Here is a 268,787-nt window from a genome sequence, read left to right on the forward strand (position 1 = left end):
AAAGGAAAGAAATGCAAGAGAAGAAAACACAAAAGAAAAAGAATAAAAGTTATGAGATAATCACAGCTTTCTCTCTCTTTAAGAGAGATAAACCACCTATCTCACAACCACCATTCATTTCCTGATGCCAAACTTTAAAGGTTGGATACCACGTGGAGCCTCTCCAGCCAAACAAGCGGAGTCTGAAAAAACAAAATAAAACCCAAGACCCTCCCACAAAGCAACCTAAACTTTTAGGCCAAAGCCTTTGGCAGGCCTGGAAGTTCCAGACTGGAGAAGAAGCAGCTGTTACTATTGTCCTTGACTATACAACTTACTCTTCCTTTGCTTAATCCTTGTTTTGACCCAAATGATCCTACTTTTCTATTGTTTGGCACAGGGGACAGCCAGTTTTGCAGGAAAGACAAGGTGAGCAAAATTAATGGAGCATTTATCAATATTGCAATAATGACTATTGTGGTTTTGTTGTTTTGTGCCCTGCTCTTTAAAATCCCCGGCCTAGAAAGGCCCAAAGTTTCTACTGAAATTTGAAATGGAAGAACAAGCAAAAGAGTGTATGATTAAATGTGCTAAGATCTTTGGTTATGATATAGAGGATGAATGGAAAAATATTTTATTTATCCGTATCCCGCCTTTATTATTTTTGCAAATTACTCATGGCAATGAACAATATCCAAGACACCTTCTTCCTCCTATTTTGCCCCCACCCACAAACAATACCCTTGAGAGGTAGTTTGGCCTGGGACAGAGACTGGATTGGGGTGAAGTTGTCTTTCCTGGCTAAGCAGGATTTGACTAACAGCCTCCCACTTTCACCGTTAGACCAATACGTGGCCAAAGGTCTGAAATTCACATTTAATTTAAAATAGAACTGACAAAATGGGGGACTGTTAGGATATGAAAACAGAAAAAGAAACTTTCTAGAATGTACTTCAAAATTTAAGTTGGAAATGTTTAAATGTGAAAGGGTCATTTTATCATGCTGAGTGGACTTGTGAGGGAAATTTGGGTTTCAAACCCAGACAGTGAAACAAATTTTTTTTAAAGATTAATATTCAACTGAAACCAAATTTTAGAATTTTAGTTTTAGTTTTTAGTTTACTTTATTGTCACTGCACGTTGTATAGTGAAATCAAACACCATCTTCAGTGCACATCATGACCATGACCATGAAAATAAACATAAACACACATCCTTCACCCTCCACACATTGAAACAAAAAACCCCAACACTGCACTATACAGCAGAATTCAAAAAAGCTACCCCCCTGGGATAGAAGCTGATATTTTTCTTGCTGGCACAGTTGGACAGACAACCAGAAAAGATGTACGAGTGATTAATTTTGTGCATGGCTACTGCAGTGAGATATTTATTTATTTCTAAAATTTATAAGCCGAGCTTACAATATCATATTATTGTACTTGTAATGTAAGTTTATTGGATGAATTAAAAACAGGAAGGCTCTGAAACAACCACAAGGAAGGAATGATTGTTGAAGATGACCAAATGTGTAGAGAGGGCAAAAATTGACTTGTTTGATTAAGGAAAAGACAGAAACTAATACATATTTATTAGTGAGTAGAAACCATTTATGGACTTTTTGCTGAAAACTAGAGGAAAAAATGAACTTGTTCAGTTGGGGGAAAGATGACACAAGACCAGATAATCTTTAGTTACTTTTAATTTTCTCTCTGGAACTGAACAGCAATGAAGCCGCGGCAGCCTCTTTTATAGCGGCTGTTCGCGGCTCTCGGCCAATGACGGCTATTCAAGTTTCCCGCCGTCCGGCCGACCAATCAGAATGGAACATTCAAACATTCAAATATATAACACCCCTCCCTATTTGGTCCAGTCCCACCAATCAGGCCATCCCTATTCAAGTTTGGTCCGGCCGACCAATCAGAACGGCAGATAGGGTGATCCTACATCTGAAGGGGCCAGATCGAAACTATATGCTAGAATCATGAAATAGATTAATTAAGGGGCTGGATCGAAACTATTCGCTAGAATCAGGAAATCAATTAATTAACATAGTTCTAGTTGATGGACAAAGGAAAGAAAGAAAGAAACAATGAACAGAGTCACAATTCACATAATTTTTTTGTGGGTTCACCTATTCATCCATGAGATTTACAGCTCACCTGGCTGCATTTTGGTGCTTGCGGCCACCACAGTCATATGATAGAAATTTACTCCATTTATTCCAGAAACTAGTGTTTATTTCTTATTTCCAACAAAAACAAAAACAACCCCATAGTGAATAATGGATTTGCTTAATGGCTACTATCTTTGCTTTACAATACTGCATTTGCTTAAGGACTTCCTTAAGCAAAAAAAAAAAATTGTGAAATTGGGCATGAATGGTCATGTGATTTCCCGCTTTACAACTTTCATGACTTAAGGCATAAAATTGCAGGCTTAATTACGGTTGTAAGTCGAGGATTACCTCTATAAAAAAATGTCTTCTACAGCTCTTTTTCTGAACTTTTTTCAAACTGGACTTGCTTTTGATTCTTTCTGCTGCTTAATTTTATTTGACATTAGACTGGAGGTTTGGTTATCGTTGTGGGTCCAGTGTTGGTTAAATTGCAAAGAAGAATGAATGAAACATAACAGAGGTAGTATTCAGCAGATTCTGACCCTTTCTGGAGAACCGGTAGAGGAAATTTTGAGTAGTTTGGAGAACTGGCAAATACCACCTATGACTGCCCGCCCCAATCTATTCTCTTCCTCCCAAGTCCCAGCTGATTGGCTGGGTCTTCTTTTGTTGCCCTGCACAGGAGAATGGAGCTGGAAAGCAGGTTAGTGTGGTGGGGGAGGGAATGGGGATTTTACAGTATCCTTCCCATGCCACCCCCACCAAGCCACCCCCACCAAGCCACATCCACAGAACCGGTAGTACAATTTTTTGAATCCCGCTACTGAAACATGACCATTGATAATGCCTGTCTTGTGATTTTTTTCCCCCAAAGAAACTTAGGAGTTTTTGCTCTGAGATGGACATCTTTAAATCAGATTATGCAGGTGGTCCTTGACTTACGACCCCAATCGAGTCCAAAACTTCCATTGTTAAGCGAGACAGTTGTTACATGACTTTTGGCCCTGTTTTAGGACCTTTTTTTGCCACAGTTGTTACGGAAATCACCACAGTTGTTAAGTTAGTAACACTCAGCGAATCTGGCTTCCCTGCTGACTTTGTCAGAAGGTCGCAAAAGACAATCACATGACCCTGGGACACTGCAACCATAAATAACGTGGGTTGCCAAGCATCTGAATTTTAATCACGTGACCATGGGAATACCACAAGGGTTATCAGTGTGATAAATGGTCATAAGTCACTTTTTTTTCCTGGGCCATTGTAACTTTGAACAGTCACTAAATGAACGGTTGTAAGTCAAGAACTACTTGTCCTACCTTGAGTCTGCCTTCCACTGAAGACCCGTATACTGCACGAGTCAAAAAGAGTGCTGTGAAAATATTTACAGACCCCTCACATCCCGGACATAAACTATTTCATTTCCTTCCCTCAAAACGACGCTATAGAGCACTGCACACCAGAACAGCTAGACACAAGGACAGTTTTTCCCCAAATGCCATCACTCTGCTAAAAAACTAATTCCCTCAACACTGTCCAACTATTTACCAAGACTGTTTTACTATTCTTCTTCTCACCCTTCCTATTACCTATCTCCTCCTACTTAGGACTATAACCTTGTTGCTTGTATCTTTATGATTTATATTGCTTTATTTAGTTTCCTAGTATGATTTGATTGTATATTTAATATCCTATGACTATCACTAAGTGTAGTATCTTATGATTCTTGATGTACACTGAGAGCTTATGCACCGAAGCCAAATTCCTTGTGTGTCCAATCACGCTTGGCCAATATTCTAGTCTAGTCTAGGCCAGGCCAATTCAGTCCAGTCCAGTCCAGTCCAGACCAGGCTGCATTCCACATTGCTCACATTGCAGCACTGGTCAAAAGGGCCCAGCAGAGATTATGCTACCTGAGACTTCTCAGAAAACAACTGAATGAAAAACTGCTGGTGACCTTCTACTACTGCACCATAGAGAGTATTTTAACTTACTGCACCTCTGTATGGTTTGCCAATTGCACAGGGGCAGATAGAAAAGCACTCTAGAAGGTTACCGTCATTGCCCAGAAGATCATGGGTTGCTCTCTCCCCTCTTTGGAAGAGCTTTTGAGATCCCTCTGCCTTAGGAAAGTTCAAAACATTCTCAAAGATCCATCTCATCCTGGGAACCCTTTTTTTGAACTATTACCATCTGGCAGACGGTACAGGATAATAAAAACAAGCACAAATAGGCTGAAAAACAGCTTCTATCCCAGGGCAGTAGCTCTTTTGAATTCTGCTGTATAGTGCAGTGTTGGTGTGGTGTCGGGGGTTTTCGGTTCAATGTGTGGAGGGTAAAGGATTGTGTTTATTTTCATGGTCATGATGTGCACTGAAGATGGTGTTTGATTTCGTTGTAGGAGGTGCAATGATAAACTAAACTAAACTGAACTGAACTGAACTGAACTAAACTAAACATTTTCTATTCTATTTGATTCTGCTCTACTCTCTCTTATTCTATTCTATTCTATTCTATTCTATTCTATTCGAGAAGATACTCTCAAACAATCCTTATTTTTGATTAATTCAAGTTTTCTGTACAATTTTGTGTCTCCAAAGAGCCTAATTTTCTGAGAGTGACTGCATTAGAAGAGTGAAAATTCCTTCAGTCATGTTCACCAACATATGTCTGAGAAAGAAGAAATTAGCAGTGGTTGTTTTCTTATTCATCGGCGGCATCATTCTGTTATGGGAGAAATTCAATCAGTGAGTACTGTTTATGACTCTGTATTTCTTTGAGCAAACTGGGTAGGAAGCCACTTTTTTTTTTAATTAGACATTTTCAGTGTAAGTACTACAGATAGTCCTTGATTTACAACAGTTCCTTTAGGGACCGTTCGAAGTTACAATGGGGCTGAAAAAAGTAACAAGACTGTTTTTCACCTTTCGACCACTGCAGGAGCCCCCTGTGGTCACGTGACCAAAATTCCGACACTTGACAACTGATTCATATTTATGACTGTTGCAGTGTCCCAGGGTCATGTGATCCCCTATTGTGACCTTCTGACAAGCAAAGTCCATGGGGAAGCCTGATTCACTTAACGGTGTTACCAACTTAACAGTTGCAGGGATTCACTGAATAACCATGACAAGATAGATTGTGAAATGCAGCCAAATTCACGTAACCAATGTCCCACTTACCAACAGAAATCTTGGGCTCAATTGTGGACATACATTAAGGTCGCGTGACCCCCCCACTTTTGTGACCTTCCAACAAGCAACGTCAATGGGGAAGCCAGATCCACTTAACAACCATGTTACTAAGTTAACGGCTGCCAGCTTCACTTAACAGCTATGGCAAGGAAGATCATAAAACAGGACAAAGCTCACTTAGCAAATGTTTCGTTTAGCGGTGGAAATTTGGGGCTCAGTTGTGGTCGTAAGTCCAAGGACTAGCTGTATTAATATGAGTCAAGGTTGTGTTTTTTGAGGTGTGGCCAGTGGTGGGATTTCGAATTGCCTGCTATCGCCCTCGATGAGGCGATCTTTTTTTTTTTTTTTAGCTCAGCTGAGGCATGGCAATCTGCTCTGCCACCCGAATCAGCTGAGCTAAAAATCAAAGGAATAAAGAAGGGGAAAGAGCAGGGGCAGGTGGGTGGGGCCAGCCAGAGATGGTATTTGCTGGTTCTTGGAACTAAATCAAAATTTCCACTCACCGGTACACCAAAACTAGTCCAAACCAGCTGAATAACACCTCTGGGTGTGACATATAACAGATTCCTCATTCGAGCATAGTTTGAAGGGTTTGTTTGATCTCTAGGACAAATTCTTCCCCATCTGCGGAACTGTCCTTGGTTAAATCCAAAAGGCATTTACTTTCAGAGGCCTCCTTATTTAGCTATTACATCCATTCTTAAAACTTCCGTTGCTATTTAAATGACAAGGGCAAGAGGTGACGGATGGATTCTTCAGTTCAGGGGTGGGATTCAAATTTTTTAACAACCGTTTCTGTGGGCATGGCTAGGTGGGTGTGGCTAGATGGGCGTGGCCATGTGACTGAGTGGGTGTGGCTTTTTCGCAGCATTCCCCCCCCCCCTAAATTGTTTTTGCCTCCTGGGCCTCAGGAAAGCCTCCTTGGGGGAGTGTTTTTGCTCCCAGAAGGCTTCTCTGGGGTCCAGGGAAGCAAAAAATAGAGTGCAGAGGGGGTGCACAGCACACACTCGTTTCCCCCACCGCGCCCCTTTTTGCCTTCTGGGCCTCAGGGAAGCCACCTGGGTGAAGCAGTAAGACAGCAAGGGGGATCCCGGCATAGCTGATTATCGGAACAGCTGATCATCAGGAGGGGAAAAAACAAGAAATACCGTAAAGAGTGACTGGGCAGGGGAGAACACAGACAGTGATGTTGGGGTATGCACATGTTATTGGGCATGTGCGATAAGTACTGACTGGGCAGGGAGGAGAGGGGCAGGCAGAGAGGGGAGGGGCCAGCCAGGGGCACTATTTGCTGGTTCTCTGAACTGGGCAGAATCATAACAACCAGTTCAATAGAACCAATCTGAATCAGTAGAATCCCACCTACTACTTCAGTTCAATTCAGTTCAGTTAACCTCCCTTTCCTCTATCCTTTCAAGAAGAGAGTTCCAGTTAAACAAAAAAATTACAGGAGAGAAAGTGAATCAGGTTTTAACAACAATGGCTTCCTTAGAAAGGTGAGTTTGGTGGTTGAGAGTTTTCCAGCCCTGTTGAGCAAATTCCCTAAAATTATTTGTTTATTTGCTTTAACATTTACTTATTTATTGGACAGATATAGCCACCAATCTGAAATCTTGCTGGGGAATTCTGGGAGTTGAAGTCCAACACTGGATCTGAACCAACACTGTTTTAAGAGCCTTAATTAGGTTGGAATAGTCCCCATTCAAATTAAGTTTCATACATAGAAATTATTTAAATTATTTCAAAATTATTTATTGGAGAATAGTTGGTGATATGTGGAAACGTTTAACTCATTTGCAAGAGTTCTCGATGATGTTATATATTAGTTTGACTCTTAACTGAATAAATATATAAATAGATTTAGTTGCTTTAGCTCACTGGTCGCCAACCAGTGGGCTGTGGGCTGTGGACTGTGGGCTGTGTGAAAATTCTGGTGGTCCTCAGAGAAATGTCACCCCCAAGTCACCCCCCAAAGCAATTGATCCAGGCTGCACAGGAATACAAGGCTGCACAGCCCACATGGCCTGTGGGAACACAAGGCTTGTGTCGCTTGCATTGCGAAAAACATGAGGTAGTGAGGGGAGGGGGAAAAGGGCAGTGTGGGAGGACTTGCCCCATGCATCCCAAGCATCTCACCTGGCCACCAGACTGCTTCTTTTTGCTTCTTTCTTCTACTGGCTGCATGCAAGAAAAGCAGCAAAAGTCTTTCTTTCTCTCCCCCAAACACCGCCAGAAATTAGTCTTTGGGATCCTGCAAGGCAACCTGCTCCAAGAGGTTGCGCCGGTGCCACAAATCTCACAAAGACTAATTTCTGGCGAAGTTTGGGGGAGAGAAAGAAGAACTTCTGCTGCTTCTGCTGCTTTCCTTGCATGAAGCCAAAAGTCTGTCCCTCCCACCCACCCCGAGAATGGAACTGGAGATAGTATCCTGCGATCCCAAATAAAGAATGATTGATTGGTAGGAAAACAGGGTGGGGAATTTTCCTGCAGACTTTTTGGGAGATTTTCCCAGGGTCTCTGGTCTGCAGTATTTAAAATTATGAGTTTGGTGGTCCCTGAGGTTCAAAGGATTTGCAATCCCTGCTTTAGCTGATTCTGGCCCAGTTACAGATAAATGCCATCATATTTTTTCAAGATAGTATTAAGTGCAATATTACCTTTTTGTTATTAAACAGATACAACATTAGTTTCTTTTCATTTTTCTACATATTCGATAAAATCCATGAGCAGTGGTCATTTAGGATGCTTTAAAATCATGGCTATATTACCACTTATTCTTCATGGAAAATATTTAAAAATAAAATAAGTAATATTTTTGGGAAAAGTTAAGGAATTGGTATGGGTTTGGGTGTACACACACATATGCAAACAGAGAAACACACAGCTACACAGTAGATAGGTAGGTGAATAGGTAGGTAGATAGAGATGAATCAGATTGAATTGAATTAGACTAGACATAGCAATAGACTTATATACCACTTTACTTAACAGCCCTCTCTAAGTGGTTTACAGAGTCAGAATCAATGGTGGGATTCAATTTTTTTTACTACCAGTTCTGTGGGCGTGGCTTGGTGGGCATGGCAGGGGAACAATACTGTAAAATCTCCAGTCAAAGGTGGTATTTGCCAGGTCTCCGAACTACTCAAAATTTCCACTACCGGTTTCCCAGAACTGGTCAGAACCCTGCTGAATACCACCTCTGGTGAGAATATTGCCTGCAACAATTTGGGTCCTCATTTTACCCAGCTCGGAAGGATGGAAGGCTGAGTCAGCCTTGAGCCTGGTGAGATTTGAACTGCCAAGTTGCAGGCAGCCGGCAGTCAGCAGAAGTTGCCTGCAGTACTGCACTCTAAGCACTGCACCACAGTGACTCTTAAGATGAACAGCGTAGAATAAATTGTATGCTCTAAGAAGGTGGAAAACTGAGTCTATCTTGAGCCGGTCAGGATCAAACTCCTGGCAGTGGGCAGAGTTAACCTGCAATACTGCATTTTAACCACTGCATCACCACTTAGGCTCTTAAGACAAACAGTGTAGAATAAATTGTATGTTCTACACCAAATCTTGATAAGCTGAGATCAAATGTGTAGAAGGCCTGCAACAATTGGGGGAAAAAGAGGAACAAGATAGTTGGGAAATAGATCAGAAATTAAAGAAGCAGGGAAAGGGAAAAATAAAAGTGAGATGCAAAAAAATAAAGATAATAGAGAGAAAGAACTGATAACTTGGAATCAATTAGATAATATTTTAAAAGCTTATAACAATAGAGAGAGAAAAAAAGGAAAATCTCTTCAAAAAAGGAAAAGTTCAGAGAGAAAAAACACAAAAATCTCTTCAAAAAAAGAGAATAATTTATGGTGTTTAAAAGATGCAGCAAAAAGAGATAAAGGGCAAGTCGAAAGGAGTATTTAGCGGGCATAAAACATTATTAAAAACTATAAGTTTCCAAGAGAGAGAAAGAAAAAGGTGGTTGAAAAGTTAATAGATGATAGATGATGGATAGCGATAAAATAAACTAGCAAAATGGAAAAGTAGAAAATATAAATAGAGAAAACAGTAGCATATATACAAATTGAAAAATAGAATTTAGTTTATTTAAAAATAAGTTAAGGATAGAAGGTGGAAGTTTAGGATTAGAGAATTTAATTGTTTTATTAATATTTATAGTGTGTTAAAATGTATTATGAATTTCAAAGTTCTTAAGGATTAGAAATTATGAGGAATTGGAGATGTATTCCCAGGATCGATTGAATACTGCTAATATTTAGATTGATTAGTAGTGTTGAATATTTGGGATATTGAAAGCATGGTGAAAAAAGGAGTAATTTTTAAAACGTCAAATTTAAGATAAGGGATAATAAATAATGGAGAAAAGAAATGTGGATTACAGGAAACTAGCTACGATAATGTCTGAGAGGCTAAAAAGGATATTAAGTAGAATCATCCATCTTGACCAGAATGGGTTTCTTCTGTATAGGCTGATGAAGATCAATACAAGGATAATTTTGAACATTTTAGAATTCTATGAATGCACCCAAATAGAACAATGGCACTGATGTATCAGTGCCAGAAGGCCTTTGATAATTTGAATTGATATTTCTTATTAATCAACTGATCGGTATGAAATTTGGTGAAAACTTTCTGGGATTTATCAAAACAATCTAAAAAACACAAACAGCAAAATAATAATGGAGAAACTACGGATAGCATAAAGATAAGTAAGGAGGTGAGGCAAGGATGTCCCCTTGTTGCAGGAAATTATGAGACTCAGACCTTGGAATCCAAAAATAAGTTGTTTTTATTTGCGCAAACAGGTTCAGAGTATTTTTAGTGAGAGTCACTTCTGAACAAATTTCTTATAGAACAGCACATGCCTATATACTTCTTCAGAAGGGGCAAAACACAGAAATATAACTTGTCAGTCATTCATTGGTTACTTGAAACACAGCTTTCCCCCTCCCCTGTTGCTAGGCTAGGATGGCTGGATGTCACAAATCCATCTTGCTAAACTCCCTGGCTTGTGGTTTTGTTACAAGCGAGACTAGGTTTCTTGCAAATGTGACCGATAGATGATCCTTGTGGTTTGGCTTTTTACACTTCCTTGTTCTTTCTCTTGCTAATACCACATATTTCACAATCTATAAAACTTGTATCATTATTTCTCTAAAATTAATATATTTTATGTCCTGCCTTATTCTCCCCTTTGAGACTTTATTTAACAATTAAATTTCACTTTTATGATGTCTTAGATTAGCCCTTGCACATATGTTAGGCATGACGTATGACAAGATTAATGCCTTTGCAAAAGTAGGCAATTACAAATCCTTCTCAGATGAGTCAAAGTTGGAAAAACGAAGAACTTTCTTTAAACAATACAATTTATAGTTTGTTTCCCTTTTGAAGCATATTTGTGGTTCAGGTGTTCTATCGAGACAGGGAAGTTTGACTTCACTGAACAGGAAACTCTTAGCTAGGCAACTGAGCAAGAAACATGTTGCGGTTTCTTCAACTCAGATAAGCACTTTAAACATATAAGCTTTTAAAATTTGGGACACCTCTAGGTCATCTAGTCCAACCCCCTTTTTGATACATAAAAATCCTTTAAAAGAATTCAAAAAAATATATCTTTTCACCACACACTCTATCATTAACACATTAACATTTGTTTTACTTGTTCTTATTTTCAGCCGTACGTAGAGGGTCAGCTTCTGGAGTAATACCAGTAAGGCCTCTTCTGCCCCGTATGTTGCCTGCCCATTACCGGTAGGGCAGTTATAGGGGGCGCTTCTTCAAGTGTACCACTCATTAGATTCACCCATGAATCCCCTAATTGACTTAAATCCCCTATATTATTTCTCAAACTAGTACTTATGACAGGGGGTCTTTCAAACATCATTTCAAAAGGAGATAACCTAATTCCTTTTATTACTTTTGATCCTTTTAAACTTTGATAGTACCATATCTCTTACAAAGGGAATCAAACAGGAGAGAAACATTAGAGCCCAGAATCCTAATACAGCAGACTTTGTTGAACCCTTCACCATCCCAATTTGCTACGCTCCAAAAATTTTCTTATTAGGGCTAGCTGGTTTTGCACAATGTTATTTTCCACACTTTCCTTTGGCTAAGGTTCCCAAGACTGCAGTCACCTCTTTTAAGGGGGTTTCTACCACAGTTTGTAGTCAAATTTAATTGTATGTCCATTAGCTCCCAGAGTGCCATCCTCCACCTACGTGTAGGCCCTTTTAGAGTTTCAAGCATCCGGGACATCACTGGTATCTATGGATTCAAGGGCTCTTTGCTTTCCAAGCCTGAATTCACTCCTTCGATAGGGATTCCCCTATGTTGCTTTATGAATCTCATTACACAGGGTCCAAACCACCCAGTGGGGAGGCTGCTATAGGTATATTTTTCACATTCCCTATACATAACTTCTGGGGTAGTCCAGTTGCTATTATTTGCTTCATGATTCTTACAATAACACACTTCACTACTAGTCACATTTTTTATTAGAACTTCGCTCAGTCCAGTCCCATTGGGCAAAACACAATAGCCACCCACAATCCAAATTTGTTGGATTCCATTAATCTCCCATATTTGATTCCACACACATACACAAGAGCACACAAAGGTCTTGTTGAAGCTATTTTAGACAATTTCTTCCTCCCTTCTTCCTGTTGCACGGTGTTAAGGTTCTTTCGACACCTAGCTGACTTGCAGTAAGTTATACTTATATATCTGCAAAAAATGCTTTTTCCTGTAATAAGTTGCATAGAGAGCTTATATTTCTACTAGTTATATTTTAAGCTCAGCATTTTTCCTAAATTCTTATCTTTTGCTTTACAAATTAATATTCATCTCCCAACTCTGGCTATTGGTGCTGGAGTTAGCTTTTCCCATTAGGGGCTAGTTGCAATCACACTTTTGGTTTTGGTGGTGGTCGTGTTGCTTTTTCAAGGTTCCTAAATTGTTCACGTGTTCTTAGGCCACTTTGGTCCCATTAAAGTTTGATACAAAGTTCCTCACTCAATACAATTTCCCAACTCCCACCATCCAAACATTCAGTATTTACACCAGTCTCAAGACAATTATAAGATCAGCACATCAGGTAAATTTAACAGTGGGATTTGTTCTGTGGTTGTTATTTTATGTTGGGGAAATAACATCGGCAACCACTCAGTCCTAAATAAAAAGGAATGTACAGATTCTTCCTTCCAGGATTTTATCAAAACCCACTGTCCTGCCTTAAATTTATGTACAACAAAGTCCAAGGTGGTGTTTGTGCAAGGACCCCTTTCTGTCTTAAAAGAGAGACTGGGACAATTCAAGAATATATTTTCTCACAATTTTGTCTGTTAACTCAGTTCTAGGCAAACCCTCCTTCCCACAGTATGGGATCCCCAACAACATCTCATCTCTCCTTCCACTACTTTGGCACTTCCATCTATAAAGTAGTGCTACACAATCATGTTGGCCTCCTTCGCTTATTCCCTCTCTCATCAAGAATTGATCAAGGTTCACATGCTTGCTTATGGAGAGTACTAAATTAAGGTGTTCTATGAGGATTCCCTCATACTTTAGGATACGAGATGTTCTATATTAGCATACTCCAAAATCCTGAATCCTGATTGGTCCACACGGACCGCAACCTGATTGGCCAACTAAACAGCTGTGATTGGCGTGCTAAGAATCAACCGCGATTGGCCGAGCTGATTGCGGGAGATTCAAAGCCCTGTCATTGGCCGCCAAGCCACGAGCAATTCCTATATGAAGGGTTGCCGTGGCTCCGAGGTCCTGTACTGGTCTATATACCAAATAAAGAGCTGAATGAACACTTTTGGTCTCGCATCTCAATGGGAACCGATCTACCCGATCTAACACTGGCGACGACGGTGGGATCATGAGACAAGAGACCAACCAAGCATGTGGCGAAGAGGCACGAAATGACTGACAAGATGGCCAGCAGCACCTCGCCACCCACACCCTTCAACCAGGCTGCCGAGGATTGGGAATCCTACATTGACTGATTCCTAATGTTCCTGGAAAGCAGCAACCTAAAAGATGCCAACGGACAGAAAAAAAGGGCCGTGTTCCTGACACACTGAGGGCCCGCAGTGTTCAAGATGGCCACAGCCCTAGCCAAACCTGATGACGTGAAGGCGATGGACTGGGCCAACCTCGAACCATTGCTGCGGAACCACTATGCCCCCGCCGTGCTCACCCTTATCAGAAGGCACGAGTTTTACCGGTGGGACCAGAAAGAGGGTGAGAGCATCAGCGACTTCGTGGCTGAGCTGAGGGACCTTGGAGGCATGTGCGGGTTCACCGACATGGACGAGGCCCTGCGAGACCACATCGTCCTCGGGCTCAGGGACCCCATTCTGCAGAGTTGGCTAATGGCAAGGGCAGACATCTCCCTCACCGAAGCCATCACCGGGGCAACTGCAGCCGAAGCAACCAAGAAATCGGCGGCTCGCATGTGGCAGGTTAACGCAGCGGACTGGCCAGCAGCCATTGAGACGCCCCCGGCACCAGAGAAGCACACGGAGACCAGCCACCGGGCAACCACCACCACCCACCATGGCGACATCGACTCTCTCTCCACCACCGAATACGAGGAGGAGGAAATCCACCAACTCCAGGCGGAACGTGACTGGCGGGAGTGGAGAGGACATAAGTCAGGGTTCCAGTGTGCTGGTTGTGGAGGTGATCACCCCTGCTCAGAATGCTGTTTCCTCAATGCTATCTGTCGGCATTGTGACAAGCGGGGGCACATCACCAAGATATGCCGGAATAAGCAGAACTACAGCCCCCGGCGATGAGATGGCACCCCCCCAGGACCTGAGACCGCCACACCGAGAGCCGATGGAGCCGAGACGGCTGGAACAAGCAGCTCAGTGAGGCCCGGTGGAGAGAGGAGACCCATCAGACGGTCGTCATTGGCCACTCCTCAACCATCGATGCCCAGAAGGTGCACGTGGAGGTAGGCATCGAGGACCAACCATGTGAGATGGAGGTGGATTCTGGATCCTCCCCTTCCATGGTCTCCTGGAACACAATCAAATGCCTGGTGCCTACCATCCGCCGCCGCAAGCTGGAGAATCAAAATCTGACCCTAAAAGACTATCAGGGAAACTGTATCCCTGTAGTCGGAATTGGACACTTCAAAATAACCTTTAAAGGGTGTACCAAAGTGCTGCCGCTCACCATCCTGGACAGAGACTGCCCAAGCCTGCTGGGACTACAGTGGTTCACATCGCTGGGAATCGAGGTGACGGGCATCCATCACGTTGACGAGGTGGACTGGGAAGCAACACTTGTGAGGGACTTCCAAGAGGTCTTCGATGACACCCTAGGCAAGTACAAGGGGTCCCCAATCTCTTTCAGTCTAGACCCAAAGGTTGCCCCAATCCGCCTTAAGCCGTGGCGAGTGCCATTCGCGCTCAAGCCCAAGATCGATGAGCAGTTAGACAAGCTCATCGCACAAAGGGTTTTAGAGCCGATTGACCATGCCCGATGGGAGACCCCCATAGTCACCCCCATCAAGCCAGATGGGTCCGTAAGGATTTGCAGTGACTACAAGGCCACCCTCAACCATGCACTGCAGCAGAGTGCCTACCCCGTTCCAGTGGTACAGCACCTCCTGAACTCACTGGGGGGAGGCCGGGTCTTCGCAAAGCTCGACCTGGCACAAGCCTACCAGCAACTGCCGGTCGATGCTACAACTGCAGAGGCGCAGACCATCGTGACCCACCGAAGGGCATTCCGATGTAACAGACTCCAATTCGGAGTCAGCGTGGCACCAGGGGTCTTCCAGAGCCTAATGGAAAGACTGCTCCAAGGGATCAAAGGGGTGGTGCCCTACTTTGATGACGTGCTGGTGGCAGCTACCAATAAAATGCAATTGGAAAACTGCCTAAGGGAGGTACTACAAAAATTCAAAGACTCTGGGCTTAAAGTTAAAAAAGAAAAATGTCAGCTGTGCACCAAGAGGGTCGAATTCCTGGGGTACCTCCTAGACAAGCAGGGAATCCACCCCACCGAGAAAAAGCTCAGAGCCATCAAAGAAGCCCCTAGACCAAGGAATAAGACGGAACTGCAGGCTTTTCTTGGACTCATTAACTTTTACAATGTTTTCCTACCCCAAAAGATGACCGTGGCGGAACCCTTGCATAGGCTATTGGACAAAACAGCCATCTGGACCTGGGGGAAGCGGGAGGAAAATGCTTTCAAACAAACCAAAGACCTACTAACATCAGACGCAGTCCTTATCCAATACAGCGAAACCCTGCCGCTGACTGTGACATGCGATGCGTCACCCTTTGGCGTCGGGGCCATCCTCAGCCACACGCTACCAGACGGAAAAGAAGCACCCATCGCCTTCTTTTCGAGAACCCTATCCAAACCGGAAAGGAACTACAGCCAGCTGGACAAGGAGGTCCTAGCAGTCATCTCTGGCGTGAAAAGGTTCCATGAATATCTCTACGGTAGGACCTTTTCAATTATTACCAACCACAAGCCACTACTGGGGATCCTGGCAGGGAACAAGGCCACCCCGAACATCCTGTCACCTAGAATGACAAGGTGGTCCGAGTTCCTTGCCGCCTACAGCTACCAGCTGACACACCGGCCCAGCAAGAACATCTCTCATGCAGACTTCCGGTGGCAAGGCAAGGACGGTCAGAGGGGCAGAAATCCGCTCGTGATTCTAGCCTCCCTTTTCTTGAGTTTGGTGCGATCTTTCAGGGTGCTCGAGTCTTGGAGAGACCCGTGCCGGTGTGGGGGAACCTCGGGCTGCAGTGTGGGGAAAGCAACCCCCCTGTAACGAAGAGGAAGCCCTCCAGAGCCCAACGATCAAGAACAGCCTCCTAACAATGGAGGCTCCGAAGTCCGGACTGCCACCGATGGGAAGAAAAAGTGAGTGAAAGTTTGCAAGCTCGGGGAAAGAGAGTCGTGGCAGAGAAGATATTTGACTGACAATAGACTGATTTCAGGCTGTTAAATACTGTGTGAATGCCAGCTGTGAGCTCCAAGACGGCGGCTACAAAAGAATTGGTTTAGTGAATGTGAAAGAGCTTGGCAGGTAGAAGAGAGTCGGAAATAAAAAAGAAGTAAAGAGAATTTTGGAAGTCTGAAGACTCTATTATCACTAACATTTGGATTGAAGCTATTAAATTGGATCCAGAAGCAGAACGAAGCCGATCGGGGGAAAGACAGAGCAACGCCATAGGCAGTATCCAGAACGCTGAAACGAGTGGGAATATTGCTTACTGGCAGCTGTTACTCAGCAAATCTTCATTTGCCATTTCCGGTGTGCTAGAAGTGGAAGCTTCCAAAGTGAAAAGCGGAAACAAAAACTCTTGTCTTTGGAATTTTCTTTTCTCTTTTCCTCAACCCTTTTCTGTGTGTACATACTTACTAAAATAGCCTCTCTTCTTTCTTACTTGTTGATGGTGTGCTATGTTGAAATATGCTTGCTTTTTTTTTTTTTCCCCTCTGATTTCCTCTTGATAAATATGTACATTTAGTAATGAAATATTAGAGTGTTAAAATATTGGATTAATTTAGTTAAGTTATTATTAATAGAGATTGTTATAATTTGAATGGGAATATGGGGAGACAGTAAGAATATTAAGCATTAGTTACTTAATAAGCTTAGAGCTCTCTAGACCAATATTATATTTCTTTGTGTGGGTTTATCTGTGAATGTAATATATTTTATAGTTAAGGTTACTTTATATTGAAGTTAAACTAGAGAAAATATATACACTTTACTAATTAGTCAAGAATATAGCTACTTAATAGGTTGATAGATCTTGGTCAATTTTAGTTACAGAACTAAGAATACTGAATGCCAATTTGGAATAATATATTCAATATTGTACAACAACAAAAACAAATTTTAAAGGAAATGACTACTACAACTACCACTGCTTTGAAATCTGGTAGGAAGGTTAATCCCACAATAATGACTACTTTGACAACAACTTCACCCATGGCACAAAAAACAATAGAGGAAACACTACCAACAGAGAAGTCAACTAGCATCTCGAATGCGGATATCCAAGCAATATTCCTAACTTTACAGGACTCATTGACAAGATTGCAAGAAACAATGATTAAAAACCACAGTGAAACAAGGGCAGATATCAATGAATTGAAGGAAGAAATGGGGAAACTAAAGACAGAAATGAAAGCGGACATTTCCAAAGTAGAGGATAAAGTGGGGGTGTTGCAGCAGGCCTTGGAGAAAAACGAAGTTATAATAAAAGAAGTAGAGAAAAGAACCGAACGAACAGAAAGGGAATTAGAAAGGGTGGATGAAGATCTCAAAAGCATGAGCAAAGAAATGGAGGACTCCCTTGTCCTCCTAGAAATGGACAAGGCAGCAACTTACCTAAGATTCCAAAATGTGACAGAATCAAAAGAAGAAGACCTGGAATACTTGATGGCAGAAATACTGGCCGGTTTATTGAAGATGGATAAAGATGAAATTCAAAAAGAGTTTGATGAAGTCTACCAGGTCAATACAAATTATGCAAGACGCCACAATTGTTCTAGGGAAGTACATATACGATTCACTAGAAGATGTGTTCGAGACATGATATATAGAACCTCAAGAGATAAAATTATAACCTACAAAGAGAAAGAAATTGTGATTCTTAAACAGATACCGAGGAGAATAAGGGAACAAAGGCGTGACTATAAATTTCTGGCAGCATATTTAAATAAAAAAAGAATCACATTTAAATGGCTTATTCCAGAAGGAATGTTAGTGTCGTGGAAAGAGAGGAAAATCAAAATAGATACTATGGAAAAAGCCCAGGATTTTTACGAACGGATGGTGGGCCCACAGGAGCAAAGTAGTAGGGAGAAATTGGACACAAAGTTTCAAGAAGAATACAGTGGACATAAAAATAGAACTGGAACGGTAGGAAACCAAGAAAATACCTATCCACAACAAAAGACAGAAGGAACTACATCAATACAAGCGCAAGAAGAGAGAGGAATTGTTACACGACAAAGAGCAAAACAAAACTAAATAGATGGGAGAAGAAAAAAATTACTATCAATAAACATAAATGGTTTAAATTCAACAATTAAGAGAAAAAGGATATTATCTAAATTAATTAAACATAATGCAGATATAACGTGCCTGCAAGAAACCCATATAAAGAAGAAGGATGAAAAATATTTAGAATGCCCTAAATTAGGAAAATTATTTACCACACCAGCAGATGAGGAGAAAAAGAAGGGAATCGCAGTATATGTGAAAGAGGATTTGAAATCTGAGCTAATATGGTCGGACTTAGAAGGAAGGACTCTGGGTTTGCAGATCTGGATTAATGATATTCCAATTCTTTTAGTAGTAATATATGCCCCAAATGGAGACCAAAAAGAGTTTTTAAACACCTATATGGAAAATTGGTTGAATTGCAAAAAGAAATATTTGTATGGTAGGGGACTTCAACTCCATTGCTGATTTCCAAAAGGATCACAGTAATGCCGGAAGAATAAAAAGGGGAAGAGAGAGCTCCCCAAGATTTGTAGGGAAATGATGAAAGAGCTAAATCTGACAGATATATGGAGAAGATTACATCCTGAAAAAGACAATTTACATTTTATTCAAATCCCCACCAAACATGGACACGGATTGATATGGCATGGATGAGTGGAGAGATAGCAAATGAGACAAAAGAAGTGGAAATTTTGCCTAATGAATGGGCAGACCATAATCCAATACAGGTAATATGGAAGGGCAGGGCAAAACCAAAGAAAAGATGGACCTTAAACACAATTAATAAGAGAGAAAGAATATATTAATAAATTAAAGGAGGAATTGATTTTTTTTATTAAAGAAAATGATAACGGAGAAACCACGAAACAAAATGTCTGGGATACGATGAAGGCGGTTATAAGAGGCACAACAATCTCTTATAATGCTAAGAGAAACAAGGAAAAATATTCCCAACAAAACAAATTACAACAGAGAATTAAGGAGCTAGAAACCCTTCTACAAAATAACCCAAAAGAATCCAAACTGCAAAATCAGATAAGTATAGTCAAACACAAACTGAATTTAATTGATCAAGAGAAAATGACTATGAATTTGAACTTAACTAGACAAATCTATTTTGAACATGCCAACAAGCCAGGAAGATGGCTATCTTATAAATTGAAAAAAAGAAAGAGAAGAGACTGATATACCAGTTAATAGATAGCAAAGGAGATACATACCAGGAAATAGAACAGAAAAAGAAATCATTCATAAATACTTTGAAGATTTATACAAAAGAGAGGATGTCAGTGAAGATAGAATAAGGAATTATCTAGATGAAGTAAAGGATAAGGCAATTGGGGAAGAAATGGCTGAACTATTAAATAAAGACATTACTGAATCGGAATTGAAATCAGCAATAGAGAGCCAGAAAAATAATAAAACCCCGGGCCCAGACGGGATCCCAGGGGAGCTGTACAAGGCAATAGCAGATCAAATCGGACCACTTATGGTGGAAGTTTTTAATGACGTTTTACTAGCAGCTAGGATGCCGGACTCATGGAGGGGGCACTGATCTCGCTGATCCCGAAGAAGGATACAGATCCCAGATATATAAACAATTACAGGCCGATTTCACTCTTAAATACTGATTATAAAATATTCACTTCTATTATAGCAAACAGATTAAAAAGATTGTTAAACTTGTATATACATGAAGATCAAAATGGATTCCTTCCAACTAGGCAAATAAAGAATAATCTAAGAATAGTATTAGACGTACTAGAATTTTATGAAGCCCACCCAGAGAGACAAGTAGCACTCATGTTTCTAGATGCAGAAAAAGCTTTCGATAATTTGAATTGGCAATTTTTAATTCAAAAAATTTATAATTTGAATCTGGGTACCAAATTTGAAAATATAACAACTATATATGACACACAACAAGCTAATATAATAGTGAATGGGGAATGCACCCGCCCAATAAAGATAGAAAAAGGAGTGAGACAGGGTTGCCCACTCTCTCCCCTGCTCTTCATATTAGCATTAGAGACATTATTAACATGAATTAGGCGGAATTCAGATATAAAGGGATTAACAGTTAAGAAAGAGGAATATAAATTGCAAGCGCTTATGGATTTACATGATTTTCTTCCTTGAAGAACCAAAAGACAGGGGACCAAAATTGATGAGTGAATTAGAGAAATTTGGAGCAGTAGCGGGACTTAAAATAAACAAAAAAAAACCAAATTAATGACCAAAAACCTAACAGAAAAACAGAAAATAGAACTAGAAGAAATAATGCAGATACAAGTGACAAAGAAAGTGAAATACTTAGGAATTTGGCTAACCCCACACTGTAAGACACTTAAAGAAAACAATTATGATAAACTGATACATCAGGTAAAGAAAGATTTAGAATCGTGGGGGAAACTTCAAGTTTCACTACTAGGCCGAATTGCTACTATTAAAATGAACATTCTCCTAAATTTTTGTATTTATTCCAAACGATCCCAATTAAATTACATAAAAAGTTTTTGAAGAACTCAATAGAACAACCCTGAAATTTATTTGGCAAGGGAAAAACCCAGAATAAATGTAAAAGCAATGCAGGATATGAAGAGCAGGGGAGGGTTAGCATTTCCAAACTGGGAGTTATACCATATGGCCACCTCATTAGTTTGGTTGAAGGATTGGGTGAATTTAACCAATAAAAGAATACTATTTCTAGAAGGCCATGATTTACAAAGGGGTGGCACGCCTTTCTATGGGACGTAGGGAAAACCAGTCAAAAATATTTCCATAGACATTTAATTAGAGACGCACTATTAACAGTTTGGAGGAAAATAAGGAAAAAACATTATACAAAAGTACCAGTATGGATTTCAACAATGGAGGCAATGATTCACCCAAACAATTTGGAGCTTACCAAAATGATTAAATACAAAGACTTATTAGACCCACAAGGAAATTTGAAACCGAGGCTGGATCTTCAAGAGCAAGGACATAAAATTGATCAATGGGTTTATCTTCAGATTCAAAGCAGATATAAACAAGACAAAAAGAATTGGAATTAATAACAAACTGCAACAGTTAGATAAAATTTTATTAGGATCAAATAAAAAAACATAACAAAATTTTATAACTACTTATTAGAAACAGAACTAGAAGAAGAAATCGTAAAAGGAAATATGATTGCTTGGAGTAAGAACGTAGGGCGCAGCATCACATTAGCGGAATGGGAGAAAGTTTGGGGCAGAAACAATAAGATTACCAAATCGGCAGCATGCAAGGAAAATCTTTATAAAATGTTTTATAGATGGCATCTCCCCCTTCGAGGTTAGCGAAGATGCACCCCAACATGAGTCCGCATTGCTGGAAGTGTAGGAAAAAGAAGGAACCTTTTTCCATATGTGGTGGTCCTGTGCAGAAACCCAAAAGTATTGGAAGAAAATCAAAACTTGGTTGGAAGAAATCACCAAAGAGCAGATCGAATACAAACCAGAGTCCTTCCTACTAGGGATTTTTGATAAGCAAATTTCCAAAAAACCAAATACATAACAATACACATTTTAACAGCGGCCAGATTAGCCTTCGCTCAACATTGGAAACAACACCAAATTCCATCAGAAGAAATGATTATTGAAAAAATCTCAAAATGCGCAGAAATGGATAAATTGACTTTGGCACTAAAAACAAAGACACTTCACTATACTATGACAGCTGGAATTGTTGGTATAATTGGATTGACCAAAGATAAATAATATATTATAAGGCATAAAAGAAAAGTATCAATACATAATAACGAGGTAGCGATATAAGTTAAAAACAGGTGTGGTTATATGACACAAGTTAAGGTGATGAAAACAAAAGAAGATCTTGCAAACTGTTAAAATAAGAATACTTTTAATCCTGTAACCTCTTTCTTTCTTTCTTTTCTTAAAATTCTTTCCCTCTCTTCCTCTTCTCTTTTCTTTCTTTTCTTTCTTTCTTTCTTTTGCTTATTTGTGTATGTATTGTGACTGGTTTTAATTGTAAAAATTAATAAACTATATTTAAAAAAAAAAGAACATATCTCATGCAGACGCGTTGAGCCGCTCCCCCCTGCCAGACCTGGAAGATGACCCGGCACCCACAACAACAACCCTGCACATAGAAACATTACCCAACCCACCCCTGACCTCGTCAGACATTGCCAGAGAGACTAATAAAGACAAACAGCTGGCGCGAGTCTTGAGCTGGGTGGAAAAAGGGTGGCCGGAAAGTGACGGCAATGAACAATTCAAAACTTTCAGGAACCAGCAAACTGAACTCTTTACGCAGAAGGGTTGCATACTTTGGGGGGACAGGGTTGTGATTCCAGAGACTTTGCAAAAAAGGGTATTGTCTATGTTGCATGAAGGGCACCCGGGCATTGGCAAAATGAAAGCCCTGGCCAGGAGTTACGCCTGGTGGGCAGGGATGGACAAACAAATCAAGACTTGGGTAGCCGCATGCAAAAGGTGCCAGGAAACCAGACCAAGCCCCACCACCACCCCGATCCTTGAATGGGAAACCCCCAGGGGGCCCTGGTCTAGAATCCACATAGATTTCACCGGGCCTACCAAGGGACACACGTTCCTGATCACCGTCGATGCTTACTCCAACTGGCTGGAGGTAAGCACCATGAAAACCACAGCCACAGAGGCAGTCATCAAAAAACTAAACAAACTTTTCACCACGCATGGGCTGCCAGATGTGCTAGTGTCGGACAACGGCCCACAATTTACCACACTAGCCTTTGAAAAATTCCTGGCAGAACGTGGCATACGGCATGCGTTAACAGTGCCCGCTCATCCGGCGGTGAACGGGAGGGCGGAACGCATGGTCAATTACACAAAAAACACCATACAAAAAATCGAAACTGGCGACATACAAGAGAAAATAAATAAAATGCTTTTAATACAACACATTACACCCAACACAACCACAAACAAAAGCCCAGCAGAATTATTCATGGGCAGAAAACTAAGATCCCCATTAGACAGACTACACCCCACATACAACCCCGAGAAATCCCCAGACTCATCAAGCAAACACCGAACATTCAACATAGGAGATACCATCTACGCCAAGAACTTTACAGGGGATCCACTCTGGGTACCGGCAAAAATAACCCAGATAACGGGCCCCCGGTCTTACCGGCTACAGACCAGCGATGGATGAAGCTGGAAGCGGCATATCGACTAGCTAAGGTCAAGAATAGCCACTGACAGCACACAAACACCGCAAACAACAACTAACAAAGAAACCAGAGGGGGAGTGGAAACCTCAACCCATAAACAAAGAGAAGAAGAAAATCCTAAAGCGCAAACAAAACACCCCCCAACCAGAATAAACCAGCCCCAAACCATAATAAACCAGCCTTACTCATCAGTAAAAGACGAACCTGTAGCAGACGAACAACTGGGAGCTTCACCTGGAAGGAGCAGCCAAGCCAGTTCAACCAACCCGGAAAGACCAGGCGGGAACAGCGTAATCGGCAGCTCGACCAACCCGGGTAGACCAGGAGGTAGCTACCATAGTAGGCCCGGCTCACCTTTCCAGGCAGTTCCATCTAGGAGAATAGGAGCAACGAAGAGTTCGTCTGAACCGGTCAAGGACCAAACAGCAACTGAACCGCGCAGGTCAACTAGGCAGGTACGAAGTCCCGCCTACCTGCGCGACTACATAACCACGCTCCGTCGGCGAAACCAAGAGGGGAGGGGTGTTCTATATTAGCATACTCCAAAATCCTGAATCCTGATTGGTCCACACAGACCGCAACCTGATTGGCCAACTAAACGGCCGTGATTGGCGTGCTAAGAATCAACCGCGATTGGCCGAGCCGATCGCTGGAGATTCAAAGCCCTGTCATTGGCCACCGAGCCGTGAGCAATTCCTATATGAAGGGTTGCCGCGGCTCGGAGGTCCTGTACTGGTCTATATACTAAATAAAGAGCTGAACGAACACTTTTGGTCTCGCGTCTCAATGGGAACCGATCTACCCGATCTAACACGAGAATTGGTTAACCATTTCTGAGCTCGTTGAGGCAGGATGTTCCTGATCTGATGTTGGGTCGTAACCACCAAAGCCCCCTCCCTAAATGTGAGGTTTCTTTTTTCCTGGTACTAAGAGAGCTGTGGCGGCAATAGCTTGAATACATATTGGCCACCCCAGTATTACAGGGTCCATTAATTTGGATAGGAAGGCTACTGGTTTTAAGAGACTTCCCCATATTTTTTTGAGCTAAGAACCCTTTTTGTTACTTCATCACAGACTATTACAAATAAGTGAAAGTCCCCCCCAAATCAGGTAGTGAGAGAACTGGAGCTGTTTTAAGTGCTGTTTTCAATTTTTCAACGATTGCCTTACAGTCCCTAAAACTTTCTCAAGTCTCTCTTAATTCCTCAATTCTAGCAGGAGTTATTTTTCTACTCCCTTCACTAATTAAGTGTCCAAGATATTTGATCTCTCTCTCTACATACTATAATTTTAAATTTGATGTGGCATGGGTTGATTTTTATTTCTTGATTTTGAAATTCAAATTCTGGCTAATGTGACATCCCAGAGGGATTATGCTTCAAGATGTCCAGGATGCCCCAGTATCCACTAAAAATTCAATTTCTCAATTTCTTGGTCCCACTTGCAATTTTATCCATGGTGGAACCTCAGATGCAATGACTCCTGACATATTTTATTTTTCTATCATCAAATTTTCTTTGTTTCTCCCTCTCTCTCTAACTTTAGTAAATCATACACATTTCTCCATGAGAGCTTTCTCATTTCCTCATACATGCAATTTTTTTATATGAAATACTTTCCTTTTAATCTGGGATGGGGGTCAACACACAGACACTTATGCCATTTTTTTTCTTCATCATGAACATACTCACAGATTGTAATCAGACTGTTTGCATAACCAATTTCTCACACAAAAATTTCATTTCATTCTTTCTTTCTCCAAGCAAATCAATCATTACTTACAATTCTTTTCTGAGAGCTTTTTCTCACAAGCCAATGAGCTCCATTTTTTTTTTACTGTTATTAAAGGGCCTCATCCTCCAGGTTTGGAAATGATTACATACAGACATATTCACACACAACATTTCCAGACCTGGGGAGGTTTTGTCCCTTTAAATCTCCGCTTTTTCTTTCTTTAGCAATGGGTTGTTGCCATTTCCCTTTTTCTTGAGTCAGGACTCGAAGAGCCATATTTTTCTTTGAGTCCACATACAAATGGAAAGATTTCTCAAGATTGGGAAGTCCCATAACAGGAGCTTGAGATGCTATTTTTTTAAAAAAATCTCAAAAACCTGTTTTTGTTCACAAGTCCAAACAAAGGGTTCCTTTTCTCCCCGCTTTGTGGACTCATAGAGTGATTTGGCTAGCAGGGCAAAATTTGTACAATAGCCTGCTGCTTAAAAATCTTCTGTCAGTTGGTTCAGCAATTTGGCATACAGCTTCCTTTTTCTCATGTGCTATAGCTCTGTGGCCTTGACTTATAGCATAACCTAAGTATTTAACTTGGGGTTTCACTAATTGGGCTTTCTTTCTTCTTTCTTTAGAGAACTTCTCACTTTTACTTGAAGTTACAGTCATCGTTAAGCACTAGATTTTTACTACCTGTCTCTGCCCTGGGTGTTCTGTCCCTTATCTTTCTAGTTTGGATCTCCCAGACAACGCTGGCTTATTTTTAAAGATCAAGATCTATAGAGACCTTTCACACCTCATTTGCACCTGGCCAGGGCTCTCATGAGCAAGTTTGAACTCCACTTTTCTTTTTAAAGACAACTTTTATTGTTTAACGTGTCCCCACGGGCTCCATGGAGAACACGGCCCTAATCTTACCAGTTCCAGATAGACACTCCTATGCCTGTTTCCAAAAATAACACCAACCTTACCTATTTCTCAGTCCTTAAGGAGTTTCACATTTCTTCTTCTTTAGCCAAAAGCATTTTACTATCTGCTGGGGGCTCAGGTATTTCCCAATTTATAAAATACCAGGGTTTAAGATACAGTATTTCAATTTTTTAAAGGTAGGTCTCTTGATTAAGTATTGTTCTAATTTACCCAATCAACATTTGCTTGTTTCCCCCAGATGATTCCACCTGTATTGTGGTCCCTCAATTATGTATTTTGCCACTTTTGAATGCACAAATTTATCATTCTGTTCTTACTTAAACTTTTAGTCCAGGGGAGTAGATTTTCCTCACTCCATTGGCTGAATAACTGCTCTAAAGGGTATTTTCATGCTCTTACGTGTTTAGACTCACCCCTAAGGGTTCGCTCTACCTCTTGCAGCAAGAAAGTTAGCTGCAACAATTACAAGAATTCCCCATTCTTGTCGAGATTCCCTAACCTGTGTAACTGCCCTTCCTCTTTGTCTTGAATTGCTTGTGCAATGGGGAGAGGGTAACTTCTCTGGCGGAGATGAACAGGTACTGCCAGAGGCTTCACTTGAATGACTAGTGGTATATGGTGCACTGCATATCCTGGCAGATTACCTTTTGCCCATAATTGGTGCACATCAAACTCCTGCCAAGTATCGAGGACTCAAACCTCTTGGGCCACCATTACTTGCCACATCTCATTTGGAGAATGCCTCGTGACTAGTGCCATTTTATCTTCCTCAAATGACAAAGTTGCCCCCATTTTACATAACATGTCCTGGCCCAATAAGGGAATGGGACACTCGGGCATGTATCAGAATTGATGTTCAATGTCCCTTCTATTCAGGGAACATCTCAGGGGCTTTAGAAAAGGGTGGCAATTTACAGAGTCATCAACCCCTTGTATATTTATAACATCAGCAGAAAAGGGGAGTCAACAACTTAATAACTACAAATCTAGATGCCCCTATCTTCATTCAGACCAAGGGTTCAGGGGGGCTGAAGAGGTTCCTTAGGCCTAACCCCTTGATCTGTTTTTGGCATTTCCTTTTGTATTCCCTGTGCTCCTGCCCTGGGAACTTGATTATTGCCATCATCAACATTGGCAGGGGGATGGGGGTGGGGGAGATTATCTTCTTCATAGAGTTCAGTTTTCAAGACAGGTTTGATTTCAATCTGACTCGCCTTGATCTGAGATCTGGGAATTTTATTCATTTGGGCCACGCAGACCCTCATGAGTTCGACTCAGCATTTGCGAATCCATTCAGGATTCTGTTTTACTTCTACTTGCCACTGGTCAATATACTGATATTGATCTGGGTGACCATCATCTGGGTCAGTAACAATCTGGTGGACTTTTGAAATGATGTTTAGATTAAAACTGCCTTTGGGCTTCCTTTCTAAAAATTCCTCAGCATACACTGAAGAGGTGTCCAGGGGACACTTCCTCCACCACCCGTTTCTAGACACTGCCACTGACCTGTAATGCTGGACGTTCCAGTGGTCACCAACAGGAACTCCAGTCCTCTAATCATCCTGGTTGCTCTTCTCTGTACTTTTTCTAGAGTGTCAACATCTTTTTAATAATGTGGTGAACAAAACTGGATGCAGTACTCTAAGTGTGGTCTTACTAAAGCTTTATAGAATGGTATTAGTACTTCCCTTGATCTTAATTGTATCCCTCTGTTAATACAATTTAGGATTGCATTAGCTTTTATGGCTGCTGCTGCACATTGCTGGCTCATATTTAGCTGGTTATCCACTAAGACTCCAAGATCCCTCTCACAGTTACTGCTATTGAGCCTGATTTCTTCCAGTCTATATGTATACTTTTGTTATTTTTTGCCTAAGTGTAGGACTTTACTTTTCTCTATATTGAATTTCATTTTGTTAGATATGGCCCAGTGTTCTAGTCTGTCAAGATCCATCTGGATCTTGAGCCTATCTTCTTGGGTGTTAGCTATCCCTGCCAGCTTAGTATCATCTGCAAATACGGTAAGTTCCCCTTCTATTCCCTCATCTAAGTTGTTAATGAAGATATTGAAGAGTACTGGGCCTAGGACGGAACCTTGTGGCACCCCACTCCATGTAGACTTAGACCCATTAAGGACTACGCATTGAGTACAGTTTGCCAGCCAGTTGCAAGTCCATCTAGTAATGGTGCTTGTTAGATCGGGTACAAAGGAGACGTGAGACCAGTGCACTTCAAGCTCTTTATTTTATGTTAAGTTCTGTACAAGGTCTTGGAGCCGCGGCAGCCCTTCATATAGGGATTGCTCGAGGCTCGTTGGCCAATGACAGTACCTTGAATCTCCCATGATCGGCTCGGCCAATCGCAGTTGGTTCTAAGTAAGCCAATCACAGTTGTTGAGTCGGCCAATCAGAATGCAGTTCGTGCGGACCAATCAGAATTTACCTTTTGGAGTATGTTAATACAGAACAGTGCTATCTATTCCATTTTTTTCTAGCTTACTAAGAAGTAGGTTGTGGTCTACTTTGTCAAATGCCTTGCTGAAATCTAAATATATTATGTCCACAGTATTTTGCTGGTCTACTAATTTAGTCACTGTGTTGAAGAATGAAAATCTGTTTTTAACAAACCCGTGCTGACTGCTAGTTATTACTTGTTTCTAGATGTTGGAAGATCTGTTTTTTTATTATCTTTTCCAGTATCTTCCCAGGTATTAATGTTGGGCTGATTGGTCTAGAGTTTCCTGGGTCTGTTTTTTTTTTCCCTTTTTTGAAGATGCAAACCACATCAGCTCTTTTCCAGTCCTCTGGTAATTCCCTGGTGCTCCAGGATATCTTTTTTTAAATTTTATTGATTTTTAAACACAAACATAAACAAACAAAACATAAAACATAAAAACATAAAACATCTTTTTTGAAAGCAGTATAATCCCGGGTTACATCTCTTCGTACAGACTCAAATTCAAGTTCATGCTCATTTTTATATTCCATTCCAAATCTTATTACTATTTTGCATTTTCTATATAGCTTCTCCTCTCTTTTAACTTTCTTAATTTTATTTTATTTATTTCAACTCAATTCAAATCATTGTACTTATATTCTTTGTCTGTCCTGTTTCAACTATCTACTATCTTTTCTCATTGAACAAAATTTCTCCTGTAATCACTGATTGGAGTATGACGCCTTTATATCTTTCCCCTAAAATTATAACACTTAATATAATACATAACTTCCATTCGGATTCTGCTTGGTACATTCTAAAACTACACACTGTATTCTGAAAAAAGAAAAAATTATAAATGGATAATATAATTAAAACAACAATCCATATCAATTCAATTCTATCGTTAATATTAACATTCATTTAAATCTTAACATATTACACATTACTTTTCAGATAAGTATCATACTTCTATGGGAACACTTATAAACTTTCCATAGTTAATTCCCTCCCACTTCACTTATATTTTATAAAACACTGAGTAATTAAAATGTTCCCGTTCCTTCCTAATTCAATTCTCTCATTTATTTTATTTCATTTATTTTGTTCACAAAAGTTTCACTAAATTACACTGACTATTTTATCCCACTTTTTAATTATACGTTGTTTCCAATTTTCTAACATTATTTCTATTACAAATATAACAATACAATCTTATGTACCTTCACAGAATCCCTTTTTCAGTTAAATTTTCACCCATTATCTCTGAATAAGTCCTGTTTCTTTACATCTTGCTCCAAACCTTTGTAACTTCTCTTCCTTTCCTTCTTCCCTTTTTCTTCTCTCTCCCCTTTTTACCCGCCTGTCTCTCTACCTCCATTTCCCTCTTCTGTATTCCCCTCTTCTGTTGCTTTCCAACTTTATATCCACTTTTCAAATTATTTTCCCTTTTTTGGCTGTTTTTTAAGTCTTAAATTCTCCATTCTCTTTCCCCCCTTTCCCCTTTCTTCCCCAAATAGAGTTACTTGTTCATTAAAGATGGCTTCTTCTTTGTCCCAATCTTCTAGTTGTGCGGTCTTTTCTTGTTGTTTCTGGTAGGTGCAGATCGCCATTTCTAAGAATTGAAAAACGAAGCCAAAGAAGCCCTTCCCTTCTTGTGTCTCTTCTTTATATGATGCCATTGTAGAATTTTTTTAAACAGCCACCCAATTGTTTTTAGTCATTCAAATATAATATCCAAAAATCCCAAATTCACCAAGCAATCCAAATACACACAAGCTGTTTCTTTTTACATTTTCTTCTTTCTTCACTTTCTCTTCCTGGGTTACTATTTAGTTACAAAGTTCCAGTTAAAATTTATCTTTTAGAAGTCTTATTGAGATTTTACTTTAGATTCTTTTGAAGTCCAGGGAGTCTCCTCCTTCCAAATCCTGCCCTTATTCTTTTCCTCTCCCTTCCTCCTTAAAGAAAAAAAGGATTTTTTTAGTGTCCAGAAATCTTTATTGACCCTTTGGCATTTAATTATATTTTCAGCTTAATTACGTATTGGTGCCAAAGCGGATTTTTCCAATTTCTTATTCAGCTCTCTTCGTTTTCAATGTGAGGAAGGAGAGTGGGAAAAAAAACTTTCCCTTTTCACTTTCTTTCGCTGCTTCCAACTCTTCTTTGGGAGCGAGGTTATCTTTTATAAAATTTAAATTCCAGGGTACCTTAGTTGTTGCTTTTTATCCCAGTCAGCCAAAACTTTCACTTCTTACTTTTCACTCCTGCACTTTCTTTTCCGGTTGAGGTGGCCATTTCTGACCACCACTCCTACCGCCTTCGGGAAAGGGAGTTTGACCAGCTGAGGTGGAGAGATGCGGCTCTCCTCGACCCTGCTGGCGATCTCCCCCCTCTTCACCACCTCTATGGGGTGGCTTAGCCCCGAAGCCAGCTGGCTCGGGGCGCTCCAGCGGCGAGCCCAGGCAGAAATTGCGCACGATCACAGATTCCTGCCTGCCGCCGAAGCCCTGCAAACTGGAAGTCCCCAGGATTTTTGAAAGATATGGTGCAGTGGTTCTGAGATGACCTCCCTGCAGGTGTCATCTTCCCAGCTGGTGTTATTTTGTGACTTATTTTTGATTCCATTTAGGTTCTTGGATCGGTTGGTTGTCCACCAGATACCCCTACGGTGCTGTCTGCCCCTTCTGGATAAATCATCCGTGCTGGCTGAAGAGTCAGCGAGGCGTGCCTGGCTGGGCCCCGGTCGGTCTGTGCCGTCCTCAGTGAAATATCGCTCTGAGTCCTGGCAGAGTCGCCATAAATGTTGCAGGAAATTATGAGACTCAGACCTTGGAATCCAAAAATAAGTTGTTTTTATTTGCACAAACAGGTTCAGAGTATTTTAGTGAGAGTCACTTCTGAACAAATTTCTTATAGAACAGCACATGCCTATATACTTCTTCAGAAGGGGAAAAACACAGAAATATAACTTGTCAGTCATTCATTGGTTACTTGAAATACATCTTTCCCCCTCGTTGCTAGGCTAGGATGGCTGGATGTCACAAACCCATCTTGGTAAACTCCCTAGCTTGTGGTTCTGTTACAAGTGAGACTAGGTTTCTTGGCAAATGTGACCGATAGATGATCCTTGTAGTTTGGCTTTTCACATTTCCTTGTTCTTTCTCTTGCTAATACCACATATTTCACTATCTATAAAACTTGTATCATTATTTCTCTAAAATTAATATATTTTTATGTCCTGCCTTACCCTGGCCCCATTGTTGTATATATCAGCAGAAGAGGTATTATTAACACAGATGTGACCGAACCTAGATATCAAAGGACTAAATATTAAAAAGAAGAGTATAACCTCCAAGCCTTCGTCAATGATATGGCATTCATAATGGAAGACCCAAAAGAAACAAGCATCATACTAATGAATGAAACAGAAGAATTTGGAAAGGTGGCTGGGCTGATAATTAATAGAGAAAAAACCAAATTAATAACGAAAAACTGCACAAAAAAACAAAAGGAAGAATTAGCAAACAAATTAGGTATGCAAGTAGTAAATAATGTAAGGTATCTTGGGATCTGGTTGACAGCTAAGTATTCATCAATCAAAAAGGATAACTATGTGTTGTAATGATGAAGCAGTCGAGGTGTTTGATCATGATCAACTGAATCATGATGACTTTATTGGAGTCTAGCCTTGTATTTATACACATTTTTAGTAATCCTCTAACATTGGTTAACTTTGGTTGTTGCTCAACCTTTGTTACTGTCTAGCATAGTAATTAACACAATTATCTCTAGTTAAAGTCTAACACATGTTTACTTCCTCTCTCTAATCCTTCTTTGCATTAGTGATTTTGTTTGTCTGAGCTGTATTTGTTTTTGTCCTTATCTGAGGTTTGCCATCAAGATAATGACTTTCCTGCAATTTACAACTCTACAACTATGATAAATTGATAACTCAAATATCAAAAGATCTAGACAACTGGGCCAGGATACAACTGTCCTTGTTAGGACAGATTGCAATAATAAAGATGAATGTCTTACCAAAGTTGCTATTCCTGTTCCAGACAGTGCCAGTCAAGTTGGGGAAAATTTTTTTCAAAGGTTTAAAGAAACAAATTTCAAAATGTATATGGCAGAAGAAAAAAGCCAGGATAAAATACAAATTACTACAAGATGCTAGCAAGAAAGGAGGCTTTGGTCTCCCAGCATTTGAATTATATCATCAGGCGGCAATAGCCCCATGGCTTAAAGATTGGATCAATTTGACAAATAGGATACTAATGTTAGAGGGTTTTGGCCTACAATTTGGCTGGCATGTGTTTATCTGGGACATGAAGAGTAAATACCACTCTTACTTTCAAAGACATTGGGTGAGAGATGGCTTGTTAAATACATGGGAAAAAATAAAAAGGAATCATTATGTAAAGTTGCCATTATGGTTATCAACAATAGAAGCAGTAATACATCCCAATGTTCAGATTGTACCAAAATGATAAATTATAGAGATTTGCTAAGCGAAAAATGGAGAATTAAAAACTAGGAACCAACTACAATTTCAGGGAATTGAGATAGGATGTTGGCCCTACTTGCAAGTGTAAGCACATTACTATAAGGATAAAGAACAATTTGGCTTTTACACAACACAGCAAGAGTCTAGACAAGATATGGCAAGGGGAAGAAAAAAAATGATCAGTAAAATTTACAAGTATTTATTAGACTATAAAATGGGGGAGGAAACTGTTATAGAATGCATGATAAGTTGGTCTAAAAATGTGGGCCATAATATTAACTTAGACTAGTAGGAACATCTTTGGCAGATAAACTATAGACTAACAATGTCAGTCTCCTACAAAAAGGACTTATATAAAATTTTCATTGCTGGCACTTACCGCCAGCGAGGTTAGCCAAAATGTTCCCTAACATGACACCCAACTGTTGGAAATGTAATTATAATCAGGGAACATATTTCCACATGTGGTGGATATGCCCTCATGCACGAAAATACTGGCAAAAAATTAGAATATGGATAGAGGAAATAACAAAACAGAAAGTAAAATTCAAACCAGAAATTTTTTATCAGGCATGTTAGAACCAAATACGAATAGGAAGCACCAATACTTGACTCTGCATATCATAATGGCAGCTAGAGTAAGTTTTGCTCAAAATTGGAAATTGTCTACGACCCCTTCAGAAAATATGATAATCAATAAGATAAGAATGTGCCGAGATGGATAGACTAACCAAACTGTTAAAAGATAACCAAAACAGTGAATATTAGAAAACATGGGATATCTGGTATGACTGGTTAAAGAAAAGATGATATCTGATGACCTGGTAACATTTTGGAAAATAAGGGTGATGTATAAATAAATGTAAATATATATGTATGCATATATAGAATTTAAAACGATGAAGGAGTTATTATGACAATGTATATGCTATCGAAGAAAAGTACAAGTGTATTGATTGCTCAAACAACACTGCAAAATGTATATATATGTTTTTAATTTAATAAATGTTGAATAAATATATATTAAAAAATATGTACACTTAAATGAACCAATGGGAAAAATAAGAAAGAATAGAAATTGAAATAAGAAGGAACAACAATATACATATTTTAATATAACAAGATCTGTGTAATAAAAAAGGGAGGTCTAGAAATTGAATGGCGATAGCATTATTTATGTTTAAATAACATGAAACAAAATAAAATGCTATGGGTTACAACAGTTGGCAACTTAAGATTTGTGGACTTCAATTCCCAGAATTCTCCAGCTGGCTATCAGAGAGCAGTTCCTTCCCTTGATGTACAGGTAGTCCTTGACTTACAACAGCCTCATTTAATGACCATCTGAACTAGTTACAATGGCACTGAAAAAGTGACTCACAACACATTTTTCACACATGACCATTACGTCATGTGACCATCTTTTTAAACCTTCTGATCGGGTTTTCCCTTCCCAAGAGAAAATCAAAGATCCATTCCCTGCCCCCACCAATCCGTCACATGGCCCAAACAAAATGTCCATCCCAACTGGAGACATTCCTCCAGACACTCCTCTCCAGGTGCAGGGTCACATGTCCTTGACTTTCCAAGAAAGAATGTTGTTGGGTTTAAACTTCCACCTCACTGTGAAATGCCCCCTCCCTAATTCCCAGGCACCAAATGTGGCAGCCGTGAAGCTTCCAAGTAAAATATGGCTTCCAAGACTGACAAATAAATTCTGGGCTCATAAGTCAAGGAGTACCTGTATTTTAATACCCGCTGACATTTCCCTTCCCTGCATTTCGTACAAGATTAAGGAACTTGATGTAGATAGCTAGATTGAGATTTGAAGGTTGCATTTGGGGATGCTGAATTCCCAAATGCATTACCATTCTGGCTGGTCTGGGAAAGGATGTTCCAATTGAAAGTTCCTGGGAAAAATGTTTTCTTCTCTCTGTTTTGATGATAGTGCTGAAGATCAGAAACCATTATTTAAGATTGGAAAATACCCCACGGATGAGGTGCTAAAGTGGCAGCTAATGCTTATTCAACAGTGTCCTTGGAAACGCAATGCTACAGCGGTTATGCAATATAGGTAATAATGCTAATTGTTCATATCACCAGTTCAAAAAGGTATCGGATTGCCTGACTATCAGACCTGTCACAAACTTAAACTTCTAAATTGAAAACGATGCTTGGCTCCATTTCCTGAAAAAGGTATATTTTTTTAACAGAGATCAAGTGTATTGCAGTAATGCATAGCCAGAACTGAGATTCACGCACCAAAATTCCTGTGTTATTCCCTTCCTCTCCCCTCTTTAACTGTCTTTCATTTCTCAAGATAACCAATTAAAATATTGCAAGCTATTCTCCTAATGGTCAGTTCAAAAGTGTTCTGCTATGCTGTTCCTTCCTTCTTCAACCTGGGCAACCTTGAAGCAGCTTCTCAAGAAGGCACAGCACCTACTATCAGTTTCCTGAGCATTTTCCTTTCGTCCCGCTTCTCTATAGTTCATGGGAGACTGTCACTGCATATCAACAAAGCACAAGCAAGCTTGAGGAGGCACCGCCCTTCGAATGCTTTAACCATAGGATAGGTTTATTAGATGTAGTCCAGTGATGGCTAACATTTTTAGCACTGAGCGCCCAAAGTGCCCACGCATTGCCAAAATGCGATGCACGCACATCCAACCTGCATGTGAGCATGTCCCCCATGCTTACATGCACATCCCCCACACATGCACGCATTGTCCCCACACATGCACCCCTGCATATGCGCCTCCATGCATATGTGAGTATTCCCCATGCATGCGCCCCATCTCATGCATGCATGCTTGTCCCCTGTACATGTGCCCACAGCATGAGCCCCGCCCCAGCACATACGCGGCAGAGACCCAAAGACCAGCTGGTTGGCGGAAGGTGTGCGTGTATGTGCGGAAGACCTGAGCTGGGGCGACAACCCACATGCCCAGAGAGACGGCTCTGTACGCCACCTCTGGCAAGAATGCCATAGGTTTGCCATCATTGTCCTAGACTTATAACCATTTGCTTAACAACTGTTTGAAGTTACAATAGCACTCAAAAAATGACTTATGACTGGTCTTTTTATCTACCACCATGACAGTGTTCCCATGACCATGTGATCAAAAATTGGTGGGGCTTCCAGTTTGAAAGGCTTCGGCGGCGGCAGGAATCCGCGACCATGCTTGGTTCCTGCTGCGCTCGCTGCTGGCGTGCCCCCGATCCAGCTGGATTTTGGGGTTAATAGTCACCCCGTAGAGGAGACTGAAGATAGAGGAGGCCCAGCAGGGGTCCAAGGGGATCGCAACCCCCCTCCTCAGCTGGCTTAACTCCTTTCTCCAAAAGTGGTGGAGCGGCAGTCAGCAATGGCCGCCACAAAGAAACTTTCATCCGGATAAAGACTGTGCAGGAAGAAGCTGAGAAAGTGAAAGTTTTGGGCTGAACCGGGATAACAAGTAACATCTAAATACCCTGGAAATTCAACTTTTTAAAAAAGATACATTGTTCCCTAAGAAGATCGTAAAAAAGCGGCGGAAGAAAGTTTAAAAGGGAAAGGTTTTTTTTTTCTCACTCTCCTTCCCTACGGAAATAGCAGAAGGAAATCAGAAAAACCTGTCTTGGCAACAGAAGGTAATTAAATTTGAAAAATAAAACCAAGGGGGTATTAAAGATTTCTGAACACTGGAATCAAAATTTAAAAATGATTTTTTTTGCTATAAGTGGGAAGGGAGAGATAAAGAATTTATATTAAGACTTTGCTGGAGGAGATTGCTTGGAGCTTATAAGACCAGAGACAAACTGCAATAAGACTTCAAAAAATACATTTTGGAACTTTGCAATTAATTCTACCCCAAGAAGAGAAAGTATAAAAAGGAGAAAGTGCTAAATGAAACAGTTTGTGTTGATTAGGGTTGCTTGGTGACTTTGGGACTTTTGGAAACTATTTTTTGAAAGACTAATAACTTTTGGGTTGTTTAAAAAATTTCACAATGGCATTATCTGTTGAAGAATTGAAAATGGAATTTCAAAAGTTAAGAGAGGAGGAACAAGAAGGGAAGGGCTCTTCTGGATCTGTTTTTCACTTTCTGGAAATGGTTATTTCTACCTACCAGGAATTACAACAACAAGAAAGTTGGGATGAAGAAGAAGAAGCCATCTTTGATGAACAAGTGACTTTGGTTAAGGAAGAAAGGGGAAAGAGGGGAAAAGAATGGAGAATTCAAGACTTAAAAAACAACCAAAAAAAGGGAAAATAAGGTGAAAAATTGATACAATGTCAGAAAGCAACAGAAAAGAGGAATACAACAGAGGGGAGATTAAGAGGGTGGAGACTAAGAGATGGGGGGGTAAAAAGGCTAGATTGGACAAGAAAAGAAGGGAAAAGGGGAAGAGAAGTCACAAAGGCTTGAAGCAAGATGTAAAAAAACAGATCTTTTTCAGAGACAAAGGGTAAAATACAATTAAAAAGAGATTCTGCAAAAGCACACAAGATTATATTGTAGTATTGTTGAAACAGAGTTAGAAAATTGGAATATTATATGATTTAATAAAATATTAAAGGGAATATGTAAAATGTTTAAGATTTAATGATAGAGTTTAATTTGCTTTAGATTATTGTTTCAACCATATTATAAACGTATTATTATTATTATTATTTTTTATCTGAAACAATGTTGGAAAATTGGATCTTTATAGGATTTAGCAAAATACCAAAATGCATAAATGATAAAGTTTAATATACTATGGATTATTGTTTCAATTATATTATAAATTTATTATTTTTCTATCTTAAAACGTAATAGGTAGTTTTAGAATATGCTAAGCAGAATCAGAATGAGGATTATATATTATTTTAAGTGTTAAATTTAGGGGAAAGATATAAAGGCGTCATACTTCAATTAGTGATTACAGGAGAAATATTGTGTTAATAAGAAAAGAAAAATGGATGATTACAGAACGGACAAAAGATATCAGTATAATGATCTAAATTGAGATGAAATAAATAAAATAGAATTAAGAGAGTGAAAAGAGGGGAGAAGCCATATAGAAAATATAAAATGGTAAATAAGATATGAAATGGTATATAAAGTGAGCATGAACTTGATTTATGTCTGTACCAAAAGATGTAACTCGGGACTAGGCCGCTTTCCAAAAAGAAGTTTTATGTTTTTATGTTTTGTGTTTTGTTTGTGTATGTTTGTTTATTGAAAATTAATAAAATTCATTAAAAAAAAATTGGCAACTAGCATTTATGATGGTTGCAGTGTTTGGGGATTACATGATCTCGTTTGTGACCTTCCCAGATAGCTTCTGATAAGCGAAGTCAATGGGGAAACCTCGTTTGGCTTAACAATCTCACAGTTCATTTAGCTGCAGGGATTCACTTAGTGACTTGACAAAAAAGATCATAAAATTAGACATGGCTCACTTAATCAACTGCCTTGCTTAGCAGTGGAAATTCTGGTCCCCAGTGAAAAGCTGAGGAGTACATGTATAAAAAGAGCAATGATAGTAATAGCACTTAGACTTATATGCTGCTTCACAGTGCTTTACAGCCATCTCTAAGCGGTTTACAGAGTCAGCCTATTGCTCCCAACAGTCTCGGTCCCCATTTTACCCATCTTGGGAGGAAGGCTGAGTCAGCCTTGAACCTGGTGATATTCGAAGTGCCGAATTGCTTGGCAGCCCTCAGTCAGCAGAAATAGCCTGCAATACTGCGTCACCACAGCTCATAAAAAATTATGTTTCTTATGAAGATCCCCACCCCCAAAAAATCTTTATAAAATGTTCTTTGCCATAGTTCACCAATTTCATAGCATGGTGATCAAAACTGGATGCAGTATTCTAGGCCTGGCCTCACTAAAACTGTATAGAGTGAGACTAGTACCTCATATGAACTTAATTCAATAACAACAACAACAACAACAACCTGGTTATGGCTGACCAACGGAACATTGAAGAAAGAAACAGAAGGCCTGATTCTTGCAGCCCAAATACAAGCCATCAGAACGAATGCAATAAAAGCCAGAATAGAAAAATCTGCTGATGACCCCAAATGCAGACCCTGCAAAGAAGCGGATGAAATCATTGATCACATACTGAGCTGTTGCAAGACAATAGCTCAGACTGACTACAAACAACGTCACAACAAAGTCGCTCAGATGGTCCACTGGAACTTGTGTCACAACTACCATCTGCCTGTAGCAAAGAACTGGTGGGATCATAAGCCTGAAAAAGTGGTCGAAAATAAGCATGCAAAACTACTGTGGGACTTCCAAATACAGACTGACAAAGTTTTGGAACACAATACCATGGATATCATGATTGTGGAAAAGAAAAAAGTGTGGATCGTTGACATTGCCGTACCTGGTGACAGCAGAATCAACGAGAAACAACTTGAAAAAGTCACCAGAGATCAGGACTTGAGGATTGAACTGCAGAGACTCTGGCATAAACCAGTGCAGGTGGTTCCAGTGGTACTCGGCACACTGCGTGCTGTGCCTAAAGACCTAGGCAAGCACTTGAAAACAGTTGCGCTGACAAGATCATCATTGGTCAGCTGCAGAAGGCCACTGGGATCTGCTCGCATAATCTGCCGATACATCACGCAGTCCTAAACACTTGGGAAGTGTTCGACTAATGATTTGTGATACAAAACCGAGCATGGTTATCTCTTTTGCTTTGTATATTGTCATTTTTGTGTATAATAATAATGATAATAATAATTATTGTAGATATATACATAATTTTGTATTTATTTTGTCATGTTTATGTAGTGTATAGTGGAGGTAGTAACTCTTTGAGCTGTATGTAACAAAAATTCATTTTAATGTATGCTATTGTCACATTCAAAGTGACAATAAAATTATTCTGTTTTGTTCTATGCTATGCTACTCTATGCTACTCCTACTTGACTCTACTCTACCCTCTTCCTCTGATAATGCAATTTAGGATTGCTCTGGCTTTTTTCAGGGGTGTCAAACTCAATTTCACTGAGGGGCGCATCAGGGTTGTGTTTGACCTTGGGGGGCCAGGGGGGGCGTGGCCAGCTCGACATTGCTTTTGTCAGGGGTGCCTGTGGTGGCATGAGTGCTCTGCCAGTGAAAACGGGCTCCCGAGCTCCATTTCATTTGTGAAGGCCTCCTGCCACCCTCTGCCAGTGAAAACAGCAGGGGCACTTCAGGCCGGTCCTTTGCTGTTTCCAGGGCAGCCCTCCGGCCAGATCTAAGCACCCTGCAGGCCAGATCCGCTTCTCGGGCTTTGAGTTTGACACCCCTGCTCTAGATAGATAGATTGAGTTGGAAGGGACATTGTAGGTCATCCAGTCCAATTCCCGCGCCCAAGCAGAAGGCCCTGCACCATATCTGACAGATGTGTCAGAGCGTTTGCAGTGTGACTGCTATTATGAGACATCTCAGGAACAAAACACAGCACACAGAGACTTAAATATTTAACAGTGGTTAAATGTAACTTGTTACATTTACAGCTATTATATACAGACATATACGTGGTAGGCAAATACCTTCTTAACTCCACATGGCGAAACTGCTCTGGATACAGGGCACAAGGAGAGAGAACATGACCTCTAATGGCTGTCTTTATATAAATGCCTCTTAAAGGGATAGAACCCATCCCCAGTTTTAAAGGGAAATACCCATGCTATGCTGATTTAATTCTTATTGCACAATCTATATTGTATCAGCTTCACTGCTGGTTGGCTCTTAAATCCCAAGACCTTAACAAGATGGCAGTTCAGTCTCTTCTTGAAAGTCTCCAGTGATGAAGCTCCCACACAATGATCCCTTTTCAAGTTAACTGTTGCTAATGCCTTTTTTCAGGAAAGAGCTAGGTCAGTGTTGCAACGCTTCTCATCTGCTGGTGTTAACCAAGAAAAATGCACCACTGGGCTCCATCATCAGGTTCGATGGTGACAGCTATAAAAACATAACCGTAGATGCCAGGCTGAGAGATATTCTATTGAAGGTAGGAAAAAATGCATCCTTTGGGTTTCGGTGGAAGGGAAACCAATAGGGGCAGGACGTGTTAACAGAATACAGGTAGTCCTCGACTTATAACAGTTCATTTAGTGACCGTTACAACAAAGTGATGACAGCATTGGAAAGAAAAGAGACTTAGGGCGGTTTATCTCACGTATGACCATTGCGACATGGTCACGTGATCAAAATTCAGGCACATGGCCTCTTATATTAATGACAGTGGCAGCATCCAGGGGGGTCATGGAATCCCCTTTTGCAACCTTCTGACCAGCAAAAGTCCATGGGGAAACCTGATTCACTTAACAACAGCGTTACTATCAGTACAATGGTGGCGGTTGACTTTAACAACTATGGCAAGGAGTGCAACATTCACAATAGCGGTCTCCCTTAGCCACAAAAAAGTCTGGTTTCCATTCGGGTCGTAAGTTGAGGACTACCTGTAATAGAGTTGGAAGGGACCTTGGAGGTCTTCTAGACCACCCCCCTGCTCAAGCAGGAGATCCTATACTGGAGGCGTCAAACTTAATTTCATTGAGGGCTGCAGCAGGGTTGTGTTAGACCTCAGGGGACTGGGGGTGGGTGTAGCCAGGGTGGGCATGGCCAGCTCGACATGTGTTTTTGGCTGCGATGGCATCCTACAGCCCTCTGCCAGTAAAAATGGAGGGGGCCACACGCAGCCCTTCCAAACTCCATTTTTGCTGACAAAGGCACCATGGGATGGTGCTTTGCTATTTCCTGGGTGGCCCTATAAGCCACCCTACCGATCGATCATTCTTTAGTTGGGATCACAGGATACCGTCTCCAGCTCTGTTCTCGGGGGATGTGGGGGAGAGAGAAAGAAACTTGGCTTCATGCAAGGAAAGCAGCAGAAGCAGCAGAAGTCTTTCTCTCTCCCCCCTAAACTTCACCTAAAATGAGTCTTTGTGAGACTTGTCACGCCGGTGCAGCCTCTTGGAGCAGGATGCCTTGCAAGGTCCCAAAGACTCATTTCTGGCAGAGTTTGGGGGAGAGAAAGAAACTTTTGCTGCTTTCCTTGCATGCAGCCAAAAGCAGAAGAAGAAAGAAGCAGCCCAGTGGCCAGGCAAGATGCATGGGGCACATGGGGCAAGTTCCCTCCCTCCACCCTTCCCCACTCCCCTCACTACCTTGTGTTGTTCACAATGCAAGTGACGCAAGCCTTGTGTTCCCGCAGGCCATGTGGGTGACGCAGCCTTGTGTTCCCGCGCAGCCTGGATTAATTGCTTTGGGGGGGACATTTCTCTGAGGACCACCAAAAAATTTTCATGGACCACCAGTGGTCCCCAGCCAACCAGTTGGCAACCACTGCTATACAGGTAGTCCCTGACTTACAACCATTCATTTCATGACCATTTGAAATTACAACAACAGTGAAAAAAGTGATTTATGATCATTTTTTTCACACTTAAAAACCATTGCGGAATCCCCAGGATCATGTGATCAAAATTCAGATGCTTGGCAGCTGGTTCCTATTTACAACAGTTGCAGTGTCCTCGTGTTTATATGGTCCACTTTTGCAACCTGTTTTGGACGGTTTTGCAGTGTCCCTGGGGTCATACGATCCCTTTGTGCAACATTGACAAACCAAGTCTATGGAGAAGCCCTGATTCATTTAGCTACCAGGTTACTAACTTAACAGCAGTGACTCACTTAACGGCCATGGCATGAAAGGTCATAAAGTGGAACAAAACTCAACAACTTTCTGTTAGCCATGGAAATTTTGGGCTCCATTGTGGTTGTGCATCAAGGACTACCTATATATCAAATGCAATATTTTGTTATTTGCATCGAGCGGGTCATATTCCAAGTTTGTTCTGACCTGGCTTGAAACATGACAAACCCTCTGTAGTTAAATAAATGTTCCCTTTATTAGCAGCGCCAGCAGCCCTGGCAAAAAGCCTCTCTCTCACAGCAGGGTAACCAGTCTGTCTAGCAGGGAGATGAATAGTTGTCTGCCACACCTATTCATCTCCGTCCCCTGTCTTTTATCCCCAGAGCTAGGATAGGGCTTTGCATGCAGCAATGGTCCAAGGATCAGCCCATAGATTTCCATTGCTCTCCTCTCCTTTGCCTTCGCATCTGCGTGTCAGTTACTGGACCCAGCTGTTCCTCCTCTTCCTCATCAGCCACCTGCAGGCCTGGGGGCTGTTGACTCTCCATCTAAGGGCTGATGGATGGCCCAGGCTCCGCTTCTGTCTCGCTCGCTGACAGCTCCATTCCCTCTTCCCCCTCAGAGCTCTCAGGTTGCCTTGATGCTGGCCCAGACTCCCATACCTCCTCCTCCTCCTCTGATTCGGCTGCTGGAGGGGCCGTGCAGCCAACAGGCCACAACAAAGTCACTTCCCTTTGGATAATTGTAATCCTTGCTAAAGGCGCCTAAATTGCTGTTGAGCCTATTTGAAGGATGAATTAAAGTCCAATTCATGAAAACGTTTTACATCCAGTGTTTGTATGTATTTTTAATCTCTCTCTTTTTTCTTCCTTCCTTATGTGGCCCCTCTAGAGATTTCCATTGGCAGGTACCCGGTATAGCAAATGTGCTGTCATTGGCAACGGTGGTATCCTACAAGGTAGCAGGTGTGGACAAAAAATTGACCAGGCTGATTTTGTTATCAGGTATCTGTTTTTTTTATTTTGGGGGGGAGCTCAGGTTAAAGGATGGGATCATAAGGAACACTTTCCATCCTTGGATTATTGAAGTAACAATTTTCTCATTTCCCCACCTTTCTTCTCCTTTGTCTTCCTTTCCTCCTGCTTCCCCTTCTCTTTATCTCTTCTCTCTTCCATTTCCTTCTTTTTCTTCTTTTCTTCTTTCATTTTCTTTTACTTTCCCCCCATCTCTGTTTCCTACCCCCTCTCCCTCCTTCTTTTCCTTCCCCTTTCTCCTTCTCCTCCTTTTCTTCCTTCCCCTATACTTTTCTTCTTTCATTTTCTTTTTCTTCCCCATCCCCTTTTACTTCCCCACCCCTTTTCCTTCTCCTTTCTCCCTTTTTCCTCTTTACCTTTCCTTTCACCTTCTCTTCCTTCTCCATCTTCCCTCCCTTCCTCTTCTTCCTTCCTTTCCCTTTCTTCTTCTATTTGTCTTCCCCTCCCTCTTCCTCTCCTCCCTTTTCCCCTCCCCTTCCCTTCCTCCTTCTCTTTTCCCTTCCCCTTCTTCCTATTTCTCTTCTCCCTGTTCCTCCACTCCCACCTCTACTTTTCCCTTCCCCTTCTCCTTTTCCCCTCCCTATCCCCTCCCCTTCCCTTCCTCCTCTTCCTCCTCCTCCCCTTTTCCCTTCCCCTTCTTTTCCCTTCCCTCTTTCTCCCCTCCCTCCCTCTCCCTCCCCCTCCCTTTCCCTGTTGGACCCAGGAGCTTTAATTTCTAGTATTTTTGCAATTAAAACCATTGCTTATTTGGGAATCCTATGGACATAAAACTCCCCCTCAGTATGATAAAAAGTGGGAGATACATCAGAAGAAAACAGCAAGGAAGAAGCCATTTCTTCGAGATGACAAGTGAAGTCTCCCACCACCTGGTTCTAGACCGAACATGTATGAAACAATATCAAGAATTAGTGCAAATAATTTTGGGCGTTGAGATTCTGGCAACAACATTCCCCATTTGAAGTTCTTACAAAAATACACCACCACCACCATCCTGCATTAAGAACCGAACCTACCCATTTCCCTTCTTTTGCAGTTTTAAATAACAGTACAGGTAGTCCTCAACTTATAACAGTTCATTTAGTGACCGAAGTTACAACAGCAGTGAAATAAGTTACTTATGACCATTTTTCACACGACCATTGCAGCATCCCGGTGGTCACATGATTTACACTCGGATTCTTGACCACTGACTCCCATTTTTAACAGTCACAGTGTTCTGGGAGTCATATGATCCTCGTTTTGTGACCTTCTGACAAGCAAAGTCTATGGGGAAGCATAGTGATTGCATAGTGAAACACCTGCAGTGATTGGCTTGAAAAAATGTGGTAAGAAAAGTCATGAAATGGGGCAAAACTCACTTAACAAATGGCTCCCTCTTTAGCAACCGAAATTCTGGGCTCAATTGTGGTGGTAAGTCAAGGACTACCTGTAATGCATTTGTTTCAGTTTAATCTCTGTGTCTGTTTTCCGTTTGCTCCCCCACCCAGGTTTAATCTGCCTCCCTTAAATACAACTGAAGATGTGGGAACCAAGACACACTTAGTGACTATCAACCCCAGTATTTTTCATATTAGGTAAGGAAGATTATGTAAATACAAATATTAATCAACTACAGTCTGTGAACGAAGAAGGCGGCCATTCTAAACTTCTAAGAAACATGCAGACTATAGTTTTTTTTAAAAAAATAAATACACGTTGATCTCTTTTGAAAGATGGCATTTTGCAAAAAAATCAAAATGGGCACCTAACAAAGGTTTCGTTCACATACTGTGGCTTGTCAAGTGTTGGAAGAAATATCCATTTGGTTCAGTTCCAAGCTGGGATGAAGCAGAACCACCAAGCACATGTTTCTCTGGAGCAGCTGACCACATGGAGTTGAGAGTGAGGGGTTTTTATACCTTCTCTCAGGCTTTGCACTTGAGCTTCCTGTTCCTGTGCAAGAACATGTATTCTGTTGGCTGTTGTCAGACTCCCATGGGGCTATGTAGGGGTCATAGCTGGCTCTGTAGCAGGGGTGGGCTACTATGGGTTCGCCCGGGTTCGAATATGGCTGGTTCAGAAAACCACCAAATTCCACTCCTGGCTAGCCCTGCCCACTCCAGCCCATCCCTTTCACCCCACCCCTCCCAGGAGTCTCCATGTGGCCCATTTTGGAATGCAAGGTAAGTGCAAGTCGCTCATGGAGGGTCAGGAGGGGAAAAAACAGGCCTCCCGGAGATTCCAGAAGTCTGGAAACTGGCCTCTTTCCAGTCTCCGGAGCCCAGAGGAGGCAGTTTTTGCCCTCCTAGAGGCTCGAGGAAAGCCTATGGAGCCTGGGGAAGGCGAAAACACCCCACCCCCTTGTGGTGCAGGAGGCTGACTAGGCCATTCCCATCATGGCCATGCCCACCCAGCAAACTGGGCAGAGAACTCATTGCTGTAACTTTTGAAGCCCACCCGTGCTCTGTAGGCTGTCTGAGAAGTTTGGTTGAAGTTTCTGAGGGTGATACAATGTCCTTAGGAGAGGACACAAGAGATTGTGCAATGTAGTGAGCTCTGTGTCTTAATGGGTTAATTCTATTATGTCCTTAGGGGGCATATCTTTAATCCCTTCACCCTGGAACTGACAGTCTTTTATAGATAGGCTGGCCCAATATTTCTCGAGGGAGCTGGGGCTCGTGAGTTTCTGTCTCCCTTAGGTTTTTTATTTCTCTTTTAGGGGAAATATTACATTCTGCCTTTTAAAAATATTCCTCAAAACATTTAATTCTTGTAGGAGGTGGGGGACTGGGTATAACTCTGTACATGAGGGTGTGGTTTTCTTTTGGGATTTTCTCCTCTCCTTTTTTTTTTTTTGAAGATTCGAAGACCTGAGGGATCCTCCAACGGCTTTTATAGAGGTTCTTCAGGCCTACCAAAATGCCCTTTTCCTCATTCCTGCATTATCCTTCAATTATCACCTTACAATTGCCTACCGTGCTGTAAACATCATGAAGGGTCGTGGCCTGGCCCATAGAGCATTCTTCCTCCACCCATGCTACCTGGCTGCCCTCAATAAGTATTGGAAACTGAAAGGTATGAAAGAAACACGCCTGACCACTGGCTTTATGTTCACCAGTTTGGCTCTGGAGTTCTGTGACAACATCTCTCTCTACGGCTTCTGGCCCTTTCCATATGACCTGACTGGAAAACCACTCAATCATCACTACTATGACAATGTGTTGCCACATCCTTCCATTCATAACATGTCCGAGGAGTTCTCCCATTATCTCAATATGTATGCCCAGGGTGTCTTGCGCATACAGCTTGGCAAATGCCAGTGAGTTTTGGGTAGGGAAGACAGTCCCTACCGAGGAATAAATCGGCCAGAGGAAAAACAGTTGATTTGCGGTTCCCACTAAAGCATGAATGTGGCAACGTGGAATTTGTACCATTGAGGAAAACAAGCTTCCACCAGGATCCTTCCAAAAACAGGACATCCCACACATTCTCTTGTAGCGTAACATAACTCATTTGTATTCTTACTCATCTAATGGGCAGAAACAGCAGCCTTTCACACAACCTGGGTCGAAATAAGGGAACATGCAATTGTTATGTTTGTAAAAAATAAAAAAAGAAGCTGTTTCACACTAAGTAACTGGCCAAAGCGGAGTCTTTTTCAAAAGTTTTTAGTTGGGAAACCAAGAAGGTTTATGGAGGAAATGTCAGTTATGGAAATGTGGGTGGTTGATTTGTCACAAGTTGATAATTTGTTGGAATATCCTTGAGTCCTCAACATGGCTGCCCTTGAAGAGTATCCGGAAGCGCCAACTGGTCCAAAAGGCAGCAGCCTATGCAGTTCTGTGAATGATTTGCAGATGAGATGAGATGAGATGAGATAGGAAGGGAAGGGGAGAGGAGAGGAGTTAAAGAAAAGAGAAGGGAAAGGAAGTGTTCTGATCCAAACCCTTTTCCAATAAAACAAACACAAACCAAAGGGAACAGAAACCTTTAATGATTCTTATGAATCCCCAGTTAAAAGGCTACTGCAAACTAATTAAGTTTGATAAGCATGAGCCTCGCCAAAACTATGAGGCTACCAAGAATAACAGATAAGGTTACCTAGAAATATTTTACAACACAAGAGTCTTCAAATACCAACTAAGATACTGCAATGTCCACGAGGCTCAAGTTTCAAAATGTCTTTGCTTCCTGCAAAGAATGTCGGATTCACAGCTGGCTTTTATCTTCTTGAAAGAAGGGCCATTGTAGCCTTACTCCCCAGTCTCCTATGCTGCTGCAGCTGCTCTTTCCTGCAAGCAGCCCTGAGCACATGCGCACTTTGGCACAGGCTCCTTGGGAACCTCATCACTGCTGCTGTTGCAGCAACTTCTGCTAATTATAAAAATACTTTTCTGGAAATTTCCCATCCTGCTTCATTGCCAGCCCCCACAATCTCTGAAAGCAGCAGTCCACTGGTCCTGGTCCCTCATCTGAGTCCTCGCTCTCCTCAGCTGTCTGTACCTGCTGCTGGCTAACCACAACAGGAAGGGAAGGAAGAAGAGAACTTTTGTTGCTTTTTTCTGTTTTCTGTGAAAATAGTGGCACACATTAAAAAAATGAAATTTTGATGCCTGTTGTCAAAAGAAGCTCCACCCATCCATCTAATTAAAGCTATATATGAATATATATATACATACATACACACACAGGTAGTTCTTGACTTACAACAGAAATGTGACATGACTGCTTATCACAGTTATGACCTTTTCACAGTGACAACCCCATGATCAAGTGATCAAAATTCAGGTGCTTGGCAACTGACTCATATTTATGACCATTGCTGTGTCCCAGGGTCATGGGATCGCCTTTTGCGACCTGACAATCAAAGTCAATGGGGAAGCCAGATTCACTTAAATAACCAACTTACTAACTGATCTATTGCAATGGTTCACTTAATGGTTGTGGTTAGGAAGGTCATAAAATGGAGGAAATATTCACTTAACAAATAACAACAGAAATTTTGGGCACAATTGTCATAAGTTGAGGACTACACACACATACACATACTCAGAGGCCCCTCTCTCCTGCTCGCATCACCCTTTTTCCCATTACTACTCACCCTGCAAGAGCAGAAGGCAGGGTATGTGATGTGTCTCTTCTACCAAGGAAGTACACTTGATGGGACTTTAGAAGAAGGCCCTTTTCGGTAGTGGCTCCTTCCCTTTGGAATATCATCCACAGTTTGGTCTCCTTCCTATTACTTTTCTGGAAGGTTCTGAAAACATGGTTTCATCAGCAGGCCTAGGAGCCCCAGTTTGATTTGGAGCTGATCAAATGGCTTGTATCAGGGATCTCCAAAATTGGCAACTTTAAGACTTGCGGACTTTAACTCCCAGAATTCCTCAGCCAGGCTGGGAAATTCTGGGAGTTGAAGTCCACAAGTCTCAAATTTGCCAAGTTTGGAAACCTCTGGCTTGTATGATTGTGCTTGTGGCCGCCATGGAAGAGTAGGGGGGTTCTGGGATTTTTATATTGTTGATTTTTAATGCTGTCTGCCACTTGGAGATACCATGGGTGAGTAGGGCGATCATGTAAATCTATTTAATAAATAATAAATAAATATTGGGCCCGTACTTTCCTTGATGCCTTTTGGTATAGTCTACCTAATGATTTAACTACCAAACTGGCTATATCACCAAGGCAATTTTTTTCAAATAGGGGAACAGATCCTTGGTGCAACTGGAATATCTACAACATGCTCTCAAAATCCCTACAGAATCCAGTGGCTGATCAAGTGATCCCTACTTTATTGAATCTAGGCTGTACATCTGGGTGGGATGTTATCAATCCATGTTCTCCCGAAAAAGCTCCTGGACTTGGCAGAAAGGTATTAGATTACCCATGATGTTTACATGGTGTTCCATATTAGCATTCTTGGAATACCCTCACCTGATTGGTTTAAACGGACTACTCTGTGATTGGTGGAAAGAACAACAGTGATTGGCCCGTAAGGAATCAACCGCGATTGGCCGTGCCGATTGCTGGAGATTCAAAGAGCTGTCATTGGTTGCGAGCCGCCGGCAATCCCTATATGAAGGGCTGCTGCGGCTTGCAGGTCCAGCACAGACCTATATACCAAATAAAGAGCTGAACAGTCACCCTGGTCTCGCGTCTCTCTTTCCCGCAATCGAACACATGGGAACTAAGAAAGCTAAATCATGGCCGAAAAAAGGATTGATTCAACATCAAGTGCAAAAGCTCTGGCCCATACATGAAGGTTCATTTAAGGTGGTTTATTGGTAAAAACTTGTGCACAAGAATCTTCTTAACTAATGTTCAGCACCTGGTTAGAGTTAAATTAGGATCAACGGCACTTAAAAGGGTTGGACTTAGTTCACTTGGGTGCGGGAAGGGAGGTTCAGCCAATCTCATTGTACACATGTACTCTGACAATAAAGGTAATAATAATAATATTTGTGGCTAAGTAAGGATTATAGGCTGATCTCCATTTTCACTCCACTCCCAGGTTCTGCTACTCCTACACTCAGCTGGCCTTCACAAAGTTCTTTCCATCCATCAATCCATTTATCATCATCCATCCATCCATCTACCTCTTCACCCACCCACCCACCCATCTAACCATCCTTTGTGGGGTTTCTAATAGATTAAGCAGTTTTCACAGTAATAACAAAACACTTTGCAAGTTATAAAAATCAGTGCCATAAATAATTAAACTATCGATCAGCTGTCCATTCACAAAACAACAGTCAACAATGCCTTAAGCACCCGAAGGATCTGTAGAGAATAAGGAAGATGACCTTGACAGGCCAAATCTGACACCCCCACAGCTTATATCTGAAACAAGAAAGTATGTGTAAGACACTTTCCTAATTTGCATAGATATAAGAAGGGGAAGGCACAATGAAACTTGCAAGATTCTGCTATACATGTCTCTTGGGATATATCAAATTAGGTTAGAAGGTTAAAACTTTACTCTGGCAAGATCCTGTCCATTAAGTGTAAGCAAATAAAGAATTGGACTCAGTTGGAACTCACTGTGTGGCCTCTGGTCTCAAACCTGACAACAACCTTCATGTAAAACATTCACCCTTTGTAGCAAATATTGTACTATATTGATTTTATACCAATGCCCTATTGCTATAGGAACTCAGCATGGAAAATTTAAGATGTCATCCTTCCTTTGAGATTACAATGCTGTTTATTACTTACTGGTATCATATTTCATATTTGTCTTTGGTGCTTGGTGTAGACTAGTGTTTCCCAACTTTCAAATATTGGGAACTTCAACTCCCAGAATTCTCAGCAATGGTCTTTTTGGCTGGGGAATTCTGGGTACCGAAAGCCACAAATCAGGCAATTGGGAAAACTGACCTGGAACCAAAATGGGTTGTGTTGTTTACATGATTATGGGCAGAAGAATGAGCATTTGACTTTTAAGCACAGCAATCATATTTTGTGTTCTCAAATGTTACCAGATAGAAACTACATGTATACAGGTAGATCTTGACTTATGATCATCATTGAGTCCCAAATTTCTGTTGTTAAGTGAGACAGTTAAGCCAGCTTTGCCCCATTTTGCAATTTTTCTTGCCACATTTGCTAAGCGAATCTGCTTGCAAGAAAGTCATAAAAGGGGATTCCATGACCCTGGCAGACTGCAACGGTCATAAATAAGAGCCAGTTGCCAAGCCTCCAAATTTTGTTCACTTGATCATGGGGATGCTGCAACGGTCGTAAGTGAGGAAAATGGTCAGAAGTCACTTTGTGCAGCTTAAAATGGTCACTACAAATGGTGTATGTGGAGGGCTAGCTGTATTCTGTTCAAAACAGAGAAAATGCTCTTAAACCAGTTCACAGATGGAAAGTATATTTAGACCAATGGACAAATCTCAAAATTTTGAAGATGTGCCTAAACCACACCTAGAATAATACTGCATCCAGTTTTGGTCACCACACTATAAAAAAGATGTTGAGACTCTGGAAAGAGTGCAGAGAAGAGCAACCAGGATGATTAGGGGACTGGAGACTAAAACTTATGAAAAATGGTTGCAGGAACTGGGCATGGCTAGTCCAGTGAAGAGAAGGACCAGGGGAGACACAATAGCAGTGTTTCAGTATTTGAGGGGTGCCACAGAGAGGAAGGGGTCAAGCTATTCTCCAAGGCACTCGAAGGCCAGACAAGGAACAATGGATGGAAACTGACCAAGGAGAGATTCAACCTGGAAATAAGGATAAATTTTCTGACAGTGACAGCAATTAACCAATGGAACTGCTTGCCTTCAGAGGTTGTGGGAGCTTCATCATTGGAAGCTTTCAAGAAGAGACTGGATTGCCGTCTGTCAGAAACTTTGTAGGGTTTCCTGCTTGGACTATATGACCCACAAGATCCCTTCCAACTCTGTTAATCTAACAAGGTCTTTCCCAATATGGCCGCCTTGATAGATGTTAACCTTCACAAAAATCTTCTGATCAGAAAACAATTTTTCTTAAATTCTTCTCTGCTGTGCCTTCTACAATGGGCTCTTCACCATCCCATTTTTTTTCCTGAGTAGATCAGTACTTCCAAGCAAAGTTGAGACTATCCACTATTATTTACTTTTCGAAAAAGTTTCTTTGATCTCTATGGGCAAAAGACAACCCTGGGAAATTAAGATGATGCTAAATTGCACCTTTCTTTTGCAACGAACTAATTTCACCTTCACCAGCTTCCCCTGAGATCCTGGTGTCTAATTGGTATTATCAAGCCAATTATGGAACTCACACTCAAATTTGGGGGCCTGGATGGAGCCTAGAAGTTAAATCTCAAGTCGGCAAAGTTACTTTGGAGTTACAACAACACCCCAGTGTATTCACTTTGTTGGCTCCTTGATCTCTGTTCAGTTAATAATATGCTTCTGTAAAGAAACAGAGTCTAGTAAACTCTCTAGGGCTTCAAGATCTCTAAAGTTTATCCAACTTCAAGCAAAAGAAAGTAAAGTGTTTTTCCACTTACTTTTACACAGAGGCAGGCCACACTTGCCATTTGTATAGACCTTTCTAACTGGTGATATCCAAAGTTTGGTCCCATTCTTCTTTCCCCATTGAAAAGAAGGAAAAAAATAGCTCTGGTATTTTTATATCCTAATTGGGCCTTTGCAAACAGATAGCAGCTTGCTCTATTAATTTATTTTTTAAAGACAAAATAATAAGCAAACAAACCCAGAACCACATTGTGGGAAACAAATCCATTCAGGGTTAATTCTATTAAGCCATCCGGATTCTACTTGAAGCAAGATGGGTGGAAAGCAAATTTAATAATAAATAAATAAAATTATGGGGGTAGTTTGAGGGCAAAATTACTCTTTGCCAACTTGGGTTTATTTTATTTTTTTAAAGCTACTACAGCAAACAATTACTTCTTTCCAGAATTTTTTTTATTCAGGAATGAAGATTTTAGAAAAATAATTGTTTGGCAATTGTGGAAAAGTACTAGAAGCACCTTTTCTCCTTGCCTCCCATTTGTCCTTCTCCACAGGAAGATATTGTTCAGGCCAAACCATGTTAGTACCTCCTTCAAATCTATGATTGTTATATTTACCTATCTTGGCTCACTGCAATCACCAAGGCAAAGAACTAGAATTAAACAGTGATGGGTTTGTTTGTTTTTGGAAATTTACATTTTCTAATGGCATTTAAATTTTTAGAGTTACTTTCTTGATAATAGCAATGGCAATGGTACAGAGTTATATACCACTTCATCGTGCTTTACAGCCCTCTCTAAGCAGTTTATACAGTTAACATATTGCCCCCAACAAACTGGATCATCATTTTACTGACCTCAGAAAGATGGAAGGCTGGGTCAACCTTGAACCAGTCAGAATCAAACTCCTGGCTGAGGGCAGAGTTAGCCTGCAAAACAACATTATAACCACTGTGCCACATGCCTCTGATCATTTGTACTGAACTATAAAGTGAAGTTTATCAAACTTGGCAACTTTTAAGTTGTGCAGGCTTCAACTCCCAGCATGCTGGCTGGGAAATTCTGAGAGTTCAAGTCCATACATCTTATAGTTATGAAGGTTGAGAAATACTGCTGTATGGTCTCAGTGGGAAATCAAGAACAATTCCAAATCATTGCTTAAAGAAACCAGAAAGCTAAAATACTGGACCATCTGGTCACTTTTTTCTATATTGTTCTCCTACCTGTTCCCCCCCTCCACATGTGTGAATTTAAATGCTCAGTTACCTTTAAGTCCACATGTCTTAAAGATGTCAAGGTTGAGAAACTCTAGAAGCATTTGGGCTGTAGTTAGTTTTAAGTATTCACAGAGGCAACTTTGGGCAGGTGTCATTTGTGATGTGTGAGCTTATTTTGTTTTGTTGAGAGCTGACTTAGAAGGCGGAGAGTAGATGGGGGGCAGGCCAGTCAAAGGTGGTATTTGCTGCTTCTCCAAACTACTCAAAATTTCTGCTACCGGTTCTTCAGAACTGGTCAGAACCTGCTGAATACCACCTCTGCTTCCCAGCCAACTTTATACAAATAAAGGCAATGATTCACTTAACAACTGCAATGATCCACTTAACAATTGTTGCAAGATGGGACATAAAATGGAGTGAAACCCACTTAACAACTATCTTGCTTACCATTGGACAATTGCGGTTGTAAGTCGAGGACAACCTGTATAGGAACTGACTGGAACGGCATTTTTGCAAATTAGACTGAAAATGATCTCACAAGCAGAATTAAGTGAAGACATTTCCCTGAATTTTGTCTATCTCCTTACCTCTTTTTAAGATTGGCTGGAGTGACAGTTGCTAGATTATTACACTGCTAAGTGTAATCCAAATTAAAATATATCTGAAAGGTGGCGGTCTACCCAATTTCTGTTGGACCCCAAAGAATGAAGTGTAAATTACATTTTTTAAAATTTTTTTAATTTGATTTGTCAATTGCTTACAAGATAATAGGTATAAGAATAAACATTGTTATGAATATATGAAATGGATACATATAAGAAAAATAAAAGAAACAAGAGGACAGGGGCGGTAAGCACGTTGGTGCGCTTATGCACGCCCCCTACAGACCTCTTAGGAAAGGGGTGAGGTCAATAGTAGACAGTCTACGGTTAAAGTTTTTGGGCTTTGGGGAAGAAACCACAGAGTCAGGTAGATTATTCCAAACATTGACCACTCTGTTGCTGTAGTCGTATTTCCTGCAATCAAGTTTGGTGCGATTCACCTTGAGTTTGTATCTATTGTTTGCTCTTGTATTGTTATGGTTGAAGCTGAAGTATTCATTGACAGGTAGGACATTGCAATGTATGATTTTATATACTATACTTAATCGGACTGAAGACACCGTAGTTCTAGGTTTTCTAGGTGTAGAATTTCAAATCTGATGGCATAATTTCTGCAACGAGTAGAGGAGTGTAGAACGCTTCTTGTAAAATATTTCTGGACTTTCTCACCTGTGTTAATATCAGATACGTAATGTGGGTTCTAGACTGATGAGGTGTATTCAAGTATTATTCCCTGGATAATTGTTTATAATTGGTTCCACCACCAAATTTCTTATTGTTAGGACATTTTTCATGATGTTCATCCAGAATGCTTCCCGAAATTTAAGATGATGCTTCTGTTGTCAGCAGAAAGCAAATTTAATCTTTATGATATCTTCTCAGATAACTCTAAAAAATACAGCCATCTCTATCCTTCTCAGTCATCCTTTTTCGATCTAATTATTTTCCTGATGTTTTTCCTCATTCTTTTTGGCTTTCTCTGAAATTGTTCCAGTTAGTTTTTTTTTTTTTTTAGAGAAGGTGTCAAGAAAACACTACTCCAAAAGGAAAGGAGTCAGACCAAGGTAAAAATGTAGCAGAATTATTTTTTCCTGAGGTTTGGAAACCAAATTACAAATTTTTAGAAGCCAAGGCTTATGGTTGACTTATATTCAACTTGTGATCTATAACAAAACCAAAATCCCTTCAGCTTGGAATTTAACCAGATGGATATTCTTCCAACACCAAGTTCACAGATTGAACTATTGTTTTGTTTCACTGTGATTTATTGACTAAATAACAATTGGCTATATTTGCATGCCATATTAAGTCACAAATTACACTAAGTCATAAACTTTGCGAGTATATAGGGTGAGAACTCTACAGGACAACACTAGTATTGTTTGTAGTCCTAATGTCACAAAATAACGATGAAGTTGGGGTGTTTTTCAGAATCAAGGCCCAAACTAGAGAAAAAAGAATAATAGGGACCTGTAACTAGGGTACTTATGCTCATTTGAAGGAATTCAGATGCTCACTATATGGCAACAATTAGTTTATTGTTGTTCTTTGATGACATCTATTCTAGAGATCATTTCATGGACCAAATATGGTTGCCCTAGCTAAAGCTAAATTAAGTTTTTTTTTTTTTTTGTCTTTAGCTTCTTAGCCAGTTTTTTTTTATTCACATCTCAAATGCTGTCCTAGAAAGGAAGCAAAGCTGGAAAGAATCCAGAAGACAAGCTAACTTCATTGTTCACAGACTATTTTTTAACTCAGTTTGTAGAGTTTTATGGGATTTCTGCCCTTCCGTTCAGCTGCAGACAGGACAGAAAAAAGCGAGTGCTATCCTTAGTATGCAAACAAGGCAAACTTCTCTGGGTGAATAGTCACTTTTTAATTTTTATAGGTAGTCCTCAACTTAAGACCACAATTGAGCCCAGAATTTCTGTTGCTAAGTGAAACATTTGTTAAGTGAGTTTCTCCCCTTTTTATGACCTTTCTTGCCACAGTTGTTAAGCAAACAACTGCAGTTGTTAAGTTAGGAACAAAGTTGTTCAGTGAAAGTGAACTGACATTTGCTGTCAGAAAGTTGCAAAAAGTGATCACATGACCCGAGAATGCTGCAATCATCATAAATGAGTCAGTTGCCAAGCATCTGAATTTTGATCATGTGACCATGCTGTAAGAAAAATGGTCAGAAATCACTTTTTTCAGTGCCGTTGTAACTTTGCACAGTCACTAAATGAACTGTTGTAAGTCAAGGACTACCTGTATTCTCTATTGCCGCATGCTATTAGACTAGACCGAGGATCATTTCTTCACTCCACAAATAATCACCCTGTTAGAGTGGGGTCAGTGTTTCTCAACCTCAGCATCTTTTAAGAGATGATGGACTTTTAACTCCCAGAATTCCATAGCCGGCATCCTTTGTAAACCATGGTTTATGCCTTAGTCAAACTTGGCCGCTTGACCTCAACTTCACAGCTGACTGGGGAATTCTGGGAGTTGAAATCCACCCCTCTTCAGGTGGCCAAGATTGAGAACCTTTAGTTTTTTTAGCACATTACACAATCTCAACCTATGATGGTTTATTTTATTTATTTATTTTATTTATTTGTCAATTGTTTACGAGATAATAAGTAAAAGTGTATACATAATTATGGATACATGAAATGAGTACATATAAGAAAAATGAAAGAAAAATAAAAGAAACAATAGGACAGGGACGGTAGGCACGTTGGTGCGCTTATGCACGCCCATTCCCTAATTTGTGGATTAAATTTTTTGAAAAATCTAGTCTCTACCCGTCCCATTCCGTCCCATAACATGTCATTTCATCTAGCCAGGCTGCCCTGTGCCGCTTTTTGGCCTACTCCCTAAACAGCGAGACTGGACCACTTTATTTCATGAAGTATACAATAGAAGCTATCTAAGCCGCAGAGGCTGATGGGAATTGAAGTCCTAGCGTAGGCTACCTGATTATTAGCGGTTCGCTCTTGGAGTTGTCATAGCAGCAGAAAGCCCTCTCTCGACCGACTTCCGGCTTTTTCCACCGGAAGACGCCGTATTGACTTAGCTGAAAAACCCTGGAGGCTTGAATAGGTGGTGAGAAAGACTTACCATAGAGATGAGGGTAGGAGAGATTCTAGGTCTAAAAGGCAAGGTAGGAGTTCCGCTTCCGTCTCGCGGCCGCTTCCGTGTTTGGGCGTGATGGAGTCGGTCCTGAGCGAAGTAGTGGCGTTGGAGGATCTAAAAGTGAGTGACACTTGCCTGGTCCTGAACCAGCGTGGCCGAGGGAGGTCTCCGAGTCCAGGATCAGTCTACCTTTGGTGGCTAAGATGGAAAACGAGGGGGTGGAAGGTTGGGTGTCCCCTTCCAGCCACTCCCTTCCTGGGAAAATTCTTTGGGTCCAGCAGGGCTGTTTATGTAACATATCATACACGGGCTAGCATTATATTATTAACATTTCTTCTAGATTAGTAATAAAACACAATAAAATATAAATGTTAAAAAGTTGTATTTTCAAAAGTCCCAGCAGGGCTATCCTTGCTCGTTTGGTCATTGGGCTCAAGTAGATGTCCTCATGGGCCTCTTAAATTAAGTATGTTTCTGCTTAACCATTTTATAAGGTTTCAAATGTGCTTAGTCCTTTATTTCTTTCCATGGAACTCTTTTTTCCCCGCTTCTTCTCTGGGGGCTTCTTTTTATTGTCCTTCCCTTTTGATTTACAGGTAGCCCTCGGCTTACAACAGTTCACTTACTGACCATTCAAAGTTACGCCAGCATGGCAAAAAGTGACCTGGCCATTTTTCATACTTAACAACCATTGCGGTGTCCCTGTGGTCAGGTGATCAAAATTCAGATTTTTGGCAGCTGGCTCAAACTTATTATAGTTGTGGTGTCCTGAGGCCATGTGGCCACGTTTCATGACCTTCTGGCAAGCAAAGTGAATGGAAAAGCTAGGTTCACTTAACAACTGTGTTAGTAATTTAATAGTGATTTACTTAACAACCATTTTAGGAAAGATCATAAAATTAAAAATTAAAAAATGCAAAATTATAAAATGCAAAATTCACTAAACTGTCTCACTGAGCAACAGAAATGGGATTAATTGTGGTCGTAAGTTGAGGACTACCTATATTTTCCCCTGTGTACCATTTCTGTTTTGTTGTGCAAGAAAGCGTGGGATATATTCTAAGTTGCTGCATGGGTGCCATAAGTGAGAAGAAATCCAATGTGAATTGAGAGGCTGGTCCTAAATCATTTACAACTTGTAGGATGGACAGAATAGACATACAGAGCTTTCCTAATCTTAAGAAATTTGTTTATTTTACTTATTTATTGGATTTTTAATCCCATCTTTATTTCTTTATAAGCAACTCAAGGCAGCAAACATACAAAATAAAGGTAGTCCTCAACTTACAGCAGTTCATTTAGTGACCATTCAAAGTTACAACGGCACTGAAAAAAGTGACTTATGGCTGTTTTTCACACTTACGGCCATTTTTCACAGTTACAACTTTTCCAGCATCCCAAGGGTCATGTGATCAAAATTCAGACACTTGGCAACTGGTTCATATTTATGATGGTTGCAGGGTCCTGGGGGGTCATGTGATCCACTTTTGTGACCTGAGAAGCAAAGTCAAAGGGGAAACCAGATTCCCTTAACAACTGTGTTACTAGCCTACCAAATTTAATGATTCACTTGACAACAGTGGCAAGAAAAGTTGTAAAATGGGGCAAAACTCACTTAGCAAGTGTTTCACTTAGCCACATAAATTTTGGGCTCAATTGTGATTGTAACTCAAGGACTACCTGTACTAGCAACCTCTTCAGCAAAAGTCAGTGCCTAGCATTTCCCTGATCAAACCTGCTTTTCCCCCTATATCCTGGAACTAGAAAAAGAAAAATGCATATTAAATGTGAGTGGAGATGGACAAGGGATTCTTTTATTGCTTGGTTCCAAATTCATATGCTGAGACTGAATTAGATCAGTGTCAGTAGCTGATCAATTTTCTGACAACTGATATGCTCACATTGTTAAAACTAAACACATCGCTCTGATGGTTGAGATTACACCACAGTGTATACAAACTAAGTGTGCATTAAGTATGGTGCAAAAATGATGTGCAAATTCTCCTGGCATTTGTATTTCAGTATGGTGCAATTGAAAAGAGATAACATGTTGCAGCACGAAGTGCCAAATATACATCAGAGCCATGCATGTTCGATTCCTTCAACCATCTCTGCTAGAAATTTATAAGCATATTTTCTTTTTATAGTTGCTTTTTTCTCAAGAAATTACCAACTGCTTAATTATACTAGGGAAACTTCTGCATGACTACCATGTTGTTTCTATCTGTTGCAAAGGATTTAGGGCCAAGCTGTCAATTTATGTCGATTTTTCCTCATTGACAGCACTGGTGCAACAAGTTAGAATATGTGCCTTATTGCAATGGTCCCCAATATTGCAACTTAGTGGCTTGGCTGGGGGAGGTGGGGGGTAGAAGGGAATCAGGTTGCACGAGTAGCGGGCCAGCCTGCACTCGTACGTAGCTCAACTTGCATAAGTTGAGCTGTGTGCACATGTGCACAAATGTCGGCCTACCGCTTATGTAAGTCAGGCTTGTACCAGGGTTACCATCTGGCTGTTTTTCCAGCCAATTTGAGAAATCTGGCCGTATAGAAATCTGTTTGGCCGTGAAAAAAATCATGTCTCCGGCCAAATATATTTGGGCGGAAATTTGGCTGTATGAAAGTTGCTTGGCCGTGAAATAGAAATTTTGGCCGAATACCGGTTTTCAATACAATATATTTGCATGAAAATGACTGTCAGATCGTCCTTGCCACACCCCCGGAGGAAAAAGTTTATAAACAAGGGCCTCTGCTAGGCGTTGGGCACGTGACTTGGAAAGAAGGGGCAGGCAAGAGCGGAGGGAGCGAGAAGAGGCTGTGACAGCGCCGGCCCCTGGACTCTGCCCCCCTTGGCTCAAAAGTGGACCAATCAGCGCTGCGAGGCTCCTCCGCCTGCGGCACATGACGTCCCCTCAATGGTCCTCCTCCTCCCCCTCCGGGGGAGCGCGCACAAGCTTGGTGCGCTTGCTTGCTTGCAGAGCGGGGTTTTTTTCTCACCCCGCCCACTCCTTGAACACTGAATGCGGAAGTGTTCTGGTTTGCTGCGGTGGGAGCCTGACAGCTGCTTTGCAGCAATGGAGCAATGGCGGGGGGGGCTGCTCCTCTCTTTTTTTCCCCTCTGGGGTGCTTCTTCCCCCCTCAAGCCTTATTTCTAAATCTGTAACAACAGTTAGAAAACAGTAAAAACAGTTAAAAAAACAAAACACAATATATCCTCATGTTATATTGCATAAAAAAATTTGGCTGGAAAATTTGGCCATGAGAGAAAATAATTTGGCTGAATTTGGCCGTATTTTGACTTGAGTTTGGCCGCAGAGCCAAGCTGCGATCTGGCAACCCTGATGTGTACACCAGCCCGCCAGTTGCGTGGCCCAGTTCCAAATATCCATGGCCTGATAGTGGGCTATGGTCCAGGCATTGGGGATCCCAGCCTCAGTGCATTGTGCATTGCTAGCACAAATTATATCATGCATCTCTTATTACTATTTCCCCCAAAATACGACCTACTCTCAAAGTAAGACCTAGTTTGATTTTTACACGTGAGCCCAATATAAGCCCTACCCCCCAAATAATCCCTAATTATTGTAAGATTTTTTAATTTAAAATATTTAAGCAGAACAGAGAAACACTGAGGCGCAGAAAAAACAACCCTGAATGCTAAATGTTAAAAACCTGAATGTTTAAACTTGTTAAAAAAAAAGTAGGAAGTGAGACAGTTCCACTAGAGGGCAGCCAATTATTTCGATGAAGTCTACTTTAGAAGTCTTCTTTTTACTATTTATAGTATGTGCATAACTATAGCTCAGTATATACAGTAGACAGAAATGTTTAGCTTTAGGTTATTTTTCAGATGAGTTTCTGCAGTTTCATTATTTCACTACAGTCTCAGAAATGTGACAGATGTTTGCAATCATTGTATCTGTGAACTCGGTAGTATGCTTCTTGGTGCCTTCCAAATGTTCTATATTTCATTTGCTCATAAGATTTATATCCCAGCTTTCCTCCATGGACTCAAGATGATTTACATATTTTTTGTTCCTCTAAATTTTCCCAACAACAACTCTGTGATATAGGTTGAGTGGGAGAAAGTAACAGTCACCCAATAAGTTCTCATGACAGAGTTTTCCTGAATTTGAACCTAAGTTGCCAGTGCCAGTCCAAAATCTTAACTACTGGCTCTTCAGTTGAGGCTATTTGGCTCTTCAGCTCCAGCTGTTTGGCAGATTGAGTCAGTTTTATCTAGTGATTAAAGATACCAGGCTAGAAACCAGGAGACTGTGAGTTTTAGTCCCACGTTAGGCATGAAAGCTGGCTGGGTGATTTTGGACCACCTTAGACATAACTTTGCACCAATCACCAGGATAATTATTTGTTTGTTTGTATGTATGTATGTATGTATGTTTGTTTATTTGTTTATTTATTTAATTTATATTGTCACCTATTTGCCCATGGCAACTCAAGGCGGCTTACAAAATATAAAACTACATTGAAAACAATAAACTAATAACAAGAATCAAATAAATTAATATAATAAAATCACCCATCCACCCCCCAAAGTGAGTTCTATTCCCACCTTGGCATGAAAGCTGCCTGGGTGGTTTTGGGCCAATCACCAAGAGAATGTCCCACCTTTGGCATGAACCTGGTTGGGTGACTTTGGGCTAATCACCAGGCGAATGTGAGTTCTAGTCCTGTTTTAGGCATGAAATCCAGCGGGGTGACTTTGGGCCAATCACACACACTCAGCCCAACACACCTCACAGCATAGTTGTGAGGAAAACAGAAGGAAGAAATATTATCTATGTTTTCCACCTTGAGTTAAAGTAATAAAGGCAGGATTTAAAAAAAAATCCTAATACATTATTGTGGCAACTGTCCAGAACACCTGCAGGTTATTAATTGCTTGCTCCTGAATTTGGTTTCGGCTCTGGGATTACATTTATATCACATATTTATGGTGAATTTGCTCAGCATAACTATATTAACTGATTTGTAGGCTGCTTAGATTGCTGTGCAAGATTCAACTTGGTGTTCAGGTACGTCTGGACTGGGAAGTTGAAAAACAACCTAAGAAGAAGCCATGGAAAATCAAGAAAACCACAAGGATGTGTACATAAAGTTCATGCATGAAGAGCTGAACTCAATTTAAAAGAGAATCTCCTTTTTATGAGAAGGTCTAGGTTTACCGTTGTTGCTTTTGGACTACAACTACAACATTGTGTAGTCCCAGAGGTATCTGACTGCCAATTTTTTGATACAAAGTCCTAGGGGCTTCATTCTGTCCAAGAGGCATTGTCCTGTTTTAAGGTTTATTTTGGCTTCCTTTAGCGTTTCCAGACCTTGAAGTGACGGTGTTGCAATGAAAATATATTTAAACAGGTTCCCATTTCCATTAATAAAAAAAAAACATGAATGAAATGGATGCTTTAGGGTAAAGGAGATTTTGAGTAGGTATTTTTAGCCAATTTCAAGCAGGCCGGGGAGACGTCACACCATCCCAGTAATCTCTCCATGAAAGATCACTATGTTCTCCTCAACCCAGTCAGAGCTGTGCCTGAGGGCTTTTAAAACTCACTTCCGAGGCCTTCCTTGAAAGGAATGTAGCTGACTATTTCTTCCCACAGTTGAGGTCAAAAGGACCTTTGTGCATGAAGACTAGGGTTAAAAAAAATTCCCCTGGATTCTTCTTTATGGCGGCAGCTATCATTTGCTTGAATGTGCAGTTGTGGGCCTGACCTCCTCAGACAGACAAACAACCCCCCCTCCCCCACTGTTTTATGAATGGCAGCAAAGACACACACAAACACACACACACACACTCTGTGGTGCCTGGGTGTGCATGTCTTTGTCTCTACAGTTCTCTCAGGGTGGATTTGATTTAAGTCATGATTTAAATCACAATTTAAATAGCTAGTAAAAAGGCTTGATTTAAATCAACTCAATTTAAATCCTAATTTTTAAAGAGCAACTGTCATCTCTGACCTGTGGTTGACTCACTGACAATCCCAGTATTGCAGAATATACAGCCTGGTGCTACATAACTAAGCTCTATTTCATGCTGAATGAACTAAATTATTAATGTATCTTAAATAGAAACTATCTTTAGATGGATTTTTATTCCAAAAGCATTTTATTAAAATAAATGGGAGAAAAATAAAAAAAATCTGAGAAATTTTTTAAAAAATCAATTTTTTTTGGATTGTTTTTAAAATCAATTTTTATCTACCCTGAGTTCTCCCATAATCCTTCATAAGAGATCCAATTGGATCATTTCCCTCCACTCCGACAGTCTGTTGGGTCTTTGGCTAGCCACTGAGTGCAGTGAAACAGCCTTGGGAATCATTGTGTTACCTGATTTTCAAACATGAACATGTGCTGTTTAATTGAAAATATTTGCAGCCCAGCCTTCATTTTAGAAAGATAATTAAGTCCCAGCTCTCCTTTACCACAAGGAATGGTTTCCTTCACCTACAGATGGTCCTTGGCTTACAACCATTCGTTTAGTGACAGTTTGAAGGTGCAACAATGCTGGAAAAAAATCAACTTACGACCATTTTTCACAGTTACGACCATTGCAGCATCCCCATGGTCATGTGATCAAAATTCAGATGCTTGGCAACTGGTTCATATTTATGACGGTTCCAGTGTCTTGTGATCCCCTTTTGTGACCTTCTGACAAGCAAAGTCAATGGGGGAAGCCAGGTGCATTTAACTGCCACGTTACTAACTTAACAATGGCAGTGGTTCACTTAACGGTTGCAAGAAAGGTCATAAAACCGTAACAAAGGTTGCAAGAAAGTTCATAGAAATGCGGGGGGACAACTCGCTTTACAGCGGTCTTGCTTAGAAACAGCAATTTTGGGCTCAGTTGTGTTCGTAAGTCGAGGACCACCTGTGCTTAAGATGGAGCGGAGGAGGAATGTAGGTTTGCAAAACATGGACTTCTCCCCCTCAATTAGAGAAGGTGGACCAAGTTGTTTGGGAGAATGGTGCCCACACAATGCTTGTTACATTTAGCCTTTGCAGATAGTCTTCGACTTACAATAGTTCACTTAGTGACCATTCCAAGTTACAACGCCACTGAAAAAAGTGACTTATAATCGTTTTTCACACTTACGATCGTTGCCATATCCACATAGTCATGTGATTGAAAATCGGATGCTAAGCAGCAGACTCACATTTACGACAGGGTCATGTGTTCACTTTTTTGTGACCTGGCAAGCAAAGTCAAGGGGAAAGCCGGATTCACTTAACAACCATGTGACTAACTTGACAATTGCAGTGATTTAGGGCACAGAAAGGTTGTAAAATGGAGGGAAAATTCACTTAACAAGTGTTTCACTGAGCAACAAAAATTTTCGGCTCCATGGTGGTCGTAAGTTAAGGACTACCTGATGTGATTTCTCTTTCTTTCCCCCTCATTTTATTTGCATGAAGGCCCCATTTGGTACCTTATGTGAGCCAAAAAATGAATCTAAAGATGCTATCAGCTTTTTTCTATTGGTAGGTTGTTCGTTTAGTGACTTTCCAAAGCTACAACGGCACTGAAAAAAAGGGACTTAAGTCTGTTTTCCTCATAACCCTTGCCCCATCCCCATGGTCACATGACCAACATTGAACTGCTTGGCATTTATGACGGTTGCAGTGTCTTTGGGGGGGGGGAACCTGATTCATATAACAATCCTGTTGCTAACTGCAATGATTCACTTAGCAACTAGGGCAAGAAAGTTGGGGCAAAATTCACTTAACCACCATCCCACTTTGCAACGGGAATTTTTGGGCTCCGTTGTAGTCGTAAGTCGAAGACTACCTGCCTTATCTTGGGGTTCCTGGGCTCTGAACCACCAGTGAGAATGACACAGCAGGCTAAATTGCACAGCAGTGAGAATGGCATAGCATGCTAAAACAGGGAGGTGAGAAATTGTAATTAATTGAAAGACTCTCCAAAGCTATTTGCTGGCTTGAAGAATTGGCCTCTCTTACAGAGAGAAGGACCACTTATATATCTTTTTTTTCTGTTCATTTTGATTATCTCATTTATGGTTTGGGGAAGGCAAAATAATGATCACAAAATAAAGAAAATTGCAGCTTTTTTCTTCCCCAGTAGAGGGCACAAAGACTTTCCTGTATAGGCTCCATATATAGATAAAAAACAAGGCAAACTTCAAGAGGTGAATGGGCCATTTTTAAATTTTTTTACAGGTAGTTCTTTTTTTTTTAAACAAGTTTTATTGATTTTACAAACAAACAAACAAGACAAAACATCATTAAACATTAAAACATAAAACCTCTTTCCATTGTAGATCCTTACAAGGCAGGTAACATATTGCTTTATATCACATACTTATAATTTATCCCATTTCCATATAAACATGTAAATTCCCTTTACCAAATTCCACATTGTTTCTCTTTAATCATTATGCAATCATATTTCCTTTCTGATTTATCTGCTATCCAGTCATCAACTTTATATTTCCCTCTGGCTTGTTTATAATTATTCTCATCTAGTCTTCTTCCGAGATTTTATTATTTAACTTTTAATTAAACACACACACATAAAACACAGACATAAAAACATAAAACTTTCTTCTAGAAAGTAACTTGGCCCCAGATTACCTCTTTTTGTATGGACTCAGTTGTATTCACGCTTTTCTTATATACCATTACCCATCTTATTTACCATTCTATATCTATTATATAACTCCTCTCCACTTTTGCCTCATCTTAATTCTGTTTTATATATTTAATCTTGCTTTTTTTTAAAAAAAAATATTTTTATATCTTTTGTCCATTTCTCCATTTACATCTGTCTCATTTCCAGTTTAAAAAGAATAGTTTCCCCTGGAATCACTAATCGGAGTATGATGCCTTTCTATCATTCCCCTAAGTTAAAATTTAAAATAACACCTAAATCCCAATCAGATTCTGCTTAGTACATTCTACTATTTCAAAAACCAATACTACAATAATAAATCCATAACAATCAACACATCAATCCATTAAACTCTATATTCAAACTAATATTTTAAACATTCCCTTTAGTATTTTATTAAAACTTATTATCATTCATTATTAAACCTTTTAAAGTTATACCTTGATATTTTAGCCTTTTATTAGATCTTAAAAGTTCTGGTTATCTACTTATAATACAAATACCACTATTACAATACTCATGTGTACTTTGCAGAATCCCCCCTTTTTAAAAAAAAAAACCCATATATTACCCATTATCCCTGAAAAAAATTCTTTATCTCCATCTTGTCTTATATCTTTGAAACTTTTTCCCCCTTTTCCCTTTCCTTCTTAGCCCGCCTAAACTTTTACCCCCCTCCTCTCAAAACCTCTGTCTTCTTAATTTCCCCTTTCTGCATTCCTCTTTCCTTTTGCTTTCTAGCATTCTGTTGTTTTTGCATCTTCTTTTTCTCTTTCATAAATATTTTTATTTCTTAAGTCCTTCCTTTTCGCTCCTCTCTTTCTCCTTTCTTTCTTAGTCACGCCGTTTAGTTCATTAAAAATGGCTTCTTCTTCCTCAATTTCTTCAAGCTGTTGTTTAATTTGCTGACACATAGCAAGCGCCATATCTAGGAAACAAAGGGCTTCTCCCATAACATCTTTGCCTTCTTTCTTTGTTTTTAGATATTGTTTTTAGTTCATCAAGAGATAGAGCCATTTTAAAGTTTCTTCTTCTCTTTCTGTATCCTCTTCTTAAACCAATCAGTTATTTCAAGGCTTAAAACAGTTCCCAAACGTCCCAAAGTCCCACAGTCATCAGACAGTCCAGGCAGAGTAAAAGCTTCTTCTTTTTACAGTTTCTCTTCTAGGGTGAAGTCAAATTAGGGAAAGAAAGTTCTCTTTATCTTCAAGGCATCTCCTCCAGCAAAGTCTTAGAGTAAAAATTGATTTTCTCAAGCCTCTCCTTTCCCACGTATAACAAAGGAGTTTAGGTTTTACCTTCTACCAAAAGGCTGGTTTCCCTTTTCCATTTGTTAATTCCATAAGGAGGAGAGTAACTTCCCCTGTTCGTCACTTTTCTTCGCAGCTAAAAACATCAATCGGGAACAATAGCTTCCAAGTCATTACTTTCCCAGGTGATAAATATATCCTTAAGGTCCCAGTTCGACCAAGAAAAAACTTTCTTTAAAAAAAAAAAGAAAACTCCTTCTCCCTCCTGCGCATTCTTTATTATCCAATTGCCGGCTTCTTTATGGTGGCCATAAAAGACCACCGCTGGAACCGTCTTGAGAAAAGGGGGTTATTGCCGGCTGGGGGGGGTGTTGCGATGCTCCTCACCCCCGTCCGGATCCCCCCTCTCTTCAGCTGCCCCAAAGGGCAGCCTTAGCCTCCAAATCCATCAGGATCGGAGGCACCAAGGCGGCTAGCACAGCAGGAATCGCAGAGAAGGCGAATCCCTGCTGTTAGCAAAGCCGACAACCGGAAGTCTCAATTTTTTTACAGGTAGTTCTTGACCACAGTTGAGCCCAAAATTGGAATCTCTATGTGAAACATTTGTTAAGTAAGTTTTGCCTCATTTTATGAACTTTCTTGCCACAGTTGTTAAGTGAATCACTGCCGTTAAGTTAATCATATGGTCGTTAAGTGAATCTGGCTTCCCCGTTGACTTTGCTTATCAGGAGACCTCAAAAGATGACCATGTGATGCTCCCAACCGTAATAAATATGAATCACTTGGCAAGCATCTGAATTTTGATCACATGACCTTGGGGATGCTGCCACAGTTATAAGTGGAAAAACAGTCCTACGTCACTTTTTTCAGTGCTGTCATAACTTTGAATGATCACTAAACAAATGGTTATAAGTTGAGGACTGCCTGTATACAATATATAAAATAATTTTTCCAATGGGTTTATTTTTCCTGTAGGTTTGTTACCCTTCATTTTGGTAAATGACTTAATTCTCATCCAGCTGGAAAACACAAATCGAACAGAAAATTAGTTCTATATGGCTGTTCAGCACTTTAAATGGTCACTAAATACATTGTTGTAGTCTACTTCGCAAGGTTCTAGTAGCGCAGATTTTCCCAGGATGGTTTTTCCAGAAGTTTCTTCTAGCCTGGCCAGCACTGAATTTGATGGGTTTACTTAGAAATCACAGAGTGGTGCGGTGGCCTAGAGCGGAGCTCTCACCTCATAATCAGGAAGCTGTGAGTTTGATCCTAGCTGGGGGCAGTTATTTCTCTCTTTGGGTACAATGAGAATGTATCTGCTGAACAAAACTCCGCATTAGTGACAGGAAGAGCATCTGGCCACTAAACACTCAGCTCCATTCAATTACCTAGAAAGAAGATAATGACTTACAGATCACAGCTAGAAGGGATTGTGTTGCAGAAGGCTCTCGTATAAAGCAAGGAGAGAGACCTGCTGTGATAAGGACAGTGGACAAATTATTATGTAAGCAATGTAAGGAAACTTCCTATGCCTGTGTAGAATAGATGGTTTGGGGGGCAATGATGGCTACCGGCAATTGTAGTTTGCGGGTGGACTTCCTTACCATCCATTAAGCCTTTCTCTTTTCTGTTCTCTCCAGAGATTCGAGAAGAAGTTCAATTCTGAGCAAAGCTCAGGCAATGTCTCCAAAGGAACACAGTTTGAGTATGCTTGGTGCCTGATCCGCAGCAAATACAATGAGGACATCAAAAAGGGCATTGTCCTTTTGGAAGGTGAGCTTTAGACCAGCTGCAAAGTGGCTCCCCTGATCTGCCTTACAAAACTCTTTCTTAAGAATAAATCACCGTATATTCTTTCATAATCTGAATAATGTTTTTCACCTGTTAGGCCTTATGGATACAGCAAAAGATTGAAAGGCAGTTATGGGGGGGAAAATGATCTATTCTCCAGTATAGACATTCTCACTAATCTTTCACATATGACACACTCCATTGCAGTGGTAGGGAGCTTAAAAGCTTTTGCCACTCTAACTGAAGCGACCATGTTAATTTTGGAACTACATACAGGTGAGTTCAATCCTAGGTAGAGACAGATATTTCTCTCTCTCGGCACAATGAGAATATATCTGTTTGAAACAAACCTCCGAATTGATGACAGGAAGGGCATCCGGCCAGTAAACACTCAGCTCTATCCAGTTGCCCAGACTCCACCCTGCAAGGAGTTATGGGGTCATTAAAAGAAGATGATATAGGTGGTCCTCAATTACGACAGTTTGTTTAGTGACCGTCCAAAGTTAGAACATCACTGAAAAAAGTGGCTTATGGCCATTTTTCACACATACGACCATTGCAGTATCCCCATGGCCAGGTGATTTACATTTGGATGCTTGACAGCTGACTTACATTTATGACAGTTGCCATGTATCATGTGACTCCCCTTTTGTGACCTTCTGGCAAGCAAACTTGACAGGAAAACCAGATTCACTCAACAACCGTGTCACTGATTTAAGAACCGCACTCATTCACTTAACAAATGGGGCGACAAAGGTTGTAAAAGGGGGCAAGATGCACTGAACAAATTTCTCACTTAACAATGTAAATTTTCACCCTCCCAGAGGCCTGAGAGAAGCCTCCGAACTCTGGGGAAGGTAAAAAATGCGGAAGATCTGGAAATCTGGAAACAGGCCTGTTTCTGGCTTCCGGAAGGCCCCTGGAACCCAGGAAGGCTGTTTTCGCCCTGCCAGAGGCCCAAGGGAAGCCCCCGGACTCTGGGGAAGGTGAAAAATGGCCCTCCCGGAAGTTCTGATGGCCACGCCCACCCTCACCACATCCACCCAAACCAGGCAGAGAACTTGTTGGGACTTTTGAATCCCACCCCTGTCAACGTTCCCTAAACTTTGCTGAAGATATTACTTGTACTGGTAATAAAATGTTAAGAAACCAATCCACAAGCTTGGGGAATGAACCTTCACCCTCAAAATTGAGACTCTTAAGGTCAATCACTTCTTCTAAAGTCCACACTATTCAAACAGTAAATATGGTGAGGCTCATAAAGTTAAAAGCCAAATGTCGGTCATCCTCAACACAATAGAAACTAATCCATAAGCTTGGAGAACAAACCTTCACCCGAGATGCAGATAGTCACCACTATTGCAAAGTCTCAATTTTGATATCTAGGAAACAGAAATTTAAGGTTCGCAGAGTCAGCTGTTAAGCCAGCCTTTTTTTTTTTTTTTGGCTAGTTCTTTCACAACTTTTGGGAAAGCATTTTAAATACTGAGTTGTGCTTCTTAATTCATTCTTCCATGTTTGGAAGGAAAACACACCTTTTCATTTATTTATATATCTTGCCAAAGTATTGTCCTAACAGCAGTAGCTGGATTCAGGTGGATGAGAGTTCCCCAACCTTTTCGGCTTTGCAGACTGGGGGAGGAGGAGAGTGGATGGGTCTGCACAAACAGCAAGCATGTGCGCCCATCCCTTGCACAAATGGAGCATCAGGTGCGTAGAGTTGGGGACCCCTGAACGAAAGGCACTTATAATTTAGCAGCCAACCAAGGTAATGCAGTAGAACCCTTTCAGTGTTCCTTCCCCCAGCAGAACAATGGTCTTGAACCAGGAGACTCAATTTAAGTTATGCCTGTGTGCATCTTATATTCCTCAAGGATTCAGCTTTGCTGTTGGAAAAAACAGGGAAGGCAAAGATTCCTCTTTCTTCATATTATGTTTCATTTCATCATATACAGCAGGTGTGTCAAACTCTATTTCATTGAGGCTGCATCAGGGTTGTGTTTGACTTGGTGAGGGGGGCGAGATGGGCGTGGTCAGGGCAGGCATGGCCAGCTTGACATCACTTATGTCGGGGGTGTCTGTGGTGGCCCAAGTACTCTACCAGTGAAACGGGCTCCCATTTTTGGCTGCCATGGCCTCCTGCAACCTTCTGCCAGCAAAATCTCCATTTTCAATGGGGACCGTGGTAGCAGAAAACTGAGATCGGGAACCAGTTTTTGCTGGCAGAAGCACTGCCGGATGGTCCTTCACTGTTTCCGGGGTGGCCCCGTGGGCCACATCTAAGTACCCCATGGGCCGAACCTGGCCCCCCAGGTCTTTAGTTTGACACCCCTGATATACAGGTAGGTAGTTTTTGACTTACAACAGTTCATTTAGGGGCCGTTCAAAGTCACAATGGCACTGAAAAAAGTGACTTATAACCCTTTTGAAAAACACTTTTAACAACTCTTGCAGCATCTAGTTGGTAACGTGATCAAAATTTGGATCCTTTGGCAACTGGTTCATATTTATGATGGTTGCAGCTGGTCCCGCTGCCAAGGTCATAAGTGTGAAAAATGGTCATAAGTCACTTTTTTTCAGTGCCATTGTAACTTTGAACGGTCAACAAACGAACTGCTGTAAGTCAAGAACCGCCTGTATTAGAAACTCATCTGCAGCCATTTTTCTTCCCTTTGCCTTTGATTGATTGATTTGTTTTCTTAGAACTGTTGCCCAAAGGGAACAAAGAAGACCAGAGAGATTACGTGTTTTACCTCGCGGTAGCCAATTACCGCCTGAAGGTGAGCTTGTGGATAGTTCCTTCTTTGTTTCCCTTGCTTGCCTCTATTTCTGGATTTGCTGGTGTTTTGTTTCTGGGTCTGGCTGTGCCTGAACTTCAGTCGGCTGACATTGGACTGAAATCAAGGCAATTTAGGACTCTCAAGCCAAAAGAAATCACATTCCCTTAAAAGAGGAATTCCCGATTTTGAGCACTTCGAGGGACACAAGAAAGATGCCTGGCTGACGAAGAAGCTTCTCGAAACATTTTTAAAGTTAAAAAAAAACCCACAAGGAAGTCTAGTTGCCTTTTTGGGGGTGGGGGGTGGGGGAGCAGATTTTGGAAGAGCAGTGGCCATAGCATTTAGTTTTATAAACCGCTTCCCAGTAGTTTACAGTTCTCTCTAAGCCAAGGATGTCAAACTCAATTTCATTGAGGCCGCATCAGGGCTGTGATTGATCTTGAGTGGGGTGGATGGGTGTGGCCAACTGGGTGGGCATGGCCTGCTTGACGCCACTCCCCAAACTGCTGGCATGTTTCCTCTTCCCATTGGGTAGACCGGGCTGAAGCTATGCTGGCCTGATCTTTCCTCTTCCCATTGGGTAGACCGGGCTGAAGCCATGCTGGCCTGATCTTTCCTCTTCCCATTGGGTAGACCGGGCTGAAGCCATGCTGGCCTGATTTTTCCTCTTCGCATTGGGTATCCAGCCTACAGGCCTTGAGTTTGACACCCCTGCTCTAAGCGGTTTACAGAGTCAACATATTGCCCCCAGCAATCTGGGTCATCATCGGAAGGATGCAAAACTGAGACAAACTTGAGCCGGTCAGGATCGATCTCTTGGCAGTGGGCACAGTTAACCTGCAATATTGCATTTCTAATCATTTGGCCACTTCAACTTCAATGATGCTTGGCTGACCACATCCTTACTTCTCTTTTCAAATCCTCTCTATGATTTGGTCTCCCTCAAACTCTCTATGTTGACCGAGGGGTGGGTGGGTTATTAGATTGGGATTAGCTGGCATATAGTTTGTTCTTCTTCACTTCCCATCTTTTTTATCCCGGTTAGATAAGGTAAAAGGTAATCCAAGTCCGGAAACAGATTCTGTTAAGTTTATTGGAACCCCCCCTTTTTTAATTGATACAAGCTAATTGTCTCAGACAACCCTAGTTCCCTTGATCAAGAAACAGATGGGCACCGTGCCTTAAAGTCAGACAAGACAGGGAAATCTTTTCCTTTTTAAAATAACAGGTAGTCCTTCACTTACAACATTTAGTGACCATTCTAAGTTACAATGGCACCAGGAAAAAAAGCGAGTTACAACTTTTTCACAGTTACAACCTTTGTAATGTTCCCATGATCATATGATCAAAATTCAGATGCTTGGCCAACTGGTTCATGCTTATGACCGTTGATGTGTCCCAAGGACCTTTTGACAAGCAAAGTCAATGAGTAAAACAAGATTCACTTAACAACCACATAAATCACTTAGCAAGTGCAGTGATTCACTTAGCAACAGTGGCAAGAAAGGTCATAAAATGGAACAGAACTCACTTAGCAATTGCCACACTTAGCAACAGAAACGTTGGGGTTCACTGGCAGTGGTAAGTCGCGGACCATCTGTAACAGGATCTCGAAAGCCGGATGGCACTGCCACTCCCTCTTTCTTATGCCAACGAGAGTTAAAATGGGGGCAGTTTAAGCGTCTTTGTGATATTCTCTTCCTGTCCTGGGATTACATTCTGTTTTGGGAACTGCCGCCAGGTGCTTTTTCCAAGAGTCATTTTTGTCATTTTAAACAACCCCAAATGGACTGGTTGATCCAGGCTACGATTGATTTGTCTTTTACCTTTAGCCAAATGCCTTGAGGGAAAAGCCAATATAGATTCTGAATTGAGTGACTGACCTGGGAACTGTTTGCATTTGGAAAGGTTCTGGTGAGGTAGAAAAAGAAAAGTTCCACTAATCTTTCCTCAGTGCACTTGAGTTTTTTTTTTAACCTTAACATCGAAACAGACCTCTAATTAGGCATGTTTAAAACTATTCTCTTACCTTCAACACTTTTCTTTCTTCTGGAATTTTGAAAATAGGTTTTCACCATTTCCTGGTCTTGTGGAGCACCTATTGTTTTGTCTGGTCTTCTGGAATGTGGAAGGTGCTGGGATTGTGAAAGAGGAACTCGAGAGATGTAACTCCCCCCCAACCTTTGCTGTGTTTGGGGTTGACTCGTTAACTTGGCCTTGCTTTATCTCTTGACAAGTAATCTTGGGCTTCATAAACTTCATGGAAAGCAGGGTGTTGGCCATCCTTATCTGTCTTGGTTGATCCTCTTATCTGGGCTTTTTATGGACTGCCACAGTGCTGTGATCATAACTCTTCGATCCTTGGGTGTGTTGTCAAGGCAGCAGGGCAGATAAGAAGCATGTCTGGGTCGGAGGGAGGGAGGGAATTTGTGCAAAGCACAGCTGGGTGACCAGTGCATTCCTTAATCATGTTTTGCTCAAGAGGAAATCCCACTTGAGCCAGGTGTAGGATACGCGATGCAGCCTTAAGAGCAGGAATGGAAGGAGACGGTTGATGGAAGGAAATCCAGGCTTGTTTTGATGCTTCTGTGCGGTGCAAGAGATAAGCTGTCAAGATTGCAGGGTGAGGTGAATTGAATTGAACCCTCTCCAGCTCAAAAACATTATGGGATGGTCTGGAAGTTGTTGTCTCTCTGTTGAACCTCCCTCCAGTGAGCAAGTGATGGCCCTCTCTAAAACATGGATGCCAGACTTCAACATGTTCTTTGTCTGAAGCAGAAAGGAAGCCTGGAAAAACATGGTCTCTCCCTCATATATTGGGGTTATTCAACGTTCCCCAGCTATTAACATTTGGAGAACCTCACGTTGAGGAGTGTTTTTTTCTGGTGGAACTGGCTTATCAGGGAAACCTGGTCTACCCAATTATGGGCCGGAGCATACTGCTTCTGTTTTTGCCTTTCAGCCCCAATCCAGGAGCCTTTGTAAGCAGTCGCTTTTGCCACGAACTATTTTTGTGTTGAATCTACGTTTACTGTCAAAAGAAATAAAGGGAGACTAAAAGGTAAAGCTTCCCCTCGCACACATACGTGCTAGTCATTTCCAGCTCCAGGGGATGGTGCTCATCTCTGTTACAAGGCCGAAGAGCTAGCGCTGTCCGAAGATGGCTCCGTGGTCATGTGGCTGGCATGACTAAACGCCAAAGGCACATGGAATACTGTTACCTTCCCACCAAAGTGGTCCCTATTTTTCTACTTGCATTTTTACGTGCTTTCAAACTGCTGACAAGTAATGGGAACTCACTACATTATGCGGCACTAGGGATTCGAGCCGCCAAACTGTCGACCTTTCTGCTCGACAAGCTCAACATCTTAGCCACTGAGCCACTGTATTCCTCTAAAGGGAGACTAGTATAGATCTATTTCAAACTACTTAGATTTCATCAGCTAGCCATTCCCTTCTGGGATTTGGACCCAGGCTACCTGCATATATTAGATAGATGCATTATTCTCTAAGCCACAGGCTCTCCTCGCTTGGTCGGCTATACCAGAGAGAGAGATTAAGTGTTACAAAGCTCATGTTGAGAAGAGTGTCTGCTAAGGTATCCCATGCCTTCCTTGAAGTCTTCCTAGGCCCAATTCTGGGTAGTTCAGGATTTTGTTCCAGCAGTGGCACATTGGACCAATGTCATCTTATTTGTTCCCACAACAACAATGGTTGTAAGACCTTGCACAACCATTCGTTATGAGAAATTTCCTGACAGAACAAGAATCAGAGGAACGACTTGCATCCAGAAGTTCTGGATGCTCCAACACTGGAAGATTTTAAGAAGATATTTGGGCAGCCACTTGTCTGAAATGGTATTGGACCATGATGGCGAACCTATGGCACTTGTGTCAGAGGTAGCATGCAGAGCTATTTGTGTCAGCAAGCGAGCCGCAGGCAAACTTACCACACTGCACATGTGTGCACCCCCCCAGCTGAGGCCCTTTTTGGCCTCCCAGAGGCTTGAAGAAAGCCTCTGCAGGCTTTGCAGGACAAATAATAGGTTTTGTTACTTCCTGTATTTCCAGAAATACCAGAAGTGATGAAATGGGCCTATTTTTGGCCTGCAAAGTCTGCAGAGGCTTTCCTCAAGCCTCTGGGAGGCTGAAAAAGGCCTCAAACCAGCCGAGAAACGCAGTACAGATAAGGTGGGGAGCGTGCATTGCCTTCTGGGTTCTGGCATGCGACTGCGCACACGCAGGCGCATGCACAATTTTTGGCACAAGAGCCCAAAAAGGTTAGTCACCGCTCGTATAGGGTTTCCTGCCTGAGCAGGGGATTGGACTAGAAGACCTCTAAGGTCCCTTCCAATTCTGTTAATTCTGTTTTGCTACCATTTAAATGGCACTGGAAAAAGTGCTTACAATTTTTTTTCACATGTCCCATAGTCCCATGACCAAAATTTGGATGCTTGGCAACTGGCATATAATTTTGATGGTTGCAGTGTTCCAAGGTCACCTGATCCCCTTTTGCGACCTTCTGACAAGCAAAATCAATGGAGAAGTCACTGAACAATCCTGTTAGTAACTTAAGAACTGCAGTGATTCACTTAACAACTGTGGCAAGAAAGCTCGTAAAATGGGGCAAAACTGACCTGACAACTATCTTGCTTAGAGATGGAAATTTTGGGCTCAGTCATAAGCTGAGAACTACCTGTATTTGATTCTTAGGTATCCGGCCCCCGAACATGGAGAATTACGTTGTGTTTAATAATCAGCTATGGGTTCTTTCTGTAGCACTGGAGAACTCCCTTGGAATGTTTCCATAGCCATTACATAGGTGAAGTTGATTTTTGTCCTTTTCATCCTCATACCTGTCTACTTACGGGGACCACCACTGCCCTATTGTTTCTACCTGTAAAAGTAGGTGAGAATGGCCTTGAGTGATGGGGCAAAGAAATGCTGCCTAGGAAACAGTCAGGTAAGAGAGGGCAGAGCTCACAGGCGTATAATGGATGGAGAAAGACTAAGAAGAAATCCACCCTCATTTCATGGGCTGTTAAGGAGAGGGCAGACAAAATGGACTTTTAGACTTTCTATTGATGTAAACAAGGTAGTCCTCAACTTACGATCACAATTTTTCTGTTGCTAAATGAGACATTTATTAAGTGTGTTTTGCCCCATTTTACAAAGGCATGTGACTCTGGGATGAAGCAATCATTGTAAATACATGCCAGTTGCCAAGCTCCCGAATTTTGATCGTGTGTCCAGGTGGATATTGTGATAGTGCTGCAAAATGTGCATATATAAGTTGCTTTTTTTTTTCCAGCACCTTCGTAACTTTGAACTGTTAACAAATGGCTGTGCAGTAGAATCTCTGGTCACGACCATAATTCATTCCGTAATTTTGGTCGCAAGTCGATTTGGTCATGACCTGAACCTAATTTGGAAATTTGGCACTTACAAAAAAAATGGCGCAGAAGGGAAAATTGGCCGAGGGGAAAAAAAGATTTGGGGTGAATTTTTTGGTCGGAACCTAATTTGGTTGTATATATATAAATTTTTTATTTTTATTTTTATATTTATTTTTTTATATATATATAAAGTATATATGTTTTCTTAAGTTTTCGGGTACTTACATGTATGGCATTCAGCTTTGTTCAGGTATTTTCCCGTCATTGTAGTTGTGCTTTTAAAGTTGTATAGCGTTTCGGCAGAATCTCATCTGCCATCATCAGGCTTCTGTATTGTGTTCATAATATATACAGAAGCCTGATGATGGCAGATGAGCTTCTGCCAAACGATGCTACAACTTTAAAAGCACAACTACAATGACGTGAAAGTACCAACAAAGCTGAATGCCATACAAAGTATATATATATATATTTCCTGAAGTATTTTCCTTTCCTGACCATAACTAAGAATTCACAAGCTTCCAGTCCCAAAGCTTTTTATAGATGGTCCTCCACTACCACAGTTCATTTAGTGACCGTCTGAAGTTACAACGGGACTGAAAAAAGTGACAGGACCAGTTTTCATTCTTAAGACCTTTGGGGCATGCACATGATCAAAGTTTAGATGCTTTGCAACTGACTCGTATTTATGACGGTTGCCATGTTCTGGGGGTCACGTGATCGGCTTTTGTAACCTTCCGACAAGCGAAGTCAGTGGGGAAGCTTGCTTCACTTAACAGCCGTGTTATTAACTTAACAACTGTGGTGATTCACTTAATAACTGTGGCAAGAAAGGTCATAAAAATGGGGCAAAACTTGCAAATGTCTCACTTAGCAACCGAGATGTTTGGGCTCAATTGCGGTCGTAAATCGAGGACTACCTCTGCCCACCTCCTATTGTTGTGAGAAGTTGAGAAGATCCATCAGTTTTTGCCTTTCTTTCCTACGGTGCTGCTCTTTCTTTCTCCACGACAGGAATATGAAAAGGCTCTGAAATGCATCCGAGGCCTATTGAAGACTGAGCCAAACAACACGCAAGCCTTGGAGATGGAAAAACTGATCAAGAAAGCCATGCAGAAAGGTTAGCGGGGCAGAGGTGGGGTAGAGAAGGCTGGCCCTTTTTAGCTCAGATCGACTGTACTGGATCCCAAAGTCCAAAGAACGGCAGCTAATATGATCTTTCCCAGTCTGGGGTTATCCTTTTCAACCTCTGGGTTATCCTGGTTTGTAAAGAATTGAGTTATAAACACCACTTCACAGTTGCAAGACCAAAACGTGAACTAACCTAACCCTAGCTATGAAGTAAAAGTGCCCAGACACATAAAACCTTGGCTTTTAATAAGCGTGACAAACCTGGATTACTAAAAAGTGTTATTTCTATCATGACTCATTGGAGAAGAGCCTAATGCTGGCGACGATTGAGGGCAAAAGAAGAAAGGGACAGCAGAGAATGAGGTGGCTGGATGGAGTCACTGAAGCAGTCGGCGTGAGATTAAATGGACTCCGGAGGATGGTAGAGGACAGGAAGGTCTGGAGGAACGTTGTTCAGGGGATAGTGATGGGTTGGATATGACTTTGCAACTAACAACAACAACATTTCTATCCAGAGAACAATGAAAGTGGGAGGTGGTACTCTCTCAGCAAATTGGTTTTATACAGACACACATACGTACCTATGTATGTGAAATCATGTCCGACCCATCACGACCCCATGGACAACATTCCTCCAGGCCTTCCTGTCCTCTACCATCCCCTGTAGATCACAGATGCATACATACATACACTCAGCCTTCTGCTCCATTGCTGCTGTGAGCAAGCAGAAGAAGTAGGTCGGTGGCCATATGGACTCCTGCTTCATGTGGCTGGTAGTGCTGTGCCGCAAGGCAGGTGTCAAAGCATGGATGGTCTGGATTATGGGGGCCCTGAGATAAACCAGTGTGGGACAGGTGGGACAGCTCCATCCCCACCTCACCTTGCGACCACAGCGCCACAAACACAAGATGGAAATGGCAACAAACTAGCTGTGCAGGCTCTTAGCTAGGGCTTATTTTGGGAGTAGGTGGGCTTATATTAGGGGCACATGTAAAAGCCATGCTAGGGTTTATTTTCAGGATCGGTCTTATTTTTAGGGAAACAGGTTACATACATACACATATGATCGTTCAAAATTACAGCAGCATTGAAAAAAAGAGACCTGTGACTGTTTTTCACACTTAACAACGCAACAGTTATGACATGATCAAAATTCAGATGCTTAGCAACCTGCATGTATTTACAATGCTCCTGAGTCATGCAATCAGCTTTCGCAAGCTCCTGACAAGCAAAGTGAGTGGGAAAGCTGGATTAACAACCATGTTAATAAGTGAATGGCTGCAGTGATTTGCTTAACAACTGTGGCAAGAAAGATTGTAAAATAGAGAGAAGCGATCTAGAAAAAAGGAGAAATTTCCTGACAGTTAAAACAATTGGAATAAGTTGGAATAAGTTAAAACAGTGGAATAAGTTGCCTCTAGAAGTTGTGGGTGCTGGACGTTTTGAAGAAAAGATTGGACAGCCATTTTGTCTGAAATGCTATAGAGTCTCCTGCTTGAGCTGGTGGGGTTGTACTAGAAGACCTCCAAGGTCCCTTCCAACACTTATTCTGTAAAATGGGGCAAAACTCAATTGTTTCAGTTAGCAACAGAAATTTTGGCTTAACTGCAGTCATAAGTCAAGGACTTCCTGCAGATGCATGCATACATACATACACATTCCACAGCAGTTAATGTTTGAAGATTGCTCAGCAATTGTGGTGACCCTGGCTAGGGTTGATTACGACTGTGGCTATTACTCCTTCGGGTGGGAGAGGAGTGGGTTGCCATGGCAATGGGTTGGTCCAGCCCCCTCTCCCGATGCAGCAGTCCAAAGTCCCTTTAGCGTCTTTAACTGACCCTCGAGGATGACTGCCCCCCCTCCTTTGTTCTCTCCACAGATGGCTTGGTTGGCATGGCGATCGTTGGCGGCATGGCATTGGGAGCGGCCAGTCTGGCGGGCCTGATCGGCTTGGCCATTGCCAAATCCAAATCCTAAGGCCGATAGGGTAGGCCTCCCTTCTCTTCCTCTGGCGGAGCAAGCCGGCCTGGGCATCTGGAAGACCTAACCCTCCAGAGAAGCGAGCAGAGGGATGATTCAAAACCCTTTTGTTTTCTTCAAATGTCACTAACCTGACTGTAATTCCTGGATTTCGGTCCTCATTTCTCCCCCACCTCCCCCACTGATCAGCTGCTATGTTCATGAGGGCAAAGAGCGATAATAATGCAGAAATTGCCCAGAGAATGAGGGTGTCCTGGGACTATAATCCCAATTTTCCTCTTGCGTTAATCCAAGCTGAGGTTCTTCTGATATCTCTCCTTCCACTGGTACAAGACGTACTAAGTCCTTCTCTCTCTCTGCCTTTCGATTCTCCCAAAAATTTGGGAAGAATCGTCTGGTGAAGTACGGGAGCCAAACGCTAACTCACTTTGGTGTCCCTTCTGGAGATAACCAGGATGTCTTTCTGCCTTTCAGATGAAGCTTTGGCCAAGTGCTGGGGATAAGGTGGCGTTGATGGGGATATTTATTTCCTTCACTCAGGCAGAATATTTCCTTCACTCACAAACTGATTTTCCCCTCTGCTTCTGAACTTACTCTTTAACCATATCAGTGTGTGTAGTCAGGATGAATCCATTGTCAACACTAGATTTTTTTTTAAATTTCTTTGTTTAACTTAGCTGGGTAGGCTCCTGAGTTCTTTCAATTTCTTTTAAAAAAAGTCATTTTTGTGAAGGTGAAGAGGTTGGGTAGCCTCAGCAAGAGGCCTACCTGTGTTGGCCTCTGATAATGGACCTCGAAACGTGTAGATTTGGTGGTGTATGAGCAGTCCACTTCAAGCCACACCATCTCTTGTTGAACTACAATACCCAAAACTCCTCACTCTTGACCATGTTACCTAGACCTGCTTAGATCTGGAAGTCACAAGTTAGCTAGTTTGAGTAAGACATCGGTCTACATTTGTGGTAGAAAACCATGGTCCCTTCATAACTTGTGGACTTCAACTCCCAGAATTCCTGAGCCAGAATGGCTAGCTTAGGAATTCCAGAAGTTGAAGTCCACAAGTCCTAAAAAGGCTGTATATTGTATATACAGGCACAGATATGAGGCCATAGGTATTGATATGCTATCATGAGTGTTGGATGCTTCACACCATTGGAAAATATTGTCCTGTTCCTGTTCCCCCCCAAATTTGGTATTTGTATTGTTTTCTAGCATCCGGGTGGCATGAAGGACGAATAAAATTCATTGAGAGAATGATGTCCTTGGTTTCATCAACTCTTGATTTCTGCCTTTCAGGAAGGATGAAGGAAGGGCAAGCCAGAAATCACGTCACACACTGCAAAAACTTTGCGTACTGTGCTTGCCTCGGAGATCAGGATGCAAATGCGTAGCTGTGTTTGCACAGCAGCTTCATTCCTGAGCCCATTATCGTATTGGCATCCTTTTGGCAAGCCACCGATGGACCGTGATCCCTTGCCAAACTAAAATTAACCTGGTTTTCTTTCTTTCTTTCTTTCTTTCTTTCTTTCTTTCTTTCTTTCTTTCTTTCTTTCTTTCTTTCTTTCTTTCTTTCTTTCTTTCTTTCTTTCTTTCTTTCTTTCTTTCTGTTACATGTCTTGGGTTCTCCCTCTGAAGCTCTCAGATAATATTTCTGTAACCCTGGGCATTTGCCAAGGTCTGCCAGGATAATAACCACCTTTTGGCTCACCTTGTACTCTGATGCATTGGCAGTGGAAAATGGCTTAATTGCTTTGAAGGAACCCATGCCAAGTGTAACAACATAACCTAAAGCTGATCTTCGAAAAGGTGCAGATGGCCTGTTTCGCAAGCCTTTAGGCTTGGGGGGTGGGTGGGGGGGTCAGTTCATGCCTGTAAACAGACCTCCTAGAACATTCCAGAAATTTTCAAGGTAGCTTTTGGACTAAGCATGTTCCTTGCCCGGTTTATAGAATGACTCAAGCAAATAAAGTGATTCTGTTCCTTTCTGTTAGTTTGTTCTATCTGGCATTTATTTTTTTCCCCCTAGATTTTAAACATAGAGCGCAATAGTTTTGCTCTCTGGTGGCTAGCAGCAAAGGTGAAGAACTTTCTTCCTAAATCAAAAGGTGTGAAATACTTGTAGTTCACATTAAATTCAAGATTCTCCCTTTGAAACTACTACTTCCATATGGGATTCGGCCTGGTACAATGGCTAGTGCCTCACTGAGAGGTGGAAAGGAGTAAGCTTGAATTTATAGAAAGCTTACCTTTGTTTTTTTTTTCAAAAGGTGTCTTTTGTGGCACCACTTTTATGGTTTCTTCAGAAGACTTGGCAAAGATTGGCTCTTCCTCCAGGCACTGGGGCCAGGATGTTAATGTCACGCTACCATGGGTGGGTGGGACCAAGATTTTTATCGGGGCCTCAAATTTTCTTTGAAATGATTTCATTTTTGGCCACTACCCACTTTCCATTGGGTCAGATTCTGTAAGTGGTCATAGGGAAAGAAAGAAAGAAGGAAAATAGAACAGAAAGGAAGGAAGGAAGAAAAAGAAAAGGAAGAAAGGAAGGAAAGAAAGAAAAAGATAAAAGGAAAAAAAGGAAAAAGGAAGGAAAAAAGAAAAAGGTGATACAAGTGAAGGAAAAAGAAAGGAAGGAAAGAAAGAAAAAAAAAGAAAGGAAAAAAAGGGAGGAGCATGCTTTGGGAAAATAACTTAATGCTATATGGCAAAACATGCATTGTGTCTTAACTTAGCATGCAAAATTGTACTGTTTGTAGAGGACTTATAATCCTACATATTTATTTACCCTGGACAGTTTACCTAAAAAGAGCTTTCTAATCTAGATGTCTACTTAGAAATAAGCCCTATTGTTTAAAGCCAGCTTTTGTTGAGCCCAAATGGGTTAGTTTGCTTTTGGCCTTAATGCCCCGTGTGCCAATCCAACTGTGACAGTTTAGAAACATTCATTCTTGCTGTGAAAGATGCTTTTGTTGACTTACTCAACAAACCACCACTGAGCACAAGCACTGGAATCTAGTCCATGGCTATGCCCAGGCCAAACAAACAAAAAACAGGGTTTGAGATGTTACATAGTTGCTAAGTTGTAGTTGTAGTTTTAAGATGTTTTTGACGACTCGGCCTATCGCAGCGCATATAGCTTGATAAGTGAACCTAGGCATGATCTTAAGTGAGCTAGGGCAAGTATATATAAAAGTGTGGCACTTAATTTTGTACATATAAAAAAGGATGCTGGAACTGGGGAAAATTACTTTTTAGTGCCCTCTGGAATCTGGGTAGCTATTCACCACTGTTATGTTTCTGTTTCATGAAATTTTAACCTTTTTTCACTTGCTGTAGAGTCCTGCACCTTTGTATAAAGGTTATTATTTTTCTTGATGCCTTGTCTACCTTCTCTTGTTCTTTTTGCTTTTCCCACCCACCTTTTTTTATATAGTTTTCCTGGAAACGTAGGGGGAGGGGGGGAGAAATTTCTCAGTTCACCCAGGTTGACTTTTGGTGTTGCCTGATCTGTGTGTTACGCATCCAGATGTGAGTCACCTCCCTTCAACTTCCCCAATGAGTTCTTGTTTCATTCAGTGATAAGTTTTGGCCAATTCTGTGTTTTGTTTTATTTTTATTTATTTTCCTGGGACAAAGCACTGCTTACTTTCAAAAGGAAACAGCAGTTGAATTGGTAAAAGCATTCTGTGACATCTTTATGAAAACAATAATTTCTAGGAAGTAAAAAAATAAAAATAATTAGGGTTTATTTACCCCCACCCCTAGTTTATGGTTTCTCAGTTTTGCAAGATACAGAATTTTGATCTTTCGTGTTCAGCTGTGAGTCTGAGACAAGACTTGGCTAGGCCCCAGTGAAATTCATGGGAATTAAATTGCTCATGTTTGTGATGTGCACATTCTCCAGGATGTGTCTTTAATAGCAATATTTCAGAAGAGTAGGTAGCAGGTATGTGGATATAATGCTCAAGTTATTCACGGTATTTCATCCTTCCTCAAACTAGACACTCCAAAGAGGCTGTGTGTTAACATTAAAAAAAATATATTTTCTCTGACTACTTTTTATATCCTCCAATTTGAGAAGAATGGTAATTGCTAGAAATACTGTGTTTCCACGAAAATACAACCTACCCCAAAAGTAAGTCCTAGCTTGATTTTCACATGTGCGCCCAATATAAGCCCTACCCCCCCAAAAAATAAGCCCTAATTATCCATGCACCACTCCAGAGTGCATGAGTAAAAATTAAACTAGGGTGGGGATAGCGGGGTGGAACCTACTACTTACCTTCGGACAGGTACAGCCATGTCTCGCACCTCCTGACACCTGCCTTGCTGGCCCATTTCTTCTGGAGCTGGCAAGGCTTTTCTGAAGGCCTCTGTAACCAATAAACAACTCCAGATTGATCTGGAGCTCTGTTATCAGCTGCAGAGTCCTTCAGGAAAGCCTTGCTGGCTGCAGAAGAAGTTCCTGAAGGCCTCTGAAAGCGAAATGGAGGCTGGGGACGAGGCGTGCAAGTGAGATGAGTCAGTGGATGACATCCTCCCCCACCCCCCAAAAATAAGGCCTGTACCTTTTTGTGGCAAAAAAAATATATAAGATGGGGTCTCATTTTCAGGGAAACATGGGTGGTTGTATCTTGTTTGAAACATTACACGCTCACCTAGCTTAAGTCCTTTAAATGATGCTCCACATTTTCTAAAAAATTTTCTTTCTGCATCTGGAATTGTGACTTCTGATCTTCGCTTGCTCCTTCCAGCTAGTTACCCTGGTTGACACTAAACAGATATTTTCTCTTCACTTAGTTTATTTTTATATCCAGACAGACTTGGAGATATTGGAATAAAAGAACGTTTTGTTCATCTAATGGCAAATCTAATTAACATGTAAAGTCTTGTCTTGTCTTTTCATAAATCTGTCTTTCTTTTCTGGGTCAGAAATCAGCAATTTGTTGGATTCTCCATTGTTCAAAAAAAATGCTACAAAAAGAAAAAAAAGCAGGACTGGTAGGAATTCTAAGTAGAAAAGTAGGAAACAAAGTTGAAATAGGAAATATCTGAACCTGCTCTCTAGTCTTCTAGACATTTTCAAGTTCAAAGAAAACAATTTTATTTAAGTTTATTAAGAGGTCTTCCTTCGGAAGCTCAGAGAACCAGGAATAGCTATCAAGAATTATAATCATTTAACACCATCCTCACGTTAAAATACATAGACTCAATTTTACATGCTAGGTTGTAATTTTAACCATAGTTTGTTCAACCATGGTTGGCATAAACAATGTTTCAGTTATAATGCCTGGGATCAGTTCTAAACTGAGATGGATGAATCCACCTGTTTATAAACCCAATTTATAAACTATTTATGGCTTAGTGAATCCAGCTACCAAATCTTATCTTACAAACGGGCTGAGGATGGTGTTAATTTAATAATAAGAATGTTTTCACTTTGTATGTTAGGATTGATATATATTTTCTTAAAGTTCATTTGGGACATGATCAACCCCCCCCCCCCCAATCCAGTATCTTTTCCTTTCTGAAACAGCTATATAAAACTTCCTTTTTTTTTCTTTAAACCAGATGCTCGGATTTCTCTCTGGTCTTATAGGAGCATTTTCTATTCTCTCATTCTTAAAATTCTAGATACTGGTAGTCTTTGACTTATGACAGTTCATTTAGTGTCCGTTCAAAGATACAAGGTCCCTGAAAAAGTGACTTGTTACTGTTTTTCACACTTACATCCATTGCAGCAACCCCAGAGTGATGCTTGGAAATCGGTTCGTACTTATGACGGTTGCAGTGCCCCGAAGTCATATGATCCCAGTTTGCGATCTTCCGATAAGCAAAGTCAATGGGGAAGCCAGGTTCACTTGGCAACCATGTCACAACAAGTGTAGCGATTTAACAACTGTGACAAATGTAAAATGGTCGTAATTTACACAACAACTGTCTTGCTTAGCAACAGAAATTTTGGGCTCAATTGTAATTAAAGGACTGACTGCAGTCACCCAAAGTTCAGCATTAAGTATGATGGTGCAGTGGTTAGAATGCAGAACTGCAGGCTACTTCTGTTGACCGCCGGTTGCCAGAGTTTTGGCAGTTTGAGTCTCACTGGCATCTTCCATTCTTCTGTGAAGTGGTATATAAGTACTATTGCTTAGTGCTATTGCTATTGCTGCCCAGTCTTTTTATGGCTGTAAGCACTAGGCTGGGGAACTCTAACAAAACTGACATCAAGTGGAAGACCTAAAGGGGAACTACAGGTAGTCTTTGATTTACAACCACAACTGAGCCCAAAATGTCTGAAGTTAAACTGGGACATTTGTTAAGTGAGTTTTGCCCCATTTTATGACCTGTTAAGCGAAACACTGCAGTTTATAAATTAGTAACCTGTTTGTTAAATGGCTTTTCCATTGATTTTGCTTGTCAGAAAGTCACAAAAGGGCATCACATGAGTTTGGGACTTAGCAATGGTCATAAGAATGAAGCAGTGGCCCAAGCATCTGAATTTTGATCACATGATCACAGGGGATGCCGGGAGGTTGTGGTGGCCTAGAGGAGAAGCTCTCGCCTCACAATCAGGAGGCTGTAATTTTGATTGGAGATAGAGGCAGATATTTCTCTCTGGACACACTGAGAATATATCTGCTATACAAAACTCTGCGTTGGCGATAGGAAGAGCATCCGCCATTAAAACACTCTGCTAGCTCCATTTCAATCTCATTCAAGTTCAATTTCATTGTACACATGCTGTGTATTGACAATAAAAGATTGATAGATTCAGTTGCCCAGACTCCACCCCACAGGGGATTATGGGATCATTAAATGACGATAAAGATCACGGGGATGCCGCAACAGTCGTAACCCTGACAAATCAGGGTTTTTCAGTGCTGTTATAGCTTTGAATGGTCAGTAAACAAACTCGAAGACTTCCTGTAATCCATAATGAGCAATCTCTCTAGATGAAGCATCTCTCAGCAAAGAATGGGAACAGATATAATTCCTTCTGGGACTTGCACAGAGGAGATAATCCAATTATTTTAGAGGAGAAAAGGAGTGGGTAGTGGATTAAAACAATGTTTGTCAATCCTGGCAACTTTCTGTTGTGGGATTCCCAGAATTGCTGGCTTGAGGAATTCTGGGGGTTGAACTCCACTCATCTTAAGATTGCTAGCATTCTTAACATTTGATTAAATCACCAAGTTTGTCTTGTCTTTTTTTCAAATAAGATGCCATCAAAGTCAACCTTTAGTAGCTAATTTTAGACTTAACACTACTCAAGTGTTGTACAGATAGTCGTTGACTTACAAACTCAATTGAGCCCAAAACGTCTGTTGCTAAGCGAGCCAGTTTAAATGAGTTTACGGCCATTTTACGGCCTTTTCTTGCCACATTTGCTAAATGAACCACTGCAGTGGTTAAATTAGTAACATGGTTGTTAAGTGGATCTGTCTTCCCCCATTGAGTTTGCTTGTCGAAAGGTCGCAAAAGTTGATCACATGACCCTGGGACATTGCAAAGGTCATAAATATGAATCAGTGGCCAAGCATCCAAATTTTTTTAAAATATACTTATTTTGTTTTATTATAAAAGGTAAAATACCAAACAGAAAAACAAAACAAAACAAAATAAAAACACATGTCCAGCAGTAACAACTACAAAAAAGAAAAAAATATGGAGTCCAAAAAAAGAAAAGTGATCCAATTTAATTTAATTTAACATTTAACATAGAATCCACCCTGGCTGGATATTGGGGGAAAAAAAAAAGAAATACCCGAATTGTGATCACATGCTGTACCAGTCGTAAGAGTGAAAAACGGATGTAAGTCACTTCTTCAGTGCCATTGTAACTTTGAATGGTCACCAAATGGTTGTAAGTTGAGGATGAGCCATGGTGGCACAGTGGTTAGAGTGCAGTACTTCTGCTGCCTGCTACTTCTGCTGCCTGCTGGCTGCCTGCAATTTGGCAGTTTGAATCTCAAAGTGGACTCAGCCTTTTGTCCTTCCCAGGTGGGTAAAATGAGGACCTAGACTGTTGTGGGTTAATAGGCTGACTCTGTAAACCACTTAAAGAGGGCTGTGAAGCGGTATATAAGTCTAAATGTTATCACTTTTGCTATTACTTGGAGAAAGGAACTTGTTTAGAGGATTGTCTCCCTTTCAGGTCAGGCGACTTATCAAAACCTTATCTAAAGTTCTCTGCATTCATCCCCAATAAAAACCAAGGAGGCCGGGACAGATTGTTCCTGTTTCTCATAGTCTCTTTTAATAATGTCCTATTTTACTTTGAGGTTCAAGCTGAACCTTCTCTCAGGTGATTCTTGTCCTGAGTTTTCTGCTTTGAATCTCACCACCTTTTGTTCCTTCTGCTCATGACTGGAGACCTTTAGAGAGAATCAGTTGACTGCAAGTTCCTTGGGACCAAGTCACCTATTGTGTTTTCCCAAAAATGTCTTATATTTTTTGCCACCAAAAAAGGCACCAGGTCTTATTTTCAGGGGATGTCATCCACTGACTAACCTCACTTGCACGTGTCGCCCCTGGCCTCCTTTTCACTATCAGAGGCCTTCAGAAACTCCTGCTGCTGCTGGCAAGGCTTTTCTGAAGGTCTCTGCAGCTAATAACAGAGCTCCAGATCGATCTGGAGCTTTGTTATCAGCTATAGCGGCCTTCAGGAAAGCCTTCCCAGACTTCTCAGCTTCAGAAGAAATGGCAGATGTAGGGCTGTGAGAGGCCTGGCTACACTGTCCAAAGGTAGGTAGTAGAGCAGCTCCACCCCACCCTACCCCACCCTCACTTATTTTTTACCTGTCCACTCTGGAGTGGGCAGGATCTTAATTAGGGCTTATTTGGGGGGGGGGGAATAGGGATTGTGTTGGGTGCATGTGTAAAAATCAAGCTAGGACTTACTTTCAGGATAGGTTGTATGTTTTGGGAAACGGTATTCTCTTCACTGGGTTTATTATTTTTCTACTCTGATCACAAGATTTCAGCAGGGGGGTTCTAACCAAGTGAAAAAGAAGGACTAGGAGACACAGGATAGCGGCGTTCCGATATTTGACGGGCTGCCACAAAGATGAGGTCAGCTGATTTTCCAAAGCTCCAGAAGGTAAGACAAAAAACCCATGGATGGAAACCATTCCAGGAGAGAAGCAATCTAGAACTAAGGAGAAATTTCCCAACAGTGAGAACAATTAACCGCTGGGCTGAGTTGCCTTCAGCAGGTGTGGGTGCCCCATCACTGAAGGTTTTTAAACAGACTGAATAGCCACTTGTGGTATAGGGTCTCCTGCTTAAGCAGGGGTTGGACTAGAAGGCCTCCAAGGTCCCTTCCAGCTCTTATTCTACGTTCTTCAGTATCCCATCCTATATAGTATCCTAAAATAACCCCTGCTATCTCCACCATTTGTAAATCTATTAAAGAAGGAAATGCTTAGGCCCCATTCGGCTTCGTAAGATGGTTTCAGGAGCCTGGTGAAACGCTGTCATGTGACCCATTGAGGTTTTTGCTCACCCAACTGGCCAACCCAGTTATAATGATTTACGACCTAGTCTGATGTGCCAGTACAGCTCCTGGGAAACGTGTATAGTCCAATGATCATTTTGCTTCTCTGGATCAACATAAACCACACAGTGATTTCCTTCTCGGTGGGTTAGCGTGTCAACAATCGTCTCCCCATTGCGGCTTGTAATCCCTGGGTTATAATTTAGCCTTCATATGGGAAACCAACCAATTTTTCTCCTCCCCCCTCCCCCCGCCACAACTAACGCTGACTCCTACCTGCCATGTTACACAATCTTTGACTTTTGTCCTCCCCGTAATGGGTTCATGGTGTTCTTTGCCTGAGTTGCCATATGCCTCCTGTGGCTTTGCTATCAAATAAAAGCAGAGTTATTTAAAATTGTGTTTTGCTTTTAAAGAGGCAAACCAGTGTTTCTGGGCCTCAGCAGCTTTAAGATGTGTGGACTTCAAGTCCCAGAATGCTCCACTTGCTGGCTGGGGAATACTGGGTGTTGAAGTCCACACATCTGAAAGTTTCTAGGGTTGAGAAACATTGGCCTAATGTATTTGTTTAAAAAAAACAAGAGGATCCTAAACCCTCACCACACAGAACAATGTTCCAAGTTTAATTCAGAATAACAAAATTGGAAGAGATCTTGGATATCTATGGAGATTTTCAGTCATCCAGGTCATGGTTGGCCCAAAGGTGTTTTTCTGTTCAGAGCTACAGAAGAGAATTGAAACATCTTCAAAGAAAAAACAGAAAGTCCAGTTGCCTCTTGAAAAAACACCCTCAGGACCAGAGACCTTGGAGGTCTTCTAGTCCAACCCCCTGCTCAGGCAGGAAACCCTATACCATTTCAGACAAATGGTTGTCCAATCTCTTCTTAAAAACCTTCCAGTGTTGGAGCAGCCCCAACTTCTGGAGGCAAGTTGTTCCACTAGTTAATTGTTCTCATGGTCAGGAAATTTCTCCTTAGTTTTAAGGTTGCTTCTCTCCTTGTTTAGCTTCCATCTACTGCTTCTTGTCCTGCTTTCTGGTGCTTTAGACAATAGGTTAACTCCTCTTCTTTGTAGGAGATAACTGCAATACTGTTATCATATCGCCCTGAGTCTTTTAAACTAGCCCTACCCAAATCGAACAACAGTTCTTTATATGTTGAGCTTCCAATCCCCTAATCAAAATTTGAATTGGGGGACTGGAGGCTAAAACATAAGAACGATTGCTGGAATTCAGGCATAGAGACCATTTGGTTGATAATTACAGTGGTTGGTGAAAGTTAAGATAGATAACATCTCACACACACACACTTATATCTGTGCCCGTATGTATGTATAAAGGTAAAGGTTCCCCTCTCACATACACATTGTTTCTGGCTCTAGGGGGTGGTGCATATCTCTGTTACAAAGCTGAAGAGCCATTGCTGTCCGAAGACGTCTCCGTAGTCATGTGGCCAGCATGACTAAATGCTGCAGGCACATGGAATGCTGTTACCTTCCCGCCAAAGTGGTCCCTATTTTTCTACTTGCATTTTTACGTGCTTTCAAACTGCTAGGTTGGCAGAAGCTGGGACAAGTAACAGGAGGTCACTCCGTTGTGCAGGGCTAGGGGTTTGAACTGCCAAACTGCTGACCTTTCTGATTGACAAGCTTAGCCACTGAGCCACACCCCTGTACATGCGTGTGTGTGTGTGTGTGTGTGTGTGTATCTGTCTGTACACATACGCATACATGTAGCCCTTGATTTACAACCATTTGTTTATCGATGGTTACGACACTTGAGTTACAACCGGTCCTCATACAACTGTAGCGGCATCCCCATCGCCACATGATCAAAATTCAGACACCTGGCAAACTGACATGTATTTATGACAAAGGCAGACTTCCAGGGTCATGCAATCACCCTTTGCGACCTTCCCAGCTGGCTTTTGGCAAGCAAATGGGGGAAGCTGGATTCACTTAACAGCCGCATGATTCACTTACCAACGGTGGCATAGAATATTTTAAAAGAGGATGCAATTCAAACAGCTTTACGTATTATCAACGGAAATTCAGGTCTCAGTGGTGGAAATGAATTGAGAACTACAGGGGGTCCTCGCCTTATGACCACAATTGAGCCCAACATTTCTGTTGCTAAGTGAACCATTTGTTATGGGAACTTTGCTCCATTTTATGACCTTTCTTGCCACTGTCATTAAGTAAATGTATCTTTTCTTTTATGATACTGAAAGCATTTGCACCAAGACAAATTCCTGGTGTGTCCAATCACACTTGGCCGATAATGAATTCTATTCTATTCTACTTTAGGGGAAATATTCTGCTTTTTTAGTATATCCTAAAGTATTTCATTTTCCCAGGAGAGGGGTGGGTTTTAACTTCCAGCTGTGTCAACAACGGTCGTAAGTCACTTTTTCCAGTGCCGTTGTAACTTTCCCTAGATGAACTGAATGTTCTCTAGATGAGTTGTTGTAAGTTGAGGACTCCTTCAACTTACATGTGTAAACACACACACAGAGACACACAAACATACCCCTATAATAGGGATCTTTAAGACATCAGTGGAAACGCAAGAGTGAAGTGTTCCTTGGTCAAGTTTGCTTGGGTGCTTATCTTATCCAAAGAAGTATATGAGTACTACTGGAAAAAAAAATCAGGAGGAGCTGTCCTCACTTTCTTTGGAAATATGGCAAGGGAAGAGATAGGGAGTAGAAAAATATGCTGTTTTGCTCTTCAGCAGATCCTGTTTACTGGGAATTGGGCCTCAGCCCCACCCCCTGATCAGCTGAGGATCTGTATCAGATACTGACTGCTTTCTCGGAATTTCCAAGTTCTGTGTTATCTCTAAACTTTTTTTTATTCTTATTAAGAAATTGCCAAGGATTGTTTCTTTTTTGTTAAGCCTGCACATTCCTCTGAGGCTTTCTGGCTATTCCTCCCCCTTCTTCTTTTGATTTATACATTATTTAGGCTGCTGTACATCTTTATTTAATAAATTCCAATATCTCAGAGGCTGCCACAAATAAGAGGGAGCCAAGCTATTCTCCGAAGCACCTAAAGGCAGAATAAGAAGCAATGGATGGAAACTAATCAAGGAGAGAAGCAACTGAGAACTAAGGAGGAATTTCCTGACAGTTAGAACAATAATCAGTGGAACAACTTGCTTCCAGAAGTTGTAAGTGCTCCCATACTGGAAGTTTTTAAGAAGAGATTGGGCAACCATTTTCTGAAATGGTATAGGGTTTCCTGCCTAAGCAGAGGTTGGACTAGAAGACCTCCAAGGTCCCTTCCAATTATTCTGTTCTGTTCTATCCTGTCCTGTCCTGTCCTATCCTATCCTATCCTATCCTATCCTATCCTATCCTATCCTATCCTATCCTATCCTATCCGAATTGTTCCCTACATTGTGGTGTGGTGGCTCCTTTAGAAGAGACAACATATTATTGGTAATCTTTGACTTATAACCATTAGTTTAGTGACCACTCGAATTTACAGAGGCATTGAAAAAAGTGAATTTCAGGGATCCAAGTAACATGCCCACAGCAAACAAAACTGAGGCAGGCCATCTCAAAGAATGGCTTCAGTCAGGCGAGCTTCAGGGTTGGCAGTGACTTATGACCGTGTTTCACATTTATGACCGTTGGAGCATCCCTGTTGTCACAGGATTAAAATTAAGATGTTTGCAACTGGCTGAAATGTGATGTGATCAGCTTTTCTGACCTTTTGACAAGCAAAATCAACGGGGAAGCCAGATTTCCCTAACAACTGTGTCGCTAACAACTGCAGTGATTCACTTAACAACGGTGTCAAGAAAGGAAGTAAAATGGGGCAAAGCTCACTTAACAACATTCTTGCTTAACAACCAAACTGTTAGCTCAATTGTGGTCATAAACTGAGGATTACCTGGAACACTAATTTATATTCACCCATAAATTGAAGAGTATTATCTGGGATTTGGAGTAAAGGGACAGCTAGAATGATTAGACTTTGGGTAAATTAATAAAATTCAGATGTAAACTATCTAGTCACCTTAATCTGGTCCTTTAGGATTTGACTGGAGTTGACTTATTCTAAGTGATTACTGCTTAACCATGATTGGTTCTCAGCACAGCACAGCAAGCCAAAATAAACCATAATGGGGTATTGGAAGAACTAAAGCTTGGTTTAAAAGAGGATAGAATCAAAAATTCATAGTGTTGGAAGAGACTTTGGAGGTCTTCTAGAATCGGGTGTCAAACTCAATTTCATTGAGGGCCGCATCAGGGTTGTGTGTGACCTTGGAGGGCCAGAGTGGACATGGCTGAAGTGGGTGTGGCCAGGGTGGGCGTGGCCAGCTCAACACTTGTGTTGGGGGCACCTGTGGTGGCCAAATGTAAGGCAGGACTTCCTTCAGATTCTCCCTCCCTCCCTCCCTTCCTTCCTTCCTTTTCTTCTTTTTCCTTCCCTCTTCATTCTCCTTTCTTCTTCCTTCCGCTCTTTCCTTTTTCTTTTCTTGTTCTCTTCCAATCTTCCTTTTTTTCCTTTGCCTTTCATCTCCCCTTTCTCCTTTCCTGTCCCTTCTTGGAAGCTCAAATGCAAAAGGGGAAACATTTCTCCTTTTGTTTTGTTTTTTGTTTATTTTGGTAACCTTCTGCCAGTGATAATGGAGCTCCGTTTTCTCTGGCAGAGGCACTGTGGGCCAGTCCTTTGTTGTTTCCAGGGCAGCTCTGTGGGCCAGATCTAAGCACCCCTGTTCTAGACCAACCCCATGTCCAAGAAAGGAGACCCTATATCACCTTGGACAAATGGATGGTTATCTTTTCTTGAAAATCACCAGTGCCCCACAACTCTGGAAGGCAAGCTGTTCCATTGATTAATTGTTAATACTTATGTTAACCCAGCGGTGTCAAACTCAGGGCCGCAGGCCAGATTTGGTCCTTGTTATTGTCGGATCTGGACCATGGGGCCATCCTGGAAAATGTAAGGGGCCGCATTGCTTTGACCCGATCTACCCAATGAGAAGAGGAAACATGCCAGCAGTTTGGGGAATGGCATCAATTGGCCATGCCCACCCAGTTGCTCACGCCCATTGAGTGGTATCAAGCTGGCCATGCCCCATCCCCCTCGGTCAACCACAGCCCTGATGCATCCCTCAATGTGTCAACCTAACACTTCGTAAGTATGATATTTTAGTACTGATAATTGAATGTTTAAACGAATTATACTACTTGTTAGTCTGCTGCCAGGATTTGAAGATTTGCCACAATGCAAAGGTCTTGGGTTGACTTCATGTGAACTTAAGTACCTTTGTCAACTCTGAAGTAGGATTTCAGGTGGTCTGTAGGCTCAGCCACCAACCGTAGCCTAAAGTTACCTGTGAACCCATCCAATATAATTATCATGGGTTTTCCCCAGATGAGAGTTAGGTTTACTCAAGTATTCAAGATAGAACACCCAGATAGATGGTTCATATCATCATCTTGAGTCAAAATGGAGTTTGGTCCTAGCTTGGCCTATGCAGCTAGTCCTCAAACTTACGACAATTACTTAGGGACCGCTGAAAGGTACAACAGTACTGGAAAAAGTGATTGATGACCCTTTTTCGTAGTTACGACCTTGGAAGTGTCCCCATGGTCACATGATCAAAATTCAGATGCTTGGCAAGTGGTTCACACTTATGACCGTTACTGGGTTCCAAGGTCATGTGATCACCACCTATGATCTTCTGACAAGCCAAGTCAATCGGAAAACCCGATTCTCTTTTAACAACCGGGTTACTAACATATTAACTGCAGTGATTTACTGAACTACTGTGGCTAGAAAAGTTGTAAAATGGGGTAAAAGTCACTTAACCAATGTCTTGCTTAGCGACAGAAATTTTGGGCTCAGTTGCGGTCGTAAGTCAAGGACTACCCTGTAGAAATCTGGCCCCGCTAGTTTGCAAGCCATGATTTAAACTTTATGTATATGCAATAAACTGGGAGGCTCCGAACTTGGCAACTTTAAGACTTGTGAACTTCAACTCCCAGAATTCCCCAGCCAGCCATACTGAGATTTGAAGTCCACCGGTCTTAAAAAGTTACCGATTTTGGAGACACCCCCCCTGCCGTAAACCATGGCTGGAGTGGACATATCCAGGGGTGGGATTCTGCCAGTTAGGACTGGTTTGGGTGAACCCCTAGCTCCAAAGATCAGCTGGGAGCGAATCAGTTCACTCCGATGATCATGCTGATTGTCCCAGCTGATCAGCATGGAAGAGGGGATTGCTGCTCCTCAGTTATGTTATTCCCCCAAAGTAACATAGCGGGTAAGGATTTTTGCATTGCTGTTCACGCGCACACAGCACATGTCAGGCACGTGAAGTGCATGATCACCAAACTGGTTGTTATGCCGGCAGCATCCCACCCCTGGACATATTGTAGCTGAACATGATCATTGAACTCTGTTTTTAGAAGGTTCCAGAAGGTTTCCAGCCCCAGGGGCCTGACCACTTCAACTGCAGCCTAGCAACCATGACATGACTTTGGACTATGCCCTCAGTTTGTTCCTGTGGGCTCTGACTCAGGGGCACCTGTTCAGGAATGTGTTGTATCTCCTTGCCCACATCTGATTGATGGATGCAACGCCAACCACGGCCTTGTCCTGAAATAGGTGTTGAGAGATGCCAGGCTGCATGGGAGCAATGAAGGCCAGCCAGGAGTATGACGCTCTCATCCAATCCTGCTGGTTAAGTCTTTCCAGTTGCCAAAAATCTACCCCAAGTCCTTCGCTCTGTTCCTTTCCATCCTTGCACTTGAATGGAAAAGAGCAAAAACCAAAGAGTTAAAAACTAACCCCCAACTATGGCTAAACTACCTATTGTACTCCAACATCTGCCAGTTGCCATCTTCACTTTCTTTTCTTTTTTTCTTTTAAAAAAAGCCTGTCCAAGTTTTTTTTTAATTAAAAGTGGTGTTCTTTGACCTTAACTGTCTTGATTTGTTTTGTTTTTTAGACAGTAAGGTCAAAGAACACCAATTCCCAGATATGGGTATTCCTTGACTTACGACCACCATCGATTCCATTTTTGTTGTTGTTAAGCAAGGCAGCTGTAAGGTAAGTTTTGCCCCATTTTTTTTATTTTTCTTGCCGTGTTTGTTAAGTGAGTTACTAGAGTTGTTAAGATACTAACGCAATTGTCAAAATTCACATACACGAAAACTGGCTCTTATTTATGACTATTGCAATGATCACCTTTTGTGACCAGTGGTGGGATGCTGCAGGTTTGGACTGGTTCAGGTGAACCGGTAGTTCCAATGATCAGCTGGCCCTGCCCATCTGTCCTTGCCCTATCCTGTCCTTTATTTCCTGCTTTGTAGCTCATCTCAATCGCATGGCACAACAATTTCCCCCCACTCGCTATTCTACTTACCATTGCTGACTTGGAAAGTAAGCAGCTGAGCTGCTAAATGCTCCATTTTCAGGTGCTCACCGAAATAGTTATTAAACTGGCAGCATCCCACTATTGTTTGCGATGTTTTGATAAGTCATTGGAGAAGCAAGATTTACTTAACAACCATGTTCCTAACTTTACAGCTTCTTCTGTGACAAGAAATGTTGCAAAATGAGGCGAAATTCCATGAACAATAACTGTCTCCTTTGGCAACAGGGAGCCAGATGTAGCCCAGAAGCCATAAAATCCCCAGTTCTGTTCTAGTCCCTCCCAGCCGGTGGGAAAGTGGGATCTATGGCTGGTGGGATCCAACCAGAGGCAGAGTTGTACTCTCCATGCTCTGAGCAAGCTGGTGGCAAACTTCCTCTCTGGACACCAGTTACTCAAGCTTCATCCACCATCCACTTCATCCTGCTATACACACACACACACACACACACACACACACACACACACACGGGATACGATAGCTCCTAAACCTCCATGCTGACAGGTCTACCTAAGCTGGTTCAGGCAACGCAACACAATGGACCACTTGTTAGAGGAGGGAATGGGCAGGAGAGGTCTTTCTCACACATACAACTGTTAATTTTGTCCTTTCTCTATGTCCCGGTTGGTTGGTGCACTGTCCAGAAACCAGGGCTCATAAACAAGCGAAGTCCGATCCGTGAGATATAGGCAGTATACAAAACCATGTCCTCTCCGGTCCGTGGAAAAACTTCTCTCCATGGAACTAGTCCCTGATGCCCTAAAGGTTAGGAGGCCACTGCTCTATGGCTTTTCCATTCTCCCCCATCATCCTAAACCAAGCAGAAATTCCAATTCCTGACAGGCAGAGGATACATAGTGCAATTCTATAGACATACCACCTATAGCAAGAACAGGAAGTGCTCCTGCAGGAAAGTTCAGAGTATGTTGAGTAAAGCAGTAGTTATCAACAAAAATCAACACAGCAGCTGCTGCCAAAGAGTTGGAACCCCAAATTATTATTCTGACAGCTGGTAGCAGAGACTAGGAGGGACAACAACATTGTTTCACTTTTAGATGGATATCGTAATGGTTACTACTGGTAGTAGCTACTACTGGTAGCAACAATAGCAGTGTGTAGGACTTGTAAAAATGACAGTCCCAAAGGGGATGACAGCAACTATTGCATTATCAGTATTGCCTGTACTTAAAATAGTAGGAGTAGATATAGATAATACTAATGGGAGATTGATTGATTTATTAATCAAATTTACATAGCTGCTCCATTTGATGGAATCATGATAGCCATGGTGAAGGCAGTAATGTTTTTTTTAAGAGAACCAGGAATTTTTTTTCCCCCAGCAAATAAGGAATATTTAAATTATCAATTTGCACAGAAGCAAACAATGTTTTCAAGTTAGGATATTTATGTAGTTACTAAGCACATCTAAATTATGTTAAAATAATCAAAATATATTTTACAATCCCTAAGGCACGTCACAACTTTTGAGCACTCCTAATGTTTGGAAATTGAAAGCTGAAATATTTGACACACCTTACATGAAGATACAGAAAGACTACAGGGGAGCAAAAGCCAGAGCAAATGATGAGGCCAAAGAGGCCAAAGGCAGACTTAGGCAGAGTAGCATAACTTCCCAGGAAGTTAGCCTGAGTATGCTTATTCCTACTTTTTCCTTATTTACTAATCAACCTGATATATTTTTTTTCTTTAAGCATGGATGAGGGAACTTTAGGAGATGACCAGGCTGAGCCTGAGGGAAGGGTCAAAGGCATAATAAGTCATGAGTCTCTGTGCATCCACAAGAGAAATAAGTCCAGTCCACCTTGAATGCCTACTTAATTCCCATGAATTTTCCTTGTTAGTAGCTCAGATTTTTGTAGAGTCCTTAAGCTTGCAATACATTTTAATACTCATTTGAGCTTCCTGAATCTCCTGATCCCTCATGCTTGACAGTATCCATCTTGCAAATATAAGGTGTTCAACAAGCCAAAGATTTTATTCATGCAATCTATTTAGCCTGTTTATCGAATTACACTGATCCTGTGAATTGGAATCATGTATACATATCTTAAAGCTACCCAGGCAAGCTTAATGCATCATGCAATCACAGCTGTTTGGACTTTAACAGATCAGATTAGATTGTCATGTGAAATCACTCGGCAGTTTTAAAGACATGGCTTCTAAAATATGTCATTTAACACCTATTTCCCCCTCACCCCAAATGAGATGAAATGATGAATTAGAAAGGCCTACTTAGCATTTAATTTGTTTGTGAAAGATACCAAGTTCATGCACAGAACATACACAGAGAGTTGTGATATTGGTAGAAATTGATTTTGGTAGAAATTTTTATACACTGCAGAAAACAATGATCTTTATATAATACGACTGATTATGCCACAACTGGAAGAGAATATATATTGCACAAAGCCATAAATTGTGATCTTACAAACTACAGTTTCTGCAAACAAGGAAGTCTGATTATAATTTAATGAATTGTGAGATTCAATTAAACCTGACCAGGTACTGTACTCTGATTTGAAGATTTATGCCTTTCATTAAACCAAAATTTAGTTTGCTTGGGCTTGGCCCAACATGTTGCATTGTGATATATAAACCATGATAGGTGGCTTTATCATGTTGCAGTTTACTCGATTAATCATTAATAGCACACCATTGGCATAGTGTGAATTGAGAACTTGGTAGAACCTGCAACATTTAGTTTCGCATGAAACAGAACCTCAGTTGTTCAATCCAAGTTCATCAGGCACTATTCTGATCTTAAACTACCTGAAATCTTAACTTTTCTCAGAAAAATGCCCTAATATTAATGCAATGAAGTTACAGGTAATCCTCAATTTATGACAGATTGCTTAGTGACCATTCAGAATTATGACAGACTTCTCCAGGGTGAGTGTGTGTATTTATGACCTAGTTCAAAAGTTATGACAGCCACTCTTCCCCATGTGGCTGTTATCATATGTTTGGCATCCTGCATTTACTGCTATTTTGTGTGGTCATGTGATTGTATTTCACTTTTTTTTTTTTTTGCTGAAAACCAACATTTACTTCTGGCCCATAGCAAACAACTGATTCGCTTAAGACTGGGCATTTGCTTAACAAACACCACAGAGGATTTATACTTCTTGCAGACAGCTGATCATTTGTATCTTTTTAGAGAGTCGTTAAGGCCACTTGGAGTCCAAAGGTGCTTTTTCTAGAGGCAACTGGACTTTTTGGTTTTTCTTTGAAGACGTTTCATTTCTCATCCAAGAAGCTTCAGGATAACCATGACCTGGATGACTGAGAATCTCCAAAGACATTTAGCTAGCCACTTGGAAGTTTACCTATGTCCCCAGGATCACCTGAGTAGTGCAAATGGGTGTGGAGCCTGTGTGCAAATGGTTCCTGTAGTCTAACTTCAGTTTGAGATGCAGACAACACAGGCTCATCCCTGACAGCCTGCGCCTGTCTTCAACAATGAAAGGACACAGGGCAGAAAACATCTTGCAGCCAAGAAGGCTCCACACCCATTTGCATTACTCAGGTGACCCTGAGAGCACAGATAAACCTCCAAGTGGCCTCCACAACTCTCTAAAAGGATACAAATGACCAGCAGTCTGCCAGGAGTATAAATCCTCCCATTCCCCACTATCCAGTCAGAGCTGAAGAAGCCTCTTGAATGAGAAATGAAACATCTTTTAAAAAACAACAACAACCAAGAAAGTCCAGTTGCCTCCTGGGAAAAAAAGCACTCTGGGACAACCATGACTGAGAATCTCCGTAGACAGTTTTCCAGAAGGTTTTGTTTGACCTAGATTGGGTGTCGGCAACCGGCAGCTCCGGAGCCGCATGTGGCTCTTTGGGCCCTCTACTGTGGCTCCTTGTTGGGTGATCCCACCACTGGCTGGCCCCTTCCCTCCCAGTCACTCCTCATCTGGCGAGAGAGGGAGGGAAAGGGAAAGGTAGAGAGGTAGCTAGGTCAAGGCAAAAAGGATTTTGTGGTTCCCAGGCTGGGTAGGATTCCCGAGTCCAAACGGCTCTTTGTTTAAGATTGCAGACCCCTGACCTAGGTGAACCTTTGTTTGACCTGCGTGGACTGGTAGTCAAAACTACAATTATAAATTTGAAGAACCCAGTTGCCACATAGGGTTCAGCCAAAACTCTTTCCTGCTTTTGTGATGACTGGATGGAAACCACAGCAGATATCTTACGGAGACTGCTCTGAACCACCCAATCTGGTGGTTGGGTTGAAACCTAGGTTAAGAGAGATCCCCAACCTTACAATTTTGCTGGCAGAGATCAGCAGATCAACCTTGGTGAGGGAAATGGTGTCAGATGCTACAGGCACGTTCCCCCTCATGTCCAGCCTCATAGAGACATTGGTGACATTCAAAAGAGAAAAAATGAAATGGAGGAATGGGGTGAATTTAAAGATTATGCAACTAGGAAAAGAGACCTGCCAATGATCTTCTCCTGAAGAACTGGCCGAAAGAAGAAGAAAAAAAGGTCAATTCACATTAACCAGCAGCGCAAAACAAGGCTTGAAAAACAGGAAAGGAGAGGCCTCACGAATCCCTACACACAAGGAAACTGGGTGGATAATGGGGTGTGCAAAAGAGACCCCAGAGAATTTGCACGGAAACCAAAGAAAAGAATTGCTCAGCTGGTGGAAAAAAAACAGACGGTTATTTGGCCAATAGCTCCATGACAAAGAAGGAAGCAACCCATCATTAAAAGTAACCTGTCTCTGCGGATAGAGGCTTTTTTTGTACAATGTTTATCCGAGACTAATAATTAATAAACTGCCAAGTGTAAATGTCTCCATCAGTTGCCCATAGGAACAAAAGAGCAAAGAAAACACCATTGTACCAAGCTGGCTGGTGTCCTTTATTTGTGTGCCAATCAATCCCACACCTCCATATCTTGGTTCCTCGAGGGAGGGCCAGGGTCTGCGTCACACCTTTGTCATGAAACCAGAAGGTGCCAGGTATCCCTTTTACTGACTTACATAGTTTCAAGTATTTGATGAAGAGAGTTGTAGGCCTCCCCAAACTTCTGCCTTAGATTAAAGCATCTGAATTAGAAACATTGCTCCCAGATTCCTGATTTTTTTTTTTGGGGGGGGGGGGGAACACTGTTTCTCAACCTTTAAGATATGTGGACGCCAACTCCCAGAATTCCCCAGACAGCACATTCCCATATTTTATGTCTACATATCTTAAAGTTGCTAAGCTTGAAGAAAAACTGCCTAAACCAGAGGTGTCAAACACAAGGCCCACGGGCCAAATCTAGCCCATGGGGCCATCCTGGAAAATGTAAGGGACTGGCCCACATCGCTTTGGCCCGGACTACCTAATGCGGCTTTGATCCAGTCTAACCAGTGCGAAGAGGAAACATGCCAGCAGTTTGGGGAGTGTTGTCAAACTGGCCATGCCACCTGTTGGCCACACCCACCCAGTCACCATGCCCAATGAGTGATGTCAAGCTGGCCATGCTCACCCAGTTGGTCACATCCTCCTGACCGCCCCCCAAAGGTCAACCATAGCCCTAATGCGGCCTTCAATGAAATCGAGTTTGACACCCCTGAACTAGACTAACAAACATCTTTCCTACAGTATCTATCATTACGCAAAGTCTAAGACAAAAAATTCAGATTTTACAATCCTGTAGTCCTTATTAAAGGTACAGATAGTTCTTGAGTTATGACCACAATTGAGCCCAAAATTTCTGTTGCTAAGTGAAACATTTGTTAATTGAGTTTTGTCCCAATTTTATGACTTCTTTTCAGAATTGTTGAGTGAATCATTGTATTTGTTAGGTTAGTAACATGGTTGTTAAGTGAATCTGGACAGCCCATTGACTTTGCATGTCAGAAGATTAGGATAATAGGGTAATATAATAACAGTTGGAAGGGACCCTGGAGGTCTTCTAACCCACAAGCTGTAATCTCATTTAACAAAACCATTAAAGTAATTACATTATGACTTGCTTGGTCAGCTGGGTGAATCCTGGGACTGTATTACAAGGAAAGGTTTAATTTTAAAATTCATACCACTTCCTCCAGCCCTAAATCTGGAACTTTTGCAGCCTGCCTTCTCTAACTTCAGAAGTGCAAAACTTACCATGGCTAGAAAGGTAAATGTGGCCCCTTTAAAATCCTCCCTCCCTCCCTCCTTCCCTTTCTTCCCCTTCCCTTCCCTCTTTTGATAAAAAGAGAGGTGCTTTATTCCAGGCAGAGGATTAGAGCAAAAGTTACATTGCAGTAAATCACCAGTCCAATTGGATACATAAAATTAATATTGATTGGACTGAATGTACCCCTTTTAGCTTTAAAACTTTCTAGCTGGTGGGCCAAAGTACCTGCTTTCTCTACAAATGTAGCCACTGATATGCCAAGCAAAGCCACAGTTTGGCTCTAAGTCCAGAGAAGTAACACATACCGGTCTTGGTCTTAAAGTATCTCTCTGAGCTAGCTAATTTATAGTTCCTGGCTGGACTCCTATCTTCTCCACGCCCCCTAAGAGCAAAGTTAATTTGCCCTGGCAGCTTGTTCCTCGACCGGTAGCCAGAACTACAGTCATAAATTTGAAGAAGATTGCGGGCGGGGGCACATCAAGCAAAGTTGGCTGTAGCGAGAATTAGATTTTTTAAAAAAAATTGCAAAGCAAGAAGGGTGTTTTCCTTCTCGTTGGCCACTTGTGCGTATGTTACCCAGACCAAAGTCCACCCTCTGCCATAGAAATGTAGAAATGCAGAAATGTGCTTGGGTATATGTTGAGATAGTCACTCATCCTAGACTGCTTCATAGGATTGTTGTGGAGCTTTGAGCTCCAGAAAAAGGAAGACAAGCAGATCTTTCAAAGAAATTGAAGCCATAACAGAATAACAGAGTTGGAAGGGACCTTGGTGGTCTTCTAGTCCATCCTCCTGCTCATGCAGAAAACTTACACCAATGGTTGTCCAATCTCTTCTTAAACATTTCCGGTGTTGGAGAATCCACAACTTCTAGAAGAAAGTTGTTCTACTAATTAATTGTTCCAACTGTTAGGAAATTTCTCCTTAGTTCTAAGTTGGTTATCTCTTTGATTAGTTTCGATCCATTGCTTCTTGTCCTGCTTTCAAGTGCTTTGGAAAATACTTGATTCCCTCTTCTTTGTGGCAGCCCCTCAGATATTGGAACACTGCTATCATGTCATTCTTTTCATTAAACTAAACATACACAATTTCTGCAAACGTTCTTCATATGTTTTAGCCTCCAGTCCCCTAAGCATCTTTGTTGCTCTTTGCACTCTTTCCAAAGTCTCAACATCTTCTTTTATATCATGGCGACCAAAACTGAATGCAATATCCAAGTATGATCTTACCAAAGCATTATAAAGCAATATTAACACTTCACATGATCTTGATTCTATCCTTCTGTTAATGCAGCTTTGCGTTAATAAGTAATAACATAAATCAATTAATGAATGTGTAAGCTTACAATAAATAGCTGGTTCAAGAAGGATTTGCTAATGTTGATCTATTCTCATTATAGATATAGAAGCAGATTAGTCTTTCTCACCCTTTATCTTTTTTTTTGAAACTACAAAAAGCTGAATCGGAATTCTAGTGAAGTTGTAGTCCTAAAACCTCTGAAAGTTGCCATCTTGGAGATACAGAGAATGATACAGAGAATAAACAGTTACGCGGAAGGAACACATCTACAGATTGAATTTAATCACTGGAATGGCTTATTTTCAGAAGTTGTGGGTGCTTCATTACTGCGGGTTTTAAAGAAGAGATTGGACAACTATTTGTCCAGAATGGTATATGGCAGTGGTGGCTAACCTTTTTGGACTCTTGTGCTAAAAATTGCGAGTGCGCCAGTGCATCTGCACTCGCGTGCCAATACCCAGAATGCAATGTGTGTTCCCCTTTCCATGTCCCCTGCGCATGTGCTCACAATCCCCCACCCCCTTACCTGCACTGTGCCTCACAGCTGATTTTTCGGCCTCCCAGCAAGGCTTCTCAGACTAAATTATAGGCCCATTTTGTTATTTCCAGTATTACAGGAAGTGATGAAATGGGCCTATAATTCAGTCTGGGAAGCCTTGCAGAGGCTTTTTCCAAGCCTCTGGGAGGCTGAAAAAGGCCTCAAAGCAACCAGAAAAAACAAAAACAAAAAACCAGCTGTGAAGCGTGTGCATGTGCAGTAAGGTAAGTTTGCCTGTGGCTCGCATGCCAGCACAAATGGCTCTGCGTGCCACTTGTGGCACACATACCAGAGGTTTGCCATCACAGGTATATGGTCTTCTATTTAAGCAGGGGGATGGACTAGAAGACCTCCAACATCCCTTCCAACTCTATTATCCTGTTAGATTTGGAATGAGTCCTGAATAGTGTATAATGGAGCTGAATTCTGAGTAAACCAACATAGGAGTTGTCCATTGAGATTCTCAGTCATCCAGGTCATGGTTGTCCCAAAGAGGCTTTTTCGAGAGGCAACTGGGCTTTGTTTTTCAAGAAAGACATTTTGCTTCTCATCCAATTCTACACTGAAGAAGCTTTTTGGATGAGAAGCGAAACGTCTTCCAGGAAAAACAAAGGAAGTCCAGTTGTCTTTCAAAAAAGCACCGTTGGGACATCATAGGAGTTTGCTCTAAGTTGGTGCATGGTATCTTTCCAACTCAGTGTAAATGATGAGTAGCTTTCTCACCAATTTCAGTGCAAGTATCATGCGTAATTCGCTGTAATTCCATGCGGGTTTTCAATTGATCATGATGCGCCTTTCTTCTGGCCTAATCATGAAGAAGGGGATTACTTTGCTTTGGTTATTCTTGTTTACACTGCAATTTAAAGTGCTCAAATGAGGTCAGTCCAATTGGCAGATATATTTGTTTATCCAAAGCTTGATCATGTTATCTCCTTCTCAGTCAAGCTTTAAGTAGGACCAAGGATGAGAAAAACAAAACAAATAAAGAAAAAAAAACCCACAAACCACTCTGCCAAGGTGGAGCCATAAAAACTGATAAGTGATAAAGTGGCAGATAAGAGGGAATGAAATTACTACAGGAGGTATAATTGTGGTGGCAACATCCACCCCACAATGAAAACACCGTTCTTTAAAAGCATTCTTTTATTAGCCTCATTTGTATATAGAAAGACAGGATCTCTGATAAGATTGTCCTAATGGCTTCCCATAGAAACTTGCCTTCCTTGTATAGATAGTCCTTGATTTACAACCTCAATTGAGCCCAGAGTTTCTGTTGCTAAGTGAGATATTTGTTAAGTGAATTTTGCCATTTTATAGCCTTCCCCTTCCACAGTTGTTCAGTGAATCACAACAGCGACAAAACTTTTGTTTAGTGAGCGCTCGAAGTTACAATGGCACTGAAAAAAGTGACTTATCACTCTTTTCCCATGCTTTTCTACCATTGCCGCCTCCCCATAGTCATGTGATCAACATTCAGGTGCTGGCAACTGACTCATATTTATGACAGTTGCTGTATCCTGGGGTCACGTCCTTTTGACAAGCAGAGAGAATAGGGAAGCCAGATTCACTTAACAACCATGTCACTAACTTAACAACTGCAGTGACTCACTTAACAACTATGGCAAGTAAGGTCATAAAATTGAGCAAAACTCACTTTGCAAGTGTCTCGCTCAGCAACAGAAATTTTGGGCTCAATTATGTTCAATTATGTACATAATGTACATTATGTTTTTACATTATTATTTACATTATAGTGTAATTATGTACATATAATTATGTTCAATTATGTACAGGGACCCGGTGGCTCAGTGGTTAAGACTCTGAGCGTGTTGATCAGAAAGGTCGGCATTTGGCAGTTCGAATCCCTAGCGCCACGCAATGGAGTGAGCTTATGTTACTTGTCCCAGTTTCTGCCAACCTAGCAGTTTGAAAGCACATAAAAAATGCAAGTAGAAAAATAGGAACCACTTTGGTACAAGAGTAACAGCATTCTCTGTGCCTTCGGCATTTAGTCATGCTGGCCACATGACCACAGAGATGTCTTCACACAGTACTGGCTCTTTTGCCTTGTAACCGAGATGAGCACCATCCCTTAGAGCTGGAAACGACTAGCATGTATGTGCGAGGGGAACCTTTACCTTTATGTTCGTAAGTTGAGGATTACCTGTCAGGTTTTCACTCTAAAATCAAAAGCTCCTTAAATCTGTACAACAAACTGGATTTCTTGGAAGGCCAGATCAACATTGTAGTTGTCCACTGTGAGCCAGCTGGAGGGGGTGAGGAGACAGGATGGACGCCCTCCTGAAGCACCCTGTCAGATAAAACAGGCTGCAAGTGGCCCCTGCATGCACTGTTTTCAGCCTGGATGGCCTCCTGCAGCACCTTGCCAGCCAAAATGGGGCACACTGGAGCCACCTGTGGCCTCCCAGCGCCCCGTTATGTCCGGCAGGGTGGTTCAGGAGGCCATCCAGGCCAAAAACAGGCTGTGGGGTGGCCTCCCATGGCCCCTCCACAGCCTGTTTTCCCCCTAGGCTGGTTCTTTGCTATTTCTAGGCCGGCCCCATGAGTTGGATCTAACCACCCCACGGGCTGGATCCGGCCCACACGGGCCTTGAGTTTGACACCCCTGATCTATAATGATGTCTGTTCAAACATTTGGATTGAGACACATGCCTTCCAAATACTAATGTTGGCTTCTTGTGCCTTGACCGTGGCCTAGCTCTGATCTTGAGTCTGTTACAGAGATAATTACAGCAACCTGTTTTTAGTTCATTCTTGATCAATTATTAACTCTAAAAACCTTGAACAAGGTAGATTCCGATTTTCTCACCCACTGCGTTCTCCACAAGTCTCATGATACCTCCTGAGAAATGCAAGATAAAAAGTCCATTTCCTCCGATGGATGGACTTTGCTTTATGGTAACAATGGCAGAGCAAAAAGGCAACCCAGAAAGTTCAGACTGCCCAAGGAGCTGCTAATATAGTTCTACAGAGAAATGATTGAACCTCTGTCATTTGTAACTGTCTAGCTTGGTACAACAACCAAACAGGACAAGTATAGATTTCAGTGCATAGTTAGGATTGCAGAAAAAACAATTGCTACCAGCTTGCCTTCCATTGAGGACCTGTATTATGCACAAGTCAGAAAGAGGGCTGAGAAAATATTTACAGACCCCCTCACCAGGGGTGGGATGCAAATATTTTTATTACCGGTTTTGTGGGCATGGCTAGATGGGCATGGTCATGTAATTGGGTGGGCATGGTTTTGTTTTTGTGTGTGTGCATAACCCCCCACCCCCACCCTGCGCCCCATTTTTTTCCTCCTGGCCTCAGGGAAGCCTCCTGGGAGTCTGTTTTTTGCTCCCAGGAGGCTTCCCTGAGGCCCAGAAGGGAAAAAAATGGAGCTCAGGGGCCCCCTCAAGCAGTACCCCTTCCACATTCTCCTTTTTGCCTCCTGGGCCTCAGGGAAGCCTCCTGGGTGAAGCAGTAAGTGAGGGGGATCCTGGCACAGCTGGTCGTCAGAACAGCTGATCGTCAGGAAGGGAAAAAGAAATACTGGTTTGGCCGAACCAATAGATGTTTTTTTACCACTGGTTCGGCCGAATGGTAGCATTTTTTACTACTGGTTCGCCCGAACCAGCCCGAACCGGTAGAATACCACCACTGCCTCTCACATCCTGGACATAAACTATTTCAACTCTTACCCTCAAAATAACACTATAGAGCACTGCACACCAGAACAACTTGACACAAGAACAGTTTTTTCCCAAACACCATCACTCTGCTAACAAGTAATTCCTTCAACACTGTCAAACTATTTACTAAGTTTGCATTATTACTACTATTAATCTTCTCATCATTCCTATCACCCATCTCCTCCCACTTATGACTGTATGACTGTAACTATGTTGCTTGTATCCTTATGATTTTTATTGACTGTTTCCTAATATGATTTGATTGCTTATTATACCTACCCTATGACTATTATTAAATGTTGTAACTGATGATTCTTGACAAATGTATCTTTTCTTTATGTACACTGAAAGCATTTGCACCAAGACAAATTCCTTGTGTGCCCAGTCTCACTTGGTCAATAAAGAATTTCTATTCTATTCTATTCTATTCTATTCTATTCTATTCTATTCTATTCTATTCTATTCATCTCTCTATCTCTTTCTCTATCTCTATCTCTACTCTATTCTTGCCCTCAGGATATCATTATAGGGCATTGAATGCCAAAACAACTAGACACAGAGACAATTCCCCCTTGTGCCATCATTCTGTTGAACACTTAATTTCCAAAGTTCTGTCTTATGTCTATTACCTATATATTGTAGTATGGCTATACTATTTTTATCCTTCTCATCTGTTCCACTACTCTATTGGTATCGCTTCTTTATTGGTATCATTGTTATGTTTATTACTACATTGTTGTTGTTGTTATTATTATTATTATTACTTTGTTGTTTTGCATTTACACTGAGAGCTTATGTACCGGAGACAAATTCCTTGTGTGTCCAATCACACAATAAAGTATTCTATTCAAAATTTAGTATGGATTTAGTCTTCTGGCCATCTTCGTGCTATGAAGACAACACAATGCCATCATTTACCCCAAATCAGAAGGACATTCTTGAGTTAACCAAGGTAACTTTCCACATTGCCCAAACTTGAAACAAACTGTCATTTAAGATTTCTGCATTTTGTAGTCAGAGTTTGTTGTGGGTGCTGATTTTAAGAAAATTAGGACGATGGCTCTAACGGGTTGGATAGATGACCCATGAGGCCACAAAATTGGGCTTACAGGGGTGTCAGTGGCAATATATTGTGACATATGACAATGCTAGTTCGGCCTAGTGGTTAAGGCTCCAGGCGAGACCAGGAGACTGTGAATTCTAGTCCTGCTTTAGGCATGAAAGTCAGCAGGGTGACTTTAGGATGTTCTCTCAGGCTAACCTTTTTCACAAGGTGGCTGTTGTTGAGAGGAAAATAGGAAGAGGAAAAAGCATTAGGTATGCTTGCTGCCTTGAAGTATTTATAAAAATAATAAGGTGAGATTAAAAATAAATCTAAAAATTAAAATAAATACATAAAATCAACATATGCATTCTGGTTTACCAGGCTTCTTAGCCTAGCAAACTTAACGTATGGCTTTCCATGGTGGTACCCACAGAGGAGAACATTTGTAGTGTTGTAATAAATATCCATCTGGTTCAGTTCCAAGTGAGGAAAAAGATATTGGAAACATGGCGGCTGATTGGAAAGATGGTTTATTGATGAACAGGACCACATGGGTTTGAGGTCCTGGCAGCTGACCACATGGAGTGGAGAGTGAGGGTTATTTATACCTTCTCTTGGACCTTGCCCTTCAGCTACCTGTTCCTGTGCAAGAAATGTATTCTACTGGCTGCTGTAGGGGTCATGTGCAAATCCTAGGAGTTTGTCTGAGATAAATTTGGTTGAAGCCTGGGCTGATGTAATGTCCTTAGGAGATTTTGCAATGCAGTGAGCCCTGCTGCTAGATGGGTTAATACTATTATGTCCTGGAGGGTCATGTCTTAATACTATCACCAGCCTCAGTGGTACAGTGGTTAGAGTGCAGTACTGCAAGATACTTCTGCTGCAGCCAGCTGCCTGCAATTTGGCAGATCGAATCTCACCAGGCTCAAGGTTGACTCAGCTTTCCATCCTTCCGAGGTGGGTAAAATGAGGACCCAGATTGTGACAGGGTTGTTAGGGAGGGTTGTAAAGCACTATAAATCGGTATATAAATCTAAGTGCTATTGCTATTGCTATCACCCAGGAGCTGACGGTCTTATTGTGTAAATAGGCTGGCCCAGTCCTTCTCAATGGGTACCAAATAACTGCTGGGAGCAGGGAGCTGAAGCTTTGAGTTTCTGTCTCCCTTAAGATTTCTATTTCTCTTTTAGGGGAAATATAATCTGCATTTTTAATATTTCCTAGAATATTTCATTCTTCTAGGAGGGGTGGGTGGGTGGTAATATTCTACAGTAGCTCAGGGTTGAGCTACTGAGTGGTTGTTTTCTTGTAAATTTTTCATGACCCAAACATGGTAACATCATCGGTGCTAGTAACCACACGGATGACGTTACCTAGTTGGGGTCATGAAATATCCGCAAGAAAACAACTAAACTCAGAGAACACCAAAGCTCTTCATTTCCCTGGTGGCTTTTTCATAGCCGCTTCCTCTGCACTGTTTCGATATTCAAAATGAATTCCTGAATTGTATTTAGTATTTTTAGTATTTATTTGATTTGTCAATCGCTTACAAGATACAGGTATAAGAATAAATATACAGTAGTTTTAAATACATGAAATAGATACTTATAAGAAAAATAGAAAACAATAGGACAGGGATGGTAGACATGATTGGTGCACTTACGCATGACCACTACAGGTTTCTTAGGAAAGGGGTGAGGTCAATAGTAGACAGTCTAAGGTTTTGGGGTTTGGGGAAGAAACCAGAGTCAAACATTGACCACTCTGTTGCTGAAGTTATTGATATAATTAATTGATATAATTAATTAATTAATTAATATAATTATTTGATATAATTGATAGTAGAAAACGAGGCTGGCGGGGAACCAATCTGTTGAATTAACCAAATTTAGCTACTGACTCGTAACTGTATGAGTGGCTGACAAGATCACAGAGTTTGCATTGTCATGTGGCAATGTGTTTTCTTCACTGGCTAACAACGCTCCCTCAATACTCATACCAGACTAGATTGGCATCAGGAAAGCTGAAACAGCCACCAGAGGAAAGGAATTCCGTTACCCACCTGGAGCTGCTGTGACATCACAGCAATCAGCCAATTAGAAAAGGCCTCATCTCCAGAAAATTAAACCGTTCTTCATCTTCATTTACGGAAGCGAGGCCTTCATTAGCTGTTGTGTAACTGAAGAACTGCAGCTTAACAAAACAACAGCAGACATTAATGTGACTCCCCCACCCCCCCACCCCCCCAAAAAGAAATTAAATACCCTCTCCAATCCTGTACAAAACAAAAATACAGCCTTGAAATTTGGCACTCCTTCACAACGGATGAAGTATCCTGTTTCACACCTTCTGAATTACTCAGAAATCTGACACTTTCTTTATCTTGAAGTCTATTTCTATGCCAGAGCTTTAGTTTGATAGGGATTTTGGCATGTAATCTTAGAACTTCTCAGGGTAGTATTTCTGGTGTCACCACATAGCAAGGTTTTCTCAATGTCAGCAACTCTAAGATGGCTGGACTTCAACTCCCAAAATTCCCCAGTCAGCCATGTTGGGTGGGGAATTCTGGAAGTTGAAGTCCATCCATCTTGGAGTTTCTCAGGTTGAGAAATACTGCCACATAGGCTCTCTTTACTATAGATTAGGGTGTCAAACTCAAGGCCTGTGGACCGTATCCAGCCCACTAGATACTTAGATCTGGCCAGCGGAGCCACCCTGGAAAAAGTGAAGAACCAGCCTGCGGCGCCCCTGCCAATGAAAACAGAGCTGGGGGGGGGGAACACAACCCCCATGCCCCATTTTCACTGACAGAGGGCTAGAAAAAGAAACTAAAAACAAAATAAAAGGAGAAATGTTTCCCCTTTTGTATTTGAGCATCCAACAAAGGACAGGAAAGGAGAAAGGAAAAGAGGAAAGACAAAGAAAAAAAAAGAAATATGAGAAGTCAGCAAGGAAGGAAAAAGGAAAGACGGGAAGGAAGAAGAGAATGAAGAGGGAAGGAAAAAGAAAAGGAAGGAAGGAAGGAATGAGAGGGAGGGAGAATCTGAGGGAAGTCCTGCCTTAGCACTTGGCCATCACAGGTGCCCCCAACACGAATGACCATGTTGGCCCCCCGACCCCTGAGTCAAACACAACCCTGATGCAGCCCTCAATGAAATCAAATTTGACACCCCTGCTGTAGATAGTCCTTGACTTACAAGAATTCATTTAGTGGCCATTTAAAGTTATAATGGAACTTGAAAAAGTGATTTATGACTGTTGTCACCCTTATGACTATGACAGCATGGCAACTGACTCGTATTCAAGACGGTTGTAGAGTCCCAGAGTCATGTGATCAGCTTTTGCGACCTTCTGACGAGCAAAGGGAGTGGGGAAGCCAGATTCACTTAACAACCGTGTTACTAATTGAACAACTGTAGTGTTTCACTTAAACAACTGTGACAAAAAAGGTTGCAAAAAAGGGTAAAACCTACTTAACAAATGTCTCAATAACAGAAATTTTGGGCTCCATTGTGATTGTAAGTCAAGGACTATGAGCCATGGTGGTGCAGTGGTTAGAGGGCAGTACTGCAGGCTACTTCTGCTGACTGCTGGCTGCCTGAAATTTGGCAATTCAAATCCCACCAGGCTCAAGGTTGACGCAGCCTTCCATCCTTCCAAAGTCAGTAAAATGAGGACTCAGATTGTTGGGGGCAATTGGCTGACTCTGTAAAACCACTTAGAGGTGCCTGTAAAACACTGTGAAGCAGTGTATAAGTCTAAGTGCTATTGCAATCTGTATAAGCTTTGGTCCACTGATGGCCTTAAAATGAAAAGGAAATTCATAATTAAATTTCTCATTTAACTTACCCAGATTAACCGAAGAGGCTTTTTCAAACAAGCCACATTATAGCTAGATAGGGGCTCAACAGGTGGTCCTCAATTTACGACCAGTGAACTTAGCAATTGTTCAAGGTTCCAATTGACCTAAATAGGAGGGAGGGTACATATGACCCAGATTTTAAGTTCCCTTCCCATGGTCACATGATTGTACTTCTTAAGTCTTCAGCAATCAGACTTATGGTCCTTTTCAATGTCCTGTAGTCAGGTGCCCCTGTTTTATGATGGTTTTGCTAAAACCGGGCATGTGAGATGTGGTGGCGCAGTGGTTAGAATGCCAGCCGTTCAGCAGTTCGAATCTCACTGGCTCAAGGTTGACTCAGCCTTCCATCCTTCCGAGGTCAGTAAAATGAGGACCCAGATTGTTGGGGCAATAGGCTGGCTCTGTAGACTGCTTAGAGAGGGCTGTAAAAACATTGTGAAGCAGTATATAAATGTAACTGCTATTGCTATTTATTGCCGGTTTTAAGCAAAATCACACCCACAGTGATCCACTGTATTCTTCACTGTTTACTTAATTACGTCCTCAAAAAAACAACACATTACGACTCTTATGGGCAACCTCCATATGGTCCTAACTTGAGGATTACCTGTATTGTGAACTTGGATCACTTAGTTATGGGACTGAATTAGGATAAGGAAAACAGAGCAGGATGGTAGTTGGAGTGGCTCAGAAGCCGCACACGCTGTCAATACAAGAGATTAAAAAAAATAATTATGGTAAATTAATAAGAAGGAAACTCACCTTTTGGTTTCAGTTAATATCATTGCAACACCTCATTGGTGAGAGACAGGAAATTCATGTGATAAGGTAGAGGTGGATCTTTTAAAATGGGATGGCCCAAACTTAGTGAAGGGCGGGGTTCATTCTTTTCTTGCAACCTTCTTTTTTCGGACTCGGTAGGAAGGAAAGGAGGCTGTTCTTGCCCAACGTGAACTGGCAGATTGTGCTGCCCATTCAGAATTAACGCTGACACAAGTACAGGTTGCACCATTCTTGGGCAAACCTCTTGGAAGGTGAACCTTGGGTGAAATGCGTGGCACCCCTGAAATTTATTACCACTCAGAAGATTGCTGAGCAGGCAAGATGCTGGTGTAGATAGAAAGAATTAGACTGTGAAACAGTACTGCAATGATTTAACCCATTGCTGTGAATCAACTTGCTGCCTTTAAAATATGTGTTGTCCTTATAACTGTATTAGACTATAGAATAACAGAGTTGGAAGGGACCTTGGAGGTCTTCTAGTCCAACCTCCTGCTTAAGCAGAAAACCCTATACCATTTCAGATAAATGGTTATCCAATCTCTTCTTAAAAACTTCCAGTGTTGGAGCATCTACAACTTCTGGAGGGAAGTTGTTCCACTGATTAATTGTTCTAACTGTCAGGAAACTTATCCTTAGTTCTTGGTTGCTTCTCTCCTTGATTAGTTTCCACCCATTGCTTCTCGTCCTGCCTTCAGGTGCTTTGGAGAATAGCTTGACTCTCTCTTCTTTGTGGCAGCCCCTTCTTTTCAACAGACTAGACATACCCAATTCCAGCAACTATTCTTTATATGTTTTAGCCTCCAGTACCCCTAATCATCTTTGTGGCTCTTTTTTGCACTCTTTCTAGAGCTCCAACATCTTTTTTTACATCAAGGCAACCAAAACCGGATGCAGTATTCCATGTGTGGCCTCACCAAGGCATTATAAAGTGATATTCACACTTCATGTGATCTTGATTCTGTTCCTCTGTTAATGCAGCCTAGAACTTGGTTGGCTTTTTTGGCAGCTGCTACACATGGCTGGCTCCTATTTAAATTATTGTCCACTAAGGACTCCAAGATCCCTCTTACAGTTACTATTATTGAGCAAGGTACCACATATATTGTACCTGTGCATTTTGGTTTTTCTTGCCTAAATGTAGAACCTTACTTTTTGATAATTCCTTTTGTACATTTTGTACATTGTGACGCTGGTAAAGCAAGTTATTCTGTGACCAATCCAATTTTAAGATCTTTTTTTTCAGTGGACATTAAGATAACTTGGCAGTTGTAAAGCAAACCCATTGTTCACTAGGGCAGGAGTTCCCAACCCTGTGAGGAATTGGTACGGGTAGCTGAAGGTGAGTGGAGGGCGAGCCAGCGAAACCTAAACCATCACCCACCACTCCATGGAAAAATTCTCTTCTATGAAAATAGTCCCCCGTGCCGAAAAGATTGGGGACAGCTGCACTAAGGGACGATTTGTCAAAAATGGAAAGCAGAACATGTCAAAAATCATAGCCACATGACTATAGGGTGTTGTAAACATCTGTAAATAATTGGCCAGGTGTCCAGGGCCCAAAATACAGCTATGTGACTGTGGGATGTCAGAACTTCAAATCCAGGTCGTATATAGTTTTTGGGGTGGCGGGAGTGGGCAATAATGGCCCCTTTACAACCTGGGAACTTCAACTCCCAGAATTCCTGAGACACCATGGAATTCTGGGAGTCGAAGTCCACGGGTCAAAAAAGAGCAATAGTTGCCCTCCCCTGATTTGGGGGAGTCCGTTGCAACTTTGAATGGTTGCCAAGTGATCGGTCGTAAGTCAAGGACTACCCATAATGCTCAACATATTTCTCCTTTGTAGAGGAGATCAAGAAAGATCTTCTAAAGCCCATAAACATATGGGAGAAACTTACCTCTAAAACTCTCAATTACACTCTCCCAAACCCTTAATTATGCTCACATAGGGACTAGTTTAGCTAATTAAAAAAAAAAAAAATCCCCATATCCTTGCCAAATTCATAATTTCCTGCTAGGGTATTATTCTCGAGGCACAAATAAAAAGCTTGCTCATAAGAGTGTAGGTTTCCATAACTGCTATTTATTGCTGAAGTGACTTCCGGGTAATCTTTATTAGAAGTAACTTTTATCAAAAAAAAAGCTTGCTGCTTGAGAGTGGACTTCTTTTTTTTTTTTGCAGGTTGTAAACTCTGTTTCCTGATAAAAGTTCCAGGCCTAATTTACTCCTTGAACTAAAGCACTGATTTATTGCTGATGGGGCATCTGATTCAATTGCTGAAGTTGGCTGATTTGCTGCTAAAATGAGCTGACAAAATATCAGAGTTGGAAGAGACCTTGGAGGTCTTCTAGTTCAATCCCCTGTTCAAGCAGGAGACCCTATACCAGTGATGGCAAACCTATGGCACGTGTGCCGGAGATGGTACGCAGAGCCATCTCTCTGGGCATGCGAGCCATCGGCCCAGCTCAGTTCTGCTGTGCGTGCACGCATGCCTCCCACCAGCCAGCTGGTCTTCGGGTCTCTGCTGTGCATGTGTGGGAGCAGGGTACATGCATGGGGTGCATGCACAGAAGATAGTGAGCATGCACAAGATGGAACACATACACGGGGGATGGACACACATACATGGGACGATGCGTGCATGCTTGGGGGAGTGCACGCATGCATGGCGGATGTGCGTGCATCGCATTTTGGCAATGTGTGCGCATTTTGGGCATTCAATACTGAAAAGCGTAGCCATCATTGTCCTATACATTCTGGGCAAATCTAGTCTCTTCTTGAAAACCTCCACTGATGGAGCATCCACAACCTCTGAAGGCAAGTTATTCCATGATTAGTTATTTTAACTGCCAAGAAATTTCTCCTTAGTTCTAGGTTGCTTCTCTCCTTGATTAGTTTCCATCCGTTGTTTTTTGTTCTGCCTTCTGATGCTTTGGAAAATAGTTTGACTCTTGTCTTCTTTGTGGAAGTTTATTAAGGTAAGGAAGCAGAAAAGGTGGAATGGAATGATTGTAGGGTAGATAACGCTGCTAACTAAAGAAGATTGTTACTAAAAAATAAGAAGACATTTTGGTGAAATATAGCCATGGGCTGCATTGCATTATGGTAAGATGCATTGTGGTAAGAACTTCCCAGAGACCAACTAGGATATATCTAGAAAGCTCACAGCTACATACAGCAAAATGTTTCCTGACAGTGAGAACAATTAATCAGTGGAACGGATTGCTTCTGGAAACTATAGGTGCTCTATTACTGGATGTTTTCAAAAAAAGACTGGACAGACATTTGTACATAATTGTATAAGGTCTCCTGCCCTGAGCAGGGGTTGGACTAGAAGACCTCAGAGGTACCTTCCAGTACTGAGTTCTACATTAACCCACTTCTACTGTCCTCTGGAGTTAATATCTAAGCTGATGTTGGCCATGGGTCCAGTGACAGTAAACAGCAATCACGTTTTCTGCCTCTAAATGTCAAATGTTCCTGAATTGCCTCAAGTTCCACTTTAACTGGAGGCCATTAGGACATCATATTAAGATATATTCTCATTGTGTTTCCTTTTGATTTTTATTTTATGGGTTCTGCTATTTTACTTCTGTTTACATTCCTTTTATTTTCTCTCTTGAGAAAGATTGGCAGCAAATAAATTCAACAAATAACAGAATAACAGAGCTGGAATGGATCTTGCTTCAACAGCATGCTGAAGCAGGAAACCAACATCAACAAATGGCTGTCCAATCTCTTCTTAAAACCTCCTGCGTTGGAGTACCCACAACTCCTGGCAAATTATTCCACTGATTAATTGTTCTCTCCCTGTCAGGAAAATTTATTCTTAGTTCTGGGTTGCTTCTCTCCTTGATTTGTTTCCACCCATTGCTTCTCCTTCTCCTTCTTTTTCTCCTCCTCCTCCTCCTCCTCCTCCTCCATCATCCTTCAGGAACCATAAGGTTTGAAGGGACCTTGGAGGTCTTCCAATCCAACCCACTGCTCAGGCAGGAAGTCCTATACCATTTCAGACAAAGTGCTGTGCAAAAAACTTCCAGCGTTAAAGCATTCACAACTTCTGAGAGCAAGTTGTTCCACTGATTAATTGTTCTCTCCCTGGCAGGAAAATTTCTCCTTAGTTCTAGGTTGGATCTCTCCTTCATTAATTTCCTTCTTCATACCTCAGCTCTTTTTGCCAACCTTTGCTTCGAGCTAAAAAATAAAATAAAATCCCCAATCAGTCCAAACAAAGGATTTATCTATTAAGCCCCTAATCGTTTCGAGATCTTTTTTCCTGGTATTTTCTCTGGCTCTAAAGATAGCAGAGAGCTTCACCGGTGTCCGGTGCTAAAAGAAGGAATTGTTCCTTTCGATGAAGAAATGACTAATTCACAACCCACGAGGTTGTGTCCTTTGTTTGGGTGATAAAACGTTTCTTACCAGAAAGACCGAGTCATGTCCAAAGGATCATGCAGGCCCTTTTCGTGCTGGCTGCCTGCTAGCATCGTATTGGGAAACAAATGCATTTTGGGGGCACTTCTCTGCCCGCGTTTCAGTTTGCCAGGCCTAATCTTTGAAGGCCTCTTGGCTTTGCTCGTTTTAACAATTCTCTTTGCATACCTCCTTTGGCATCTGGAAGGCCCATGTGACAATTTCTCATGCCCTCTCAATGGTGCATACAAACAGTTCCTTTATTGTTTGAAAAAGCTCCTTCCGGCCTGGTTCCTTCTCCACTAACGCTTGATTTTCTTCCTTTTCCCTTAAATAAACAGTGCTAATGCCATGTAGATTGCACAATGCATCTCTCTCTGTCTCTCTCTCTCTCTCTCCCTCTCTCTCTCTTTCTCTCACACACACACACGCGGATGGAGGGAGAGAGAGAGAGAGAGAGAGAGAGAGAGAGAGGTTTGTGCAAGAGCTTGGCAGCCATATTTGTTCTGTTTCTGGAATATTCCATGAAGGAACAAAAAATACAGTTGATAATCCCTTGCCAATGGTACTCAAACATCAACTGGGAACAGGAAGGGATGGGTGTAGTGGATAAGCCAGCTGGACAAGGCACTGAACTCATTCACTGTTTGAGTGCGGGCATTGCAAGTCAGCTTCCCAAATCAAGACAAGATGGAGAATTTGAGATGGAAGCAAATTGCTTTCAAGGATGCCTTCAGCCTGCGATTGCAACCGGGGCAAAAGGAGAATAAGAATTTTTTAAAACTGGGCTAGCTTATAAGCAGCAGCCAATCTGGAAATAATAGCCAAAATAGAAATATAATATCGGAATTATAATGAATATAATATCGATTTGGGACATTTTCAAAGTTCTATTGATTGAGATCAAAACTCCTACTATTTACCCTTATAATGTTCTTTGTTTAAAATGAAGAGGACCGACTTTCAAAAGAGAGAACTCCTCAACTTACAACAATTTAGTTGTAAGTTGAGGACTTTTAGAATGGTTTAGTGACCGTTCAAAGTTGCAACAGCACTGAAAAAAGTGACATGACCATTTTTCACACTTACGACCGTTGCAGCATCCCCATGGTCACATGATCCAAATTCAGACGCTTGTGAACGGACTTATATTTATGACATTTGCTGTGTCCTGAGGTTACGTGATCCCCTTTTGCGACTGTCTGACAAGCAGAGTCAATGGGGAAGCCAGATTCACTTAACAACCATGTTACTAATTTAACAACTGCAGAGACTCCCTTAACCATTGGGTCAAGAACGGTCATAAAATGGGGCAAAATTCACAAATGTCTCACTTGGCAACAGAAATTTGGGGCTCAGTTGTAGTCGTAAGTCAAAGACTACCTGTAAAGATTTGTGTCAGAGGAACAATTGCTTAGTGAGTGTAAATTAGGTTATATGAGTCCTTAGCCTTCCATGAACCCTAATAAGCATTTCTGATGTTTCTTATTTCCAACTTCTTCAGTCTCCTTTTCCATTTGACTCATTTCATTAGTCCGTTTCTACAAATTCTTGCATAGTTAAGTGAAATGAAGAATGGTTGTAGGAACTGGGCATGGCTAGTCTAGTGAAGAGAAGGACCAGAGGAGATATGATAGCAGTCTTCCAATATTTGAGGGGCTGCCGCAGAGAGGAAGGGGTCAAGCTATTTTCAAAGAACTTGTAGGCCAGACAAGGAATAATGGATGGAAACTGAACAAGGAGAGATTTAACCTGGAAACAAGGATAAATTTTCAGACAGTGAGGACAATCAATCCATGGAACAGAAGTTGTCTTCAGAAGTTGTGAGAGCTCCATCACTGGAAGCTTTCAAGAAGAGATTGGACTGCATCTGTCAGAAATGGTGTAGAGTCTCCTGCTTGGGTGAAGGGATTGGACTAGATGACCTACAAGGTCCCTTCCAACTCTGTTAATCTATAAATCCGAAATGATGCTAACCAGCAATTTTTCTGCCTGGGAGAACAGAATCCACATTGCCCCAGTAAATGTGGGAAGGCATGTGCCAAAGGCATTTAGTGGCAAAAAAAAAAATCTTAAATGAATCTAGGACAGCTGGGGGAAAAAATGCCTTTTTCATCTCTGAAATGCTAAACAGATAACTTTGGGGTCAATGAATAAACAACCTGATGTGATGTAAGACAGCGTCTCATATTTTCTATGAATCATACTGAACTGGAACAGGCTGAAGATTAGTTCAAGCTAAATCCAGAGAGTCTGAACATTGGGATACAGGTAGTCCTTGACTTATCACCAAAATTGGAACTAGGACTTCCGTCACAAAGCAAGGCAATTCTTAAGTGAATCATGCGGTCCACATTTTTGCCACGATTAAATGCAGTTGTTATTAAGTGAATCTGGATTCTCCCATTGACTTTGCTTGTTGGAGTCAGATGAGAAGGTTATGAAATAGTGATCAAATGACTTTAGGGTGCTACAACTCTCAGAAATACGTGCTGGTTGCCAAGTGCCCAAATTTAGATCATATAACCATGAGGATGCTATAATCATTGTAATCATGAGGATTAAGAGATGACCAGATGACAGACTTGGATGGGACCTTGTAGGTCATCTAGTCCAACTCCCCTGCCCAAGCAGGAGACCCTACACCACTTCTTGTGTAGGCAGTCCAGTCTGTTCTTGAAATCTTCCAATGATGGAGCTCACACAACTTCCGAAGGTAAGCTGTTCCATTGGTTGATTACTTTCACGGTCAGAATTTTTTTCCTTATTTCCAAGTTGAATCTCTCCTTGTTCAGTTTCCATCCATTATTACTTGCCTGACCTTCGGGCACTTTGGAAAATAGCTTGACCTATTCCTCTCTGTGGCAGCCCCTCAAATATTGGAACACTGTTATTATCATGTCACTCCTAGTCCTTCTTTTCACTAGACTGGTCATGCTCAATTCTTGCAACTGTTCATCGTACGTTAGGCTCCAGTCCCCTAATAATCTTGGTTGCTCTTCTCTGCACTCTTTCTAGAGTCTCAACATCTTCTTTTTACAATTTGGTGACTAAAACTGGGTGCAGTATTCTAGGTGTGGTCTTACTAAGGCTGGTATTAGTGGTATTAGTACCTCCCTTGATTTTGATTGTATCCCTCTGTTAATGCAACTTAGAATTGCATTGGCTTTTTTGGCTGCCACTGTACACTGTTGGCTCATATTTAATTGGACTGGTTTTCAATAACATAGTAAATTTTAACAGTTGCTGAATGAATAGTTGTAAGAGCCATGGTGGTGCCGTGGTTAGAATGCAAATTTGCAAGCTAACTCTGCCCACAGCCAGGAGTTCAATCCTGACCGGCTCAGGGTTTACTCAGCTTTCCATCCTTCCAAGGTTGGTAAAATGAGGACCTATATTCAGGGGTGGGATTCTACCAGTTCGCACCTATTCGCTAGAACCAGTTGTTAACTTTCTAAGCTGTTTGGAGAATCGGTTGTTAGAAGAAATTACTGCCCTAATCCTGCAAGGAAGGCAGGAAGGAAACATTCTGGTGTTGCTTACACAAACTGCCTCTCCATTAACTCTTATTACATTCTTGGGAGGATTAGACTTCCTGTCTCAGGAACTTCTCTGGAGTTTTTTTTCCCTCCTTCGCTGGTACTTTGCTTGTGTGGAGTGACCATTTAAAGTTACAATGGCACTGAAAAAAGTGACTTATGACCATTTTTCACACTTACGACTGTTGCAGCCCCCACTCAGCCATGAGAGGCCTGGTGAGGAGATGCATACCTGGATATGAGTGATCTTGAGTTGGCCACACCCAGTCAGTCACATGACCACCAAGCCATTTCCACCCAGTCACATGACCACCAAGCCACGCCCACCAACTAAACCACGCCCACAGAACCAGTTGTTAAAAAATTGAATCCCATCCCTACCTATATTCAATGGTGGGAGGCTGCCAGTGTAACAACCGGTTTGCTAATTGTGCACTTTGTGCGCGCACAGGAACTTCGCACAGCTTTCGAAATTACTAACCTTCAATGTTACTTTGGGGAAGTAACCCAGCTGAGGTGTGGCAATGCACTCTGCAGTGCAAATCAGCTGAGCAGATATAAGCAAGTACAACGGAGGGGTGGGTGGGCCAGCCCACTTGATCATTGGAACAAACCGGTTTGGAGCCAGCTGATCTTCACCGGTCTGAATTGGCTGAATCCCACTCCTGCCTATGTTATTGGGCACAATAGGCTGATATTTGTTCACCGCTCAGAGAATGCTATAAAACACTATGGTATATAAGCCTCAATCAGAGGTGCCAAACTCAAAGCCCGAGGACAGGATCCAGCCTGCGGGGTGCTTAGATCTGGCACCCCGCAGTTTCAATCCATTTTTGCTGGCAGAGCACTTGGGTCACCAGAGGCGCCCTTGACATGAGTGACGTCGAGCTGGCCACGCCTACCCTGGCCTTGCCCACCTGGTTTCGTCCCCCACCCGAGGTCAAACACAAGCCGGATGTGGCCCTCAATGAAATCGAGTTTCATTCTCCTGCTATTGCTGTAAGTTGAGGGCTATCTGTACTAATATTGAAATAAGACTTCAAAACTGGATGGGGAGAAGTTGTAGAGATGTTCGTTGCACATAACAAAAGGCAGAGTTTCAGTTGCACTGCTGCGGGTGGCATACTGACTTTTAAAAAAAACCATCTGTGGTAGTCTCTGTCCTTGGAAAAGAACATATTTCTGAAAAAAAAAAAAACATATCCAGGGAGTCACAAGACCCAGTTTGACAAGCATATGTTCTCCATTTTAATGGAAAACAATTAAACCGTCGAAAGCAAATGTATGCCTGGAGAAGGAAACAGACATGTTTGCTACACAGGCCACAATCCAAAGCACATTCAGATGAGGGAGATTTGGCTCAAAATCATCCAGGAAACTTCTATGGCTGGGGTGGCTTTGAATCTGCTTCTTGAATCTGCATCCTATTTGTTATTGTTATTATTATTCATCCTATAGCCAGTCAGCATCACATAGTCAGCCAGATGTTTTGACTAGATTTGACATTATTATTTCTTCTTCTTCTTCTTCTTCTTCTTCTTCTTCTTCTTCTTCTTCTTCTTCTTCTTCTTCTTCTTCTTCTTCTTCTTCTTCTTCTTCTTCTTCTTCTTCTTCTTCTTCCCCTTCGACTTCGCCTTCCCCCCTCCTCCTCCTCCTCTTTCTCCTCCTCCTCCTCCTCCTCCTCCTCCTCCTTTCTCCCTTGCTTCCTCCTCTTTCCTTTCTTGTCCTCCCCCTCCCTCTTCCAAATTTAGGTACTGCCTATCAGAGAATGATTCTAGGTGTTTTACATGATTATTTATACTAAATAAAAATAGGGTTCACCATATACTTTGCCTTGAACATTTGAATAAAGGGTTGGTTGCAAATGTGACAAATAAATAATCCACCAAAAATCCACTAAATTAATAACAAATTGCAAATCCCTGTGCTGATAAAAACGCAGCAATTAAATATATCAAAAAGCAGTAGAACCTTCCCTTACCCCCTCCAGTTTATGGATTGGATAGAAAATAATAGGAGAATTGCCTTGTTTTGTCCAGGGACAACAGAACCATGCAGTGAATAATTTGCTTCTGGGATCAAAACAAGAGCCGCCCCGCCTACAATTTAAGAGAAGTCTAAAATATAAATATTTTGCCAGCCTTCTGAAGTCAATATTTGCACTTCCATTTGGTTTGTCATCCGTCCATCCATCCATCCATCCATCCATCCATCCATCCATTTATGCATCCATCCATTTATGCATCCATCAGTCCATCCATCAGTCTATCCATTTATGCATCCTTCCTTCCTTCCTTCCTTCCTTCCTTCCTTCCTTCCTTCCTTCCTTCCTTCTTTCCTTCCTTCCACCCACCCAGGGTCCTTTGATTTCCTTTCTTTTCTTTCCTTTCCTCTGATTTTCCCTTCCCCCTTCCCCTTCCTTCCCCTTCCTCTCCTCCCTTCCTCTCTCCTCCCCTCTCCTCTCATGATATTAGTCCAAAAGGGCATCAGACATATATTTATTTTTTTAACATGCACATCCATGAATAAAAAAATATCTTAGTATTTGATTTCAAAAGCAGGATACCTGTTAAGAGTGGTTGGGTGAAGTACTACAAAAATCTCTTTCCTGTGCTTTGTGAGGCCAAGCTGTTTTGTGTAAAGTTTTCCTAGGTGTCCATTTTTCTCTTTCACTGACTTTTAATTCTGCACTGGAGTCTATACAGTTTTCCCTAAAGCAGAGGGGTCTCCAATTTGGCAACTTTAAGACTTGTGGACCTCAGCTTCCAGAATTCTTCAGCAGAACATGGCTGGATGAGGAATTCTGGGATTTGAAGTCCACAAGTCTTAAAGTTGCCAAACTTTGAGACACCCCCACCCCCGCCTCTGATATTTTCCAGATGTTTCAGTGACAATTCACTGAACTCTGACCTTTCCACTGCATATTATTTCCCTTAACTAAAGCTAAAATTTAGATAGGGAAATAATATTGTGTCAAACCATGATTGTGGACTCCTCCCTAGGTTTTCCAGCACAGGTCCACATTTGGAAAATTTCTGGAGACTGCGAACCTTTGACAAGACAGAAGCCAAATATTTCAAAGCCCAAGGTACCAGGTTACAGTGAAAACAGGGCATTGTGCTCATTTGAAATCTATGAACCAATCTTTGTGCAAAGGTTTTTTTGGTCTACTGATGCTCAGAGGTACTCCACCCTTCAGTCAAGTTGATGACACAATCTTTGTTCCTTGTGAATCACCCTGGTTCTTCAGAGATGTTTCAGGATAGGTCCAAGTTCCATTTGGGAGGTCAATTTAATGTTTTTTTTTTTTTATTATTATTATTATTATTATTATTATTATTATTATTATTATTATTATTATTATTTTAAAAGGAAGAAATCACAGAACGAACAATCCTGGGAATAAAATCCTGTATTTTTGAGAGAATAAAATGCTAGGAAGCAGGTGTTTCTGTGAACAGCTGAGCAAAAGCTTTAAACAATGAGGTTTAATGCAAATAATTCCTAAGAAATTCTGCATGACTATAGTTCTCTTTTCCATGAAAAAACTGGGTGAAAAAAAGACATGTCCAAACTAGCATGTGATATATCCAAAGGCTTTGCACACCCATCCTTTTAGCCTCATGATGTCCCGAAGTCATGAGACTGTGCTACATCATGATTTGTATTACATCTTCACTATTTCCTAGGGTAGCATATTTATTTGCTTGCTTTTTGTTCTGCCTTTATTACTTTAATAAGTAACTCGAAGTAGTGAACGTGCTCAAACTTATTCTTCCTTCTATTTTCCCTACAACAACCCTATGAGATAGATTGGGCTGAGACAGGGTAACTGGCCCAAAGTTACCCAGCTGGCTTTGAAGCCTAAGGTGGGACTAGAACTCACAGTCTCCTGATGATTGGCATAAAGTCTCCCAGCCAGCTTTCATGTCTAAAGCGGGATTAGAATTTACAGTCTCCTGATGATTGGCCCAAAGTTACCCAGCAGGCTTTCATGCCTAAAGAGGGACTACAACTCACAGTCTCTTGGTCATTGGCCCAAAGTCACCCAGTCAGTTTTCATGCCTAAGGCGGGACTGGAACACACAGTCTCCTGGTGATTGGTCCAAAGTCACCCAGCTATCTAGACTAGAACTCATCATCTCCTGGTTTCTAGGGCAGCACCTCCACCAACTGTGTCAAACAGACTCTCTATTTCATTTACTCCAGTGGTGGGATTCAAATTTTTTTACTACCGGTTCTGTGGGCGTGGCTTGGTGGGCATGGCAGGAGAAGGATACTGCAAAAACTTCAGTCAGAGGTAATATTTGCCGGGTCTCTGAACTACTCAAAATTTCTGCTACCGGTTCTCCAGAACTGGTCAGAACCTGCTGAATACCACCTCTGATATACTCCTTGATTCATGCATTGAAGCAATTTCTAAAATAGCTACCTGAAGTTAATCCCAGCCATGTCAATCCCAAAGCTATTTAAGAGTTTTGTATTTATTCTGCGTGGGAATAAACGGAGAGTTCAGTGAGCAGGAAGTAATTCAAGTTCCCTTCATTGCTTAATAAACCTTTTCTCTCTCTCTCTCTCTCTCTCTCTCGTTCTCTCTCTCTGTGTGTGTGTGTGTGTGTGTGTGTAAGAAATGTTTGGTAGTGCTACAGGTATGTTGATTAGGAAAAATGAATACAGATGTATTTTTTTTTGTTTTGTTTTATGGAGGTGGTGCCTGAAAGCCCAAGTGATCAAATCAAATATTTTTATTGCAGTCTTTTTTATGCTTCATTGCAGCCTTTACAATCAAAAAGAGTACTGCACAAAAGAGAAATACAGATAAGTTCTCAATTTACAACAGTTCATTTAGTGACCATTCAAAGTGACAACAGCACTGAAAAAAAAAGACTTACAACCATTTTTCTCATGACTATTGTGGCATCCCCGTGGTCATGTGATCTAAATTCAGACGCCGAGCCACTGACTCATATTTATGACAGACACAGTCTCAAGGGGGTCACATGATCCCCTTTTGCGACCGCCTGACAAGCCAAGTCATCGGGGAAGCCAGATTCGCTTAAAAAATGTGTTACTAACTTAATATCTGCAGTAATTCACTTAATGACTGTGACAAGAAAGGTCTTCATATTTGGCCTGTTAGTTTCAAGCCTCAGAACTGCATTGAGGATGCATTTTGGGGTACTGAACAACAACCTAAAAAAATTTGATTGAATGGCTTTCATTGGAAGAAATATCCTTCTGGTTCAGCGGGGAGGAAGGCACTGGAGACAATTGGAGGCTGTTTGGAAAGAGGGTCCATTTATTGATGAACAGAACCACATATTTGTAGTTCTGGTGCATCTGAACACAGGGAGTTGAGTGTGGGAGGTATTTATATCTTCTCTTGGGCTTTGCACGTGAGCTCACTGTTCCTGTGCAAGAGCATGTGTTCTATTGGCTGTTGTCAGAATCTCATGGGGCTATGTACAAATCCTATGAGCTTGCCTGAGCTAAGTTTGGTTGAAGTTTGGCTGATGCAATGAAGGGGCTTGTTGGGCAATTCCTATTGGCTGAGGGCTAATCCTACCCTTGTTGGATCTTGCATGAGGGTATTTGCTTATGAACAGAGCTATCTCACTCTTTGTCACTTAAGTGCTGATATCTGCTGTAGGCTATGAAGGAAAGTGGGGGCTGCTTTCTGTCTCCAAAAGCATGTTTCTCCCTTTAGGGAAATATAATATTCTGCCTTTTTAATATTTCCTAAAATATTTCATTCTTCTAGGAGAGGGATGGATGCTAACTCTCTACACTTTCAAGTCATCAAAATTTCATTAGCCCCCAGATTCATGTATGGGCCAAGCCATCTGCCATGAATGCTGAGAAGCTTGCATGATGTAGCAGGCAGCATAGAACAGTTGCAAGTGGGGAACAAGGAGGTGAATTTCTGTGCCTTGGTAAATCTTTAACTAAAGAAGGGGAGATGGATGGAGGAGGAGGAGGAGGAGGAGAGAAAGAAGAAGAAATCAGAAGAGGAGGAGGAGAAGAAGAAAGGAGAAAAAAAGAAGAAAAGAGGAAGAGGGAGGAGGAAGAAGAAAGGGAAAGGAGAAGAAAGAAGAAAGGGGAGGAAGAGGGGAGGGGATGAAAAAGAAAGAAGAAGAAGAGGGGGAGAAAAAGGAGAGGAAAGAAGAAAGAAGAGGAGGAGGAGGAGAAGAAAGAAGAAAAGAGAAAAAAGAAGACAAGAGGAAGAAGAAAGGAGAAGAAAGAAGAGGAGGAGAGGAAGCAGAAGAAAGAAGAAAAGAAAAAGAGGAAGGAAGAAGAAAGGAAAAGAGGAGAAGGAGAGGAGGAAAAAGAAAGAACAGCAGTGCAGCAGCAGGAGAAGGAGGAGGAGAATGCTTGAATGACTTATAAAGTCATAAGGGCAGGATAAAAATCTAATAAATAAATAAAGTGGGAAGCATGTTGGTTTGAACTAATGCAGTGGTTCCCAAACTTTTTCAGTCCACTGCCCCCTTGGTGCTACAAACTCATCCTCAATGCCCCCCACCCAGGGGCGGGATTCAAATTTCTGTGGGTGTGGTCTAATTTGAGGGTGTGGTCATGGCTTGCTGGTCACGTGACTGGCGACGGAGCTTGCTGGTCATGTGACTGGGTGGTGTGGTGTGGTGACTGGCAAACCAAATACAAGTGGTCCTCACTTAATGGCCGGTTGCTTAGCAAGTGTTCTAATTTATGACTGGCTTCCCCAGAACTACTTGACCTGTTTTTGGAGTTTTGCCAGCCATGCACACACATATATACATACTCTCTTCCAACCCTGCTGGAGCAGGTCATTGGACTAGAATCGGCAAAGCATCTCTGATTAGATTCTAGTAGTGAATAAAATCTAATCAGAGATGCTTTGCTGATTCTTGCTGATTTGTTTTATTTGTATTTCTTTATTTTATGTTGCTGAATTGCATTGACATGTGTGTTCCTTCTGGTGCACAACCCAGAAGCTTTTGTGATTCTTTGCAGCAAAAATTACTGACCTCTGGCTTTGCTCCACTTTTCAAACGTGCTGGCACAGCCACGTTCTAGGTGCTGGCCCCACAGGTCCACCCCATTGAGCCAGCTGCATTGGAGGGACCTGCCCCAAGCAAGTCCGAGTGGAGCAGTGCACCAAATCAATGGGGTGAGCCTGGGAGAGGGAAAGAGAGAGAGAGAAAAGAAAGAGAGAAAGAGAGAAGGAAGAGAAAAGAGAAAGAAAGAAAAAGGGACAAAGAAAGGGGTGATGGAGGGATAGAGGGGGGAGAGGGAGAGAGAGAGAGACCTGATGCATCAGATTGAAATGAGGCCTAGTTTAGAGGCCCTTTTCCACATTGAAACATCTTTGCCAGCATCTTTGCCAGCATATTGAAACATCTTTGGCATCTATTAATTAAAGGTTTTGTGGACGAAACATGGCCAAGACTATCAGGAAGCTCTCACATTTTGTTGAGACTTTAAACAGGATCCATTGGACCAGATCTCCACCCTAAAAAATTACTTTTCCCCAATGAATTATAGTGCCAATTCTGAAGAAGGCAAAACCAAAATGTACTGGTAAATTACGAGAACACACACACATACACACACACTCCCTTCTAACCCTGCTGGAGCAGGTGACTGGACTAGAATAGATATCTCATTATCTTTCTCCTCCCTTCCTCCCTCCCTCCTTATTTCTTTTTCTTTCTGCCCCTTTCTTCCATCCCCCCTTTCTTTGTACCTTTTTCTTTCTCTCCCTTTTCTCTATCTCTTCTTCCTTCTTTCGTTCTCTCTCTTTCTCTTTCCTCTCTCAGGCTCACCCCATTGACTTCGTGCACCGCACCATTCAGACTTGCTTGGGCAGGGGCATCTGGTGCAAGGGGCTCAATGGGGTGAACCTCATGGCCATGCCCCGAACGCGGCAGCTGGCTTTGCTCTCCTTTCCCAATGCTGCGTTCAAGGTGAGGCCCCACAGGATCACCCTGTTGAACCTTTTGCACTGGAGTGTGCAAGTCAATGAGGTGATCCTGGGGGCCTCGCCCCGAACACGGCAGCGGCGGGATGTTTGAAAAGGAGAGCAAAGCCACTCTGGTTTTGCTCTCCTTTCCCAAAGCTGAGTTTGGGGTGAGGCCCTGCAGGATCACCCCATTGAGCTCCTTGCACCAGAGTGTGGGGGATTTTTTTCTCACCCCTGAATTGTGCCCTGCTGCTCACCTCCAGCGCCCCCTGCTGCCTCTTAGTGCCCCCTGCCATCCCCCTTGCCTCTCAGTGCCCCCCTAAGGCATCCCACCCTCCCCAGGGGGCGGTACCACCCACTTTGGGAATCACTGAACTAATGCTTGATAAGAGAAGCTAAATGTCAAAGTGTACATTGGGTGTGTCAAGAAAACAAAGCAGGACATTGTTTGCAAGGGGACTGGGATATCTATATATAATATAGGAAATCTGTGGGGATGATCAAGGGACGTAAATGAGGGTGGGCTGAATCCAAAGCGAGTGACCAATTTGGAAGAGGTTATGGTGACATGGTTTATGTAAATACAGAGCAGGGTTTCTCAGCTTGGGGCAGGGATGCTGGCTGGAGAATTCTGGGAGTTGAAGTCCACCCGTCTTAAAGGTCCTAAGGTTGAGAAACACTGATATGGAGAGTATAAATGAGGACTGAATTGCACAACAAATATTTGAAGGCAAAGTGAATTGTGTTTATTATGGATTGTAATTCACAAGGGTTTATGACACGTTCAAGAGCTGGGTTTGTCGGTGGTGATAAGCAAATTACTTATCAGAAATTACTAGATAAGCTGAGCACTTGAGAGCCAAACTTGGAAGAGACTTATTCTGGTTTACCTCCCAGATTAACTGAATCCAGTTAATCTAAGTTATATATGAGTTGGGGCTTCTAGCGAGAACCCCAGAAGTTGCTAAATGACAAGTAGTCCTTGACTTACATATACAATTGAGCCACTCGTTTCTGTTGCTAAGTGAGACATTTGTTAAGTGAATTTTCCCCCGCCTTTCATTGTTAAGTGAATCACTGTGGTTGTTAAGTGAGTAACACAGTTGTGAAGTGAATCTGGATCTCCCATTGACTTTGCTTGTCAGAACATTGCAAAGGGGAGTCACGTGACCCCGGGACACTGCAACCGTCATAAATACGACTCAGTTGCCAAGCGTCTGAATTTTTGATCATGGGAATGGCGCAAGGCTCCTAAAGTGTGAGAAACGGTCATAAGTTACTTTTTCAGTGCTGTTATAACTTCGAATGGTCACTAAGCAAACTAAATGAGGCCTATCTGTAGAACTCCCAATGGTTCCAGCAGGTATGGCCAATGATGAGGAATTCTGGGAAATGGAGTTCAGTAGCTCTTTCAGGTTGCCATTTTGCTTGCTTTATGTACATTGTAATAGAATAGAATAGAGCTGGAAGGGACTTTGGAGGTCTTCTAGTCAGCCCCCTGCTCAAGCAGGAGAACTTATACCAGGAGTGTCAAACTCAAGACCTGTATGCGGATTCAGCCCATGGGGTGCTTCAATCCGGCCTGCAAAAAGCGTGTGATCCTCCCAAGCTCCGTTTTTGCTGGCAGATGGTTGCAGGAGGTGTTGCAGATGAAAACGCAGCTTGGGAGAACGCTCGGGCTGCCACAGGCTCCCCCCTAATGCAAATGACATCAAGTTGGCCACACCCTCTCTGGTCCCCTGAGGTAAAACACAACCCTGATGCGGCCCTCGATGAAATTGAGTTTTGATACCCTTGCCCTATACCATTTCACATATTCAGATAATACTATCTGTACAACTTTTTTCTTCTTCTATTTATAGCCTGTACAACTTTTTTTTCCTTCTTCTACGCAGAAGTAGCCCTCCCGAGCTCCTTTTTTGCTGGCAGAGGGTTGCAGGAGGCCATCGCAGACAAAAATGAAGCTCAGGAGTCTGTTTTCTCTGGCAGAGTGCTCGGGCCACCACAGGTGCCCCTGACACAAGTGACATCGAGGTGGCCACGCCCACCCTGGCCACACCCACTATGGTCCCCTGAGGTAAAACATAACCCTGATGTGGCCCTCAATGAAATTGAGTTTTGACACCCTTGCCCTATACCATTTCAGATAATACTATCTGTACAACGTTTTTCTTCTTCTATTTATAGCCTGCCCTTGATCTATCGATTTGTGTGGTGGTTGCCAAGTCTTGCTTTGCACATTGATTTCCAGAGGGAACTCGCAGGATGCAAGTAGTCCTCGACTTACGATCACAACGGAAGCCAAAATTTCCATTGTTAAGCGAGACACTGGTTCAGTGAGGTTTTGCATGTCCCCACTCTCCCCTGCACACATGTCCCCATGCCCCCCACACATGTGTCACCCCACTGTGCTCTCTTTGGGGCCTAATAGGCCTCCCTATAGCCTCCTGGGAGCAAAACCGGGGTACAAGGGGGTGCAGTGTGCCACACCTCATCTGCACTGCCCCTACCCCTGGGCATGCACAGCAGAGACCCAAAAATCAACTTGGTGGGAGGCGGGAGGCATGCATGCATGCGCGGTGGAGCTGAGCTGGGGTGACAATTCACATGCCCACAGAGAGGGCACACGTGCCATAGGTTCGCCATCATGGATATGGGCTTTCCTTTCTGAGCTGGGGGTTGGACTAGAAGACCCCCAAGGTCCTTCCCAACTCTGCTTTTCTGTTATTCTGTTCATTTATAGTTTGCCTTTCCTGCTGGTAGCCTGTTTAATGTTCCTTTCTCTGATTTTTCTTCCCAACAACAACCCTGTGAGGAAGCTCGTGGAGAGGCAACAACTGACCCAAAGTCGGTGTTTTAGAGCTGAGACGAGTCTTGCAGAGCTGGCTGTCTTATTCTCATTTTTTTAAAGCCTGCAAATGAAAAGGAATTGATCCTATGGAGAAAGTATGCTGGATCTCCTGTCCCGTGCCCAATGGACACCCCCCCACACACACCCAATGATCAGGGAGGGATTTGGGTCTTCTTCAGGTGGTGGGGTGGGGGCTGATGCTCATCCTTCTCCGTCTCTGGTTGGTTGGTCCTTTTGCAAAAGAGAAATGGAGGAGGAAGAAAGATGACAGGAAAAAAAGGAGGATAGGGAGATATGCAGAATGCAGGGAGAAAGAAGGGGAGAAATGCTTGATAAGGAGACAGTAGCTGCCTTGGCTCATTCTGCTAACCATCTCAAATAAGCCACACTTCGTTTTAATCAGGTTTGCTGAGTAGGAGGTGGTGGATGCCTGGTGTTCCCTCCGAAAATTCCCAAGCAAAGCAACCTAAAACTAAGGAGAAATTTCCTAACCGTGAGAATAATTAACCAGTGGAATGGTTTGACACCTTAAGTTCTGAGTGCTCCATCACTGGAGGCTTTTAAGAAGAGACTGGACAGCCACTTGCCAGAAATGGCATAGGCAGGGTCTCCTGCTTGTGCCAGGGATTGGACTAGAAGACCTCCAAGGTCCCTTCTGGTGGTGGTGGTGGGGTGTGATGATGATGATGATAAGGATATCACGATTTATCTGAAATGGTATAGCCTTTCCTGCCTCAGCAGGGGGTTGGACTAGAAGACCTCCAAGGTCCCTTTCCAACTAAGTTATTTTGAAGCATGGAACGGCTCCGCTTCAAGCGTGAACTCCCCCTTCCCGCCCCCACTCCCAAAACAGGCTGGCCGCAAAGGCAGGAGGACAGCGGCACCCCCACTGGCGCTTTCCCCAAGCCGCCAGACCACCTCACCCATCATCCACGGGAATAGCAGCGCTTCGCAGAACACCACACCCCCATCCCTATCCTCCTCTGCTCTTTCACTTGCAAACTGGCCATCACCGCCCCGCAGCGCTTGGCAAGGTTCAAATAGCGGGACCACCAGCCGGGCGGGGAGGCTCTTATTAAAACGGAGCCTTCAACAAGCACCTGCCCATTCCCGTTTAGAGGTGGACTTCGGGGCCGGGCACTGACGTCACCCCTCTTACCTGCTCGCTCGTTCGGCGCTGCAGCAGGAGCAGCGGCGGCAGCTCATCGCTGGGGCTTCGCGCTAATTGCTTTGCAAGGATCTCGGATCGCGCTACTCTCGCCTCCGCTCCCCCGCCGCCGCCGCCGCGATGTCTCTCCTGCTGGAGACGGTGGGTTTCTTCCTGAGCATCGTCGGGTGGGCGCTGCTGGCCGTCACCCTCTTCAACAGCTACTGGAAGGTATCCAGCGTCTCAGGCAACATCATCACCACCTCTACCATCTTCGAGAACCTGTGGCAGAGCTGCGCCACCGACTCCACCGGCGTCTACAACTGCTGGGAGTTCCAGTCGCTGCTCGAACTGCCAGGTGAGCGGTGGGTGTGGGAAAGTGGTGGGAACCTGGCCGGGGAGGATTGGCGACCCTCCCCCCCCCGGAAGGATCTCCCCGGGGAAGGGAACGAGGGCGTTTGTAGTCCGGTGCTCCCCAAAGCCATTGGAATTTAAAAAGAATAAAGAAACATTTTGAGCCATATTGTTTTACCTGTTAGTTTTTTCTATTCTGTTGTATTTACACCACAAAACTAAACTTTAGCTGCAACTTCTAGATTCCAGACTGACCCACCCAATTCATGCATTCATGAAAATGTGTGGCTTCTTTGATTTTAGCTTAGTGCAGTCTGGACTAAGATGTCAGACACAATGTAGGGTCTCCTGCTTAGGCGGGGGATTGGACTAGATGTCCTTCAAACTCTGATTATCTGTATCGATTTGGAAAGGAACCCGGGGATCGAATCGAATCGCTTGCCCGGAATGCTGATCTTCCCCAGCCGTCGATTGGAGCGAGCAAAGGTGCACCTTTCCCGCGCTCGGAGCCCGATCGGGGAATCCAGGTTGATTCCCAGATCTCGAGCCGGCTTTAGGGAATCCTTTTTTCTTTTTCTTTTTGGGGGGGGGCTCCCCTAGGTAGCTGGAGTTTCCCGGACTAGCCCTTCCAGAGATACCCATCGTTCTTGTGTAGCTCCAGAACGAGTTTGTCGTCCAGGCGCTCTGGAGGAATCCGGGCTGTTGGATTGAGCCTTTGCCTTTTCTTTGCCTTCGGAAGTTGTGGGAGCTGAATTCATCACTGGAAGATTTCAAGAAGAGATTGGACTGCCATCGGTCAGAAATGGTGTAAGGTCTCCTGCTTGGACTGGGGCTGGGGGCTGGACTAGATAACCTCCAAGTTCCAACTCTGTTCATCTGTACCCCCATTCAAACCGCGTCTCTTCCCCGCTGTACCTCAGTGGCGCTGAGTTGTGGAGAATTCTGGGAGTTGAAGTCCACAAGTTTTTTTAAAAAGTTCAAGTTTGAAATAACGCTGCTTGGGCGTGCAGCAAACAGGTGGCTTCGATGCCATTTATTTAAATCAGGGGTCTCCAAACTTGGCAACTTTAAGACTTGTGGACTTCAATTCCCAGAGCTGAAGTCCATAAGTCTTAAAGTTACCAAGTTTGGAGAGCCCTGATTTAAATCGTATTCCGACTCCTGCAAATAAATCTCTTGCAAGCAACCGCAGAACAGTCTTTTACCGCTCAATTAATACGAGCAATTCAGAGCGTGCCACCTTATTTTATTGTAAGCCTGAACTGCAAATCCTTGAGTCTCTCTATTAAGGTGTATTTTTACCCCGTGCCCTTTATCCTGCCTACCTGTGCAACAGGTAGAAATGCAGCAAATGTTTTGCTAGGAACCCAATGGGAAATCCCCCTTCCATGCCTAATGATGATCCATTGGTGTAGACATATTTCTTTGGTCATCTAGAGACAAAGCTGCTTAAATTTATTTTATTTTTTGGTCCAGAGTTGATTTTCCATGCCAAGGTCAACTTCTTAAAATCAGGCAAGATATTTTTCTAAGGGCTAAAATAGCTTTTTCCACGGCTGCGAGCAATCCATATATCCCTTGCTTATTTCTCTCAAAGCCAACAGGGGGCAGCAACGAACAATTATCTATCGTGGGGTGGGAAACCTATTAAGATTAGAAATAGCTGTAAAAGGAGGATTCGATCCCGATATAAAAACAATTATAGGCCGATTTCACTGTTAAGCACCGACTACAAAATATTTACTTCTATTATAGCAAGCAGACTAAAAAGAATGCTAAACGCACATATACATGAAGACCAAAATGGATTTCTCCCGACCAGACAAATTAGGAACAATTTAAGAACAGTACTAGATGTCTTAGAATTTTATGAAGCTTACCCAGAAAAACAAATTGCACGTATGTTTTTAGATGCAGAGAAGGCCTTCGACAATTTTAATTGGCAATTTTAATCAAAAAAATTTATAATATGAATTTAGGCACCAAATTTGAAAATATTATAACAACTATTTATGATACACAACAAGCTAATATTATAATAAACGGGAAATATACCCGCTCAATAAAAATAGAAAAAGGAGTCAGACAGGGCTGCCCACTCTCACCCCTGCTCTTCATATTATCATTAGAAACATTATTAATGCGAATTAGACAGAACCCAGATATAAAAGGATTAAAGGTTAAGAAAGAAGAATATAAGTTGCAAGCATTTGCGGACAATATGATTTTTTTCATTGAGGAACCAATAGAAAGAGGACAAAAATTGATGAATGAATTAGAACAATTTGGAGCAGTAGCAGGACTCAAAATTAATAGGAAGAAAACTAAACTAATGACTAAAAATTTAACAGGAAAACAGAAAATAGAGTTAGAAGAAGTTATGGAAATGCAAGTGACAAAGAAAGTTAAATACCTAGGAATATGGCTGACAGCACATTGTAAGACACTTAAGGAAAATAATTATGTTAAATTGATGCAACAGGTAAAGAAGGATTTAGAATCATGGGGTAAGTTGCAACTTTCATTATTAGGTAGGATCGCTGCCATTAAAATGAATATTCTTCCAAAATTTCTATATCTATTTCAGACGATCCCAATTAAAGTATTCAATTTTTTTTTGAAGAACTCAACAAAATAACTCTTAAATTTATTTGGCAAGGAAAAAAACCTAGAGTAAATTTAAAGGCAATGCAGGATATGAAGAGCAGGGGAGGACTGGCACTTCCAAATTGGGAGTTGTATTATATTGCTGCCTCTTTAGTATGGTTGAAGGAATGGGTGAATTTAACTAACAAGAGAATATTATTTTTAGAAGGCCATGATTTGCAGAGGCGGTGGCATGCTTTTTTATGGGATGTAGGGAAAACTAGTCAAAAATACTTCCACAGACATCTAATCAGAGACTCATTATTAATTAATTGGAAGAAAATACGGAAAAAACACTATTTAAAAGTACCAATCTGGATTTCAACAATGGAGGTGATGATCCACCCAAACAATCTGGATATCAGTAAAATGATTAAATATAAGGATCTATTGGATACACAAGGAAATTTGAAATCGAGGCAAGAACTTCAAGAGTGAGGACAAAAAATTGATCAGTGGGCATACCTTCAAATTCAAAGTAGATACAAACAGAACAAGAAAGAATTCAGAATCAACAATAAACTCCAGCAATTAGATAAAATTTTATTAGGATCAGGCAAAAAAATATAACAAAATTTTATAATTATTTATTAGAAGTCGAATTAGAAGAAGAAATTGTAAAAAGGAACATGATTGTCTGGAGTAGGAATGTAGGATGTAGCATCACCTTAACAGAATGGGAAAAGGTCTGGGGTAGAAACAATAAGATCACAAAATCGGTAGCATATAAAGAAAATGCCTATAAAATGTTTTATAGATGGCACCTTCCTCCTTCGAGATTAACGAAGATGCACCCCAATATGAGTCCGAATTGCTGGAAATGCAAAAAAAAAAAAAGAGGGAACTTTTTTCCATATGTGGTGGTCCTGTACAGAAGCTCAAAAATATTGGCAGAAAATTAAAATTTGGCTGGAAGAAATGACAAAAGAGCAGATCAGAATACAAACCAGAGTCCTTTTTGTTAGGGATCTTTGACAAACAAATATCAAAAAAAGCGAAATACATAATAATACACATTTTGACAGTGGCCAGATTAGCCTTTGCCCAATGTTGGAAGCAGCCTCAGGTTCCATCAGAGGAAATAATCATTCAAAAAATCTCAAGCTGTGCAGAAATGGACAAATTAACTCTGGCACTAAAAAATAAAGACACCTCAATATACTACAATAGCTGAAACTGCTGGTACAAATGGATAGACCAAAGATAGATTTTACACTATAAGGTAAAAGAGGATAGGATAAACCCATAGCAGTGATATACAGATATATGTAAAGATTAGGTGTGGGTATATGGCATAAATTAAGGGTTATTTAAAAAAAAAGAGATCTTACAAACTGTTGAAGATGAGAATGTTTTTAATTGCTTTCTATTTTTTCTTTCTATTTTCTTTTCCTTCTTTTCTTTTCTTTCATCTGTGTATGTGTTGTTGATTTGTTTTAATTGTAAAATTAATAAAATTTATTTATTAAAAAAAAAGATTAGAAATAGCTGTAAACATATTTTTGGCCGTAATAGCCGTTCTCGATGCCAGCCAAGGCTATATTTTAGTCAGTGTGCACATCGATATCCTGGTAAGTTGTTTGCGGAACCAATTGCAGAGGTTCAAACAGCCTCTGGGAAAAGTTGTGAGATTCTCACCCACTGTTGCCAACTTTTCACAGCCTGTTCCCTTTGCAACTTTGCATGGCTGAGCGATTGGCTTGTAGCTTTTGCACAAATGGGGGGTGGTGGGAAATATGGCTGGTTCGGTTTCGCCTAAGTGTGTTATTTGAACTTAGCCAGCCTGGTTTGTAAACCATAGCTGGATGGTTTTAGTGTCTCGTGGGAAGCCAGCACACCACGGTCAAAGCCACTGGTAGTGAAATTCCTCAGTTCACGACCAGAATTGAGCCCAACATTTCTGTTGCTAAGTGAGACGGTAATAAGTGAGTTTTGTCCCATTTTACAACCTTGTTTGCCACAGGTGTGCAGTGAATCGCTGCGGTGGTTACCTTAATAAACACCAAGTGTGGTGGTCACTTAATGACAGTTGTTAAGTGAATCTGGCAAAACCTGTTGATTTTGCATGTTAGAAGTTTGCAAAGGGGGATCACATGACCACCATAAAGATGATTTAAAAGTAGCTGAATTTTGATCATGTGACCCTAGGGATGCTGCAATGGTTGTAAGTGTGAAAAACACACATAAGTCATTTTTTTCAGTGCCATTGTCACTTCAAATGGCCGTTAAACAAACTGTTTTAAGTCAAGGACTACCTGTACAATGAAGTCATCCAGAGAATAGCAATAACAACAGCACTTAGACTTATATACCGCTTTATAGTGCTTTCCCGCCCTCTCAAAGTGGTTTACAGACTCAGCATATTGCCCCCAACAATCTGGGTCCTCATTTTACTCACCTCGGAAGGATGGAAGGCTGAGTCAACCTTGAGCCTGGTGGGATTCGATCTGCCAAATTGCAGTAGGAGTAGCTTGCTGCATCACCGAAGCTCTGTAGCCACTTGTGGAATGCGAATGCAATTGTCATGGTAATGTATTATGGATTTAGTTATCAAAGCGAGCAGGTAAAATGTTCAGAGTTTCTGAAAATGTTCAGGGTTAATATGGACTAATCCAGGAAAAAAAAAAAAACCTATCGTGTCTGTTTGCAAAAAAGTCTCTTTTTATGTCAGGTGAGGAAGAGAGCCATGATAGTTTCTGGTTGTAAAAAAAAATCAAGGAGTTGGGAAGCACCTTTTTAGATTGCAGATAATACTTGACTCACAACAATTCATTTAGAGACAGTTCAAAGTTACAACGGCAATGATCATGTGAAGTGTTAATACCACTTTATAAGGCCTTGGTAAGGCCACACTTGGAATTCTGCATCCAATTTTGGTCACCACGATGTAGAAAAGACATTGAGACTCTAGAAAGAGTGCAGAGAAGAACAACAGAGATGATTAGGGGACTGGAGGCTAAAACATAAAAAGAATGGTTGCTGGAACTGGGTATGTCTCGTTTAATGAAAAGAAGGACTAGGGGTGACATGATAGCAGTGTTCTGATAGCTAAAGGGCTGCCACGAGGAGGAGGGAGTCAAGCTATTCTCCAAAGCACCTGAGAGCAGGACAAGAAGAAATGGATGGAAACTAAGGAGAGAAGCAACCTAGAATTAAGGAGAAATTTCCTGACAGTTAGAACAATTAATCAGTGGAACAACTTGTCTCCAGAAGTTGTGAATTTTCCAACACTGGAAGTTTTTAAGAAGAGATTGAACAACCATTTGTTTGAAGTGGTGTAGAGTTTCCTGCCCAAGCAGGGGGTTGGACTAGAAGACCTCCAAGGTCCCTTCCAACTCTGTTATTCTATTCTATACAATGAAAAATAACTTGTGACCTTTTCTCACACTTACATCTCTTGCAGCATCCCCATGGTCACATGATCAAAATTTAAAGACTTGGCAACTGACTCATATTTATGACGGTTGCAATGTCCCAGGGTCACGCAATCCTCTTTTACGGCCTTCTGACAAGCAAAGTCAATGGGGATGCTAGATTCACTGAACAGCCATGCTACTAAATTAAGAACTGCAGTGATTCACTTAACAACGGTGGCAAGAAAGTCTGTAAAATGGGCTAAACTCACTTAGCAACTGTCTTGCTTAGCGACAGAAACATTAGAATCAATTGTGGTCATAAACTGAGGACAACGTCTGAGGTAGCACTCCATCTTGCGACATTTTGTTGAAAATCTTAGGGTTTCTTCCTTGCTCCTGTTCATGATCTTTTTTAAAGTCCCAAAGGTGCTTTTATCCAGGAGACAACTAGACTTTCCTGGGTTTTTTTTCTTTGAAGATGTTTCACTTCTCATCCCAGAGGCTTCTTCAGCTCTGACTGGATGGCGGGGAAATGAAAGGATCTATATTCCTTGCATCCTTTTTAGAGGGTCATTGAGGCCACTGAGAGGTCTGCCTGTGTCCTCGGGGTGACTTGAGTGGTGTAATGGTTCCTGCAGTCTGTGATTTTCCCTCTGGAAAACCGTTCATGCTCCCACACTGTTCAAATCTTCATAGAATCTCTTTCAAAATGCTGCTCTGTCACTGGATGAAAATGGCCATCATTTGCCAGTCTGTGGTTGACAGCAATTTGCGACAAGAAGGGAAGATGGGCCGAGGCAGAGAGGATTCTGCCTAGGACAGAAGATGGAACACTTGGCCTGAGACCATCCCCTGTTCAAAGTACAGCTGGGGTGGAAGCGAGGAAATAGCCCCATTTCTCCTTGCTTCCTGGTTAATATTTGTTGCTACGCCTCTGTCAAAACAACAGGCCTTTTGTTGGGATTTTCTTCTGCCACAAAGAGGCAGGATCAAAGTTGAAATGACAAGGCAAGCTCCAAGGATCAAGAGGTTTTTCCCTTCCCAAATTTCCGTCACCTTCCAAGTTTCCATAGATGCCTTCATTTCTTGGGGTACGTGTTGGGGTGTGTGTGTCTTTATAATAAAACAAACCCTGAATGCTGACATCATCTGGAAAGACAAAGAAAGACCCTTCTTCCCACCTGAGGAGCTGGTAGTAAGGAGAGGATTGCGGTGTGAAATCTAACATCACCTAATTGTGGCATTTGTGAGTTGATTTCTGGGTCCAGAGAGCAGTCTAGTCATTAAGGAGCCAGGCGAGAAACGAGGAGAGTGAGAGTTCAAGTCCATCCTTGGTCATAAAAGCCATCTTTGGGCCAATCACCAGGAGATTGTGAATACTAGTCCCCTCTTAGTCAGATGGGTGACTTTGTGCTAATCACCAGGAGATTGGGAATTCTGGTTCCCAATTAGTCAGCCAGTTGACTTTGGATTAATCACCAGGAGACTGGGAGTTCTAGTCCCCTCTTAGTCAGCTGGGTGATTTTAAGCCAATCACCAGGAGACTGGGAATTCTGGTCCCCTCTTAGTCGGCTGAGTGACTTTGGGGCCAATCACCAGGAGATTGTGAGTTCTAGTCCCACCTTAAACATGAAACCCATCTGGAAGACCGGGCCAGTCCTCCTCTCTCGGCCCAACTCACCTCACAAGGTTGTTATTGTGTGGAAAAGAGGAGGAGTCTTAGATATGTATGCTAGCTTGAGTTATTTGTAAAGTAATAAAGGTGCAATAAGAGAAATAAAAAAAACACATTTTTTTTCCTTCTCTTTCCACGTGGCAGCTTATGCCTGCATTTCTCAATACCCATTTCCCCCAACTTAATGTCCTGCCAATATGCTGACTGAAAGCTCCATTATCCCTAGCCCGTGGGAATTTGGACAGGTGAGACCTCCACGTTGGGAGCGTTTCGGGTGGTGGCTAGCTGGCTGCATATTTGTTTGTTTTTTAAGGAACTAACATTTGGGAGTCAGTTGCATAAACTAGCCATTTGTCCATGGATTGGTGTGGCTTCAATCTAAACTGTTGCTACACAGGACCTGATTATGTTCTGGGTGAGAGAAAAAGGAATGCCAGTGTAGTTTGAGACCATTGACAGAAGAAAACAAACAGGGCAGTTTTTTTGGAGGGTGGAGTTTATTTGCTCAGCAGATAAGTCAAGGATGTTATCAACATTGACCTAAAGGTAACTCTTTATAAAAAAATAAACATTTGGTTTGGGCATATGGGCGATGAATTGTTTTGGCAAGGACCAAGGTTTTTCAGCCATTTGCGGTTAGCTTCAATCTGCCATGAACTGTACTGGGCCTTCTTTGTTGTCACTTGATTTAAAAACCATCCAGCCATTCTGAAAGGTAAATGTTTGTCTCAGCAGTTGAGTCAAGTTGAATTGGCCAACTGATGCTAACTCAGTCTGTTGGGAAAATCTGCTTCCTTGACTTACAACCGTTCATTTTGCAACAGTTCAAGTTTCTTAAATAGTAGCTGGCAGTGTGCTGCATCTGCCAAAAAGGCCAACATAGGCCTTGGCTTCATTAACAGAGGGACAGAATCAAGATTACATGAAGTGTTAATGCTACTTCATAAGGCCTTGGTAAGGCCGCACTTGGAATCCTGCATCCGGTTTAGGTTGCCACAATGTAAAAAAGATGTTGAGATTCTAGAAAGAGTGAAGAGAAGAGCAACAAAGATGATTAGGGGACTGGAGGCTAAAATATATAAAGAACGGTTGCTGGAATTGGGATGTCTAGTTTAATGAAAAGAAGGACTAGGGGTGACATGATAGCACTTAGCAATAGCACTTGGACTTATATACCACTTCACAGTGCTTTTATGGCCCTCTGTAAGCGTTTTACAGAGTCAGCCTATTGCCCCCAACAATTTAGGTTTTACCTTTTATCCACCTCAGAAGGATGGAAGGCTGAGTCAACCTTGAGCCTGGTGAGATTTGAACTGCCAAACTGCAGGTAGCCAGCAGTCAGCAGAAGTAGCCTGCAATACTGCCCTCTAATCACTGCACCACCACAGCTCATCATGATAGCAGTGTTTCAGTGTCCAAGGCGCTACCATAAAAAAGAGGTGGTCAAGCTATTCTCCAAAGCATCTGAGGCAGGAGAAGAATCAATGGGTGGAAACTAATTAAGGAGAGAAATAACCTAGAACTAAGGAGAAATTTCCTGATAGAACAATTAATCAGTGGAATGACTTGCCTCAAGAACTTGTGAACGCTGCAACTCTGGAAGCTTTTAAGAATGGGGTTGGACAACCATCCAATGGCTGAAATGGTATAGGGCATGGGTCTTCAACCCCCGGTCTATGGATCGGCACTGGGCTGCGTCATGCCAGAAACTGGGCCCTGCAAAGAAGTGAATTTTCATCCATGGGATGCAGGCAGTAGGTGAAACCATACCCGCTCCGTTCCATCGTAAAAAACACTCCATGGAACTGGTCCCTGGTGCCCCAAAGGTTGAGTGCTGTTTGATATAGGGTCTCCTGCCTGAACAGGGGGTTGGACTAGAAGACCTCTAAGGTCCCTTCCAACTTCATTATTCTGTTACAGTGGCACTAAATGAAGTGACTTATAACTGGTCCTTATGACTGTCGCGACATGACCAGACTGGGCACTTGGCATAAATCCTGGCATCATATGATCCCTGTTGCAATCTTCTCAGTTGACTTCCAACAAGCAAAGTCGACTGGGAAAGCTGGTTTTGCAGAACAACCACATGATTTCATTAACAACCAGGATATAAAGGCTGTAAAATCAGGTGCAGCTCACATAACAACCACCTTGCTTAGCAATGGAAATTCTGGTTCCAATTGTGGTCATAATTTAGGGACCACCTCCATTACCCAAAATAATTTCAAAGAAGTCCTCTTGCTTGAAAATGTAATTATCTTTCAATTATACTGTATTCTATAGTAATATTACGAGGACAATACTACAATACCAACTACATTCTAGGCAGATTTTCTAATCTGCAGCTACAGATCCTGTTTATATAATTAGAGCAGGCATAATGTTCCTAAAACTAGGGTGATGGCTGTAATATATATAATATCTATCTGTATGTCTGTCTATCTATCTATCTATCTATCTATCTATCTATCTATCTATCTATCTATCTATCCAACTACCTACCTACCTACCTACCTATCTAAAGATAATCTATAGATAGATATCTAGATAGAGATATAGAGATAGATAGATACCGCAGCACAGATAGATAGACAGATAGATATAGATAGATATAGAGATAGATAAATAGATACTATAGAGTAGATAGATAGATATAGATAGATTGATATAGATAGATGGATATAGATATAGATAGATACCTTAGATAGACCACAATAGATAGATTTGCAGCATGTCACACTTCAGACAAATAACTCTTCCAGTGAGCTGAAATTTATTTTCCAGATAATGATAATAATAAAAAATAAATTTTATAATAAATTTTCCTCCGGTGCTCATGATTTCTTAAAAGCTCTGCCAGTTCTAATTTCAAGAACAAATGTCTTGATTTCTTTAAAATACATTCTACGAATCTCTGCATTATCTCTGTGTGCCATCCTTGTTTCTTCTTCATTAAACATCAAATCGGAATTCTCTGGAAAACAACCTGAGGGGAGGATGAAGAGATACAGTGCACCTTTCCAAATAAAAAATAAAAAAAGAGAAAAAGAATTGGTATTAAAAGGAAAAGTAATCCTCTGTCAGTGATACATTGACCTGGAAGCATTTCTACATTTGACCAAAAATGTTACTGCTTGAAAAGTATTTAGAAATTTAGACTTCCTATACTAGTCTATATTAATGTCCCATGTGGCAGGCTTAAATCAGTTCTTCTCAACCTTGGCAAGTTTAAGATGTGTAGACTACCAGAATTCCCCAGCCAGTATGCTGACAGGGGAATTCTGGGAATTGAAGTCCACACATCTTAAGCTGCCATGTTTGAAAAACACTCATTTAGAAGAAGCATGTCTCTGAAATCAGAGTGCCTGTCTGATCACATTAGGTACTAATATCACGCTATAAAGCCTTAGTAAGACTAGAGTACTGCATCCAGTTTTGGTCACCACACTATAAAAAAAATGTTGAGACTCTAGAAAAAGTGCAGAGAAGAGCAACCAGGATGATTAGGGGACTGGAGACTAAAACATATGAAGAATGGTTACAGGAACTGGGCATGGCTAGTCTAGTGAAGAGAAGGACCAGGGGAGGCATGATAGCAGTCTTCCAATATTTGAGGGGCTGCCACATGAAGGAAGGGTCAAGCTATTTTCCAATGTACCCGAAGGACAGACAAGGAATAACAGATGGAAATTAATCAAAGAGAGAAGCAACCTAGAATTAAGAAGAGACTTCTTAACAGTGAGAACAATTAACCAGTGGAACAGCTTGTCTCCAGAAATCATGGGTACTTCATCACTGGAGGTTTTTAAGAAGACTCTAGACAGTCACTTATCTAAAATGGTATAGGTTCTCCTGCTTGAGCATGGGGCTGGACTAGAAGACCTTCAAGGTTCCTTCCTTCCAACTCTGTTATTCTATTCTATTCTATTCTATTATTTTATTTTATTTGTTTGTTTGTCAAACAGGTACAAGATAACAAGTATAAGTATGAACATAGACAAGAACAAAGGGAGTAAATATAGATAAATGGGAAAGGTAAGACAGGTAAGCTTATGCATGCTCCCTTTAAGGACCTCTTAGGAATGGGGTAAAGTCCATGGTAGACAGTTTGAGGTTGAAGCTGTGAGGGGCTGAGGCTGTCACAACGGAATCAGGTAGGGCGTTCCAGGCATTGACCACTCTGTTGCTGAAGTCATATTTTCTGCAATTGAGTTAGGAGCAGTTTACCTTGAGTTTATATAAAGGAATGTACTAATGGTACATTAAGCTTGTGTGCATTCCTTCCTTTTATCAGTTGCGCATCCCTCCCTCCCTCTTGTCTATATAAAATAAAAACATGTTACTTTTTAAAAGCCAGTGGAAACAGCTGCACTCACTATTCTCCTTTTTTGTCTCCCCTCTAGCTTACCTGCAAGCTTCGCGGGCCCTCATGATCACTGCGTTGGTCCTGGGTTTCTTAGCAATTGTGACTAGCATGTTGGGCTTACAGTGCACCAAAGTGGCTGAAAACAACCCCAATGCGAAAGCCAAGTTGGCGGTCATCGGAGGAAGCTTGTTCATCCTGGCTGGTAAGCTTTCTTCTCTACAGGTAGTCCTCCGCTTACGAACACAATGGAGCCCCGATTTCTGTCACTAAGGGAAACATTTATTAAGTGTGTTTTTGTTCCATTTTATGACTTTTCCTTAGCACACAGTTGTTAAGTGAATCATTGCATTTTGTTAAGTTAGTAACATGATGGTTAAGCTTCCCTCACTGACTTTGCTTGTCAGAAGGTCACAAAAGGGGATCACAGGACCCCGGAATACTGCAACCGTCATAAGTATGAACCAGTTGCTAAGTGTCTGATTTCCTCCTCCCCAAGTTTTGTTTTATTAATATACAGTAATATATAAAAATTCCATTTCAATCAAACTGTGTTGTCTGGGTACAATTGTTTTTAGACAATTCTAATCAAGGTGTTTACAATAACATCACAATAACATTAATACTGTAGTAACAATAATATTCTGTTTGTCCATTTTAACAAATTTCCATTTTAACATTTATAAGTGTCTGAATTTTGATCATGTGACCATGGGGGATGCTGCAATGGTCGTAAGTGTGAAAAATGGTCATAAGTAACTTTTTTTCAGTGCCACTGAAACTTTGAAAGGTGACTAAATGAACTGTACTTGCCCTGGCTGTTCTCATTGGGTGTGATTAAGAAAGTACATATAGTCCTCGATTTATGCTCACAACTGAGGCCAAAATTTATGTTGCTAAGTAAGACGGGTTAAGTGAGTGGAGCCCCATTTTACGACCTTTTTGCCACTGTATTGTTAAGTGAATCTGACTTTCTCCATTGGTTTTGCTTACCGGAAGCCAGCTGGGCAGATTACAAAGGGTGACTTTTTTGCATCTGGTTTTGGTCACCTCATTATAAAAAAAGATGCTAAGACTTTGGAGAGAGTGCAGAGAAGATCAACAAAGATGATTATGAGACTGGAGGCTAAAACATATGAAGAACAGTTGCAGGAATTGGGTATGTCTAGTTTAATGAAAAGAAGCACTGGGGGTGACATGATAGCAGTCTTCCAATATTTGAGCGGTTGCCACAAAGAAGTGGGGGTCAAGCAAAGCACCTGAGAGCAGGACAAGAAGCAATTGGTGGAAACTGATCAAGGAGAGAAGCAACCTAGAACTAAAGAGAAATTTCATAACAGTAAGAACAGCTTGCCTTCAGAACTTGTGGGTGCCCCATCTCTGGAGGCTTTTTAAAAAAAGAATAGAATAGAATCGAGTAACAGAGTTGGAAGGGATCTTGGTAGTCCTCTATTCCAACCTCCTGCTTAGGCAGGAAATCCTACACCACTTCAGACAAATTGTTATCCAATCTCTTCTTAAAAACTTCCAGTGTTGGAGAATTGAAGACTGGACAGCCACTTGTCAGAAATTGTATAGGGTCTCCTGCATGAGTAGCGGGTTGGACTAGAACAGGGGTCACCAACATTTTGGATCTCAGGGACCACCAAACTCATAATTTTAAATCCCGCAGACCAGAGACCTGGGAAAATCCCAAAGAAAGTCTGCAGGAAAATTCCCCACTCTGTTTTCCTACCAATTGATCATTCTTTATTTGGGGTCGCAGGATACCATCTCCAGCTCTGTTCTCAGAGAGAGGGGGGGGGGAGGGAAGGAGGGAGGGAGGGAGGGTGAGAGAGAGAGAGAGAGAGAGACAGAGACAGAGACTTTTGGCTTCATGCAAGGAAAGCAGCAGAAGCAGCAGAAGTCTCTTTTTCTCTACCACAAACTCCGCCAGAAATGAGTCTTTGTGAGACTTGTCGCACTGGAACAGCCTCTTGGAGCAGGATGCCTTGCAGGGTCCCAAAGACATATTTCTGGCAGAGTTTGGGGGAGAGAAAGAAAGACTTTTGCTGCTTTCCTTGCCTACATCCAAAAGCAGAAGAAGGAAGGAGTGGAAAGAAACAGCCCAGTGGCCAGTCCAGGCGTGTGGGGCAAGTGGGGAAGTTCCCCCCTCTGCCCTTCCCCCCCTCCCCTCACTACCTTGTGTGATTCGCAATGCAAGTGATGCAACCCTTGTGTTCTCATGCGGCCTAGATTAATTGCTTTGAGGGGTGCTTTGGGGGTGACATTTCTCTGTAGATCACCGAAATCTTCTCACGGCCCACCAGTAGTCCCTGGCCCACTGGTTGGTGACCACTGGACTAGAAAGCCTCTAAGGTCTCTTCCAAATCTCTCATTCCATTAGTCTGATTGCATGACCCTGTCCAAATTTTGATCACATGACATCACGTGGCGACAATGCAATGGTGTGGAAAATGGTCACAAGTCACTTTTTTCAGGTGCTGTTGTAATTTCGAGCAGTCACTCTACGAACTGCTGTAGTTCAAGATCTACTTGCATTCATTTGATGTATTTCTGGAGAACCACCCATCATAGCTAGTACGGTGTGGTAATCAAGATGCTAGGAGGACAAAGACCCACATTCAAATCCATTGTCAGTTAGGGAAATTTACCTCAGGCTACCTCACAGGCTTCTTGTCCTGGGAAAATCATTGTGTAAATGCCCTAGAATTTAAATTCAACCTATGTTCCATATATATTTTTCCAAAATCATCAAAAGGAGAAGCGAGTGACAATATGTCCCAAAGGTGCTTTTTCAAGAGGCAACTGGACTTGTCCGGTTTTTCCTTGAAGACATTTCACTTCTCATCCAAGAAGCTTCTTCAGCTCTGACTGGATGGGTGGGGAAATTGATTTATACTCCTTGCAGACAGCTAGTCATTTACTTTCTTTTTAGAGAGTCGTTAAGGCCACCTGGAAGTTTATCTGTATCCTCAGGGTCACCTGAGTAGTGCAGGGTCTCTCCCCAAATATCTTTTTTTTTTCTATTCAGGTCTCTGCGGGATGGTGACCGTTTCATGGTACGCCTTCAATATCACCGGGATTTTTAACCCGCTCTTTGTCGGGACAAAGTAAGTATCCAACACATGGATCCATATTCTTTTTTCTCTCTCAGTGTAGCCTAGGTCTAAGGTTGAAAAAAGAAAATGGCAGGATGGATTTTAGTGATTTATATTTTATATTTTATTTATATCCTGCCTTTAGGCAGCCTGGTGGCCTCGTGGTGAAAATGCTTGCTTCCCACTTGGAAGGTTGAAAGTTCAATCCTAGGTAGTAGCAGATGTTTCTCTCTTAGAGCCCAAAGAAAAAAAATATGTACTATGAACTCTATGTAGGCATCAGGGAGGGCATCTGGCCAGTAAACACTCTGGTCCAACTAGTTACCCCAACTCTATCCTGAATTGAGGGATTACAGAGTTGTAAAAAGAGAGTTTTATTTATATCCCCACTTTTATTATTTTTTCAAATTATTCAAGGTGGCACACATATCCAACACACCTTCCTCCTGTTCTCCACACAATGCCAACCATGTGAAGTGAGATGGGCTGGGAGAAAGAGGGACTGGCTGAAGGTCACTCAGCTGGCTCTCCTGTCTAATATGAGACTAGAACTCACTGTCTCCCACTTTCTAGCCTGCTGCCTTAACCACTAGACCAGTGGTTCCCAAACTTTTTCAGTCCACCACCCCCTTGGTGCTTCAAAGTCATCCTCAGTGCCCCCCACCCAGGGGTGGGGATTCAAATTTCTTAACAACTGGTTCTGTGGGTGTGGTCTAATTTGTGGGTGTGGCTTGGTGGTCATGTGACTGGGTGGGCGTGGCTTTCTGACTGGGCATGGCTTGGTGGTCATGTGATTGGGTGGGTGTGGCCAAGTGGCCAGGTGACTGGCAAACCAAATACAAGTGGTCCTCATTTAATGGCCGGTAGCTTAGCAAGTGTTCCAATTTATGACTGACCTCCCCAGAGCTACTTGACCTGTTTTTGGAGTTTTGAGAGTCATGCGCGTGTGTGTGTGTGCGCAAACACAGACACAGACACACAAACACACTCTACCTTCTAACCCTGCAGGAGCAGGTGGTTGGAATAAATATCTCATTCTCTTTCTTTCTTTCTTTCTTTCTTTCTTTCTTTCTCTCTCTCTCTCTCTCTCTCTCTCTCTCTCTCTTTCTTTCTTTCTTTTTTTCTTTCTTCTTTCTCTTTCTTTCTGTCCCTTCCTTCCACTCCCCCTTTCTTTGTCTATCCCTTTCCTTCCTTTCTCTTCCTTTCTCTCTCCCTTTTTCTTTCTTTACTTTCTTGTCTGCTCCTTCTCTCTTTCTCTCTTTCTCTCTTTCCCTCTCTATCTCTTTTTTCTTTCTCTCTCTCTCTCTCTCTTTCCCCCCCTCTCTCTCTCTATCCCTTCCCTAACCTATCTACCTATTTTCTGCCTAGGCAGGCATGGCCTAATCTGTCAAAGGTCTGGGCTAATCCTGCATCACCACGTTTCCCCTTTCAGAGGCCCCAACCCTTAATCTCCACATTTCCTCCTCCATGACCACCTCTTTCATCATTCCACAGCCGTGACTTTACCTTCCTCCCGCGGCTGGCTGCCAGGGAAGGCAAGCCAGGACTGAGCCATTGTTGTCGCTGGGCTCCCCACAGCCCATGTTGCCCTTGTCATGAATGCCTGCAGCCGCCGTGTTGTTGCTGTTGTTTTTTGGGTGCGGCTGGACTGCAGCGAAAGGCTGCTTTTTGCAGTGAAAATTACCGACCACTGGCTTGGCTTTGCTTTGCTTGCTTTTCCAATGCGCCACTGTGGCCACATTCTAGGTGCTGGCCCCGCAGGTCTATCTCAATGAGCATGCACCCATGGGACTTGCCCAAGCAAGTCTGATGCAGTCAATGAATGAGCCTTCATGCCTGGTGCCTAGAACACGGCGGCAGTGGCGCATTGGAGAAGCAGAGCAAATCTGGAGGTTGGTAATTTTCTCTGCAGAAAGCCTCCAGATGCCACGTGTTTTTCTAGTGTGACTGGAAAAAAAGTTGCGGCGTCTGGATGCTTTTTGAAGCGAAAATTACTGACCTCTGGCTTTGCTTGCTCTGCTTCTCCAATGCGCCGCTGTGGCCATCAGCGATTGTTGCTCATGAGCACAATGTCGTGCACATGCAATAAGGACTGACTGGGCAGGGAATGGAGGAGCAGGTGGAAAGGAGCGGGGCCAGCCAGGGGTCCGTTTTACTGGTTTTCTGAACTACCGGGAACTGTAATGAACTGGTAGAATCCAATCCCTGAATTGCGCCCTGTGAGGGGCTCACATCCAGCACTCCTCTGCCACTCTCCTTGCCTCTTAGTCCTCCCCTAAGGAACCACTACACTAGACCAAACTGCCTCTCATTTACATTGCATCAGGCTCCTTGGAAGAGAGTAAGACATATCCTTATGACTGGTTGCTTAGTGACTGTTGAAAGTTACAACAAAGAGACCTAGGGACTACTTACAACATATATTTGAAGTCACAATGATTAGGTCTCACTCACACACAGAGACACACACAGAAATCGAAGTCCAGCAATTTAAAGCCATTTGCTGAAAACTGCCATTTACTTCCTCGTTTGAATAAAATTGCTTCCCTGACAGCCGCAAAAGAGATTATAAAATTGGGTTGATCCCATGACTGCTCCATTTTACAACTATCATAACTTATGACTGCGATGGGCAGACTCCTTTGTAGTCATAATCAAGAACTACTTGTAGTGTACAATGACTAAGATTACTTAGTTTCTCAACCCTGTCATTGATTTGCTTTGTTTTGGGAGGCTGGGTGTGTGTGTAAGTTTTTATTGAGATGGCAGACAGATCTTCTAGGTAAGTTGAGAGTTACAACTTAAAGTTCTTATGATAGAAAAGCAAGTGGTATGAAGCCCGCAAGATGTGGAAAAATAGGCCATTCCTCCTCTTTGTTTCAACATAACAATACGGGCTAGTTGTGTAGCATCTCTTTTGACCTGTTCTTGTCTTTTAAAGATACTGCCAATTTTTTTTTATATGGAACGGAATAGAAATAGAATAGAATAGAATAGAATAGAATAGAATAGAATAGAATAGAATAGAGAAGAGAGTAGAATAGTGTAGAACACAATAGAGTAGAATAGAATAGAGAATAGAAGAAAGTAGAGTAGAGTAGAGTGAATAGAATAGAATAGAATAGAATAGAATAGAATAGAATAGAATAGAATAGAATTCTTTATTGGCCAAGTGTTATTGGACACACAAGCAATTTGTCTCTGGTGCATGAGCTCTCAGTGTAAATACAAACAACAAAGTGATACATCATAGATCATAAATCATAAGAGATAAACAACAATTGATAAATCATAATATACAATAGAAGAAGGTAGTAGGAAAGATGAGAAGCTGACAAGGATAATAGCAATACAGCCCACTACATAGGTAAATATCTTTAGGCCTAAGAGTATGCTGTAGGAGTTAGGTATTCAGCAGAGTGATGGCAAAAAAGTGATTATGAAAAAACTATCTTTATGTCTAGTTGTTTTGGCATGCCATGCCCTATAGCTGGCATCTTAATGAGCCCAAAATGAGGGATTTTAACAATTCCCTGTTCCAATTGCAGAAAGTTGAAAGAGACTGTTGGAATTCTTTTTTTTTCTGATGAGATGGAATAATTAAACAATTATTAATGTTGCCTTTGGATCCCAAGTTAAGTTCCTACTTAAAGATGTTGATTGCTAGGGGACTTTTGAGCCAAACCTTTGACTGAGCCCACCCTTCCTGATAGATCCAGAAAAGTGAAATATCAATGCATCAAACAATCAACCAGCCCACCAATCAATTTTATCCCTTTGTTTATTCAGATACGAAATTGGACCTGCCCTATATCTAGGCTGGAGTGCTTCCTTGCTGGTGATCATTGGAGGCTGCTTTCTGTTCAGTTCCTGTCGGAACAACTCATCCCAGGAGAACAGGTGAGAGGATAGGGCTGGTGTGTCTCATACAGGTAGTCCTCATTTATGACCACAATCGAACCCGACATTTCTGTGGTTAAGTGAATTTCACTCCAACTTATCACCTGTCTTGGCACAGTTGTTAAGTGAATAACTGGAGATGTTAAGTTAGTAACGTGGCTGCTAAGTGAATCTGACTTTTTGTTCTGACTCAGCTCCCCAAACATGACAAACCCTCTGAAGTTAACTCAAAGATTCCTTTATTAGGAGTGCTGGCAGCCTGGCAATAAATTTCTATCTCACCGCAAGCTAACTTGTCCGTCCGGCCAGGAGATGAATAGTTGTCTGCCACAAATATTCATATCCTCCCCCTGCCTTTTATCCCCAGAGATAGGGTGGTTGCTTCGCTAGCAGTGGTGGTTCTTCTTTCCCAAGGATCAGCCCATAGATTTCCATCACTCTCCTCTCCTCTGCCTTCCACGCATCTGCGCCTCAGGCACTGGACCCAGCTATTCCTCCTCTTCCCCATCAGCCACTTCCAGGCCTGGTTGCTGTTGACTCTCCATCTGAGGGCTGACGGACAGCCCAAGGTCTGCCTGTCACTCTCTGACAGCTCCATTCCCTCTTCCTCCTTGGAGCTCTTAGGTTGCCTGGATGCTGATTCTGACTCCCATGCTTCCTTCTCTTCATCTGATTCAGCTGCTAGAGGGGCCAGGCAGCCAACAGGCCACCACATTTTTACTTATTAGAAGGTCACAAAAAGGGGATCCCTTGACCCCAGGACACTGCAACGGTCAGAAATCTGAGTCAGCTGCCAAACCTCTGAATTTTGATCACATGCTGCAACAACCATCAGTGTGAAAAAATGGTCATAACAAGTCCCTTTTCTTGTTGCTGTTGTAACTTTGAACGGTCACAAAATGAAGATGTTGTAAGTCAAGAACTACCTGCACTTCTCTGAAACCTTATTGAATCCAAATGCTGATATCTCCCTCTTCTTCTCCTAGCTACACTTATCCCTACAAAGCCCCGAAGAGTGGCACGTCGGCTCACAACCCCTCCGTCTCTCGTCCCCGCAGAGAGTCCAATGCTAGCAGTAATGGCAAGTATGGTAAGAATGCCTACGTCTAACCTGGGAAATGGTGGATCATTTTGAATGCTTTCCTGGGAACCCGGTAGGCCGAAGACTCTTCCAAAGATGACCAGTTACCAAGGGAGAACTTTTTTTTATTGTTCGGTTTGGACTTTCCTACGTTGTGAGGATGCTCTGAACCTAAGGTGGACTGAAGGATATTTCTGGGTCAGATCCTGGCCAATATTACATTGGGCAAAGTTATTTATTGCCAAGAAGTGTATAATGGACTTTTAATATACATATACATACATACATACATACATACATGTGTGTGTGTGTGTGTGTGTGTGTGTGTGTATCTGTTCAGCACGGATGAAGATTGCTTCTCAGATTTTTGATGTCCATTGTTCAGTAGTATTGATGTGACCAATGACGGGGATTGAAACTCAAGTTAAATCACCTCCTGTCACTCAAGGGGACATGAATGTATGTGTGAGAAACTGATCCATGCTTGGAGGACATCACAACTGGAGGCCTTATTCCTAATTCAAAATACTAGGATATCCCTAATACAGAATGGCGATTGACCTCCCAATTGGGTGTATATGTTTCCCTCCAGTCAACATTTCTAACGGCTGGAAGTGCTAAATTGTGTGTTTGTGTGTGTGTGTGCATGTGTGAAATCTTTTTAGGGGAAAATGGAAGTTAACCATTGGATTGAATGGTACTGTTATTACGATTGCCTAAAAAAATAATCTCAGCAAAAGATCAGCATCCAGGAAGGCCTTAAATTTTGAAAAGAGTGCCATGTTCGCAACCCTAGCAACTTTGTGTTGTGTGGACTTCATTTCCCAGAATTGCTGAGTGGGGAATTCTGTGAGTTGAAATCTACCCATCTTCAAGTGGCCAGCCAAGGTTGAGACACATTGGACTGTGGCTTATTTTGATTCGTTGTCTTCTGCGAGTTGACTGTCTTGGGTTGGAGAACTTCAATCTATGGATATTCCACTAACCCACCTTTCCCCAAAGCAATATATAGGATGGAGTTTAGTAGCTGGCCATCTGCTTCTGCCAATAATATAGAGAGCGAGCTTGAGATCTTTAGAAGAAAATGGACCTGAATAATTGGTTTCCATTTCTTCAAGAACAGGGCTATCAACACAAGGCCTGTGGGCGGGATCCGGCCTGCAATTTGGTCAGATCTAGCCTACGGGACCATCCTGGAAAATTTAAGAGGCCAACCCGTGTCACTTCAGCCCAGTCTACCCAATTCCAAGAAGCAACAATGGGCCAGCATGGCTTTGGCCCGGTCTACCCAGTGCGAAGAGGAAACATGTTTAGCAGTTTGGGGAGTGGCGGCAAGCTGGCCACGCCTACCCAGTTGGCCACTCCCAGTGAGTGGTGGCAAGCTGGCCACACCCACCCAATTAACCCCCCCCCACACACATCCAAGTCAACCACAGCCCTATTGTGGCCCTCAATGAAATTGAGTTTGACACCCCTATTCAAGAAGGAAATGAAGGTACAGCCAACCGAAAGAGGGAATCCTCCCCATTTTGAGATCTGACAGACTTTCAAATACTTCATAGGCTTTGGTTTCTCAACCCTTAATAACTTAAGTCATGGGGACTTCCATTCCCAGAATTCCCTGCCCAGAGGGATTCTGGGAATTGAAGTCCACCCATCTTCGACTGTAGAGCTTGAGAAATGCTGTTTTACAGGATTCCTCCTTTAGATTATTATTGCACAAAAATGTTAAGAAGGAAACTTGACAGGAGTTTTAGCAGCAGCTATTTATTTTTGGGCTAAGTATTGATCAAATCGGAGGCGCTGAGCAAATGGTGACTTGGCTTCCTTCCTACCTGCCACAAGAATTGGAACGACATGAGGGTGTTTTGAATTATGCCGCATCTTGGAACCACAAGCTTCTGCTACCTGGCTGCTGAGGAGTACAACTCAAGTTTATTGTCATACGTTTTTAAAAAAGAAAGAAGTAAACATGTCTGTGACCTGTTTTATATAAAGACACACTGTTTGCAACTGCAGTACCCAACTTGAGTTGTTGTCTTTGGAATTTCAACATGGAAAGTCAGAAAGGGTGGGAGGGGAGATCAGTGAATTAATCTTACTGAATTCAATGATCTAACCAGATGGATGGGGTTGCACAGTGGAGCACACGCGCATTTCCACCTCATCTCTGGTTTGAGCCCAGCCATATCACATTTATAGCACTTAAGACTTACATGCCCCTTCACAGTGGTTGATAGCACTAAGGGATTTACAAAACCAGCCTACTGTCCCCAACAATCTAGATCCTCGTTTTATTGACTTTGGAAGGATAGAAGGCTGAATCAACCTTAAGCCGGTATGGATTGAACTCCTGGCTGCGTGCAGAGTTAGGCCTGCAATACTTACTGCATTGTAACCACAGCTCTTGCAATCTGGCATTCGTAAAAATATTGTACTAAATCCATGTGCTTCTTGTTCACATATGAACTGTTCCGGTTGAAGATTTGAACTAGGTGTGTTCAAATTAGAACTCGAGAGCAGAGTTCTAATCTAACACTAGCTAGAGAAGACCTCCTTGCTAGCTTTAGATTGGTCACATTGAACCGATCTGCCCAATCTATATTTGGGTTTGTTATGGGAAGAAAATCAGAAGAGACACAGCCTTGAATTCTGGAACACAAGCCAGGATGTAAATTTACATACTGTCCTTGATTTAGGAAACATATTTGGGGCCAGGATTCATTGCTAAGGCCAAGGTAGTTGCTAAGTGAGTTGTGCCTGATTTTTAAACTGTTTTGGCCATGGTTCTTAAGCAAACCACTGCAGTCATTAAGCGAATCACATGGTTAAGCAAATCCAGCTTCCCCAATTGACTTTGCTTGCTGGAAGCAGGCTGGGAAGGTCGGAAATGAGTCACTTAATGCCAGGACGCTGCAATTGTCATAAATGCAGGTAGTTCTTGGCTTACAACAGTTCATTTAGCAACCTTTCGAAGTTACAACCGCACTGAAAAAAAATGGCTTGTGACTGTTTTTCACACTTATGACCACTGTAGCATCCCCATGGTCATGTGATGAAAAATTCAGATGCTTGGCAAATCGACTCCTATTTATGATGGTTGCAGTGTTCTGGGGTATGTCAAGTACCTTCTGACAAACAAAGTCAATGGGGAAACCAGATTCACTCAACAATGGTGTTATATAAGTAACTGCAGTGATTCATTTAACAACCGTGGCAAGAAAAGTTGTAAAATGGGGGGTAGGGAGGAAAAATTCCCTGCTGAACAAATGTCTCACTTAGCCACAGAAACTTTGGGCTCAATTGTGGTTGTAAGCCGAGGACTACCTGCACTTGCTGGTGGCCAAATGTGTGAATTGTGGATCATGTGAACATGGGAATGCTGCAAGAGAGTTGTGTAAGGACTAGTGGTAAGTCACTTTTTCCCTGTAAAAAGTGCTGTAACCTTTGAGTGGTTGTTAAACCAATGATGGTAAGTCAAGGATTATCTGCAATGAATATGGAAGCAACTTCTGTGTATCTTCCAGCAAGGTAGGCTCTTAGGGGTGGGCTTCAAATTCTTTAGCAATGGGTGGCCTAGTTGGCCTCCTGCACCATGGCAGGGATGTGTGTGCATTTTTCTCCCTTCCAGGGCTCCAGAGGCTTTCCTTGAGCCTTCCCCAAGTTCCAGAGGCTCTATAAGACTTTGTTTTATTAATCATCATTTGACCAACGCACAGTGTTTTGTTCCAACTTGGAACATTTTGCACATATCCTAAAAGGGAAACCTCACATTCTCCAAAGCACCTGAAGGCAGAATAAGAAGCAATGGATGGAAACTAATCAAGGAGAGAAGCAACCTAGAACTAAGGAGGAATTTCCTGATAGTTAGAACAAGGAATCAATTAACAATTTGCCTCCAGAAGTTGTGGACACTCCATCATTGGAGGTTTTAAGAAGAGATTGGATGGCTATTTGTCTGAAAGGGTATAGAGATCTCCTGCTTGAGTGGGACGGGTTGGACTAGAAGACCTCCAAGGTCCTTTCCAACTGTTATTCTCATCCATTACTATCAGAATTTAGTAAGATAGGGTAGAACAGAACAGAAGGATAGGATAGGATAGGATATTAATATAGAGTAGAATATAGAATTCAGCTCTTTGTCTCAGGCTTGTTTGCAAGAATTGGAGACCACAGCCCTAAATGTTGATTTGTAAAGATGGCCACCAGCTTTGATGATTAATAAAACAAAGTCTTATACGCAAACAGCGGAAGCATGTTATGTGGAAATAAGGCTGTTCTCTGCAACATGTATACATTTATTTAAAAATATAACCCTCTTGCCTATTTGTGTTTGTGTGTGTGTGTGTGTGTATTGAGTGGTATGTAGCATTCACACACACACCACCACCCCACTTGGATGATTTTAGAAAGCAAAATCGGGCAACAAGGGACTGGTTCTTATGTTGTATTTTTTCCACTGGATGTGACACTCAACAGATATTGTGTTCTCTTGGAATAAGTACACTTGAAAACGTTGACAGAATGTTCCAGATCGATCTATTTAACTCAGAACCGGAAACAAAAAGATTTCTCTTTTATGCACAGCCCTACCTATTCGTACTCCAGTCTTACCCAACTACACCCAGTTTAAAATGCTCGCTTTCAACCCGAGTTAAAATGTATTTTATTTTTTTCTTCTGGCTCAGAACTCGGGAGGCAAATTATGCTGAACCTTCAGCCTTCTTAACTCAGCACTTTAGGTCGCTTCCTCAACCTTTGCTCCAGCAAAATGCTAAAGGTTGAAAAAAAAATCAATTATTTCTGCAATACAAAATGTTTAATCTTGACACTTTCTTGGTAAAGACAGGATATTAATACCTCTCCTTAATCTTTTCCCCCCCCTTGAACTCCGATGACAACTGAAACAGACAAAGTTTATGTAATGACTGTACTAGATAAAAATGGAAGGAGGAGGAGGAAATTTTTTTTAAAACTAACTGTAGAAAAAACGGTGAGTGGTAGAGCTGTCCGACTATGCCCAGAAAATATTAAATTCTGGGACAGAGGGGAGGGTATCACGAAGGGTATCAATTTTTGTTTCTGAATCCATACTGTTCTTCAAGTCCTCCTCCAGTATTTGAAAGAAGGATCAGTCAATGTGCAAAACCAACATCCATCAATAAAGAACACCATCCAGAAAGGCTCAAAGCAACCAAACCAACCTTATTTTTCTTCCCCTTTTCCAGTCTAACACAGGGGTTTCCTCCTCATTTCAAGGTTGAAAAGATCTTGCCCCAAAAGTTTAAACCTCCCCCACAACTCCTTCCCTACCGAGAGATGGCACAAAAACACAATTCTTGGCAGGAGCCAGCTGGCCTTTTCTCCCGTCGGCATCTGTTACTGAAACCACACATGGCATGAATCAAATGTCAACATGTCCAGCCAAGCTTTTCTTTGGGAAGGTGAACTCAAAATCGCATGCTTTTCCTTTAAGAAAGATAGAGAGAAAAAGGAGAGAGAAAGAAAAAAAAAAGCGGGGGGAACACTTTTGCCTTGCTGGGATTTAAAAATGAACTGTTTACTTGGCAAAGGGCTGGCAGAGCTTCTCGGGTCTTGCAGGTGCAACAAAGAACTTGAAAGATGTTTAGATGGACTACAAGGATTGAGCTCAACCTAAGTTTGAAAACATCCCTAAAAAAGATGGGATGCACAGACGGGTTTAAGGCTCTGCATGCATCATAAATCCCCCTCTTCCCAATAACTGTTTCATGGGAATCGCAGCTAGAAGCAAGAGGTCGCCATCTTCCTTGTGGTCCAGGTTACTATCTTGAGGAACAAATTTCTGTTCATCTGGAAAGGGATACTTGAAAATATAAATAAGGAAACTAACCTCCCTCCCCCAGTTTCCATTTGTGTAGGAATTGTTATTGTCCTCTTTGTGTCCAACTCACTGGCCAAGGTGTTGCATTGGTCTTCGGGGGGCTCAGGCGGATTAATTGAAATGAAACTTAAAATGAAAGTTCCCAGAGCCAAAGGGGTTAAATTCGGATGCCCACTGGTGCTGATGTCCTGATCCTCCTTGTTGATTTTCCGGGTCTAAAGGATCCTCGCCAGAGTCGAATTTCTGTCGCATTTCTGGAAGGTGGGGAGAGAAATAAGAGAATAACAGAATTGAAAAGGGACCTTGGAGGTCTTCTAATCCAACCCCCACTCTCTAACAGTAGACCCTATGCCATTTCAGATAAGTGGCTGTCTAACTGCTTCTTAAAAACCTCCACTGATGCAGGACCCACAACAACAACCAACTGAGAAGATGTTAGGGGTGGGTGGGAAGACCAGGCTAAGATCAGGAGATGGTCTTAATTTGGTATTGTCAGCACTCACAGGAAAACCGGACAGGAAACCTGAGCAGATGAGACAATTCTACTGTCAAATTGTAAAATATTCCTATGCCTGTTCTTGAGTTGCCATAAAGGAAGAAAGGAGGGAGATCTGAAGGAGCAGTATGACAGTTTAAAACCAGAACTACATTCCACCCTTATCTTACAAAGATTGTAGCTAAGCTACCGGATTTTCTGCCCACGAAAATCCTTCATTGGAGAATGTGATTGATGACACCAAGCCCACGAATGTGCTTCATTGGAAAATCTGATTTATGATACGGGGGGGACGGGGGGGGGACAGGGTCACAGATGACTGTAAATTACGCATACCAGAGTTGGTTTCATTTAGGTTAATGCTGACATGTTGCTCCTAATAAATCTTTTGAATTTTTTTGAAGCTTGGCTTGAAGCTCCTGATCTAATTAGGGCAATCCTCAGAACCCTGACATCTACTTTGTTGTAAGGTTACATCAGGGGTGTCAAACTCAAGGCCCGTGGGGTGCTTAGAACTGGCCCATGGGGCTGTCCTGGAAATAGGGAAGGACCAGCCTGTGGGGCCTCTGCCATTGAAAATGGAGCTTGGGATGGTTGCGTGTGTAATGTTATGTACATCCCTGGGCTACATTAATAGAATCTTGCAAGTCTGAAAATACAAATTTCCCACCATCATCTTTAACAATTAGAGAAGATCCTTTTTAAGCTTCTTTCTGTACCCATTAAGCCATCATGGGTTCTTCGTACTTTTATCTGATCCTTCCCTAAGCAGCATCTCTTCTCCTGTCCCTCAAGGTCACTCCCACAAACTATTTCAGATATTTACCACACCTACTGATAGATATTTCCGCATCTGGTTTTTCTGCTCTTTTCCCAAAACTGTTTTTTCAAAAGGTAACTGGACTTTTTTGTTTGTTTTTTTGTCAAAGATGCTTCGCTTCTCATCCAAGAAGCATCCTCAGTACTGACTGAATGTGGGGAAATGAATGCTGTATGCTCCATCATTTGGGATAAGAAAGGATGAGAAAACTGCTTTATCTGCAAATGCCCCCTTTTAGAGAAAAAGGAGAAGGTTATGATAAGCTCAGTCATTTTACCTGGATCTGTCAGGACCTCTTTAGCAGCTGCAATGTCGATGAATTTTTTCTCAGCTTCCTTTTTCTTGTCTTCCGACTGGAAATTGTCGGGGTGCCACTGCTGAGCCAGCTTTCGGTATGCTTTAATGATCTCCTGCTTATTGGCATTCCTGGGGGGCAGGAGAAAGAGGCCTGTTTAGGATAGGGAGATCTGAAGCATCCCTCCCTTGGGGGCCAAAAATTAGCTCCGTGTTATGAACAATACCCAGGAGAAGCTTCATTTGTCATCCTTCTGCTGGTGGGAATATGGAGGGCAGGGAGAATGGCAGATTGCAGGAGGCAAATTAAAAAGAAACAACCAAAAGAACTCCTTTTGTCTACAGTATGTCCACAATGCTATAATTATTGGAGATTCATACAGATTCACACAGAAGTAAAAATATTTTGAACTACACTCCTATAAATGAGTTTAGAGCCCAAGCGGTGGTTTCTTTTCCTTCTCACCTAATATATAAAGATAATCCAAGATAGGTTTGATGAACTTTTTCTATTAGGTATAGCACCAATACCATGCGATGGGGTGAGTTGCCACCTAGCAGTTCGAAAGCAGACAAATGCAAGTAGATAAATTGATACCGCTTTGGTGAGAAGGAAACAGCATTCTATGCTCCTCGGTTATATATGCTATGCTCCTCGGGTATATTCCTGCTGCCACATGACTACAGAAGTGTCTTTGGACAATGCTGGCTCCCTCAGCTAAGAAACACAGATGAGCACCCCCTAAATTCGAACATGACTGAACAGGGGAAATCTTTACCTATAGTTCATAGGTATTTGAGAAGTTCTCACTCTTACGGGACTCTGCAATTCTAAGCCATAATGAGATCTGCTTCTTTGGGGCTAGGTTTGAGTCTACCAATTATGACTTGGGTGAGAACAAGCTGTTGTGGCTTAGTCAACAAGCTATGGTTTATAAAAACAGGCTTGGCTGAACGTGCTGTTCATTCAGGCAAGATGGCCTTGTTAATTCAATAGATTGTTTTTTTTTCCTTGTAGAAAGAAGCCTTGAGGTGACAAAAGTGCAACAACTGCTCTGGCTTCCCAAAATCATTAAACCAGGACTTCAACCTTCATGGTTAGAGTACAGTACAGGTTTTAACGTTCTATTACAGGGGAATTCCTCTCAGCAGTTTTAATCCTGGATTGTGAAAGACATTGGATACCAAAGATGAACCTGCTTACCTCTGAATTCCAAGAATTTTGTAATAGTTCCTCTTCTTGGATTGTTTCAGGAGTTTCTGTGCCCTCTCGAGTCCGTCTTTTAATTCTTCATTTTCAGCATCAAATTCTTTCGCTTCTTGATAATCTTCAATGGCTAGAGATTAAAAAAAAAGGCTAGTTTTAATCCTTTAAATGTGAAAGTTTCCTCCCCTTCCAGCTTTGACTCTTCGGTCAAAGACTTTTATAGAATTCCATTAAATGGAAATATGCAACCTTCATCTACAAGTAGCAGATACTCTTCAGGTTATTAGTTATTCTCCAAAAATAGGCAGGGGTAGGACTCATATTTAGAGACCGTGTTAATCCCAAGGCACCCATTTTAGGAACTTTAAGGAGTAAAAAGTGTCTTGCAAGGTTCAGGGCACCCATCCCAAAGACGCTTTCCCCCCATCCCCCAATGGCAATTGGACTTTCTTGTGTTTTTTTTTCTTCAAAAACATTTTTGAAGCTTCTTGGATGAGATGCAAAATGTTTTCAAAGGTAAAAACCAAGAAAGCCCAGTTGCCTTTTGGAGTGGGGGAGGGGGAAAGCACCTTTGAGACAACCATGGCCTGGATGACTCAGAGTCACCATTGATGTTCAAGGCACTAATTTTACCCCTTAACCTCCCAAATGTGAAAAAAAGAAAGAAAAGGAAAAGGAGGCCGGAGTGTACACCTATCCATCTGGTGTGTGTGTTTGTGTGGTGCTCTAGAGCAGAGGTATCAAACATGCGTTGTCACATTATCACATGATATATCACACCTTTTTTCCCTTTTGCTAAAACAGGGATGGGCGTGGCCAGTGCATGACTTACCGGCCCATTGGCCGCGAGTTTGACAACCCTGCTGTAAAGGAATTGGTGGTGAGCCATATATCTCCCTTCCAGCTACATTAAAAAAAAAAAATCTGCAGTAGCATTAGGTGCACAATTATAACATGATATAACAGAAGAGATCCCATTTCAGTAATTGTTTGGTATTTGGTCCCATTTTTGTCCCTGCTGATAATAAAGTCTTGGGTTTTTAAAAAAACACTCTCAGGTTCGAGATATGAGATGTTTGGAATCGCTTTTTGTTGCCTCTGGATGAGATTCTTAGGTGGGCTGGAAATGAACTATTGGGCTTGCTTCATGTGGCTTCTGTATTTTGCGATTAGAAAGTGGTTTGACCAGAACGATAACATTTGCCAAGAAATGTATAAGCCAGAAAACCAGTCTGAAATTGCGGTTAAGGCTTGGAACTAGGAAACTTTGAGTTCTAGTCTTGGTTTAGGCACAAAGCCAGCTGGGTGACCTAGCTAGTCATACACTCTCAGCCCTAGGAAGGAGACTGTGGCAAATCACTTTCGAAAAGCCTTGCCAAGAAAATAGCAGGGACTTGTCTAGGCCAGAGGTGTCAAACTCCGGGCCCATGGGCCAGATTCAACCTGTGGAGTGCTTAGATCTGGCCCGCAGGCTGGCCTCAAAACAGCAAAGCACCGGCCCGCAGTGCTTCTGCTAGCAAAAATGAGGCACGGGTGCCCTCATTTTTGCTGTCAGAGAGCTATCAAAACAAACTAAAAACAAAAGGAGAAATGTTTCCCTTTTTGAATTTGAGCATCCAAGAGACAGGAAAGGAGAAAGAAGGAAGACAAAGAAAAAGAAGGGAAGGTGGGAAGAGAGCAAGGAAGAAAAAATAAGGAAAGAGGGTAAGGAAGTAGAAATTAGAAGGAAGAGAGAAGGAAAATGAAAAGGAAGATTATGTGAGGGAGGGTCTCAGGGAAGTCCTGCCTTAGCACTTGGCCACTCCAGGTGCCCCCCTCCCTGACACTAGTCCCATGCCATGCCCACCCAAACCCACCATGCCATGTCCCTTGGCATGGCTCCCCCCTCCGAGGTCAAATACAAGCCTGATGTAGCCCTCAATGAAATTGAGTTTGACACCCCTGGTCTAGGCAGTTTTTGAGAATTAAACATGACTGAACAGAATAAAAAATAAACAAGCAAGGTTGTTAAGCCTGGGATGAAAAGAGAAATTAATCAGATGAAACCCCTGCCCCCCCATGGTGGCAATGAGTTGTCTCAGATGCTGACCTTTCTCAAATTCTTCATTAAGGATGAAAGCCTCTGCTCGGTCGCGCAGGATGAAAATATTTCTGGGATCAAGCTGATGGGCTTCGCTGCAGAGATCTATTGCTTCTGCGGTCCGTTTGCTCTGGAACAGGAGGTAAAATGCTTTTTTTAATCAGGGCAACCTGGTCTACCCAAATACGGGACAGGGCATACTGCTTCCACTTTTGCCTTTCAGCCCCAATCCAGAAGCTTCGCAGGTAGTCACTTTCGCGACAAATTATTTTTTGTGTTGAATTTATATTATACCAACAAAGAAATAAAGGGAGAATACTATAGATCTATTTCAAGCTAGTATTTAGCCCAGGTATGAAGGGTATGGCTAGCTGAGGAGGGTATGGCTAGCTAAGGAGAGCTAAATAACTTAAAATAGATCTATGCTAATCTCCCTTTATTTCTTTGCCAGTAGATATAAATTTAACAGGAGGTAAAAGAGATGCAGTGGCTCAGTGGTTAAGACACTGAGCTTGTTGATCAGGAAAGGTCACCCATTCGGCAGTTCGAACCCTAGCACCATGTAACAGAGTGATCGCCCATTACTTGTCCCAGCTCCTGCCAACCTAGCAGTTCAAAAGCATGTAAAATGCAAGTAGAAAAATAAGGACCACCTTTGGTGGGAGGGTAACAGTGTTCCGTGCACCTTTGGTTTTTAGTCATGATGGCCATATGACCATGGAGGCATCTTCGGATGGCGCTGGCTCTTTGGCTTTGTAACAGATGAGCAGTGCCCCCTATAGCCGGAAACGACTAGAACCTATGTGTGAGGGGAATATTTACTTTTACCTTAAAAGAGAACTGCGATGTTTGGTGCTCTTTGTTCGACTAACATATTCACAGATCCCTTCCTGGCCCTGGCCGTTTGCTCCAATCTACCCCATGATCTCACAATAGGACTCTAATAACATACCCTCAAGTTAATTTTATTTACTTGATCATTTTAAAGAAATGCATAAGCCTTCCCCAATGGAATACTGTTGATTCTGGACAGCTTACAGAAAGTCCTTTGAGTTATCACCAGAATGGAGTCTGCCCTTTAGGTTGATTAACTTCTAATGGTTGGTCATGTGACTGACTTGATTTTACATTTTTGTGATGGGTCATTAAGCCAAAGGAATGGTCCTAAATGTGAACACCTGGTCGGTAAGCAAGCATGGCAGTTATAAGTACAAACCCAAAGTTTTTTTTTTAAAAAAAACAAACACAGTGGTTGTAAGCGCAAATCCATTGTGGGTGTGGTTTTGCTGGAAATAAGTGCCAGTTTTTGGCAAAACTGCCATAAAATGGGGTTGTAGGTCTGCGGGATGCCGCAAATGCCCGAATTGTGGTTGTGTGATCTGGGCAGGGGAGGCATGACCATCAGAACTTAGATCTGGGTCGTAAGTTCTCCTTTTCAGGTAGGTCATAATGTCTAACGGTCACTAAGCAACTGGTCATAAGTCAAGAACTACCTGTACAACGAATTCCTCAATTAAGCAAAAACAACCAATTCCATCAGAATATAAACAGATACTCTCTAAATCATCAGGAACTTGCAATTGTTAGCCTCCTCAAAATGAGGACTCCCATCAACCTGTCCCAGGAACCCAAGAAAAAATAAATAGGTTTTTAATGCCTTTTGAATGGGCCAGGAGGATTTGACAACTAAACCCGCCCTGTGCCATTTCTTCCAGCAAGTAGAAGAAAGGTCAGGAGAATTCTGGGGCAAAATACCTGAAAAAACCTTTTTAGTGCATCTTTTTACAATTTCAGAGTCCTGCAAATGCCTTGGGTTATGATTTCTATTAGTACTGGCTAGCGTGGTCCTCCAAAACATCTGGAGATATGCTTGGCCAAGGGTTCAGATCAAGGACCACGTCTCCACTGAGCTGTGGTGGTTAGAATGCAGTTTTGCAGGCTGATTCTGCCCACTGTCAAGAGTTTGATCCTGATCGGTTCAAGGTTGATTCATCCTTTCATCCTTCCAAGGTTGGTAAAATGAGGACTCAGGTTGTTGGGGGCAATATGCTAACTTGTAAACTGCTTAGAGAGGGCTGTAAAGCACTGTGAAGCGTTATATAAGCTCTATTGTTATACAGGAAGGAAGGAAAATCTCAGATAGGTGGAGCAATAGAACCAGACAGGTAGACAGAGGCCTGATAGTAGATCCAGGAAGCAAGCACAGATCCCCATTTCAAATTTATGATATTAAGCATTTGCACTTTCTCTGGCCTCTGGCCATATTCTATCAACCCAGGCAGCTTCCCAAAGATGATGGTTAATTACCAGGAACCCAAACTACCGGAGCAATCTGGAACTGAACACACTCGAAACCGCAGAAATGGTGGTAGATTTTAGGAGAAACCTTCCCATGCTACCACCTATTACAATACTAGACAATACAGTATCAACAGTAGAGACCTTCACATTTCTCTGTTCTATCATATCTCAAAACCTAAGATGGATGCCTAGTATAAAAAACATCATCAAAAAAGCACAACAAAGAATGTTCTGTGCCAATTCAGAAAGCTCAAACTGTCCAAGGAGCTGCTGATCCAGTTCTACAGAGGAATTATTGAGTCTGTCATCTGCACCTCTATAACTGTCTGGTTTGGTTCTGCAAGCCAACAAGACAGACACAGACTTTGGAGAGTAGTTAGGACTTCAGAAAAAACAATTACTACCATCTGTCTTCCGTTGAGGACCTGTATACTGCACGAGTCAAAAAGAGGGCTGTGAAAATATTTACAGACCCCGCCCCACACATCCTGGACATAAATTGTTTAAACTCCTACCCTCAAAACAATGCTATAGAGCACTGCACAGCACTGCACAGCAGAACAACTAGACACAAGAACAGTTATCACTTTACTAAATAATTTCCTCAACACTGTCCAACTATTTACTAAGTCTGCATGATTATTACTATTAATATTCTCATCATTCTTATCACCCATCTCCTCCCACTTGTGACTGTATCACTGTAACCATGTTGCTTGTATCCCTATGATTTATATTGACTGTTTCCAAGTATGATTTGATTGCTTATTTGTACCCTATGACTATCATTAAGTGTTGTACCTTATGATTCTTAATGAATATATTTTTTCTTTTTATGTACACCGAGAGCACATGCACCAAGACAAATTCCTTGTGTGTCTAATCACTTAGCCAATAAATAGTTTATTTGTTCATTCAAACCCATTTTGGAGGAGTTCCCCAGGTTCAGCCTCTACCTTGGATAAACAGTGGCAGATCCGTTCTTTCGCTTTTATGGTGTAGATCTCTATGTTGGGTTCTGTTTTCATGGTGGCTTTGTACTTCTCGATCGCATCTGCATATCTGTTATTAGAGAACAGCCAAGTAAAAAAAACCAAGATTGGACATGGAGCACAGCTAGTGAACATGGATATAGTAATAGCATTTAGACTTATATACCGCTCCATAGCACTTTAGAGCAGGGTGTCAAACTCAAGGCCCAAAGTGTTTAGATCTGGCATGCGGGGTTGCCTTGGAAACAAAGGACTGGCCCACAGTGCCTCTGCCAGCAAAATGGACCTCCGTTTTTGGCTGTGCTGGCTTCCTGCAGCCCTCTGCCAGAGAAAATGGAGCTTGGAGGGGGCTGCTCAGCTTAGATATTGGTACCCATGCAAACAGAAAACCCACCTCTGAGCTTTGATGTGCTCCTCAGCGGATTCCAGCTGCTTGGTGAGCTTCTTCACTTGCTTGTAGTGGGAAAAACAGTCCTTGTCATCTTGATCAAGCTTCAAGCACTCCCGTACTTGGCTGTGTGTGGAAAAAGGTTGAGAGCGAGAACTGAAAGAGGGAGATGTTTAAAGCCTTCCAGGAAGGGAAACTGAGGCAGAGAGAGGCCCTCTGCTAAGGGATCTCTTCCCTGAAGAATGTCCCCCAGAATTGATAAGTGGTATTTGAGGGTCTGCCACAAAGAAGAGGGTATCGAATTGTTTTCCAAAGCATCACAAGGCAGGCAAGAAACAATACAGGGAAAGAAATCAAGGAGAAAACAACCTGGAATTAAGGATAAACTTCCTAACAGTGAGGACAATTCACTAGTGGAACAGCTTGCCTTCAGAAGTTCTGGGTGCTTCATCACTGGAGGCTTTTAAGAAGAGGCTGGGAAGCCACTCCAAATTCTATTCTGAATTAAAGCTCCAGAAGAAGGAAGATAAGCAGACAATTCAAAGAAATTGAAGGCATAACAGAATAATGGAGTTGGAAGGGACCTTGGAGGTCTTCTAGTCCAACCCTCTGGTTCAGGCAGGAAACCCTATAGTACCATTTCAGACACTTGGGTGTCCAATTTCTTCTTAAAAAACTTCCAGTGTTGTAGCCCCAGAACTTCTGAAGGCAAATCGTTCCATTGATTAATTGTTCTCACTGTGAGGTAGTTTCTTCTCAGTTCTATGTTGCTTCTCTCCTTGATTAATTATAAGCTTCTCTTTTCTATGCATGTTTTTTTAAAAAATAAAACTGCTTTGGCATCTGAATTTACTCCATCGGGAAGCTTTGATGTAGCCATTTATTTATTTATTTTCCCATACAGCTCAGTGTTAACGCCCAAACCCACATACCCTAAATAACCCAAATTGCACAATTATTATTTGGTGTATGATGAGAATGTGTCAAAGAGAACAAAATAAGACCCATTTAAACAATAAAAATGTTATTAAAATCATAGAAAAAAAACGTAATGTGAGGAAGCACAATCCAATTTATTAACATTACAGCCATTTTGCAGGCTCCATGCTATCAGGTTCCCAAGCAAGATGGCAAAGGAAGCATTCAGACCCTTCCTAAAGACCAAAAGGGCAGAAGCCAATATGAGTCCTGGGATAATGATGCTCCAAAGATGATATACAGATAGTCCTGGTTTTACAGTCACTTGTTTAGTGACCAAGTCACTAAGAAAAAGTGACTTATAACCACCACAGCATTCCCAGGGTCACGTGATCAAATTTCTGGCGCTTGGCAATTGGCATGCATTTATGACTGTTGTGTATTGTGATCACCATTTGTAACCTTCCCAGTTGGGTTTCCAACAAGCAAGTCAATGGGGAAGCCTCATTCCCTTAATGACCGCACAATTCACTCAACAACAGCAGTGATTCGCTTAACAATTGTGGCAAATAAGGGCGTAAAAATGGGGCACAACTCACTTCTTGCCTAGGAAAGGAAATTTTGAGCTCAACTGTGGTCGTTAAGTCAAGGATTACCTGTATATATTTCAAAGTTGGGGAAAGAAGTTCCATCAAATCTGTTGATTTGCCAAGTTTCTACATAGTCAATCCTTGACTTACGATCACAATTGAGCCCAAAATTTCTATTGTTAAGGGAGACCTTTGTTAAGTGAGTTTTGCACCATTCTATGACCTTCCTTGCTTCAGTTGTTAGGTAAGTAACCCGGTTATTAAGTGAACCTGGCTTCCCTCTTTGACTTTGCTTGTCAGAAGTTCACAAAAAAGGATAACGTGACCTAGGGACACAGCAACAGTCGTAAATATGAACTGGTTGCCCATCGTCTGAATTTTAATCACATGAGAAATGGTCTTAAGTTACTTATTCAGTGCTGTTGTAACTTTGAATGGTCACTAAAGGAACTTCACTAAAGGGGAAGTTGAGGACTACCTGTAGTGCAAGATGTCAGATCATAAGCATTACTCCACTTATCCTTACCCCAGGGATGGTATATAAACAACAAGAGAATGGGTATGATAGACTAGACTAGAATAACATAACAGAAGGAACCTTGGAGGTCTTCTAGTCCAACTCCCTGCTTAGGCAGAAAACCCCATACCATTTCAGACAAATGGTTATTCAATCTCGTCTTAAAAACCTCCAGTGTTCTTGGAGGTTTCAACAACTTCTTGTTGTATATCTGGGAAGGAAAGCAGGCTCGTTCAAGGTACACTGACTCGAGCTCTCAAATTCTGCGAAGCCACCATGTGACTTCCCTAATTTGGGTTTGGCGTGTGTGAAGGAATGCAGACTTGGCCTTGAGAACAGGGAATAATCCCGCCATCAAAGGGAAAGTTTCAGAAGGGATGAGTCAGTGTGAGGAGAAGAAGAAACTCAAGATGACCCCGCCTTGAGTTTATTTGGCATACAAGCGGAGCAGTGGAAAAAACCCCCACAACAACCTCTTGATAGACTTTGTTTTTCTCCCCTACATCAACAAAAAGCATTCTGGGAATTTCAGCTTCATACCTGTTTTTTTGACCTGGCCTTCCTTAAAAAGCTAATAGGATACCATTGTGGCTTGCAAACCACATTTTACAGCATTGTATCCTGAGCAAACTCAATCAACTTTTTCTTGCTATGTACATTTATATATCATAACTAGACTGTTGTTTCTGTGTCATATAACATATGTGGGTATATTATTTCTTTTTTTCTTTCTCTTTTTTTTTCTTTCTTATTTATACATATACACTTTTGTCATCTTTATGTAGTGCATATTGGAGGTGATGACCCCTTTAAGAGCTGTATTGCAATGAAATTTCATTTTAACGTATGCCGGTTACTGTACATTTAAAATGACGACAAAATTATTCCAAGACTAAGTCTAACTGTGATTTATGGTATATATTTTTTGCTTAAATTATTAAAGACTTAAAGCAGTGGTTTCTCCAGGGTGGCAATAATTTCAGGGGGTCTGTGGAAGTCTCATGAATAAATATTTTACATTTTCTCAATTTTATTTCCAATGCAGTAAATGTCAACGAATCTAAACCACATAAAAGCAAACTCTTTTGAGGTCCTCTTATCATTTTTGACAAGGGTCCTAACATTAAAAGGTTTGAGAAGGGCTGACTTCAAGCAATGGGAAAGATTGGGCACAATTTTTCCTCTTGGTCTTTTGACTGGCCATGGAGCAATGTCCATGCTTCATTTACAGATGGTCTTCATTTAACAACTGCCATTGGGACCAGCAACTTGGTTAAGCAAAGCAATCACTGTAACCACACATGTGCTTGTGATTTTACCTCCGCTTCTCTCTCTTTTCTTAATGGACCTTACAGGTTGTTAAATGTGAGGATTAGTTGTAAAGGTTTTTTTCTTTTCCTCCCCTCACCACTGTAAATGTGAATGGTCGCTAAATGAGACACTGGCTAAACAAGAACTACCTCTACTAGCTTCAGATGACTAAATTCACCCTCCTTCTGCCAGATCTGTGTTTCTCTTCTCATTCACATCCTATTGGACATCATTGTGGCCAATTTCATACAGATAGCTCTTGACTTTCACTCATTTAGTGGCCGTTGGAAGTTGCAATGGTGCTGAAAAATTGACTTATGATTGGTTTTCATACTTATGACCACTGCAGCACCTCCAGGGATCACCTGATCCAAATTCGGGCCTTTGGCAACTGGCATGTACTTAGGATGGGTTGCATTATCCTGGGATCATGTGATCACCATTTCCTTCCAACAATCAAATGGGAGAAGCCAGATTCACTTAACCACATGATTTGCTTAACGACTCTGGCAAAACAAGTTGTAAAATGGGGGCAAAACTCACTTAACAACTGCCTTGCTTAGCAACAGAATTTTTTTAGTGGCAAGTTGAGGACTTCCTTGTAACTCATTTGAAAAATGGAAATTGAGGGCAAATTGCTACCGTTCCCACAGTGCAACTTTTTTCCTGAAACCCAGAATTCAGACCTTGGGATGCTGGGGGACTCCAGAAGACAGTTCTTGGGGTTGATGATGGTCTGTGTGTTGCTCATCTGCTAAGTATGTATGCCAGAAGCACGCGCACAAACACACACACACAGAGCATTGGATTTAATATCGCTCACTCACGTTAAGGACTCCTCGTGCTCTCCCAAGTTGTAATAGAGCTTGCTAAGCTTAAGGAAGGCGGCCCTGTTGTCATTCCGCAGCTTAGTGGTGGGCTTCAAATCCATGATGGCTTTGTTGTAGTCCCCAAGATGGAGGTAACACTCGGAGCGCAGCTCTTTGGGTTCTGGAACCCAAGGAGAGATCTGAAAGAAAGCCGGGGGTGCGGGGAGAGAATGGGGATGCAATGGTTTTACTCAGCCTAATTGTGGTAACATCAACATCATCACAGGAAGGGACCTTGAAGATCTTCTAGTCCAGGGGTGGCAAACTTGATTTCATTGAGGGCTGTATCAGGGTTGTGTTTGGCCTCAGAGTGCTGGTAAGGGGGGATTGATGGGGGCGTGGTCATGGTAGGCATGACACAGGACTTGTGTTCGGGAAGGGCACATGGGGTGGCCAAGTGGTAAGACAAGACTTACCTGAGACCCTCCCTCAGTCTTTATAATCTCCTTCCTTCCTTCCTTCCTTCCTTCCTTCCTTCCCTCTTCATTCTAATTTTTTCTTCCTTCCCCTCTTTATTTTTTCTTCCTTGCTCTCTTCTCATCTTTTTCTTTCCTCTTTCTTTTTTTTCTTTCCTGTCCCTTCTTGCATGCTCAAATGCAAAAGGGGAAACATTTCTCCTTTTGTTTTGTTTTTAATTTGCTTGATAGTCCTCCGCCAGCCAAAATGGGGTGTGGCGGTGTGGACGGATGTGTGCCCCTCCCACCCTGTTTTGGCTAGCAGAGGTCCTCTGCTATTTCCAGGCCAGTCCCATTGGCCAGATTTAAGCACCTCTTCAGTTTGACACCCCTCTTCTAATCCAATCCCCTGCTCAAGCTAGACACCCAGTACCATTCCAGACAAATGGCTGCCCAGTCTCTTCTTAAAAACCTCCAGTGATGGAGAACCCACAACTTCTGGAGGGAAATCGTTCCACTGATTGTTTTCACAGAAATTTCTCCTTATTTTTCTCCTTTGCTTCTTGTTCTGCCTTCAGTGATTTGGAAAATAAGTGGACCCCCTCTTCTTTGCGGTAGCCCCTCAAATATTGGAAGACTGCTATCACATCACCTCTAAGTACTACTTTTCTCTAGAATAGACTTTATGCAGTCTTCCTAACCAAATACGTTCTCCAGGTGTGCTGCAACAGAGCCTCAATGCCACCAGCTACAACCATCCAATCAATCTAAATTTGAGTGGCTGGACAAAGCCACTGAAGAATCTACCACTTTGTCCCTTCCATTCAATTGTCAATGGGTTATGGTCAGCCCAAGTACTTGTTTCAATATTTACTTCTTGAATACTAGACATTAAATCTGTTGAGATCCAAATCATATCCAGTCTGGACCATGATAGATGCCTATTTGAATAGAACGTAAATTGCTTAGATTTAACATTTCTTTCTCTCCATATGTCTTTTAAAGTTAATTCATCTATCATTTTAAAAAAGGATTTAGGAAGAATTTTCCTGTTATGCTTTACTGTTGTTGCAATATAGTCAAGTCTATTATCCACAATTCCATTAAAGTCTCCCATCATAATTACATTAGCATAGTCAAGTTCGGCAGTCTTAGTATGTAATTTTCTATAGAATTCTTCCTGTTTATCATTCGGTGCATAAATTGCAATCAAAAGTATCTTTCTATTATTGTCCATTATTTCTACCATTAATATTCTCCCATCATCATCTGTATAAATCATTTTTGCTGGAATGGCCTCTTTAATATATAAAACCACCCCTCTTTTCTTGGATTGTGTCAAAGAGGTAAACAATTTCCCTAATTTTGGTTGTAATAACAATTGTTCATGTTGCTTTTTAATATGAACTTCTTGTAAACAAATTATGTCGAACCTTAATTTCATTAATTTATGGAAAATCTTCCTTCTCTTAGCAGCTGAGTTCAGTCCATTTATATTCATTGTAATCAATTTTTTTTCTTCCATAATTATGCTTTATATTTAGATTTAACCACTCTCGTGGGTCTTGCCTCACGTTGATCTTTAATATCCACTTGTCCACCTACTGCACCTTCTTCTTTTCCAACCTCCATTTGTTCCTCTTGAGATTCAATTGATGGGACCTCCTTTCCTGCTCCTCCTTCTCTGCCTCCAAAAACCTCTGCGCAAAACAGTTCTGCTTTCTCAATTGAATCAATTCTATGTCTCTGTTCCTGCCACGTAAACATCAATCCTTCTGGAATCAACCACCTGTAAGACACCTCTTTTTCCAATAACCTTTTAGTCAGGAATCGGTATTCTCTTCTCATCTCTCTCACTCTTCTAGGTATTTGTTTTAAAACCAAAATTTCTTTACTTTTGTATTTCAGTGGCTTCCCTCTTGCTACTTGCAATATTTGTGTCTTCAAAGATTTTTTAATAAATCTAATATGAACTTCTCTGGGTAGGTTATTTCTCATCGCATATCTTGTAAAAACTCGATATATCTCATCAATTCCATCCATCATCTTCTCTTCTGTTATCTCGAGCGCCTCCGCCAAAATTCCTACCATTATCGCAACCAAATCTTGTCCTTTTTCTTCTTCTATATTTTGGAATCTAAGATAAAATTCTGATCTATCCAACTCCCACTTCAACATCTCACTTTTTTCTTGTTCAATCGCTGTTAATCTATTGTCGATATTTCCAATTTTCTCCTCTCTTTGTTTGCCTCCCTCTTCAACATTTTGGAGTCTCTCTTCATATTTTTCCATCATCTGTTCCATCCTACCTGTTCTTTGTTCAATAGTATCCATTTTTACCTTAAGATCTTGAATTCCTTGCATAATCATCTGGAAGGATACTCTTTCTTGTTCTTTTTCTTTCTCTTTATCTTGCTTTAACAATGTCTGAATTGAACGCTGTCCAGATGGTGGGGAGGCAGAAGCAGACATAGAGGCACCCGAAGATATAAATTTCTTACTCATTTTAAGTGGTTCCAACTCTTCAAGTTTTTTCAAATTTTAATCCACAAAAAAAAGAGAAAAAAAAAATATGAAATTTTAATCCAAGGTAAAAAGGCCAACAATAAAAAAAGCCAAAAGTGAGAGAAAAAAAGAAAAAAAAAAAAAAAAAAATTCTTCAAATTCTTCCTGACCTTAGTCCAATAAAAAAAGAAAAAAAAACCATAAAAAAAAAGTAACAGTAAAAATAAAAACCCAATAATAATAATAAACAAGACAAAGCCAAAAAGGAAGAAGGAAGAAGAAAAAGAGAAAAACAAAAAACAAAACAAAAACCAAGAAAAATAAGTTTCTTCAGATTCCACACCTTAGTCCAGCCAGAAAAAAAAAAAGAAAAAGAAAAAACCTCAATTAAAAAAAAGGAAAAAGAAATAGTCCGCTAATGTACATTAAAAAAAAAAAAAAGGAAAAAGAGAAAACAGGATCCAAATAGGCAAAAGAAAAATAAAATCAGTTAAATCAAAATAAAATATAAGTAGAAAAAGAAATTCAGAGGCTTCCTTTGCAAATAAATCAAGCTTAAAAGTCAGGACCTTGATGTTAGTGAAGGGGTTGGCAGAACTCAAAAAAAACAACAACACTGCACTCTATTTAATTATCCAAGGCTCTAATTATAACTCCCTTCTCTTTCCCACAAGCTTCAAAGCTGAGCCATGTATATCCAGAAAGACACCTGTAATAATATTCCACAAAGTGCTTTCCTCTATCTTATCAGGGGATGTCCTTGAGAAGAAGAGTCTATTTTTCTTTTTTTTAAAATATTTCCGAGCCTCTAGGTGGCAGTGTTACAAAGTATCATAGTTCTCACTTTCCCCCCTCCTCTCTTAAGGGAAAGCCGGCTTGGAATACACAAAACAGAAACCGAGAAATCAAACAAAATCAAGAGAAGCCTCTAGCCCAGAAAAAAAAAAAAAAAAAAAAGTCCAGAAGAAGAATAAAACATATGAATATATAGAAAAAAGAAAACAGTCCAGTTATCCAATAAGTAACAATAGAGTCCGGAAGCAAAGAAAAGAAAAAAAATGGATTCTCTCTTTGACGTTTCCCTAAAAAAACGCCGCTAAATCAATTTTGTCAAAAAACAAAACAAAAATCACACAGGTTTCTTCAGATAATTAGAGTAAACTTTCCAAATTCAAAAAATTAAATAAAAAAAAGAAGTTCTCACCCAACCGACAAACTCTTTCTCAAACTCTTTCCGTCTGGAGTCGCCCCGGCCTCAGCAGCATGGGGGCTGCCTCTCCGCCGCTGGCAAGAAGAGCTTCACCCGGGCTCTCCAGGGATTTTGCGGTATCCCCGGAATCCTCAGGATATGCTCTTCACGATGGCTGTCCCTACGGGACAGCGTAGGTCCGTTGGACCGGCCAGTGGCGGAGATATCGGCTGCAATCGAGGAGCTCGATTGCAGACCGTATCGCCACGGCGCAAGCTCCTCCCATCCAAAGAAAAAGATCGAGATGGACATTAAATAATTCTATTTTAAAGGATAAGGAATTTATACAATGGATGGAGAAAGAACTGGCCTTCTTCTTTAAAGAGAACAGAAAAGAAGACACCTCAATACAGAATGTTTGGGACACAATGAAGGCCTATGTTAGAGGCTTGATAATAGACTATACAAGAAAAAAGAACAACAGGAAAAGGCGAACTCTTAAAGCCTTGGATGATGAATATAAGGGACTTGAAAAAGAATTACAGAAAATGCCACACAGAAAAGATGTTAAAATGAAACTGGATATAACTAAACATAAAATGGATTTAATAGAGAAAGAAGAACTGGCACAGAAAATTAGGAATGCTAAACAGAATTATTTTGAGGATGCAAATAAGCCAGGTAGATGGCTAGCGTACAAATTGAGAAAGGAGAAAGAGTCGAGGAAAATACCGCAGTTAATAGACGATCAAGGTAAAATTTGTTATGGCAGCAAAGAAAAAAAAGAGATTATTTATGATTTTTATAAGCATTTGTATAAGAAAGAAGACATTGATGAGGAGAAAGTTAAACAATACCTACAGAATGCAAATCTACCTAAGATACCTAAAGAGATTGAAGAAATGCTAGAAAGTAATATAACAATGATGGAGTTAAGTCAAGCACTTAAGAAACAAAATAATGGAAAGGCACCAGGTCCAGACGGGTTTCCTGTAGAATTTTATAAAATCTTTCAAGAATCACTGTGTATTCCACTGTTAGAAGTTATGAATGAAGTTATGTTAAAAAGATGATACCTAAAACATGGTCAGAGGCTTACATTACACTTATTCCAAAAGAGGAGGCGGACCTACTGCAAATCAAGAATTATAGACCGATTTCTTTATTAAATGCAGATTATAAAATTTTTGCTTCAATATTAGCAGAAAGACTTAAAAGTACTTGAATAACTTTATCCACCCAGACCAAAATGGGTTTTTGCCAAAGCGACAAATTAGAGACAATATGAGAGTAATTCTGGACACCCTGGAATACTATGAGGCACATCCTGAAAAGCAAATGGCTTTGATATTTTTAGATGCTCAAAAGGCATTTGATAACGTGAATTGGAGATTTATGTTACTTTTAATGGAACAGATGGGCTTTGCTAGAAGATTTATTCAGGCAATAGAAGCAATTTATAATGAACAAACAGCTAAGGTAATGATGGAGGGAGAATTTACAGATCCTATTAATATAAGAAAAGGCACAAGACAAGGTTGTCCTCTTTCTCCCTTGATATTTGTATTGACTTTGGAAGTGTTGAACAGAAATATCAGAGAAGACAAAACTATAAAAGGAATGAAAATTAAAAAGGAAGAATTTAAACTACAAGCCTTTGCAGATGACCTAGTCTTTATCTTGGAAGACCCTATAGAAACAGCCTCGAAACTGTTGGAAAAGATAGAGGTCTATGGGGAGGTGGCTGGTTTGAAAATAAATAGAGATAAAACAAAGATTTTGTCAAAGAATATGTTGCTGAAACAAAGGGAAGAGTTGGCAGAACTGTTAAAAATTCAAGTTACAAACAAGGTTAAGTATCTGGGGATATATTTGACATCAAGATGTAGTACATTGAAGGAGAATAATTATATTAAACTTAAACAACAGATAGCTCAAGACTTGAAAAAATGGGAGAACTTACAATTGTCATTAATAGGAAGGATTTCAACAATTAAGATGAACATTTTACCCAGAGTCTTATTTTTGTTTCAAACAATACCAATTAGGCTTGGAAAAGAATATTTCGAGGATTTAAATAAAATTGTTTTGAAGTATATATGGCAAGGTAAGAAAGCAAGAATAAAGTTAAAGCTTTTACAGGATGCTAGATTTAGAGGAGGGTTTGGACTGCCTAATTGGGAGTTGTACTACCAAGCTGCAAACTTGACGTGGGTTAAAGAATGGATAACATTAAGGAAAACCAGATTGTTGACATTAGAAGGTCATGATTTGTTGTTGGGCTGGCATGCTTTTTTATGGTACAAGGGAACTAAAACACAGGGGTATTTTAGAAGGCATTATATACGGGAGTCTCTGTGGTTGAATTGGGAGAAGATAAAAAAACAGTGTTATTTGAAAATTCCAGTTTGGTTATCGACGATAGAAGCGTTTTCTTATCCTATAATCTATAAAAAGGAACAAACAGTTAACTATGGGGAATTATTAGATGAAAAGGGTGAACTTAAATCGATGCAAAAATTGGAAGAACAAGGTATACGGATGAATTGGTTTTCATATTTGCAAATATATTCAAAGTACTATGAGGATTCCAAAGCAGAGGGATTTTATGATAAGCAAACTGACTTGGATAAGATTTTGATGGGTACTGATGAAAAGGTGATTAAAAAATTGTATGGTTATTTATTGCAAATTAAGCTTGAGGAAGAACAAGTTAAAGAAACTATGATTGCGTGGGGAGGAATTTTGGATATGGGATTGATTTAGAGAAATGGCAGAAATTATGGTCGCAAAATTATAAAATGACAATGTCTACAGCCTATAAAGAAAACTTGTATAAGATGTTTTACAGGTGGCATTTTCCCCGACAAGGATAGCAAGAATGTTTAAGAACAAATCGAAAAATGCTGGAAATGTCATCAGAAACCTGGTTCATACTATCACATGTGGTGGACTTGTGAGGATGCTAGAAAATATTGGACTAAAATCCACATGTGGTTGGAAAAAATGACAAAGAAGCATATAGACTTGAAACCGGAGTTTTTTCTATTGGGAATACTACCAGATACTTATAGTAAAGAGTTGAAATATTTGATTGTAAATGTATTGACTGCTGCTAGGATTGTATTTGCAAAAAATTGGAAAAATGAGAAAATTCCATTGCAAGAAGAAGTTGTAAAGAAAATTTTGGAATGTGCTGAGATGAGTAGATTGACTTTTGAAATTAGAGAGCAAGAAGATAAACAATTTTATTTAGTTTGGGATCTTTTCTATCAATGGTTGAATGATGAAATATTAAAATATAAAAGTTAGATAATAAGGAATAATAATGACTTTATTTTCCCTTTCCTTTTATTGGTTTTTGATACTATATTTATATAATAGTTTTCTTTGTTTCTTTCTTTTTCATATTTGGGATAGAATTGGTATGATTATAAGATTTGTTTTAGAATAAAATATTTAAAATATAGTTATCTCATAAAGGCATGACCGAATAAAAGTTTAGTCAAATTTTTTTTTTTTTTTTTCTTTAATAGAGATACTAGGATTTATAAATTTGTATTGATAAGAGTATTATATAAAGTAACTGTAATTGTGACTATGAGGTGAATGCACAAAACCGATGGACCAACCGACTTACGGTGTGTACAAAAATATGGGGGAGCTGATACTTTTATGTTTTGTTGTTGTGTTTTTTATGTTAAAAAAATAATAAAAATTTATATAAAAAAAAAAAAGAATCTACCACTTGAGAAACATTAGCCATTTTGAAAAAAACAAAAAAGTGTTAAATATTGCCTGCAGGGGCTTGCGTTCATTGTTTTGCACCTCTGTTCTACTGAATATATCAGAATAAAAGCGCATCAAAAGAAGTAAATTCTGCTTAATAGCAATATAGCACTTAGACTTATACAACACTTCATAATACTTTACAGCCCTCTCTAAGAGTCAGCATATTACCTCCAATAATCTAGGTCCTTGCTTTACGAACCTCAGAAGGATGGAAGGCTGAATCAACCTTGAGCCAGTCAGGATCGAACTCTTGACAGTGGGCAGAAACAGCCTGCAAAACTGCATTCTAACCACTGTGCCACCATGGCTCTAACACCTTTCTAAAGGATTTCTTCACAGGGATGCTATATATACTGCCCATTGCTGCTTTAAAAGGGCTGTGTTCAGACTTCAAGGCATCTAAATACCATAGACATGGTTTGGATCTAGTTGGCCTCAGACCAATCTGCATATTGATCCTAGAAGTTTTGGATTCTAATCAGTGGTGGATTCTACCAGTTTCCCTACCAGTTCGGTGATGGTGCACTTCATCCGCATGCAGCTTTTTAAACACCAGCTGAGGCGGGACTGCTGATCTTGCGCTTTTCTCTTCTTTATCCTCTCAGCTGATTGTCAGAGCTTTTTTACTACCAGCTCGGCCAACCAGTAGCATTTCACCACTGATTCTAATGCCAGTAAAACATGAGAGACCATTTTAGGACAGGAGAGAGACCCAGTCAATTTCTTTAAAATTCCAGTGCTAGTGCAAGACTGCTAGACAACGTTACCATAGAGAAGATAAGTTAAGAAAGTACCTCAATTACTCGATCCAGAAAACTGACTGCTCCCAGATAGTTTTTTTTCTGAAAGGCAGTCTGAGCTTCTTGCATGGAAAATTCCTGCTCAGTGACTCTGGACAGTTGGTTCTGGGCTTCTGCATCATCCGGATTGCTCTTGAGCTGGGGAAAGTTTTTTTTTTTTTTTAAAGTTATGTATACATACTGCATATAAATGGATACACACTGTTTACATTCCTTTGTGGAGTATATTAAAGAAAAATGCTCAGTTCAAACAGATCTGGACAGCAGTTTGTTTATTTAGCAGTGTTTCTATTCCACCCCTCTCCAGAGACTCTGAGTATCCAGCAAATAATCGAATAGAAACTCATAAAATAACAACAATAATCATGGCACGAGGATGGGATCAAAGAAGAAATGTCTGAAATGCTTAGGGTAGAAAAACAATCACCACTCCAGCTCTCAATCTGCATTTTTTTCCATTAAAAAGCAGCGCTTTCTTGCTACAGGAAAACACTGGAGTTTGGGCACCACAGATTTCAGGGTGCTGAATATCCCACAGGAACAAAAATATTTAAAAGTCCTGCTTCTAGGGCACCCTGTCCAATTCCCACTGCGGGAGATGTCAAGAGGAGAATGACAAGGCATCACTGCATGATGCATCAGATGGGATGGGTAGATTCCAACCCATGGTTCATTTGTGGCTGGAGAAGCATTCAGATTATCTAGTAGCCCGATAATCTTGGCCACCCCTCTTTCCCTTTTCAAAAAGGTATTTTCTGTAACACCCTGGTTTTAATTCAAAAACCCAGGCTGTCAGCTCACTAACGGAATTTGTTGCTACTAAGGAATGTTGTTTCTGGTGCACAAATCAAAAGAATGACACCTGGATATCCTTAAATCCTATCTAGCCAGGGAGGGAATATGAGCATAATTCCTAAAAAGTTTCTTGAAACAGGTATTTTCCTTACCACAGCTTCAAAGTCTTGTTTTGCTTCCTGGGTGTACCCTTGTTTCAGAAGGATATTGCCTCGCTGAAGCCGGGCCTGTGGAAATGGAGAAGATCAGATCCTTCAGAGCCTTCCCCAAATTAGAACGAACTTCCCCAAATTAGAACACGGCCCATTGTTTGTTTTTTTAAAGACCAGGTCAGCACCTTGGGACCAGAATAATCCCATTTTTCCTTAAGAATCCCTCTCTGCTTAATGTCAGCTAGGACAGGAGGACAGAAGGTGAAAGTAAAAAGAACTTACCGCAAGGAAGTCTGGCTTGAGCTCAATAGCTTTGGAGAGATCTGGCAATGCTGATTTAAACTTGCCCATAGCCAGGTAAATGGTGGCCCGTTTGTAATAGGTAAGGTAATTTTTCGGATCAATTTCTGACAGGAAGAAAAGAAATCAGCCACAGTGTCAGTATCAGCTTGCTTGTGCTTCATTACCATGAAACTCTGCAATGGACTCTGGGGATGGTGGATGGGAGGGAGAAAGTGAAAGTAACTGCTTCATGTCCAGAAGATACTGCTTCAAGGCCACCCAGCTGGCAGACGAAGGTAGCGGCATACTAACCTAAGCTTGAAGTGACCATTCTGAAAACATCTTGCTTGAACCTGATTGGTCATGGTGTGTGTGTGTGTGTGTGTGTGTGTCAGCAGTGGGAGGCAGTCAAGGTAGAAAAAAGTTGAACTTAGGAATTTTGGTGTGCAATACTCAGTTCTGGCTGTGCACTGGACTAATGCAAGGAACTAATAAAACTATATTTTTCTCAATAAATGGAGCCAAATATCATTTCTGCTTAGAATATTGTCAGTCACTGAGTGTATATCAAGCAGGAAGGCAGAGTAACAGGTAACCTTGCTAGCATTCTAAACTAGCCAACTTGCAGCTCTGCCTCCATTTGTGATGCGCAACACCAGAAAAGCAGCATGGAAACAAAGAATGTGGTCCCTCACTGGGTGCTACTGCCTGAGTATGCAAAATCCTTCCCAGAGTCGTTTTGCAAAAGATCCAATGCAGAAATGGCTACATCTTCCTGCAGCAGCTGCCAGCAGTGGGTCAGAGCATCCTGGAGCTGTCATTATATTGCTATTGTCTACTGCACTATTATGAAGATTAAAAATGGGTGGTAGGGGAGAAAATTGCGCCCTGTGATAAAGGGAGGCCAGGCTAAACATCTCAATAGAAATATTGAGAGCAGCTACTGAAGGAAAGGAGTCTTGCTACTTATCTAATAAATAGTTCATCAAGTTTGCTAAAAGGAGAAAATATCTGAATTTGAAGAAACCATTATGCGAGGGGTTATTTTTTGCAAAAGACACGGCCCATTCATAGCAGGCACATCTTAAAAATGGCATTTTTCCCTTGTGTTTCATATTAGAAGATTTTAAAAATACTTGAAGTTAAAATAATATTTTTTAAATAAACTGATCCAGGTCCTGGCAGCAGGGCCATTATTTTTAGCTTCTTACTTTTATCTATTAAGCCTATAAAACACACTAGTCCTACAATGCAGCACAGGGGTCCCCAAATTTGTCAACTTTAAGATTTGCGGACTTAAGAATTCTGGGAGTTGAACTGACTTAAAGTTGTCAAGTTTGGAGACCTCTGATGTAGCAGATTTACCTGTTTAGAAGTTATTAATAGTTAATAGTCATTTTTTTTGCTGAAGAACAAGATAGACTTGTTCCAGTCCGATTCATCTAATTCTCCTTTAAATGGCCTGGGCTGATTCCTATAGCTTTAAATTACTCCTACTAGAGAAATTGGACAGTGCCACAATGTTAAGGTAACTCTATCAGCCAATGTAGCTTTTTTTCAATAGGCAGTTGGCATCCTGAATTGGCATTCCAAGGCTAGTACTTACCCACTGCTGAATGGTAGTGTGAGAGAGCTTCAGCCAGCTGCCCAGCAGCCAGTAGCTTTCGACCCATTTCTAGATGGTTGTCAATCTCAGCTTGCCCAGCAGCCAACAAACCTGGAAAAGAATGAAGTGATTCAGGAGACAAAGAGCTAGGACCATGCTTCTCAATGATGGCAATTTTAAGATGACTGGACTTCAACATCTTTGCCAACAGCATGCTAGTATAAAATTCTGACAGCTGAAGGCCTCATGTGCTGGCTGGGGATTTCTGGAAACTGAAGGCCTCACGTGCTGGCTGGGGAATTCTGGAAACTGAAGGCCTCACGTGCTGGCTGGGGAATTCTGGAAACTGAAGGCCTCAGGTGCTGGCTGGGGATTTCTGGAAACTGAAGGCCTCACGTGCTGGCTGGGGATTTCTGGAAACTGAAGGCCTCACGTGCTGGCTGGGGATTTCTGGAAACTGAAGGCCTCACGTGCTGGCTGGGGGATTTGGGGAGTTGAGGCCCTCAAATGCTGGCTGGGGAATTCTGGGAGTTGAAGTCCACACAACTTTAAAAAATGGCTAAGAAACTCTGACCTAGATCCTTGATGCATTCTTAACTAGCTGGTGATACAACAAATTCTTTTGCGAACACCAAAGATAGCACCTCAATAATTTTCTCCTTTTCCTTCCCCTCTTCCTCTCTCCCTCTCTGAGGAATCCCTTTCCCTTGAAAGTGACTCTGGGTGGCTCAACCCTAGTAGAAGTCAGTTATTAAAATACGAGAATAAAAGCAGCCACATTAGGGACAAAAACTGGCTTAACATACATAGCATTACTGTATTGGGTTTGTACATTGTCCTGCCCCAGTACCTATGGAAAGAGACTGGCTTAATGAACCTTAGTGAGATCAGGGCCGTATGAGTTTTGGAGGGATGCTAGTGAAAGAGTGAAAAAATACTTGCTTTGAGTTTGCAGATTGCTGCTCTTTCATGAGAACCACGGAGCTCCTGACCTTCTTTCACCAGTCAATGCTGAGTAAGATTTGAAAGGCCTCAGCTAGAAAATAATACTGAAATGTGCTGAAATCCTGAAAACCATAGATTGGAATGTGAACACTTTTGATGCTATTTGTTCTTTAAATGTTCTTCTGCATTTGCTTCAGACCCTTCAGCCTTTCTGTTTAGAAGTCCACTGAAACTTTACACCAAGTTTTGAATTATAACTCTATTTAATGATGCCATACTAAATTAGCCATTTATAGTTATAACACCTTTGCTGTTTTTAAATGTAAAATGGTTACCTGCTTGGTATCCCCCTACCAAGGATATTCTCTCCTTATAGCTTAGGTTTTGAGGGGTTTAAATTATGACTAAATTATGAAATAAACCAGCTCAGTTTAGTGAACATTTATTTTTCTCCTGTCCTGGATTTTTAAAATAATGACAGATAATTGTCAACTTGTGACCATATTTCTTTTGCTAAGTGAAACATTTCCTAAGTGAGTTTTTTGCCCCATTTTATGATCTTTCTTTCTTGCCAGTTTTTAAGTGAATCGCTGTAGTTAGGAAAACAGTTAAGTGAATCTGGCTTCCCCAGGTTACAACATGACCCTGGGTCATAAATATGAGTCAGTTGCCAATTCTTCTGAATTTTGACCATGGAAATGCTGCAATGGTCACAAAGGTGAAAAATGGTCATAAAATCTCTTTTTAATGCCATTGTAACTTTGAATGGTCACTAAATGAACTGTGCAAGTCAAGGACTACTTGTATAAGGCTATAGAGAACGAATGGGTTAACAGGTAAGTCCCATCAGACAGAGAGATCACTGAGGACTAGGAACATGCTAAGGCTTAAATGGATGACACCAGGAAGTGGGTTGGTGGAAGCACAGGCAAATCCAGCCAATCACGTTGCCAGAAGGGAAGGTCTCCCGAGGAATAACAGGGCGGAGCTTGCCAAGGTAAAAGGCTATTGGGAGCAAAAAAAGACTGACAGGAAACGACTGTGGCAACAAGGGGCGGGACCACCGGAAGCTCGGTTGCTAAGGTCAAAAAGGAAACGTAGGTGGGCTTCGGTTACTATGGTTACCTGGCAACTGTAGATCCAGCAAGACGCAAAGCAACGAAGCGGCCCACAGCAACCTCTTCTCACAGTTACCCGGACCGAACACGGGACCGTCCGCGCTTCGACCAAGCAGCCCCACGCTGCGCCATACCGGCTGCTGTCCGTACTCCATGTCCCAGCTCCAGAATCCGCTCACTTCCGTATCCGTATTTGGTCGCCGACAGGTTCCGGCACGCTGGTCGTGTCTCGTGTATTCGAGTGTGATAGGGCCGCTCTAGGAATGACCATTCACTCTCGTCGGCATCCAACGGGCGTTCAAAGGAAAGAAGGAAGGGAGGATAGGAATGGAAGAGTGGAGCCTACTAACCAATCACCGCCCTCTTCTTGGAAAACCGTAGAACTTCCCTGGCCAATCAGAGTTAGGGCAGGCGCGGCGGAGAGTCAAAAGGCGTTGCTTCTTCGCGGGGAAAATTTGCAGAATTAGAAACGAGGTGAGAGCTTTTTTTTTTTCAATCACGTGGTGCGGAAAAAAAGTAGAATTCCTGGATGGGGGGAGGGGCAATTATTTGCAGGGCTTTTTGCAAACTGGAGGAAGGGAAATTACCATATGTATTATTGTAATTAACAGCCAATAATAATAATTTTAAGGGTGCCTTATTATTTCTAGCGGAAGCAGAGGAATGAAGAAAAGCACTTGATGCAGAATGTAGTTCTGAGTGAGCCTGTGCAGAGTGCCTCTGTCGTCCTCTCTTCCATACCCTCCCATTGAAAGCTAGGCATGTAATCAAAAACGGATCAGGAGCTACTAGAGATCATTCTTAACCTTGTGCAGTGTAAAAAATAAAATAAATAAGACGGGCAGCTCTTTTAAGGTTGACATTTTCGTCTTTTTAAACAATATAATTTTTTAAAAACCTAGTTCTTGGAGTTGTCAGTTAATGAGCCAAGGGGTTGGAAGGCCATTGTGTCACTACTGGAATGTTAACAACAATCAAGGTTTTGTACTTTTTAAGTTGTGAAATGTTTGGGAAGGAATGGGAAAATATAGTTCACAGTGCATGACCTTACCTCTCCTTTGCAATTCTTTAAAACAACTCCATCTTTCCCCTGGGATCACATGGCAGCTTTCTGGAACTGCCCAAAATATTGTGTTTGTTTTAAATTTAAAAATGTACATTCAGTCTCACAGTGAGCTAGATGGCAAATTAAACAAATAATTTAAAAAAAATTAAAATGGTGGGTACATTTATGTCTGTCTACATATCTTGGAGCCAGATCTGAAGTTTGTTGCAGTCAGTGGTGAGCTGTGGACAAGGCCTTGCCTTATTTCTTTAAAACTGGCATAATGTTTAGAATTTTCTTCTTTTTTAACATTTTGGGAAGGAAGGAGAAGATGGGAGGGAAGGTGAACAACATGACTAGTGCTTTAACTAATTTTGGATCATCTCAGTGTTCCAATGTTTGAATGGCTGCCACAGAAGAGGGGGTCAAGCTATTTTCTAAAGTGCCTATAGGCCAGACAAGGAATAATGGATGGAAACTGAACAAGGAGAGATTTAACCTGGAAATAAGGAGAAATTTTCTGACTGTGAGAACAATCAACCGATGAAACAGCTTGCCTTCTGAAGTTGTGGGAGCTTCCTCACTGGAAGCTTTCAAGAAGAGACTGGACTGCCATCTGTCAGAAATGGTTTATGGCAGAGGTCTTCAAACTTGACAGTTTTAAGACTTGTGGACTTGAACTCTCACAATTCCTCCTCCAGTCATGTTAGTTCAGGAATTCTGGGAGTTGAAGTCCACAAGTCTTCAACTTGCCAAGTTTGAAGACCCTTGGTTTAGGGTCTGTTTGAATGGGGGATTGGACTAAATGACCTAAAACATCCCTTCCAACTCTGTTAATATATTAATCTCTTCAATTCCCAGAGAATGTGACAAGGATGCCTGATGGAGCCTGATATCAAGCGACGGAAAACAGCGGAGCCCGTGGGTGTCTCCACTTGGGAAGTGCTGCCTGTACTTTCGGAGCAAGAATCTCAGGATGTCAGGCTCATGCCCGTCTACGCCGCGCCTGTCGTGGATAAGAAAGAGACCTGTCGACTGATGAAAGAAGTCTCTGCTATCTACCCATTGAGTGACTACCCTCATTTGAAACGTATCCGGGCTTGTCTCTCTGCAGGCAGCCCCCACCCCCTGGAGATGATCTTGTGTCTTGCAGGCCTCAGTGGAGAGCAGTCTGGCTTGCGATCTCTCGCTGAACTCTTTCCCAGTGGCGAAGTAGATCTCTGTGGCTTGGGAAAACCTTTCTTGGTCCATGTGCCGGCCTGCGCACCTCTGACTCGTTCCCAGTATGAGGAAGCTACGTCGCACTGGCCTGTCTCCTTTCATGAGAACAAGCGGATCAGCCAAGCTCTGAAAGGCTGTCTTTTCTCCCACCTGGAAAAGAATAGCATGCAGGGTTACATGGAGTTGGCCATCCAAGCAGCCCAGCAGGGAGCGAGACAGGCTATGGAGCCCGTAGGAGCTGTGGTGGTGGACCCGGCCACCAGCCGAGTCCTGGCGGTTGGTCATGACTGTAGAGTGGGCTTCAACCCACTTCTCCATGCTGCGATGGTCTGCATTGACTTGGTGGCCCACAGCCACGGAGGGGGAACTTACAGCTTCAATGATTATCCTGCTTGCACTTTCCTTCCTGTGGACAACACTTCCCAGCCGCCTCCTTCTCTTGAGGATGGCCTCCCGTACATCTGCACCGGGTATGACATGTACTTAACTCGGGAACCGTGCATGATGTGTGCCATGGCACTGGTACACTCCCGCATCCAGCGGGTGTTTTACGGAGCTCCGTCCTCTCATGGGGCTCTGGGTACAACACACCACATCCACAGCCGGAAGGGCCTCAACCATCACTATGAAGTCTTCCGAGGCATTCTGGAAGATCAGTGCAAATGCTTGGCACAGCTTTCTGATTACAAGGAATCGTTGTGAGAGACATTTTCTGGTGGGGAAGTTCTTATTTTGGTGGCTTCTGGGGATGGTATATTGTATTTTTTTTTCAAAAAAGGATACTGGAGGGATGGTTTTGTGCTTGTGGTGTAGTTTGTTTGTAGACCTTGACTTATAACAATTTGTTTAGCGATGGTTTGAAGTTAAAACGGTGCTTTAAAAACTCACTTGTGACGGTTTTTCACACGACTGTAGTTTCACTCTCTTGGTTATGGATGCTTGCCAATAGATTCATATTTATGACAGTTGCAGGTCCCGCGATCCCCTTTTGCGACAGCTTTCCGATTACAAGGAATCGTTGTGAGAGACATTTTCTGGTGGGGAAGGACAAGCAAAGTCAATGGGGGAAGCCGGATTCCCTTTACCACTGTGTTACTCACAACTGCACTGATCCAGTTAACAACTCTAGCAAGAAATGTCATAAAAATGGGGCCAAACTCCCTTTACAATAGTCACAGCAACAGAAATGTTGGGATCGGTTACGGTCATAAGTCGAGGATTACCTGTAAAAGGTTGGGTCTTGAGCAATGGTGGGATTCAAATTTTTTTTTACTACATTTCTGTGGGCATGGCTTGGTAGGTCTGGCAGGGGAAGGATATTGCAAAATCTCCATTCCCACCCCACTCCTGGGGGAAGGTTATTTCAAAATCTCATTCCCTCCCCACCCCACTAACCTGCTTTCCAGCTCTGTTCTCCTGTGCAGGGCAACCAAAGAAGACCGAGCCGATCAGCTAGGACTCAAGAGGCAGAGAATAGATGGGGGCGGAGCCAGTCAGAGGTGATATTTGCCGGTTCTCTGAACTATTCAAAATTTCCACTACTGGTTCTCCAGAACTGGTCAGAACCTGCTGAATACCACTTCCGGTCTTGAGATCAGCTGGTGAGAGTGCCAAAATGTAGACCGCCATAATGTATGGTGGGCATAAGCAAAAGCCACTTTGTTCTAGTAGATGAAGCCCCAGGTTGAGGCTCTAGTTCCATCTTGGCTATGAAAGCCTGGTGGGTGATTTTGGGCCAGTCCCTTTGTCGGGAAAACAGGAGGAGGAAGGAGTATTGGATGTATTCACCCGCTTGAGTTATTTGTAAAAATTATAAAGGTGGGATAAAAATAAATAAACATGGTCATAACAATGCTAAAATAGGATGGGATATTGCAATGCCCTAAAACTATGATGGAATTATTATTTTTATTCTGTTGTCGATGTGTAACAAACTGCCTTTGTTAACCATAAAAATAAATTGTAAGTGAAATCTTTTTATCCTTGTAACTTTTTGTTGGTACACATATAAAAAAATTATGTCAAGTTTTTTTCATTCCTTGTTTCTGGTGAGCTGGAACCAATTGCCCCATTTTTCCTAAAAGTACCACTTCGATATTTTCAAACAATGCAACCATTTTGTGAGAGTTGTTAACTGCACCACTCAAGACTTACCTGTATGTCGCTGCTGCCTAATACAGGTGGGCCTGCTTGCTTTAATTCAACAATTACAAAGACTTGGGATGACTTATGGGGGTTGTGTAACCACCAATGCTAGTGTTTTCCACTTTTCCCAGGACAATCTCCCCAATGAGACAGCAGAGCAGGAGTTGTAGAGCTAATCGTTTTGCTTTCTACTTTTATTACATAAAAATGAATTGAAATAATGTTTAACATCTGTACTGATGACACTCATAACTTTATAAAGGGGGGCTGCCTGTATGCGCCTGAATGGCATCTCTTCAAAATTCATAAAATGTGGTCTATCCACTTGTATCAGTTAAGTTGCTATGACTGGATATGTATCAAACTACTGGTCAGATAACAGATAATCATAGTTGGAAGGGACCTTGTAGATTATCTAGTCCAACCCCCCACCCAAGTGGAAGACCCTATACCATTTCTGACAAATGCCAGTCTAGTCTCTTCTTGAAAGTTTCAAGTGATGATGCTACCACAACTTCCGAAGGCAACTTCTGTTCCACTAGTTGATTGTTCTCACTGTCAGAAAGTCCTTATTTCCAGGTTAAATCCCTCCTTGTTCAGTTTCCATCCATTATTCCTGTCTGGCCTAAAGGCACTTTAGAAAATATCTTGACCCCTTCCTCTCTGTGGCAGCCCCTCAAATATTGGAACACTGCTATCATGTCTCCCCTGGTCCTTCACTAGACTGCTGCTGCACACTGCTGGCTCATATTTAGCTGGTTGTCCACTAAGACTCCAAGATCCCTCTCACAGTTACTGCTATTGAGCCTGGTTTCACCCAGTCTATATATGTACATTTGGTTTTTCTTGCCTAAGTGTAGGACTTTACTTTTTTCTACATTGAATTTCATTTTGTTAGATACAGTCCAGTGTTCTAGTCTGTCAAGATCCATGTGGATCTTGAGCCAATCTTCTTGGGTGTTAGCTATTCCTGCCAGCTTAGTATCATCTGCAAATTTGGTAAGTTCCCCTTCTATTCCCTCATCGTCAATGAAGATATTGTAGAGTCCTAGAATTAGTGACTGTTCAGTTAGTGATCAAAAATACAATGAATCTCTCCAGGGTTATAGATAATTGTCAATTTACCACCATTCATTTAGTGACTGTTCAAAGTTATAACAGCACTAAAACACATGTTTTATGACCGTTTTTCACACTTATGACTGTTGCAGCACATGATCAAAATTTGGACACTTAGGGGGCTTCTGGTTTGAGCTTTTTCAGCGACAGACCGAAACCTCATCTCTGCGAGGCTTCGATCCGTGCTCGCTGCTGGAGCACCCCGAGCCAGCTGGTTTTGGGGCTAAGCCACCCTGGTGGTGAAGAGGGGGGAGACTGCCTGCAGGGTTGAGGAGAGCCTCATCTCTCCTCCCCAGCTGGCCATTACTCCCTTTCCCAAAGGCGGTTGCAGCAGTGGTCAGAAATGGCCACCACAAAGAAGAACTTGGCTGGAAAAGAATGTGCAGGAGGAAGATAAGAGAAAGTTTTGGTCAAACAGCAAAAGCAACAAATAAGGTACTCTGGAATTGAAACTATTAAAAAACAATAACATTGTTCCCTAAGAAGATTTTTAAGCTGCGAAGGGGAGAGAAAAGGGAAAAGATTTGGTTTTCTCCTTTTCCTATACTGACAGCTAAGAGACTTAAGCAAGAAATTGGAAAATAATCCACTGATATCAATAGGCATTTAATGCTGAAAATAAAAAGTCAAAGGGATAATAAAGATTTCTGGATAATTAAAAGCTTTTGAAAACAGGAAAGGAGAGAAAAAGAATAAAAGGGCAGGATTTGGAAGGGAGGAGACTGCCTGGAATTAAAAAAGAATGTACAGCAAAATCTCAACAAGACTTACAAAAGATACATTCTAACTGAAATATTGCAACAAAAACCCCAGGAGGAGAAAGTCGAAAAAGAAATAAGAAGATATAACTCAAGACTATTTGGATTTCTTGATGATTTCTGGATTCTTGGTTATTGTTTTGAATGACTAAAATCAATCGGGTGGTTGTTTAAAACTGTTTAAAATGGCTCCACTTTTAGAAGAACTTAAAAAGTACAAAGAAGATGCACAAGAAGGGAGAGGTTCTTTTGGCTTCGTATTTCAGTTTGTAGAAATGAAGATTTGGAATTATGAGAAACAACAAGAAATGCCTGCAGAACAAGAAGATTGCGACAAAGAAGAAGCCATCTTTAATGAACAAGTAATCTTAGATGGGGGAAAAAAATGAAAGAGGGGAAAGAGAATGGAAAGTTTAAGATTGGGAAAAACAACTCCAAAAAAAAAAGAGTGAAAAATAAGTATAAAATCAGAAAGCAACAGAAGAGGGAAATGCAGAAGAGAGAATTAGAACTAGAGAGACAAGGGGTAAAAAGGGGAGGAGAAGATGAGAGGGAAGAAAGAAAGGAAAAGAAGTTATAAAGGACAGAAGCAAAATATAGAGAAACAGGTCCTATTTAGAGATAATGGGTGAAAACTTAATGGAAAAAGGGATTCTGCAAAGGTATATAAGATACTATGGTTATATTAGAAACAGAAATAATTTTAGAAAATATGAAACAATGTATGATTAAAATGTTTGATAAAATAGCTATCGTAATTCAGTGGAATGCTTGTCAATAAATAAATGTAACAAAAGGTATATTTAATGATTTATAAAACATGTGAAGAGAAATAAGGGAAAAATTAATTATGGAGATTATATGTGTTTTAAGGAAGTATGATATTTAATTGAAAAGAAGTGTTAAAGATGTTAAGATTTTAATGGTTATTAATGATAGAATTGAACTGGAATGGAATGAGGTTTTATAATTACATATATTTACAATCTTTCTTTTTTTTTTTAAAGAATATAGTGTGTATTATAAGAATGTACCAAGCAGAATTCGATTGGATGTTATGTATTATATTGAAGGTCATAAACTTAAGGTATATATTGAAGTTAAAGTAAGAGTTGAATGGATGTAATTAAAAGATATAAAGGTGCATACTCCAATTAGTAACTACAGGAGAAAATTTGTTTAATGAGAAAAGATAATATGAAATTGAAACAGAACAGACAAAAGTATAAATATAATGATTTGAATTGAGATGAAATAATCAAAATAAAATTGAGAAAATTAAAAAGGAGGAAAAACTATATAGAAAATGTAAAATAGTATAAGATATGGAATAAAATACAAAAAGGAGCATGAAATTGAGTTTTGTGTCTGTATAAAGAAGTTCAACCCGGGACCATGCTATTTTCAAAAAAGATGTTTTACTTGTATTTGGTATGTGTGAAAACCCAAATAAAACTTTATTAAAAAAATAATTTGGACACTTAGCAACTGGGTCATATTTATGACGATTGTGATGTCATGAGGTCATGTGATCCCCTTTTGTGACCTTACAGGCAATGTTAACAGGGAAGCCAGATTCACTTAGCAATCATGTTATCAAAAACTGCAGTGAATCACTTCACTGTGGCAGGAAAGGCCATAAAATGGGGCAAAAGGCGCAACCATTTTGCTTAGCAATCAAAATGTTGAGCTCGGTTGTCGTAAGTAAGAGGACTACATGCACTTACAACCAAGATTCGCAATGCTGACAGTCATGTCCCACCCCTTCCTGCTGTGGTCATGTGACTACATTTTTGGCGTTCAGTAATTGGCCCAATTTTATGGCTGTTTGCAGTGTCCTGCGATCATGTGACTGTGATATACAATGTATTTTGCTGAAAACTTGGTGTCTACTTCTGGTTTCTGGCAAAAAATATATCCCCCATCCATTGCAGACAATGGATTTGTGTTACTACCACTGCGTTAGTTTAATGACCGTCACAAAAAAGGTTGTAAAGTCAGATGTCACTTGATTAATTCCAGGCTCAATTGCAGTCATAAATCAAGGAGTATCTGTATTCTGAAAAAATGTGAGTCTTAAACGTTGGAGGATGGATGAGAATATTGTTTCGAGGTGTTAACTGATACTTTACTAATGTTCATTATAATGACACGTTTGACTAATTTTGAAAATATTTGGAGAGACATTTCATGCCAAGACATAGTTAGTGAACACTAGCATTGAATCAATATTTACATATTTTTCCTATGTATTCTTAAAATGATCTTACCATCTTGTTTTCAAATGGCTATATGTGAATCCTTTGTAAGAAAAGAAATAAAACGATGAAGCAAAAAGGCAAAGATTAAAACCAATTATTTGAAAATAAAACAAACAATTAGGGCAGCTGATGAAATGATAGGGAAGTCCAAGAAAAGGGAGGGAAACAGATAAATCTAATTTACTGACACCAGAACAGAATGACCTTCCCATCATTAAGTAAGTCTTTGATTTACGAGCACAGTTGAGCCCAAAATTTCTATTGTTAAGGCAGTTAAGTGAGTTTTGTCCCATTTTATGGCCTTTATTGCCACAGTTGTTAATTGAATCATTGGTATTGTTCAGTTAGTACTGGTAATATGGTTGTTCAAGTGAATCCTGCTTCCCCATTGACTTTGCTTGTCAGGAGGTTGCAAAAAGTGGTCATATGATCCCAGGACATTGCAACTGTCATAAATACATGCCAGTTGCCAAGCTTCTCAATTTTGATCATGTGACCATTGGAGACCATTCATTGGTGCTAAGTGTGACAAACTGTCATGTCATTTTTTTTCACTGCTGTTGTAACTTCGACCAGTTACTAAGCGAATGGTTGTAAGTCAAAGACTACCTGTAATAACGTTTGACTGACCAATTTGGAAAACATGGAGAGATACATTTCATGCCAACAAGCAATTAGTCCACAACAGTGTACAATCCATATCTTTCCATTTCTTCCCAAAATGATCTTAGCTTCTTGATTAAAAAAGGCTGTACATGAACCCTCAGTAAGGAACGATATAATATTATAAAGTTAAAAACAAACACTGAAACCAATTATTTGAAAATTAAACAAGAAATAATTAGGGTGGCTGATGAAGCGATAGGGAAGTCCAAGAAAAGAGAGGGAAACGGATAAATCTAATCTGCCAACACCCAATGACCTTCTCCCCATTAAGTAAATATTTAACTGAAGTATTTCATATTTAACTTAATATTTAACCAAAATATTTAATGTGGGAGCTGAAGTTCGCATATCTTAAAGTTGCTATGTTCAAGAGACACTTGGTTTTGGTATTTCTGAATGAGATTCATAATATGCCTCTCCCCATTTATGGCCCTTGACTTACAACTGTTTGTTTAGTGACTGAAGGTAACAATGAAAAAAATAACTTACGGCTGTTTTTCACACTTACAACTGTTGCAGCATCCCTACGGTCACTTGGCAACTGACTCGTATTTATGATGGTTTCACTGTCCTGGGGGTCATGTGATCCCCTTTTGCGACCTTCTGACAAGCAAAGTCAATGGGAGCAGCCAGATTCACTTAACCACTGGGTTACTAACTGAATAACTGCAGACATTCATATAAAATGGGGTGAAAATTGTCTCACTTAACAACAGAAATCTCGGGCTCAGTTGTGGTGTCGGGGTAGTGATTTAAGAGCTGACCAGCTGCTGCAATGATGTAATGATGGGAATGAGTCAGCAAGGTTTTTCGTTGATATCCCCTTAAGAGCCTGTATAATAAGAAGAGGCCCTATGAGGGCATCTCTCTCTCTTGCGCTATGTTCCTTCCTGATGTAATTGCTGCTTGTTTAACCTCTGCCTATAATACGTGTATGTATGATATATTCTTTGTAGATAAAAACACTATTTATTATAAATCTTTGTTGGCTGTTATTGCTACTGGGTTGTCTCATGTAGTAAAGCTGTGTGCACTCTGACATGTGGTCATAAGTCGAGGACTACCTGTAATGGTATTTCCTCTGCCCCTTTAATTTCCTTCATGCCTTTGTCAGGGGTTGGAGTAATTCCTCCTCAAAGTCTGTATAACGAGTCTTCAACATTGGGAACTTTAAGACTTGTGGACTTCAATTTCCAGAATTCCCCAAGCCAGCATGGTGGACTCCCAGAATTGTTGGCTGGGGAATTCTGTGAGTTGAAGACCACAAGCCTCAAATCTGCCAAATTTGGAGACCCCTGCTTTATAATATTAACACACTAAACTGAGTGTAATGGGTATACATTGAGAAGCAGAGGCTTGCCTTTTTTATTTTTGTATTTCAAAAATAATGTTTATTATAACTTGAAGGAAGCAGTAAACACCAGAAACAACAAATACCAAAAAATTAGAAGTCATATATAAGTCAAGAATAAGTATAAAAGACGACCATAAAAGCTTGCAAGCTGATGTGAGCAATGTGCCAGAAAAACCTGAAGCATAATACTTTCACAGGTTATGAGAAATGCTTTTTGTTCAGTAGACTTTTCAGTAGGCAGTACAAATACAATTTTAATGAATACTTTAATCAAATAATATAGAGACTTGCCTTTTAAAGACATAAGAAAACCACTTTTACAGGAAGCAGAGTGGCGCAGCGGAAGCGTGCTGGGCCCATAACCCAGAGGTCGATGGATCGAAACCATCCTCTGCTAATTTGTAACTTTTCCCCCCATCCTCTTCTCGAAAGGGAAATAAAATTGAATTATAAGCTGGCGACCTTGGGATACATCCTTTTAAAAACTTTTGTAACTCGCCTCCCCCCCCTCCGCCCGCTTGGATTCCAGAAAACACGGGAAACGAACGCTGATGAAAAATCGTATCTGTCAATCACCCTGGCCTATGAGCATTCAAGCCTGCTAATTCAGGATTGCAGAAAATTGTCTTTAATTGCTGTTTCACGAAAAACCTTGATTTGCCTGGGTGCAATTCGGGGCGCAGGGGCGAGGGAAAGCTAGCTGGGGTTAAGGTGGTGGAGGAGGATGGGAAGGCTTCTGGGAGGAGGATGGCGAGGCTTCTGGGTTGTAGATGGCAAAAGGCGGAGTCTCCCGCAGCACTAACTTGATTTTTTTAAAAAGGTGGGCATTTTATATTAAATTGGATTATTCGTTCGGGATTTGAGAGTCTTCGCTGCAGAGGCTGGAAAAGTTAACCAAGATAAAGGGAAAAACCAACATTTTATGAGAAAGGAAAAAAAAAAAAAACCAACCCGCCCGAACAGGGACTTGAACCCTGGACCCTCAGATTAAAAGTCTGATGCTCTACCGACTGAGCTATCCGGGCTCTCGGTAAAGATTGTTTTCTGGACTCCTGTAGTGTAATTCAATATCCTAATGCATTTTTCCCCTGCTTTTTTTAAAAAAGGGGATAGAACTAGAAGGAAATATTCCATATAGACTTTTTCAATTTTCTGTTCTTGAATTTTCGGATCCAAATGATTCATAAAAAACCAAACAAAAAAACCCAAACAGTGCATTAAATAACCTTAAAGATTGCAAAAACCATAAAAACGAGGAAGAGAGTAATAATAACCATAAGGAGCTGATGAAGTTTTGCCATGGCAGGATGGCTCTAAGGCTGTTTGTGCAGATGACGGTTTGTTTTTTGAAATCCGGACGTTAACTTCTGTTCAAAGAAATGCATAGATGTTTTGAAAAAAAAAGTCATTTTAAAAAAATGCCCTTATTTTGATGGCCAAACATCACCAAATAATCTCTTCCATCGGTTTTAATTCGAGCAAAGTCTGCCTGCTCCGTTTATTTCTTCAAGTCAGAATAACAGAGTTTGGAAGGGACCTTGGAGGTCCTCTAGTCTAACCCTCTGCTCAAGCAGGAGACCCTACAATATTGCAGACAAATGAATGGCTGTGGAATCTCTTCTGGAAAACCTCCAGTGATGGAGCACCCACAATTTCTGCAGGCAAGTTGTTCCACAGGTTAATTCTTCTCATGGTTGGGAAATTTCTCCTCCTTTCTAGACTAATTTTCTCCTTGATTAGTTTCCATCTGTTGCTTCTTGTTGTTGGAAGAAAAAAATCCATCTGGTTCAGTTCCGAGCTGGGAGAAAGACACTGGAAATAACATGGAGGCTGATTGGAAAGAAAAATTCTGTTTGTTGATGGTGTTAGGTTAATCCTATTATGGCTATGTCCTAGGTTAGAATTTTTGGGTGAGGGGCTGCTTGCTCTAATTCTTGCTTTCATTAGCTGTCAAAATTGCTGCGTAAGGGGTTTCAAAATATCCTGTCCTGATTGCAGGTGGTATTTGGTTTGCTTATGAATGGAGCCATATAGATAGTTGGCTAACTTTTTCAATAAGCTCTTTATTTCCTTACGTGCTGTGGGCTATTAAGAAAGACTGGGGGCTGCTTTCTGCCACTAAGAACATGTTTCTCCATTTTTGCTTTGGGGCAAATATAATATTCTGCCTCTTAATAGTTCCCCAGAATATTTCATTCTTTGGCGAGGTAGGGTGTTTCCCACAATGTCCTGCCTTCAGTTGGTTTGGAAAATAGGCTAACCTCCTCATCTTTATTGGAAATCTTGGAACACTGCTATCCTATCTCCCCTAGTCCTTTTTCACTTGGTTAGTCCCATTCCTGGAGTCTTCTGATCAGAGTGGTATAAAAAAACAATCCAGTGAACACAATAAATAGGTGACTTGGTCCCAAGGATCTTCTAGGCAACCAGAGCCGAACTGATTATCTCTAAAGGTCTCTGGTCATCCATGAGCCAGAAGGAGCAAAAAGTGGTGAGATTCAAAGCAGAAGACTCAAGCCAAGAACCACTTTAGAGAACATTCAGCTTGACCCTCAAAATAAAATAGGACGTTCCTAGAAGAGACAATGAGAAACAGGAACAATCTGTCCTGTCTTCCTTGGTTTTTATTGGGGATGAAAATGGAGAACTTCAGATAACTTTCTGATAAGTCGCCTGATCTGAGAGGGAGACCACCTTCTAAACCAGGGGTCCCCAAACTTGGCAAGTTTAAGACTTGTGGACTTCAACTCCCAGAATTCCATAGCTGGCTGAGGGATTCTGGGAGTTGAAGTCCACAAGTCTTAAAGTTGCCAAGTTTGGAGACCTCTGCTCTAAACAACTTTCTTTTTCCAGGTAGTCCTCGACACACCAGCCAAATCTTTATCCAGACATCTAAACACTGGTTTAGATCATCCAGAGAGGTCCTTTCTGGGAGATGACACCATGGCAAGAAAAATCCAGGTACAGTTCCAAGCTGGGAGAAAGATGCTGGAAATAAAATATAGGCTGATTGGAAAGAAGGTTGTATTGATGAGCAGAACCAACAACAGCATGCAGTTCTGGGACAGCTGACAAATAGGTTTGATGAGTCCATAGGGTTCTGAGATGCTCCTGGGAAGGAGGTTGTGCAATGTCTGAGAGCTTTGTGTTTTTTACCATTTGCTAATGGGCTAATCCTATTAGGTCCTAAATGCCAAATCCTTTCCTTCTTCATGCCATCCGCTGGAGTTGCAGGTATTTTGTTCATGAATAGATTGGCCTTTTCTTAATGGGCACAAAATCTCCATCTCAAAAGACTTCAGGCAGCTGCTAGAGCAGGGGTGGGCAAACTATGGCCCGCGGGCCACATCCGGCCCATTGGTCTTTTTAATCCGGCCCACCGAAGCTTGGTACAGAATTAAGGTTTGATGTGAATGATTGAATGATTGCATTCATTTGATTTTGACTTGTAATGACAGGCATTTCGACACCAGGTGGTGCATTAGGCGCAGTGACTTGATTTTGCGGAGATTTTGCAGTTTTTTATATGTATCGTATCTTGTGCTGACCCGGCTCGTCTGTCAAATTTTAAAAGTCAATGAGGCCCCTGAGTCAAAAAGTTTGCCCACCCCTGTGCTAGAAGCTATTAAGAAAGACGGGCTGCTTCCTGCCTTTAAGAACCTGTTTTCTCTATTTCTATCCTGCCTTTTTTAATATTAAGAATAAAGAATATTTTAATCCAGGGTGGGGATAGGCTTCCTACAACACCACCATCAAAGCTCTGTTGTTATATATGGAATATCTCTGTATATGGAATATCTCTGTATATGGAAAAGGATCTTCTTTGCAACAATAAAAGGTTTCAGTATTCAGTTTCTACTTAAAATTCTTACTCATTTTAGGGATCAGTTTTAACTGGGTTATTTCATTGGAGTTTTACATTTTTTAAAAAATCACTTTGCACAGCCTTCAGTGTTTAGGTAACCAAATATTAATTTGACAATGAATAAAATTTAATTTAAAAAAAATACTAAAGGCTTGTGTTTTAAAAAGTGCTATAGCAAGAATGATGAAAAGTGGCTAGGAAAATCTTTGATAAAAATCAGAGGGTCCAAGGAATCCGAATTTAACAAGTGAGGATTGTCAAATAATATTTAGGATTATATTAAAACAAGTGAACTCATAAAACACTAAAAACCTTTCATTTAGAATTACAATTCTACTCGATTGGGTTCATTAAGAGGCTAAACCACCTCTCTTCATAGGTGGCCGGTTAGCTCAGTTGGTTAGAGCGTGGTGCTAATAACGCCAAGGTCGCGGGTTCGATCCCCGTACGGGCCAAGAAAATTTTTTTTTTTAGAAAAAAAAAGAAAGAAGATGAAAAACTATTTTAAACAACGCGTTGTGATGCGTTGTTTTTCCAGCAAATTTTTCGGAATTCTTCCCATGCTAGCAGAAAATATCATGAAAATGTGCAACGCAATGTAACCCAATGTAATGTAATGCAAAGGAAAAAGTAGAAAAGAACAGTAAAAAGAACAGCTAAAAAAGTCTACTAAAGAAATTGAAAATTGGTTATAAAAGGTGGCTTACAAAACTAGGTCCCAAAGTTTAAAATTCGTGTTTTAGGCAGCAGGCAGCGCGACGGTTTTCTCCGGTCGAAGGTCCTGACTTCGAGTCGCAGTAAAACCACTTTCCCTAGAGCAGGGGTTTTCAAACTTGACAGCTTTAAGACTTGTGGACTTCAACTCCCAGAATTCCTCCTCCAGTCATGTTAATTCAGGAATTCTGGGAATTGAAGTCCAAAAGTCTTAAACGTGTTAAGTTTGAAGACCCTTGCCCTAGAGAGAATACAAATATTTTTCTGCTTTCTTACATTTTATTTAATCTCTCTTTTAAGCCCCAAACTTTACATATACATGTCACCTATATACATGTCACCTGCTTTGCATTAGGTGCCACAAAGCCAAAGCTCAAGTAAATACATAGGAAGCATATTTCCTACTGATAGCTGCTGAGTTTCAATCTAAGCAAGAAACCTTGACCACAGTTGTGAAAAAAAGCCTCTTTAATGGAAATCATTGTAATCTTCTTACCAACCAGTCTTCCACCGAGGACCTGTATACTATACTACTATACTATACTATATAACAGCAAAATGTCAAGGAAAACAAAGGAAGTTCAGCTGCCTTTTGAAAAAGCCACCTTTGGGATAAACATGACTGGGTTGGGATGCCTAAGAATCACCAATGTTTAGATTTAGATTTTATTTAATATATTCATTGTACTTTGTACAACAAAATCAAATGCGATCTTCAGTATACATAATAATAAAAACTATAAAAAAATAAAACACACATCCTTCACATTCTATGCAATTGAATTGAAAACCCAATATTGCATTCATATTGCACTATCCAGTAGATTCAATATAGTTAATGCTCTGGGATAGCTGCTTTTCAGCCTATTTATCCTCATTTTTATTATCTTGTACCATCTGCTAGATGGTAATAGTTAAAAAAAAGGGTGCCCTGGATGAAGTGGATCTTTAAGAATGTTTTGAAAAGGCAGGAGCTATAAACCTCTTCTAGAGGAGGGAGGGCAACCAATCATCCTCTGGGCAATGATGTTAACCCTCTGGAATGCTTTCCTATCTGCCGTTGTACAACTGACAAAACCATATACAATGTGGTCTAAATTAAGAATTCAGGAGACAAGGTCCATCCTTTGAAGGGCTAGTGAATTGCTCATAGCTTTACATTAGACTAGATCAGGGGTCTTCAAACTTGGCAAGTTTAAGACTTGTAGTTTTCAACTCCCAGAATTCCTGAGCTAACATGACTAGAGGAGTTTAAGCCTACAAGTCTTAAAGCTGTGAAATTTGAAGGCCTGTGCATTAGATTAATATGCTAATAACAGCAGCTCTTCCTTTGCCTAGGTGGGTGGCTCTTAAAAGAGCCTTTGGGTGTTTGCTCTGGGAAAGCAGCTTTATTTGGAACTGGTGTATTTGGTGACAGCCTTGGTGCCCTCAGAGACAGCATGTTTGGCTAGCTCTCCAGGCAGAAGGAGGCGCACAGCCGTCTGTATCTCCCGGGAGGTGATAGTGGAGCGCTTGTTGTAGTGGGCCAGGCGGGAAGCCTCGGCTGCGATGCGCTCAAAAATGTCATTGACGAAGGAGTTCATGATGCTCATGGCCTTGGAGGAGATGCCGGTGTCGGGGTGGACCTGCTTCAGCACCTTGTAGACATAGATGGAGTAGCTCTCCTTGCGGCTCTTCTTGCGCTTCTTATCTCCCTTCTTCTGAGTCTTGGTGATGGCTTTCTTGGAGCCCTTCTTGGGCACCGGAGCAGATTTAGCTGGTTCAGGCATCCTTTGTCCAAGTTACACTAGAGCACAACTGAAAAAAAAGCAATCTGAACCTTATTCATCAGTCAGCCTTCTACTTATAGGAATTTCTATGCAAATGAAGTCTAACACGCTCTCTTTATTATTGGCTAATATTCGCTTTTTGACTGGGGAAAAAAACTTTTTCGGAATGTTGGGTTTTACAAACACGGTCGACCGCTGAGCTCCGCTCTTTCTCCACCCCCATTGGGTGGTTTAACAGTAGTCTCTTTGTGATTGGTTAGTCCGGGGAGACCAACGTCATTGGACGACGGAGATTCAAGCGGCCCAATCAAAAGCAGCACTCGCTAGACCTTGAAAAAGTATATAAACGGCAGGACAAGGCGGGTTTTTCATTCGGCGATTTCAGAGTTCATTTATTAAACTGTTCTTCTGGGTTCGGTCTATTGAATCGGGATGTCGGGACGCGGCAAGCAAGGAGGCAAAGCCAGAGCTAAGGCCAAGACTCGCTCTTCCCGCGCCGGGCTCCAGTTCCCCGTGGGCCGTGTGCATCGGCTGCTTCGCAAGGGCAACTACGCGGAGAGAGTTGGAGCCGGGGCGCCCGTCTACTTGGCCGCTGTGCTGGAGTACCTGACGGCCGAAATCCTGGAGCTGGCGGGCAACGCGGCCCGGGACAACAAGAAGACGCGTATCATCCCGCGCCACTTGCAGCTGGCCATCCGCAACGACGAGGAGCTGAATAAACTGCTGGGCAAAGTGACCATCGCCCAGGGAGGCGTCTTGCCCAACATCCAGGCCGTCTTGCTGCCCAAGAAGACCGAGAGCCACAAGGCCAAAGGGAAGTAGAGCCCAACCGCCCGCCTGCCTGCTCCCTCTCGGCTGCTAAGAACGACACCCAAAGGCTCTTTTAAGAGCCACCTACCTTTTCCTGGAAAGAGCTTGGGTCAACGTTGCTAAGTGAAACAGTATCCCATGATCCTTTTTGGAAGGAGGGAAAAAAGGGAGGGAAGGAAGCTAAGGCAGGCTTTATTGGCCAAGCGATTACACAAGCAATTTGCAAATGCTCCATGTACATAAAAGATACATTCATCAAGAGTCAAGAATCATAAGGTACAACACTTAATAGTCATAAGGTACAATAAGCAATCAAATCATACTAGGAAACAGTCAATATAAATCATAAGGATACAAGTGACAAAGTTAGTCAAAGAAGTGGGAGGGGATGGGAGATAGGAAGTGATGAGAAGATTAATAGTAGTGCACACTTTGTAAATAGTTGAATGAACAGTGTTGAGGGAATTATTTGTTTAGCAGAATGATGGCATTTGGGGAAAAAACTTCTTGTGTCTAGTTCTGGTGTGCAGTGCTCTATAGTGTCATTTTGAGGGAAGGAGTTGAAACAGTTTGTCTGGGATGTGAGGGGTCTAAATATTTTCACAGCCCTCTGACTCGTGCAGTATGCAGGTCCTCGATTGAAGGCATGTTGGTAGTAATTGTTTTTTCTGCAGTCCTAATTATCCTCTGAAGTCTGTCTATCCTATTGGGTTGCAGAACCAAACCAGACAATTATAGAGGTGCAGATGATAGACTCAATAATTCCTCTGTAGAACTGGATCAGCAGCTCCTTGGACAGTTTGAGGTTTCTGAGTTGGCTGCAGAAAGAACATTCTTTGCTGTGCTGTTTTAATTTCCTCCATAAAAGCATTAAAGGTTACATGATCTGTATAAAAGCGATTTTATTTTAAGAGCTACTCACCCAGCTTTTTTAAGAGCTGGGGAGAACATTTTTGGAGGGTTGGGTGGTAGAATTAAAAGTTTTCTCTGGCAATAATAAAAATCGAGGGGCCTTATTCACGCATAACTAGATTGCCCAGAAGTTTAGCAGTTGGTATTTGCCCACTTCATTAAATTTAGCAGCTCTTAATTTGTTTAATACATGGTTCCATATTTTGTTGCAATCTGAAGGACGATTATATTATTAAAGCCTTAAAAAACATCCCAAAGATGTGTGAACACAACCCATAATCATTGCCAAAGCAAGGTTAACGAGTTTGAAGGCGTGTAAAACGCGCTTTCGAGCCAATTCACCCGCTTAGGTAAGTATCTAGAGAGATTGATACTATAATTCAATTTAAATGTGTCAAAGTGGCCTTAAACTTTTATAAATGTTAAAAAAGCCCGTGGATACAACTTTTCCAACCAATCGGAAGTCTGGTTGCGCCTTTTCGACGATCACATTTTTATGAAAAAGCGTAAGCTTTCACTTTCTTTGAAAATGGAAAAGCGGTGGCCGACTACTGTTAAAACTTTCCAAGAAGGAGCTTTGATTTCCGCCTCTTGTTTCAAAATCTTAAATTTTGCGCCAACTCAAAGGAGGAAGCGATTGGCTCCCGTCCAGCAGGAACTTGAGCCAGTCGTTTGCAAATGCGGGAATTTTGAAAAGGGGGGGGGGGAATTTAACCCGGGGCTGGAAGGAGAAAGAAGCCTTTGCGTCCGTGCATGAAAGGGGAGAAAACCTGGATCGGTTTATGTTCCTCTTTGATCAAACGGAGCATTTTGAAAATATTTTGGGGTGATACACAATTTAAAAAAGGCAGCTTTAAAAAAAAGTTCAGCAGTTTTAACATGCGTGGACTCGTTCCCAGTCAGATAGATGGCTGGGAAATTTTGGGAGTTGAAATCCTTTCAACTTAAAGTTGCTGGAGTTGAAAAAAAGTAGTACACAGATCTCTGTGGGCTAATCTGGCCAGGATTTGAACCAAAAATGTATTTTAATTGCCTTATTCACGCATAACTAGATTGCCCAGAAGTTTAGTAGTTGGTATTTGCCTACTTCATTAAATTTAGCAGCTATTTTCTTTTCTTATTGAATCGTATTATATTTAAGGGGACTTCTGCAAACTCAGATATTGCTACCTTGGCTTGCTGCCTATTTTATTTGGATTGATTTGGTTAAAGGCATTGTTTTAAAGCTAAGAGCCTGACAGGATAAGTAGCACTCCTCTATTTCTCGTGCTGCCAACAGCCCTGTGAGGTAGGTCAGGCTGGGACACAACCGGGCCAAGTCTCCCAAGGTGTGGTGGACTTTTCTTTTGATTGACATTTTAAAATTATTTCTTTGTTATTTGATAAATTATATAGCTACGGAGTCTTTTTGAAATGAGATAGGTGGCAAATTCAATAAAGAATATATGTACCACCAAATTGTTTTCAACTCCTAAAGAACGCCTCATGGATTTTATGTAAGACAAACTGACTTTAATTTGTTCTTTCAAATCTGTCAACAGTGCATTGTAGACTGTTGTTTCTCCATGTCATATAATATATTTGGGTATATGCATAGTTTTGTATTTATTTATTTAGTCATGTTTATGTAGTGGAGACCCTTTGAGAGCTATATGCAATGAGATTTCATTTTAATGACTGTCAATAAGTGTATCAAAGTGTTAATAAAGTTATATTATTCTAAATTCATTAATATTGATGTGGCTACTGGCCGTCCTCTTTTCTTCTATCCCTCCTTCTCTTCCCTTTTTCTCTTTTCTTCCACTTTCCCCTGTATTAGAATCTTTTCCAGAGCGTTAGGTCTTTGCACACTGGGTTCAAAGTAAGATAATTTAGCTCTGGCTTTGCATCACAGCCTTGGATTGACTCCTAATTCCATCCCTTCAATTTTGCCCCTGATTTTTCAAAAACAGACTTCTGTAGTTGTCTCCATTATAACAACAATACCACCTCTAGGCTGCAGACAAAACAGTAAAAAGGACAGGAACTTCCAAACCTTTAAAGTATAAATCAATTAAAAGTCATTTGTGAGTGGAAAGACTGAGAAATAAAGGTCACCAAAGCAGAGGATCTAAGGAAAGGCACACTTCCGAAAGCGATTTAACTTAGTTAGCTCTTGCTTGAAAATGGAACCTATCTTCCAGTTTAAAGATATCGCAACTCTCCCCTATGTGCCTTCTTAGCGCAGTAGGCAGCGCGTCAGTCTCATAATCTGAAGGTCCTGAGTTCGATCCTCAGAGAGGGCAATTCGTTTTTTCCATGGAAAGGGGGGAAAGAGTCTATTTTAGGTTCACATTCAAAAAAATGAAATAAAATATTTCGCTGGGCGGAAAATTGCAGGATACAGGTCGCATTTTCTTCGAGTCTTCTAAAGGGTTTTTTGCAGGTTTTGGATTGCGGGGAAGAGGTAGGAAGAGGGACTCCCAGCGTGTGTTGCTGGTAGTCACGCACGCACGCACACACACACACACACACACACACACACACACACACACACACACACACAAATTTATTTATTTGATTTGTCAATCGCTTATAAGATAATAGGTATAAGGTTAAATATAGTTATGAATACATGAAATGGATACATATAAGAAAAATAAAAAGAATTAATAGGACAGGGACGGTAGGGATACATTGGGATCTTGTGCAGGTTTTGCAATTGGCTGCAAATAGTCTAAGAAAAAGATGTAGCCACTTCCTTTGGATAACTGATTGACTTCTCATTGCAATGCACTGACCAACGCATGGCTATTCTCGTGCGGAGTAAAGAAACGTAAACAGTTCTGTTTCTTAGGTGCCCGGCTAGCTCAGTCGGTAGAGCATGAGACTCTTAATCTCAGGGTCGTGGGTTCGAGCCCCACGTTGGGCGTACTGTACGTTTTTGCTTTGCTTTTTAAATAGTAACCGTTTCCTCTCTTTTTAAATAGCGGCCACCAACATCAAAGAAAGGTACTTTTAAATAGCAAAACACACTTTTAGCCAGGACAGAATAAACGGCCCTCGCTGCAATTATCCGGCTCCAGTGATGTTTTACAAGCAGGTGACTTCATCCTTCTGATGATGGAGTATTCAGAAATCCGGAAAGAGTTGCAAACAAAGTAACAACATAATTAAAAAAAAAATCTGGATTTAAGGATGGGGAGGTGGAAAAAAAAACTTAGCAGAGGATGGTTTCGATCCATCGACCTCTGGGTTATGGGCCCAGCACGCTTCCGCTGCGCCACTCTGCTGTACAGAAACTTGGTAATGTTAAAACACTTCAAAGGATGCTGCTTCTGCTTGCCAGCGTCATCTTTAAAAAGGGTTTTTCTATCTTTGAAACCCCTGACCTGAAAGGAAACAGCTTCGATTGCTGTCCTTACAAAGATGAAGTATTCAGAGAAAAATCAGGATGGTGGTGGGGGGCAGGTGGGGTACCACTACATCCCTTCCCCTTTTTGCATGCATTAGTGTATGCTAATTAGTGTACATTCAAAGTGACAATAAAGTTTATTCTGTTCTGTTCTGTTCTGTTCTGTTCTGTTCTGTTCTGTTCTACTCCACTCCACTCCACTCCACTTCTATTCTATTCTATTCTATTCTATTCTATTCTATTCTATTCTATTCTATTCTATTCATCCATGTGATTGACCCAAATTCATGACTTTTTTGGTGTGCCGGTCGTTAAGTGAATGGGGAAGTCGTAAAGCAAACAGCACAGTTGTAAGGCAAAACTGTTGTTTGCTTTGGGTCAGTTTTGCCAATCACCATTCCCTCTCCCCCTCTCCCGGCAAAATTGTCATAAGCTGCAGTAATGAGACTATGAGACATTGCAAATGGCTGCAAATACAGTCTGATTGCTAAGTGCCTCAGATGTGGTCATATGACTTTGGAACTGGGCTGTAAGTAGTTGGAGAAGGTCTGTCCTACCTTGCATCGGTCTCTAAGCACCCGGTCATAAGTTGAGGACTATATATTTCGTCTGGAGAAACTTTAAAGGGAGACATGATAGCTGTCATAAGCATCTGAAGGGCTATAATGTAAAACTGTGTGTGTGTGAATGAGTGTGTGCGTGTGTGTGTTTGCCTCAACTTAGCAACTTTTAAGACTTGTGGACTTCAGTTCCCAGAATTCCTCAGCCAGTCATGGAATTCTGGGAGTTGAAGTCCACAAGTTTTAAAGTTGCTAAGTTGGGAGACCATTGATGTATAGAAGATGGGACAGAGTTGTTCAACACTATTCCAAGAGACAGGACAAAAATAATGGTCCTAAAATCTGGCCTGTCTCTCTTCGTTATTCTGAAAAAACACCGTAATATATGTATCTTCTCATTAACAGAGCCAATTCCCATCATACAAGAGTCCACATCCTTTATATTAGCTGATAAATCCTCAGAAATACTTTTTAAGAGGGTACAGTTTTGCTCAATTGCAGTAAGAACACTTTTGGTATAATGAAACTTGGTTACAGCATCCCCATATTAGAAGGGGTCCTTTTAATATTTTAGTTCATAGTTGTTGATTATTTTTAGTTAAATTTTGCTTGTTATTGCTTGTTATCTTCTCAATGCTGTGCTTTTTTGGGAAGCCTCTATATCTCTCTTCCTTCTTTCTGCTTTTTGCAGATGTTGCCTTCAGTTACTTGTTCCAAAATACTTTGTCATTCTAATTTAAAGTTTTCTTCCCACACCTCCTGGCCCCTCCCCATAGAAAATAGGATTGGTTGCCCTTTCTTTTTCCTTTTTTCTCCTTTCTTCTTTTCTTTCCCCTTTCCTTTCCTTCTTTCCTTTCCTTTTTCCTTTCCTTCCTTCCTTCCTTCGTTCTCTTCTCTTCTCTTCTCTTCTCTTCTCTTCTCTTCTCTTCTCTTCTCTTCTCTTCTCTTCTCTTCTCTTCTCTTCTCTTCTCTTCTCTCCTCTCCTCTCTCTCCTCTTCTTTCTTACTTTCTTTCCTCCCCTTTCCTTTCCTTTCCTTCTTTCTTTTCTTTTTTTCCTTTCCTTTCCTTCTCTCCTTCCTTCTTTCTTTCTCTTCTCTTCCTTCCTTCCTTTCTTACAATCTCTCCCTTCCCCTTCCCTTCCATTTCCGTATTCAACACCCATTCCTTCCATTGAATATCCTCTGAATATCATTGTCTGTTCGCCATCTGCTGGTGGCCCAAAGAGTTGCATTATTTGGATAGCCAGAATATACCGTAGGTACATATAGTTGAAATATATGCTAGCTAGTCCTTGTTCAGTTGACTGACACACTCTCCACAAGTTACAAGTGAAATGTAACAGGGTATTTAAACTCTGATTAAGAGTGCTGATAGGGAGAAGACTAAGTGGGGGAACCTGAGGCCCAGAAAATCAAATTGTTTCTATAGGGACTCTTGAATTTAGAACAGTTCAACGGCAGTTCAGAAAGTGATTTCTGACATTTTTCACACTTACAACCATTGCAATATCCTCATGGTCAGGTAATTAAAATTCAGACACTTGGCAACTGACTCATATTTATGATGGATGCAGTATCCTGTGGTCATGTGAATAATTTTTGAGACCTTTGGACAAGCAAAGCCAGATTCATTTAACAACTATGTTACTAACTTAACAATGGTGGCGATTCACTTATTAACGGTGGAAAAGAAAGGTCATAAAATGGGGCAAAACTTAACACATGTCTCACTTAGCAGCAGAAATTTTGGGCTCAATTGTGGTCATATGTCAAGGACTATCTATTTCACTGACGACATCTCAAGGATGTTATGGCAAGGATGTTGACCTAACAGGAAGGGATAAATGATATTATGGTCAGATAGATCGATTAATCTCAAATTTTCTAATGCCACCCATAATTTCCACTGTTTCTACATTTTCTTGCTTTTAAATAAGCAAGCATATATAAACCCTGGTTCAGTTTTGCTTATGAGGGCTCAGCAAAGTATTAAAAACTTTGCTGGGGATCCAGAATATAGTGTATTATTGCTTGTAAGCATGTAAATAAAATTTTGTTGTCTGTTTAAAGCCCAATTTTGGCCACAACACCATGCTTTCCAGTGGTGAGATTCAAATTTTTTTTTAGTACTGGTTCTATGGGCGTGCCTTGGTGAGGTAGGGGAAGGATACTGTAAAATTTCCAGTCAGAGGTGATATTTGCTGGTTCTCCGAACTTCTCAAAATTTCCACTACCAGTTCTCCAGAACTGGTTAGAACCTGCTGAACACCCTCTTCCCTAACTAATTTACCTAACAAAATCACAAAAAGGAAAGGGTTTCATCGGGATATACTTTTTTTCATCTAGGGAAAGAAATATTTCTTTATGTATCCTTAAACTTTCATGCCATTAGGAATTATCCATTAAAATAATTGCTCAACTCGTATGCATCTTCTAATTTAGTTGGAAGTCATGGAAAGAGTTTGGTAATAATTGTATTGTCAGCTTTGGTGGCAAAAAATAATCAATTTAAGGGCTAGGGCAACTGTTCAACAATCTACAAAGAATCACAATCAGAGGTGGCATTTAGCAGGTTCTGACCAGTTCTGGAAAATCAATAGCAGAAATTTTTAGTTATTCAGAGAACCAGCAAATACCACCTCTGACTGGCCCTGCCCCATCTATTCTCTGTCTCCAAGTCCCAACTGATTGGCTGGGTCTTCTTTTGTTGCCCTGCACAGGAGAACAGAGCTGGAAAGCAGGTTAGTGGGGTGGGAAGGGAATGGAAATTTTTCAGTATCCTACCCCTGCCATGCCCACCTAACCACGCCCACCAAGCCACACCCACCGAACTGGTAGTAAAATGTTTTGAATCCCACCACTGATCACAATCTATTCTTTCCAACGTTTATCTTGATAGCCACCAGTTCTTTTTTTATTACTATTGAAAACCCAAACAGAGCAACTTATTTAAATCATATTGTAAATGTCTTGCTGAAAAATTAATATAAACCTGTTGTGACTGGGAGGTTTGAGCCTGCTGTGTGTTTTGAGTCTGATGTGTCAGAAGACACAGGTTCGAGTGCTGAGGAGGGTTTGGCATTGGGATTTGAGCCTGCTTTAATGGGAGATGCAGACGTGAGCCAGGAGGATGGACTGTGCTTGGAATTAGGCAGCCCACATGGATGCTTTTCAGGAGGGTTTGGCAGAAGAAATTCAAGACGAGTTGGTGCATGTGGAGCTGGCTCTAACCCTGGATGCGCTGGTGGTGCAATGTTTGCGTATTGGCACCCGGCTTCAACAGCGCAAGACTAGACACCTAGCTCTGGAGCCGCCATCCCACTCACAGCCACAGCCTCCCGTACAACCAGCGCCCCTGGTATCCCACAGTGCCATGACTAGGACTGAGAAACCGATGGAGTTGGGTGTGCTCTGCCCTCGGTTGACGGCACAAGAATGCACACGGAGATTTCAGGGAGGCTTGTGCCTGTATTGTGGGGGGTCGGGACATTTTGCCAGTTCCTGTCCTGGTAAACAATGAGGGGCACGAAAGCCAGTGCCCGAATCTAATCCTGTACCGTCAGGGAAACAAGGTCGGTCTGGTCTCGGGGAAACTCTGAGCCAGACACGTATCAACCAACCACCTGAAGTAGCGGAGGTGAATTCTGGTCCCCCCCAACATTTGCTTTCTTGCAGTCCCGGTTGGAGGGGATTCCTGTGGTTGCGTTGGTGGACTCGGGGGCTACTACCAATTTCTTTTGCAACACATTATGAAATTCCCTTGGTTGCGGTGGAGCCTCCCATTAAGGTGGAAACCATTGATGGGAGGGAACTGTGGTCTGGGCCCATTCGTTTTGCTACTCAGCCGTTATGCCTGGTCATTGGGGACCATGAGGAGGCAATTAGTTTTTATATCACCTCAGACCTCCATCTCCCCTTGGTTCTCGGAATGGCTTGGCTACGGTTGCACGATCCTCAGGTGGCATGGGCACAGAATGCCATTTTGTTCCTGAGTCTCCAGTGTGTGGACCACCTAAAACACATCTGTGCTGGTCAAGACATCACTGCCCCTGCCGTCTCTGTACCTCCTGAACTGTCTGACTTCTCAGATGTTTTTAGCGAGAAGGAGGCGGATCGATTACCCCCGCATCGACCTTATGACTGTCCTGTGGACCTCCTGCCCAATGCTCCGCTACCCAAAGGTCATTTGTATTCAATGTCTGAGCCCGAATGGGCCGCTCTTCAAGATTTTCTGGACAAGAACTTGGCCCAGGGTTTTATCAGACCATCGTCGTCTCCTCTTTCTGCTCCTGTCCTTTTTGTGAAAAAGAAGATGGGGGATTTGTGCTTGTGTTGTGACTACTGCAGGCTAAATGCCATTATGGTGAAAAATAGTTATCCTTTGCCACTCATTCCAGAGCTGATGGAGTGATTACGAGAGGCCACTATTTTCACCAAGCTCGATCTTCGAGGGGCTTATAACCTGGTGCGGATGCACAAAGGAGGTGAGTGGAAGACAGCATTTGGTACTAGATACGGCCACTTCAAATATACTGTGATGCCTTTTGGGTTGACCAACGCCCCTGCGGTCTTCCAGCATTTCATGAACCATATTTTTAGGGACATGCATGACCGGTTTGTGGTGGTGTACCTGGATGACATTTTGATCTATTCTAAGTCCAGGGAAAGCAACTTTTGCCAAGTTCACCAGGTACTACAACGTCTTCGGGAACATAGACTATATGCGAAACTGGAGAAATGCCTCTTTTTCCAGATTTCCATAGAGTTCTTGGGACATATCATCTCTCCCGAAGGCATTGCCATGGACCCGTGCAAGGTGGATGCTCTGTGTAGTTGGGACCACCACCACCCCCGTCGAGTGAAAGACGTACAATGTCTCTTGGGGTTCGCTAATTATTACAGGTCCTTCATCCCGGGTTTTGCCAAACTGACGGATCCCATCACCCAGCTCCTTCGCAAGAAGGTTCCATTCCAGTGGGGGCCCCCACAGCAACAGGCCTTTGCAGCCATCAAGAAAGCCTTCATTGCAGAACCAATCTTGAGGCATCCTGACCCCCATCTTCCATTTGTAGTGGAGACGGATGCATCCAACATGGCCATTGGGGCGGTGTTGTTACAAGCCCCAGCGGATGGTGCACCTCTTTTTCCATGCACATATTATTCCCGGAAACTTACTACTTCCGAGCGTAATTATACAATCTGGGAGAAAGAGTTGCTGGCCATTAAGGCTATGTTTGAGATCTGGCGACATCACCTTAAGGGGGCTCAGCACAAGGTGGAAGTTTGGACGGATCATCGTAATCTGGAGCACTTGACCACTGCTCGGAAATTGAACCAACGACAGATCTGATGGTTGCTGTTCTTTGCTAGGTTCAATTTTTCAGTCACGTAGATCCCTAGTGGTCAAAATAAAAAAGCAGATGCCCTGTCATGCAAACCGGAATATTGGTGTCCTGAAGAACCTCTTCCTCCATGTACAGTGCTACCACCGGAATCTTTGGCCATTATCCAGGAACCGGTGGATTTGAGGGCTCGGGTATGAGAGGCGCAGTGCTTAGACGATTGGTCGCAGCAGATAATGGGAGAAATTGGACCTGACTCCCCATGGACTCTGGGGGAGGGTTTACTACAACATCGGGGCCGATTGTATGTGCCCACCAGGACACTTAGAGCCCTCATCATGACCCAATGTCATGACAACCCAGCTGCGGGTCATTTTGGGTTCTTCAAAACCCTTCATCCGGTCACAAGGACTTTTTGGTGGCCTCGAGTCCGGCATGATATCTTCGCTTATGTTGTCTCTTGTGTACCATGTTGGCAAGCAAAAGCTGCGTCGGGTGCGCCTCCTGGCCTTCTTCAACCACTACCGACTCCGAACCGACCCTGGGGGGCAATTTCCATTGACTTTTTAACATACTTGCCCTCTTCATCGGGTTATACAACAGTACTTGTGGTGGTTGACATGCTCACCAAGATGGCACATTTCATCCCATGTAGAAGGTTACCATCGGCTCGTGTTACTGCTCAGCCTTTTCTGCAACATGTATTCCGTTTGCATGTCTTACCAGACAGAGTTGTTTCAGATCGCGGTGTCCAGTTCACCACTCAATTCTGGAAGAGCCTAATGAATGCATTACGGGTGCAAGTATGTTTAGCGTCAGTGCATCATCCGGAAATCGATGGCAGGACTGAGAAAGTAATTGGCATCCTAACCCAATACCTCAGATGTTTTGTTAATCAACGACAAAATGACTGGGTGACATATCTTCCTTTGGCGGAGTTCGCTTTTAAAAATTCTCAGCACACCTCCACCCACATGATGCCTTTTTATGCAAATGTGGGTTACCACCCGAGGTTTTTCCCCTTGTTGATCTTGGATTCCCCAGTTCTAGAGATGTGAGAATTTTTATCGGAACTGCATTCAGTGCACCAATTGGTCTCACAACAGTTGGAACGGGCTAAGGCGGACTATAAAAGGTTTGCGGATCATTTGCATCGGGCGACACCTCCGCTGGCTGTGGGAGACAAGGTGTGGTTATCCATGAAGCACCTACGGGTCGATCGTCCGATTAAGAAGTTGGACCATCGCTTCATTGGTCCCTTCCCTATCGAGGTGCTCATCAATCCTGTTACTTATCGGCTCACCGTACTGCGCTCCATGTGCATTCATCCTGTCTTCCAGCATTCCCTTTTGGTACCTGACACCCCATCATGTACTCTCCGTTCTCCTGACGATATGGGTTCTCCATCTAGGCCCAGCGATGATCCTGTTGTTGATGCCACGGTGGTTGGCATTCATGATTCATGATGGCTGAAAGGACAATTTCAGTACTTCGTCGGGAGGCTGGAGAATGAAACAGAGATTCATTCCCGGGAGGATGAGTCCAAGGTGCATGCCCCAGACCTTATTTTATTTATTTATTTTATTTTATTTGTCAATTGTTTACAAGATAATAAGTATAAGTGTATACATAGTTATGAATACATGAAATGGGTACATATAAGAAAAATAAAAGAAAAATAAAAGAAACAATAGGACAGGGACGGTAGGCACGTTGGTGCGCTTATGCACGCCCCCTACAGACCTCTTAGGAAAGGGGTGAGGTCAATAGTAGACAGTCTAAGGTTAAAGTTTTTGGGGTTTGGGGAAGAAACTACAGAGTCGGGTAGAGTATTCCAGACATTGATCACTCTGTTGCTGAAGTCGTATTTCCTGCAATCAAGCTTGGTGCGGTTAACCTTGAGTTTGTATCTGTTGTATGCTCTTGTGTTGTTATGGTTGACGCTGAAGTATTCATTGACAGGTAGGACATTGCAATGTATGATTTTATATACCATGCTTAAATCAGACCGAAGACGGCGTAATTCAAGGTTTTCTAGTTCTAGAATTTCAAGTCTGGTGGCATAAGGTATTCTACAACGAGTAGAGGAGTGGAGAACTCTTCTTGTGAAATATTTCTGGACTTTCTCAATTGTGCTAATATCAGATACGTAATGTGGGTTCCAGACTGATGAGCTGTATTCGAGTATTGGTCTAGCAAATGTTTTGTATGCTCTAGTTAGTAGTGTGATATTACCAGAGAAAAAGCTACGTAAGATTAGGTTAACAACTCTTAATGCCTTTTTGGCTATGTAGTTGCAGTGGGCACTTAGATCATTAGAGGTGAGTATTCCAAGGTCCTTTACAGAGCTTGGATCATCAACAAGATCTTGACTATTCAGCTTGTATTTTATTTTCAGATTTTTTTTGCCAATATGTAAGACAGAGCATTTATTTGTTGAGATTTGAAGTTGCCATTTGTTTGACCATTCTGATACACAGTCAAGATCTTTTTGAAGGGTAGCAGTATTGTCTGTGGTATTGAACAGCTTTACATCATCAGCTAAAAGAATGCAGTTGCTCTTAATATGACCACAGAGGTCATTTATGTAGAGTATGAAGAGAGTTGGTCCTAGAACACTGCCTTGGGGGATACCACTATTAACAGGTACAGAATTTGATAGGACACTCCCAATTTTGACCATTTGTTATCTGTTTGACAGGAATGCTTCTATCCAGTTATGCAGTTGTCCAGAGATACCATAGGATTTTATTTTTAGTAGTAGTTTGTCATGTACCACTGAATCAAAGGCTTTACAGAAGTCTATGTAGATTGCATCTATTGTTTTGCCCTGATCAAGTTGTGCAGTCCATATGTTTTTGCAGTGTAAGAGTTGCAGTTTTTTTCTGAAACCAAATTGTTTATTGGAGAGTAGGTTGTTTGTCTCTAAGTGGAGGATGATGGATTGGTTAATAATTGATTCCATGACTTTACAGGTGACGCAGCATAAGGAGATTGGTCTGTAATTTTCAACTAGGCAAGGGTCTCCCTTTTTGAAGATGGGGATGACTGTGGCTTGTGACCATAGGTTAGGCAAGGAACTGGTCCTGAAAGATTTTTCAAAGATTATGCTTAGAAGTTTGGCTATGGCAGTGGATAGCTGTTTTAAGAAATAGGCACATATTCCATCCGGTCCAATAGATAGAGATGGTTTTAGATTGCGAAGTGCTTTTTCAACATTGTCTTCTGTAAAATCGATAAGTATTAGATCATTGTAGTTATCTGTGATTCGGCTAGGAAATACTGGGCATGATCCATTGCTGTTTACAAATACTGAGCCAAAAAATGTGTTAAAGATGTTGGCTTTAATGGTGTCGTCGTTGCGGTCTTTACCATTAGGTCCTATCAGGGGTGGGATGGACCTTGAATCTTTTAGTTTGTTGTTTACAAAATTGTAAAAAGCACTGGTGGAATTGGTGCTTAGAAGGTTTTCCTCTTGTTTAATGTGATAATTGGTGCATTTGGTCTTTATCTGGTGGAATAAATCTTTGTATCGGCTTTTGAAATTGGCAACGTGACCAGATTTGTTTTTCCGCCAGAGTGATCTCTTTTTGGATTGAAGTTTCCTTATTGTTATGGGCAATCTGTTTTTTTGTTTTGTTTTGGGAGTTGTTGTTGGTACATATAGTTTGATGACTCTTTTGACCTTATCCGGCTATATCATGCACAATTTCCATCGAAACCACATCTGGATCATCAGACTCAGGGGAAGGGCCCTGCGGTGAGGGATAGTGTTGTGACTGGGAGGTTTGAGGTGCGCTTTGAGTCTGATTTGTCAGAAGACACGTCGAGTGATGAGGAGGGTTTGGCATTGGGATTTGAGCCTGCTTTAATGGGAGATGCAGACGTGAGCCAGGAGGATGAGGAAGTGTCAGAATCACCTTCCTCTCCAGAACCTTCCTCGTCAATTATGCCTCAGGTGCCAGCAGATGATCGACAGAACGTGCCAGAGTCCTTGGGGGATGATCAAGCCGATGAATGTTGGATTGATGTAAGGACTAGACGTAGGCTGAGACGTCAAGCACAAATTGAAAGGAAACGTCAAATCAGGGACTGAATAGAGAGACTGACACGCCCCTTTAAGGAATATAAGGAGGCGTGTTAGCTTGGAATCCCCGTTCGGGTCAAACTTTGTTATTTACTTTCACAGTTCGGAAAAAGTTTTCTGTTTGCAGTTCGGCTCTGATTTATAGTGTGGCTCATTATCTGGATTTACAGACAGCTTCTGGGAAAGCTGCCAACGATGACTACAGCCAGAGGAAAGTTAACTCTGTTGTTTCTGATATTGTCTGTTTGTGTTTTTTCCTTTGGACATTTGGACTCTCACCTTGTGGCTACAGGTGAGACAGAACATAAACCCTACCCTCAAAAAAACCCCATCAATGATTAAGGTGAAAGACAAATTCAGTTGAGTTTGTTTATACTTTATTACCTATAGAGTTAGTGTATTTCCTAATAGTTTACTCTGGGGTGTACTAATCAAATTTGGACACAAATATTCCACGTAACTTTTTGAAATGTTTGTGCAGCTTCATTCTATTACTAATTCATTCCTGTATATGAAAAAGGCTGCACGTATACATCCAATTAGTATTTGCTTGTTCAAAATTCAATCTTGTTCTTTTTTATTTTTATTATGAAAGGACATGGTTTGACATGAATCAATCTAACCTTTGCTCTTTACATCTGTTAAAGAAGTTGCATGTACTATTTTGCTAAGGATCAGAGTCATTTGTTAGGAATTCATTCCGTAAGAGAATTGTATCCTTTTCTATCTGGTTTCTCATCTCTGCAATTAGCTTCAGAGCTAGACACATCCTTGGATACAGTTCCCAAGAACATCCTGCTCCATAGATAAGTAGGGTGGCTGCCTAGGAACATGAACACACAAGGACAAGGGATTCTGTGTAAAATAATGAAGTATGGACAGAGCATAGATAAAGAACGCTCCATGGATAAGGAAGGGAAGGGCATGGGCAAGACATTGCCACATTAATAACAAACCTTGTCTCTGTTTGATTTGTTTCTATCAGCTTAAAATGTATATAATACACTAAGCCACTCTCTCAGGGTGTGGCTATTCCTTACATGCATTTTTTGTCTGTATGTTTTGGACATAGTATTCACCCAGACTTTTTTGCTTTGGCCAAAGAATAAAAAAGCTGCTATTTTTGCAAACCTCATCATGAGTCTCAATCTTTGGCATCTCAGTGGCTCAGGGAAACTTCTGTGACCTTACAATTTCTTATGTACTAAATGCTCTCTAGTGTTGAGCTCAGGCCTCAGTATAATTATGTAGATTTTGGGGGTGAAGATACATCCCAGTAAGCCACCACTGGAAGACAGGATAGAGAAGATCTCCACGGCCACCATGTACTTCCCGTTGGTGCTCAGATAGGTGGGGACAAAGGTCAGCCAAACGCTGCAGAAAACCAACATGCTGAAAGTGATGAACTTGGCTTCATTGAAACTTTCTGGCAGCTTCCTGGCTAGGAAGGCCACAATGAAGCTGAGAAGGGCCAAGAAGCCCATGTAGCCCAAGACACAGTAAAACATGGTGATGGAGCCTTCATGACATTCAACTATGATTTCTCCCAAGAGTGTCTCCATGTCCAAATCTGGAAACGGGGGAGATGTATTCAGCCAAACAACACAAATAGTTACTTGAATGAAGGAGCAGAACCAGATAATAGAATAGGCCAACTTTTGCCCCACCCATTTGTGGAATAGGCTTCCTGGCTTTGATGCTAGGAATGCTACGACAACTGTAATGGTTTTGGCCAATATAGAAGAGATTGCAATAGAGAAGATGATGCCAAATGTTGTTTGTCGAAGGAGGCAGGTCACCTTATTGGGGTGTCCAATGAACTGAAGTGAGCAGAGGAAACAAAGGAAGAGGGAGACAAGTAGAAGGTAAGTGAGGTTGCGATTGTTGGCTTTGACAATGGGAGTATCCCGTTGCTTAATGAAGATTATAAATACCAAAGCTGTAACTATAGAAAAAAGAAGAGACAGAGACATGAGAGTAATGCCCAGTGGCTCTTCAAAGGAGAGGTAATTCAGCATCTTTGGAATGCACTCATCGTGAGCTTCATTTGGAAATTGATCCTCTGGACAACGGTCACAATTCTCCATATCTGAAAAAAAGAGTTTTTGAACAGAATGACACTTTTCCCAAGTTCAGATAACAGATAATCAGAGTTGGAAGGGACCTTGTAGGTCATCTAGTCCAAACCCCTGCTCAAGCAGAGATCCTACACCATTTCTGTCAAATGTTTTTAACTGGGCTGCAGAAATAAACATTCAGACAAAGTTTCATTGGGATGCTATGAATCTTACCGATTTGTCTGGATATCATCTTTTCTGTACAATGAGCACAAGCATAGCAGCAAAATTTCTGCCCTTCAATCTTGTTCTTTATTTTTCCAAGAGGACATGGGTCATTACATAATGAGAGAGGTGGTAGCTATATCCAAATAAAGAAAGTAGTCAGTATTAACCTTTAAAAAAAAATCCTTTTTAGATATTTTGTCAGAGGGCTCATAAAATATTTAGAGACTTCTCACATCCTGGACATAAATTGTTTCAACTTCTCCCTTCAAGATGTCATTATAGGGAATTACATGCCAAAGCAACTAGACCAATGGTGGTATTCAGCAGGTTCTGACCAGTTCTAGAGAACCGATAGCAGAAATTTTGAGTAGTTCAGAGAACTGGCAAATACCACCTCTGACTGGCCCTGCCCCCATCTATTCTCTGCCTCCTGAGTCCCAGCTGATTGGCTGGGTCTTCTTTTGTTGCCCTGCATAGGAGAATGGAGCTGGAAAGCAGGTTAGTGGGTGGGGAGGGAATGGGGATTTTGCAGTAACCTTCCCCCGGTGTGGGGAGCAAATGGAGATTTTATGGTATCCTTTCCCTGGAGTGAGATGGAAAGGGAGATTTTGCAGTATCCTTGCCCTGTCATGCCCAACAAGCTACGCTCACCAAGCCATGCCACACCCACCAAGCCATGCTCACAGAACTGGTAGTAAATTTTTTTGAATCTTACCACTGAACTAGATGCAAAGACAGTTCCCCCCCACCCATACCATCACTCTGTTAAACACCTAGCTACAATAGTATTGTCTTATGCCTAAGGTTATTTATCCATATAGTAGGGCTGTATTGCTATTATCCTTCTCATTTTCTCATCCTTCTCCTGTTTCTCAACTTCTAATCTTTCCTACTACCTTCTCCGATTGGTATCTTATAATTTATAAATTGTTCCTTGCATCGTATGATTTGTGATCTATCGCTCTATTGTTTGTATATACATGGAGAGCTTATACACCGGAGACAAATTCCTTGTGTGTCCAAACACCCTCGGCCAATAAAGAATTCTATTCTCAGGATTGAAGGTTTAGATACAAATACTTCCTTCAGATCTGCAGCCTACATCTGCACATGACACTGTTCTCAAATTCAGCAGGAGGAAAATACATCTTTTTGCACAGGTTTGGAAATTATTATTAGAATATTTATCATTAAGCATTTCAATAATACATCTGCTTTTGCACACTTTTGTCGTGGATGGAGTGAAATGGTTTTGGGGCCTATGAGATAGTTGCTATCTACGGGCAATTGGAAAGGCTAGATAGTGAAAAGCAGTATATATGAAATTGATTCTTTTAGCCCATGTTATTGTTATGGTACCTGAGTGAATTCATGATGCCACTGGATTTTGTCTTGATGAATGAGGAAGAATTTTCCTGGAGGTGCTTGTGGATCTATTTCTCCAACTGGGATGTTGATATAAGAGCTATTTGGGAAAGTGATCAGGTTTACAATGTCAAATCCAGCTTTTAATGTTCCGTCTTCATTTAATTTAATTTCATCTCCAACATTGTTATTGAAGGAAATTCTCTGCAGAAATGGGTGGAGCTTGCAGATGAAACAGCATAATTATTAAAGGGAAACCAATATGCTTCCTAATGGCCTCACACAGACTTCTTTTTAAAATTTGGAGCCTTTCCTTACTAGAATTTAAAAAGTATGGAGGACTGCAGCCACACTGGACCATATTCCACATTCAATATTAAAATATTAACCCTAACCCTAAAAGAGTGTCAGGCTTAAAGAGAAACAGAGACACTTCCTAATAGTCACAAACAATACCTGTTTTTAAAATTTGGGGTCCCTCCCCCAGGAATAAAAAATATGAAGGACTGTAGCAGTTTAGTATAAATAAGAGGGTATGAAAGTATTATGTATTGTAAGTTTTGATAGGACACATAAATGTATATATAATGTCATAGCACTGTTTAATAACCATTAGTATTAGGTATAAATTGAAAAAAACTCAATAAAGCATTATAAAAAAAGTGTAATTTTGGAACCATAATCCATGCTAAATACTAAAATCTCTTCTAGTGCTTGGTAATTTTCTTCAGTGATATTTAGATGTTTAGAATAACTGCCCTATCTAATGATGTGTTGATTCATTAATATAATAGAATTGGAAGGGAACCTGGAGGTTTTCTAGTACAACAGATTGGTTGTCCAATTTGTTCTTTAAAAAGTCCCGAACTTCTGGAAACAAGTCATTCCATTGATTAATTGTTCTAACTGCCAGAAAATTTCTCCTTTAGTTATAGGTTGGTTGTGTCTTTGGTTAGTTTCCATCCCATTGCTTCTTGTCCTGCCCTCAGCTCCTGTCATTCTTTGCGTAGCCCACTTCTATCATGTCACCCTTGTCCTTCTTTTAATTAGACTAGATGTACTCAATTCCTGCAACTTTAATTTTGAATTTTTTAGCTTTCAGTCCATTAATCATTTCTGTTGTTCTTTCTTTCTTTCTTTCTTTCTTTCTTTCTTTCTTTCTTTCTTTCTTTCTTTCTTTCTTTCTTTCTTTCTTTCTTTCTTTCTTTCTTTCTTTCTTTCTTCCTTCCTTCCTTCCTTCCTTCCTTCCTTCCTTCCTTCCTTCCTTCCTTCCTTGCCTGCCACTGTGTGTAAGCATGAAGAATCTTAAAAAAAAACATTGATAAAGAGAAATCTTACCTGCCAGGCTTCTATTGTCTTTGCTTTCACCTGATCCCTATCCTTTTGTATGTTCTGATGTGTCCTAATTGTGTGAGCAACATGTAAGGCTTGAGCCAAAGCATAGACGGCATTGTAGATGCTATAACTATGGCTAAGTATGCTAGTTTCAAAAAAGGATGCAAGAAGGTCATCCAGTCGTTCCTCTCCAGTACACTGCTCATCTTCAGAAACAGCATTATTTGATACTGAGCAGCCAAAGGCTTGCTTCCAGACCTCTCTAATAAAGCCATCCTGATTTGCCCCATAAGGAGTGACAGCCTGTATGTATTGTTGGAAACCTGGAAGTTCCTTTTTGCTAATTGAGAAGGAAATGGCCCCATGGAACATTTGCATATCGACAGCTCTTTGTAAAGAATGTAACGTGAAATCGTTTTGGGCCATCGTGATCCACACTTTCCGTGTGGAAATTTCCTGTGAAAAATCAGAAGTTGTCACAGGAAAAAGTTTGGTCACCAGCAGAGTAGAGGCCAGCCACATAAAGACTATATTTTCTCCATGTATAATAACTGCATTTGCTGTTTTCTCTGTGAACACGACAACATGACTCACTGTTCGTTCAACCATTTCAAGGAGTTCGTAAAAATGGAAGTTTCTGTCAACGCTTTCGGTGAATTCGGAGCAGATTTTGTTTTGTGAGAGCATGGGCTCCAGAGTTTGGATGAAGTGCTCTCCATGTTTGTCATCTGCAATGATAAATCCGACCCATTTCCATCCAAAGTACAGGAGGAGCTGGACTAAACCCTCATACTGGACAGCTTCATCGGGGGCCATGCGATAAAAGGGAGGAAAACGTGATTCATCAGTCCCTACCAACTGAAATGAGCCATAGGAAATCTAAAGGAAAGAAAGGAAGAATGAGAGAAAAGGAGAATGACAGAGAAAGATACATTCCATTTTTTATTGATTTAAACCATTTTATTTTAAAAAATATGGATGCTTAATATTTTCATTTTGTTTAAAGACCTCCCAAAAAGGGAGATATCCTTTTTAAATCTTATATGTCTGTCTGTCTGTCTGTCTGTCTGTCTGTCTGTCTGTCTCTCTCTCTCTCTCTCTCTCTCTATCTATCTATCTCTAGGTATAGATAGAGATAGATAGATACAGATATATATAGGTATAGCTATATAATCATAATGAATATCATCATCAACATCTCAAGTCTTTTTCTTAAAGGTAATCTACGTACAGGTAGTTCTTGATTTACAGCAGTTGATTTAGTGACTGTTCAAAGTTATAACAGCATTGAAAAAAGTAACTTATGACTGTTTTTCGTACTTATGACCATTGCAACATCCCCCTGGTCATGTGATAAAAATTCAATTGCTTGGGAACTGACTCATATGTATGACCCTTGCAGTGTCCTGGGGTCAGCGGATCCCCTTTTGCAATCTTCTTACGAGCAAAGTCAATGGGGAAAACCAGATTCACTTAACAACCATGTTAGTAATTTAACAACTACAGTGTTTCACTTAAGATTTGCAGCTTTAGGGCTCAATTGTGGGTGTAAGTCGAGGACTATCTGTATTTGAATTTAAAGAAAAACATCTTTCAGTTCTTTTCTTCCACACAGCTAGGATAAGCCTGCAGGTTCAGACAATGCTACACTAAAACTCTGTATGACTCAATTCATCTTACTGAAAGCAGTGATATACTGAAGAAAAACACAGATGAATCAAAGTCCACCCTTTAACCTAATTTCTTTACTTCTGTTTACTTTAATTTCTTTACTTCTCTTTAATTTCTCTACACCACTTTACAGATAATTCATCAAGTTGCTTCTTGAAGGGGAAATCAAAAGCAGACAACTTATGTGATTGTCATAATTTTGAGATCTTTATTTATAGCTCCCACCTGTGGGATCTTGTAAAGCTGCAAAATTTCTGCCATGCGTATGGAGGTTTCTGGACTCATCCCTCCAATGATTCCCACAATTTTATTTATAGTCCCACAAATATAGTTGGGCACAATTTTATGCAACTTAAAAAGCAGGTCCAGTGTAGTACGATAGGTCATTAGTGCATCAGAGTAGCTGTCATAGATGTGGAATCCAAGAGTGATGTTGGGCAAGATGTGAAGATACTTGTTGATCTCTTTCACGGCAAAAACTAAAGCCAATATGTGTTGATAGAACTTGGTTATCACACTGCAAATAAAGTAACTTTCTTCAAAAGAGAATTGTGCTATGCATTATGCCACTAAGGAAGAGATATCCAATGGAAAAAACCCCACAGGAAATATGTTTTGATTCTGCTTTCTAGGCTGCCCTTGTATTGCATATATTAGAAGTCTAGCTGAATTACAACAATTTGTCTCTTCAGAATCAAGATTCATATCTTTATATGAAGTATTTAACAGATATTTAAACTGCAATACCAAAAGAACATGAAAAGGAAAAGGCTTCAGCATGATTAGTATATAAATATATAAAAATGTGACATATAAATATTTCACAAGAAGAGTTCTCCACTCTTCTACTTGTTGCAGAATACCTTATGCCACCAGACTTGAAATTCTAGACCTAGAAAATCTAGAACTATGCCGCCTTCCATCTGATCTAAGTATAGTATATAAAATCATACATTGCAATGTCCTACCAGTCAATGAATACTTCAACCTCAACCATAACAACACAAGAGCAAACAATAGATACAAACTCAAGGTTAATCGCACCAAACTTGATTACAGGAAATATGACTTTGCAACAGAGTGGTCAATGTCTAGAATATTCTACCTGACTCTATGGTTTCTTCCCCAAACCCCAAAAACTTTAACCTTACACTGTCTACTATTGACCTCACCCCTTTCCTAAGAGGTCTGTTGGGGGTGTGCATATGGGCATCAACATGACTACCATCCCTGTCCTATTGTTTCTTTTATTTTTATTTTTTATTTTTCTTATATGCATCCATATATTCATAACTATATTTTTACTTATATCTATTATCTTGTAAGCAATTGACAAAAATACAAACAAACAAATAAATAAATAAATAAAGTCATGAATTCCCTTTGGAATAATTGGAGAGACCATGAAAGATTTTATAGAAGGATGACATGATAACATTCCTGAAATATTTTAATAGTTGTCATGTAGAAGAGGTTTACAAAAGAATTCTTATTTTTCCTGCCCTAGAAGAGAGAGTTTATTGTCATATTATACTTCTCATGCAAGCTTTAGTGCTTAATAAACTGTTGTTTAATCCACAATTATAAAATGTTCACCTTATAAAAATAAGAAGCTCCTGCACAATCAGATCAAGAGCATCCAGTCTTGTAAAAGCTAAATATTTTGCCCTTTGAAATTAAACAATATTATTGCTGAAGTTAATCTCTAGTTGTCCAGAAGATATGCTCCAAACTCTGAAGAGAATAGAGGTGTACTCAGTTGGAAGAAACAGAATGGGCTGATTTTCCAATTAGATTTCTTTCTAATTCACTATAGAAAGAATCTAAGCTAAGTAGAACACATTTGCAAGGAAATACTACAGAAGATCTTATTGGTAAAGAAGCTGAAGCTGAAGAACATAGCCATATAGTTATAAATTTATTTTTCCTTCTATACACTATTTCCTTCTTATTTCTTTCTTAAGGGAAGATTGTGAGTAGAAGAGCCCACATTTCTACTCTTCTTGTGAAATTTTCTGTTTCAACTTTGAATTGCTCTTTCAAAGATTGTAAGATGCCCCATAATCTTTTTGAAGAAGATCAAATGGACTTCCAACTATTATAAAGGATATGTCCATGAAACCTTATATCTTCAACCATACAGTATGTTGAAGGAACCTCTCTATTTTACATGAGTTGGATTAGATTAAAATCAAGTAAGAGAGTGGTTTCTTACAATGGGAGGTCAACAGATTCCTCAAAAGGATGTCTCTTGAAACTAATTTCAGGGAACAAGTAATGGATGTGGGACATCAATCCACCAATGAGGAGTTCTCCATCCTGGTACCATTCCTGTGGAATTTTAAGGGCTTCCTCTCCAGTGCACTTAAGAGGTTGTACCTTCATGGCCAATTCTGGAAGCAGTAATATGGCAATAATAGCCAACATTCCTGCTCATTTGGCCTATTGTGTATTGCTGTTGGAAGACAGTGAAACAACTGCTTGATATCTGGCTTAAAAATATGTCATGCCTCAAAAATTGATCTGATCCTTTGTCTTAAGCTTCACATATGTTTGAATGTCTTGATGCTCAAATTGTGAAAGAACAGAGTTGCTCTCCAATCTAATGCTGTACCTAATTTTTTCTACTCTTTCTTAACTTGCAGTTTAAAGGACCAGCAGAAGTTCTTGGCCACCATAATATTTTCTCTTGGTCACCCAGCCCTGAATTTCATTTGCCTTACACAAATTCTTCCAATACGGTTATTCTGTGGAGCTGTTGAACCAGTGAGCCAACCAGTATCGGTATAAAGTCATACATCTCACATATATAAAACAATGGAGCTAGTCTAATTTATTGAAATCAAAGAGAATCTATCAGCTGCTGAATTGATTTGGCATTGGCTGATCAACAGTTTAAAAATATTAGCACTGGGATTTGGCTAATAATTCCTTCAGAAGGATCTTGAGAACCACTGGTGGATTGATCTGGTGATTTAATTATAGTGTCTATGATAAGTAGAGATACAATAACTCTGCTCATTGAAATGCTGAAGCAAACATGTTTGTGAGATGCCACAAGAAGATTTTTACATGTGTTCTGGTGGGAGATTTGAGAAACTGACCTTGAGGTCTATAATTGCAAAGCGAGCCTGTGGCATGCAATCAAAGAAGAGCAGAAAGATAAAACTTTCTGCACTACTTCACATGCAGCAGCAGTCAGAATTAGTATTACCTGCACCTTTAGTAAACCAAAACATTTTGGAACTGTTTTTAAATCTCTCTTAAGTATCTGTTTGCTTTCTTTGGTCAGGAGATGCCATGAGATAGAAAAGATCTACCAAGGTGGAAAGTCATAATATTGCTAAGTTGGCAGTCCACTTTTTAAGAGGAGACATTTCATCCATGTATGACGGGACCCAAAGTTCTTGACAAGAGAGGATGTAATTAGATGGTAAGGTAGTCTAGATGCATCTACCCCAAACATCTGAGAAGTCAAATGACTTCTTTCAGAAGAGACTATATGGAACAAATTGCATATTCTGTATTCTGAATCCGGCATTAGGAAAGGAAGAAAAAAAAAAGGAACGCAGTGTCTTTTGTTGTTTAAGGGATGAAGACAATGTTGGATTACTTCAAAGGAGAACGAGGCACAGAGGGAGTCCGAATTAATCATGTGTTTACTGCAAACAGACTCCAGATGCATCTACTTCTGGGGCTTCAGGAGTTCATCTTTTTCTGTATTCTGTGCAGTGGTAGATTTTTGTCTTCTGTACAGATGGAGATAGATAAACGCAACAAAACATTCATACAAAGTATTTATTATTGGTTCATCAGGTATCCTCATAACTCACATTTGTGATGAAGTTCTTCTTAATGTCCAATCCTTTGCATATCTATCTTGTAGGTAAAAAGATGGTTATCTCCTTATCCCTTTCCCCTCATCTCGTAGAGGTAGAGGTAGAGCAGCTACCACGAGTCTGTGAGTTCAGGCAAGAATGAAGAAACCTCCCCCAACCCATCGAGGGTCAATTTAGTGACCAATAAGGATTACAGATGTGGTCACATGACATGGACTACATTTCCCAGGATACCTTAACTACATTTACCATGATGCATTCCCTTAAGGGGACAGCTCACAATAGCTAACTAACTATCCAATTCCCATACACTGGCTGGATAGCACATTGCAACTTCTCAGAAGGTTTATGGTCCTGAAAGAGCAATCTTCGTGTTCTTTTGTCAGGATCCAACTTGATAATTAGGAATGGAAATATGAAGGCATGGTCCAACTTATATATATTTAGATGGCTCCAGAAATATGCTGATGACTGTTACTGCAAAACACTTCCAAAATGTGACATCACTTGCATTGTGATGGATTAAAACATCTGTCAACTCATGAAGCATCCCTGACTTGCTCTTGAGTTGCCATAGGCAAGGGATATGGGAAAGTGAACTTCACAGGTGCATCAAGGGGCTGGCATCTCAGTCAAAGCAAAGTACATTCAGACTGATGTGCCCAAGTTGAAATTTCTTCGTTGGGGAATGTGACTGATGACACATGTTGGGGGGAGGGGAAAACAGGGTCAGAGGTAAAGCACAAATTAACTGAGATCAGAGTTGTCTTCACCTGGTCCGTGCTGACATAAAGCTCCTAATAAATAATTGGATTTCTTTTGAAGCTTGGCTTGAGGCTCATGATTTAATTAGGGCATCTGTTGGAACCCTGACAACCTCATTAAAACTGTTGGAAATTTCCTATCTAGAAAGCTAACATGAATCTAGAATGTCCAGAGAGCCTTCATAGTAGAAGACAAAATAAATTACAACTTGCATAATTCTCCTGCAATGATATCCCCACACACATTTCATCCAAATATATTTAATGCCAATTTTCACTAAAATATCATTGTTCTTTTTGTAATGCAATTTTCAACTCTCAAGAGATTTGATCTAAGGCATCAGATTCAGGACTTGTGTTAAGCACACATACATTTGTTAAATGGCACAAAGACTTTATTAAGCTTTTACTTTTGTAATTGTTTTGTTTTCAGACTGATCCAGCAGGGCCTCTAAATATAGAAATGTGGAGAAAGATTTAATTTGAATTTAATTGCCCTTGCAATTGAATGTTTACTTCCTGAGATTGGCAAGTGGATTGTTCATGAATTTTTCTGCTTGTATACACTTTATTTAAATTCCTCTTGGGTGGCAATTGTGCCTGTTGCTGGACTGGGAGGCTCTGCTCATGGTCATTCATGTTTAAATCACTTCCTAATTGGATTAACACAATACATTCTAGGCACGGCTGCCCTAAAAATTTTCCCCCCAAACTCTAAACCACTTGGAAGCTTCAGTTGGTTCAGAATCCAGAAATTTGCAGAGTTGTGGGTGCATCAAGATTCAATGTGTTACACTACTGTTGTTGCAAGCTGCACTGGCCCCAATATGCTTTTGAGTGAATTCAAGATACTGGTTATCCAGAGATTTTTACCCTTCCACCAGGGGTGGGCTTCAAATTTTTTAGCAATGGTTCTGTTGAAAGGCTGGAAAATGCCTTTCTTTTGAGGATTCAGTTTTCCTGCTGGGAGGGCTCCAGTGCAAGGACACAGACAACTGCTTGGAAGCTGGTTTATTTTTCAGGAAGGCAAGAGATAGCAAGAAGTCTGCGTTCCTGGGGCTAGCCATCTTTGTATATTAAACTCCTGATTTTTATACCTTTTCTCCTTTTGTGTGTGAGTGCTTGTGTTTGTATTTCTTAATGTTTTAAATCCTGTCAGGGGGTTGTCTTCATTTCCGCCAGAGGGTAAACTCTGTGGGGTGGTTTGATTGGATTATCAGTTTCATCCTAATGTTTTCTTATATTTGTTTGGTGGCAATCTCCTGTCTGCTATGGAATTCATTTCGTATCTTTTGTCTATTTGTTTTGCTGATTTGGCATGACCTGTTGTTTGTAAGGGATTTCTTTTTGTTTCCCTAGCTTTCTTAATTACTTGGCTTTTGTCTAGGGGGCTTCTTTCAATACCTTTTATTAAATCTCTTTTCCAATTGCAAGTTTGTTTTATAGCTGGCCTGATGTTCCCTTTGGGCTTTTCCTGCTTGGGTGTCACCACTGTCCTCATGAAGTTCCCTTTCCACAATCCTTCATTTTTTTTTTTAAAGAGGGTGGTCTCTGATTGAATGTCTGGGTATACTTGGTATTTGTGATCAATCTGGATCATTATCATAGCTGCCTGTCTCCCCCTTTAGTTTTCTCTTCTGAGAGGGGATACAGGCCTTTAGGCAGCTAAGGCAGGGTGGTATGCATCGACAGGGGCAACACATGAGGGCTCCAAAGACACAAATGGTGACTGTGGTTGTTATAAGGATTTTGAGCCAATGGAAATCTGGCATCCATGAGAAGAGCCATGAAAAGTCCAGGAATGATTGCTCCTGGCCAATATTCTGAGATAGCTCTTTCAGGTGGTGGATGTCCCTCCCTACGAGTTCTGAGGTTTCGTCCAGATTGAGGCAACACATCCCTTGGAATTTTTCGCAGCCATAGTTATGCTTCAAGAGAAGGAAGCCTATTGCTGCCCAATTCTCCAAGGTGGCTTCTCTGACCTCCCTCAGTTCTCTGTTAAGGGCATCCAGGGCATGGGAGGTCGAATTCAAGCTTTTTTTCCCCAGGGTACATACTAGTCTATTCAAATTTTTAGAATTTCGCACTGCCAATCCAGGTACCCCTACCAAGGATATTGCCAATGAGATGTATTCTGTTTTTGTGGGAAGGGAGACTTTGGAATCACAGTCTGAGTCTAGGGTTTGGAAGGCTCTCCTGTGTCATCTCTGTAGGGATGGCATAAGCATGGTTAACCTTCCCAAGGTGCAGGGGCCATTTGTGGCATTTGCAGGAAGGTATGAGTAGGCTTTTAAGCCACAAAGGAAAAACTATCCTGGTGGGAGCTTCAGGTAACTATATGAAAATGATATGGTCTCTGTATAGTTGCATTTTAGTTCTGTGTTGCTAAGACTGGTGCATTCTGTGACCCTAGGTGTGCTGCACCCAGTGACATTATGATTTCCCTCCTGCTAAGCAGACGTTAGTGGTGTTGAGTATTTCTCTTGCTAAACATCCCCATATGTTTTCCTTTCTCTGGGATAAGCTTTGATTCCAGGAACGCAGTTACTTGTGTTACAAATGTTACAATTATTACAGAAAATAATAATAATACATAGAATATATTGCATTTCATTTTCCTCATTGCTAGATTCCTTTTCTTCCCTTCCTCCCCTCTCCTCTTTTTTTTTTAAATAGCAATAAAAAAAAATGTAAAAGGTAGAGTATCAAAAAATTATGAGTAAGGTATGGTTAAAGTCCTTTTTGTTAAAAAAAAATGATGAAAAAAGGTTTTAAAAAAGGGAAAAAATGGAGAAGGTGAGACAAAAAATTAAAAAAAAGTTTATAACTCAGCACCTAGGAGTCCAGTTTTGTGTAATGCAACATTTGCACTTGGTTCCTCACAGTGGTGTGGTTCAACAGTGTTGAAGAATGCTGCAAGTGTCCATTGATCTGTGTCCCGATCTTTCTTGAGTTTGATGGGTGGGATTGATTGTGGTGGAGTTTGGCTATGGTCTATGACTGCTGGCTTTGCATGTGTCCAATGTAGCCAAGAGTCTCGTTCTGCAAACCTTTATGGCGGTGTGTGTAGTCAGTAAAACTTGGTAGGGTCCTTTCCACCTGGGTTGTAGAGGGGAGGTTCTGGTGAAGAACTTGATCCACACCCAATCTCCTGGCTCATATGGATGCAGGGCTTCTTCCAGGGGTAAGGTCTGTATCAGCGCACTCTGGGTCCAGAGGGTCTGTAGTCTCTTTTGCAGGGCTGTAAGATAAGAAGAGAGAACCCTATCCCCCCTATCTAAGCAAAGGGAATGAGGATCTAGGCTGAGAATGAGGATCCTAGTAGGGTATGGGGGTGTGTGTGACCAAAAAAGATCTCAAAGGGGGGGAAATACCTATATCTTGTCTTGGTCTGGTTCTGAAATAAAAGAGGGCAATTGGGAGCACTTGTGGCCAGGAGAGGTGTGTCTCCTGACAGAGTTTGCCCAGTAGGGTCTTCACCTCTTTGTTTGTTCTCTCCATGGCTCCTTTAAGTAGCCCCACTTCTGATGCATCCCAGCCTCATAAGGAGGGTGGCAGGCTTTTTAAATCTTCATGAAGCCTTGTGTTGCTGGTTATCAGCATGATTGTCTTGTGTGTGCCTTTTCCTGGGATTTCCAATTGCAGCCCCTGTTTTCCACATGTTATGGTAGCTCCCATTTTACACAGGAGATCCCTTCCTAGTAGAGACAGTGGGGACTGGGGGCAAATAGTAAATGCATGGTCTACTGTGAAAGGTCCTAGTTCTACTGGTACATTGTGGGTAAATTCTACAGAGATTATTCCCCCCCCCCACTTCCATTATGCTATCCCGAGCCCCTTCAGCCACTGAAGCTTTATATGGTGGTTCAGTAATGAGGAGGTGGCTCCAGTATCAACTAAGCAATTGTATTTCTTTCCTCCTATCAGAATGGTTAAGATGGGTTCCCCTTCTGGGCCGTTTGTTTTAGGGGGATAGCCAGCCCATTAAAGATAGCCATGAATTCAGTGCTTTCATTGTCATGTTCTAGTCAAGAAGGGGGTAAATCTTGTTCTCTCCTTTGCTCCCATTGATGTCTATTGTTATTATTTATTGGAGGAAAGGGAGCGCTGGGTGGTGCCTGGTGACTGAAACTTTGTTGCTCAGTGTAATGGGCTGGATTATTGGCTGGCCTCATGTTCCTAGGTGGTGGGTGATACCGGTTGCAGGGGGGTTGTTGCCTACATTGCTTGCTGAAATGACCTTCCTGTCTGCACCTATAACAATGCTGACATTCGCCTTGCGACCATCCTGCTTTATTGCAATGCCAGCATTCCTTTGAATTATAGGGGGTTTTACCTGGCGTTTGTCTGGCATCATACTTCATTACAGCAAACATTTTAAAGTCTTCCTATCTTTCTACTCATCTCTTTCTATCTTCCTCTTCCTCTTTCAGCTTATCTCTTTGATCATAGACAAAGTTAGCAATCCTGCGCAACTCTGCTATGTCTAAGGTTGGCCAGTTAGAGATGAAGTGGTGGAAATGTTCTTTAATATCTAAGGTGGACTGATCCACGAAGGCTGAAGTTAAAATCCTTTGGTCCTTCAGGCAGCTAAGGTCTAGGTGGGCATATGCAGTAGCTGCTTCTGACAAGTGGACCCAAAAGGCATCAGGGTTTTCCTTTTCCCTTTGTGTTGGTTTTTTTTGAAATTCAGACTAGTTTAAAAGTTTTTTTTTCCTTATTTCTTCTAGAGCTTCTAGTAAATTATCTTTTGCTCTAGTGTATTTGTCCCATTGATTGGTATCATTATAATCCCAGTCAGGGTGATGTATTGGCCCTGCGATGTGGGCTGGGGCTGCCTGACCAGGGATAGTTGGTGGTTTGGCTATTTGGTCTGTTTTTGTTTTTTTTCCAAACAATTTTAATAGTTTGTCTTTCATTAGAAAGACTTGTAACAGCAGAGTCATGTCACCCCAGGATGGATTATAGCTGTCTATGATAGATTTCAGGGTTTTAATAACTGTTTGAGGATCAGCCCTGAAAGCTGGGGTATCCTTTTTCCAGATGACTAGGTCAGAGGCAGAGAAGGGAGTGTGGGTAAAAACATATTCTAGCTGTCCCCTATTTCTGCCTGGCACTGGCTTGCTTAAAAGGGGAACCATAATCTGTGCCTCAGTATTCCCTTCCCTGAAATGGGTTTCAGGCTTTTCTTTCTTTCTTTCTTTTTTCTCAGTCAGGTCTTTGGTCCTAACAATTTCAGCCCAGCAGTACCAATAGGGTATTTGGCTGGGCTTAATGCATGTTCTAAGTGCTTTAAGGGTTTTATAATCTAAAGTACTGCTATCAGGCCAAATTTGTCTACCCATGTCATCTCGCAATAAAGCCCACTTTTTGCAAATTCTTTTCACTTCCTTTCTATTCATTCCAGTTAGGACAGGCACTTGCCTTTCATCCCAAGCCTCAAGTAATTTATCCAAGGGGGTCTCTTCCATTGCCCTCGAGCTACAACTTCCCATATTCCCTACCTGATGTGGGGATTACTTTGGTTTAGCCGGGCTCCCGCTGTCAGTTTTCAGACAAAAAAGGTCTGGAAAAGACTCCGGTTTCCCTACACACGGAGTACGGGCCCCTTTCTCGTAGGGAAACTCCGCCGTCAGTTTTAAGACCCCCCCTAAAAAACGGGGATCTTGGAGGACCGTCTGCCCCCTAGCAGCACGGTACGGGCCCCTTCCTACACTCCGCCGTCAGTTTTCAGATCTCCCTTAAAGGTGGGGATCTGGAAGGACCTGCTCTGCTTTGTAAGGCAAACTATTTCCAATTTTGTTTGCCAGCAGCCGGTACGGGCCCCTTCTAAATGCACAGGGATTTACTTGCGGGATGCACTGGGAATATTTATTCTGCTTTCTATTTATTTCCCAACAACAGTTCCTTTCTCAGCCCACTCGGTTTTTCTTACGTCCTTCAGAAGGACTCACACTCTGTGATTACCCCTTGTGTTCCCAAATCCAGCCGGTCACGGCTTGTTGGAGCTAGCAGCTGGCTGGGGTGTGGCTGGCAATCACAGAGGAGGTGAGGTCCCACTGTTTCCGCAGAGAAAACCCACAATCACACACCTGGTACACTCACGCTTCCACTCCCCTCCCTAGTAAGATTATAAATTTGAAGCACTACTCACCTGATTTCAAGCAGCTGTTGAGCAGAAAAGCCCAAGGACTCCCTTTACTACCCTTATGCCTTCCGGGCTGGGTCCGTGGATGTTTTCCCTGGACAAAGAAGGTCCATGCCGGCTGGGTTTGGATCTGCGGGCCCGGTCCGGTGGCAGGGTTGGCTGGAAAACCTTCATGGTCGCCAATTGTTGAAAGGCTGGAAAATGCCTTTCTTTTGAGGATTCGGTTTTCCTGCTGGGAGGGCTCCAGTGCAAGGACACAGACAACTGCTTGGAAGCTGGTTTATTTTTCAGGAAGGCAAGAGATAGCAAGAAGTCTGCGTTCCTGGGGCTAGCCATCTTTGTATAATAAACTCCTGATTTTTATACCTTTTCTCCTTTTGTGTGTGAGTGCTTGTGTTTGTATTTCTTAATGTTTTAAATCCTGTCAGGGGGTTGTCTTCATTTCCGCCAGAGGGTAAACTCTGTGGGGTGGTTTGATTGGATTATCAGTTTCATCCTAATGTTTTCTTATATTTGTTTGGTGGCAATCTCCTGTCTGCTATGGAATTTATTTCGTGTCTTTTGTCTATTTGTTTTGCTGATTTGGCATGACCTGTTGTTTGTAAGGGATTTCTTTTTCTTGTTTCCCTAGCTTTCTTAATTACTTGGCTTTTGTCTAGGGGGCTTCTTTCAATACCTTTTATTAAATCTCTTTTCCTATGCAAGTTTGTTTTATAGCTGGCCTGATGTTCCCTTTGGGCTTTTCCTGCTTGGGTGTCACCACTGTCCTCATGAAGTTCCCTTTCCACAGTTCTCTGCCTAGCTGGTGGGTGGGTGTGGCCTAGTTGGCCTCCTGCACCATGGTGGTGGTGGTGGTGTTTTTGCCCTTCTTGGGCTCCAGAGGTTTTTCTCAAGCCTCCGGGAGGGAGAAAACAGCCTCCCTGGGTTGTGGAGACTCTCTGGAAGCCAGAAACTCTGTTTTTCATCTTCCCAGAGCCTCTGCGCACACCCTACACTTACCTGCATCCAAAATGGGCCATGAGGGGACTCATGGAAGGGGAGGGGTGGGCGGAGCCAGCCAGGAGTGGGATTTGGGGGATTCTTCGAACTGCACATAACCTTAGCTAGGGGCTCTCTCAAACCCCTGTGAACACCCAGCAGCCCACCCCTGCCTTCCACTATATCTGACATTGGGGCATGCTCCAGATCTTCTCTGTTAAGCAATGACATGTGGTGAGACAGGCAACATGCTTTTTCTGTTTTAGCACCAGCCTTATGAAACAGATACCCTCAAGATCTGGAACGCCTCAACACTCTGCCTTTACAGAAGGGCATGAAGAATTGGATTTCCTCCAACTACTGATCAGTGTGATTTTTATTGTGGGACAGTGATGGCATCTTAGTTATTGTGATGATTATTTGAACTTTGCTTTGCATTTTGTTGATAGAGGCTTCATTACACTGATGATTGCTGCTAGTTGTCCAGAGTCATGTATATAAGATGGGCAGCCATATAAATTCTCTAAATCAACCAACCAGCCATTCAACCAATCAAACACACACACTCACTCACACAAACTCACAGAGAACAACTTTAAACTCCTGATCTTTAACCTATTGTGATGGTAAAAGATACCTACTACTATATACATGTTAACTGCATTCACTGACAATTTATAAGATGTCCCTTGTATATATGAATTGCTGTGATCCAGGAAACTAAACTGTTTCTACTCACTTCCAGAAGTGGAATGCTGCCTGTACATCTGGATCCAGAACTCTCATAGATTCTTAGCTCTATTATTCTTCACCAACTTCTGTGGAAACTCCTTGATGGCTGGCTGGAGAATTCTGGGAGTTAAAGTCCACACATCTTTCAGCGGAGTGTGGTAAATTCTTGCTTCTATGGATCTGGTGCTTAGTGCCTGTTCTTAAGTTGCTGTGATCAGTGATCAGTGCTATCTACACACACACACACACACACACACACACACACACACACACACACACCACAGATGAACAATGACAGGAGCAAACTACAAAGTATGCCTCCAAGATTGCCAATTCATCCTAAATAAATACAACCTTTATTTGCTTCTCTGGCTGGAAGGAATCTTTTGAAACACATCTGGGATGCTTTCCATCTCCAGACTCCATGGCAGCAGGCAGCAAATCCCTGCACCTGATTTCAGCAAAACACAGGTTTCCAAGCCCATTGCAGAAAAATGGAGGTTGAGGGGGCTGGGGCTGGGGGGGGGGGCAGGAGGGAAGAAGAGGAAATGACTCCTGTCATTGTCCTCATCCCTATTTCGTAAATCAATCTGGCTATCAAACTTACAAACTGCTGTGAGAAGAAATATCTCCAGTCTCTCTCCACCCCTAAAGTCCTTCCCTGTGCCCTTAGCTCCAAGATGAACTTCAGACGCAAAGCTTGGTCAGTGCTCCAAATGAAAGAGAGAAAGAGAGAGCAGCCCATTTCTTCCCAGGCTTCCACTCATAATTTCTCCTCCTTCCCACACACTCTGGGGCCAAAACCTCCAAAACTGACCTCCTGAACTGCCAGACTGTTGTAACAGTTGATTTCAATGCTGTCCAACAGCTGCCTCTGCTCATCTGAGAGTTTGCCCAGGCTGGTAGCCCCTACAGAGGAGGCAGTCGAAGTGGTACTCTCAGAGTCTTCCTGGGATAGCAACAGCCCCTACAGCTCCAGCAGCACCCTGTGATACTTGTTGATGGCTTCCCAGCACTTCTTCTCCTTATAGCACTGAGCACCATGAATTCCAATGCTCTCGGATTAACTGCTCAGGCTTGGCATCCAGAGAAGCAGCAGTGGGGCCAGGTGAGCAGGTGGCTTGCCTGGCCTTCCAGCCACCCATTTGCCAGGCTTGACTGCCGCTTCTCCAGCTGCCAAGCCTGAGCAGGAGAAGAAATGCCACCAGAAGCCCAAGTGAGCTGCCGGCTTACCTGGATTCCCAGCCACTAGCTCACCTGACATGACCACTGCTTCTCTAGCTGCCAACCCCAAGCAGCTGATCAAAGAGTGCTGGATTTCAAAAGCCAAGGAGCTCAATGCTACAAGGAGAAGAAGTGAAGCCATTGGCAAGAGGCCTGGAAGGGGTGAGGTACGCCGGTTCACTGAACTGCACAAAAAGTTAGCTACCAGTTCAGGTGAACTGGTGTGAACCGACTGAATCACACCACTGGATAGTATGATCTAGCACAGGGGTGTCAAACTCAATTTCATTTTTTTAGTAAAAGTTTTATTGTTTTTTAAAACAAACATAGACAAACACAACATAAAAACACCAAGCCATCTTCCATATATATACGTACAGTGTGTCAGTAGGTTTATGGATTGTTTTGTGCTTCTACTTCACAGTCTTCACTTACAATTACATTGTATATGTTCTTGTATTGTCAATCAAATATTCCTAAATACATTAATATCATCATTAATCAATCATTTGACTATACTATTATTCATTCATGTTTTGCAAGGTAATCCATATTTTACTTAGTTTGTTTTATAGCAGTTCATATTATCATCTTAAATCTATCCTATAATCATTTTGTAGTTATAATAAAAATAATATATCTTTATATATTCATTATATTCTAAAAAAATCTACGTATTTCATTACCATGTTTTATTGTCTAACCATTGATAGAATAGATCCCAAATCTTATAAAAGTGTTTATCTTCTTGTTCTCTGATTTCAAACGTCAATCTACTCATTTCAGCACATTCCAATATTTTCTTAATAACTTCCTCTTGGTAATTTCTCATTCTTCCAGTTTTTAGCAAATACGATCCTAGCCGCTGTTAATACATTTACAATCAAATATTTCAATTCCTTAATGTATATTTCAGGTAAAATTCCCAATAAAAATATCTCTGGTTTCTATATGCTATATGCTTTTTTGTCATTTTTTCCAACCATGTGTGGATTTTAGTTCAATATTTTTTAGCATCTGCGCATGTCCACCACATATGGTAATATGAACCAGATATATGATGACATTTCCAACATTTTTCAGATTTGTTCTTGAACATTCTTGCTATTCTTGTTGGGGGGAAATGCCATCTGTAAAACATCTTATACAAATTTTCTTTATATGCTGTTAACATTGTCATTTTATAATTTTGAGACCACAATTTTTGCCAGTTCTTTAGATCAATCCCATATCCAAAATTCTTCCCCCAAGCAATCATTGTTTCTTTAACTTGTTCTTCTTCTAGTTTAATTAATAAATATCCATACAATTTTTAAATCACCTTTTCATCAGTACCTGTCAAAATCTTATCTAAATCAGTCAATTTATCATAGAAACCTTCTGTTTTAGAATCTTTACAATACCTAGAATGTATTTGCGCATATGAAAACCAATTCATCTTTATACCTTGTTCCTCTAGTTTTTGCATAGATTTAAGTTCACCCTTTTCATTCAATATTTCCCCATATCTAACTGTTCGTTCCTTTTGGTATATTATAGGATAAGAGAATGCTTCAATAGTCGATAGCCAGACTGAAATTTTCAAGTAACATTGCCTTTTAGTTTTCTCCCAGTTTAACCACAGGGACTCCCGTATATAATGTCTTCAAAAATACCCCTGTGTTTTAGTTCCTTTATACCATAAAAAAGCATGCCACCCCAACAACAGATCATGTCCTTCTAATGTCAACAATCTAGCATTTCTTAGCGTTATCCATTCCTTAACTCACATCAAATTTGTAGCTTGGTAATAGAACTCCCAATTAGGCAAACCAAATCCTCCTCTTATTCTAGCATCTTGCAAAAGTTTTAGTTTTATTCTCACTTTCTTACCTTGCCATATATATTTCAACACAATTTTATTAAAATCTTCAAAATAGTCTTTTCCAAGCCTGATTGGAATTGTTTGGAACAAATATAAAATTCTGGGTAATATATTCATCTTGACTGTTGATATTCTCCCTATTAATGACAGTTGTAAATTTTCCCATTTTGCCAAATCTAGAGCTATCTGCTGCTTGAGTTTAATATAGTTATTCTCTTTAAGTGAACTACATCTTGCTGTCAAATGTATCCCTAAGTACTTAATTTTATTTGTGACCTGGATTTTCAAAACATCCACCAATTCTTCCTTTTGTCTTGATAACATATTCTTTGCCAAAATCTTTGTTTTGTCTTTATTTATTTTCAAATTGGCCACCTTCCCATATACCTCTATCTTTTCTATCAGTTTTAGTGCTGTTTCTAGTGGATCTTCTAAGACGAAAACCAGATCATCTGCAAATGCTTGCAATTTAAATTCTTCCTTTTTAATTTTCATCCCTTTTATATCCTTTTCTTCTCTAATATTTCTATTCAGCACTTCCAACACAAACAACAAAGGTGACAGTGGGCACCTTGTCTTGTTCCTTTTCTTATATCAATAGAGTCCGTCAAATCTCCCTCTATCATTACCTTTGCCATTTGCTTATGATATATAGCTTCTATTGCTTGGATAATTTTTTTGCCGAAGCCCATCTGTTCCAGCTATAATAACATAAATCACCAATTCACATTATCAAATGCCTTCTGCACATCTAAAAATATCAAAGCCATTTGTTTTTCAGGGTGTGCCTCGTAGTATTCCAAAGTGTCCAAGATTACTCTTATATTGTCTTTAATTTGTCGCTTTGGCAGAAATCCATTTTAATCAGAGTGGATAAAGTTATTTAGGTATTTTTGGGGTGTTTCTGCTAGTATTGAAGCAAAAATTTTATAATCTGCATTTAGTAAGAAATAGGTCTATAGTTCTTAATTTGTAATGGGTCAGCGTCCCCTTTTGGGACTAGTATAATATAGGCTTCTGACCATAATTTAGGTATTCTCTTCTTTCATAACTTCATTCCTAACTTCTAACAATGGAAGATTCAATGATTCTTGTAGTGTTTTGTAAAATTCCACTGGAAGTCCATCTGGGCCTGGTGCCTTTCCATTATTTTGCTTCTTAAGTGCTTCAGTTAACTCCATCATTGTTATATTGCTTTCTAACATTATTTCAGTCTCTTTAGGTATCTGGGGTAGATTAGCATTCTGTAAATAATGTTTGACTTTTTCATCATCAATACTCTCTTGAGTGTATAGTTTCCCATAACAATCTCATACGATTTTCTTTTTCTCTTTACTTCCATAGCAAGCCTTGATCATCCATTAATTGCAGTATTTTCCTTGATTCTCTCTCCTTTCTCAGTTTATATGCTAACCATCTACCTGGTTTATTTGCATCTTCAAAATAGTTCTGTTTCACACATCTGATTTTCTGTGCTAATTCTTCTTTTTCCATTAATCCCATTTTATGTTTAATTATATCCATTTTTAACTTAATGTCCTTTTTTGTGGCATTTTCTGTAACTCTTTTTCAAGTCCTTTATATTAATCCTCTAATGTCTTAGAGGCAAGTCTTTTCGTGATATTTCTTTTCCTTGTATAGTCTATTATCAAGCCTCTGGCATATGCCTTCATTGTATCCCAAACATTCTGCGTTGATGTGTCTTCTTTTTTATTTTGTTTAAAGAAGAAAGCCAGTTCTTTCTCCACTCTCTGTATGAAGTCTTTTTCTTTTAGTATAGTGTTATTTAACATCCATCTAGATCTTCTTCTTTGTCCCTTCCATTTAATTGTCATTGGATTATGATCTGCCCAAGTACTTGTTTCAATATTTATTTCTTGGATATTAGCAAACAATTCTGTTGACATCCATATCATATCTATTTTGGACCATGATAAATGTCTGTTTGAATAGAAGGTATATTGTTTAGTCTTAGCATTTCTTTCTCTCCATGCATCTTTTAAATTTATTTCGTCTGTCATTTTAAAAAAGGATTTAGGGAGAGTCTTTCTGCTTTGCTTTGTTGTTTTCTGTGTTGTATAGTCCACTTTATTGTTTACAATTCCATTAAAGTCTCCCATTATAGCAACATTAGCATAGTCCAGTTCAATTATTTTCATATGTAATTTTCTATAAAATTCTTCTTGTTTGTCATTTGGGACATAGATTGCAATCAGGAGTGTTTTCATATTATTGTCCATTATTTCTACTATTAGTAGTCTACCATCATCAATTGTTCATGCTGCTTTTTAATATGTACTTCTTGTAGGCAGATTATATCAAATTTTAATTTCTCTAATTTATGGAAAATTTTCCTTCTTTTAACAGCTGAGTTAAGTCCATTTATGTTAATTGTATTCAGTTTTTTCTCTTCCATGATTATACTTTATAGGTAGGTTTGGCAGCTCTCGTGGATCTTGGTTCATGTTCTTTAGCTTCCACCTTTCCTCCTCCTGCACCTTCTTCTTTTTCAGTCACTATTTGGCAGTCCTCTTGGAATTCAATTAGTGACATTTCTTTTTCTGTCTCCTCCTCTTTCCCTCCAAAGTATTCTGTATAAAATAATTCAGCTTTCTCAACTGAATCAATTCTGTGTCTCTGTTCTTGCCATGTGAGCATTAAACCTTCTGGAATCAACCATCTATAATTCACCTCTTTTTAAGTAGAATTTTAGTCAGGAATCAGTATTCTCTTCTCATCTCTCTCACTCTTCTGTGTACTTATTTCAGGACCACAATCTCCTTGTTTTTATATTTCAATGTTTTCTCTCTTGCTACCTGCAATATTTGTGTTTTAATGGCTTTCTTTGTAAATCTGATGTGAAATTCTCTTGGTAGACTGTTTCTCATTGCATATCTTGTGAAGACTCAAAAGACCTCATCTATTCCATCTATCATCTTCTCTTTGGTTATTTCCAGAGCTTCAGCCAATATTTCTATCATTATCTCAGCTAAGTTTTGTCCCTTTTCTTCCTCTATGTTTTGGAATCTGAGATAAAATTCTGATCTGTCCATCTCCCATCTCAGCATCCCACTTTTATCTTGTTCAACCACAGTTAATCTGCCATCAGGATCTCCAATCTTCTTATCTCTTTGTTTATCTTCTTCTTCAATTTTTGGGAATCTCTCATTGTATTTCATCATCATTTATTGAATATTCACCACCTTTTCAGCAGTTTTTTTTCTATTCTCTTTTCAATATTCTCTGTTCTTGCTTGTATGTTTTGAATTCCTTGCATTATCATCTGCAGTGTCTTAATCCAATTAAAAAATCTCAGGTATGAAAAGGTGTACAATAAAAAAGCCACAAAAAAAAAACAACGTGAAAAATATATTTAAAAAAATGCAAGAGAGGGAAAGAGAAAAAAGAAAAAAAGACTACTCCCTTAAAAAAAAGGAGAGATTATTGATACTAATACTTGTCCTTTAAAATGAAATACAAAAGTAGAAGTTAAACTCGAAAAGGAAAAAAAAAGAAGACAAAAGCAAGTTCCAAAAGATCAAAGATCCGACTGATAAGGAGGGGTTTTGTTAAAGTAAGAAATAGCTCAGCTTAAAAAAAAAGTAAAAAGAGCACACTGCACCTTATTTAGTTATCCAAGGCTTTTATTAAGTTTTATAACTCTCTTCTCTAAAGTCTTACCGTCTTTTTTCTGTAAACTTCAACACCAGACTCCAGTACTGATAGAAACCCAGAAGAGCACCTGCAATAATACCCTCCCATGCTCTTCCCTCGATCTTATCAAACAGGCTCAAAGTCCTTGAAAAGAAGTCTCAATTCTTTCCCAGCTTTGTCTGGTGGAGAGGAAAAAAAAAAGAGATATAATATTTCCAAGCCTCTAGTTGGCAGTGTTACAAAATTTCCTCTGCTTTTACTTTCCCCCTCTTTTTCCAAACAAGATATAATAAAAAATAATTAAAAAGGAAAAAATATTTTTTTTAAAAAAAGATTAAAAGGGAGTCTCTAGCATAAAATATTATAAAGTCAAAAAGGAGAAAAGACAAAAAAGAAAAAAATAAGGTAGAAAAAAAACCAGTCCGGTTTCAAAATAACAATATATAAAAAGTCCAGCAAAGAAAAAAATATTAATTTGACTTCCTGTTTAAAATCACCACTTAATCACTTCTGTCTAAGATTTTACAGATTCTTTCTTTTCCTTAGGATGTTCTTTTAAATCTTAAAGAAAAAATTCTCATCAAACCGGCACACTTTCTCTTTCCGTTCTCTTCCATTTCAGAGCTGTCCCAACTTCAGTAGCTTTAATGGGTGCCTCTTTGCTGCTGGCAAAAAGAGCTTCTCCTGGATCTACCAGGGACTTTGCAGTATCCCTGGGATCAACAGAATGTACTCTTTACATTCACCTTCTCTTCGGCCATGGACAGACAATTTAACCTCCAAAAGGTTACCAGAGCCAAGAATGTAACAGAAGTTGCATTTGATTTGTTTTTATTTAGTTTAATTAATGAAATGCAGCCATATTTATATCTAAACCTGGATTATTTTCCCTTTTGTGCCCCATTCAAAGTTCTGGTTACTGTCATTAAATGCAAGAAACATAAGACCTGCTAGCATGATGTAAAATCCCATTCCCTCCCCACTCCTGGTGGAAAGTTACTGCAAAATCCCATTCCCTCCCCATCCCACTAACCTGCTTTCCAGCTCTGTTCTCCTTTGCAGGGCAACCAAAGAAGACCCATCCAATCATCTGGGACTCAGGAAGAAGAGAATAGATGGGGGTGGGACCAGTCAGAGGTGGTATTTGCCAGTTCTCCAAAGTACTCAAAATTTTAGCTACTGGTTCTACAGAACTGGTCAGAACCTGCTGAATACCATCTCTGCTTGTTCCCCATTCAAAGTTCTGGTTACTGTCATTAAATTCAAGAAACATATGACCTGGTAGCATGATGCATTTACTACCTGTCCCACGTAGTATTTTCCTGGCTGGATCCCTCTCAGAGAGTTGGCACACTTCAGGTTCCATCAGTTAAACAATGCCATTTATAGGGAACCTGGAAAGGCTGCTTTTCTTTAACAGAAGCTACCCTCTTGAATGAAGCACTTTCAAATTCAAATAGCCCTCACCCAATTTCTGTTTCAAAGGTCTCTGAAGAGACAGTTTAGCCCAGGCCTTTGGTAAAGATGATCAATACACCCTTTCTTTCTTCTCCTTGTTTCCATGCACATAGTTTTCTCAGCCATCTCTGTTCTTTTGACTTGTTCTGGTGTCTTAGTTTTGTTTCTTGTTTTAAAATACTTTAAACAATTTATAAACTGCCTAGAGTGACTGATTAACTGCCCATCCACCCACCCACCCATCCATCCATCCATCCATCCATCTATCCACCCATCCATCTATCCACCCATCCACCCATCCATCATCTGTCTCAGTGTTGCAGTGTCTCTATCTCTATTTCTTCTCTTCTCTTCTCACCCCCCTCTCTCTAAGTATGTGTGTGTGTCTCTGTGTGTGTCTGTGTGTTTCTGTCTCTCTCTCTCTGTCATGCCCCCGTCAGAGTCTGAATCTGAGAAGGAATAAAAACAGCTGATACAGGGACTTCCGGCGGCAAGGCAAGGTTGAACAGAGGGGCAGAAACCCGCTCGCAGTTCCAGCTTTTCTCTTCTTGAGTTTGGTGCGATCTTTTGGGGTGCTCAAGTCTTGGAGAGACCCGTGCAGGTGTGGGGGAACCTCGGACTGTAGTGTGGGGAAGGCAACCCCCCTGCAACAAAGAGGGAGCCCTCCAGAGCCCAACGATCAAGAACAGCCCCATGTCAATGGAGGCTCCAAAGTCCGGACTGCCACCGATGTGAAGGAAAGAGTGAGTGACAGTTTGCAAGATCGTTGAGAAAGACAGTGGTGGTAAAAGTTAGTTGTGGAGAAGAAAATTGGAGGAGTACAGATTGACTCTAGGCTGTTATATACTCTATGAGCATCTGCCGGGAGCCCTAAGAGAAAGCGGCTAAAAGCGAACTTGACAAGTGAAAGTGAAGGGGCTTGGCAGACAGAAGAGAGACAGAAATAATAAAGATTTAAAGAGGAATTTAGAAGATCAGCATTAGGGAGTGATTGAAAAGATTCAGTTATCATTTTCATTTGGATAGACACTATTGAATCGGAGCTACAAGCAGAACCAAGTTGATCGGGGAAGGAAAAGAGACAGAGCGGCGCCATACGCGGTATTCAGAATGCTGAAGTGGCTACAACAAAGTAACAGATTCAACTGACTGTATAGACACGATTTACTTAACAAACCTCGGGAAACTTGAGAACATTGCTCTATCGGAGGAGATAGCTCCTTCTCTCCATTTGAAGAAAATCAGAACAATTGAATTAAGGACCACTAAAACATAAGTAAAATCGGAAGCCTCTGATCGAGTGGGAATGCTGCTTAATGGTAGCTGTTACTCAGCAATTTTTCAGCCTCCTTTTCCGGTGTGCTCGAAGTGAAAATTCCCAAATTGAAAAGTGAAAACTAAAAATTCCTAACGCTAGAGTTTCCCCTTTTCTTTCCTTTTACTCTCTTTTTTGTATATATATTTACTTAAAATACTCTCCCTTCTTTTCTATTAGTTGATGCTATGTTATGTTGAAATATGCTTGCTTTTTTTTCTTGATTCTCTCTCGATAAATATGCATACACAGTAAAGAAATATTAGACTGTTAAAATATTGGATCAATTAATTTAGTTAAATTATTAATAATAGAGATTGTTATATTTTGAATGGGAATATAGGGGAGACAGTAAGAACATTAAGTATTAGTTATTTAACAATTTTAGAGCTCCCTAGATCATCATCGTAATTTATTGTGTGACTATATTTATGAATGTAATATATTTGGTAGTTAAGGTTACTTTACATTTAAGTTAAATAAGAGAAATACATATATATTTCACTAATTAGTCAAGAATATTGTTATTTAATAGATTGATAGATCTTGGTCAATTCTAGTAATAGAACCAAAAACACTGAATGCCAATTTGGAATAATATATTTAGTATTGTACAGCAACAAAAACAAATCTTAAAGGAAATGACTTCTACAACCACCACAGCATTGAAATCTGGCAGAAAGGTCAACCCCACAATAACAACTACCTTGGCAACAACCTCACCTATGGCACAAAAAACAATAGAGGAAACACTACCAATAGAGAAACTGGCATCTCGAATGCTAACATTCAAGCAATGTTTCTAACTTTACAGGATTCATTGACAAGACTGCAAGAAACAATGACTAAAAACCACAGTGAAACAAGAGCAGATATTAATGAACTGAAGGAAGAGATAGGAAAACTAAAGGTAGAAATGAAAGCGGACATCTTCAAAGTAGAGGATAAAGTGGGAGTATTGCAACAGGCCTTGGAGAAAAATGAAGTTAGAATAAAAGAGGTAGAAAAAAGAACTGAACGAATGGAAAGGGAGTTAGAAAGAGTGGATGAAGATCTTAAAAATGTGAGCAAAGAAATGGAGGACTCATTGGTCCTCCTAGAGATGGACAAGACAGCAACGTACTTAAGATTTCAAAATGTGTCAGAATCAAAAGAAGAAGACCTGGAATATTTGATGGCAGAAATACTGGCTGGTCTATTGAAGATGGATAAAGATGACATCCAAAAAGAGTTTGATGAAGTTTACCGGGTCAATACAAACTATGCAAGATGCCACAAATGCGCTAGGGAAGTCCACATACAATTTACTAGAAGATATGTCCGAGATATGATATATAGAACCTCTAGAGATAAAACAATAACATACAAAGATAAGGAAATTGTCATCCTTAAACAGATACGAAGGAGAGTAAGGGAACAAAGGCGTGACTATAAGTTTCTGGCAGCTTATTTAAATAAAAAAAGAATTACATTCAAATGGCTTATTCCAGAAGGAATGCTAGTGATGTGGAAAGAGAGGAAAATTAAAATAGACACTATGGAAAAAGCTCAGGACTTCTACAAACGGATGGTGGGCCCACAGGAGCAAAGTAGTAGGGAGGAATTGGAAACAAATTCTCAAGAAGAATATGGTGGACATAAAAATAGAACCGGAACTGTAGAGAACCAAGAGAACACTCACTTACAACAAAAGACAGAAGGAACCACACAAACACAAGTGCAAGAAGAGAGAGGAATTGTTGCATGACAAAGAGCAAAACAGAACTAAATAGATGGGAGAAGAAAAAAATTTACTATCAATAAACATAAACGGTTTAAATTCGACAAATAAAAGAAAAAGGGTATTAATTAAATTAACCAAACAAAATGGCGATATAATATGCCTCCAAGAAACCCATATAAAGAAGAAAGATGAAAAATACTTAGAATGCCCGAAATTAGGAAAGTTATTTACCACACCAGCGGATGACGGGAAAAAGAAGGGAATCGCAGTATATGTGAAAGAGAATATGAAATCAGAACTAATATGGTCGGATTCGGAAGGAAGGACTCTGGCTTTGCAGATCTGGATTAATGATATCCCAATTCTTTTAGTAGTAATTTATGCCCCAAATGGAGATCAAAAAGAGTTTTTTAAACACCTATATAGAAAATTGGTTGAATTGCAAAAAAGAAACATTTGTATTATAGGAGACTTCAGCTCCATTGCTGATTTTCAAAAAGACCACAGTAATGGTGGAAAGAATAAAAAGGGGAAGAGAGAGCTCCCTAAGATCTGTAGGGAAATGATGAAAGAGCTAAATCTGACAGATATATGGAAAAGACTACACCCTGAAAGAAAACAATTTACATTCTATTCCAATCCCCACCAAATATGGACACGGATCGACATGGCATGGATGAATGGGGAAATAGCAAACGATACAAAATTTTGCCCAACGAATGGGCAGACCATAACCCAATTCAGATAATATGGAAGGGTAGGGCAAAACCAAAGAGAAGATGGATGCTAAATACCCAATTAATAACAGAAAAAGAATATATCAACAAATTAAAGGAGGAATTAAATTTTTTTATAAAAGAAAACGATAATGGAGAAACTACGAAACAAAATATTTGGGACACAATGAAGGTGGTAATAAGAGGTATAACAATCTCTTATAACGCCAAGAGAAACAAGGAAAAATATTCCCAACAAAACAAATTACAACAAAGAATTAAGGAGCTAGAAACCCTCCTACAGAATACCCCAAAAGATTCAAAACTGCAAAATCAGATAAGAATAGCTAAACACAAACTGAATTTAATTGAACAAGAGAAAATGACCATGAATTTGAATTTGACTAGACAAACCTATTTTGAACATGCCAACAAGCCAGGAAGATGGCTATCTTACAAATTTTAAAAAAAGAAAGAAAAGAGATTGATATAAAAAGAATTAATAGATAGTAAGGGATACACCAGGAAATAGAACAGAAAAAAGAAATTACTCATAAATACTTTGAAGATCTATATAAAAAAGAAGATGTCAGTGAAGATAGAATAAGGAACTATTTAGATGAAGTGAAGGATAAGGCAATTGGGGAAGAAATGGTAGAGCTACTAAATAAAGACATTACTGAATCAGAATTGAAATCAGCAATAGAGAACCAGAAAAATAACAAAACCCCGGGCCCAGACGGGATTCCAGGGGAGCTGTATAAGGCAATAGCAGAACAAATTGGACCACTTATGGTGGAAGTTTTCAATGACGTTTTACTGGCAGCCAGGATGCCGGACTCATGGAGGGGGGGTGTTGATTTCGCTGATCCTGAAGGAAGACACGGATCCCAGATATATAAATAATTACAGGCTGATTTCACTTTTAAATACTGATTATAAGATATTCACTTCTATTATAGCAAACAGATTAAAAAGAATGTTAGATTTGCACATACATGAAGATCAAAACGGATTTCTCCCAACTAGGCAAATAAATAAATAAATAAAACAATTTAAGAATAGTATTAGACGCACTAGAATTTTATGAAGCCCACCCCGAGAAACAAGTAGCATTCATGATTTTAGATGCAAAGAAGGCTTTTGATAATCTAACTTGGCAATTTTTAATTCAAAAAATTTACAATTTGAACCTGGGCACCAAATTTGAAAATATTATAACTACCATATATGACACACAACAAGCTAATATAATAATAAACGGGGAATGTACTCACCCAATAAAGATAGAAAAAGGGGTGAGACAGGGCTGCCCACTCTCTCCCCTGCTCTTCATACTAGCATTAGAGACACTATTAATCTGAATTAGGCGGAATTCAGATATAAAGGGACTAACGGTCAAGAAAGAGGAATATAAATTGCAGGCATTTGCGGATGATATGATTTTTTTTATCAAAGAGCCAATAGATAGGGGACTAAAATTGATGAGTGAATTAGAGAAATTTGGAGCAGTAGCAGGACTCAAAATAAATAGAAAAAAACCAAATTAATGACTAAAAATCTAACAGAAAAACAAACATAGAACTAGAAGAAACAATGCATATACAAGTGACAAAGAAAGTGAAATATCTAGGAATTTGACTAACACCACACTGTAAGACACTTAAAGAAAACAACTATGATAAATTGATACATCAGGTAAAGAAAGATTTAGAATCATGGGGTAAACTTCAAATTTCACTACTAGGTCAGATCGCCACCATTAAAATGAACACCCTTCCCAAATTTTTGTACTTATTCCAAATGATCCCAATTAAATTACACAAAAAGTTTTTCGAAGAACTCAATAGAATAACCCTGAAATTTATTTGGCAAGGGAAAAAACCCAGAATAAATGTAAAAGCAATGCAGGATATGAAGAGCAGGGGAGGGTTAGCATTTCCAAACTGGGAGTTATACCATATGGCCACCTCATTAGTTTGGCTGAAGGATTGGGTGAACTTAACCAACAAAAGAATATTATTCCTAGAAGGCCACGATTTACAAAGAGGGTGGCATGCCTTCTTATGGGATGTAGGGAAAACCAGTCAAAATTATTTCCATAGACATTTAATCAGAGACGCACTACTAACAAATTGGAAGAAAATACAGAAAAAACATTATGCAAAAGTACCAATATGGATTTCAACAATGGAGGCGATGATTCACCCAAACAATCGAGATTACCAAAATGATTAAATACAAAGACTTATTGGACCCACAAGGAAATTTGAAACCGAGGCAGGAACTTCAGGAGCAAGGACAAAAAATTGACCAATGGGTTTACCTTCAGATTCAAAGTAGATACAAATGAGACAAGAAAGAATTTGGAATTAGCAATAAACTTCAACAATTAGATAAAATTTTATTAGGATCAGATAAAAAAAACATAAACAAATTTTACAATTACCTATTAGAAACAGAATTAGAAGAAGAAATCGTAAAAGGAAATATGATCGCTTGGAGCAGAAATGTAGGGCACAGTATCACATTAGTGGAATGGGAGAAAGTTTGGGGTAGAAACAATAAGATCACTAAATCAGCAGCATACAAGGAAAATCTTTATAAAATGTTTTATAGATGGCACCTTCCCCCTTCGAGGTTAGCGAAGTTGCACCGTAACATGAGTCCATATTGCTGGAAGTGTAGGAAAAAAGAAGGAACCTTTTTCCATATGTGGTGGTCTTGTACAGAAACCCAAAAGTACTGGAAGAAAATCAAAACTTGGTTGGAAGAAATTACAAAAGAGCAGATCGAATACAAACCAGAGTCCTTCCTACTAGGGATTTTTGATAAACAAATTTCCAAAAAAGCTAAATACATAATAATACACATTCTAACAGCGGCCAGATTAACTTTCGCTCAACACTGAAAACAACATCAAATTCCATCAGATGAAATGATTATCGAAAAAATTTCAAAATGTGCAGAAATGGATAAATTGACTTTGGCGCTAAAAAACAAAGATTCTTCACTATATTATGATAGCTGGAATTGTTGGTATAATTGGATTGACCAAAGATAAATTATATATCATAAGGCATAAGAGGAGCTATAATAATGAGGCATAAGCTATAAAAACGAGGTAGAGATATAAGTAAAGAACAAGTGTGTGTACATGACATAAATTAAGATTATGAAAAAAGATCTTGCAAACTGTAAAAATAAGAATACTTTTAACCTTCTTTTTTTCTCTTTTCTTTTCTTTTCTTCTCTTTCTTTCCCTCCTTCAAATTTTTCCCTCTTTTCTTTTCTTTCTCCTTTTCCTTTTTTTTGTTTATTTGTGTATGTATTGTTGGTTGGTTTTAATTGTAAAAACTAATAAACTATATTTAAAAAAACAAAAAACAGCTGATACGGAGTGGGAGTGTAGCTCCTTTGGCTGTGGAGAAAACTGGGGAAGGGCAAAGTCTGGCTGGGCAGAGCAGGAAAAAAATAGAACAAGGGAGAGGGAGTTCAGAGGATGACCCAGGCCCAGCCCCTCTTCATCCTATGGCACTCAAGGACGAAGAGAGAAGAGAGCAATGTGGGTTGCATGGCTTATGGGGAAGAAAGCCCTAATTCCCTTCATTATCCAGAGACAGGAAGAGTTTTTAAAAGAGATGCATGCTGAGTGTGGCAGCTGCTGGGAGCAAATGTGAGTTTATCTGGTGTTGACTTTGGTTATCTGTGTTCCTGGCATTCCCCTAACCATATTGAGTTATTGCCATGCCTTCACATCTGGAATTCTTGTTCCTGTCCTGCTGGACAAATTACCTAATTTTGTCTTGATTGGGCTTATAGTTACAGTTTTTGTTGATCATGTTTTGGACTTGATTCTCTGCAGCCAAAGACTGTCCCTGGGAGAGTTTTTATCCAGCCAGAAGGTAAGCAGAACAATGGAGGCAAAGTTGGAGCTGATAAAAGGACTTGTTCTGATTATCTGATTGGGTTGCCTTTGTGCCACACCCCAGGTCATCACAGTCTCTGTCTGTCTTTCTGTCTCTGTCTCTGTCTCTGTCTCTCATCTACTATCTACTTTTAAAGCACCCAACTTCCTCTCAGAGCCCTTATTATTGTAATGGTACCTGAGTGAATCCATGATGTCACTGGATGTTGCTTTGATGAATATGGAAAATTCCTCCTTGTGGATCTATTTCTCCAACTATGATGTTTGGGAGCTGTTTGGGAAAGTAACCAAATTTACAATGTCAAATCCAGCCTCTAGTGCTCCATCTTCATTTAATTTAATTTCATCTCCAGCATTATTGTTGAAGGAAATTCTCTGCAGAAATGAATGGAGCTTCCAGAAGAAAAAGTACAAGGGTTAAAAGGAAACAGATTAGCCTCCAAAATGGCTTCAAACAATCCCGCTTTTTAAGTTTGGAGTCTTTCTTCCCCAGGAATAAAGAAGTAAAGAAGACTGAAATAGTCTAGTTGTTATATTGGACCACAGTCCACCTTATGGACTAAAATCTCTTTTAGTACATGTTGATTTTTTTTTTCCCGTGACAATTCAGAAAGGTATTTGGAAAAGATTGAGAAAAGGCCTTGGGAACAAAATCTATTGAGGAGAAACAGAAAAGTAGAAGTATGTTAAAGACCAGTTTTTTGGATGTGGAAGGAGGAAAAAGCTGAGATGTCTAAAGAAAAGACAATACTTTCAGTGGGTCAATGTTTGTAATATCTGGAAGAAAGATGAACATCAGTGATGTTTAGATAGCTGGTCTACAATAATCTGTTGACTCATTAAGTCTTGCCACTCTGTAGTGTTAAGTTTGGTAGGTCGGACTCACAGAGACGAGAGACTCGGTTAAGTGAACAACAGCTCTTTATTTAACAGGCTAGTTCTGAGTAAAATAACAGCGCTCACGGCGGCTCTTCTTATAGAGCTAGCCGCGGCTAGGTGGCCAATGACATCGCTTTGAGTTTCCCGCAATTGGTTTCATCCAATCGCGGCAGACTCCTAGCAAACCAATCACAGCCGTCCTGACTGTCCAATCATGTAGCAGTCTTTGTGGACCAATAGGAATGCAGGGTTTCAAGCCTGCTAATATGGAACACCCCTCCCCTCTTGGTTTCATCCAAGTGGGGGGGTGACGTAGTCGCATAGGTAGGTGGGTTTTTGGACCTGCCTACTTGACCTGCGTGTCTCAGTAGGTCTCTGGTCATTGCCTGGTTTGGACGGGCTCTCAACCATCTTGGTGGAACCGCCTGGAAGGGTGAGCCGGGCCTATAGCTACGACTCCCACCTGGTCTGTCCGGATTGGTCGAGTCGTTCGCTCCGCCGCTCCCGCCTGGATTCTCTGGGCTGGTCGAGCTTGTCCGGCTACTCCTTTCAGGTGAAGCACCTGTCTGCAATGGTTCTGTGTTTTCAGGTGAGTATGGTTGGTTGATTGTTTGGCTTCTGATTGGGGGGTGTTCTGCTTGCATTAAGAGTTTTTCTTTTTCAATGTTTGAGGTCCCCTCCCCTCTGATTTCTTTGTTACCATCTGTGTGAGGTGTGCTGGCTAGCCTTGACCGTAGCTGGTCGATGTGTCACTTCCAGCTTCACCCATCGGTTGTTTCTAGGTGGTATGACTGGTGTCCGGTTATTTGGGTGATCTGTGCTGGTACCCAGAGAGGGTCTCCGGTGAAACTTTTTGCAAAAACAGTGTCACCAATGTTAAATGCTCGGTGTCAGCTGGTGGAGCCTGGGGGTTTCTCTGGATTATATGTGGGGTGTAACCGGTCTAGTGGTGAACGGAGTCTTCTGCCCATAAGTAATTCCGCTGGGCATTTGTTTGTGGTTGTGTTAGGTGTGATATGTTGTATTAGTAGCATTTTATTAATTTTTTCCTGAATGTTGCTGTCTTCTATTTTTTGTATGTTTTTTTGGGTAAACTGAACTATTCGTTCGGCCCACCCATTTGCCGCTGGGTGCACTGGGTGAAGGGTGATGTTAAAGCATTTCTGATGCCTTGGTTAGCCAGGTATTGTTCGAATGCCAGTGCCATGAACTGTGGTCCGTTGTCGGACACTAGCACGTCTGGCAAACCGTGTGTGGCAAAGAGTTTGTTCTTTTTTTAAAAAAAAACAAGTTTTATTGGTTTTACAAACAAACAAAACAAAACATCATTAAACATTAAAAACATAAAACCTCTTTCCATTGTAAATCTTTACAAGGCAGGTAACACATTGTTTTATATCACATACTTATAATTTATCCCATTTCCATATAAACATGTAAATTCCCTTTACCAAATTCCACATTGTTTCTCTTTAATCACTATTCAATCATATTTCCTTTCTAATTTATCTGCTATTCAATCATCACATTTATATTTTCCTCTGGCTTGTTTGTAATTGTTCTCATCTAGTCTTCCTCCGAGATTTTATTATTTAATTCTTAATTGAACACACACACATAAGACATAAACATAAAAACATAAAACTTTCTTTTAGAAAGTAATTTGGCCCTAGATTACCTCTTTTTGTATGGACTTCAATTGAATTCATGCTCTTCTTATTTACTTCCTGTTTGCCAGGCTTCGGTGACAGCAGGGATTCGCGTCTCTCCACGATCCCTGCTGTGCTAGCTGCCTTGGTGCCTCCGATCCTGACAGATTTGGAGGCTAAGGCTGCCCTGTTGGGGCAGCTGAAGATAGGGGGGATCCGGACAGGGGTTGAGGGGTATCACAAACCCCCTCCCCAGTCGGCAATAACCCCCTTCTCTCAAGACGGTGGAGCGGCGGTCTTAATGGCCGCCATGAAGAAGCCGGCAACTGGATAAAGAATGTGCAGGAGGAAGAAGAAGGAGTTTTAAAACGAAAGTTTTTTCTTGGTCGAACTGGGACCTTAAGGACATATTCAATATCTGGGAAAGTATTGGCTTTTTTCTGGTCGCTACAATGTTCCCGATTGATGTTTTCAGCAGCGAAGAAAAGTGATGAAAAGGGAAAGTTACTCTCCCTCCCTTATGGAATTAACAAATGGACAAGGAAAACCTGCTTTTTAATAGAAGGTAAAACTTAAACCCTTTTGTTATAAGTGGGAAGGGAGAGGCTTGGGAAAAAAATTTTTTCTAAGACTTTGCTAGAGGAGATGCCTTGAAGATAAAGAGAATAGAAATTAATTGTAAAAAAGATTTAAAGCACAGACTAGACGTTTTTACTTTCCCTAATTTGACTTCACCCCTGGAAGAGAAATTGTAAAAAGAAGAAGTTTGTACTCTGCCTGGATTGTTCGATGACTTCAGGATTTTGGGACTTTTGGGAACTGTTTCAAGTTTGGAAATAACTGATTGGCTTAATAATAATAAGAGGATACAGAAAAAGAAGAAGAAACAGTTTAAAATGGCTCTATCTCTTGATGGACTAAAAAAACAATATTTAAAAATAAGGAAAGAAGGCAAAGATGTTATGGGAGAAGCCCTTTGTTTCCTAGATATGGCGCTTGTCATGTGTCAGCAAATTAAACAACTGGAAGAAGCCAAGGAAGAAGAAGCCATTTTTAATGAACTAAATGGTGTGACTAAGAAAGAAAGGAGAAAGAGAGGAACGAAAAGGAAGGACTTAAGAAATAAAAAAATATTTATGAAAGAGAAAAAGAAGATGCAAAAACAACAGAATGCTAGAAAGCAAAAGGAAAGAGGAATGCAACAGAGAGGGGAAACCAAGAAGGCAGAGGTTTGGAGAGGAGGGGGTAAAAAGTTTAGGTGGGCTAAGAAGGAAAGGGAAAAGGGGGAAAAAGTTACAAAGGTATAAAACAAGATGGAGAAAAGAAATTTTTTTTTTTTAGGGATAATGGGTAATGTATGGGGTTTTTTTTCTTAAAAAAAGGGGGATTCTGCAAAGTACACATGAGTATTGTAATAGTGGTATTTGTATTATAAGTAGATAATCAGAACTTTTTAAGATCTAATAAAAGACTCAAATATTAAGGTATAACTTTAAAATGTTTAATAATGAATGATTTTAAGTTTTAATAAAATACTAAAGGGAATGTTTAAAATATTAGTTTAAATATAGAGTTTAATGGATTAATGTGTTGACTGTTATGGATTTATTATTATAGTATTGGTTTTTGAAATAGTAGAATGTACTAAGCAGAATCTGATTGGGATTTAGGTGTTATTTTAAATTTTAATTTAGGGGAATGATAGAAAGGCATCATACTCTGATTAGTGATTCCAGGGGAATCTATTCTTTTTTATATTGGAAATGAAACAGATGTAAATGGAGAAATGGACAAAAGATATAAAAATATTTTTTTTAAAGCAAGATTAAATATATAAAACAGAATTAAGACGAGGGAAAAGTGGAGAGGAGTTATATAATAGATATAGAATGGTAAACAAGATAGGTAATGGTATATAAGAAGAGTTTGTTTAGTTTCTATGATGGCTTCTGTAGTTGTTGTTTTCATAGTGCTAACTTCCAGCCAATTTGAATAAGCATCAATGGTAATCAGAAATGTGTGTCCTTTAGTGGGGCCGGCGAAATCTACATGGATCCATGACCAGGGGCCTCTAAGGGTTTCCCATTCCAGGATTGGTGCTGTGGGGGGTGTGTGGATCATGTTTGTTGGCATCTGTTGCAAGCAGCTACCCATGTTTTGATCTGCTTGTCCATCCCTGGCCACCAGGCGTAACTTCTGGCCAGGGCTTTCATTCGGATGATGCCTGGGTGCCCTTCATGCAACATGTCCAGTACTCTTTTTTGTAAGGTCTCTGGTATTACCACCCGGTCTCCCCAAAGTATGCACCATTTTTGTGAAAAAAGTTCAGTTTGCCGGTTCCTGAAGGCTTTAAAAGGTTCAGTTTTGTCATTTTCAGGACTCGCACCAGCCACTTATCTTTTTTTGTTTCGTGGGCAATGTCGGGCGCGATCGGGAGTGGGCTGGGTAAAGTTTCTATTTGAAGGACTGGTATTGTTGGTGCTGGGTCATCTTACACATCTGGAAGGGGGAAACGGCTTAAAGCATCAGCGTGCAAAATGTCCTTACCGGGTCGGTGCATGAGCTGGTAATTATAGGCGGCCAGGAACTTGGACCACCTAGTCATCCTAGGTGACAGGATGTTTGGGGTGGCCTTGTTGCCTGCCAATATGCCTAGCAGAGGTTTGTGATCAATAATGATTGAAAAGGGCCTACCGTAGATGTATTCATGGAACCTTTTCACTCCAGAAATGATCGCTAGGGCTTCCTTGTCCAGCTGGCTGTAGTTTCTTTCCGGTTTGGACAAGATTCTTGAAAAGAAGGCGATGGGTGCCTCTTTCCCGTCCGGTAAGGTATGACTGAGAATTGCCCCAACTCCAAAAGGCGATGCGTCGCATGTAACTGTCAGTGGTAGGGTCTCACTATATTGGATGAGGACTGCGTCGGAGGTTAAGAGGTTTTTTTGTCTGTTGAAAGGCATTTTCCTCCCATTTTCCCCAAGTCCAGGAGGCGGTTTTATCCAACAGTCTATGCAATGGTTCCGCCAGGGTCATCTTTTGGGCTAGGAAAACATTATAAAAGTTAATGAGTCCTAAAAATGCCTGAAGTTCCATCTTGTTTTTCAGTCTGGGGGCTTCCTTGATGGCTTTGAGCTTTTTCTCGGTGGGGTGAATTCCGTGTTTGTCTAGGAGGTACCCCAAGAATTCAAGTCTCTTGGTGCATAGTTGGCATTTCTTTTTTTTAACTTTCAGGCCAGAGTCTTTGGATTTTTGTAGTACTGCACTTAGACATTTTTCTAGTTGTTTTTTATTAGCCACTGCCACTAGCACGTTGTCAAAGTAAGGCATTACTCCCTTAATTCCCTGCAGCAGCCTTTCCATGAGGCTTTGGAAGACCCCGGGCATGATGCTGATGCCGAATTGGAGGCGGTTGCATTTAAATGCCCCCCCCCCCGGTGTGTTACAATCGTCTGTTCCTCAGCGGTTTCTGCATCGATCGGCAGCTGCTGATAGGCTTGTGCCAGGTCGAGCTTTCCAAAGACCCAGCCTCCCCCCCAGTGAGTTCAGGAGGTGCTGAACTACTGGCACGGGGTTGGCACTTTGCTGCAGGACATGGTTGAGGGTGGCCTTATAGTCCCCACAGATTCTTATGGAGCCATCTGGTTTGATAGGGGTGACTATAGGCATTTCCCAGCGGGCATGGTCAATAGGCTCTAATACCCCTTGCGCGATGAGCTTATCTAGTTGCTCGTCAATTTTGGGCTTGAGCGCAAATGGCACTCGCTGTGGTTTGAGATGGATGGGGGCAATGTCTGGGCTAAGATTGAAGGAGATTGGGGACCCCTTGTACTTGCCTAAAGTGTCATCGAAGACCTCTTGGAAGTCTCGTGCGAGCATCGCCTCCCAATCTTCTTCGTTTGTGTGGTGGATGCCTGCCATATCTATCCCTAGCGGCACGAACCATTGTAGGCCGAGCAGGCTGGGGTGGTCTTTGTCCACAATGGTAAGCGGCAGTATGTTGGTGCGGCCTTTGAAAGTGATTTTGAAGTGCCCGATGTCAGCTACGGGAATGCAGTTCCCCTGGTAGTCTCTGAGGATCAGCTTTTGGTCGCTTAGCTCATGTCTGCATATGCTGGGTATTAGGCATTTGATGGTGTGCCACGAGACCATGCAAAGGTAGGATCCGGAATCCACCTCCATGGTGCATGGTTGGTCTTCGATGTCCACCTCTACACATACCTTTCAGGCGTCTATGGTTGAGGAATAGCTGATGACAACCGTTTGGTGGGTTTCTTCTCTCTGCGGCATCTCATTGAATTGTTTGTTCCGGCCGTCTCGGCTCCATCGGCTGTCAGTCTGGCGATCCCAATGCTTGGGGGCGGTGCTGTCTCATCATCTGGGGCTGCCGCCTCGATGCCAGGGACTGTGGTTATGTTTATTCCAGCATACTTTTGCGATGTGCCCCCGCTTCTCGCAATGCTGACAAATGCATCAAGGAAACGGCATTCAGAATGGGGGTGATCGCCTCTGCAGCCAGCACACTGGAACCCTGACTTATGACCCTGCTGGTCCCGCCAATCGTGTTCTGACTGGAGCCGGTGGATCTCTTCCTCCTCGTAGTCGCTGTCAGAGGAGGATTCGATGTTGCCGTGGTGGGTGGTAGTGGTGTGTTTCTCCGATGTTGAAACCATCTCATGGACAGGATGGCGGTCGGTTCTGTTTGATTGCTGCATCTGGGCCGCCGATTTGCAGGTGGCTTCAGCTTCGGTGGCTTCGGCTAGGGTATCGGCGAGGGAGATATCGCCCTTGGCCATCAGCCTGCTTTGTAGTGCGGGGTCTTTTAGGCCGAGGATGACCCGGTCTCGCATGGCCTCATCAAGATCAGTGAATCCGCACAAACCTCCAAGGTCCCTTAGATAAGCCACGAAGTCGCTGATGCTCTCGCCCTCACGCTGGTCTCATTGGTAAAAATCGTGCCGGCGAATGAGGGTAGGCATGGCCGGGATGTGTAGTGGTTTTGGAGGATGGGTGCGAGGTTGTCCCAATCCATTGTCTTGATGTCCACAGGTTTTGCCAAAGCCTTGGCCATTTTAAACACGGCGGGCCCGCAGTGTATTAAAAATACGGCCCGTTTCTGATTGCCATTGGCGTCTTTCAGTTGCTGCATTCCAAAAACATCTGAAACCGGTCGATGTAGGACTCTCAGTCCTCAGTGGCCAGGTTAAAGGGTGCGGGTGGCATGGTGTTGCTGGGCATCTTGATGGTCATTTTTGTGCCATTTGCCATGTGCTGGATTGTCTCGTTGTCTCAGTATCCCATCCTCATCACCAGTGTTAAGTTCGGTAGGTCGGACTCATAGAGACGAGAGACTCTGGTTAAGTGAACAGCAGCTCTTTATTTAACAGGCTAGTTCTGAGTAAAAAAACAGCGCTCACGGCGGCTCTTCTTATAGAGCTAGCCGCGGCTAGGTGGCCAATGACATCGCTTTGAGTTTCCCACGATTGGTTTCATCCAATCGTGGTAGATTCCTAGCGAACCAATCACAGCCGTCCTGACTGTCCAATCACGTAGCGGTCTTTGTGGACCAATAGGAATGCAGGGTTTCAAGCCTGCTAATATGGAACAGTAATGATGGGGAACAATTCAAAACAGCATTGGGAAAGAGAAAATCTTACCTTCCAGACTTCTACAATCTTTGATCACTTTTGATTCCTATTCTTTTGTATGTTCTGATAAATCCTCCCTGTTTCAGCAGCACGTAATTCTTGAGCCACAACACAGATTGCATTATAGATACTGTAACTATGGCCAAGCATGCTGGTTTCAAAAAAGGGTGCAATAAGGTCTTCTAGTCTTTGCTCTCCAGTACATTCTTCAAATCGAGAAACACTTATTTGGTGGTGAACAGCAGAAAGCTTGGCTCCAGACATCTCTAATAAAGCTATCTTGACTTGTCTCAGATGGGGTGACAGCCTGTATAAATTGTTGAAAACCTGGAAGTTCTCTTGTGCTAATTGAGAAGGAAATAGCCCCATGGAAGGTTTGCATATTGACAGCCCTTTGTAAGGAATGTAATGTAAAGTCATTTTGAGCCATTGTGATCCACATTTTTCGTGTGGAAATTTTCTGTGAAGAATCAGAATGTGTTGGAAGAAAAAAAATCTGTGCCTTGTACAATAGAGGCCAGCCACATAAAGACTGTATTTTCTCCATGTACAATAATTGCATTTGCAGTTTTCTCTGTGAACAAACTAATGTGCCTCAGACAACGGTCAGCCAAGTCTAATGCTTTGGAAGAATATAAATTTCTATCAATCCTTTCAGTGAATTCGGAGCAGATTTTGTTTTGGGAGAGCATGGGCTCTAGAGTTTGTATGAAATGTTCCCCATGTTTGTCATCTATAATGACCAGTCCAACCCATTTCCATCCAAAGTACAGGAGGAGCTGGACTAAACCCTCGTACTGGAGAGTTTCATCCGGGGCCATGTGATAAAAAGGTGGGGAACACGATTCATCAATTGCTGCCAGTTGAAATGAGCCATATGAAATCTAAAAAAAAGAAAGGAGGAATGAAAGAAAGAGAAAATGATAGAGAGAGAAGATGGATATTTCCTATTTTTATTGATTTATTTTTCAAAATATGGTTTTTTAGTAATATAGATATGGTTCAGAGGTCTCCGTAAAAGGGAGATATCCTTTCTGAATCTCTGTCTATCATCATCATCATCATCATCATCATCATCATCATCATCATCATCATCTCATATGTCTTTCTGGAAGATAACTTGAGTATTTGAATTTAAAGAATCAAATCTTTCAGTGCTTCCTATGTCAATATTTCTTTTATATGTCATCCTCCTCATCTTTAATATAAAACCCAGATGTTTGTCCACATTATGCTTAAAGTTTATGAATTAAAATCAGCAAGGCAGTTAATGATAGCTAGCATAAACCTGCAGGTTCAAATAACTAAAATTCTGTATGTCTTGATTCATCTTATGGAAAGCCATGATATACCAAAGAGAGACACAGATGAATCAAAGTCCACCCTTTACCCTAATTTCTGTACTTCTCTTTACTCTACATTCTTTACATCTCTTTACTGATAAACCATCAAGTTGCTGCTTGAAGGGGAACTCAAAAAGAGGCAATCTGTGTGATTTTCCTAATTTTCAGACGTTTAGTTATGGCTCCAACCTGTGGGATTCTGAAAAGCTGCAAAATTTCTGCCATGCGTATGGATGTTTCAGGACTCATCCCTCCAATGATTCCCGTAACTTTCTTTTTAGTCCCACAAATATGGTTAGGGACAATTTTATGCAACTTAAAAAGCAGACCCAGAGTGGTACGATAGGTCATTAGTAAAGTGGAGTAGCTGTTAGGTATAACATAGGTCACCTAACGTAGTTTGGGTAAAATAATATATATAAGCTATGATTGTTGGTTTGAGTGTGTGTCACTTTAACTGCAAAGCATGTATTTTTGGGTGTGGTGTGAAACCACCATAAGAGGGAGCAAGACAACCTGATTGATTGCTGATGATTCGCTGATGATTTGCTGGCAATTACTGACAATTTACTGGATTGATTGGATGCTTGATGGTTTGTTAGCTGCGTATTTCCCTACTGAAGAGTTGCTGATAAGAGGAGAGGAGTGTTTGAGTTATTCATATCTCTCTACTGCGAGGAGATATATCACCGGACTGATATTTGTAAGTGTACTGACCTCTTTTTTTCAACACTGGAATTTGCAAATGAATAATCCCTGGACGGACTGAACTAAGTGAATGATATATGGACTGTTTTGACTATGCTTTAACTCTTGCCGGAATAAAACTATTTAATTAGCACTGTGCCTCTGTTTACTGAGTGTAAGCTACACAACGTTTATCTCACATATATTTTGCCTGCCTGCCTGACTGCCCTGCAGATCTTACTAGGGTATATCCCTAACACTGGTTATGGGCCCAGCTGCACAGTCAGTCTAACCAGGATATAACAGGCTTATATAAAGTGAGAGTTAGTGTAGTTACACAATACTGTAAACAGACAGCTGTGTTTTATTAATTATAGTTTAATATCCAGAGAAAGATGGCACAAGTCAATTTACCAAGTTTGTCTCTAATATCCAAACTGGATGGAACAAACTATGTTTCATGGTCTATGAAATGCAGCCTACTTCTACGCAGAGAAGGTTTGTGGAATATAATTCAAAACCCACCAGAGGTAGATGCTTGGGATCCAGAGGATGAAGATGATGCCCAAAAATACAAGAATATAAACTAAAAAATGAACAAGCTCTCTGTATAATAGGACTGACACTCTGTGACCAGCAGCTTGTCCATATTCGTGGAGAAGAAACAGCTGCTAAGTGAACTGCATCAGGTTTATATAATTTTGTCTTCATTAGATGAGAGCTATGACGATTATGTAACTTCATTGGAAGTGCTGTCAAAGGATAACCTCACATTAACTGACATTACTGGCAGATTAATTGAAGAAGCCAGGAGAAGGCTTGAAAGGGATCAACTCAGAAGGGAACAACCACAAGAAGAGGAATTATCTTCGTCAGCCTACACAATTAGAAAATGTTTTAATTGTGGAAGAAAAGGACATTTGGCTAGATTCTGCAAGAAAGAAAAATGCCAAAATGCCAGCCAGAATGCTAAAAGGCATCAAAAGGATAAAAAATGCTTAGAGTTAGCCATGTATAGCAACCAAACTGTGAACAATAATAATTTTTGGGTTGTAGATAGTGGAGCATCGCACTGTATAACAAAAGATAAGAAAAGATTTATTAAGATGTACACGAGTTCACAGCAGATATCGTTACCTAATGGCTGGAAACTGAAAGCAAAAGCTGAAGGTACAGCATATTGTTCTTGCATAAAAGAAAATGTAAAAATGTTATATGTACCACAACTTAAGTTTAATTTGCTTTCGGTTAGAGTTTTGATTAAACTAGGTTATGTAGTTACCTTTAGGGGAGAAAACTGCATAATAGAAAAGGAAGGTAAAAAAGTGACTGCAACTTTAAAAGGTGAATTGTATGTGTTAAATGATAATCAATTAGAGGTGGCTAACACAGTGTATAATAACGTTAAACCTCATGATGAATGCATACATTTGTTACACAGACGTTTAGGGCATATAAATTTTAAAATGCTCAAGCAAACGGTTGAACTGTCTAAAGGTATAAAACTGAAGCCTTGCAGTAAGTATTTGCACTGCAATGCTTGCAGTCAAGAAAAAAGCAAAGTAATACCAGCAAATAGAATTAATGGATTTAAGACTAAGGAGCCTCTAGAGGTCGTATTTACTGATATTATAGGTCCTAAAAAACCAAGTGTGGGAGGTGCTCGTTATATATTAAGTATAATGGATCATTACTCTAGATATGGTTTATGTTATTTAATGAAGAGTAAAATGGAAACATATCAGAATTTCTTTAATTGGTTGAAGTTTGCAGAGAGAAAAACTAAAAGGAAACTAGTAACTCTTGTAACTGATAATGGTATGGAATTTATAAATAATAAATTCCAAAATAGACTGAAGATGGCAGGTGTAGAACATAAAAGGTCTGCACCATATAGGCCACAACATAATTCCTTTATAGAAAGGTGAGGCCAAACACTGCAGGCAATGGCTCGTATTATGTTGTCGGATTCAGGATTACCTGAGAATTTGTGGGGAGAAGCAACAATGTGTGGCAATCATATATTGAATAATGTTGTTAACTCAACAACAGGTGAATTACCATTCACACGGTGGCATGGTAGAAAACCTGACCTAAGCTATATGCACACATTTGGAGCACCAGCATGGGTGCATATTCCCACACAACTGAGACATAAGGGACAGCATAGGGCTAAAAGATTATATTTTGTAGGTTACAAATCAAACCATAGATCTTACAGATTCTGGGAAGAGGGCACAAATAGAATTCATTGTAGTGCTAGTGCTCAATTCCTGGAACATGTAGGATGGCACAAATTGGAACAAGATTCGAATAAAAGTGTAATCATAGAAACCTACAGGAGCCCGAGCCACCGTACTAGTGATGAGGAAAGTCCAATTGAAGAGAAAGTAAAGGAAGAGAAAATAGAACCAATTAAAGAAGAAATAAGTGAAGAAGAAATAGATAACCAGGAACAGGTGATAGATAAGAGTCCACCTGTAAGTCCTGTACTACCTAGACGGTCAACACGAGTAAGTAGACCACCTGATAGGTACCAGGCAAGTATGGTGTGCCAGATTAGTAAAATTCCAACCACTGTGGAAGAACTAAAATTGTATCCTGCAAAGGATCAAGGGAATTGGCATACAGCAATGCAAAAGGAACTGAATTCATTAAAACAGATGGGAGTCTATGAGAATGCTAGATTACCTCCAGGGGAAAAGTCCATTGGATGCAAATGGATATTTAAATTAAAAACAGGTAAAAATGGGACTGTTACCCATAAGGCTAGGTTGGTAGCTCAAGGATTTAATCAAACTGCATATGATTATGATGAAGTGTTTGCACCAAGTCTAAAAGCAACAACCTTGAGAGCAGCTTTAGTGTGGGCAGCTAAGAAAAACTATATCATAAATCATTTGGATGTAGAAACTGCCTATCTGCATGCACCATTGCAGCACACTATATACCTAAAGAAACCTGTAGGGATTAAGGATGATAAAACTAATAATGACTGTTGGAAACTTAAAAAGAGTCTCTATGGATTAAAACAATCTGGTTACGAATGGAACCAATATATTGTTAAGGAGTTGAACAATATAGGGTTTAAAGCAGGTTTAGCTGATCCATGTTTATTTAAAAGAGAGACAAATGGAATAGTATCATTATTGTTGTTGTTTACAGATGATATTGCCTTAATTACAAAAACTAATAATGAAGCTACTGAAATAATATCATTATTAGGTAAGAGGATAAAATTAAAGCAATTAGGAGAGATAAAACAGTATCTCGGATTGACAATAAATAAAACCAATGATGGCTATAAGATATCTCAAGAGGATAAGATTTATCAATTACTAAAAACATGTAAGAAGGAACTTTGTAAACCAGCAAAAACTCCAATGAGTCAGGAATTTTGCCGGACTGATGCTCAGAGTTCAAAATTCGATAAGACTATCTATCAGTCATTAATTGGTAGTCTATCGTACATTAGTAATTGGTAAAGGCCAGATATTGCCTATGGCATTAATCAATTGGCTCGATTCAACGCTGAACCCGCTGAACGACACTGGCAAGCAGCTAAACGTATCTTAAGATATCTTAAAAGGACAATGCACTATGCATTGTATTTGGAGCCAAAAGATGATTTGATTTTAAGTGCATATGCTGATGCAAGTTTTGCAACAGATATAAACACTAGGAAATCAACTTCAGGAATGGCTATACTACTAGGAAAAGCATTGATTGGTTGGAGGTCAATTAGACAGCAACACATAAGTATGTCCACAATGGAAGCAGAATTTTCATGTCTATCTTTATTATGTACTGATTTAATTCTGTATAAATAGTTGTTATTGGATATGGGATTAACTGTTAATGATTCCATTGTTGTGTATGAGGACAATCAAGCAGCCATACAAATGGCTACAAATATTGCTGTAAAAACGAGATCTAAGCATACAGATCTTAGATATCTGAATGTAAGACAATCTGTAAAAGATGATTTAATAAGATTGGAGCATTGTATGACTGAGAAAAATATTGCTGATCAGTTCACAAAAGCCCAAGGTGCAGTGAAACACAAAGAGAGTTGTGATGACTATG

The 268,787-nt window shown here is 41.1% G+C and overlaps 8 protein-coding genes, 1 long non-coding RNA gene and 6 other non-coding genes across 15 annotated transcripts; 9 read left to right on the plus strand and 6 right to left on the minus strand.

Annotated features, from left to right (window-relative positions):
- Positions 1-33,442: 33,442 nt before the first annotated feature.
- Positions 33,443-47,381, plus strand: LOC113452718 (alpha-2,8-sialyltransferase 8F-like). The gene is made up of 7 exons (XM_087917285.1): positions 33,443-33,506; positions 34,770-34,800; positions 35,066-35,191; positions 40,956-41,100; positions 43,636-43,748; positions 45,266-45,352; positions 46,618-47,381. Exons 1-7 carry the CDS (start codon positions 33,443-33,445, stop codon positions 47,078-47,080), a joined length of 1,029 nt encoding a protein of 342 aa, XP_087773411.1. The 3' UTR covers positions 47,081-47,381.
- A 10,326-nt stretch (positions 47,382-57,707) lies between these two features.
- FIS1 (fission, mitochondrial 1) lies at positions 57,708-82,625 on the plus strand. Its single transcript, XM_087915910.1, has 5 exons — positions 57,708-57,775; positions 69,199-69,331; positions 72,053-72,129; positions 78,539-78,644; positions 80,535-82,625. Exons 1-5 carry the CDS (start codon positions 57,731-57,733, stop codon positions 80,630-80,632), a joined length of 459 nt encoding a protein of 152 aa, XP_087772036.1. The 5' UTR covers positions 57,708-57,730; the 3' UTR covers positions 80,633-82,625.
- On the minus strand, positions 81,350-115,571 carry LOC148124356 (uncharacterized). The gene is made up of 4 exons (XR_015740015.1): positions 114,865-115,571; positions 112,303-112,433; positions 90,408-90,499; positions 81,350-85,609 (listed from the first exon to the last, which is right to left on the minus strand). It is a non-coding gene; the product is annotated as an uncharacterized LOC148124356 (long non-coding RNA).
- Positions 115,572-134,800: 19,229 nt separating this feature from the next.
- CLDN15 (claudin 15) lies at positions 134,801-157,272 on the plus strand. Its single transcript, XM_026720542.2, has 5 exons — positions 134,801-135,136; positions 147,213-147,377; positions 150,207-150,285; positions 154,063-154,173; positions 155,160-157,272. Exons 1-5 carry the CDS (start codon positions 134,920-134,922, stop codon positions 155,281-155,283), a joined length of 696 nt encoding a protein of 231 aa, XP_026576327.2. The 5' UTR covers positions 134,801-134,919; the 3' UTR covers positions 155,284-157,272.
- A 2,504-nt stretch (positions 157,273-159,776) lies between these two features.
- On the minus strand, positions 159,777-187,664 carry LOC113449437 (dnaJ homolog subfamily C member 3-like). Its single transcript, XM_026720540.2, has 12 exons — positions 187,487-187,664; positions 185,417-185,527; positions 183,811-183,935; positions 183,529-183,603; positions 182,576-182,719; positions 173,859-174,040; positions 169,702-169,821; positions 169,272-169,377; positions 166,024-166,144; positions 163,932-164,064; positions 162,711-162,859; positions 159,777-161,371 (listed from the first exon to the last, which is right to left on the minus strand). Exons 1-12 carry the CDS (start codon positions 187,632-187,634, stop codon positions 161,229-161,231), a joined length of 1,557 nt encoding a protein of 518 aa, XP_026576325.1. The 5' UTR covers positions 187,635-187,664; the 3' UTR covers positions 159,777-161,228.
- A 39-nt stretch (positions 187,665-187,703) lies between these two features.
- Positions 187,704-191,721, plus strand: ADAT3 (adenosine deaminase tRNA specific 3). Its single transcript, XM_026720543.2, has 2 exons — positions 187,704-187,953; positions 189,386-191,721. The coding sequence occupies exon 2, from the start codon at positions 189,407-189,409 to the stop codon at positions 190,445-190,447; it is 1,041 nt and encodes a 346-aa protein (XP_026576328.1). The 5' UTR covers positions 187,704-187,953; positions 189,386-189,406; the 3' UTR covers positions 190,448-191,721.
- Positions 191,722-198,373: 6,652 nt separating this feature from the next.
- Positions 198,374-198,445, plus strand: TRNAM-CAU (transfer RNA methionine (anticodon CAU)). The gene has a single exon. It is a non-coding gene; the product is annotated as a tRNA-Met (tRNA).
- A 555-nt stretch (positions 198,446-199,000) lies between these two features.
- On the minus strand, positions 199,001-199,073 carry TRNAK-UUU (transfer RNA lysine (anticodon UUU)). The gene has a single exon. It is a non-coding gene; the product is annotated as a tRNA-Lys (tRNA).
- A 3,221-nt stretch (positions 199,074-202,294) lies between these two features.
- TRNAI-AAU (transfer RNA isoleucine (anticodon AAU)) lies at positions 202,295-202,368 on the plus strand. The gene has a single exon. It is a non-coding gene; the product is annotated as a tRNA-Ile (tRNA).
- Positions 202,369-202,398: 30 nt separating this feature from the next.
- Positions 202,399-204,413, minus strand: LOC113449443 (histone H2B 7-like). Its single transcript, XM_087917746.1, has one exon. It carries the CDS (start codon positions 204,394-204,396, stop codon positions 204,016-204,018), a length of 381 nt encoding a protein of 126 aa, XP_087773872.1. The 5' UTR covers positions 204,397-204,413; the 3' UTR covers positions 202,399-204,015.
- A 375-nt stretch (positions 204,414-204,788) lies between these two features.
- On the plus strand, positions 204,789-205,751 carry LOC113449442 (histone H2A type 2-C-like). Its single transcript, XM_026720548.2, has one exon. The coding sequence runs from the start codon at positions 204,829-204,831 to the stop codon at positions 205,216-205,218; it is 390 nt and encodes a 129-aa protein (XP_026576333.1). The 5' UTR covers positions 204,789-204,828; the 3' UTR covers positions 205,219-205,751.
- Positions 205,752-208,330: 2,579 nt separating this feature from the next.
- TRNAM-CAU (transfer RNA methionine (anticodon CAU)) lies at positions 208,331-208,403 on the plus strand. Its single transcript has one exon. It is a non-coding gene; the product is annotated as a tRNA-Met (tRNA).
- Positions 208,404-208,956: 553 nt separating this feature from the next.
- Positions 208,957-209,029, plus strand: TRNAK-CUU (transfer RNA lysine (anticodon CUU)). The gene has a single exon. It is a non-coding gene; the product is annotated as a tRNA-Lys (tRNA).
- Positions 209,030-209,318: 289 nt separating this feature from the next.
- On the minus strand, positions 209,319-209,390 carry TRNAM-CAU (transfer RNA methionine (anticodon CAU)). The gene has a single exon. It is a non-coding gene; the product is annotated as a tRNA-Met (tRNA).
- Positions 209,391-219,957: 10,567 nt separating this feature from the next.
- LOC113449444 (vomeronasal type-2 receptor 26-like) lies at positions 219,958-225,358 on the minus strand. Its single transcript, XM_026720550.2, has 4 exons — positions 224,489-225,358; positions 223,145-223,372; positions 221,792-221,918; positions 219,958-221,589 (listed from the first exon to the last, which is right to left on the minus strand). The coding sequence occupies exons 1-4, from the start codon at positions 225,299-225,301 to the stop codon at positions 220,688-220,690; spliced, it is 2,070 nt and encodes a 689-aa protein (XP_026576335.2). The 5' UTR covers positions 225,302-225,358; the 3' UTR covers positions 219,958-220,687.
- Between the last annotated feature and the right edge of the window lie 43,429 nt (positions 225,359-268,787).

Source organism: Pseudonaja textilis, chromosome Z (assembly GCF_049901715.1).
Source record: "Pseudonaja textilis isolate UNSWEBS1 chromosome Z, rPseTex1.2, whole genome shotgun sequence".
NCBI lineage: Eukaryota > Metazoa > Chordata > Lepidosauria > Squamata > Elapidae > Pseudonaja > Pseudonaja textilis.

Bases quoted from the DNA above. Each gene is read 5' to 3' on its own strand.
- LOC113452718 (XM_087917285.1), top strand. From the start codon at position 33,443: ATGTCAGTCTCCTACAAAAAGGACTTATATAAAATTTTCATTGCTGGC. The intron at 41,101-43,635 runs GTAGGAAAAAAT...TGGCCCCTCTAG, and splicing joins TGAGAGATATTCTATTGAAG to AGATTTCCATTGGCAGGTAC. The intron at 45,353-46,617 runs GTAAGGAAGATT...TTTTTTTTGAAG, and splicing joins CCCAGTATTTTTCATATTAG to ATTCGAAGACCTGAGGGATC.
- FIS1 (XM_087915910.1), top strand. From the start codon at position 57,731: ATGGAGTCGGTCCTGAGCGAAGTAGTGGCGTTGGAGGATCTAAAA. The intron at 69,332-72,052 runs GTGAGCTTTAGA...TTGTTTTCTTAG, and splicing joins GGGCATTGTCCTTTTGGAAG to AACTGTTGCCCAAAGGGAAC. The intron at 78,645-80,534 runs GTTAGCGGGGCA...TTCTCTCCACAG, and splicing joins CAAGAAAGCCATGCAGAAAG to ATGGCTTGGTTGGCATGGCG.
- CLDN15 (XM_026720542.2), top strand. From the start codon at position 134,920: ATGTCTCTCCTGCTGGAGACGGTGGGTTTCTTCCTGAGCATCGTCGGG. The intron at 135,137-147,212 runs GTGAGCGGTGGG...TCTCCCCTCTAG, and splicing joins GTCGCTGCTCGAACTGCCAG to CTTACCTGCAAGCTTCGCGG. The intron at 154,174-155,159 runs GTGAGAGGATAG...TTCTTCTCCTAG, and splicing joins AACTCATCCCAGGAGAACAG to CTACACTTATCCCTACAAAG.
- LOC113449437 (XM_026720540.2), bottom strand. From the start codon at position 187,634: ATGGAGTACGGACAGCAGCCGGTATGGCGCAGCGTGGGGCTGCTTGGT. The intron at 164,065-166,023 runs GTCAGCATCTGA...TTTAATCTCTAG, and splicing joins TAATGAAGAATTTGAGAAAG to CCATTGAAGATTATCAAGAA. The intron at 161,372-162,710 runs GTAAAATGACTG...CCCACCTTCCAG, and splicing joins AGAGGTCCTGACAGATCCAG to AAATGCGACAGAAATTCGAC.
- ADAT3 (XM_026720543.2), top strand. From the start codon at position 189,407: ATGGAGCCTGATATCAAGCGACGGAAAACAGCGGAGCCCGTGGGTGTC.
- LOC113449443 (XM_087917746.1), bottom strand. From the start codon at position 204,396: ATGCCTGAACCAGCTAAATCTGCTCCGGTGCCCAAGAAGGGCTCCAAG.
- LOC113449442 (XM_026720548.2), top strand. From the start codon at position 204,829: ATGTCGGGACGCGGCAAGCAAGGAGGCAAAGCCAGAGCTAAGGCCAAG.
- LOC113449444 (XM_026720550.2), bottom strand. From the start codon at position 225,301: ATGGCCCCCGATGAAGCTGTCCAGTATGAGGGTTTAGTCCAGCTCCTC. The intron at 221,919-223,144 runs GTACCATAACAA...ATTTGGATATAG, and splicing joins GGCATCATGAATTCACTCAG to CTACCACCTCTCTCATTATG. The intron at 221,590-221,791 runs GTAAGATTCATA...TCTTTTTTTCAG, and splicing joins GATGATATCCAGACAAATCG to ATATGGAGAATTGTGACCGT.